The sequence below is a fragment of the Somniosus microcephalus genome, chromosome 21 (assembly GCF_052327205.1).
Source record: "Somniosus microcephalus isolate GS21.2 chromosome 21, FLI_Smic_1.0, whole genome shotgun sequence".
NCBI classification, from domain to species: Eukaryota; Metazoa; Chordata; class Chondrichthyes; order Squaliformes; family Somniosidae; genus Somniosus; species Somniosus microcephalus.
In genome coordinates this window covers 11442943-11677854 of record NC_141007.1, presented here as the reverse complement: position 1 = coordinate 11677854, position 234912 = coordinate 11442943, and the positions used below count along the sequence as shown (strand labels likewise).

At 50.7% G+C, this 234912-nt stretch overlaps 2 protein-coding genes across 3 annotated transcripts; both read left to right on the top strand.

Annotated features, from left to right (window-relative positions):
• Nucleotides 1-33158: 33158 nt before the first annotated feature.
• LOC147102599 (WW domain-binding protein 2-like) lies at nucleotides 33159-92694 on the top strand. Of its 2 annotated transcripts, none has more exons than XM_085963245.1 (8): nucleotides 33159-33277; nucleotides 39051-39159; nucleotides 42296-42434; nucleotides 45443-45535; nucleotides 51151-51291; nucleotides 52899-53018; nucleotides 53949-54025; nucleotides 87892-92694. In XM_085963245.1, exons 1-8 carry the CDS (start codon nucleotides 33240-33242, stop codon nucleotides 87991-87993), a joined length of 819 nt encoding a protein of 272 aa, XP_085819371.1. In that variant the 5' UTR covers nucleotides 33159-33239; the 3' UTR covers nucleotides 87994-92694. The 2 variants fall into 2 exon arrangements, with proteins under 2 accessions (XP_085819371.1, XP_085819370.1); XM_085963244.1 differs by lacking the exon at nucleotides 87892-92694 and adding an exon at nucleotides 65506-66072 and having other exon boundaries at nucleotides 33164-33277.
• Nucleotides 92695-109203: 16509 nt separating this feature from the next.
• On the top strand, nucleotides 109204-221579 carry LOC147102598 (protein unc-13 homolog D-like). The gene is made up of 14 exons (XM_085964087.1): nucleotides 109204-109464; nucleotides 122954-123010; nucleotides 147246-147353; nucleotides 155719-155778; nucleotides 163530-163596; nucleotides 167104-167302; nucleotides 171337-171381; nucleotides 181729-181797; nucleotides 185225-185303; nucleotides 200625-200732; nucleotides 201009-201101; nucleotides 216041-216144; nucleotides 217086-217209; nucleotides 221382-221579. Exons 2-14 carry the CDS (start codon nucleotides 122954-122956, stop codon nucleotides 221577-221579), a joined length of 1311 nt encoding a protein of 436 aa, XP_085820213.1. The 5' UTR covers nucleotides 109204-109464.
• Nucleotides 221580-234912: the final 13333 nt, after the last annotated feature.

The window sequence follows — 234912 nt, the reverse complement described above, 5'->3', positions numbered from 1 at the left end:
CCCTGTCGTCGGGAGCGGGTGTGGGGGGCCCTGTTGTCGGGAGGGCTGCGGGGCCCTGTTGTCGGGAGGGGGTGAGGGGCCCTGTTGTCGGGAGGGTGTGCGGGGCCTTGTTGTCGGGAGGGAGTGCGGGGCCCTGTTGTCGGGAGGGTGTGCGGGGCCCTGTTGTCGGGAGGGTGTGCGGGGCCCTGTTGTCGGGAGGGATGTGGGGCCCTGTTGTGGGGAGGGTGTGTAGGGCACTGTTGTCGGGACGGTGTGCGGGGCCCTGTTGTCGGGAGGGTGTGCGGGGCCCTGTTGTCGGGGGGTGTGGGGCCCTGTTGTGGGGAAGGGGTGTGGGACCCAGTTGTGGGGAGGGTGTGTGTGGCCCTGTTGTCGGGAGGGTGTGTGGGGCCCTGTTGTCGGGAGGGGGTGTGGGGCCCTGTTGTGGGGAGGAGGTGTGGGGCACTGTTGTCGGGAGGGTGCGCGGGGCCATGTTGTCGGGAGGGGGTGCGGGGCCCTGTTGTGGGGAGGGTGTGCGGGGCCCTGTTGTGGGGAGGGTGTGCGGGGCCCTGTTGTGGGGAGGGTGTGCGGGGCCCTGTTGTCGGGAGGGGGTGCGGGGCCCTGTTGTGGGGAGGGTGTGCGGGGCCCTGTTGTGGGGAGGGGGTGCGGGGCCCTGTTGTGGGGAGGGTGTGCGGGGCCCTGTTGTGGGGAGGGTGTGCGGGGCCCTGTTGTGGGGAGGGTGTGCGGGGCCCTGTTGTGGGGAGTTTGTGCGGGGCCCTGTTGTCGGGAGGGTGTGCGGGGCCCTGTTGTCGGGAGGCTGTGTGGGGCCCTGTAGTCGGGAGGGTGTGCGGGGCCCTGTTGTCGGGAGGGAGAGCGGGGCCCTGTTGGCGGGAGGGTATGCGGGGCCCTGTTGTCGGGAGGGTGTGCGGGGCCCTGTTGTCGGTGGGTGTCGGGGCCCTGTTGTCGGGAGGTTGTGCGGGGCCCTGTTGTGGGGAAGGGGTGTGGGGCCCTGTTGTTGGGAGGGTGTGTGGGGCCCTGTCCTGTTGTCGGGAGGGTGTGCGGGGCCCTGTTGTCGGGAGGGTGCGGGGCCCTGTTGTCGGGAGGGTGTGCGGGGCCCTGTTGTCGGGAGGGTGTGTGGGGCCCTGTGCTCGGGAGGGTGTGAGGGGCCCTGTTGTCGGGAGGGTGTGTGGGGCCCTGTTGTCGGGAGGGTGTGTGGGGCCCTGTTGCGGGAAGGGGGTGCGGGGCCCTGTTGTCGGGAGTGGGTGTGAGGCCCTGTTGTGGGGAGGGTGTGCGGGGCCCTGTTGTCGGGAGGGTGTGCGGGGCCCTGTTGTCGGGAGGGTGTGCGGGGCCCTGTTGTCGGGAGGGTGTGTGGGGCCCTGTTGTCGGGAGGGTGTGTGGGGCCCTGTTGTGGGGAGGGGGTGTGGGGCCCTCTTGTCGGGAGGGTGTGCGGGGCCCTGTTGTCGGGAGGGGGTGCGGGGCCCTGTTGTCGGGAGGGTGTGCGGGGCCCTGTTGTCGGGAGGGTGTGCGGGGCCCTGTTGTCGGGAGGGTGCGCGGGGCCTTGTTGTCGGCAGGGGGTGCGGGGCCCTGTTGTCGGGAAGGTGTGCGGGGCCCTGTTGTCGGGAGGGTGTGCGGGGCCCTGTTGTCGGGAGGGAGTGTGAGGCCCTGTGGTCGGGAGGGGGTGTGGGGCCCTGTTGTGGGGAGGGGGTGTGGGGCCCTGTTGTGGGGAGGGGGTGTGAGGCCTTGTTGTCGGGAGGGGGTGCGGGGCCGTGTTGTCGGAGGGTGTGCGGGGCCCTGTTGTCGGGAGGGTGTGCGGGGCCCTGTTGGGAGGGGGTGCGGTGCCCTGTTGTCGGGAGGGTGTGCGGGGCCCTGTTGTCGGGAGGGTGTGCGGGGCCCTGTTGTCGGGAGGGTGTGTGAGGCCCCGTTGTCGGGAGGGTGTGTGAGGCCCCGTTGTCGGGAGGGGGTGGGAGGCCCTGTTGTCGGGAGGGGGTGCGGGGCCCTGTTGTCGGGAGGGGGTGCGGGGCCCTGTTGTCGGGAGGGTGTGCGGGGCCCTGTTGTCGGGAGGGTGTGCGGGGCCCTGTTGTCGGGAGGGGGTGCGGGGCCCTGTTGTCGGGAGGGTGTGCGGGCCCTGTTGTCGGGAGGGTTGCGGGCCCTGTTGTCGGGAGGGGGTGCGGGGCCCTGTTGTCGGGAGGGGGTGCGGGGCCCTGTTGTCGGGAGGGGCTGCGGGGCCCTGTTGTCGGGAGGGGGTGCGGGGCCCCGTTGTCGGGAGGGTGTGCGGGGCCCCGTTGTCGGGAGGGGGTGCGGGGCCCTGTTGTCGGGAGGGGGTGCGGGGCCCTGTTGTCGGGAATGGCTGCGGGGCCCTGTTGTCGGGAGGGGGTGTGAGGCCCTGTTGTCGCGAGGGTGTGCGGGGCCCTGAAGGGAGGGTGTGCAGGGCCCTGTTGTGGGGGGGGTGCGGGGCCCTGTTGTCGGGAGGGTTGCGGGGCCCTGTTGTGGGGGGGGTGCGGGGCCCTGTTGTCGGGAGGGTGTGCGGGGCCCTGTTGGGAGGGGGTGCGGATCCCTGTTGTCGGGAGGGTGTGCGGGGCCCTGTTGTCGGGGTGTGTGGGGCCCTGTTGTGGGGAGGGTGTGCGGGACCCTGTTGTCGGGAGGGGGTGCGGGGCCCTGTTGTCGGGGTGTGTGGGGCCCTGTTGTGGGGAGGGTGTGCGGGACCCTGTTGTCGGGGTGTGCGGGTCCCTGTTCTGGGGAGGGTTTGTGGGGCCCTGTTGTCGGGAGGGGGTGTGGGGCCCTGTGGAGAGGGTGTGTGGGGCCCTGTTGTCGCGGGGTGTGTGGGGCCCTATTATCGGGAGGGTGTGCGGGGCCCTGCTGTCGAGGGGGGGTGCGGGTCCCTGTTGTCGGGAGGGGGTGCGGGGCCCTGTTGTCGGGAATGGCTGCGGGGCCCTGTTGTCGGGAGGGGGTGTGAGGCCCTGTTGTCGCGAGGGTGTGCGGGGCCCTGTTGTCGGGGTGTGTGGGGCCCTGTTGTGGGGAGGGTGTGCGGGACCCTGTTGTCGGGAGGGGGTGCGGGGCCCTGTTGTCGGGGTGTGTGGGGCCCTGTTGTGGGGAGGGTGTGCGGGACCCTGTTGTCGGGGTGTGCGGGTCCCTGTTCTGGGGAGGGTTTGTGGGGCCCTGTTGTCGGGAGGGGGTGTGGGGCCCTGTGGAGAGGGTGTGTGGGGCCCTGTTGTCGCGGGGTGTGTGGGGCCCTATTATCGGGAGGGTGTGCGGGGCCCTGCTGTCGAGGGGGGGTGCGGGTCCCTGTTGTCGGGAGGGGGTGCGGGGCCCTGTTGTCGGGAGGGGGTGCGGGGCCCTGTTGTCGGGAATGGCTGCGGGGCCCTGTTGTCGGGAGGGTTGCGGGGCCCTGTTGTGGGGGGGTGCGGGGCCCTGTTGTCGGGAGGGTGTGCGGGGCCTTGTTGGGAGGGGGTGCGGATCCCTGTTGTCGGGAGGGGGTGCGGGGCCCTGTTGTCGGGAGGGTGTGCGGGGCCCTGTTGTCGGGAGGGTGTGCGGGGCCCTGTTGTCGGGAGGGTGTGCGGGGCCCTGTTGTCGGGAGGGTGTGTGGGGCCCTGTTGTCGGGAGGGTGTGTGAGGCCCTGTTGTCGGGAGGGTGTGTGAGGCCCCGTTGTCGGGAGGGTGTGTGAGGCCCCGTTGTTGGGAGGGGGTGTGAGGCCCTGGTGTCGGGCCCTGTGGGGAGTGTGTGCGGGGCCCTGTCGTCGGGAGCGGGTGTGGGGGCCCTGTTGTCGGGAGGGGCTGCGGGGCCCTGTTGTCGGGAGGGGGTGAGGGGCCCTGTTGTCGGGAGGGTGTGCGGGGCCTTGTTGTCGGGAGGGAGTGCGGGGCCCTGTTGTCGGGAGGGTGTGCGGGGCCCTGTTGTCGGGAGGGTGTGCGGGGCCCTGTTGTCGGGAGGGGATGTGGGGCCCTGTTGTGGGGAGGGTGTGTAGGGCACTGTTGTCGGGACGGTGTGCGGGGCCCTGTTGTCGGGAGGGTGTGCGGGGCCCTGTTGTCGGGGGGTGTGGGGCCCTGTTGTGGGGAAGGGGTGTGGGACCCAGTTGTGGGGAGGGTGTGTGTGGCCCTGTTGTCGGGAGGGTGTGTGGGGCCCTGTTGTCGGGAGGGGGTGTGGGGCCCTGTTGTGGGGAGGAGGTGTGGGGCACTGTTGTCGGGAGGGTGCGCGGGGCCATGTTGTCGGGAGGGGGTGCGGGGCCCTGTTGTGGGGAGGGTGTGCGGGGCCCTGTTGTGGGGAGGGTGTGCGGGGCCCTGTTGTGGGGAGGGTGTGCGGGGCCCTGTTGTCGGGAGGGGGTGCGGGGCCCTGTTGTGGGGAGGGTGTGCGGGGCCCTGTTGTGGGGAGGGGGTGCGGGGCCCTGTTGTGGGGAGGGTGTGCGGGGCCCTGTTGTGGGGAGGGTGTGCGGGGCCCTGTTGTGGGGAGGGTGTGCGGGGCCCTGTTGTGGGGAGTTTGTGCGGGGCCCTGTTGTCGGGAGGGTGTGCGGGGCCCTGTTGTCGGGAGGCTGTGTGGGGCCCTGTAGTCGGGAGGGTGTGCGGGGCCCTGTTGTCGGGAGGGAGAGCGGGGCCCTGTTGGCGGGAGGGTATGCGGGGCCCTGTTGTCGGGAGGGTGTGCGGGGCCCTGTTGTCGGTGGGTGTCGGGGCCCTGTTGTCGGGAGGTTGTGCGGGGCCCTGTTGTGGGGAAGGGGTGTGCGGCCCTGTTGTTGGGAGGGTGTGTGGGGCCCTGTCCTGTTGTCGGGAGGGTGTGCGGGGCCCTGTTGTCGGGAGGGTGCGGGGCCCTGTTGTCGGGAGGGTGTGCGGGGCCCTGTTGTCGGGAGGGTGTGTGGGGCCCTGTGCTCGGGAGGGTGTGAGGGGCCCTGTTGTCGGGAGGGTGTGTGGGGCCCTGTTGTCGGGAGGGTGTGCGGGGCCCTGTTGTCGGGAGGGTGTGCGGGGCCTTGTTGTCGGCAGGGGGTGCGGGGCCCTGTTGTCGGGAAGGTGTGCGGGGCCCTGTTGTCGGGAGGGTGTGCGGGGCCCTGTTGTCGGGAGGGAGTGTGAGGCCCTGTGGTCGGGAGGGGGTGTGGGGCCCTGTTGTGGGGAGGGGGTGTGGGGCCCTGTTGTGGGGAGGGGGTGTGAGGCCTTGTTGTCGGGAGGGGGTGCGGGGCCGTGTTGTCGGGAGGGTGTGCGGGGCCCTGTTGTCGGGAGGGTGTGCGGGGCCCTGTTGGGAGGGGGTGCGGTGCCCTGTTGTCGGGAGGGTGTGCGGGGCCCTGTTGTCGGGAGGGTGTGCGGGGCCCTGTTGTCGGGAGGGTGTGTGAGGCCCCGTTGTCGGGAGGGTGTGTGAGGCCCCGTTGTCGGGAGGGGGTGGGAGGCCCTGTTGTCGGGAGGGGGTGCGGGGCCCTGTTGTCGGGAGGGGGTGCGGGGCCCTGTTGTCGGGAGGGTGTGCGGGGCCCTGTTGTCGGGAGGGTGTGCGGGGCCCTGTTGTCGGGAGGGGGTGCGGGGCCCTGTTGTCGGGAGGGTGTGCGGGGCCCTGTTGTCGGGAGGGTTGCGGGGCCCTGTTGTCGGGAGGGGGTGCGGGGCCCTGTTGTCGGGAGGGGTGCGGGGCCCTGTTGTCGGAGGGGCTGCGGGGCCCTGTTGTCGGGAGGGGGTGCGGGGCCCCGTTGTCGGGAGGGTGTGCGGGGCCCCGTTGTCGGGAGGGGGTGCGGGGCCCTGTTGTCGGGAGGGGGTGCGGGGCCCTGTTGTCGGGAATGGCTGCGGGGCCCTGTTGTCGGGAGGGGGTGTGAGGCCCTGTTGTCGCGAGGGTGTGCGGGGCCCTGAAGGGAGGGTGTGCAGGGCCCTGTTGTGGGGGGGGTGCGGGGCCCTGTTGTCGGGAGGGTTGCGGGGCCCTGTTGTGGGGGGGTGCGGGGCCCTGTTGTCGGGAGGGTGTGCGGGGCCCTGTTGGGAGGGGGTGCGGATCCCTGTTGTCGGGAGGGTGTGCGGGGCCCTGTTGTCGGGGTGTGTGGGGCCCTGTTGTGGGGAGGGTGTGCGGGACCCTGTTGTCGGGAGGGGGTGCGGGGCCCTGTTGTCGGGGTGTGTGGGGCCCTGTTGTGGGGAGGGTGTGCGGGACCCTGTTGTCGGGGTGTGCGGGTCCCTGTTCTGGGGAGGGTTTGTGGGGCCCTGTTGTCGGGAGGGGGTGTGGGGCCCTGTGGAGAGGGTGTGTGGGGCCCTGTTGTCGCGGGGTGTGTGGGGCCCTATTATCGGGAGGGTGTGCGGGGCCCTGCTGTCGAGGGGGGGTGCGGGTCCCTGTTGTCGGGAGGGGGTGCGGGGCCCTGTTGTCGGGAATGGCTGCGGGGCCCTGTTGTCGGGAGGGGGTGTGAGGCCCTGTTGTCGCGAGGGTGTGCGGGGCCCTGTTGTCGGGGTGTGTGGGGCCCTGTTGTGGGGAGGGTGTGCGGGACCCTGTTGTCGGGAGGGGGTGCGGGGCCCTGTTGTCGGGGTGTGTGGGGCCCTGTTGTGGGGAGGGTGTGCGGGACCCTGTTGTCGGGGTGTGCGGGTCCCTGTTCTGGGGAGGGTTTGTGGGGCCCTGTTGTCGGGAGGGGGTGTGGGGCCCTGTGGAGAGGGTGTGTGGGGCCCTGTTGTCGCGGGGTGTGTGGGGCCCTATTATCGGGAGGGTGTGCGGGGCCCTGCTGTCGAGGGGGGGTGCGGGTCCCTGTTGTCGGGAGGGGGTGCGGGGCCCTGTTGTCGGGAGGGGGTGCGGGGCCCTGTTGTCGGGAATGGCTGCGGGGCCCTGTTGTCGGGAGGGTTGCGGGGCCCTGTTGTGGGGGGGGTGCGGGGCCCTGTTGTCGGGAGGGTGTGCGGGGCCTTGTTGGGAGGGGGTGCGGATCCCTGTTGTCGGGAGGGGGTGCGGGGCCCTGTTGTCGGGAGGGTGTGCGGGGCCCTGTTGTCGGGAGGGTGTGCGGGGCCCTGTTGTCGGGAGGGTGTGCGGGGCCCTGTTGTCGGGAGGGTGTGTGGGGCCCTGTTGTCGGGAGGGTGTGTGAGGCCCTGTTGTCGGGAGGGTGTGTGAGGCCCCGTTGTCGGGAGGGTGTGTGAGGCCCCGTTGTTGGGAGGGGGTGTGAGGCCCTGGTGTCGGGCCCTGTGGGGAGTGTGTGCGGGGCCCTGTCGTCGGGAGCGGGTGTGGGGGGCCCTGTTGTCGGGAGGGGCTGCGGGGCCCTGTTGTCGGGAGGGGGTGAGGGGCCCTGTTGTCGGGAGGGTGTGCGGGGCCTTGTTGTCGGGAGGGAGTGCGGGGCCCTGTTGTCGGGAGGGTGTGCGGGGCCCTGTTGTCGGGAGGGTGTGCGGGGCCCTGTTGTCGGGAGGGGATGTGGGGCCCTGTTGTGGGGAGGGTGTGTAGGGCACTGTTGTCGGGACGGTGTGCGGGGCCCTGTTGTCGGGAGGGTGTGCGGGGCCCTGTTGTCGGGGGGTGTGGGGCCCTGTTGTGGGGAAGGGGTGTGGGACCCAGTTGTGGGGAGGGTGTGTGTGGCCCTGTTGTCGGGAGGGTGTGTGGGGCCCTGTTGTCGGGAGGGGGTGTGGGGCCCTGTTGTGGGGAGGAGGTGTGGGGCACTGTTGTCGGGAGGGTGCGCGGGGCCATGTTGTCGGAGGGGGTGCGGGGCCCTGTTGTGGGGAGGGTGTGCGGGGCCCTGTTGTGGGGAGGGTGTGCGGGGCCCTGTTGTGGGGAGGGTGTGCGGGGCCCTGTTGTCGGGAGGGGGTGCGGGGCCCTGTTGTGGGGAGGGTGTGCGGGGCCCTGTTGTGGGGAGGGGGTGCGGGGCCCTGTTGTGGGGAGGGTGTGCGGGGCCCTGTTGTGGGGAGGGTGTGCGGGGCCCTGTTGTGGGGAGGGTGTGCGGGGCCCTGTTGTGGGGAGTTTGTGCGGGGCCCTGTTGTCGGGAGGGTGTGCGGGGCCCTGTTGTCGGGAGGCTGTGTGGGGCCCTGTAGTCGGGAGGGTGTGCGGGGCCCTGTTGTCGGGAGGGAGAGCGGGGCCCTGTTGGCGGGAGGGTATGCGGGGCCCTGTTGTCGGGAGGGTGTGCGGGGCCCTGTTGTCGGTGGGTGTCGGGGCCCTGTTGTCGGGAGGTTGTGCGGGGCCCTGTTGTGGGGAAGGGGTGTGGGGCCCTGTTGTTGGGAGGGTGTGTGGGGCCCTGTCCTGTTGTCGGGAGGGTGTGCGGGGCCCTGTTGTCGGGAGGGTGCGGGGCCCTGTTGTCGGGAGGGTGTGCGGGGCCCTGTTGTCGGGAGGGTGTGTGGGGCCCTGTGCTCGGGAGGGTGTGAGGGGCCCTGTTGTCGGGAGGGTGTGTGGGGCCCTGTTGTCGGGAGGGTGTGTGGGGCCCTGTTGCGGGAAGGGGGTGCGGGGCCCTGTTGTCGGGAGTGGGTGTGAGGCCCTGTTGTGGGGAGGGTGTGCGGGACCCTGTTGTGGGGAGGGTTGTGTGGGGCACTGTTGTCGGGAGTGGGTGTGAGGCCCTGTTGTGGGGAGGGTGTGTGGGGACCTGTTGTCGGGAGGAGGTGTGGGGCCCTGTGGGGAGGGTGTGCGGGGCCTTGTTGTCGGGAGCGGGTGTGGGGCCCTGTTGTCGGTGGGTGTGTGGGGCCCTGTTGTGGGGAGGGTGTGTGGGGCACTGTTGTCGGGAGAGTGTGTGAGGCCCTGTTGTCGGGAGGGTGTGCGGGGCCCTGTTGTCGGGAGGGTGTGTGGGGCCCTGTGCTCGGGAGGGTGTGAGGGGCCCTGTTGTCGGGAGGGTGTGTGGGGCCCTGTTGTCGGGAGGGTGTGTGGGGCCCTGTGGTCGGGAGGGTGTTTGGGGCCCTGTTGTGGGAAGGGGTGCGGGGCCCTGTTGTCGGGAGTGGGTGTGAGGCCCTGTTGTGGGGAGGGTGTGCGGGACCCTGTTGAGGGGAGGGTGTGTGGGGACCTGTTGTCGGGAGGTGGTGTGGGGCCCTGTGGGGAGGGTGTGCGGGGCCTTGTTGTCGGGAGCGGGTGTGGGGCCCTGTTGTCGGTGGGTGTGTGGGGCCCTATTGTGGGGAGGGTGTGTGGGGCACTGTTGTCGGGAGAGTGTGCGGGGCCCTGTTCTCGGGAGGTTGTGCGGGGCCCTGTTGTCGGGAGGGTGTGCGGGGCCCTGTTGTCGGGAGGGGGTGCGGGGCCCTGTTGTCGGGAGGGAGTGTGGGCCCTGTTGTCGGGAGGGTGTGGGGCCCTGTTGTCGGGAGGGTGTGTGGGGCCCTGTTGTCGGGTGGGTGTGGGGCCCTGTTTTCGGGAGGGTGTGGGGCCCTGTTGTCGGGGTGTGCGGGGCACTGTTGTCGGGAGGGTGTGTGGGGCCCTGTTGTCGGGAGGGTGCAGGGCCCTGTTGTTGGGACGGGGTGTGGGGCCCTGTTGTTGGGAGGGTTTGTGGGGCCCTGTTGTCGGGAGGGGGTGTGGGGCCCTGTGGAGAGGGTGTGTGGGGCCCTGTTGTCGCGGGTGTGTGGGGCCCTATTATCGGGAGGGTGTGCGGGGCCCTGCTGTCGAGGGGGGGTGCGGGTCCCTGTTGTCGGGAGGGGGTGCGGGGCCCTGTTGTCGGGAGGGAGTGCGGTGCCCTGTTGTTGGGAGGGTGTGCGGGGCCCTGTTGTCGGGAGGGGGTGCGGGTCCCTGTTGTCGGGAGGGTGTGCGGGGCCCTTTTGTCGGGAGGGTGTGCGGGTCCCTGTTGTCGGGGGGTGTGGGGCCCTGTTGTGGGGAATGGGTGTGGGACCCTGTTGTGGGGAGGGTGTGCGGGGCCCTGTTGTCGGGAGGGTGTGTGGGGCACTGTTGTGGGGAGGGGGTGTGGGGCCCTCTTGTCGGGAGGGGGTGCGGGGCCCTGTTGTCGGGAGGGGGTGCGGGGCCCTGTTGTCGGGAGGGCGCGGGGCCCTGTTGTGGGGAGGGTGTGCGGGGCCCTGTTGTGGGGAGTTTGTGCGGGGCCCTGTTGTTGGGAGGGTGTGCGGGGCCCTGTTGTCGGGAGGGTGTGCGGGGCCCTGTGGTCGGGAGGGTGTGCGGGGCCTTGTTGTCGGGAGGGTGTGTGGGGCCCTGTTGTCGGGAGTTTGTGCGGGGCCCTGTTGTTGGGAGGGTGTGTGGGGCCCTGTTGTCGGGAGGGTGTGCGGGGCCCTGTTGTCGGGAGGGTGTGCGGGGCCCTGTTGTCGGGAGGGTGTGCGGGGCCCTGTTGTTGGGAGGGGGTGTGGGGCCCTGTTGTGGGGAGGGGGTGCGGGCCGTGTTGTGGGGAGGGGGTGTGAGGCCTTGTTGTCGGGAGGGGGTGCGGGGCCCTGTTGTCGGGAGGGGGTGCGGTGCCCTGTTGTCGGGAGGGTGTGCGGGGCCCTGTTGTCGGGAGGGTGTGCGGGGCCCTGTTGTCGGGAGGGTGTGTGAGGCCCCGTTGTCGGGAGGGTGTGTGAGGCCCCGTTGTCGGGAGGGGGTGGGAGGCCCTGTTGTCGGGAGGGGGTGCGGGGCCCTGTTGTCGGGAGGGGGTGTGGGGCCCTGTTGTCGGGAGGGTGTGCGGGGCCCTGTTGTCGGGAGGGGGTGTGGGGCCCTGTTGTCGGGAGGGTGTGCGGGGCCCTGTTGTCGGGAGGGTGTGTGGGGCCCTGTTGTCGGGAGGGGTGCGGGGACCTGTTGTCGGGAGGGGGTGTGGGGCCCTGTTGTCGGGAGGGTGTGCGGGGCCCTGTTGTGCGGGGGCCCTGTTGTCGGGAGGGGGTGCGGGGCCCTGTTGTCGGGAGGGGCTGCGGGGCCCTGTTGTCGGGAGGGGGTGCGGGGCCCCGTTGTCGGGAGGGTGTGCGGGGCCCCGTTGTCGGGAGGGGGTGCGGGGCCCTGTTGTCGGGAGGGGGGTGCGGGGCCCTGTTGTCGGGAGTGGCTGCGGGGCCCTGTTGTCGGGAGGGGGTGTGAGGCCCTGTTGTCGCGAGGGTGTGCGGGGCCCTGTAGGGAGGGTGTGCAGGGCCCTGTTGTGGGGGGGGTGCGGGGCCCTGTTGTCGGGAGGGTTGCGGGGCCCTGTTGTGGGGGGGGGTGCGGGGCCCTGTTGTCGGGAGGGTGTGCGGGGCCCTGTTGGGAGGTGGTGCGGATCCCTGTTGTCGGGAGGGTGAGCGGGGCCCTGTTGTCGGGAGGGGTGTGCGGGGCCCTGTTGTCGGGAGGGTGTGCGGGGCCCTGTTGTCGGGAGGGTGTGCGGGGCCCTGTTGTCGGGAGGGTGTGCGGGGGCCCTGTTGTCGGGAGGGTGTGCGGGGCCCTGTTGTCGGGAGGGTGTGCGGGGTCCTGTTGTCGGGAGGGTGTGTGAGGCCCTGTTGTCGGGAGGGTGTGTGAGGCCCCGTTGTCGGGAGGGTGTGTGAGGCCCCGTTGTCGGGAGGGTGTGTGAGGCCCCGTTGTTGGGAGGGGGTGTGAGGCCCTGGTGTCGGGCCCTGTGGGGAGTGTGTGCGGGGCCCTGTCGTCGGGAGCGGGTGTGGGGGGCCCTGTTGTCGGGAGGGGCTGCGGGGCCCTGTTGTCGGGAGGGGGTGAGGGGCCCTGTTGTCGGGAGGGGGTGTGGAGCCCTGTTGTCGGGAGGGGGTGTGGGGCCCTGTTGTCGGGAGGGGGTGCGGGGCCCTGTTGTCGGGAGCGGGTGTGGGGGGGCCCTGTTGTCGGGAGCGGGTGTGGGGGGCCCTGTTGTCGGGAGGGTGTGCGGGGCCCTGTTGTCGGGAGGGGGTGCTGGGCCCTGTTGTCGGGAGGGGGTGCGGGGCCCTGTTGTCGGGAGGGTGTGGGGCCCTGTTGTCGGGAGGGTGTGTGGGGCCCTGTTGTCGGGTGGGTGTGGGGCCCTGTTGTCGGGAGGGTGTGTGGGGCCCTGTTGTCGGGTGGGTGTGGGGCCCTGTTGTCGGGGTGTGCGGGGCCCTGTTGTCGGGAGGGTGTGGGGCCCTGTTGTCGGGAGGGTGTGTGGGGCCCTGTTGTCGGGTGGGTGTGGGGCCCTGTTGTCGGGAGGGTGTGGGGCCCTGTTGTCGGGGTGTGCGGGGCCCTGTTGTCGGGAGGGTGTGGGGCCCTGTTGTCGGGAGGGTGTGTGGGGCCCTGTTGTCGGGTGGGTGTGGGGCCCTGTTGTCGGTGGGTGTGTGGGGCCCTGTTGTCGGGAGGGTGTGTGAGGCCCCGTTGTCGGGAGGGGGTGGGAGGCCCTGTTGTCGGGAGGGGGTGCGGGGCCCTGTTGTCGGGAGGGGGTGCGGGGCCCTGTTGTCGGGAGGGTGTGCGGGGCCCTGTTGTCGGGAGGGTGTGCGGGGCCCTGTTGTCGGGAGGGTGTGCGGGGCCCTGTTGTCGGGAGGGTGTGCGGGGCCCTGTTGTCGGGAGGGGATGCGGGGCCCTGTTGTCGGGAGGGGGGTGCGGGGCCCTGTTGTCGGGAGTGGCTGCGGGGCCCTGTTGTCGGGAGGGGGTGCGGGGCCCTGTTGTCTGGAGGGTGTGCGGGGCCCTGTTGTCGGGAGGGTGTGCGGGGCCCCGTTGTCGGGAGGGGATGCGGGGCCCTGTTGTCGGGAGGGGGTGCGGGGCCCTGTTGTCGGGAGTGGCTGCGGGGCCCTGTTGTCGGGAGGGGGGTGCGGGGCCCTGTTGTCGGGAGTGGCTGCGGGGCCCTGTTGTCGGGAGGGGGTGTGAGGCCCTGTTGTCGCGAGGGTGTGCGGGGGCCCTGTAGGGAGGGTGTGCAGGGCCCTGTTGTGGGGGGGGTGCGGGGCCCTGTTGTCGGGAGGGTTGCGGGGGCCCTGTTGTGGGGGGGGTGCGGGGCCCTGTTGTCGGGAGGGTGTGCGGGGCCCTGTTGGGAGGGGGTGCGGATCCCTGTTGTCGGGAGGGTGTGCGGGGCCCTGTTGTCGGGAGCGGGTGTGGGGGGCCCTGTTGTCGGGAGGGGCTGCGGGGCCCTGTTGTCGGGAGGGTGTGTGGGGGCCCTGTTGTCGGGTGGGTGTGGGGCCCTGTTGTCGGGAGGGTGTGGGGCCCTGTTGTCGGGGTGTGCGGGGCCATGTTGTCGGGAGGGTGTGGGGCCCTGTTGTCGGGAGGGTGTGTGGGGCCCTGTTGTCGGGTGGGTGTGGGGCCCTGTTGTCGGTGGGTGTGTGGGGCCCTGTTGTGGGGAGGGTGTGTGGGGCACTGTTGTCGGGAGGGTGTGCGGGGGCCCTGTAGTGGGGAGGGGGTGCGGGGCCCTGTTGTCGGGAGGGGGTGTGAGGCCCTGTTGTCGGGAGAGGGTGTGAGGCCCTGTTGTCGGGAGGGGGTGTGGGGCCCTGTTGTCGGGAGTGGGTGAGGCCCTGTTGTCAGGAGGGGGGTGGGGCCCTGTTGTCGGGAGGGTGTGGGGCCCCTGTTGTCGGGAGGGTGTCCGGGGCCCTGTTGTCGGGAGGGTGTGCGGGGCGCTGTTGTCGGGAGGGTGTGCGGGGCCCTGGTGTCGGGAGGGTGTGCGGGGCCCTGTTGTCGGGAGGGTTGGCGGGGCCCTGTAGTCGGGAGGGTGTGCGGGGCCCTGTTGTCGGGAGGGTGTGCGGGGCCCTGTTGTCGGGAGGGTGTGCGGGGCCCTGTTGTCGGGAGGGTGTGCGGGGCCCTGTTGTCGGGAGGGTGTGCGGGGCCCTGTTGTCGGGAGGGTGTGCGGGGCCCTGTTGTCGGGAGGGTGTGCGGGGCCCTGTTGTCGGGAGGGGGTGCGGGGCCCTGTTGTCGGGAGGGGGTGCGGGGCCCTGTTGTCGGGAGTGGGTGCGGGGCCCTGTTGTCGGGAGGGTGTGCGGGGCCTTGTTGTCGGGAGGGAGTGCGGGGCCCTGTTGTCGGGAGGGTGTGCGGGGCCCTGTTGTCGGGAGGATGTGCGGGGCCCTGTTGTCGGGAGGGGGTGTGGGGCCCTGTTATGGGGAGGGTGTGCGGGGCCCTGTTGTCGGGAGGGTGTGCGGGGCCCTGTTGTCGGGAGGGTGTGTGGGGCCCTATTGTCGGGAGGGGGTGTGGGGCCCTGTTGTTGGGAGGGTGTGCGGGGCCCTGTTGTCGGGAGGGGGTGTGTGGGGCCCTATTGTCGGGAGCGGGTGTGGGGCCCTGTTGTTGGGAAGGTGTGCGGGGCCCTGTTGTCGGGGTCTGCGGGGCCCTGTTGTCGGGGGGTGCGGGGCCCTGTTGTCGGGAGGGTGCGGGGCCCTGTTGTCGGGAGGGGTGTGGGGGCCCTGTTGTTGGGAGGGTGTGTGGGGGCCCTGTTGTTGGGAGGGTGTTTGGGGCCCTGTTGTTGGGAGGGTGTGTGGGGCCCTGTCCTTTTGTCGGGAGTGTGTGTGGAGCCCTGTTGCCGGGAGGGTGTGCGGGACCCTGTTGTCGGGGGGTGTGGGGCCCTGTTGTGGGGAAGGGGTCTGGGACCCTGTTGTGGAGAGGGTGTGTGGGGCCCTGTTGTCGGGGAGGGTGTGTGGGGCCCTGTTGTCGGGACGGTGTGTGGGGCCCTGTTGTCGGGAGGCTGTGTGGGGGCCCTGTTGTCGGGAGGGTGTGTGGGGCCCTGTTGTCGGGAGGGTGTGTGGGGCCCTGTTGTCGGGAGGGTGTGTCGGGCCCTGTTGTCGGGAGGGTGTGTGGGGCCCTGTTGTGGGGGAGGGGGTGTGGGGCGCTGTTGTCGGGAGGGTGTGCGGGGCCCTGTTGTCGGAGGGGGTGCGGGGACCTGTTGTCGGGAGGGGGTGCGGGGCCCTGTTGTCGGGAGGGGGTGCGGGGCCCTTTTGTGGGGAGGGTGTGCGGGACCCTGTTGTCGGGAGGGTGCGGGGCCCTGTTGTCGGGAGGGTGTGCGGGGGCCCTGTTGTCGGGAGGGTGTGTGGGGCCCTGTGCTCGGGAGGATGTGAGGGGCCCTGTTGTCCGGAGGGTGTGTGGGGCCCTGTTGTCGGGGGGGGGGTGTGGGGCCCTGTGGTCGGGAGGGTGTGAGGGGCCCTGTTGTGGGAAGGGGGTGCGGGGCCCTGTTGTCGGGAGTGGGTGTGAGGCCCTGTTGTGGGGAGGGTGTGCGGGGACCCTGTTGAGGGGAGGGTGTGTGGGGCCCTGTTGTCGGGTGGGTGTGGGGCCCTGTGGGGAGGGTGTGCGGGGCCCTGTTGTCGGGAGGGTGTGCGGGGCCCTGTTGTCGGGAGGGTGTGCGGGGCCCTGTTGTCGGGAGGGGGTGCGGGGCCCTGTTGTCGGGAGGGGGGTGCGGGGCCCTGTTGTCGGGAGTGGGTGCGGGGCCCTGTTGTCGGGAGGGTGTGCGGGGGCCTTGTTGTCGGGAGGGGGTGTGAGGCCCTGTTGTCGGGAGGGGGTGTGGGGCCCTGTTGTCGGGAGTGGGTGAGGCCCTGTTGTCAGGAGGGGGTGGGGCCCTGTTGTCGGGAGGGTGTGGGGGCCCCTGTTGTCGGGAGGGTGTCCGGGGCCCTGTTGTCGGGAGGGTGTGCGGGGCGCTGTTGTCGGGAGGGTGTGCGGGGGCCCTGGTGTCGGGAGGGTGTGCGGGGCCCTGTTGTCGGGAGGGTTGGCGGGGCCCTGTAGTCGGGAGGGTGTGCGGGGCCCTGTTGTCGGGAGGGGTGTGCGGGGGCCCTGTTGTCGGGAGGGTGTGCGGGGCCCTGTTGTCGGGAGGGTGTGCGGGGCCCTGTTGTCGGGAGGGTGTGCGGGGCCCTGTTGTCGGGAGGGTGTGCGGGGCCCTGTTGTCGGGAGGGTGTGCGGGGCCCTGTTGTCGGGAGGGGGTGCGGGGCCCTGTTGTCGGGAGGGGGGTGCGGGGCCCTGTTGTCGGGAGTGGGTGCGGGGCCCTGTTGTCGGGAGGGTGTGCGGGGCCTTGTTGTCGGGAGGGAGTGCGGGGCCCTGTTGTCGGGAGGGTGTGCGGGGCCCTGTTGTCGGGAGGATGTGCGGGGCCCTGTTGTCGGGAGGGGGTGTGGGGCCCTGTTATGGGGAGGGTGTGCGGGGCCCTGTTGTCGGGAGGGTGTGCGGGGCCCTGTTGTCGGGAGGGGGTGTGGGGCCCTATTGTCGGGAGGGTGTGGGGCCCTGTTGTCGGGGTCTGCGGGGCCCTGTTGTCGGGGGGTGCGGGGCCCTGTTGTCGGGAGGGTGCGGGGCCCTGTTGTCGGGAGGGGTGTGGGGCCCTGTTGTTGGGAGGGTGTGTGGGGCCCTGTTGTTGGGAGGGTGTTTGGGGCCCTGTTGTTGGGAGGGTGTGTGGGGCCCTGTCCTTTTGTCGGGAGTGTGTGTGGAGCCCTGTTGCCGGGAGGGTGTGCGGGACCCTGTTGTCGGGGGGTGTGGGGCCCTGTTGTGGGGAAGGGGTCTGGGACCCTGTTGTGGAGAGGGTGTGTGGGGCCCTGTTGTCGGGAGGGTGTGTGGGGCCCTGTTGTCGGGACGGTGTGTGGGGCCCTGTTGTCGGGAGGCTGTGTGGGGCCCTGTTGTCGGGAGGGTGTGTGGGGCCCTGTTGTCGGGAGGGTGTGTGGGGCCCTGTTGTCGGGAGGGTGTGTCGGGCCCTGTTGTCGGGAGGGTGTGTGGGGCCCTGTTGTGGGGAGGGGGTGTGGGGCGCTGTTGTCGGGAGGGTGTGCGGGGCCCTGTTGTCGGAGGGGGTGCGGGGACCTGTTGTCGGGAGGGGGTGCGGGGCCCTGTTGTCGGGAGGGGGTGCGGGGCCCTTTTGTGGGGAGGGTGTGCGGGACCCTGTTGTCGGGAGGGTGCGGGGCCCTGTTGTCGGGAGGGTGTGCGGGGCCCTGTTGTCGGGAGGGTGTGTGGGGCCCTGTGCTCGGGAGGATGTGAGGGGCCCTGTTGTCCGGAGGGTGTGTGGGGCCCTGTTGTCGGGGGGGGGGTGTGGGGCCCTGTGGTCGGGAGGGTGTGAGGGGCCCTGTTGTGGGAAGGGGGTGCGGGGCCCTGTTGTCGGGAGTGGGTGTGAGGCCCTGTTGTGGGGAGGGTGTGCGGGACCCTGTTGAGGGGAGGGTGTGTGGGGCCCTGTTGTCGGGTGGGTGTGGGGCCCTGTGGGGAGGGTGTGCGGGGCCCTGTTGTCGGGAGGGTGTGCGGGGCCCTGTTGTCGGGAGGGTGTGCGGGGCCCTGTTGTCGGGAGGGGGTGCGGGGCCCTGTTGTCGGGAGGGGGTGCGGGGCCCTGTTGTCGGGAGTGGGTGCGGGGCCCTGTTGTCGGGAGGGTGTGCGGGGCCTTGTTGTCGGGAGGGAGTGCGGGGCCCTGTTGTCGGGAGGGTGTGCGGGGCCCTGTTGTCGGGAGGGTGTGCGGGGCCCTGTTGTCGGGAGGGGGTGTGGGGCCCTGTTATGGGGAGGGTGTGCGGGGCCCTGTTGTCGGGAGGGTGTGCGGGGCACTGTTGTCGGGAGGGGGTGTGGGGCCCTATTGTCGGGAGGGTGTGGGGCCCTGTTGTCGGGGTCTGCGGGGCCCTGTTGTCGGGGGGTGCGGGGCCCTGTTGTCGGGAGGGTGCGGGGCCCTGTTGTCGGGAGGCGTGTGGGGCCCTGTTGTTGGGAGGGTGTGTGGGGCCCTGTTGTTGGGAGGGTGCGTGGGGCCCTGTTGTCGGGAGGGTGTGTGGGGCCCTGTTGTCGGGACGGTGTGTGGGGCACTGTTGTCGGGAGGCTGTGAGGGGCCCTGTTGTCGGGAGGGGGTGTGGGGCCCTGTTGTCGGGAGGGGGTGTGGGGCCCTGTTGTCGGGAGGGGGTGCGGGGCCCTGTTGTCGGGAGCGGGTGTGGGGGGCCCTGTTGTCGGGAGCGGGTGTGGGGGGCCCTGTTGTCGGGAGGGGGTGCGGGGCCCTGTTGTCGGGAGGGTGTGCGGGGCCCTGTTGTCGGGAGGGGGTGCGGGGCCCTGTTGTCGGGAGGGGGTGCGGGGCCCTGTTGTCGGGAGGGTGTGGGGCCCTGTTGTCGGGAGGGTGTGTGGGGCCCTGTTGTCGGGTGGGTGTGGGGCCCTGTTGTCGGGAGGGTGTGTGGGGCCCTGTTGTCGGGTGGGTGTGGGGCCCTGTTGTCGGGAGGGTGTGTGGGGCACTGTTGTCGGGAGGGTGTGCGGGGCCCTGTAGTGGGGAGGGGGTGCGGGGCCCTGTTGTCGGGAGGGGGTGTGAGGCCCTGTTGTCGGGAGAGGGTGTGAGGCCCTGTTGTCGGGAGGGGGTGTGGGGCCCTGTTGTCGGGAGTGGGTGAGGCCCTGTTGTCAGGAGGGGGTGGGGCCCTGTTGTCGGGAGGGTGTGGGGCCCCTGTTGTCGGGAGGGTGTCCGGGGCCCTGTTGTCGGGAGGGTGTGCGGGGCGCTGTTGTCGGGAGGGTGTGCGGGGCCCTGGTGTCGGGAGGGTGTGCGGGGCCCTGTTGTCAGGAGGGTTGGCGGGGCCCTGTAGTCGGGAGGGTGTGCGGGGCCCTGTTGTCGGGAGGGTGTGCGGGGCCCTGTTGTCGGGAGGGTGTGCGGGGCCCTGTTGTCGGGAGGGTGTGCGGGGCCCTGTTGTCGGGAGGGTGTGCGGGGCCCTGTTGTCGGGAGCGGGTGTGGGGGGCCCTGTTGTCGGGAGCGGGTGTGGGGGGCCCTGTTGTCGGGAGGGTGTGCGGGGCCCTGTTGTCGGGAGGGGGTGCGGGGCCCTGTTGTCGGGAGGGGGTGCGGGGCCCTGTTGTCGGGAGGGTGTGGGGCCCTGTTGTCGGGAGGGTGTGTGGGGCCCTGTTGTCGGGTGGGTGTGGGGCCCTGTTGTCGGGAGGGTGTGTGGGGCCCTGTTGTCGGGTGGGTGTGGGGCCCTGTTGTCGGGAGGGTGTGGGGCCCTGTTGTCGGGGTGTGCGGGGCCCTGTTGTCGGGAGGTGTGGGGCCCTGTTGTCGGGAGGCTGTGTGGGGCCCTGTTGTCGGGTGGGTGTGGGGCCCTGTTGTCGGGAGGGTGTGGGGCCCTGTTGTCGGGGTGTGCGGGGCCCTGTTGTCGGGAGGGTGTGGGGCCCTGTTGTCGGGAGGGTGTGTGGGGCCCTGTTGTCGGGTGGGTGTGGGGCCCTGTTGTCGGTGGGTGTGTGGGGCCCTGTTGTCGGGAGGGTGTGTGAGGCCCCGTTGTCGGGAGGGGGTGGGAGGCCCTGTTGTCGGGAGGGGGTGCGGGGCCCTGTTGTCGGGAGGGGGTGCGGGGCCCTGTTGTCGGGAGGGTGTGCGGGGCCCTGTTGTCGGGAGGGTGTGTGGGGCCCTGTTGTCGGGAGGGGGTGTGGGGCCCTGTTGTCGGGAGGGTGTGCGGGGCCCTGTTGTCGGGAGGGTTGCGGGGCCCTGTTGTCGGGAGGGGGTGCGGGGCCCTGTTGTCGGGAGGGGGTGCGGGGCCCTGTTGTCGGGAGTGGCTGCGGGGCCCTGTTGTCGGGAGGGGGTGTGAGGCCCTGTTGTCGCGAGGGTGTGCGGGGCCCTGTAGGGAGGGTGTGCAGGGCCCTGTTGTGGGGGGGGTGCGGGGCCCTGTTGTCGGGAGGGTTGCGGGGCCCTGTTGTGGGGGGGGTGCGGGGCCCTGTTGTCGGGAGGGTGTGCGGGGCCCTGTTGGGAGGGGGTGCGGATCCCTGTTGTCGGGAGGGTGTGCGGGGCCCTGTTGTCGGGAGCGGGTGTGGGGGGCCCTGTTGTCGGGAGGGGCTGCGGGGCCCTGTTGTCGGGAGGGGGTGCGGGGCCCTGTTGTCGGGAGGGGGTGCGGGGCCCTGTTGTCGGGAGGGGGTGTGGGGCCCTGTTGTCGGGAGGGGGTGCGGGGCCCTGTTGTCGGGAGCGGGTGTGGGGGGCCCTGTTGTCGGGAGCGGGTGTGGGGGGCCCTGTTGTCGGGAGGGGGTGCGGGGCCCTGTTGTCGGGAGGGGGTGCGGGGCCCTGTTGTCGGGAGGGGGTGCGGGGCCCTGTTGTCGGGAGGGTGTGGGGCCCTGTTGTCGGGAGGGTGTGTGGGGCCCTGTTGTCGGGTGGGTGTGGGGCCCTGTTGTCGGGAGGGTGTGTGGGGCCCTGTTGTCGGGTGGGTGTGGGGCCCTGTTGTCGGGAGGGTGTGGGGCCCTGTTGTCGGGGTGTGCGGGGCCATGTTGTCGGGAGGGTGTGGGGCCCTGTTGTCGGGAGGGTGTGTGGGGCCCTGTTGTCGGGTGGGTGTGGGGCCCTGTTGTCGGTGGGTGTGTGGGGCCCTGTTGTGGGGAGGGTGTGTGGGGCACTGTTGTCGGGAGGGTGTGCGGGGCCCTGTAGTGGGGAGGGGGTGCGGGGCCCTGTTGTCGGGAGGGGGTGTGAGGCCCTGTTGTCGGGAGAGGGTGTGAGGCCCTGTTGTCGGGAGGGGGTGTGGGGCCCTGTTGTCGGGAGTGGGTGAGGCCCTGTTGTCAGGAGGGGGTGGGGCCCTGTTGTCGGGAGGGTGTGGGGCCCCTGTTGTCGGGAGGGTGTCCGGGGCCCTGTTGTCGGGAGGGTGTGCGGGGCGCTGTTGTCGGGAGGGTGTGCGGGGCCCTGGTGTCGGGAGGGTGTGCGGGGCCCTGTTGTCGGGAGGGTTGGCGGGGCCCTGTAGTCGGGAGGGTGTGCGGGGCCCTGTTGTCGGGAGGGTGTGCGGGGCCCTGTTGTCGGGAGGGTGTGCGGGGCCCTGTTGTCGGGAGGGTGTGCGGGGCCCTGTTGTCGGGAGGGTGTGCGGGGCCCTGTTGTCGGGAGGGTGTGCGGGGCCCTGTTGTCGGGAGGGTGTGCGGGGCCCTGTTGTCGGGAGGGGGTGCGGGGCCCTGTTGTCGGGAGGGGGTGCGGGGCCCTGTTGTCGGGAGTGGGTGCGGGGCCCTGTTGTCGGGAGGGTGTGCGGGGCCTTGTTGTCGGGAGGGAGTGCGGGGCCCTGTTGTCGGGAGGGTGTGCGGGGCCCTGTTGTCGGGAGGATGTGCGGGGCCCTGTTGTCGGGAGGGGGTGTGGGGCCCTGTTATGGGGAGGGTGTGCGGGGCCCTGTTGTCGGGAGGGTGTGCGGGGCCCTGTTGTCGGGAGGGGGTGTGGGGCCCTACTGTCGGGAGGGTGTGGGGCCCTGTTGTCGGGGTCTGCGGGGCCCTGTTGTCGGGGGGTGCGGGGCCCTGTTGTCGGGAGGGTGCGGGGCCCTGTTGTCGGGAGGGGTGTGGGGCCCTGTTGTTGGGAGGGTGTGTGGGGCCCTGTTGTTGGGAGGGTGTTTGGGGCCCTGTTGTTGGGAGGGTGTGTGGGGCCCTGTCCTTTTGTCGGGAGTGTGTGTGGAGCCCTGTTGCCGGGAGGGTGTGCGGGACCCTGTTGTCGGGGGGTGTGGGGCCCTGTTGTGGGGAAGGGGTCTGGGACCCTGTTGTGGAGAGGGTGTGTGGGGCCCTGTTGTCGGGAGGGTGTGTGGGGCCCTGTTGTCGGGACGGTGTGTGGGGCCCTGTTGTCGGGAGGCTGTGTGGGGCCCTGTTGTCGGGAGGGTGTGTGGGGCCCTGTTGTCGGGAGGGTGTGTGGGGCCCTGTTGTCGGGAGGGTGTGTCGGGCCCTGTTGTCGGGAGGGTGTGTGGGGCCCTGTTGTGGGGAGGGGGTGTGGGGCGCTGTTGTCGGGAGGGTGTGCGGGGCCCTGTTGTCGGAGGGGGTGCGGGGACCTGTTGTCGGGAGGGGGTGCGGGGCCCTGTTGTCGGGAGGGGGTGCGGGGCCCTTTTGTGGGGAGGGTGTGCGGGACCCTGTTGTCGGGAGGGTGCGGGGCCCTGTTGTCGGGAGGGTGTGCGGGGCCCTGTTGTCGGGAGGGTGTGTGGGGCCCTGTGCTCGGGAGGATGTGAGGGGCCCTGTTGTCCGGAGGGTGTGTGGGGCCCTGTTGTCGGGGGGGGGTGTGGGGCCCTGTGGTCGGGAGGGTGTGAGGGGCCCTGTTGTGGGAAGGGGGTGCGGGGCCCTGTTGTCGGGAGTGGGTGTGAGGCCCTGTTGTGGGGAGGGTGTGCGGGACCCTGTTGAGGGGAGTGTATGTGGGGCCCTGTTGTCGGGTGGGTGTGGGGCCCTGTGGGGAGGGTGTGCGGGGCCCTGTTGTCGGGAGGATGTGCGGGGCCCTGTTGTCGGGAGGGTGTGCGGGGCCCTGTTGTCGGGAGGGGGTGCGGGGCCCTGTTGTCGGGAGGGGGTGCGGGGCCCTGTTGTCGGGAGTGGGTGCGGGGCCCTGTTGTCGGGAGGGTGTGCGGGGCCTTGTTGTCGGGAGGGAGTGCGGGGCCCTGTTGTCGGGAGGGTGTGCGGGGCCCTGTGCTCGGGAGGATGTGAGGGGCCCTGTTGTCCGGAGGGTGTGAGGGGCCCTGTTGTGGGAAGGGGGTGCGGGGCCCTGTTGTCGGGAGTGGGTGTGAGGCCCTGTTGTGGGGAGGGTGTGCGGGACCCTGTTGAGGGGAGTGTATGTGGGGCCCTGTTGTCGGGTGGGTGTGGGGCCCTGTGGGGAGGGTGTGCGGGGCCCTGTTGTCGGGAGGATGTGCGGGGCCCTGTTGTCGGGAGGGTGTGCGGGGCCCTGTTGTCGGGAGGGGGTGCGGGGCCCTGTTGTCGGGAGGGGGTGCGGGGCCCTGTTGTCGGGAGTGGGTGCGGGGCCCTGTTGTCGGGAGGGTGTGCGGGGCCTTGTTGTCGGGAGGGAGTGCGGGGCCCTGTTGTCGGGAGGGTGTGCGGGGCCCTGTTGTCGGGAGGGTGTGCGGGGCCCTGTTGTCGGGAGGGGGTGTGGGGCCCTGTTATGGGGAGGGTGTGCGGGGCCCTGTTGTCGGGAGGGTGTGCGGGGCACTGTTGTCGGGAGGGGGTGTGGGGCCCTATTGTCGGGAGGGTGTGGGGCCCTGTTGTCGGGGTCTGCGGGGCCCTGTTGTCGGGGGGTGCGGGGCCCTGTTGTCGGGAGGGTGCGGGGCCCTGTTGTCGGGAGGCGTGTGGGGCCCTGTTGTTGGGAGGGTGTGTGGGGCCCTGTTGTTGGGAGGGTGTGTGGGGCCCTGTTGTTGGGAGGGTGCGTGGGGCCCTGTTGTCGGGAGGGTGTGTGGGGCCCTGTTGTCGGGACGGTGTGTGGGGCACTGTTGTCGGGAGGCTGTGAGGGGCCCTGTTGTCGGGAGGGGGTGTGGGGCCCTGTTGTCGGGAGGGGGTGTGGGGCCCTGTTGTCGGGAGGGGGTGCGGGGCCCTGTTGTCGGGAGCGGGTGTGGGGGGCCCTGTTGTCGGGAGGGTGTGGGGCCCTGTTGTCGGGAGGGTGTGTGGGGCCCTGTTGTCGGGTGGGTGTGGGGCCCTGTTGTCGGGAGGGTGTGTGGGGCCCTGTTGTCGGGTGGGTGTGGGGCCCTGTTGTCGGGAGGGTGTGTGGGGCACTGTTGTCGGGAGGGTGTGCGGGGCCCTGTAGTGGGGAGGGGGTGCGGGGCCCTGTTTCGGGAGGGGGTGTGAGGCCCTGTTGTCGGGAGAGGGTGTGAGGCCCTGTTGTCGGGAGGGGGTGTGGGGCCCTGTTGTCGGGAGTGGGTGAGGCCCTGTTGTCAGGAGGGGGTGGGGCCCTGTTGTCGGGAGGGTGTGGGGCCCCTGTTGTCGGGAGGGTGTCCGGGGCCCTGTTGTCGGGAGGGTGTGCGGGGCGCTGTTGTCGGGAGGGTGTGCGGGGCCCTGGTGTCGGGAGGGTGTGCGGGGCCCTGTTGTCAGGAGGGTTGGCGGGGCCCTGTAGTCGGGAGGGTGTGCGGGGCCCTGTTGTCGGGAGGATGTGCGGGGCCCTGTTGTCGGGAGGGTGTGCGGGGCCCTGTTGTCGGGAGGGTGTGCGGGGCCCTGTTGTCGGGAGGGTGTGCGGGGCCCTGTTGTCGGGAGGGTGTGCGGGGCCCTGTTGTCGGGAGGGGGTGCGGGGCCCTGTTGTCGGGAGGGGGTGCGGGGCCCTGTTGTCGGGAGGGAGTGCGGGGCCCTGTTGTCGGGAGGGGGTGTGGGGCCCTGTTATGGGGAGGGGGTGTGGGGCCCTGTTGTCGGGAGGGTGTGCGGGGCCCTGTTGTCGGGAGGGGGTGTGGGACCCTGTTATGGGGAGGGGGTGTGGGGCCCTATTGTCGGGAGGGTGTGGGGCCCTGTTGTCGGGGTCTGCGGGGCCCTGTTGTCGGGGGGTGCGGGGCCCTGTTGTCGGGAGGGTGCGGGGCCCTGTTGTCGGGAGGGGTGTGGGGCCCTGTTGTTGGGAGGGTGTGTGGGGCCCTGTTGTTGGGAGGGTGTTTGGGGCCCTGTTGTTGGGAGGGTGTGTGGGGCCCTGTCCTTTTGTCGGGATTGTGTGTGGAGCCCTGTTGCCGGGAGGGTGTGCGGGACCCTGTTGTCGGGGGGTGTGGGGCCCTGTTGTGGGGAAGGGGTCTGGGACCCTGTTGTGGAGAGGGTGTGTGGGGCCCTGTTGTCGGGAGGGTGTGTGGGGCCCTGTTGTCGGGACGGTGTGTGGGGCCCTGTTGTCGGGAGGCTGTGTGGGGCCCTGTTGTCGGGAGGGTGTGTGGGGCCCTGTTGTCGGGAGGGTGTGTGGGGCCCTGTTGTCGGGAGGGTGTGTCGGGCCCTGTTGTCGGGAGGGTGTGTGGGGCCCTGTTGTGGGGAGGGGGTGTGGGGCCCTGTTGTCGGGAGGGTGTGCGGGGCCCTGTTGTCGGAGGGGGTGCGGGGACCTGTTGTCGGGAGAGGGTGCGGGGCCCTGTTGTCGGGAGGGGGTGCGGGGCCCTTTTGTGGGGAGGGTGTGCGGGACCCTGTTGTCGGGAGGGTGCGGGGCCCTGTTGTCGGGAGGGTGTGCGGGGCCCTGTTGTCGGGAGGGTGTGTGGGGCCCTGTGCTCGGGAGGATGTGAGGGGCCCTGTTGTCCGGAGGGTGTGTGGGGCCCTGTTGTCGGGGGGGGGTGTGGGGCCCTGTGGTCGGGAGGGTGTGAGGGGCCCTGTTGTGGGAAGGGGGTGCGGGGCCCTGTTGTCGGGAGTGGGTGTGAGGCCCTGTTGTGGGGAGGGTGTGCGGGACCCTGTTGAGGGGAGGGTGTGTGGGGCCCTGTTGTCGGGTGGGTGTGGGGCCCTGTGGGGAGGGTGTGCGGGGCCCTGTTGTCGGGAGGGTGTGCGGGGCCCTGTTGTCGGGAGGGTGTGCGGGGCCCTGTTGTCGGGAGGGGGTGCGGGGCCCTGTTGTCGGGAGGGGGTGCGGGGCCCTGTTGTCGGGAGTGGGTGCGGGGCCCTGTTGTCGGGAGGGTGTGCGGGGCCTTGTTGTCGGGAGGGAGTGCGGGGCCCTGTTGTCGGGAGGGTGTGCGGGGCCCTGTTGTCGGGAGGGTGTGCGGGGCCCTGTTGTCGGGAGGGGGTGTGGGGCCCTGTTATGGGGAGGGTGTGCGGGGCCCTGTTGTCGGGAGGGTGTGCGGGGCCCTGTTGTCGGGAGGGGGTGTGGGGCCCTATTGTCGGGAGGGTGTGGGGCCCTGTTGTCGGGGTCTGCGGGGCCCTGTTGTCGGGGGGTGCGGGGCCCTGTTGTCGGGAGGGTGCGGGGCCCTGTTGTCGGGAGGGGTGTGGGGCCCTGTTGTTGGGAGGGTGTGTGGGGCCCTGTTGTTGGGAGGGTGTGTGGGGCCCTGTTGTTGGGAGGGTGCGTGGGGCCCTGTTGTCGGGAGGGTGTGTGGGGCCCTGTTGTCGGGACGGTGTGTGGGGCACTGTTGTCGGGAGGCTGTGTGGGGCCCTGTTGTCGGGAGGGTGTGTGGGGCCCTGTTGTCGGGAGGGTGTGTGGGGCCCTGTTGTCGGGAGGGTGTGTCGGGCCCTGTTGTCGCGAGGGTGTGTGGGGCCCTGTTGTGGGGAGGGGGTGTGGGGCCCTGTTGTCGGGAGGGTGTGCGGGGCCCTGTTGTCGGAGGGGGTGCGGGGACCTGTTGTCGGGAGGGGGTGCGGGGCCCTGTTGTCGGGAGGGGGTGCGGGGCCCTTTTGTGGGGAGGGTGTGCGGGACCCTGTTGTCGGGAGGGTGCGGGGCCCTGTTGTCGGGAGGGTGTGCGGGGCCCTGTTGTCGGGAGGGTGTGTGGGGCCCTGTGCTCGGGAGGATGTGAGGGGCCCTGTTGTCCGGAGGGTGTGTGGGGCCCTGTTGTCGGGGGGGGGTGTGGGGCCCTGTGGTCGGGAGGGTGTGAGGGTACCTGTTGTGGGAAGGGGGTGCGGGGCCCTGTTGTCGGGAGTGGGTGTGAGGCCCTGTTGTGGGGAGGGTGTGCGGGACCCTGTTGAGGGGAGGGAGTGTGGGGCCCTGTTGTCGGGTGGGTGTGGGGCCCTGTGGGGAGGGTGTGCGGGGCCTTGTTGTCGGGAGCGGGTGTGGGGCCCTGTTGTCGGGAGGGTGTGCGGGGCCCTGTTGTCGGGAGGGTGTGCGGGGCCCTGTTGTCGGGAGGGTGTGCGGGGCCCTGTTGTCGGGAGGGTGTGCGGGGCCCTGTTGTCGGGAGGGTGTGCGGGGCCCTGTTGTCGGGAGGGTGTGCGGGGCCCTGTTGTCGGGAGGGTGTGCGGGGCCCTGTTGTCGGGAGGGTGTGTGGGGCCCTGTTGGGAGGGTGCGGGGCCCTGTTGTCGGGATGGTGTGTGGGGCCCTGTTGTCGGGAGGGGGTGTGAGGCCCTGTTGTCGGGAGGGGGTGTGAGGCCCTGTTGTCGGGAGGGGGTGTGGGGCCCTGTTGTCGGGAGGGGGTGTGGGGCCCTGTTGTCGGGAGGGGGTGTGGGGCCCTGTTGTCGGGAGGGGTTGTGGGGCCCTGTGGTGAGGGTGTGCGGGGCCCTGTTGTCGGGAGCGGGTGTGGGGCCCTGTTGTCGGGGGGTGTGTGGGGCCCTGTTGTGGGGAGGGTGTGTGGGGCCCTGTTGTCAGGAGGGGGTGCGGGGCCCTGTTGTGGGGAGGGTGTGCGGGGCCCTGTTGTCGCGAGGGTGTGTGGGGCCCTGTTGTGGGAGGGTGTGTGGGGCACTGTTGTCGGGAGGGTGTGGGGCGCTGTTGTCGGGAGGGTGTGCGGGGCCCTGTTGTCGGGAGGGTGTGTGGGGGCCTGTGGTCGGGAGGGGGTGTGGGGCCCTGTTGTGGGGAGGGGGTGTGGGGCCCTGTTGTGGGGAGGGGGTGTGAGGCCTTGTTGTCGGGAGGGGGTGCGGGGCCGTGTTGTCGGGAGGGTGTGCGGGGCCCTGTTGTCGGGAGGGTGTGCGGGGCCCTGTTGGGAGGGGGTGCGGTGCCCTGTTGTCGGGAGGGTGTGCGGGGCCCTGTTGTCGGGAGGGTGTGCGGGGCCCTGTTGTCGGGAGCGGGTGCGGGGCCCTGTTGTCGGGTGGGTGTGTGGGGCCCTGTTGTCGGGAGCGGGTGTGGGGCCCTGTTGTCGGGAGCGGGTGAGGGGCCCTGTTGTCGGGAGGGTGTGCGGGGCCCTGTTGTCGGGAGGGGGTGTGGGGCCCTGTTGTCGGGAGGGTGTGCGGGGCCCTGTTGTCGGGAGGGTGTGCGGGGCCCTGTTGTCGGGAGGGGGTGCGGGGCCCTGTTGTCGGGAGGGTGTGCGGGGCCCTGTTGTCGGGAGGGTGTGCGGGGCCCTGTTGTCGGGAGGGTGTGCGGGGCCCTGTTGTCGGGAGGGGGTGCGGGGCCCTGTTGTCGGGAGGGGGTGCGGGGCCCTGTTGTCGGGAGGGGGTGCGGGGCCCTGTTGTCGGGAGGGTGTGCGGGGCCTTGTTGTCGGGAGGGAGTGCGGGGCCTTGTTGTCGGGAGGGTGTGCGGGGCCCTGTTGTCGGGAGGGTGTGCGGGGCCCTGTTGTCGGGAGGGGGTGTGGGGCCCTGTTATGGGGAGGGTGTGCGGGGCCCTGTTGGCGGGAGGGTGTGGGGCCCTATTGTCGGGAGGGTGTGGGGCCCTGTTGTCGGGGTCTGCGGGGCCCTGTTGTCGGGGTCTGCGGGGCCCTGTTGTCGGGAGGGTGTGGGGCCCTGTTGTCGGGGGGTGCGGGGCCCTGTTGTCGGGAGGGTGCGGGGCCCTGTTGTCGGGAGGGGTGTGGGGCCCTGTTGTTGGGAGGGTGTGTGGGGCCCTGTTGTTGGGAGGGTGTGTGGGGCCCTGTCCTGTTGTCGGGAGTGTGTGTGGGGCCCTGTTGCCGGGAGGGTGTGCGGGACCCTGTTGTCGGGGGGTGTGGGGCCCTGTTGTGGGGAAGGGGTCTGGGACCCTGTTGTGGAGAGGGTGTGTGGGGCCCTGTTGTCGGGAGGGTGTGTGGGGCCCTGTTGTCGGGACGGTGTGTGGGGCCCTGTTGTCGGGAGGCTGTGTGGGGCCCTGTTGTCGGGACGGTGTGTGGGGCCCTGTTGTCGGGAGGGTGTGTGGGGCCCTGTTGTCGGGAGGGTGTGTCGGGCCCTGTTGTCGGAGGGTGTGTGGGACCCTGTTGTCGGGAGGGTGTGTCGGGCCCTGTTGTCGGCAGGGTGTGTGGGGCCCTGTTGTGGGGAGGGGGTGTGGGGCCCTGTGGGGAGGGGGTGTGGGGCCCTGTTGTCGGGAGGGTGTGCGGGGCCCTGTTGTCGGAGGGGGTGCGGGGACCTGTTTTCGGGAGGGGGTGCGGGGCCCTGTTGTCGGGAGGGGGTGCGGGGCCCTTTTGTGGGGAGGGTGTGCGGGACCCTGTTGTCGGGAGGGTGCGGGGCCCTGTTGTCGGGAGGGTGTGCGGGGCCCTGTTGTCGGGAGGGTGTGTGGGGCCCTGTGCTCGGGAGGATGTGAGGGGCCCTGTTGTCCGGAGGGTGTGTGGGGCCCTGTTGTCGGGGGGGGGTGTGTGGCCCTGTGGTCGGGAGGGTGTGAGGGGCCCTGGTGTGGGAAGGGGGTGCGGGGCCCTGTTGTCGGGAGTGGGTGTGAGGCCCTGTTGTGGGGAGGGTGTGCGGGACCCTGTTGAGGGGAGGGTGTGTGGGGCCCTGTTGTCGGGTGGGTGTGGGGCCCTGTGGGGAGGGTGTGCGGGGCCTTGTTGTCGGGAGCGGGTGTGGGGCCCTGTTGTCGGTGGGTGTGTGGGGCCCTGTTGTGGGGAGGGTGTGTGGGGCACTGTTGTCGGGAGGGTGTGCGGGGCCCTGTTGTCGGGAGGGTGTGCGGGGCCCTGTTGTCGGGGGGTGTGGGGCCCTGTTGTGGGGAAGGGGTGTGGGACCCTGTTGTGGGGAGGGTGTGTGTGGCCCTGTTGTCGGGAGGGTGTGTGGGGCCCTGTTGTCGGGAGGGTGTGTGGGGCCCTGTTGTGGGGAGGGGGTGTGGGGCCCTGTTGTCGGGAGAGTGTGCGGGGCCATGTTGTCGGGAGGGGGTGCGGGGCCCTGTTGTCGGGAGGGGGTGCAGGGCCCTGTTGTGGGGTGGGTGTGCAGCGCCCTGTTGTCGGGAGGGCGCGGGGCCCTGTTGTGGGGAGGGTGTGCGGGGCCCTGTTGTGGGGAGTTTGTGCGGGGCCCTGTTGTCGGGAGGGTGTGCGGGGCCCTGTTGTCGAGAGGGTGCGCGGGGCCCTGTTGTCGGGAGGGTGTGAGGGGCCCTGTTGTGGGAAGGGGGTGCGGGGCCCTGTTGTCGGGAGTGGGTGTGAGGCCCTGTTGTGGGGAGGGTGTGCGGGACCCTGTTGAGGGGAGGGAGTGTGGGGCCCTGTTGTCGGGTGGGTGTGGGGCCCTGTGGGGAGGGTGTGCGGGGCCTTGTTGTCGGGAGCGGGTGTGGGGCCCTGTTGTCGGGAGGGTGTGCGGGGCCCTGTTGTCGGGAGGGTGTGCGGGGCCCTGTTGTCGGGAGGGTGTGCGGGGCCCTGTTGTCGGGAGGGTGTGCGGGGCCCTGTTGTCGGGAGGGTGTGCGGGGCCCTGTTGTCGGGAGGGTGTGCGGGGCCCTGTTGTCGGGAGGGTGTGCGGGGCCCTGTTGTCGGGAGGGTGTGTGGGGCCCTGTTGGGAGGGTGCGGGGCCCTGTTGTCGGGATGGTGTGTGGGGCCCTGTTGTCGGGAGGGGGTGTGAGGCCCTGTTGTCGGGAGGGGGTGTGGGGCCCTGTTGTCGGGAGGGGGTGTGGGGCCCTGTTGTCGGGAGGGGGTGTGGGGCCCTGTTGTCGGGAGGGGTTGTGGGGCCCTGTGGTGAGGGTGTGCGGGGCCCTGTTGTCGGGAGCGGGTGTGGGGCCCTGTTGTCGGGGGGTGTGTGGGGCCCTGTTGTGGGGAGGGTGTGTGGGGCCCTGTTGTCAGGAGGGGGTGCGGGGCCCTGTTGTGGGGAGGGTGTGCGGGGCCCTGTTGTCGCGAGGGTGTGTGGGGCCCTGTTGTGGGAGGGTGTGTGGGGCACTGTTGTCGGGAGGGTGTGGGGCGCTGTTGTCGGGAGGGTGTGCGGGGCCCTGTTGTCGGGAGGGTGTGTGGGGGCCTGTGGTCGGGAGGGGGTGTGGGGCCCTGTTGTGGGGAGGGGGTGTGGGGCCCTGTTGTGGGGAGGGGGTGTGAGGCCTTGTTGTCGGGAGGGGGTGCGGGGCCGTGTTGTCGGGAGGGTGTGCGGGGCCCTGTTGTCGGGAGGGTGTGCGGGGCCCTGTTGGGAGGGGGTGCGGTGCCCTGTTGTCGGGAGGGTGTGCGGGGCCCTGTTGTCGGGAGGGTGTGCGGGGCCCTGTTGTCGGGAGCGGGTGCGGGGCCCTGTTGTCGGGTGGGTGTGTGGGGCCCTGTTGTCGGGAGCGGGTGTGGGGCCCTGTTGTCGGGAGCGGGTGAGGGGCCCTGTTGTCGGGAGGGTGTGCGGGGCCCTGTTGTCGGGAGGGGGTGTGGGGCCCTGTTGTCGGGAGGGTGTGCGGGGCCCTGTTGTCGGGAGGGTGTGCGGGGCCCTGTTGTCGGGAGGGGGTGCGGGGCCCTGTTGTCGGGAGGGTGTGCGGGGCCCTGTTGTCGGGAGGGTGTGCGGGGCCCTGTTGTCGGGAGGGTGTGCGGGGCCCTGTTGTCGGGAGGGGGTGCGGGGCCCTGTTGTCGGGAGGGGGTGCGGGGCCCTGTTGTCGGGAGGGGGTGCGGGGCCCTGTTGTCGGGAGGGTGTGCGGGGCCTTGTTGTCGGGAGGGAGTGCGGGGCCTTGTTGTCGGGAGGGTGTGCGGGGCCCTGTTGTCGGGAGGGTGTGCGGGGCCCTGTTGTCGGGAGGGGGTGTGGGGCCCTGTTATGGGGAGGGTGTGCGGGGCCCTGTTGGCGGGAGGGTGTGGGGCCCTATTGTCGGGAGGGTGTGGGGCCCTGTTGTCGGGGTCTGCGGGGCCCTGTTGTCGGGGTCTGCGGGGCCCTGTTGTCGGGAGGGTGTGGGGCCCTGTTGTCGGGGGGTGCGGGGCCCTGTTGTCGGGAGGGTGCGGGGCCCTGTTGTCGGGAGGGGTGTGGGGCCCTGTTGTTGGGAGGGTGTGTGGGGCCCTGTTGTTGGGAGGGTGTGTGGGGCCCTGTCCTGTTGTCGGGAGTGTGTGTGGGGCCCTGTTGCCGGGAGGGTGTGCGGGACCCTGTTGTCGGGGGGTGTGGGGCCCTGTTGTGGGGAAGGGGTCTGGGACCCTGTTGTGGAGAGTGTGTGTGGGGCCCTGTTGTCGGGAGGGTGTGTGGGGCCCTGTTGTCGGGACGGTGTGTGGGGCCCTGTTGTCGGGAGGCTGTGTGGGGCCCTGTTGTCGGGACGGTGTGTGGGGCCCTGTTGTCGGGAGGGTGTGTGGGGCCCTGTTGTCGGGAGGGTGTGTCGGGCCCTGTTGTCGGGAGGGTGTGTGGGACCCTGTTGTCGGGAGGGTGTGTCGGGCCCTGTTGTCGGCAGGGTGTGTGGGGCCCTGTTGTGGGGAGGGGGTGTGGGGCCCTGTGGGGAGGGGGTGTGGGGCCCTGTTGTCGGGAGGGTGTGCGGGGCCCTGTTGTCGGAGGGGGTGCGGGGACCTGTTTTCGGGAGGGGGTGCGGGGCCCTGTTGTCGGGAGGGGGTGCGGGGCCCTTTTGTGGGGAGGGTGTGCGGGACCCTGTTGTCGGGAGGGTGCGGGGCCCTGTTGTCGGGAGGGTGTGCGGGGCCCTGTTGTCGGGAGGGTGTGTGGGGCCCTGTGCTCGGGAGGATGTGAGGGGCCCTGTTGTCCGGAGGGTGTGTGGGGCCCTGTTGTCGGGGGGGGGTGTGTGGCCCTGTGGTCGGGAGGGTGTGAGGGGCCCTGGTGTGGGAAGGGGGTGCGGGGCCCTGTTGTCGGGAGTGGGTGTGAGGCCCTGTTGTGGGGAGGGTGTGCGGGACCCTGTTGAGGGGAGGGTGTGTGGGGCCCTGTTGTCGGGTGGGTGTGGGGCCCTGTGGGGAGGGTGTGCGGGGCCTTGTTGTCGGGAGCGGGTGTGGGGCCCTGTTGTCGGTGGGTGTGTGGGGCCCTGTTGTGGGGAGGGTGTGTGGGGCACTGTTGTCGGGAGGGTGTGCGGGGCCCTGTTGTCGGGAGGGTGTGCGGGGCCCTGTTGTCGGGGGGTGTGGGGCCCTGTTGTGGGGAAGGGGTGTGGGACCCTGTTGTGGGGAGGGTGTGTGTGGCCCTGTTGTCGGGAGGGTGTGTGGGGCCCTGTTGTCGGGAGGGTGTGTGGGGCCCTGTTGTGGGGAGGGGGTGTGGGGCCCTGTTGTCGGGAGAGTGTGCGGGGCCATGTTGTCGGGAGGGGGTGCGGGGCCCTGTTGTCGGGAGGGTGTGCGGGGCCCTGTTGTCGAGAGGGTGCGCGGGGCCCTGTTGTCGGGAGGGTGTGCGGGGCCCTGTTGTCGGGAGGGGGTGCGGGGCCCTGTTGTGGGGTGGGGGTGCGGGGCCCTGTTGTCGGGAGGGGGTCCGGGGCCCTGTTGTGGGGAGGGGGTGCGGGGCCCTGTTGTGGGGAGGGTGTGCGGGGCCCTGTTGTGGGGAGGGGGTGCGGGGCCTGTCCTGTTGTGGGGAGGGGGTGTGGGGCCCTGTTGTGTGGAGGGGGTGGGGTGCCCTGTTGTGTGGAGGGGGTGGGGTGCCCTGTTGTGGGGAGGGGGTGCGGGGCCCTCTTGTGGGGAGGGGGTGCGGGGCCCTCTTGTGGGGAGGGTGTGCGGGGCCTGTCCTGTTGTGGGGAGGGGGTGCAGGGCCCTGTTGTGGGGAGGGGGTGCGGGGCCTGTCCTGTTGTGGGGAGGGGGTGTGGGGCCCTGTTGTGTGGAGGGGGTGGGGTGCCCTGTTGTGGGGAGGGGGTGCGGGGCCCTCTTGTGGGGAGGGGGTGCGGGGCCCTCTTGTGGGGAGGGGGTGCGGGGCCCTGTTGTCGGGAGGGGGTGCGGGGCCCTGTTGTCGGGAGGGGGTGCGGGGCCTGTCCTGTTGTGGGGAGGGGGTGCGGGGCCCTGTTGTGGGGAGGGGGTGCGGGGCCTGTCCTGTTGTCGGGAGGGGGTGCGGGGCCCTGTTGTGGGGAGGGGGTGCGGGGCCTGTCCTGTTGTCGGGAGGGGGTGCGGGGCCCTGTTGTGGGGAGGGGGTGCGGGGCCCTGTTGTCGGGAGGGGGTGCGGGGCCCTGTTGTGGGGAGGGGGTGCGGGGCCCTGTTGTGGGGAGGGGGTGCGGGGCCCTGTTGTCGGGAGGGGGTGCGGGGCCCTGTTGTGGGGAGGGGGTGCGGGGCCCTGTTGTCGGGAGGGGGTGCGGGGCCCTGTTGTGGGGAGGGGGTGCGGGGCCCTGTTGTGGGGAGGGGGTGCGGGGCCTGTCCTGTTTGAGGAGCGGGACCAGGCGCCGCGGCAGCTTTAAGGCGCGCGTCGAGGCGTCTTTCCCTTTTAAAGGGGCGGGGCGGCCCGGCCCGGCACTGGGTTTACAGCCGCTCCCAGACGCTTCTCGACAGCAGTCGGCCGGAGAGATGACGCTGAACAGGCCGGGGGAGCCCGGCAGCCACAGGTACTGGGGGCCGAGGAGAGGCGAGGGGAGTAGGCCCGGCCCTGCCCTGCGAGCCAGGCTCAGGCAGTCAGCTGGGCCCGGCTCTTATTCCTATTTATATTAATTATGTTTGTTATTTAGATTAATAATTGTATGTATTCATGTTATTTCTATTATTTGTTTATTAATTATATTTATCATTGCTATTAATTATATTTATCATTGCTGTTAATTATATTATTATTGCTATTGCTGTAATATTTATTGCTGTTAATTATATTTATTATTGCTTTTTTTATTATGGCTATTTTTATTATTGCTATAATATTTATTATTGCTGTTCATTATATTTACCATTATAATATATAATATAGCACAAAAGGAGGCCCATCGTGCCTGTGGCTCTTTGAACGAGCTCTCCAATTAGTCCCACTCCCTCTGCTCTTTCCCCGTAGCCCTGCAGATTTCCCCCCTCCAGTATTTATCCAATCCCCCTTTTTGAAAGTTATTGTTGAATCTGCTCCCATCGCCCTTTCAGGCAGAGCGTTCCAGATCGTAACAACTCACTGCGTTTATGAAAAAAAAATGTTTCCTCATCTTGCCCCTCCCCTCTGGTTCTTTTGCCAATTACCTTCAATCTGTGTCCTCTGGTTACCGACCCTCCTGCCACTGGAAACAGTTTCTCCTTATTTACTCTGTCGGAACCCTTCATGATTTTGAACACCTCTATCAAATCTCTTGACCTTCTCTGCTGCCAAGGAGAACAACCCCAGCCTCTCCACATAACCGAAGTCCCTCATCCCCTGGTACCATTCTAGTAAATCTGTTCAAGCCCTTGACATCCTTACTAAAGTGCGGTGCCCAGAATTGAGCACAATACTCCAGCTGAGGCCTAGCCAGTGGTTTATAAAGGTTTACGATAACTTCCTTGCTTTTGCAGTCTATGCCTCTTAATAAAGCCTAGAATCCTGTATGCTTTTTAACAGCCTTCTTAATTTGTCCTGCCACCTTCATGTCTCTCTGTTCCTGCACACCTTTTAAAATTGTACCATTTAGTTTATATTGCTTCGCCATTCTTTGTACCAAAATGTATCACTTCACAATTCTCTGCATTTAAGTTCATCTGTCATGTGTCTATGTCCGCCTGTAGTCTGTTACTATCCTCCTAATTGTGTACTACATTTGTGTCATCTGCAAACTTTGAAATTATGCCCTGTATACCCAAGTCCAGCTCATTTTTGATATATATTAAAGAACAGTGGTCCTAATACCGACCCATGGGGAACACCACTGCACACTTCCCTCCAGTCTGAAAAACAACCGTTCACCACTACTCTGTTTTCTGTCCTTTAGCCAATTTTGTATCCATTCTGCCACTGTCCCTTTAATCCCATGGGCTTTAATTCTGCTAACAAGTCTATTATGTGGTAGAACTTTAACAATACTATGCTGACTTTCATTTATTAGCCCATATACTTTTCCAAATGCCAATTAATTTTGACCCGTATTATTGTCTCAAAGTTCGGCTGACTGGCCTGTAGCTACTGGGATTATTCCTCTCCCGTTTTTTGGAATAGGATTGTAACATTTGCAATTCTCCAGTCCTCCAGCACCACTCCCATATTTGAGAATTGGAAGATTGTGACCAGAGCCTCTGCAATTTCTACACTTACTTCCCTCAGAAACCTAGGATGCATCCCATCCAGACTTTGAGTACTGCCAGCCTTTTAAGTACCTCGGCCTGGATTTTGCATTAATAATGGTGAGGCTAATATAGCTCACCGTTATTATGGAGTAAATTGGACAGCAACTTCTGGCATTCTTACATGCACATTTAAATGCGGAAATCCAGAAGTTGCTGTCAGAGATACCCCGCTCCTCCGCAGAGTGCTCTGTAACAGTCATCGCTGATAGACTCGGCATTGAAAGACATGCAACGGCGTGAACTTTGGGTACTTGCCCACTAGTTCCCCTCTAAAGACGCCAGAAAAAGTTAGGGCTCGTGCATTCAGGAGTAAGTGAATTTATAACAGCATGGTAATTACTGCCAAACAACCTCTCTGGCCCTGAAAATGTAATTTTACAGGTATGGAGTCTCATTCCCTCAGAAGTTAATTAGTGTTGGAGATTTTAAAAAAGAATAAAAAATTTGTTTACCTTTTTTTTCCTGTCTGTCTCTTTTATCTCTCTCCCTCTTAATCCCGTCTGTCTTTCCCAATCTTTGTTCCGGTTTCTGTACATGATTTAAATCTAATTTATACTTCCTGCTTTATACTTCCTGGTTTGGACTCTGCGTGTCTCAGTGAGGATTCTTCAATCTGATTGGCTGAAGAGCCTCACTGTTGCTTGTCCTGCTCACAGATGCCCTATAAACGCTGCCGCGCTGGAGCAGATGTCGGATTAGAGTAAGTCTCCGCTTAAAAGCCCGCAAAAACTTTGTGGGCAGCGGTTAGCAAGGTGAATGGCGAGCGCCGCTGATTGCAAAATCTGGGCCCTCTTTATTTTTAACCTAGCCAATATCGCTACTGCCTCCTCCTTTACTGCTACATTGGCAACATCCTCTTCTCTAGTGAAGACAGATGCAAAGTGCTCATTTAGTACCTCAGCCACGCCCTCTGCCTCCACAAGAAGGTCTCCTTTTTGGTCCCCAATCAGCCCCACCCTTTTACTATTTATATGTTTATAAAAGACTTTTGGGTTCCCTTTTTATGTTAACCGCTAATCTATTCTCATACACTCTCTTTGCCCCTCTTATTCCCCTTTTTAGATCTCCTCTGAACTTTCCATATTCAGTTTGGTTCTCTACTGTATTATGAACATAAGAACATAAGAATTAGGAGCAGGAGTCGGCCCCTCGAGCCTGCTCCGCCATTCAATAAGATCATGGCTGATTATCGACCTCAACTCCACTTTCCCGCACTATCCCCATATCCCTCGATTCCCCTGGAGTCCCAAAGCCTTACTTTTGTCATGAGCCTCATTTTTCTGTTTCATTATATTATATTCATTTAATTATACATATTAATGTTATTTATACTGATTATTCAGATTTATTAATTCTATCATTCATTATATTTATTAGAATTATTACATGGAATATACAGCACAGAAACAGGCCATTCGGCCCCATCAGTCCGTGCTAATGATCACGCTGCTCTCCAGCTTACTTCATCTCGCCCTATAACCTTCATTTAACCTTTTATCCCTCGTGTTTATCGAACTTCTCTTTAAATCCATCTGTGCTATTCACCTCAACTACTCCTTGTGGTAGTGCGTTGCAGATTCTCACCACTCTCTCAGTAAAGACGTTTTCCTGAATTCACTGTTAGATGTATTGCTGCCTATCCTGTATTTATCGCTCCCAGTTTTGGACTTGCCATCAATTTCCCTGTTTTAATTTAAAAACAATTTTATCGTCTGGGTGCAGACCCTCTGGATGAGTCTCCCTTGTGACCCAGGGGGTTCAAACATCGGGATGGGGTGGCCGTGACTTTAAGCTGGCCCGAGAGCCAATCTAGGCCCCTCCCCCCGACCTTGAGGAGTGATGCTGCTGTCTGCGGAGTTTATATCCGCAGCCTGTAGCTTGGTTTCTAGTACTCGGACAGGTTTGAACCCACTGCCCATCTTGGTATCTTTGCTTGGAGCCGCTAAGTTTAGTTAAACAAATGCCAGAGGAAATTCTTGTGAGTTTTATTCTGCTCTACATCTCCCCAAGATCGATAGAGCAGTGCCTTGCAATGTGATTAATGCTGGGCCAATTGACATTTTCAGGATCAGTAGATTTTTGTTAGGTAAGGGTATCAAGATGTGGAACAAAGGCAGGTAGCTGGAGTTGCGATCAGCCAAGGTCTAATTGAATGGTGGAACAAGCTCGAGTGGCTGAATGGCCCACTGCTGAAAACAAGTGCACACACCAGGGAGTTTTTAATACAGGAAACTTTCGATTTACCGGCACTTAAATAACCGGAAATCTCGGTTAACCGGCAAAATTCAGGAGTAGGTTCAGGTAAGTTTTACTTCATATTGTACTTGCCTTCCTCCATCTGTTGCTGTGCAAGGGTGTGGCTGCAGCTGTTGCTAAGCTACAGAGAGACTTGGAACTTGTGGCCATTGTTCTTTATACGGAGCTCTCAGCTCCGTATCTTTTACTACAGCTTTCGGTTATCCGGAATTTTTGATGAACCGGCACCACATCGGTGCCGGATTAAAAAAAAGTTTCCTGTATTTATATATTTTTTTCTAAATACAGACTTTGCGTGTCTTCAACCTGTCCACTGCAGCGACAGTGTTTACCCGAAACAATTGCACAGCATGGACTCGGCTAGGAGACTGGTTAATGCTGATAACTTGCACCATTTTACAAATAGCTTGCTCCCCACCCCCAAGCCCCACACAGCTGAAGACAGGACTGTTTTTTTTAAACGGGCTGAAGTTTCTAAATCATAAGCCAAGCACCCCGATTTTTAAACGAAATGCCTGTTTTCCCCGCCCCCACGTCTGTGCCTTGTGATGTGCGGCCATTGATGATTATTTAAGGGGTAGACTTCAATTTTCATTACCAGCAAATGCAGCAGAAGCCGAACCACAAAGTCCCTTCAAGGGCCCCGCAGAGGGCAGCACTGAGCCCTGCACACCAGCAGGTGCCAGGCTCGATTCCCAGCCTGTGCTGGTCTCGGCAAGGGTGCTGTAATAGTCCTCGGTGCTGCTGGGCTGGGGTGGGGCAGTGGCTGATTCACCTAGTTTTCTTGCTCCCGTTCCTGTACAGAATTGAAGAAAAGACGAAGAACTTGCATTTCTATAGCGTCTTTCACGACCTCGGAGCATCCCAAAGCGCTTCACACTTCAAAACTACTTCATTGGCTGAAGTCACTGTTGTAATGTAGGAAACGCAGCAGCTAATATGCGCACAGCAAGCTCCCACAAACAGCACTGAGATATGATCAGATAATCTGTTTTAGTGTTGTTGGTTGATAAATATTGGCCAGGACACCGGGGAGAACTGCCCTGCTCTTCTTCGAAATAGTGGCCGTGGGATCTTTTGCATCCACCTGAGAGAGCAGACGGGGCATCGGTTTAACGTCTCGTCCGAAAGACGGCACCTCCGACAGTGCAGCACTGCACTGAAGTGCCAGCCTGGATTATTTGCTCGAGGGCCTGGAATGGGGCTTGAACCCATGACCTTCTGACTCCGAGGTGAGCGTGCCACCCACTGAGCCACGGCTGACACCCTAATATAGAATTTGCTACATTAAAACAATCCATTCGGCCCAACCAGTCTGTGCTGTCCTCTATTCTCCACATGAGCAATAGTCCTCTTCCCACGATCCCACCCTGTTCCTCTATCTCTTTACCCCCCCTTTCCTTCTACCACCTCCTCTAACCTATTCTGAAATGTTGACACGGTCTCCGCTTCAGTCACTGACTCCAGTAGTACATTCCACAGCCTCACAACCCTCTGTGTAAAAAGGTTTCTCCTACTCTGCCCTATATCTCTTGCATTTAATCTAACATCTGCCCCCTCGCTCTAGACCCCCTCAATCACTCCTGATTGTGACCTCTGCCAGGAAGTACATGTGCGGACAGCAGGCTCCGCTATGTTGCCCTCTGTGTGGAATAGCCTGCTGGCGCTCACCTGTCTAGGCTGTCGGCCTGGATGAGGGTGGGTGCTTGTGAAGTCGCCCCCTAAACCACATTAGCGACAATCCCACCCAGCGAGGTAAGGTCACAGGGCAGTCTGAAAGGTACGTGCCCCTGTTTGAGTGTGACGTTACACCTCTGTTTACTGTGCTCGCAGTGTGCTGATGTTTTACGACCATGTAGAGCTGGCATTCAGTGACGTGGACAACACGTTGGAGGCTTTCAAAGGCTCAAGGAAGGGAACCGTTTACTTGATGCCGTACCAAGTAAGTGACATTGCACCTTCCACATCGGAGAAATGCGGAGCTCGGCTCGTTTCCAATCCTACATTAAATAAACACACAAACTTGTTATTTTCGAATACATCACCAGCACGTCACCTGTCAGTGTACAAGTTACAACAGAACAGTGCCTTTCACCTCGTGTACCAGGGTTCAGACCCAGCCTAGATTGATGGCATGAAAGTCCCCTCTGTTTGTTGGTTGTAAGGTGCCGGTATCATTTAAGCATATCAGATTGGGCAGTCTTGACCTAGTCCCTAGTGGGGGAAGTGTCCGAGAACACAAACCTGCCCCTAATTTGTGACTAACTTGGGAGTGTTTCATGATACAGTGTAGAGGGAGCTTTACTCTGCATCTAACCCGTGCTGTACCTGCCCTGGGAGTGTTTGATGGGACAGTGTAGAGGGAGCTTTACTCTGTATCTATCCCGTGCTGTACCTGCCCTGGGAGTGTTTGATGGGACAGTGTAGAGGGAGCTTTACTCTGTATCTAACCCGTGCTGTACCTGCCCTGGGAGTGTTTGATGGGACAGTGTAGAGGGAGCTTTACTCTGTATCTATCCCGTGCTGTACCTGCCCCGGGAGTACTTGATACTGACATAGGGCAATCTATTGGATAACATTCTTCACCCTGAGGATTGGGCTGGGGGAAGGGGGGAAACCATTCTGTACCCCAGTGTTATACAGTAACAGACCTGTACCCACCAGTACTGTACCCCAGTGTTATACAGTGACAGACCTGTGCCCAGCAGTACTGTACCCCAGTGTTATAGTGACAGACCTGCACCCACCAGCACTGCAGACCAGTGTTATACAGTGACAGACCTGCATCCACCAGTACTGTACCCCAGTGTTGTACAGTGACAGATCTGTACCCACCAGTACTGCACCCCAGTGTTATACAGTAACAGACCTGTACCCACCAGTACTGCACCCCAGTGTTATACAGGGACAGACCTGTACCCACCAGTACTGTACCCCAGTGTAATACAGTGACAGACCTGCGCCCACCAGTACTGTACCCCAGCGTTATACAGTGACAGACCTGTGCCCACCAGCACTGTACCCCCGTGTTATTCAGTGACAGACCTGTACCCACCAGTACTGTACCCCAGTGTTATGCAGTGACAGATCTGTACCCACCAGTACTGTACCCCAGTGTTATACAGTGACAGACCTGTACCCACCAGTACTGTACCCCAGTGTTATGCAGTGACAGACCTGTACCCACCAGTACTGTACCCCAGTGTTATACAGTGACAGACCTGTGCCCACCAGTACTGTACCCCAGTGTTATTCAGTGACAGACCTGTACCCACCAGTACTGTATGCCAGTGTTATACAGTGATAGACCTGTACCCACCAGTACTGTACCCCAGTGTTATACAGTGACAGACCTGTACCCACCAGTACTGCTCCCCAGTGTTATGCAGTGACAGACCTGTACCCACCAGTACTGTACCCCAGTGTTATACAGTGACAGACCTGTACCCACCAGTACTGCTCCCCAGTGTTACACAGTGACAGACCTGCACCCACCAGCACTGCAGGCCAGTGTTATACAGTGACAGACCTGTACCCACCAGTACTGTACCCCAGTGTTATACAGTGACAGACCTGTGCCCACCAGTACTGTACCCCAGTGTTATACAGTGACAGACCTGTACCCACCAGTACTGTACCCCAGTGTTATACAGTGACAGACCTGCACCCACCAGCACTGTCGACCAGTGTTATACAGTGACAGACCTGTGCCCACCAGTACTGTACCCCAGTGTTATAGTGACAGACCTGCACCCACCAGCACTGCAGACCAGTGTTATATTGTGACAGACCTGCATCCACCAGTACTGTACCCCAGTGTTATACAGTGACAGACCTGTGCCCACCAGTACCTTACCCCAGTGTTATACAGTGACAGACCTGTACCCGTGTTATACAGTGAGACCTGTGCCCACCAGTACTGTACCCGTGTTGTACAGTGACAGACCTGTACCCACCAGTACTGTACCCCAGTGTTATACAGTGACAGACCCGTGCCCACCAGTACTGTACCCCTGTTATACAGCGACAGACCTGTACCCACCAGTACTGTACCCGTGTTGTACAGTGACAGACCTGCACCCACCAGCACTGTAGACCAGTGTTATACAGTGACAGATCTGTACCCAGCAGTACTGCACCCCAGTGTAAGTGACAGACCTGTACCCACCAGTACTGTACCCCAGTGTTATACAGTGACAGACCTGCACCCACCAATACTGTACCCCAGTGTTATACAGTGACAGACCTGCACCCACCAGCACTGTAGACCAGTGTTATACAGTGACAGACCTGTACCCACCAGTACTGTACCCGTGTTATACAGTGACAGACCTGTGCCCACCAGTACTGTACCCCAGTGTTATACAGTGACAGACCTGTGCCCACCAGCACTGTACCCCGGTGTTATACAGTGACAGACCTGTGCCCAGCAGTACTGTACCCCAGTGTTATACAGTGACAGACCTGTGCCCACCAGTACTGTACCCCAGTGTTATACAGTGACAGACCTGTGCCCACCAGCACTGTAGACCAGTGTTATACAGTGACAGACCTGTACCCACCAGTACTGTACCCGTGTTATACAGTGACAGACCTGTACCCACCAGTACTGTACCCGTGTTATACAGTGACAGACTTGTGCCCACCAGCACTGTACCCCGGTGTTATACAGTGACAGACCTGTGCCCAGCAGTACTGTACCCCAGTGTTATAGTGGCAGACCTGTGCCCACCAGCACTGTACCCCAGTGTTATACAGTGACAGACCTGTGCCCAGCAGTACTGTACCCCAGTGTTATAGTGACAGACCTGTGCCCACCAGTACTGTACCCCAGTGTTATACAGCGACAGACGTGTACCCACCAGTACTGTACCCCAGTGTTATACAGTGACAGACCTGTACCCACCAGTACTGTACCTGTGTTATACAGTGACTCCTCCAGCAGTGACAGTTATATTGTGATACAGTAACCCTTCCCCCAGCAGTAACCTGACTGTACTGATATAACTGGACGGATTTGTTGGTGTGTGTTCCTTGTATCCTGTGCCACAGTGTTCTCCTGTATCTGTTTTTTGCAGGTGGTCTTTGTGGCGAAAGATAGCAGAGAGGCCCTGAAATCATTCACGATGCCATTTTACCTGATGAAGGGCTGTGAGATCAAGCAGCCAGTGCTCGGGGCAAACTATATCAAAGGAACCGTCAGTGCTGAGCCAAATGGTACGTGGGAGTAAAGAGAATATTCCGGTAGTTCTCCTGCTGCATCATGGGATAAATTTCTGAAATCCTTCAACTTGTTTATTTACAACAGGTAGAGGCAGAAACGAGTGATGATCAACAGCTGGCCGCAGAGTTGCTTTATTGGGGGAGGAAATGGATCCAGTGCTGGGCTAGGGCACTGCACTGCCACTGGATCCAGCGCTGGGCGAGCGCACTGCACTGCCACTGGATCCAGCGCTGGGCGAGTGCACGGCACGGCCACTGGATCCAGTGCTGGACTAACGCACTGCACTCCCAGTGGATCCAGCGCTGGGTGAGCGCGCTGCGCTCCCGCTGGATCCAGCGCTGAGTTAATACGCTGTCGGACCAACAGACTGACAACACAGAGGCAGTGGAGGGGACAAGAGAGTTGGTGAGGTCGTGCTGGGTGTCATTCATGTACATGTGGAACCTTGACCGCCTGTCTTTAGATGATGTTACCAAGGGGCAGCATGTCGATCAGGAAGAGGAGGGATAGATTCTTGGGGACTCCTGAGGTAATGGTGCGGGAGTGAGATGAGTTTCCATTGCAGGAGATTTTCTGGCTACAACTGGATAAATAGGAATGGAACCAGGTGAGGGCAATTCCACTCGGCTGGACAATGGAGGATTGGCGTTGGAGGAGGATGGTGCGGTCAACCATGTCAAAGGCTGCAGACTGGTCGAGAAGGATAAGGAGGGTTAGCTTACCACAGTCACATAGGATCTCATTTGTGATATTGGGTAGGGCTGTTCTGATGCTGTGGTCGGGAAATAAACCTGATTGGAGAGATTCAAACAGAGTTGTGGGAAAGGTGGGCAGGGATTTGGGAGGCGACAACACATTCAAGGACATTTTTTGAGGAGTGGGTGATGGCGGTTTTGAAAGGGAGATGGAACCTGAGGAATGGGTACCATTTCTAATGTCAGCTAGTTTAGTGGGAATGGATTCAAGGGAGCAGGATGTGTGTCTGATGAACAAGATGAGCTCAGAGAACCAGAGAGGAGATGGGAGAAAAAGTCGGCAGTTCAGGACTAGGGCAAAGGAAAGCCTTGCGAGGGAGGGTTGGCTTGGCAGGAAGCAGCTGAATGGATGGTCTCATCCTTGGTGACAGAAGTCCACGAGTTCTTTGCAATTGTTGGCGGTGAGGGGGTTGGAAAGCGGTTTAAAGTGATGGTTGGTAGTGGCGTAAAGAAGCAGCTGATTCTCTTTTTATCTCCAGGATGATCCTGGAGTAGTGAGTGGAGTTGACAGAGGAGAGTGAGGCCCCATAGCTCTTGATGTGGTCCAACCAGATGGCTAAACCAGTTGTGCCACCTGGCTAGACCACATCAAGTGCTATTGGGCCTCGCTCTTCTCTGTGCGCCTCTTGGACTCGAGGGAGTGTAGATGGGGGCCGTACCAGGGGAGTGACCAGGGTGGGAGTGTAGATTTTGCCGGGGACCAGGGCATCAAAGGTGGAGATGATGGAATGGTTGAGCAATTGCTGCAGAAGTGTCATGGTGAATGGAGGGCCACAAGCTAAGCAGTTTGTTATTGATATCATTGTTGGTTACCTCACTCTTTATAGGAGTGAGCCTTTGGCTCAGTGGTAGCATTTCCTACCTCTGAGTCAGAAGGTGCAGGGTTCGAGTCCTGCTGCAGACAGCCCCAGCAAGTGAAGCCTGGAGCTCCGGCTCTGAATTCTGGGTTGATGTCCTGCGGGATACTCGTGTCCGTTGGGTGTGGGTGTCCCCGGCCTCAACGTATGGGCTGTGGGAGCCCGTAAAACCCTCCCGCCGTATGGGACTATCAGCTGGTGTATAGATGGCTACGGCCGTGGAGTGTTCACGTTGCGGCCTGTCACTTTGTTAATCGGCCTGCAAATCCCTTGGAGAATAGTGTGAAGTAGTGGAGGGAAGTGTGTGGAAAATACACAACAACAACCACTTGCTATTATCCGGTGAAAGTTCCAGTCAGGATTCAGTCTCCTCCTCCTGTTTTCAGAGGTTGGAATTTGAAGGGAATTGCCAACATTGTGGTGCGGGTTCAAATCCCAACAAAGCCAAGGGAAACCTTTTTATCTTCAGGGATCGTGGAGAGACATTAAACAGGCAGTGTCAATGGAGTCCAGGAAGTTGGACAGGAGAGAAGTTGAGGGATATGGTGAGGGGGTGGGAGTGAGGGATATGGTGAGGGGGTGAGAGTGAGGGATATGGTGAGGGGGTGGGAGTGAGGGATATGGTGAGAGGGTGGGAGTGAGGGATATAGTGAGAGTGAGGGATGTGGGAGTGAGGGGGTGGGAGTGAGGGATATAGTGAGGGAGAGTGAGGGGGTGGGGAGTGAGGGGTAGTTGAAGTGATGGGTAAGGTGAGGGGATGAAATTATCTCTGAAATAATGGTCGGTTTGTTGGGCCCAGTGGCCTTTCCTGTCCCTAAATTATTTTCTTTTCTGGGTTGGGAGGAAGTAAACATATTTATAAAGGCACAGAGTTTGCTCAGGACTTGTAGTAGGCTTATATTCACTAGCGTTTAGAAGAATGAGAGAGGATCTCATTGAAACTTATAAAATTCTAACCGGACTAGACAGACTAAATGCTGGAAGGATGTTCCCGATGGTCGGGGAGTCCAGAACCAGGGGTCACAGTCTAAGGATAAGGGGTAAGCCATTTAGGACAGAAATGAGGAGGAATTTCTTCACCCAGAGAGTGGTGAACCTGTGGAATTCTCTACCACAGAAGTCAGTTGAGGCCAATTCATTAAATATATTCAAGAAGGAGTTAGATATATTTCTTAAGGCTAAAGGGATCAAGGGATATGGGGAGAAAGCAGGGCCAGGGTACTGAATTTGGATGATCAGCCATGATCTCATTAAATGGCGGAGCAGACTTGAGGGGCCGAATGGCCGACTCCTGCTCCTATCTTCTATGTTTCTATGTTTGAGGGAATCAGAGTGGCTGTAATGAATTCCTGTTTTTCACTCCATTCTAACCCTCTTTCTCTCCCACAGGGGGATGGGAAGGTTCTGCAACATTTAAACTTACCTTCACCAACGGAGGAGCCATTGAATTTGGACAGCTGATGTTACGGACAGCATCACAGGGTACGGCTTCACTCACTCACTCACTCTGCAGGCTTCAATTCTGTCCCGCATGGCCCTATAGTCCAGGCCCCACTTGCTATATCTGCTTCTCGTTTCTTCATATTTGGTCCCCTTATTCCTAAAGCTGCTGACTCTTGCTGGGGGATGGTTCCTGTTGGGAGGGGCATCAGTCCAGGGGGATGGTTCCTGTTGGGAGGGGCATCAGTCCAGGGGGATGGTTCCTGTTGGGAGGGGCATCAGTCCAGGGGGATAGTTCCTGTTGGGAGGGGCATCAGTCCAGGGGGATAGTTCCTGTTGGGCGGGGCATCAGTCCAGGGGGATGGTTCCTGTTGGGCGGGGCATCAGTCCAGGGGGATAGTTCCTGTTGGGAGGGGCATCAGTCCAGGGGGATAGTTCCTGTTGGGAGGGGCATCAGTCCAGGGGGATAGTTCCTGTTGGGCGGGGCATCAGTCCAGGGGGATGGTTCCTGTTGGGCGGGGCATCAGTCCAGGGGGATGGTTCCTGTTGGGAGGGGCATCAGTCCAGGGGGATAGTTCCTGTTGGGAGGGGCATCAGTCCAGGGGGATGGTTCCTGTTGGGAGGGGCATCAGTCCAGGGGGATGGTTCCTGTTGGGAGGGGCATCAGTCCAGGGGGATGGTTCCTGTTGGGAGGGGCATCAGTCCAGGGGGATGGTTCCTGTTGGGAGGGGCATCAGTCCAGGGGGATGGTTCCTGTTGGGAGGGGCATCAGACCAGATACCCAGTGATGCAACCAACATCACTAAAAACAGATTACCTGGTCATTATCACATTGCTGATTGTGCGATCTTGCTGTACGCCAATTGGCTGCCGTGTTTTCTAAATTACAACAGTGGCTACAATTCATTGGCTGTAAAGCGCCTTGGAACGTCCGGGGATTGTGACAGGCACTATAGAAATGCAAGTTTGTTCTTGAGGGAGTTCTCCCCTGGGATCACTTGGTAAGCTGCACTACGAGGCAGTTTGGGCCCACAGTCAGTGATCTGCTTCATTTCATAGAGGGGAGTACTGGAGAAAGAGGGATTATAGATTTTAATTCATGGTTGCTGATGAGCCAGGAGGTTCTGCCCTGTGTCACCCAGAACGATTCACGTGCTGGGAGCCGAGGACATAAACCGGCTGCTTCTTTTGAGCTAACAACAGAAAACGTTGGAAAAACTCAGCAGGCCAGGCAACATCTGTGGAGAGAGAAATGGTCAACGTTTCGGGTCAAAACCCTTCTACAGACCTGAAACGGTAACTGTTTCTCTCTCCACGGTTGTCGCCGGGCCTGCTGAGTTTTCCAGCGTTTTCTGTTGTTGTTTCGAATTTCCAGCATTCCCAGTATTTTGCTATTATTCTTCTTTTGAGCAATGTGGTCAGATTTGCTGGACTGAGAGACATTGGTCTGTGGCCAAATGGTCCATTTCTGGCTGGACGTCAGTGATGTGGCCCATTTCACAGTGATGGACCCTTTCGATCCCCTCTTACCCCAACACTTGGCCAGTGTGGACAATACTGTCTCCTACTCTTGAGTTGCTCCTTCTTTCATTTGGATGTAACCTAAGCTCTCGCCATTGGGGTACAGTGCTGGTGGGTACAGGTCTGTCACTATAATACTGGGGTACAGCACTGGTGGGTACAGGTGTCACTGTATAACACTGGGGTACAGTACTGGTGGGTACAGGTCTGTCACTGTATAACACTGGGGTACAGTACTGGTGGGTACCGGTCAGTCACTGTATAACATAGAAACGTAGAAGATAGGAGCAGGAGAAGGCCATTCGGCCCTTTGAGCCTGCTCCGCCATTCAATGAGATCATGGCTGATCATCCAAATTCAGTACCCTGTCCCTGCCTTCTCCCCATATCCCTTGATCCCTTTAGCCTTAAGAAATATATCCAACTCCTTCTTGAATATATTTAATAAGTTGGCCTCCACCGCCCTCTGTGGCAGAGAATTCCACAGGTTCATCACTCTCTGGGTGAAGAAATTCCTCCTCATTTCAGTCCTAAATGGCTTACCCCTTATCCTTAGACTATGACCCCTGGTTCTGGACTCCCCGGCCATCAGAAACATCCTTCCTGCATCTAGTCTGTCCAGGCCTGACAGAATTTTATAGGTTTCGATGAGATCCCCTTGCAATCTTCTAAACTCCAGTGAGTATAAGCCCAGTCGACACAATCTCTCCTCATACGTCATTCCTGCCATCCCAGGTATCAGCCTGGTGAATCTTCGCTGCACTCCTTCCATGGCAAGAACGTCCTTCCTCAGGTAAGGCGACCAAAACTGCACACAATACTCAAGGTGCGGTCTCACCAAGGCCCTGTACAACTGTAGCAAGACATCCTTGTTCCTGTACTCGAACCCTCTTGCTACGAAGGCCAACATACCATTTGCCTTCTTAACCGCCTGCTGCACCTGCATGCTTACCTTCAGTGACTGGTGCACAATAACACCCAGGTCTCTTTGCACTTCCCCTTCTCCCAATCTATTGCCATTCAAATAATAATCTGCCTTCCTGTTTTTGCCACCAAAGTGGATAACCTCACATTTATCCACATTATAGTGCATTTGCCATGTTTCTGCCCAATCGCCCAACCTGTCCAAATCGTACTGGAGTTTCAACAGCTGGGGTCCTAGGACCGATCCTTGCGGTACCCCACTAGTCACTGCCTGCCACTCGGAAAACGACCTGTTTATTCCAACTCTTTGCTTTCTGTCTGCCAACCAGTTCTCTATCCAAGTCAATACCTTGCCCCCAATCCCATGTGCCTTAATTTTGCACGCTAATCTCTTATGCGGGACCTTATCGAAAGCCTTCTGAAAGTCCAAATACACCACATCCACTGGTTCTCTTATCTATTTTACCAGTTACATCCTCAAAAAATTCCAATAGATTAGTCAAGCATGATTTACCTTTTGTAAATCCATGTTGACTTTGTCCGATCCTGTCACTGCTTTCCAAGTGCTCTGCTATTACATCTTTTATAATGGACTCTAGCATTTTCCCCACTGCCGATGTCAGGCTTACCGGTCTATAATTCCCTGCTTTTTCTCTACCACCTTTTTTGAATAGTGGGATAACATTAGCTACCCTCCAATCCATGGGTACTGTTCCAGAGTCTATCGAGTTCTGGAAGATGACCAGCAATGCATCTACTATTTCTAGGGCCACTTCCTTAAGTACCCTGGGATGTAGATTATCAGACCCTGGGGATTTATCGGCCTTCAGTCCCATCAATTTTCCTAACACCATTTCCCTACAAATACTGATTTCTTTCAGTTCCACCCTTTCATCAGACCCTATGTTCCCCGGCATCTCTGGGAGGTTATTTGTGACCTCCTTTGTGAAGACAGAACCAAAATATGTATTTAGTTGGTCTGCCATTTCTTTGTTCCCCATTATAAATTCCCCTGATTCTGACTGCAAGGGACCTACGCTTGACTTCAGCAATCTTTTTCTCTTCACATATCTATAGAAGCTTTTACAGTCAGTTTTTATGTTCCCTGCAAGCTTACTCTCATATTCTATTTTCCCTTTCTTAATTAATCCCTTTGTCCTCCTTTGTTGACTCCTAAACTGCTCCCAATCCTCAGGACTATTGCTTTTTCTGGCCAATTTATATGTCGTCTCCTTGGATCTTATGCTATCCCTAATTTCCCTTGTTAGCCACGGTTGAGTCACCTTTTTTTGTTTTTTTTTGGTGCCAAACTGGGATGAACAAATTCTGTAGCTCATCCATTCGGTCTTTGAATGTTTGCCATTGCCTATCCACCGTCAACCCTTTGAGTGCCATTCCCCAATCAATCCTACCCAACTCGCTCCTCAGACCATCGTAGTTTCCTTTATTTAAATTGAGGACCCTAGTCTCTGAGTCAACTACTTCATTCTCCATCTTAATGAAGAATTCGATCATATTATGATCGCTCCGACCCAAGGGGCCTTGTACAACAAGATTGCTAATTAATCCTTTCTCGTTACATAATACCCAGTCTAAGATGGCCTGATCTCTGGTTGGTTCCTTGACATATTGGTCCAGGAAACCATCCCGTAAACACTCCAGGAATTCCTCCTCCACAGTATTGTTACTAATTTGGTTGGCCCAATCTATATGTAGATTAAAGTCACATTGATGACTGCTGTGCCCTTATTGCACGCTTCTTTAATTTCCCTTTTAATGCCATCCCCAACCTCCGCCTTACTGTTTGGAGGTCTATATACCATTCCCACTAATGTTTTTTTCTCCTTTAGTATTTCTCAATTCTACCCATACAGATTCCACATCATCAGAGCTAATATCCTTCATTACAATTGTGTTAATCCCTTCTTTAACCAGTAATGCTACCCCACCTCCCTTTCCTTTTTGCCTATCTTTCCTGAATATCGAATACCCCTGGATGTTGAGTTCCCAGTCTTGGCCATCCTTGAGCCATGTTTCTGTAATCCCAACCAAATCATATTCGTTTACCTCTATTTGCGCAGCCAATTCATCCACCTTATTACAAATGCTCCTCGTATTAAGATACAAAGCCTTCAGGCTTGTTTTTTTAACACTCTTAGACCTATTAGAATTATTATTTACTGTGGCCACGTTTGATTTAAACCGTTGATTTCTCTGACTGCCACTTTTGTTGTGTTGGGTACAGTACTGGTGGGTACAGGTCTGTCACTGTATAACACTGGTGTACAGTACTGGTGGGTACAAGTCTGTCACTGTATAACACGGGTACAGTACTGGTGGGTACAGGTCTGTCACTGTATAACACTGGGGTACAGTACTGGTGGGTACAGGCCTGTCACTATAACACTGGGGTACAGTACTGGTGGGTACAGGCCTGTCACTATAACACTGGGGTACAGTACTGGTGGGTACAGGTCTGTCACTATAACACTGGGGTACAGTACTGGTGGGTACAGGTCTGTGACTATAACACTGGGGTACAGTACTGGTGGGTACAGGTCTGTCACTATAACACTGGGGTACAGTACTGGTGGGTACAGGTCTGTGACTATAACACTGGGGTACAGTACTGGCGGGTCCAGGTCTGTCACTGTATAACACTGGGGTACAGTACTGGTGAGTACAGGTCTGTCACTGTATAAGACTGGTGGACAATGTTCCCTTTAAGCACTCTGCAGGTCCTGCGCAGCCGGCGAGCTGGCTTTTAAATAGAAAAACTGTGCACGCGCGGAATTTAGAATGCCCCACACAGCCCGTTAAAGTGGCCACGCGGGCCCAGAAAAAATTAGAGGGAATATTGCTGGTGGGTACAGGTCTGTCACTGTATGAGACTTGGTAACTGTATAGAGCTGTCACTGACACTGAAGTACATTACTGGTCTGTCACTGGGTGACACTGTCTCGCGATCAGGTAAATTGGAGCCGGACTGTTTCACAATGTCACAATTTCCTGACCTTCGAAAGAGTTGAAGATGGCTGTAGAGGAGGTGGTTATTGTGGGGTCTGGATGACAGTCCCTTGAAAAGGACAGGATTCCTGTGTCTTTTTGCCATGTTTGTGCAGTCACTTACCGCATTATATTCAGAGTCGTCCTTCACTCTAATTATGAGGGGTACAGGTGTTTACTAAACCCTCTCTCATTATTCTCTTGCAGCCTCTAGGGGTGAAGTCCCAGCTGGAATATACGGCTACACCTGTGTGCCAAACAGTGCGTGTGGAATGGCACCGCCCATGGGTGCCTCAGTGTACCCCCCACCACAGTCTGCAATCTTTGCTTACCCACCTCCGCCTCCAGGTGAGTTCACAGCCCTCCTTCAGGAAGATTGTGTTTTGCTGATAATCTACCCATTACCAGCCAGGGGAGACTCTGCTCGCTTCACGTCAGGCTCTCCCACTTCCTATGGTGCAGCTGATGGATCAACTGTTAGTCGACCTCCTTCCTCCTCTGGTTCACAACAACACACTTCGAGTAAGCACAAGACACTCGATGGTGGAGTATACCGAACAGACTTTATTATTCATATACAGCACGCTGATCTACCTAACTCTACACCGAGTGGTTTTCGGATTCTCTATCTACTGAGCACTGCAAATAACGATTGAAAACCATGCTCCTTTATACACCTTTAGTTTGCCTGCATTAAAGGTACATCTCACAGATAAGAGCCCATGACGTACCTGTTCCTGAATCCTTTGAAAACCGTCTATTTACATAAACAATCTTGTTTTTTAAAAATCCGTTGATGCTTCCCTCAAACAAGACCTGCTGACCTATCTGTTCCTTTTGAGGATTAATTTTATGAACAGCTTATCTTCCTAAACATCCCCTCTATACTATAGTGAATGGATCCCTCTGCGTATATTTATTACACTAGCCACTAAAGTTATACTTTAATCACCCATGGTTTAAGTCATTGCCGTCACTTTATTTCCTTGCAGAAGCATCTCTTGTAGACAGGTACGCAGACATTTGGAGCAGAAGGCAGGCCATGCTCTCCTCTCCGGCACCCCACTGCGATCCTGCTCAGATTGGACAGCCTGTTGCTCCAACATGTCCAGCAGCAGCCAACCCCCGTCGCATGAATACCAGCTGCCCGGCCGGGCCCGAGACAGGGAACACTCCACTCCGTTAACCCTCTGCCCGGAAACGGGGAACACCCCACTTCCCCCTCCGCCCCCCCCCCCCCCCCCCCCCAAACCCCCACAACCCCCCTGAGACAGAGTTTATGGGGAGTTCTCTTGCCTCTGAAAGTTGTTGCCTTTCTTTATTGGAGGCTCAGTTTCTCTACCCCTCGCCCACCCCCATTCTCCGTTAATATGTTTAACACGCACAGCTGGCCTCGGCTCCCTGGACTGGGGAGGGTGGCAGTCGGCCCAGATATCCACTGGTAATTATTAGCTAACTCCTCTTATTCTGTAAATTTGTGGACATTGACTGAGGACAAAACTGGGCTCGGCCCACCATAGTTGAATAGCCTACCAACCCTCACTGCAGAGAATGGTCACTTGGCCAAAGGACCCGTGACAGTGAAAATGTTTTGGTCTCCACCCGTTTTTCTCCTTTTCCCCCTTCTCTTTTCCTTGTTGGGTTACAGTTTCATGGGTGCTGGTTTTCCTCATGAACCGGCCATTCTTCTGTGAGCTTGATCGTCGAGCATCAGGGCATTGGACCGTGGGGTGCATCACAGCCACTCCTGACCAGGTGCTCATTTGATGCTCGTCTACGCGTACAGAGCCCAGCAGGGGCCACTGGCTAGCAGTCAGACGTAGTACCCAATAGCCCCAAGGCACCGAAGCCCTCTATTGTCACTCCAGCTGAAATCGGGGATCAATCCTGAGGTCTGTGTGTGTCTTTTTGTATCGTTTTGCCAAATTACTTACCTATTGCTCTCGTCCCCACAGTCGGATTTTACCCAGGACCACCTCCCATGGAGGGTACAATGAACTATATGCCCCCGCCACCTTACCCAGGGCCCATGACCCTTCCAGGAGGTGATGCACTACTCCCACAGACTCCAGCAGGTAAGTAAGCCCTTGTGATGATCTAATGTTGAGGTGTGGCTGAGACCTGAATGAATACACTCCAGTGTCCGGCACGCCTGGGTCCCAACACACCCGGGGCCCATCACAGGCCCTCGGCTGGATGGAGGATGCCAGATAATTAAGTACTTTTGAAGAGTGGTCACTGTTGTAATGTAGGAAACGTGGCAGCCAATTCTCGCACAGCAAGATCCCACCAACAGCAATGAGATAAATGACCAGATAATCTGTTTTTAATGATGTTGGTTGAGGGATAAATATTGGCCCGGACACCAGGGATAACTCCCCTGCTCCTCTTCAGATAGTGTCATGGGATCTTGTACATCCACATGAGAGGTTTAACATCTCACCTGAGAGACGGCACCTCTGACAGTGCAGCGCTCCCTCAGTACTGCACTGGAGTGTCTGCCTAGATTATGGGCTCAAGTCTCTGGGACTTGAACCCTCAACCCTCTGTCTGCTGCCCATTGAAGCATGGCTGACACCTGCTGTACAAAGCAGAAAATCCCAGGTTCGATCACCCATTCTGTGCTGAGTTAGCTAATCTCAGCCGGGACAGCAGCAGGGACACTGCAGTCAGCCTCGGGTTAGAGACGGGGGATACCAGCCAGGTACGCTCACTGTCTGGGCCTTGCCATAGGAAGAGTGGCCTCTTGGGTGAGGTCCTGGTGTCTGCGTGAGGGGAGGTGGGCTCCTTGTGCCTGTGGAACCACATTCCGACAGGAGTCCATGCCCTCGGGAGAGGTAGGGAGAATATTGAGCGGTGGGAGAGACTATTTGGACTCGGTCTCGGGGAAATGTTGTAGGTGTGTGGGTGGGGCCGCAGCGTGTGATGCAAGCAGCAGTTGCTGCACTCCAGTGGAAGTTGCACCATCGGCACATGCATGGTAACTCTTTGCTATTTCGTTTCAGCTGAGGCAAAGGCTGCAGAAGGGGCTGGAAGTACTTGCAGGAGTCAGTCAATCCCTCACAGTATGTCTGCACCTATGGTAAGAAGGGGCAAGGGGGGAGCAATGTGTCTCTCTCTGATGCCAAGCATTTTTAATTGACGATGTTGCTTATTTTTTGCTCATCACTATCCAGTGACCCTGCTGGAATGTTAGTGCCGGGGGAATGGAACACATTTTTTTCCACTTCAGGCACCCAGTGTCAGCATTGAGTGTTCCCGGGGCAGGTATAACATGGGTTAGACACAGAGCAAAGCTCCCTCTACACTGTCCCATCAAACACTCCCGGGGCAGGTACAGCGCAGGTTAGATACAGAGTAAAGCTCCCTCTACACTGTCCCATCAAACACTCCCAGGGCAGGTACAGCACGGGTTAGATACAGAGTAAAGCTCTCTCTACACTGTCCCATCAAACACTCCCAGGGCAGGTGCAGCATGGGTTAGATACAACAATATCAACTTTCATTTGTATAGCGCCTTTAGTGTAGTAAAACATCCCAAGGCACTTCATAGGAGCATTGTCGAACAACGTTTGACACCGAGCCACAGAGGTATTAGGACAAAAGCTTGGTCAAGAGGTAGGTTGAAGGAGCGTATTAAAGGAGGAGAGAGAGGTAGAGAAAAGTATAAAATTCTTAGAGGGCTTCAGAGGGTAGATGCTGGGAGGTTGTTTCCCCCTGGCTGGAGAGTCTAGAACTAGGAGTCATCGTCTCGGGATAAGGGGTCGGCCATTTAGGACTGAGATGAGGAGAAATTTCTTCACTCAGAGGGTGGTGAATCTTTGGAATTCTCCACCCCAGAGGGCTGTGGAGGCTCAGTCGATGAGTATATTCAGGCCTGAGATCGATAGATTTTTGGGCACTAAGAGAATCGAGGGATATGGGGATCGGGCGGGAAAGTGGAGTTGAGGTTGAAGATCAGCCATGATCTTGAAAGGCGGAGTAGGTTCAATGGGCCGAATGGCCTACTCCTGCTCCTATTTCTTATGTTCTTATGAGAGGCGGAGAGGTTTAGGGAGGGAATTCCAGAGCTTAGGGCCCAGGCAGCTGAAGGCACGGCTGCCAATGGTGGAGCGATTAAAATCAGGGCTGCGCAAGAGCCCAGAATTGCAGGAGCTCGGAGATCTGAGGGCTGTAGGACTGGAGGATGTTAGAGATAGGGAGGGGCGAAGCCATAGAGGGATTTGAAAACAAGGATGAGAATTTTAAAATCGAGATGTTGCCGGACCGGGAGCCTATGTAGGTCAGCGAGCACATGGGTGAACAGGACTTGGTGTGAGTTAGGATACGGGCAGCCAAGCTTTGGATGAGCTGAGGTTTATGGAGGGTAGAAGATGAGAGGCCAGGAGAGCTTTGGAATAGTCAAGTCCAGAGGTAACAACGGCATGGTTGGGGATTCAGCAACAGATGAACTGAGACAGGCGATGTTATGGAGGTGGAAATCTTGGTGATGGGACAGATATGTGGTCGGAAGCTCAGCTCGGGGTCAAATAATAAAGCTCTCTCTACACTGTCCCATCAAACACTCGCATAGGAACAGGAGAAGACCATTTTCCCTAACAATCTCTTGTGTGGAACCTTGTCGAATGACTTCTGGAAGTCCATTAAGTAACATCCATAGACACTATTGCACGTACTGCACTTTTGTCACTTGACTGTTCGACGGGCTGCCCCCTAGCTGCTTAGAACCCACTTTAGATCACGTAACCAATTGAAGGCCAATTTGGTTACATAGACCCCTTTTCTAAAGGTGTCACATGGAAGTGTCCTGGAGTGTCGCAACTGTTCGTTGTGTGGCAGTCGTAGCCAGATAGCATCGCCCATCAGTAACTTAGTCAAGATGCCTCCTTGCACCGCACGATGCCTTCAGTCACTGACCGTCTGCTTCCTAGTTTCTATCCAAAGTTCAGGACTGAGAGCCAGAGGAGGAGCTGCTCCTGTCTGCCGGAGGAGGCCCATCAGCCCCTCGAGCCTGTTCTGCCGTTCAATTAGATCATGGCTGATCTGTACCTCAACCTCACTTACCCGCCCTTGCTCGATACCCTTTGATACCCGGACCCAACAAAATCTATCTATCTCAGTCGTGACATTTTCAATTGAACCCTAGCATCCATCGTCTTTTGGGCGAGAGTTGCAGATTGCCAATACCCTTTGTGTGGAAAACCTGCTTCCTGATTTCACCCGTGAACGGCCGAGCTCTCATTTTAAGATTCTGCCCCCTTGTTCTGAAATAGTTCCTCTGCATCAACCCTATCAAATTCCTTTCTCATTTTAAAAGCCTCGATCAGATCACCCCTCAACCTTCTATATAAGCCAAGTTTGTGCAACCTGGCTTCTTTAATTTAACCCTTTTAGCCCCAGTATCATTGGTGAATCTGCGCTGCACCCTCTCCAAGGCCAGTATAGCCTTCCTGAGGGGTGGTGCCCAGAACTGAACGCGGTGCTCCGGATGGAGTCTGATCTTGTCTGAATGCTAAAATCACCAAAGGGAAATAAAACTAACCCCTTTGGTGAAACTATTTGCAATGAACTCCTTTTGGTGGTGCTGGAACGATCATACAACTCTCTTTTTTGCAGTGGCATAGATCTGACATTTCTGCATCTTTATTCAGAGTGCAGTTAGGTATCTGCCCTTGGGATTGATTCAGGCAATCGGTGATATCATAATACATGCACACAATGTTCAGAACACCTCAATGAGGAGGAAGTGGTGGATTACAGCAAAGTTAACTATCAATCCATGCAAATATTAATTCATAGTGTGTGTACAAAGGATGGTTTCCATGATAAATTTCTATCTCCAATGTAAGCTGCCTATGTAAACTTGTCACGCTGTAATTACACCCACCGCCAGTTGCGATACTGCAGTGCCAGCACTGGCAGGCGAGTATAATTACGGTATTGCATGTCTCCACAGGTAATTTCTATTATAAATGTGGAAATAGGAATTTATAAGCGAAATGTAAAAATAAAGACAATGAGTTTCAAAATGGGGACAGAATTGAGTCTGCACACCCTGGTCCAATTATCCCCCCGCCTTTGAACCCTGCTGCACCTGCAAACTACACTGTGTCTTGACTCCCCGTGTGTGTGCGCATGTATAACTTGCCTGTGGCATTAACCAGAATCAGTTGATAAATAATAAGACTTTTTTAAAAATACAAAATGGCGATGGCACCGGGATCGAGACATCAGAAACTTACTCCGCGGAGCCACCTGGTGGCCATAGCCCGCAATTACATCGCCACCGTGAGCAGAGCAAAGTTGAAGGGGAAATATTGACACGTTTACAGCAAAGCGTGATCAAAAAAATGTGACAACGAGGCAGTGTGGTTTGTAGACAGGAAGTGCATGTCTTGCATGAGATTCGTAATCTGAAGATAATGCAGTAGAGTTTCTGCTTTGGCACAATTGGCAATCCGGACACACACTGCACTCAAAATTGTGCTCGTTTTCTGTACTGAATTTTTTGCTAAAACTCATTTGCATACTGCTGAAAGACTCCCATGAACCAGTGCCATCGGGAAGTGTTTTTTTTCTTGTGTTGAAAATTATTCTTTGACATATTGAAGAGTGGTAACCTAGTGCAGTTTTATTAATACAGCTGAAAATGGGTTTATCTAAAAAAAAAATAAAAGAAAAATAATAATAACCATTTTTAATAAGTGCCTAGTTCTCCACCTGTGAGTAACCTTATTTTAAATAACTGAAAATGACCAGTGCAACTTAGTGGAAACTCTACCCTCGAGGGAGTAATCCTCCCCTCCTCTTCATTAGATTGGGGATATTTTGAACCTGTTCCCGGCCACCCCTTGCGAGAATAAACTTTACAAAAGATTGTGCACCTCGCTACTCTTGCTCTGTCTCTGTGGGATTCTCTTCGAGCGCACTCTCACTCCCAATTTAGCTTTGGTGCAACGCGATTTGATATACTCTGTGACTAAGTGTAAATCAGGAATTCAAGTAATGGAGTAAACCTGGAAGGGGATACTCTCTCTCGCTGCATGGGGTGTAGATCCAGTGAAATCTGGTCTACAAAGTGCTTTGGGCAGCTAATAAAATAAGACAGACTAGCATTTATATAGCACCTTTCATAACCACAGGACTTCTGAAATCGCTTTACAGCCAATGAAGTACTTTTGAAGTGTGGTCATTGTCATAATGTAGGAAACGTGGCAGCCAATTTGCGCACAGCAAGATCCCACCAACAGCAATGAGATAATGACCAGTTAATCTGTTTTAGTGATGTTGATTGAGGGATAAATATTGGCCAGGACACTGGGATGACCTCCCCAGCTCTTTGAATTGTGCCGTGGGATTCTTTTACGCCACCTGAGAGCAGACGGGGCCTCGGTTTAACATCTCGACCGAAAGACAGCACCTCCGACAGTGCAGCACTCACTTAGCACTGCACTGGGAGTGTCAGCCTAGATTATGGGCTGAAGTCTCTGGCGTGGGGCTTGAGTGACTCGGAGGCGAGGGTGCTGCCCACTGAACCAAGACTGACACTTGTTTAAATGTTTAGGGAGCGAGGATTTTTCTCTGCTCGCTCGCTACACATTTAACTTTTTAACGTGGCTCTATGGACAAGTCTAACTAGGCCGTGTGAAGGCAGTTCTGGTATCTGTGGTGTGACTGCTCCCTTAGATATTCAGTCCACTACTTAATGTCTTTAAAATGTAAAAGATCCCATTTGAGTACAGGAGTAAAGAAGTCTTACTCCAATTATATAGGGCCCTGGTGAGACCACACCTGGAGTACTGTGTACAATTTTGGCCGCCTTGCCTAAGGAAGGATATACTTGCCATAGAGGAAGTGCAACGAAGGTTCACGAGATTGATTCCTGGGATGGCGGGACTGTCGTATGATAAGAGATTGAGTAAACTAGGCCTGTATTCTCTTGAATTCAGAAGAATGAGAGGGGATCTCATTGAAGCATACAAAATTATTACAGGGCTTGATAGTGTAAAGTCCGGCCTCAATAATACACGGACTTCGGGAGAACAGTTTAACAGGTACTTTACTGAACAGGAGGCAGCGTCAAACTGAAAACTACAGAAGCCTGCTAGGGCCTTTTATGCAGGGGTGGTCACTGCCGGTACTGCAGTCTAAGACCAGTTATTCCCTTAAAGGTACATACACAACAATTCCTCCCCTTTTAGATAAACAGTACATAACATTCATTTCACAACTAAATAATAACTAATCACAATTACAATTTTCTCAGTAATATATACATCAACTGAAATAGTCATTTATAAGTTCAGTCTTTGAGGAGGCTTCCTGATCCGGACTGGATAGCGCCTTTCTCAAGTATCCTGTTCTGGCGGTGGAGTCAATTCTGGCTCATTGTCATTGGTTGGTTCGTCAGCTTCCAACACCCCTGCTTTCTGAGGTAGACGCAATCTGTACTTCGGGCTCATTACCAGGTGCACATGCTTGTGGGCTTGTTCCTGTGACTCTAGAATCTGGTCAGCATGGCGTCTCACGATGCTCTCTCCAACGTCCACTGTGTACATTAGTGGTCCCTGCTGTGTGCATATCGTGCCTGGCAGCCATTTTTCTGTTCGGTAGTCGCGGGCCAAGACTGGTTGTCCTATCTTGAAGCTCCTGGTTGGCTTCTCATTTATGTGCTGGAACTGCTTATCCTCAACATCTTGTCTTATGTTTGGTTTGAGCAAATCCAAGCAACATCTTAGTCTCTGGTTGAAAAACAGTACGGCTGGAGTTTGGTTGGTTACTGCATGTGTCGCATTCCGGTAAGCAAACAGGAAGTTATCCACCTTGTGTTGCAGTGGTATGTCATCATTATACATTGCCTTTATGGCCTTTTTAAAGGTCTGAACAAACCTCTCAGCCAATCCATTTGTGGCTGGATGATATGGGGCAGATGTGTAATGTTTCACCCCATTATTCTTCGGGAACCTCCGGAAATCCTCAGACACAAACTGTGGGCCATTGTCGGAACAGATCTGTTCTGGCAACCCATCCCTAGCAAAGATGGTCCTTAGGACTGCAATAGTTTTCTCCGTGGTGGTGGAGGACATTTTAATGACCTCTGGCCATTTCGAATGGGCGTCCACAGCGATTAGAAACATTGAGTCCATAAATGGACCAGCGAAATCGATGTGTACCCGTTGCCATGGAGATGAGGGCCACTCCCATGGATGTAGCGGGGCCTGTGGGGGAGCGTTTTGGACCTTCTGGCATCCTGTGCATCTCTTGGTCATATCCTCGATTTCTTTATCGATTCCCGGCCACCACACAAACGCCCTGGCTAGGCTCTTCATTTTTACCCCTCCCAGATGACCCTCGTGAAGCTCATTGAGCACTCCATCTCTCAACTTGGGTGGAATTACCACTCGGGATCCACACATCAAGGTTCCCCGGCACACTGACAGCTGTTCCCTCCTTGGCGAGAATGCTGGCAACAGTGAGTCGCCATATGCTGGCCATCCCTTCACCGTCAAATCATAGACCTGAGAGTGTGTCGGGTCATTTCGGGTTTCCTTCTCAATACTTGCGTTTGTAACAGGCAAACATTCGTCTGTGGTCGCATGGAATATCTCCACCTGGTCCACTGCAGGTGCTTCTTCCGCCATAGGCAACGGTAGGCGCGACAGCCCATCAGCGTTTCCATGTTGTTTCGTACCTTTGTACTCTGTCATACTGATGTGCCCCTAGAAAAAGTGACCATCTTTGCAGCCTTTGCGCAGTCATCACCGGAACGCCCTTCTTTGGGTTAAATTGAGACCAGGGGTTGATGATCAGTCAGTAGGGTGAATTTCTGCCCGTGCAGATAGTGATTGAACTTCTTCACCCCCCCACACCAGGCTGAGGGCCTCCCTGTCAATCTGGGCGTAGTTACGCTCGGCTGAGGTTAGCGAGCGCGATGCAAAGGCTATTGGCCTCTCTGAACTGTCACGGAATTTGTGTGACAGCACCGCTCCAATGCCGTAAGGTGACGCATCACATGCCAACCGAATCGGTAGTGTTGGGTTGTAGTGGGCCAGTACTTCTCTTGAAGTGATTTGGCATTTACATTCCTGAAAGGCACGCTTACACTCATCACTCCATTTCCATGTTACACCAGTTTGAAGGAGGGCGTTCAGTGGGTGCAGGATTGTAGATAAATTCGGCAAGAACTTATGGTAGTAGTTCACCAACCCGAGGAACGACCTCAGTTGCGACACATTTTCTGGTGCTGGAGCCTTGACTACAGCCTCAATCTTGTCCGGCGACTTATGCAACCCTTCCTCATCAATCATGTGGCCACAATACGAGATTTGTCTCCTGAAGAACTCGCATTTGGGACGGTTGGCTCGTAGCCCATATTCCTGCAATCTCGTGAGCACCTGTTCCAGGTTGGCAAGGTGTTCATTGTCATTTTCGCCCGTAACCAGGATGTCGTCCAAATAACACTGGGTCCCCGGGATCCCTTGCAGGACTTGTTCCATTGCCCTCTGCCACATAGCCGGGGCCGATGCTACCCCAAATACCAGTCGATTGTACTGGTAAAGGCCTTTGTGAGTGTTTATCGTGATGTATTTCCTAGATGATGCTTCCACCTCCATTTGTAGATACACTTGAGCCAGGTCAATCTTTGTAAAACGTTTCCCTCCAGATAGTGAGGCGAAAATATCTTCTATCCACGGAAGCGGATACTGTACTGTGTGCAGGACTGGGTTCACAGTCACCTTGAAGTCCCCACAGATGCGAACCTTCCTTGGCTCCCCAGGTGTGCTGCTCAATGCTTTCTTCATTACAGGAACGATGGGTGTGGCCCACTTGCTCCAGTCCACCTTAGACAGCACCCCCGAACGCTCCAGACTCTCCAGTTCAGCTTCCACAGCTGGGCGTATCGCGTATGGCACCGGTCTGGTCTTGAAAAATTTTGGGGTTGCGTTATCCTCAATCTTTATGGTTGCCTTTACTCCTTTTAGAGTCCCAAGTCCTTGTTGGAACACCTCTTCCGCATCAGATAGAATTTGTGACAGACGTCCAGGTGCGACGTCGTCATCTTTTTTGTCAGTCACAGTTAGTGCCAGAATGGAATGCCAATCCAATTGTAGTTTTTGGATCCATTCACGTCCCAATAATGGTGGTCCTCCATCTCGTAGTATATACATGTATAGTTTCTGTTTCCTTTCCGTTATATTCAACTGGCACCCTTATTTTTCCTCTGGGGTAGACCTTTTGCCCCGTGTATGTCTTCAATACAATGGACGTGTCCTTTAAGGGTATGTGTGAGAATAGCCGCTCATAGTCTCGTCGATTCATGACAGTTAGGGCTGATCCTGTGTCCAATTCCATCTTTACTGGGGACCCTGCTATCACGAGGGTGACCCAAATGGTTCGGTGATCTTCTTTTGCGATCACGTTGTGTAACTTTAAACAACTTAGTCGCCTGCTCCCGGAGTCCTTATCACTCTCCTGATCTTCTGAACTACTATCTCAGTTTCTTTACTTTCCTGTACTGTTCCTTAGTAGTTCTTGTCGTGTTGGTCTTCTTTCCCGACCTGCAGACTCTTGCTATATGTCCCATTTTCCCGCATTGCCTGCATATTTTGTCTTTAAACCAGCAGTCCTTCTGCTCATGGGTTGTTCTGCCGCAGCGATAGCACTTTTCGGCTCCATACGCCATTTCGTTAGCGCTGTATTCTTGTGGTTTCTGTTGTATTTCCGCAGCTCCCCGTGCTGCTGCTTCATAGGATACTGCCACGCTGAAAGCCTGTTCTAGCGTCAGGTCCTTTTTTGAAAGTAGTCGTTTCTGGGTTCCTTCACTCTGGAGCCCGCAGACAAACTTATCCCGTAAGGTGTCTGCCAGTCCTGCTCCGAACTGGCAGTGCTTCGATAACTTGCGTAGTTCCGTAAGATAGTCAGCATTGCTCTCATCTTTGTGCTGGTTTCTTTTATGGAACTTGAATCTTTCTGCTATCAGCAGTGGTGTAGGGCTTAGGTGTTCCTGTAAGATATGAACAATCTCCTCAAAACTTTTCTCCATTGGTTTAGCTGGGGTAATTAAATTCCGCAATAGGCCGTACGTACTCGCACCCATCAGATTTAATAATACCGACGCCCTCTTTCCATCAGCCAATGGAATAAAATGGCGCCTCCCGCGCTTTTGCTTCTTCCCCAACGGGATAAAATGACGCCTCCCGCGCTTTTGCTTCGTCCCCTTACTGCCACGCTGCTCCTAGTGTTCTACGGGGTAATGGCGGCGACCCGCAGCTTCGGCGCGTCTCGCTTTCCTTTCCCCCCCCCCCCCCCCCCCCCCCCCCCCCGTTTATTTTCTCTCCGCTGTCCTGTTCTCGAGCACCGACTGCGCCCTGTGCGCTCCACCCTCTCTTTTTCTTTTCCCGGCGACGCTATGCGGCCCGAGTTGTAGAGCCGCTCGATCGAGCTTGAGCCCGCCGCAGTCCGGAAGGGTCAGCGCGCTACCTGCTACCAGCACGACTCACTGGAACCACAGTCTCTCCCGCAATTCTCCGAACACCGATGGATTCTTTGGGCGGTTGCCCTCGGTCGACGCCCGTTGCTCAGACTACGACCTTCCAGGACCTTCCTTTCAGGCGAGATCCCCGTGAGATGATGCCACACTGCAGGTGAGTTCGAACTTACTCGTCGCCACTGTGAAGCCCGCGCCTCAATAATACACGGACTTCGGGAGAACAGTTTAACAGGTACTTTACTGAACAGGAGGCAGCGTCAAACTGAAAACTACAGAAGCCTGCTAGGGCCTTTTATGCAGGGGTGGTCACTGCCGGTACTGCAGTCTAAGACCAGTTATTCCCTTAAAGGTACATACACAACAGATAGGATGGATGCTGGGAGAATGTTTCCCTTGGCTGGGGAGTCTAGAACCAGGGGCCACAGCCTCAGGATAAAGGGTAGGCCATTCAGGACTGAGATGAGAAGAAATGTCTTCACAGAGGGTGGTGAATCGTTGGAATTCTCTACCCCAGAGGGCTGTGGAGGCTCAGTCATTGGGTATATTCAAAACAGAAGTCGATAGATTTCTGACTAGTAAGGGCCTCAAGGGATATGGCGATAGGGCCGGTGAATGGAGTTGAGGCAGAAGATCAGCCATTGAATGGCGGAGCAGGCTCGAAGGGCTGAATGGCCTATTCCTGCTCCTATTTCTTATATTCTTATGACACTATTCAAAGACATTGGGACTCAGCTATTTATTAAAAAGCATTATTTATTAAAACAGGTGCCCTGAATTTTATTTTCCACACACTGCTTGACTAATGATCAGTATTTTTAACTGTATATACATTAGTTTCGCTGCAGTGATGGGAGTCCAGCACCCCCCAGTGTATTTAAACATTAAAACCAATGCACTCCATTCCTGTAACTATAATAAGGGCTCCTTTCTCCCTTTAACTCTTGTCAGCGATTCTTGTCATCAAGGTAACCATTTGCCCTGGAATTGATGAAATCCTTGTTAGTCACAGATTCTGAACATTCACATTAACCTGTGATTCTTTTTGACTTCTGACTATATCTAAAAGAACATTTTCTAGCTCGATCTAGCTTCCATGCCATTCAAAGTAATGAGGCTGGTCTCCTTAAAGTGCCATGTGTTATTGGTTAATCCTCTGTCATCAAGGAATCCCCAATCCAGCTTTTATTTCTGGAAATGTTTTCCCTGGACAGGACTGTCGGTGGGATCCAAGGTTCTCCTAACTGCTCTGCCATTATTCCCGATTTTCTCCCAGATGTTGATGCTGCAGTTGAATACTCAAATCAGTGCCCCTCATTCCAGCTGTATGGATTATTAAATCCTTCTTGTGTTAGAAACATAATTGGACCTGCATGATCACTTGAGTCTGAATTTCCAATTGGTCCAGTGATATTGGGATCTCTTCTGTAAATGTAACGTGCACCAACCACTTCATCCTCCTTTCTTGTGGCTGAAATCCCTCTCTTCCCCTGTTGTTGGTCATCTTTTAGCTCGCCTCTGTCTGAGCTGGGTGCTTGGACCAAGTCAGGCTATAGCATTTGGGTTAAGGAAGGGTGCTTGGGGAGAATGCTGTTGTCTCCCTTGATGGCCTGCTCTGCTCATGCTGGTGAGCCCCTCAGTCCTCTGGATTTGTTGCATGCCTTCTAGCTCTTTGGTTATTTTCACTCTTTCTCCTTTGTATATTGGTTATCTTTAGCTGATCAAGCCTGCTGGTGGCAGAAGCTGTCTCCTCCTTTATCGGGGACTTATACTATGAAACCGCTGTCCCACATGATTGGGTCTTCGTAGCTATAATTCCAGCTGCTCTTCGGCCTTCGATCTGTGGAACCACCATTCTGATCTTTGACTCCATCACTGTCCCTCGAACTCTTATCCTGGCAGTCCAGACTAGAAAGAAAGAACTTGTATTTATACAGCGCCTTTCACAACCTTGGGACGTCCCAACGCGCTTTACAGCCAATTAATTACATTTGGAAGCGTAGTCACTGTTCTAATGTAGGCACGCTTCTACAAACAGCAATGTGATAATGACCAGGTTGTCTGTCTGTTTTTAGGTGTTGGTTGAGGGATAAACGTTGGCCAGGACAACAGGGAGAACTGCCCTGCTGCTCTTCGAATGGTGCTGTGGGATCGTTTGTTCCCGAGCGAGCAGACAGGGCTTCGGTTTAATGTCTTATCTGAAACACAGCACCTCCCGACGGTGCAACACTCACTCAGCACTGCACTGGAGTGTCAGCCTAGATTATGTGCTCAAGTCTCTGGTGTGGGACTTGAACCCACCATCTTCTCTTTGCTCCACCTGTAACAGTGTAAACCTCCACAGGTGGACTTTGGTTTTTCTTGTCTGAAATAATTTGCATAGTGGCTCCACATCTGAGGTTTTTGCTGACTGGTCTGACATTCCGGATTTTGCATAGTGGTTAGCACTGTTGCTTCACAGCGCCAGGGACCCGGCTTCAAATCCGGCCTCGAGCGACTGTCTGTGTGGAGTTTGTACATTCTCCCCGTGTTTGCGTGGGTTTTCTCCGGGTGCTCCGGTTTCCTCCCACAGTCCAAAGATGTGCGGGTTAGGTTGATTGGCTATGATAAATTGACCCTTAGTGTTAGGGGGATTAAATACATGGGGTTACGGGGATAGGGTGGGATATGTGTTGGTGTAGGGGTTACGGGGATCGGGTGAGATATGTGTCGGTGCAGGCTCGATGGGCTGAAATGGCCTCTCTGCACTGTGGGGTTTCTGTGATTCTGTGATGTGATGACGCCTTTTCCATGATGATATAACCAATGGAATCTTCACCTTTTTTTATTCATTCATGGGATGTGGGCGTCCCTGGCAAGGCCAGCATTTATTGCCCGTCCCTAGTTGCCCTTGAGAAGGTGGATGGTGAGCCGCCGCCTTGAACCGCTGCTGTCCGTGTGGTGAAGGTGCTCCCACGGCGCTGTTAGGGAGGAAGTTCCAGGATTTTGACTTGGCGACGATGAAGGATCGGCGATATACTTCCAAGTCAGGATGATGTGTGACTTGGAGGGGAACTTGGAGGTGGTGGTGTCCCCATGCACTTGCTGCCCCTGTCCTTCTAAGTGATAGAGGTCGCGGGTTTGGGAGGTGCTGCCGAAGAAGCCTTGGCGAGTTGTAGGTGGTACACACTGCAGCCACGGTGCGCCGTTGGTGGAGGGAGTGAATGTTTAAGGTGATCTAGATGCTCCGAACCAGAGATTCACAGATCTTGTGTGGGTCAAACTTGCTCACCCGAGAGAGGTGTGAAAGCAGAATTTCCGTTTATCTTCTTTGAAAGAAATAGGCGCTTGGTGCCTCAAGTCTGCTGGGTACCCCAGATCGAGTCTCTGCAAACTCGCTGTGGGCCAAAACCGCTGCCAACCATGTCTGGCTATTGAAGGGAGCCAGTCCTGGGTGAACCCACCAGTGAATTGCTGGGCTTCTCCCTGGTGCACCTCAGCTGTTGTTTAGAAAGATTAAGTCCAATCTTCTGATTGTTGGGCTGACTGTCACTTAAATTGTGCCCTTGCTTGTGGATTCTGGTGTGAGTGTGTTGCCATTTGTCAATCATTAAAATTTCTGGTGCTTTTTATAAAGTACACATTCTGCCTCCTTCTGATTAAATCTTTGTGTCGCTTCGTCTCTCGCTCTCACTCGTTCTCATGCCCTCTCTCTTGCTCTCTCTCTTTTTTCTGGGCTAATTATTCCTCACATTTCGTCAGTTCCTTTTCCCATTAGCTCTGTGCCCAATTTCTAACTGAAAATACTTCAACAGAATGAGAGAGGATGTGCTGGCTGTTTTGATTACTTCATCTTTTTATTGCCAGAATTTCAAAAGTGTTATTTTGCATAACAAATTTTTGACTTTTGCCCATACTATCGCTAGTCATAGTTATACAGCACAGAAAGAGGCCCTTCGGCCCATAGTGTCCGCGCCGGCCATCAAGCCCTGTCTATTCTAATCCCATTTTCCAGCACTTGGTCCGTAGCCTTGTATGCTATGGCGTTTCAAGTGCTCATCTAAATACTTCTTGAATGTTGTGAGGGTTCCTGCCTCTGCCACCCTTTCAGGCAGTGAGTTCCAGATTCCAACCACCCTCTGGGTGAAAAAGTTTTTCCTCAAATCCCCTCTAAAACTCCTGCCCCTTACCTTGAATCTATGCCCCCTGGTTATTGACCCCTGTACTAAGGGGGAAAAGTTCCTTTTCTATCTACCCTATCTATGCCCCTCATAATTTTGTACACCTCAGTCAGGTCCCCCCTCAGCCTTCTCTGCTCTAAGGAAAACAACCCCAGCCTGTCCAGTCTCTCTTCATAGCTGAAATGCTCCAGCCCAGGTAACATCCTGGTGAATCTCCTCTGCACCCTCTCCAAAGCAATCACATCCCTCCTATCTTATTCCATTATTCTGTTGGTATAGAACGGGTTAGATACAGAGTAAACTTCCTCTACATTGTCCCATCAAACACTCCCAGGGCAGGTACAGCACGGGTTAGATACAGAGTAAACTTCCTCTACATTGTCCCATCAAACACTCCCAGGGCAGGTACAGCACGGGTTAGATACAGAGTGAACTTCCTCTACATTGTCCCATCAAACACTCCCAGGGCAGGTACAGCACGGGTTAGATACAGAGTAAAGCTCCCTCTACACTGTCCCATCAAACACTCCCAGGGCAGGTACAGCACGGGTTAGATACAGAGTAAACTCCCTCTACACTGTCCCATCAAATACACCCAGGGCAGGTACAGCACGGGTTAGATACAGAGTACAGCTCCCTCTACACTGTCCCATCAAACACTCCCAGGGCAGGTACAGCACAGGTTAGATACAGAGTAAAGCTCCCTCTACACTGTCCCATCAAACACTCCCAGGGCAGGTACAGCACGGGTTAGATACAGAGTAAACTCCCTCTACACTGTCCCATCAAATACACCCAGGGCATGTACAACACAGGTTAGACACAGAGTAAACTCCCTCTACCCTCGGGAAAATGCTGGAATCCATTGTTAGGGAAGTGGTATCAGGGCACTTAGAAAATCATAACCTGATTAGGCAGAGTCAACGTGGCTTTATGAAAGGGAAATCGTGTTTGACAAATTTATTAGAGTTTTTTGAGGATGTAACTAGCAGGGTAGATAAAGGGAAACCAGTGGATGTAGTATATTTGGATTTCCAAAAGGCATTCAATAAGGTGCCACATAAAAGGTTATTACACCAGATTAGGGCTCATGGGGTTGGGGGTAATAAAGTAGCATGGATAGAGGATTGGTTAACGGACAGAAAACAGAGAGTAGGTGTTATAAATCTCACCATTCATCAAAAAACGACTTATGAAATAACGCTGGACGGCCAGCTGGTGGCGCCGTCCAAGGAGTATAAATACTCGGGCGTGGGCCCAGCTTTCTAAGGACATTTTGTAAGACAAGGAACTAGTGAAGTACAACTAGACTTCTATGTTCTGAAACAAGTTGATTAAAGCCTTGCTTTATGCTCAAACCAAGTGTGTAGTGAGTTTTATTACATCCGAAGGGATAAATGGATCTTTTTCAGGTTGGCAGGCTGTAACTAGTGGGGTGCCTCACGGTCAGTGTTGGGGCCTCAGCTATTCACAATCTATATTAATGACCTGGATGAAGGGACTGAGTGTAATGTATCCAAGTTTGCTGATGATACAAAGCTAGGTGGGACAGTAAGCTGTGAGGAGAACACAGAGTCTGCAAAGGGATATAGATCGACTAAGTGAGTGGGCAGTAAGGTGGCAGATGGAGTATAATGTAGGAAAATGTGAGGTTATTCACTTTGGCAGGAAGAATAGAAAAACAGAATTTTTTTTAAATGGTCGAGAAACTTTCAATTGTTGGTGTTCAGAGAGATTTGGGTGTCCTCGTGCAAGAAATACAGAAAGCTAGCATGCAGGTACTGTTGAGTCTGTGTTTACAAGTGCAGTTATACTGAATAACAGGACACAGACAACAGAAGTAAGTAAACAGGTCTTTAGTGATTGAGGGTCAGGGCGGGAACTGAGGTACACTTTGCTCCGCAGGGTTTATATACCGGTGTGGTCACCACCGGTACTACAATGTACAGGAGCCGTTAAAAAGTAGTCCATCACCTTAAGGTATCCTCTTAAGGTAGTACAGGTTACATACACTACAGGTACAGCAAGCAATAAGGAAGGCAAATGGCATGTTGGCCTTTATTGCAAGGGGGTTGGAGTATAAGAGTAAGGAAGTCTTGCTACAATTGTACAGGGCCTTGGTGAGACCACACCTGGAGTACTGGGCACAGTTTTAGTCTCCTTATCTAAGGAAGGATATACTTGCCTTGGAGGCGGTGCAACAAAGGTTCACTAGATTGATTCCTGGGATGAGAGGGCTGTCCTATGATGAGAGATTGTGTAGAATGGGTCGATACTCTCTGGAGTTTAGAAGAATGAGAGGTGATCTCATTGAAACATAAGATTCTGAGGGGGATTGACAGGGTAGATGCTGAGAGGTTGTTTCCCCTGGCTGGAGTGTCTAAAACTAGGGGGCATAGTCTCCGGATAAGGGGTAGGCCATTTAAGACCAAGATGAGGAGGAATTTCTTCGCTCAGGGTTGTGAATCTTTGGAATTCTCTACCCCAAACGGCTGTGAATGCTAAGTCTTTGAGTATATTCAAGGTTGAGATAGATTTTTGGACTCTAGGGGAATCGAGGGATACGGAGATCGGGCGGGAAAGTGGAGTTGAGGTCGATGATCAGCCATGATCTTATTGAATGGCGGAGCAGGCTCGAGGGGCCATATGGCCTACTCCTGCTCTTATTTCTTATGTTCTTACACTGTCCCATCAAACACTCCCAGGGCAGGTACAACACAGGTTAGACGCAGAGTAAACTCCCTCTACACTGTCCCATTAATGTGCCTCGTTCCCAACCTCCAGCTCCCCCTATTCAAACAATGTGACATTTTCTCATATCCCACACCAGCCAACTGTGGCCTGTTTGAGTGTGATTGCATATTGGTGCTAAATTAGGGGCAGTTCTCTGGTGTGGGGCCCACACGCACTTAAGGAGCTGGATCCACACTTGCCAATTAGGACCCTTGCAGCCACCAGCCAGTACAGACTGTAAGGGGATTTATCAGATACTGGTCCTGTTACGTCCATGTAATAATAAGAAAAGGACTGCAGAGAACGGTACAACAGGTGTTTACTCAACGTGGTTCAAACTGTAACTGACTGTACAGATCACTACTCAGGGTTTATATACAGGTGTGGCCACTGCCGGTACTACAGGATACAGGAGCTGTAAAAAGTAGTTCTCCCCCTTAAAGGTACATACATTACAGGTCCCCCATTACACACAGTTCTCGGACGTCAGGATTTATAAGAACAAAATACACTCGGCCCAGGGTTTTGGCTCAATCTTTGATTCATTCGTTTATTGAACACACACACACAATTACTTCCCCAGTATAAATCCCTATGATTTATATCAGGCTAACAACCCCAAAAATACAAACCCCTACGCAAGGGTCATTTGCATTGACACAATATGACACAGTTAAACCCATCCGCGATTTGATTGTTACATATAAAGTTACCCAGACTCAATCACACAACCCTTATTGTGATCTGACTGAAACTCTCAAACTTACTCAGACTCGATCACAAAAGCCCCCTCTATGATTTGACTGAAACATACAATCCCCACTCCCGATTGGCTGTCTCTTGGAGTTGATTGTCGGCCCGAATCTTTCTGTTCGCTGTTCTGCTGTCTACTTCCCACACCACTGTCTTCGAAGTGATCTTACTTTAAAGCAAAACCAACTTGCAGTATTTCCTGGCCCCCTCCTGAGCATACGATTCGTTTCAAAATGTGTGAATTGTCCTTGGTATTGTCCATTGATTAGAGATACCTTTCTGACAATGCAACCTTCCCAAAGTGACTGCATGTGCGAAGTTGTTGGTTTCTGTTAGCATTCGTATTCAAAAGGTTCAAGGCCCGGCCCATTGTCTAGGCCTGCACTGAAACTAGTTATTCGGGGGCCATGGTCTAAGGTGGACAATGTAACCCCTTAAGGTAGATGAATATGCGGATGTTCTTGTTCAGATTTTAGATTCGTAGTTTCGGCTGCAATGTTTGAATTAACCCTTTATTGCCGAGCCCTTTTTGCAGGCTCTGCAGTTCTGGGTTTTTCTATTTCATAGTCTAATATGTTTACCGTTGGGGGGGAGGAATCGATCCTACACCTCCCCCCTTTTAATATCTCTTCCATTAGAGATATTACTTCCGTCCATTATTCTGCTGTGGAGGGTGCATTGTCGGTCCTGGCCAAATCTCACATTTTTTTACACAGTCTATACATTTGATTCTATAATCCCAAATCCCCTTTTATACAGTCTTTCCTGTTTTTCCCTTTTTACCCTTCGTTTCGTTTTACACGATAACCTGAACAGATACAACACTAATGTAGTACCATTATTCAAGAAGGGTAGTAGGGAAAAACCGGGGAACTACAGGCCAGTGAGCCTAACATCAGTGGTAGGAAAATTATTGGAAAAAATCCTGAGGGACAAAATTAGTCTCCACTTGGAGAGGCAAGGATTAATCAGGGATAGTCAACATGGCTTTGTCAAGGGAAGATCATGTCTGACTAATTTGATTGAATTTTTTGAGGGGGTGACTAGGTGTGTGGATGAGGGTAACGCAGTGGATGTGGTATACATGGATTTCAGTAAGGCCTTCGATAAAGTCCCGCACAGGAGACTGGTCAAGAAGGTAAGAGCCCATGGAATCCAGGGTGCCTTGGCACATTGGATACAAAACTGGCTTAGTGGCAGAAGGCAGAGGGTGATGGTCGAAGGTTGTTTTTGTGACTGGAAGCCTGTGGCCAGTGGGGTACCACAGGGATCGGTGCTGGGTCCCTTGCTGTTTGTGGTCTACATTAATGACTTGGATATGAATGTAAAGGGTATGATCAGTAAGTTCGTGGATGATACAAAAATTGGTAGGGTGGTAAATAGCGAGGAGGGTAGCCTCAGTCTGCAGGACGATATAGATGGGTTGGTCAGATGGGCGGAACAGTGGCAAATGGAATTTAACCCGGAAAAGTGCGAGGTGATGTACTTTGGGGGGACTAACAAGGCAAAGGAATACACAATGAATGGAAAGACCCTAGGCAAGACGGAGGGTCAGAGGGATCTGGGTGTGCAAGTACACAGATCCCTGAAGGCGGCGGAACAGGTGGATAAGGTGGTAAAAAAGGCATATGGGATACTTGCCTTCATTAGCCGAGGCATTGAATATAAGAGCAAGGAGGTTATGATGGAGCTGTATAAAACACTGGTTAGGCCACAGCTGGAATACTGTGTGCAGTTCTGGTTGCCACACTACAGGAAGGATGTGATCGCGTTAGAGAGGGTGCAGAGGAGGTTCACCAGGATGTTACCAGGGCTGGAGCGCTTCAGCTATGAAGAGAGACTGGGCAGATTGGGTTTGTTTTCCTTGGAGCAGAGGAGGCTGAGGGGGGACATGATTGAGGTGTACAAAATTATGAGGGGCATAGATAGGATGGATGCTGAGGAGCTTTTTCCCTTAGTAGAGGGGTCAATAACTAGGGGGCATAGATTCAAGGTAAAGGGCGGGAGGTTGAGAGGGGATTTGAGAGAGAACTTTTTCACCCAGAGGGTGGTTGGAGTCTGGAACTCACTGCCTGAAAGGGTTGTGGAGGCAGAAACCCTCACAACATTTAAGAAGCATTTGGATGTGCACTTGAAATGCCATAGCATACAAGGCTACGGGCCAAATGCTGGAATATGGGATTAGATTAGACAGGGCTTGATGGCCGGCGCGGACACGATGGGCCGAAGGGCCTCTATCCGTGCTGTATTACTCTATGACTCTATGACCATCATTGCACAATTATCAATACATGTGAGGCAATTCTGATCCAGGGAGGAATTTCAATATTAAACCCAATGTCCCACCAAGGTGGGGTGGTCATTTCCCTGATCTCCTCTCTCGTTTCTCTGTTTTCCTGCTGGGGAGTGTGGGAATGTTTTTGGGAAAGCTCCACATCCTTTGCCAGTTTTGTCAAATGCTCAGGTCATGGCGGGATATCATACCCAAAATGTGATGTATAATCTTCTCGTAATTCCTGTCCCTCAATCTCATTCCCCTCCCCCAGTATCATCTTTAGCTGATCCCGGAAGGTATTGACCTGTGTTTGCAGCTGGGCATCATCGATACTATTGACCAGTGACGTCCCCGTATTAAACACCGTGGCCGCGTCATTGTTCAATCCCCTCTTTCGTCTCCCCAAACCGGTGTGACTGTTGTCAGCTCGTTTATACAAATCCTTCTGATTTTCTTCCCCATAGTTCGACTTGTAGAATTGCCGGAACATTTCTTTTAATAGTTTCTCGTACAATTTTTCCGTTTCAGGTGGGCACCACTGGAGTAGCGGTACCTTTGTCAAATTAAGGATAACAGATGCTACCTCGTAATGCACGTCATGGTACAACACCGTCCCTGTTGGAATCAGTACTAACCCATTCCTAGGTCCAGGTGTCATTATGGGGCACTTAACCTCTTTATCCCGTGTCTTTGGGGCTGATGGTAGGGGCTTCTTATCGTGCGCTACTAGTTCAGTAGCATTGACTGCGTTTGGAGGATCTGGGACCCCACACGAATCGAAACCGAGTCCAGCCTATTCCAGCCCTGGAATCTTGCCATTGCCGTTTAAAAGCGATGGACACCCCCTTCTGGCATTTACGTTCCGATCCTCCCACACACACACAAACCCCTTGTTCCTCCTTCCACCACTTGTCCCCAACATAATTTCCCCCCCCCCCCCCCCTTTGTCCCCACAATCGATCTGTACGAGTCGTTCCCCAATCTTTCCCAATCCGTGGATTCATTACCCTTTGCCTTGTCTGTTTTCCGTAGCCACCACCACCATCCCACGGAGATACTTCCCCAGCATTCTCGGCACACTTGCCTTCCCCCGTTCACCAGGACCTTTTTGGTGGTGATATTTAATTTGGGGCAGGGCACTGATGCTTCACCCAATTTGTAACCAGTGTGATTGGAATATTTAGTGGGATTTGACCCCAACCAACCCGGCCATTCTCCCTCATGGAGGTATGTAGCTATCCCGTCATAGCCCCGTGCTCTGCCTCCCTGTGTTATGGTGGGCCCGGCTCCTCCCATATACCCGTAAGTAAACGACATCTCGATGTCGCCTCGCTCCATCTGTCCTGATCTGATCAGGATTACCAACAGGCCCAGCCACAGAGTGCATTCCATCCTGCGTCATCCATTCGACTCGACTCTGCAAATAAAAGAAAAGAAAAATAGCAACGCTCTGTGAGAGGTCTTCGCTCCACAGGTCAAACTTCGGTTATATACAGTACATATTACACATGCTGTGATTGCTGCAATCACCGCGTCCCTTTTTCCTTACTGTCCGGTTGGGACCTCTTGCGGCTCGGGGTCGGTGTGTGAGGAGGCGTCCAAGGCACCCTAGGTCGGGGTGTTCGACCACTCCGTCTCACCGCTCCGCTCTCTGGGTTTTCATCATCATCCCACAACATGGGAGAAAAACTTCCATTGGTCAAACTCATGATCGTTCCCTGGGCTCTGGTTCGCTTTATTCCCCTTTTCCTGGGGCCATAGAGTTTACATTGATTAATGTGGAACCACTTTGTCCGTTTTGGCAGCTGCACTGCATAAACCATAGGGCTTGCCTTGTCCGCTATACTGTACGGCCCCATGTACAGTGGCTCGACAGCCCCTACCCGGGCATAATTTCTCACCATGACCTGGTCCCCTACTTTCCACTCCTGTACTCTCTGTGGCTCTAACAGCATTCTATTCTTCTGCTGCTGGCTTCCCATTGTACTTTCCTCAAGGTCTCATGCAGGTCTTTTACGAACCTGTCCCGGTTGACCTCCCTCGTTTGGGCTTCGGTCAGGACCGGTACCAACACACGAGTCGGGGCCCTCATCGCCCTACCGGTCATCAGCTCATACGGAGAGTGTCCTGTGCTTTTGGAGAGGCTGGCCCGGATATTCATGAGATCTAGAGGCAGGAGCTCATCCCATTTCTTTGGGTACCCCCCTATCTCCTTCCTAAGCCTTTCCTTTAAGGTCCGGTTCATCCTTTCCACTATTCCCGATGATTGGGGGTTGTGGGCCACATGCCATTTTCCCTGTATCCCTAAAAGTTTCAGGGTGGTCTGCACGACTTGTCCTGTGAAATGGCTCCCCTGATCTGATTCCACTACCTGGGGCAATCCCCATCGGGAGAACACATCCCTTACTAGGATCTTAGCCGTGTTTAACGCTGTGGCTGTTCGACAAGGGAAGGCCTCAACCCACTTCGAGAAAACGTTCACCAACACCAGACAATACTTGTTGCCTGCTTTTGTGGTGGGCAGGGGCCCAATGAAGTCTCTTTGTATAGAACGCCATGGTCCCTCTACCCTCCTAACGTGTCCCAACGGTGCCTTTTTACGGCGGGGGTCTGGATTATTCGCAGCGCACACTAGGCACTCCCTGCAATATTCCTTCACCTCTTCCCTGAGATGAGGCCACCAACCCACCTCCTCCACTTTCTTCCAGGGAGTCTCCGGCCCTGGATGTCCAGCTCCCGGAGCCCCGTGAGCTAGCTGCATAAATTCCTCCCGGTATTGTGTGGGCACGATCCACCTTTCCCCTTTAAACAGCATCCCCTCTTTGACCACTATATCTGCTGCTCCAAAAGGGCCCTCAATTGGTTCCCAGTCTACCCTTTTCTTAATCATGGTTTTTAAAACCGCATCTTGTGCTTGAACCTGGGTCAGGTCTGGGGGCAACTTCACCTCCTGTGGGCCCTCCATATCCCTTATGGCCGCAATCTGTCCAGATCAGTTTGGGTCCCAAAGTACTCCCTCCCTGGCCCCCTTTTTTGCCAACTCGTCGGCCTTCTGGTTACCTTTCCATTTAGGCTCGATTTTAGAGTGCGCCTTTACTTTTTGTGCATCCGGTGCCTCGCCAGCCAGCTGTCTGCTCTGATCGACCTGCAAGAACAGGCTGCCCTGGCTATGTCCCAGCGCCATTAAAATTTCTTCCTTTACCCTGTCCAGGGTACCCCCTCCTAACTTAGTGGCTGCCGACAAACCCTGGTACAGCTTCCCATCTAGAGAGAACAGTATCGGCTTATTCCCCACGTCGTCACAATTATTGATCCCCCCCCCCCCCACCCCCTTCCCATCTGCTCTACATTGGCAAAATGAACAGAGGCATCCCCTCGGTGCTTCAGTCTCGGCACACTGGCCAGCATTTCCTGCAACTGAAGGGACGTGTAGGGAAGCCCAGAATCACTCTGCAATGGCCCCTGACCACCGCCTTGTGGGGGTGGACCGAACTTGTGCTGTCGCCGGGGACCCATCGGTCCCGGTGGTCCCTGTGCTTCGGGAGCCGGTCGAACCTCTCTATACTGGATCCCATCATCGGGCTCCTTTTCCTCCTCATCCCAGTCTACCCCAACTTCCCCTGGACCATGAGACAAACCATCCCCCTGGCCCTGGATAATGCTACAGATTTTTTCATTACAGGGCCCGTGATCTTCATGTACCCGGTGTTTGACTACCCTGTCTGTCACCCGTGTATCTTTGAACTGCTCCTCGGCCTTGTCAGCTCTGAGTTCCTATTACCTTCCTCACGCTGAGCCTGACCCTGCCTTCTGCTTTCGGTGACCTGACATTGCAGGTACTCGAACGTGTTTCTAGCTGTTTCTTCCTGCGCTTTTCTCTTCTGCCTTTCAGAGCTCAAATCTTGTCAGCCGGTTCACTACGGCCTCTCTCTCTCTCCTGCCCTACTTTCTGATTCCTGTTTCTCTATTCCTAAATGCTCAACTTTTTCCGTGAGCATCTGAATTTGTTTCTGCATACATATTGGCCAAATCGCCTTTTCCTTCAATTTCTTATATAAACTACCACACGTCCACGCTACCGCTTTCTCAAACGGACTGTCAGAGTGTAACTTTTCCCGCACCCAGTGCTCGGAAATGTTTACTTTCCCAAACACATTCGAGGATATCCTATCCTCCATCGCGGGTTTCTTGCACTTAACCCTGTCCATAATTTTGTTCTAAACCTTGACGTCCTGCTGCGGTCGCCAGCTTCTGTAAAGGGTTTTCTCCGATACTGGTCCCCCATTACACACAGTTCTCGGACGTCAGGATTTATAAGAACAAAATGCACATGGCACAGGGTTTTGGCTCAACCTTTGATTCGTTTGTTTATTGAGCTCTCTCGCTCTCTCGCTCCCACCCACCCACCAATACAAACCCCTACTACGCAAGGGTCAGTTGCATCGACACAATATGACACAGTTAAACCCGTCCGCGATTTGACTGAGTCTGGGTAACTTTATATGTAACAATCACAAAACCCTTATTGTGATCTGACTGAAACTCTCGAAGTTACTCAGACTCGATCATAAAAGCCCCCTCTATGATTTGACTGAAACAATCACCACTCCCGATCGGCTGTCTCTTGGAGTTGATTGTAGGCCCGAATCTGTTCGCTGTTCTGCCATCAGCTTCCCACACACTATCTTCGAAGTGATCTTACTGTAAGCCAAAACCAACTTGCAGTATTTCCTGGCCCCCTCCTTAGCATACGATTTGTTTCAAAATGTGTGAATTGTCCCAGGTGTTGTCCATTGATTTGAGATATCTTTCTGACAGTGCAACCTTCCCAAAGTGACTGCATGTGCGAAGTTGTTGGTCTCTGTTAGCATTCATATTCAAAAGGTTCGAGGCCCGGCCCAGTGTCTCGGCCCGCACTGAAACTAGTTATTCGGGGGCCATGGTCTAAGGTGGACAATGTAATCCCTTAAGGTAGATGAATATGCAGATGTTCTTGTTCAGATTTTAGATTCGTAGTTTCGGCTGCGATGTTTCAATTAACCCTTTATCGCCGAGCCCTTTTTGCAGCCTCTGCTGTTTTGGGTTTTTATATTTCATAGTCCAATATTTATACCGTTGGGGGGAGGAATCGATCCTACAAGACCTTGATCCCATTGGTCTTGGTTGGGTCTGACCCTGACCCAGAGGTGAAAGGCCAGTGTCTAAGGTCACTGCGCAATCCATCATCAGCACAGTGGCATAGTGGTTAGCACTGTTGCCTCACAGCGCCAGAGACCCGGGTTCGAATCCGGCCTCGGGCGACTGTCTGTGTGGAGTTTGCACATTCTCCCCGTGTTTGCGTGGGTTTCCTCCGGGTGCTCCGGTTTCCTCCCACAGTCCAAAGATGTGCGGGTTAGGTTGATTGGCTATGATAAATTGACCCTTAGTGTTAGGGGGATTAAATACGTGGGGTTACGGGGATAGGGTGGGATATGTGTTGGTGTAGGGGTTACGGGGATCGGGTGGGATATGTGTCGGTGCAGGCTCGATGGGCCGAAATGGCCTCTATCTGCACTGTGGGGTTTCTGTGATTCTGTGAAACCATTTCATAGTCCCTGCACGGGATTCATCTGTATTTGTGGAAATGACAGGCTGTACCTCCTGAGTACATAAGGCAGGCTTGTCTGAGCCAGCTGTGTGTGGGGCAGGGGAGGGGAAATGTTTGACCTGCTCAGTGTCTTTAACAACATAAACAATGTGTTTGGGAAGATTTTTACAATGTTATTTCTTGTGAAATCCTAAATATGTGCACATTTCACTCTGATCACTTAAGTATTCCCCAGCTCAGAGTGATCAGACACTTTGGGTAGAATTAAGGAACAGCAAAGGTTGCAAGACCCAGGTGTGAGTTGTCTACAGACCTCCTGACAGTAGTGATGTAGTGGGGGATGTGTAAATACAGAGATCAGGGAAGTATGTAGCAGAAACTATGTACAGGAAACTTTGGTTTATCCGGAGGTTAAAAGTCCGGAAAGCTCTATCTACCGGCAAAATTCAGGAGCCGTTTCCTATAAGTATTTTTACTTCTCTTGCTTTTTTTTTCCCAGTCAGGTTCTGCAAGGTCTGTAGCTAAGCAACAGCTTCAGCTAGAGACGCTTTTAAGCTGCAGCCGACTGTTTTGAAGCTGTTGCTAAGCAACAGGGTTTGTTGATTCACACGGAGCTGAAAATCTCCGTATGTTTCAACATGTCCGGCAGTTTTGATCTAACGGCAACAGCTCGGTCCCGTCGGTGCCGGATAGCACAAAGTTTCCTGTAGTTATAATGGGAGATTCTAATTTTCACATGAACTGGGAGAAGCAGAACAGCGCATGTAGTAAAGGCAATGAATCTCTAGAAAGTATATGGGGCAGTTTTCCAGAATAATATGCTCTCGAACTGACGAGGGAACAGGCCACACTGGATTTAGCGATGAGTAACAATCTGACGGTAAGGGAACATCTTGCAAATAGTGATCATAATTTGATTGAATGTGATAGTAGGTTTGAGGGGGAAAAGGGAGAGTCACAATCATGGTTTTAAATTGAAGTAATGCAAACTTTGAAGAGATGAGAAATAAATTAACCACAGTAAACTGGGATAAGCTGTTAATGGGTAAACCTACAGAGGGACGTATTTAAAGAAGTTTTTGGTATGATAGAGAGCTAGTACATATCTCAAAGACAAAAGCTCCACTTGTGTAGTTAAGCAACCATGGTCACCAAACAAAACCAAGTATCCCATACACTTGCTTCACCGCCTCTCAACTTGCCCTGCCATCTTCAAAGATTTGTGAATATGCACTCCCAGATCCCTCTACTCTTGCACCCTCCCTCAAAATAGTACCAGTTAGATTATACTGTCTCTCCATGTTGTTCCTCCCAAAGTGCATCACTTCACACTTATCCACATTAAATTGCATCTGCCATGTGTCTGCCCATTTCACCAGTCTGTCCTCCTGAAGTCTGCTACTATCCTCCTCACTATTTACTATATTGCCAAGTTTTGTATCATCGCCAAACTTTAAAATTGTACTCCCTATACCCAAGTCCAGGTCATTTATATGTAACAAGAAAAGCAATGGTCCTAATACCGACCCCTGGGGGACCCCATTGCATACTTGTCTCCTGTCGGAAAAACATCCATTCACCACTACTCTCTGCCTCCAATCCCATAGCCAATTACAAACCCATGTTACCATCGTCCCTTTAATCCCCTGTGCTTCTATTTTCCGAATAAGTCTGTTATTTGGTAATTTATCAAATGCCTTTTGAAAGTCCATATACACAACATCTACTGCACTACCTTCTTCAACCCTCCCTGTTACTTCATCAAAGAACTCAATTAGGTTAGTCAGACATGATTTGCCTTTAACAAATCTGAGCTGGCCCTCCCTTATTAATCCTTCTATTGTTTTCTCCATGTGTTTATGTAGCTTCACCTTAAATGCATCGATGGTAATCGCCTCAACTACTCCTTGTGGTAGCAAGTTTCACATTCTCGCCACTGTTTGGGTGAAGAAGTTTCTCCTCAATTCCCTATTGGATTCATTTGATAACTATCTTATGAGCCCTAGTTTTGGGTTCCCCCACAAGTGGAACTATCTTCTCTGATTGTTGGGATGTGACAAGTCGTGTTCCCCAGGGATCTGTACTGGGGCCTTGGCTTTTTACCATATATATCAATGACTATGCTGAAGAAACAGAGATGTATAGTTTGCAGATGACACTAAGTTCAGAGGCACAGTAAGTTCTGTTGATTGGAGCAGAAAGTTACACTGGGTAGACAGACTAAATGAGTGATCTAAACTGGGGCTGATGGAGTATGGTAGTATAGTGGTTATGTTATTGAACTAATAATCCAGAGAATACGATTTTGAATTACACCCTGGCAATTTGATCATTTGAATTCAGTTGTAAAAATAAACCAGAACTCTACGCAGTACTCTAAGTGTGACCTAACCAAAGTTCGATACAGGTTTAGCATAACTTCCCTACTTTTCAATTCTATCCCTCTAGAAATAAACCCTAGTGCTTGGTTTGCTTTTTTTATGGCCTCGCAACTTTTACTGATTTGTGTATTTGTACTCCGAGATCCCTTTGTTCCTCTACCTCACCTAGACTCACACCCGCCAAGTGATAAGTAACCTCCCTATTCTTCCTACCAAAATGTAATATGGGAGACTTTGGTTTATCCGGAGGTTGTTTGTCCGGAAACCTCGATCTACCGGCAGAAATCAGGAGCCGTTTTGTTAGGTTTTTTTTCTTCTCGTGGCTTTTTTTTCCAACAGTCAGGCTCTGGAAAGTCGCTCTGGAAAGTCTCTCTGAAGCTGTTGCTAAGCTACAGAGACGCTTCCAAGGTACGGGCCGACTGTTAGAAGCCAACAGTGTTTGTTGTCAGATACGGAGATGAAAACCTCCGTATGCTTCAACATTAACGCTGGTATGTCCGGCAGTTTTGATGGGACGTCAACAGCTCGGTCTCGTCGGTGCCGGATAGCACAAAGTTTCCTGTATCCTGTACCTCACATTTATCTCTGTTGAACTTCATTTTCCAATTATATGCCCATTCTGCAAGTTTATTAATGTCCTCCTGTAATTTGTTGTATGTCCTCCTCAGTATTGACTTCCCCCCCCCCAAAAAAAAAATTTGGTGTCATCTGCAAATTTAGAAATTGTGTTTTTGATTCCCAAGTCTAAATCGTTAATGTAAATTCTGAACAGCAGTGGTCCCAGCACTGATCCTTGTGGAACACCACCTTCTGCCACTGTGAATAGCTACCCTTTACTCCTACTCTCTGCTTTCTGTCCTGAAGCCAGCCAGCAATCCATTCTGCTACTTGTCCCCTGACTCTGCATTCTCTGACCTTGTTCATCAGTCTATTATGTGGCACCTTATCGAAGGCCTTTTGAAAATCCAGATAAATTACATCTACTGCATTACCCTTGTCTACTCTCTCTGTTACCTCTTCAGAAAATTCAATAAGGTTGGTTAAGCAAGACTTTCCCTTTTGAAATCCATGCTAACTATTCATTATTATATTTTTGGTTTCTAGATATTCTTCTATTTTCTCCTTTAGTAGGGATTCCATTATTTTTCCTACCACCGATGTTAAGCTGACTGGTCTATAATTCCCTGGACATGTTCTGTCCCTCTTAAATATCGGTATTACGTTAGCTATCCGCCAGTCCTCTGACACTATACTTTTCTCTAATGAATTATTAAATATGCGTAGTAATGCCTCTGCTATCTCTTCCCTAGATTCTTTTAAAATGCGTGGATGCAATCCATCTGGACATGGGTTTTATCCTCTTTGAGTTTGATTAGTTTATTTAATCTATCCCTTTTAATTTTAAATGCACTTATCGCATTACTAATCTCATCATCCAGTGTCATTTCCACCTGTTCTATCTCCCTGGTAAATACTGAAGCAAAATAATTATTTGATATTTCTGCCATCTCTCTATCGTTACCTGTGGTACAGGTAGACTACCCTTTATCCGGACTTCCGAAAACCGAAACCCTCTAAAAACTGAAGGTTTTTTCGTTCAGCGTAAGTCGTGCGTACGAACGAAAAAACCTTCGTTTTTAGAGGGTTCCGGTTTCGGAAGTTCGGATAAAGGGTAAGTCGTGCGCACGACCCCCCCACGGACCCCGCCGGCCCTGACAACCGCCGACCCCCCGCCGACCCCGACAACCGCCGACCCCCCGCCGACCCCGACAACCACCGACCCCCCCGCGCACCCCGCCGGCCCCGACAACCGCCGACCCCGACCCCCGCCGACCCCGACTGACTTACGCTGAGCGTCAGCGTAAGTCGTGCGCACGACCCCCTGCCGACCCCCCCCCCCCCCCCCCCCGCCGACCCACCTTCCGAAATCCGAAATTCTCCTTTATCCGAAACTCGGCTGGTCCCGAGGTTTTCGGATAAAGGATAGTCTACCTGTATTATCCTGTCTATCCCTTAATGGCTCTATTCCCATCCCAACCTTTTTTATTGATGTGCCGATAAAATATTTTACTATTTTGTTTTATGTGCCTTGATAATTTAATTTCATAGTTCCTCTTTGCCTCCCTAATTGTTTTTTTGACTTCTCTCCTAATCTCTTCGTATTCTCTCGTATCATGCACTCCCCTGCTGTCTATGTTCGTAATGTATGCCTCTTTCCTTACTCTCAATTGTTCCCTTATGGCTTTATTCATCCATGGAGTCTCATTATTGTTTAGTTTGTTCATTGCTTTTAGCAAATATATTTTTCCTGCACTCTGTTGAACACTGTTTTAAATGTTTCCCATTGCTGTTCTACATCGTTGTTTGCCAATATTGTTGCTCATTTTTTTCCCCCCAAGTGTTATTCTTAACCCCTCAAAATCAGCTTTTCTCCAATCTATTATTCTGGTTTTTGTCATACTTATGTCCTTCTCCATTATCATCTTAAAGCGTATTATATTATGGTGAATATTGCCTATATGTGCCCCTACTTTTACTTCTCTTATCTGCTCTGGTTCATTCCCCATTACTAGATCCAATAGCGAATCCTCCCTTGTTGGGCTTTTTACATATTGGTTTAGAAAGGAGTCCTGTACACATTGTAGGAATTCCATTCCCTTTACCTACCTCTTCTGTCCAATTAATATCGTGGTAGTTGAAATCCCGCATGATTATTATTCTATGTTTTTTAATCATTTCCCTAATTTGTCTGCATATTTCTTCCTCCACCTCCCTTCCACTATTAGGTGGTCTGTAGACTACGCCTATTAGTGTGATCGATCCTTTATTATCTCTCATCTTTATCCATATGGATTCTATTTTTGTCTTGCTGATATCTGTGGTCACTTTTTTTCTACTGCCATTATGTTATCCCTAATAAGTACAGCTACTCCACCTCCCCTTGTTTCCTCCCTATCTTTTCTAACTGTTATGCCCTGCAATGTTTAATTCCCAGTCCTGATTTTTCTGTTGCCATGTCTCAGTAATCCCTACTATGTCTGGTTCCTCGCAACGCATGATTGCCTCCAGCTCCCCTGTTTTATTACGGACACTATGTGCATTGCTATACAGACAGTTTAACTCATTTTTAATAGGATTTCCTCTCACTTTATGTTTAACCATCTTTTTAGACTCCTGTTCTTTCCCTCGCTATGAATGTCCTCCCTTACATTATTCTTTCCTATGCTCTCTTTTCCTGTTTTGTTTATATTTAGGCTGGTTACCACTGTAGTTTAAAGCCTTTGCCACCTCCCTATTTACTCTTTCCGCTAGGACACGGGTCCCATCCCGGTGCAGGTGGAGCCCGTCCCATCGGTACAGCTCCTTCCTGTCCCGGAAATGGTGCCAGTGTCCCATGAAGAGGAACCCCTCTTTCCCACACCAGCCCTTTAGCCACGTGTTAATTCTCCTGATCTGTCTGCTTCTATGTCAATTTGCACAGGGCTCGGGCCATAATCCAGAGATTATTACCCTCGAGGTCCTGCTTTTTAATTTAGATCCTAACTCCTGATACTCTTTCAGCAGGACCTCCTCCTTGTTCCTACTTATGTCGTTTGTTCCAACATGGACCACGACAATTGGATTTACCCCCTCCCTTTCCGGGTTCCTCTCCAGCCGCCATGAGATATCCCTTATCCTGGAACACACCCTTTGGGATTCTCATTCTTGGCTAATTATAGAGTCCCCTATCACTACACATTTCTATTTTGCTCTTCAGCCTTCTGAACCACGGTGCCATGGTCTGCATTGTGGCTGTCCTCCCCGCAGTCTTTCTCCTTGTCCTCACAGGTAGCGAGTACATTGTATCTGTTGGACAGGACCAGTGTCTGCGGGACCTCCTCCTCAATCTCTCCTAAATCCCCACTACACGTCTCCCTAACAGTCACACCCTCCCTTTCCTGAACCTGTGCTTTCCTCTGGGGTGTGACTGCATTCTGGATAAAACTCTCCAGAAATTCCTCCCCCTCCCTTGTGTTGGAGTGTCTCCAACTTGCCCTCCAGCTCAATGACTCTAAGCCGGAGAGATTCGAGATGGAGCCATCTTCTGCAGACGTGTTCGCTCGGGACAGTCTCGCCGTCCACAAACTCCCACATACTGCAGTCCAGACACACAACCTGCCCTGCCCTATCTTAGTCTAGCCTTATTTTATTCATTTAATTAGTTAAAGTCTTTAATCAATGATTATTTAGTTATATTAACTTGTTTAACTAGTTAAGCTATAAATTTAATACAGTCCTAGTTTAAACCACTGTCTTAGTTTAGAGAGAAATAAAAAACCTTAATACTCACCAACCAATCACCTACCTGCTGTCCTGTGACGTCACTCCTTGTTTTTTTTTGGAAATCGTGGGAAGTTCCGCCGTCGCTGATACCGCCTCCCATTAGGTCTGTGCTGTTCCTCCGCTCTCTCCTTTATGTCCTGCCGACACCGCTGCCTCTGATTAGATGAAATAAACATAGTGAGAGAGAGGAAGTATTAAGGGGTTTAGGAGCTTTAAAAGTGGATAAATCCCCAGGCCCGGATGAAATATATCCCAGGCTGTTAAGCGAAGCAAAAGAGGAAATAGCAGAGGCCCTGACCATCATTTTCTAATCCTCTCTGGCTTCAGGTGTGGTGCCGGGGGACTGCTAATGTGGTACCCTTGTTTAAAAAGGGAGAAAAGGATAGACCGAGTAATTACAGGCCAGTCAGCTTAACCTCGGTGGTGGGAAAATTATTGGAAAGAATTCTGAAGGACAGGATACATCTTCATTCAGAAAAACACGGATTAATCAAGGATAGTCAGCACGGATTTGTTAAGGGAAGGTCGTGTCTGACAAACTTGATTGAATTTTTTGAGGAGGTAACAAGGAGGGTAGATGAGGGTAGTGTGTTTTGATGTAGTGTATATCGACTTTAGCAAGGCTTTTGATAAGGTTCCACGTGGCAGACTGGTCACAAAGTTAAAAGCCCATGGGATCCAGGGCAAAGTATCAAGTTGGATTCAAAACTGGTTCGGAGACAGGAAGCAGAGGGTAATGGTTGATGGTGTTTTTGTGACTGGAAGGCTGTTTCCAGTGGGGTTCCACAGGGCTCAGTACTAGGGCCCTTGCTTTTTGTGGTATATATCATTGATCTAGACTTGTATATGGGGGGTATGATTAAGAAGTTTGCAGATGATACTAAAATCGGCTGTGTGGTTGATACTGAAGAAGGAAGCTGTAGACTGCAGGAAGATATCAATAAATTGGTCAGGAGAGCAGAACAATGGCAAAACTGAATTCAATCCGGAGAAGTGTGAGGTAATGCATTTGGGGAGGGCTAACAAGGAAAGGGAATACACATTAAATGGTAGGACACTGAGTAATGTAGAGGAACAAAGAGACCTTGGAGCACATGTCCACAGATCCCTGAATGTAGCAGGCCAGGTAGATAAGGTGGTTAAGAAGGCATACGGAATGCTTGCCTTTATTAGCCGTGGCATAGAATACAAGAGCAGGGAGGTTATGCTTCAACTGTATAAAACACTGGTTAGGCCTCAGCTAGAGTACTGCGTGCAGTTCTGGTCACCACATTACAGGAAAGATGTGACTGCACTAGAGAGGGTACAGAGGAGATTTACAAGGATGTTGCTGGGAGTAGAGAATCTTAGCTATGAGGAAAGACTGGATAGGCTGGGTCTGTTTTCCTTGGAACAGAGGAGGCTGAGGGGAGACCTTATTGAGGTGTATAAAATGATGAGGGGCATTGATAAAGTGGATAGAAAGGACCTATTTCCCTTAGCAGAGGGGTCAAAAACCAGGGGGCTCAGATTTTAAAGTAATTGGGGGAAGGTTTAGAGGGGATTTGAGGGGAAATTTCTTCACCCAGAGGGTTGTGGGGGTCTGGAACTCACTGCCTGAAAGGGTGGTAGAGGCAGGAACCCTAACCACATTTAAAAAGTACTTGGATGTGCACTTGGGATGCTGTAACCTGCAGGGCTACGGACCAAGAGCTGGGAAGTGGGATTAGGCTGGATAGCTCTTTGTTGGCCGGCGCGGACACGATGGGCCGAAATGGCCTCCTTCCGTGCTGTAACTTTCTATGATTTAGGTCCGCGCTGTTCCTCCGCGCTCTCCTTTATGTCCTGCTGCCGCCTCCGATTAGAGGGCTATGGGTGCTCAGTCATGAAGCATATTCAAGGCTGAGATTGATAGATTTTTGGACTCTAAGGGAACAAAGGGATATGGGGATCGGGCGGGAAAGTGGAGTTGAGGTCAAAGATCAGCCATGATCTTATTGAATGGCGGAGCAGGCTCGAGGGGCCACATGGCCGATTCCTGCTCTTGTTTCTTATGTTCTTATCTGATCAAGGTGTTTAAAATGATTAAAGGATTTAACTGCCCCAGTTTCCACCAGGCCGGAGGTGGTGGGGGGTGGTAAAATTGGGGCCCGTGTCTCCTGTACCTCGCCCTACTCTTTTCCCCCACCACCCCCCCTTGCTCTCGCACTGTTTCCGCATGTGTTCATGTGTTTGTGATGTTGCTGATTCTTCTCTCTCCTCCCGAACAGGACCAGCCGCCTCCGTACACACCACGTGCTGAGAACCAAGGGCAGCGGGGTGAGGAGCCTCGCAGCACGGCCCCCCCGCCCCCCAGCGACTGGAGCCTGTAACCACGCCGCACGGATCCCCACCAGGCCTCGCCCTTCCACGCTGCTCCTGACCCATCTCATCAGCCGGTGAACTGGAGACGCGCATTCCCCAGACGGGGAAACCGGCACACGGCATCTGGACTTCGTCATCTCACTGCAACTCCTCGGCAGGACTTCGCAGAGTAGCATGCTCCCTCCCCCACCCCCCGGCAGACATTAACCCGAGCATCCATCCCTTGGCCAATGGAAACAGAGCGAAGCGAATGGGCGATAGGAAACAAAGCTACTTCAAGAGACCCAGACGAACGATTGTTTTACCTTCAGCGTGGAAACAGGCAAGGGGTAAATATTGGTTTTACCACTTCACGCCTCAGGAGCAAGCTTTGGAACCCCCCCCCCCCCCCCCCCCACTCCCGATAACCCACCAGGGGCTACTTAAAAATAAATATTTATCCTCGAGCCTCCACACACTACTGCCGCTGACTCCCCACCTCCATTCTGTCAGGATTTCGAGTTCTCCTCACCTAGAAACACTGAGATCCTCAGCTTTGTAATCATATCTAAACCAAACAACAGCTTTCAATGTCAGCCTTCAACTGTCAACATTCCAGTCCCCTATTTTACCAGGGATGCCATCCATTTATTTAAAATGGCTTGGCTGCTCTGTTGAGATGAGAGCAAATGAACGCATCCCCCGATCGTACACTAATTTTCAAAGAGCCCAATTTGAGGGTACAAGTTTGCACGAGCTGCTTCGAATCTTCAGTAAGGCCTTGTCCTGTTTGTTACTGTTATCTCCAGGTCACTCGCTGCCTGTCCACTGATGACCATCCTAGCCCTTGGATGTGTTGTAGTGAAAGCCCATTCACCCCAGTAAAGGAAGAACTTGCATTTATATGGCGCCTTTCACCACCTCGGGACGTCCCAAAGCGCTTCACAGGCACTGAAATACTCGGCAGGTCAGGCAGCAGCTGCGAAGAGAGACACCGAGTTAACGTTTCGGGTCGATGACCTTTTTCCAGTTCTGACTGGCTGAGTATTTCCATTTTCTGTTTTTATTTCAGATTTCCAGCATCCGCAGTATTTTGCTTTTGAAGTACTTTTGAAGTGTAGTCATTGTTGTAATGTAGGAAATGCGGCAGCCAATTTGTGCACCGCAAGGTCCCACAAACAGTAATGAAATAATGACCAGATAATCTGTTTTAGCGATGATGGCTGAGGGATAAATATTGGCCGGGACACCTGGAACTCCCCTGCTCTTCCAGTAGTGCCGTGGGATCCACCTGAGTGTGCCGAACGTCTCATCAGTGCGGTAGACTTGCTCCAAGCCAGACTGTAACTCGGGGGAGTGTGTTGTGCTGGCGGCCCCCTTGTAGGATCACGTACAGAGCAGCTGATCTCTGCTCATCCCAGATCTACAAGGGCTACTGTAGCTGCAGCTCTGCCTTCCGTATAAATGCAACAGCCCACACGCAGTCTAAATGGTGAAGCTTTACGCACTATCTTCCATCTGTTGGTGCATGGATACACTGACCTTTTAAAGGTGGGGGTGCAGACCGAAAAGGCCATGGGATTCTTGGTCTGATAGAGCGGGGCATTGAATATAAAAGCAAGGACATGAGGTTAAATGTGTACTTGACATTGGTTGGGTCCCAGTTGGAGTATTGTGTGCTGTCCTGGGCACCCCATTACAGGAGGGATATTCAAGCCTCGGAAAGTGGGCAGGGACGATTCACTGATAACAGGGTTATAGTTATGAAGAAATGCTCTCAAAACTGGGGCTATTTTCACTGGAACAGAGATGATTAAGTGGTCCTAATAGCGGGTTTCAAAATTCTGAAAGGATGTGGGAGGGTAAACAGTGAAAGCTTGTTCCCACTGGTTAATGAATCAGTAACACAGGCAGAGACTGAGCATGATCAGTAAAGGAGCAGTGGGGGAAATTAGAGATGTTTTCACCGAGTGTTTTTAGAGCATGCAACGTTCTACCACAAGGAGCTATTGAGGGAGAGACTGGAACATCATTTCAAAGGAAAGTGTTTGAAAAGGAAGAATAGGAAAGGCGGAGAAATGGGATTAGAGTTATGTAGGGAGTGATCCTGTACTCCCAGAGGAGAGTAGCAGTCTCTTCGATCATCCCTGGGGAAATCTGGGTGGGGCAGGCTGTGATTCTCCTGTTCTCCCTGTGAGCACCACTCCCCATTGGGAGTCCAGGATCAGCCCGATGATTGCGGGTTTGGGAAAACCCCTGAACTCATTTGGGGAAAAAGTCAGCTCTGAACAGCTTGAAAATAAATCCGATAATCTCCAGGTTAAGCGGGAGATGGCAGCAAGGCCTTTGTGTAAGGAGCTCACTAACCGCAGGCAGTGACCTGAATCAGTCAGGAAAGGGGAGGGGCCTGAGCAGAGTGATCCCGGGAGGGATGGACTCGTTTACCATTTGATTTTAATTGCAGACAGTGCTTGTGTTTTAGGATTTAGTCAGGTTTAACCCAAATGTTGGGATTGGTTTTTATTCTGGGGGAGGGGCGGCTGGTAATTACAGGGTTAAACCCAATGGGCAGTTTATAAATAAACTTCCCTTTCTTCCCCCCCCCCCCCCCCCCCCCCAAAAGCTGTGAGTGGGTTTTCTCCCTGTTGTCAGCTGTAGGTTTCGGCCCCTTTCAGTTTAATGTGTCTGGTTGCTGTTAAGTGCTGTCCCTATTTTGACACGAGAAAGTAAGGCCGTGGGACAGCTCCCAGGGCCCGTGGTGGATGACCGTGCCCGCTGACCACTGTCGCGGGGGGCTGGACACGGGGCCCCCTGGAGGTAGATCCGCAGAGTGCTGGACCGCTGGAGACCGCGCACGGCAACAGACGACATAGCGTCCAGCCCTTTCCAGGTCTCCCTCCAGGGGACGCCGCGTCCAGCGGGCCGCGTGTCTCCCTCCAGGGGGTGCCGTGTCCAACGGGCTGCGTGTCTCCCTCCAGGGGGCGCCGCGTCCAGCGGGCCGCGTGTCTCCCTCCAGGGGGTGCTGTGTCCAGCGGGCCGCGTGTCTCCCTCTAGGGGGTGCTACATCCTGCGTGCCGCGGGGCTCCCTCTAGGGCGCGCTGGGTGCAGAGGCAGAGCCGTTGCCCATACCCGGGCTCAGCAGAAAGCTGGAGACTGGCTGCAGATCGGTGAGTGGGATGTGGGACTTCAGTTATGTGGAGAGACGAGAGAAACTGGGATTGTTCTCCTTAGAGCAGAGAAGGTTAAAGGAGCTTTAATAGAGGTCCAGGGTTTTTAGGAAGGGTTTTGATAGAGTAGATAGGGAGAAATTGTTTCCAGTGGCAGAATGGTCGGTACCAAGGACACAAATTTCAGGTGATTAGCAAAAGAACCAGGAGGGAGATTAGACTTTTTTTACACAGCGAGTTGCTGTGATCTGGAATGCGCTGCCTGAAAGGGCGGTGGAAGCAGATTCAAGAGTAACTTTCAAAAGGGAACTGGATAAATACTGGACGGGAAAACAATTGCAGGGTTATGGGGAGAGAGCAGGGGAGTGAGAGAGTTCTTTCACAGTGCAAGCACAGGCTCGATGGGCCAAATGGCCTCCTTCTGTGCTGTATCATTCTATGTCGGAGATTCAACCTTGAGCCTCGCACATGCAAAGCAGACCCTGAGTCGCTGAGCTACACCCATTGCTGTGATACTGGTCGGCAGAGGCTCCACAATCACCCAGTGCATGAATTTTGAATTTGTTATTTATACAAATAGTTTCTGTGAATGATGCTAAATGGCTTTGCACAGTGACAGCGTTGCTATGGAGATGAGCAGAAGCTTTCTCGGTGCACCAGACCTGCGGAGGGGCCCTGGCGGATTTAACACTGTCCCAGTTATAAACTGGTTGGACCTCCTTTGCGCCAATTTTACAGGCGAAAACCAGCCTTAACAAGTCCCAATTTCGGGGTCCAACGTCCTGTGCCCAAAGAAGCCCGAAAACCGTTGGACCTAGAATTGGGCCGGTCCAGGCAATAGGCCCCTCGTTTACATATTTAAGTGACCTAACGCCTGATCCCGGTCCCCTCGCAGAAATCGGACAGTGGTGAGCGGGGCGGGCGTCGATTCTGCAGCGACCGCCAGTCTAAAGTACAGTCATTTAATAAAACGCCTTCCTGTGGAGCAGGCGTGTTCCCCCGACTCCACAATCATCGCAGTCGCCCCCCCCCCCCCCCTTCTCCGGACTTAGCTTCATGTCGCTGCCGGCAAGACAAGCAGGCAGATAATCGTCATCTTCAAATACCACAGGCGCTGGCCGTTCACACGTAAAATGTTAATTAGGTCCGAGGCCTATTGTGGGTTAATTTTTACCCTGTTATGTCCCACACTTTGAGCATGTGTTCACTGCCTCTGTCCCCTCCCCCCGCCCCTCAAAACCCTTACTGAGCCACAAACACTATTAACAATCTATATCCCAGCAAAGGGACAGGCTAATTTAGATATTACATTGAGAATGACCTGCTCATCACAGCACAGTGACAGACAAAATGAGGCAGTTATAGGCTGGTCCAGCGATTGTCAAAGTGAACGGCTTGTCTTTCTCTCCCTTACATTCATGCCCCTCGCACATCATATCCCTGCCTCAGAGGGAGTGTCTCTCGCTGGTCTGGCAAGTGACAACACAATATGATTGTGTGAATTGTACAGTATTTATGAGAATGTGATATTCTAGGTTGCAATAAAATGTGAGTGGAATGACATTGAGTCCACTGAAATGCCTGTTGCCTGTAATCGGGAGGGGGGTGAATTTCCCCCGGGCGTCTCGTGCTCCATCCTTGTAATTGCAGCGGATTTACGGGCAGGTTCAGGGGGGGATTCCAGCATCAGGTGAAGAAATTCACCCCCATGATGTTCCTTCAATCCCAAACCCAAACCCAGCCATTTTGGGCAATGTGCCAGTGCAGCGTATTCTACCCCTGCCCCCCCCCCCCCGGTTGGTAACTTGGAGTTCTTGTCCTTGTTCAATGGAGCGCTGTATAGGCCAGGGGTTAGTGAGCAATGTTATTGTATGGTCACAATGCACTCGATTCAAACCCCGCCTCTCACGTTTTAAATGAGATGATAATCCATTCTACGGGTTACAATCCCCTCTGTTAAAATAGCGGAGAGGGAAGTTTAATATGAGCATATTAAATTAACATCACCCACAGACATTTCCAGACTTATATTCCAAAGACGACTCCTTACACCACAGAAGGAGGCCCTTCAGCCCATCAAGCCTGTCCTTAACTGGAACTATCTGTTTTGCTGCCATTTTCTTGCCCTTTTGATACATTCATAATCAATGATCTGCTCCATCATCCAACCCTGACTGATAATTCCATTCTACATTCATCAGCTTCCTTCTGATCCTAGCCTCTCAGTCTCCCAACCTCCAGTCCTCTCGTAGGGCTAAGGCTGAATCTCTGCATCTTCGTCTCCTTGCCCTTCAATGAGATAAAGGCAATGTTGTTTCTTTCCGCTCATTGGATAGAGTTTCTTCATGTCTCTTGTGTGATTAGCCAACCGTTCCCAGCTCTTCCCTCTGACGTCTCAACTTTTAGTCCTTCCTCTATTGACACTCTTGACCTTACCGCCTCCCATGACCTCTGTTGAGCTTTCCTTCGGTGTGTGTGCCTGAATTGTAGCAGCGTATAAATGGGTTGGGCTAGTGGGGCCTCACAATGAAGAGAGATTACTTAACTTTCCACTGACCTGCCCAAGAACAGTTGTTGGTGCTGTGCTTTAATCAAGTCCCATCTGCTAAATTTCTGTCACTAAACCTGCTTCCAAGAAGCTCAATTTTCTTCTTTTGTGCCAAACACTTTTCCCTCAACAGCTCTTCACTCTCTATAAAGTGAGGGTATGGTAGTACAGTGGCTGTTACTGGAGCAGTAATCCAGAGGCCTGGGCTAACGATCCGGAGACATGCATTCAAACCCCACCACGGCAGCTGGGGAATTTAAAATCAGTTAATTAAATAAATCTGGAATAAAAAGCTAGCATCAGTAATGGTGACCCTATAACTACCGGATTCACCAATGTCATGTAGCAAGACCTGAACAACATTCAGGCTTGGGCTGATAAGTGGCAGGTAACATTTGTGCCACAGATGTGCCAGTCAATGACCATCTCCACCAAGCGAGAGTCTAACCACCGCCCCTTGACATTCAACGGTATTACCATCTCTGAATCCTCCACCATCAACATCCTGGGGGTCACCATTAACCAGAAACTTAACTGGACCAGCCGCATAAATACTGTGGTTACAAGAGCAGGTCAGAGGCTGGGTATTCTGCGGCGAGTGTCTCACTTCCTGACTCCCCAAAAACTTTCCACCATCTACAAAGCGCAAGTAAGGAGCGTGATGGAACACTCTCCACTTGCCTGGATGAGTGCAGCTCCAACAACACTCAAGAAGCTCGACACCATCCAGGACAAAGCAGCCCGCCCCCATCCACCACCTTAAACATTCACTCCCTCCACCACCGGCGCACCGTGGCTGCAGTGTGTACCATCTACAAGATGCACTGCAGCAACTCGCCAAGGCTTCTTCGGCAGCACCTCCCAAATCCGCGACCTCTACCTAGAAGGACAAGGGCAGCAGGCGCATGGGAACACCATCCTGACTTGGAAGTATATCACCGATCCTTCTCGTCGCTGGGTCAAAATCCTGGAACTCCCTCCCTAACAACACTGTGGGAGTACCTTCACCACACGGACTGCAGCGGTCCAAGAAGGCGGCTCACCACCATCTTCTCAAGGGCAATTAGGGATGGGCAATAAATGCTGGCTTTGCCAGCGACGCCCACATCCCTTGAATGAGTATTAGAAAAATGGTAGGTGGTACCTTCCCTCACCCTCTTCCCTCACTCCCTACCGTCAACCCCTCTCTCACCACCCCCATCTCTCAACACCTTCCCTCTTTCTGGATTTTTAAAATCAATATTACTCTGAATTTGTCTCTCTTTCCATGTGCTTTTCCTTTACATTACTGGATTGGTATCAGGGCATGCAACTCCTCCTGACAGTGTTGTCTAATAGAAATCACTGACCAGCCAGTGACATTGTTTTAGCCACATTCACTAACTTTAGTAGAAAATGCCTTACACACACACACACTACAGGTAAATGAACTTCACACGTGTATATTTATTTAAACATCTGCCACCATTCAGTGACCAAGGGTGTAAAGCAGCCACAATGATCAAGAACCACTCGCACACTCTGCTTCTCTCCATTTTATCAACAAACGGACAAAAAGGTTAAAGTTCACACGCATACCCTGTGTGAATGAGAGTTGCGATCACAGGCACAATGATGGTGTCTATTACTCATGTTTTATTTACTAATCAGAAATGCAATTAGCCACAAGTGGCTTATGTAGTGGACAAGACTGATCTAACTCAGTTGTTCTCAGTACCTCAAAACTGTGGAACTCCCACACCCGTCAGTCTTCGATTCCTCCTGCAACCTTTGGACCTTTAAACCTCAAGCTTGGTGTCACTTCATCGTACTAACTCATCTCTTTTACTCTTTTCTACCATGGTGGTGTCCTGCCAGGAGTCTTGGAGTTCTCAGAAGAAAATCTGTCATTTTATGATCTTTTCCCTCAATTTGTCCTTTAAAGATAAAAAAGACTTGTACTTATATAGCACCTTGTCAATCTCAAAAATCATCTCAAGCAATTTGCAGACAATGAAATATTTTGAATTGCAGTGGCTGTTGTAATAAAGGCGAACGTGGCAGCCAATTTACACACAGAAAGGTCCCACAAGCAGCAAATGCGACGAATGACCAGATAATGTGTGTTGGGTGGTGTTGGTCGAGGGAGAACTCTCTGCCCTCCCTGGCATCAAGAAGCAAAGTGACAAGTACAAACTCCGACCCACCAATAAGATTGTCCTGAAGAGGTGGTGATGGGCCTTCTTGAACCGCAGGCGTCTGTGTGGTGAAGGAGCTCCCACAGTGCTTGGTCCGTCTGATTTTTTATTCTTGTTATACTTTGTAGTAGTTTGATACAATTGAGGAGCTTGCTTGGCCACTTCAGAAGGCAGTTAAGAGTCAACCACATAGGTGTGGGACTGGAGTTACCTACAGGCCAGTCCATTTAAGGAAGGCAGGTTCCCTTCCCTGAAGGACATTAGTGAAACCAGTTGGGTTTTTACAACAATCCGACAGCCTTTACTGAGAACAGCTTTTTATTTCTAGATTCTTTCAACTGAATTTAACTTCTCAAACTGCCATGGTGGGATTTAAACATTCTCTGGATTACTTGTCCAGGCCTCTAGACTAGTAGTCAATGGGGGTTTTCCAAGCCCTAGGGAGAGAGCAGAGGACAGGGTCTGGGTGTGCATGTGCGTTGCCTCCCTGGTGCCAGGGTAAAGGATGACACAGAACGGGTGCAGAACATTCTACGGAGGGGAAGGGAAACGGCGAGAAGTCATGGTCCATGTTGGAACCAATGACATAGGTAGGAAAAGGATTGAGCTCCTACAGTCAGAGTTTCAGGAGCTAGGGAGAAAGTTAAAGAGCAGGACCTCAAAAATAGTAATCTCTGGATTACTCCCAGTGCCACGCACTAGTGAGCATAGGAACAGTAGGATAAGATGGGTTAACGCGTGGCTGGAGAAGTAGTGCAGGTGGGAGGGCTTCAGATTCCTGGTGCACTGGGACCTGTTGAAGGTGGACGGATTGCACCTCAACAGGACTGGGACCAATGTCCTCACGGGGAAGTTAACACATGCTGTGGGGGAGGGTTTAAACTAATTTGGCTGGGGGAGGGGCACCATGATGAAGCAATAGAGGGGATACAAGATGCACAGAGGCCTAGGTGAGACAAACAGCATTAGAATAAACAGTAGTTCAAAAATATGAGGGATCAGATGGCGGGGAAATGCAAGGCCGTCTAAAATGGGTTTGGACTGCATGGGCTAGAAATTCATTATAGCCCATTATAGAAAAGTTTGAGAATTAGCGCCAGGCACTAATTCAGACTGTACACAAAAATGATTCTCACATCACAAAGAAATGATTGGCGCACTAAATCAAGTCTTAAAGGCCTAGCTCAGTGGCGTTACACTCAACGGGTACAGTCTAATCTCAACTCATCATTGCCACAGGCTATTCCCAGTACTTAAAGGGGAGGTTCATTGATGCTGCAGTGCCTCATTCTCAGCATTGCTGGCTGTGCAGCTGCCTCAGCAAGGAGAAGCACAAGGGGAAGGGGCCGAAGGACTGAAGCAGGTGGGCTCATGGCAGATCCACCTCAGTCGGGTGGTTAGGGTGATTGAATGTTTCAACAAATGCTACATACCCACCATCTGTACCACAAGATTCACACACTGGCCAAAGCACCACACCCCCAGCACTCACCCACCAACAATCTCTACCTACCAACACTCACACCCACATCTCACGCCTTGCACACAATGACAGCTATTCAACTATGGCAGGCACAAGGGTCATTAGTTATTAGAATATGTGTGATATGTTTATGCATAAATTTATTAATGGAGTTTGCAATATTTTGTGGTCTCTCTCATTTCACCTTTGCACCCAGGAGGACGCTGTGATATGGCATGACACAGGGATGGTATGATGGGCATGTGGTGAGCAAAAGGGAGCTGGGGTTTACGTCATCCTGGTGTGAGGCTGGAGGTCTGTTTGGAGGAGGTGGCAGAGTTCTGTGACCACCACCTTGGTGATGCGGAGCCGTCTAATACACTGCTCCTCGCTTCATTGAAGGTAGGAGAGGTGCTGTCAGAATACCCTCGGAGGGCAAGGCCGCCTGGTGAGAGCCCTGATGTCCCTCCTCATCCCTCTGCGCACCTGTTCCCGTATTTCTGGCTGCCTACGCTCCCTCCACCATAGATCCTGGAGGGCGAGGTGGCGCCAGTACAGCCCCCATTAATATTGCCAAGTGTAGCAGTTTGAATCTTTGAACAATAAATGTAGGCACTTTGCACTTGCCAGAAGACTGCTGATAAAAATGAACCTTGAAATTACTCCTACAAAGTGATCCATTAGCTGAAACTGACAAAAAAACCACTGAAACTAACCTGCCCTGACAGCTGACAGAGTGATTAACATGGATGCCTTTCAATAGCGTCCCTGGAGCCGGCGTCCTGTAGCTGTGCACCGCCACCTTCCTGTCTGATCGAGGCGCAAAGGTAAGTGGCCAGAATGAATTTTGCAGATCAGGCACGCATTGGATGCTCACTGACGTCACGACCTGCCTGGTGTTGAAGTCCCCGGCGGTACCTCGTACCGGCAACGCAACGGGGGCTCCGGATTTGCCGTGCGCCGCTGGATTCGCCACGCTCCGGCACTACTGCATCAACGCCCTGTTACTGCCCTCTGCAGGGACTAACGGGAGGTGATAATCAACCGAATATTTCCCCGCATGTGTTTAAATGCACAGAGCGTGTTAAATAAGGTTGGTGAGCTGCAGGCTTGAGTAGCCACATGGGATTATGATATAGTGGCAATAACAGAGACATGGCTCTAACAAGGAGAGGAATGCGCATTCAATATTCCTAGCTACAATGTATTCAGGAAAGCTAGACAAGAAAAAATAGGAGGGATGGTAGTATTGATCAACGAGATCGTTACAGCACTGGAAAGGGATGATGTGCTTGAGGGGTCAAAGACAGAATCTATTTGGTTAGAATTAAGGAACAATAGAGGAGCTCATAGAATCATAGAAATTTTCAGTACAGAAGGATACCATTCGGCCCATTGTGTCTGTGCTGGCCAAAAAAGAGCTCTCCAACCTAATCCCACTTTCCAGCTCTTGGTCCGTAGCCCTGTAGGTTACGGCACTTCAAGTGCATATCCAAGTACTTTGTAAATGCAATGAGGGTTTCTGCCTCTACCGTCCTTTCAGGCAGTGAGTTCCAGACCCCCACCACCCTCTGGGTGAAAACAGTTCTCCTCAACTCCCCTCTAACCCTTCTACCGATTACTTTAAATCTATGCCCCCTGGTTATTGACCTCTCTGCTAAGGGAAATAGGTCCTTCCTATCCTCTCTATCTCAGCTCCTCAATTTTATACACCTCAATCAAGTCTCCCCTTGAAGGGATATTTACTAGTCCTAGCCCCTTTAGGGCTACCCCGGATCCGGCGTATTTCTCAGATGTTCACTTTCAACTAAAGTTAGAGGTAGCCGAATCCTAAAGATGCTTAATTGGGTCTAAAGGTCCGGACTATCTCTCCCTAAAGGAAAGGAACAACCTGAAAATGTTACCATCCTCCAGATAGCACTTTTAATAAGTTTAGCTAGACTGTAACATTCTGGATATTATGAGGGTCCAGAAAACTCCCCCAGAATTCTGCAACTCCTCACCAAAGAGTGTACAGAGATTGAGTTCATGAGTTTGATACAGAAGTATTATGTGAGACAATTCTAAAAATATAGATTTATTAAAGAACCGACATATAATTTACAGTTGGTGAGACAATCGCAACATTAACAGTTCCAAAAAGAGAAAGCTTTACAATTCTATTAGCAGAGAACCTACTCTCAAATCTTAACTTCGCTACAGTTTTACCGTTCTTAAAGTTTATTCAGGATATCCACCTAAATCAAATACAGTACCTTGATCCCCAAGGTACAAAGAATTGTAGACTTACAGAGCTAGCTCTGAAGCCAAGAATCGCTTTGCCCCTTTAAGCGAGTCTATTATCCCATTTGAGAGTTCAATATTTTTACCCCTTTTCCAGTAGTATTTGCTTTAAGGTTTTCTGCTGATGTAAGCTAATTATCTCTAGTCATTTTTCTGCTGACCCCTGCAGTTCTTAGTCACCTCAGCTGGTAGCACTACAGAACCATGTCTCCTCTCTAGGTGTTCTAAATTTACCATAAAAAATGGCGTAACAGCAGGTGCGCTCTACCCGGTATCATCTTTACGAAGGCAGATGTTTGTTACTTTTATGTGCTCCTTTACGAGGTAAATTAGAACACATTGTACCTGTTAAAGTAACTGTTGTGTTGTTCCTAAATATTCAGACTTCAGGAGCCTTTAACCTTCTGTTTCAATAAGGTTATTGATTCAGTGTCAACAACTTATCTTATCTCAATAGCCAGAATGCTATCACAGCTTTTTCATCGTTAGGTTTCTAGATTTCCAGACCCAGTTTGTCATGTTTTAATAAAGCCAGAATTCTTTCATAGAATGGTGTATTTTTCTGAATCGGTTATTGTTAAATCCGTGTATCTTGATGTTGTGTGTCCTTCAATAACTAGACAAGAGACTGCAGGGAACAATCAACAGGTGTTTACTGGATGAGGGTTACTCTAAAACTAACTGTACAGATCCCTACTCAGGGTTTATATACAGGTGTGGTCACTGCCGGTACTACAGTATACAGGAGCTGTAAAAAGTAGTTCTCCCCTTAAAGGTACATACACTACAATTCCTCCCCTTTTAGATTAACAGTACCATAACATTCATTTAACAAGTAAATATCAACTAACTACAATTAACACTTTTAACATGCAACAATAACTGAAAATAGTCTATTTATAAATTCAGTCTTTGGGGAGGCTTCCTGATCCTTTCTGGATAGCGCCTTTCCTGAATGTCTTGCTCTTGGTGCGGAGGCGATTCTGGCCCCCTGTCGTCGGTTGGTTCATCAGCTTCCGATGCTACTGTTTCTGGGGTAGATGCTACCTGTATGTCGGGTTCATCACCAGGTACGCGAGACATGGGGTTGACTCGTTCCTGTGACTCTAGGATCTGGTCGACATGGCGTCTCACAATGTTCTCCCCAACATCCACTGTGTACATTAGTGGCCCCTGCCGTGTGCATATCGTTCCGGGTTGCCATTTCTCTGATCGGTAGTCGCGGGCCAAGACTGGTTGCCATACATTGAAGCTCCTTGTCGGCTTCTCATGGATGTGCTGGAATTGCTTATTCTCAACATCTCTTCGTACATTTGGTCTGAGCAAATCCAGACGAGATCTCAACCTTCGGTTAAAGAACATCATGGCCGGGGTCTGGTTGGTGACTGCATGTGTCGCATTTCTGTAGGCTAACAGGAAATTGTCCACATTATGCTGCAGTGGAATGTCGTCGTCGCACATGGCCCTTACTGCTATTTTAAAGGTTTGTACGAACCTCTCAGCCAATCCATTTGTGGCGGGATGATACGGGGCTGATGTGTAATGCCTTACCCCATTCCTTTTCATAAATCTTCGAAACTCTTCGGACACAAACTGTGGTCCGTTATCAGAGCAAATCTGCTCTGGCAAGCCGTTCCTGGCAAATATGGTCCATAGGACTGCAATAGTTTTCTCCGTGGTGGTGGAGGACATTTTGATCACCTCAGGCCATTTCGAGTGCGCATCCACGGCTATTAAAAACATTGAGTCCATGAATGGACCAGCAAAATCAATATGCACCCGTTGCCATGGAGATGAGGGCCACTCCCATGGGTGTAGAGGGGCATGTGGTGGTGCATTTTGGACCTTCTGGCATCCTGAGCAGCTCTTTGTCAGGTCCTCGATTTGCTGATCGATTCCCGGCCACCACACATAAGCCCTAGCAAGGCTTTTCATTTTCACCCCTCCCAGATGACCTTCGTGAAGCTCATTGAGCACTCTCTCCCTTAACTTGGGTGGAATTACCACTCAGGATCCATACATCAAGGTCCCCTGGCATACTGACAGCTGTTCTCTTCTGGATGAGAATGCTGGCAACAGTGAGTCGCCATGTGTTGGCCATCCCTTCACCGTCAAGTCATATACCCGAGACAGTGTCGGGTCATTTCGGGTCTCCTTCTCTATATCAGCGTTAGTTACTGGCAAGCGTTCAATTATAGTCGAATAAAATATTTCGACAGGGTCCACTGCTGGTGCCTCCTCTGCAGTAGGCAGTGGCAGGCATGATAGCCCATCAGCGTTTCCATGCTGTTTCGTGCCCTTATATTCGATTTCATATTGGTTCGCCCCTAGAAAAAGGGACCATCTTTGTAGCCGTTGCGCAGTCATCACCGGAACGCCCTTCTTTGGATTAAAGATGGAGACAAGTGGTTGGTGGTCAGTCAGCAAGGTAAACTTCTGCCCATGCAGATAGTGGTTGAACTTTTTCACTCCCCACACTAGGCTGAGGGCCTCCCTGTCAATCTGGGTGTAGTTACGCTCGGCTGAAGTTAGTGACCGAGACGCAAAGGCTACTGGCCTCTCCGAGCCGTCCGGGAATTTGTGCGACAGCACCGCTCCAATGCCATAGGGTGATGCATCACACGCCAACCGAATTGGTAGTGCTGCGTTGAAATGAGCCAACACCTCTTTTGATGTGATCAATTCTTTGCACTTCTGGAAAGCTCGTTTACATTCGTCATTCCACTTCCATGGTACCCCCGTTTGCAGTAGGGTGTTCAGTGGGTGTAGTACTGTAGACAAATTCGGCAAGAACTTATGGTAGTAGTTCACCAGCCCGAGGAACGACCTCAGTTGTGACACATTTTCCGGTGCTGGAGCCTTGACTACTGCCTCAATCTTTTCAGGGGACTTATGTAACCCCTCTTCATCAATAACGTGGCCACAATACGAGATCTGCTTCTGGAAAAACTCGCATTTGTGGCGATTAGCTCGGAGCCCATATTCCTTCAATCTAGTGAGCACCTGCTCCAGGTTGGCGAGGTGATCACTGTCATTTTCGCCCGTGACCAGGATGTCATCCAAATAACACTGGGTCCCTGGAATCCCTTGCAGGACTTGATCCATTGCCCTTTGCCAAATAGCCGGAGCTGATGCTACCCCGAACACCAGCCGGTTGTATTGGTAGAGACCTTTATGAGAGTTGATCGTGAGGTACTGTTTCAAGGCTTCTTCTACCTCCATTTGCAGGTACGCCTGGGCCAGATCAATCTTAGTGAAGCGTTTCCCTCCAGATAGCGAGGCGAAAATATCTTCAATCCGCGGAAGCGGATATTGTACAGTGTGAAGGACTGGGTTCACTGTCACCTTAAAGTCCCCACAGATGTGAACCTTCTTTGGTTCCCCAGGCGTATTACTCAACGACCTCTTCATTACAGGAACGATGGGTGTAGCCCACTCGCTCCAGTCCACTTTGGACAGTACTCCTGAACGTTCCAAACCTTCCAGCTCTGCTTCGACGGCTGGGCAGATCGCATAAGGGACCGGTCTGGCCTTAAAAAACTTTGGGCTTGCATTTTCCTCTATTTTGATTGTCGCTGTTATGCCTTTTAGTGTTCCGAGTCCCTCCTGGAACACTTCTTGTGCGTCAGTTAGCATTTTTGACAGTCGTCCAGGTGTGACGTCATCATCCTTTTTGGTATCTACAGTCAGTGCTTGTATGGAATGCCAATCTAGCTGTATCTTCCGGATCCATTCACGCCCTAGTAGTGGTGGTCCTCCATCTGGCAATACATATAGGTCCATTTTTGGTGTTTCCTTGCCGTTATATATAACGTTCACCCTTATTTTTCCTTTGGGGTAGACTTTTTGCCCCGTGTACATCTTCAAGACAACCTCCGTATCTCTCAAGGGTATATGTGAGAATAGCCGCTTGTAGTCCCTTCGGTTTATGACTGTTAGGGCTGATCCTTTGTCCAATTCCATTTTCACTTGGACTCCGGCTATCTTGAGCGTGACCCAGATAGTTTGGTGATCCTCCGTTTTGATCACATTATGTAGTTTCAGACAACCCAGCTCCTTGCTTCCGGAGTCTGTATCACTCTTCAATTCGTCTGAACTACTCTCCGTCACCTTATGTACTTTCTTGTACTTCTCCTGTGGGGATTTCTTGCTGCTGGTTTTCTTGCTATGTGTCCTACTTTTCCACACTGCCTGCACACTTGGTCCTTGAACCAGCAATCCTTATGGTCATGTGTTGTTCTGCTGCAGCAATAGCACTTCACTGTTCCGTATGGTGTGGAGATGCCGGTGTTGACATTTCATTTGTGCCATATTCTTGCGGTCTCCGTTGTATCTCTGCCGCGCCCCGTACTGCTGATTCGTGTGATACTGCCATGCTGAAAGCCTTGTCCAGCGTAAGATCCTTTTCTGATAGAAGCCGTTTCTGGGTTCCTTCACTTTGAAGCCCACACACAAACTTGTCCCTTAAAGTATCTGCTAGTCCCGTTCCAAACTGGCAGTGTTTCGATAGCTTGCGCAGTTCCGTTAAAAACTCAGCATTACTTTCATCTTTATGCTGGTTCCTTTTGTGAAACTTAAATCTTTCCGCTATCAGCAGCGGTGTGGGGTCTAAGTGGTCCTGTAGTATTGACACTATGTTTTCAAAATCCTTTTCCGCTGGCTTCTCTGGGGTTACTAGGTTTCGCAGTAAGCCATACGTTTTTGCACCCATTGAATTCAACAATACCAGCGCTTTCCTGTCATCTGGCACTTCATTCGCCTTGCAGTACACTTCTATGCGTTCAACATATGTCGTCCAATCTTCGACTTCATTGTCGAACGCTGTGACACTGCCACTCTTCGGCATCCCTGGGTGTGGTTAGACTGGCTCAAAATGGCGTCTCCCGCGCTCTCCCTTCTTCTCCGCTGCGGCTCAAACAAAATGGCGTCTCCCGCGCTCTTCCTTCTTCTCCGCTGCGGCTCAAACAAAATGGCATCTCCTGCGCTCTCCCTTCTTCTCCGCTGCGGCTCAAAATGGCGTCTCCCGCGCTTTCCTTTCTTCCCCGCCGACGCTGCTCGCCCCCTGAACACCGCCTCTCTCTCTCATTGACGCCGCTCGGTCCTGAACAGCGGCTGCGCCCTGTGCGCTCTACCCTCTCTCTCCTCGCGTCGACGCCGCTTGGTCCTGAGCAGCGGCTGCGCCCTGTGCGCTCTACCCTCTCTCGTTTCCCATCGACGCCGCTCGGTCCTGAACACCGGCTGCGCCCCGTGCGCTCTACCCTCTCTCTTCCCCGCTGACGCTGCTCGGCCTTTTCCTGTGCCGTCGGTCGGCTCTAGCCGCCGCTGTGCGGGAAGGGTCTGCGCCGTACCTGTTGCCAGCCCGTTTCGCTGGAGTCTCCGTTGGATGGTCGACGCCCGTGCTTCTGGAATCGGCCTTCTTCTGCAGAGTTGCAGGTAGGTTCGAATCTGCTCGTCGCCAATGTTAAATCCGTGTATCTTGATGTTGTATGTCCTTCAATAACTAGACAAGAGACTGCAGAGAACAATCAACAGGTGTTTACTGGATGAGGGTTACTCTAAAACTAACTGTACAGATCCCGACTCAGGGTTATATACAGGTGTGGTCACTGCCGGTACTACAGTATACAGGAGCTGTAAAAAGTAGTCCTCCCCTTAAAGGTACATACACTACAGTTATATTGCTTATTCCTTCACACCCTCAGCCTCCTCTGTTCTAAAGAAAACAACCCCAGCCTATCCAATTTTTCTTCATAGCTAAAATTCTCCAGTCCTGGCAACATCCTTGTAAATCTCCTCTGTACCCTCTCCAGTGCGATCACATCCTTCCTGTAATGTGGTGACCAGAACTGCACGCAGTATTCTAGCTGTGGCCTAACTAGTGTTTTATACAGTTCAAGCATAACCTCCCTGCTCTTATATTCTACGCCTCGGCTAATAAAGTAAAGTATCCCGTATGCCTTCTTAACCACCTTATCTACCTGTCCTGCTACCTTCAGGGATCTGTGGACATGCACTCCCAGGTCCCTCTGTTCCTTTACACTTCTCAGTATCCTACTATTTATTGTGTATTCCCATGCCTTGTTAGCCCTCCCCAAATGCATTACCTCCAACTTCTCCGGATTGAATTCAACTTGCCACTTTTCTGCCCCCCTGACCAGTCCATTGATATTTCTTGCAGTCTGCAGCTTCCTTCCTCATTATCAACCACACAGCCAGTTTTCCTCTGCAAACGTCTTAATCATGTTTTTTTTATTCGTTTATGGGGATGTGGGTGTCGCTGGCAAGGCCTGCATTTATTGCCCATCCCTAGTTGCCCTTGAGAAGGTGGTGGTGAGCCACCTTCTTGAACCACTGCAGTCCATGTGGTGAAGGTGCTCCCACAGTGCTGTTAGGGAGGGAGTTCCAGGATTTTGACCCAGCGACGATGAAGGATCGGCCATATACTTCTAAGCCAGGATGGTGTGTGACTTGGAGGGGAACTTGGAGGTGGTGGTGTTCCCATGCGCCTGCTGCCCTTGTCCTTCTAGGTGGAAGAGGTCGCGGGTTTGGGAGGTGCTGCTGAAGAAGCCTTGGTGAGTTGCTGCAGTGCATCTTGTAGATGGTACACACTGCAGCCACGGTACGCCGGTGGTGGAGGGAGTGAATGTTTAAGGTGGTGGATGGGGTGCCAATCAAGCGGGCTGCTTTGTCCTGGATGGTGTCGAGCTTCTTGAGTGTTGTTGGAGCTGCACTCATCCAGGCAAGTGGAGAGTATTACATCACACTCCTTACTTGAGCCTTGTCAGTGGTGGAAAGACTTTGGGGAGTCAGGAGGTGAGACACTCGCCGCAGAATATCCAGCCTCTGACCTGCTCTTGTTGCCATGGTATTTATATGGCTATTCCAGTTGAGTTTCTGGTCAATGGTGACCCCCAGGATGTTGATGGTGGGGGATTCGGCGATGGTAATGCCGTTGAATGTCAAGGGGCGGTGGTTAGACTCTCGCTTGTTGGAGATAGTCATTGCCTGGCACTTCTGTGGTGCGAATGTTACCTGCCACTTATCAGCCCAAACCTAAACATCGTCCAGGTCTTGTTGCATACGGGCATGGACTGCTTCATTATCTGAGGAGTTGTGAATGGCACTGAACACTGTGCAGTCATCAGCAAACATCCCCATTTCTGACCTTATGTTGGAGGGAAGGTCATTGATGAAGCAGCTGAAGATGGTTGGGCCTAGGACACTGCCCTGAGGAACTCCTGCAGCGATTTCCTGGGGCTGTGATGATTGACCTTCAACCACCACAACCATCTTCCTTTGTGCTAGGTATGACTCCAGCCAGTGGAGCGTTTGCCCCTTGATTCCCATTGACTTCAGTTTTACTAGGGCTCCTTGATGCCAGACTCGATCAAATGCTGCTTTGATGTCAAGGGCAGTCACTCTGACCTTAACCTCTGGAATTCAGCTCTTTTGTCCATGCTTGGACCAAGGCTGTAATGAGGTCTGGAGCCGAATGGTCCCGGTGGAACCCGAACTGAGCATCGGTGAGTAAGTACCACTTAATAGCACTGTTGATGACACCTTCCATCACTTTGCTGATGATTGAGAGTAGGGTAATTGGCCGGATTGGATTTGTCCTACTTTTTGTGGACAGGACATACCTGGGCAATTTTCCACATTGTCGGGTAGATGCCAATGTTGTAGTTGTACTGGAACAGCTTGGCTAGAGGCGCGGCTAGTTCTGGGGCACAGGTCTTCAGCACGACAGCTGAAGATAGTTGTGAGCGCTTCAGTCTTGTCTGTTGCATTCATGTGCTAGGCAGTGCCATCATTGAGGATGGGGATGTTCATGGAGCCTCCTCCTCCCGTTAGTTGTTTAATTGTCCACCATTCATGACTTGATGTGGCAGGACTGCAGAGGTTTGATCTAATCCGTTGGTTGTGGGTCCGCCTGGTGCTGCTCCTGGCATGCTCTTCTACACTCCTCATTGAAGCAGGGTTGGTCCCCTGGCTTGATGGTAATGGTAGAATGAAGGATATGCCGGGCCATGAGGTTACAGATTGTGGCGGAATACAATTTTGCTGCTGCTGATGGCCCACAGCGCCTCATGGATGCCCAGTTTTGAGCTGCTAGATCTGTTCTGAATCTAACCCATTTAGTATGGTGTTAGTACCACACATGATGGAGAGTGTCCTCAGTGTGAAGATGGGACAATTTATAGAAATATTTCTGTTTTCATCTTATTTGTCTTTATACATGACCAGTCAGCCACCATAACTTTTTCTTACCACACTCCTTTCTTTTGAATTTGGGAACATATTTGTCTGACAGATTTTTTGTCTTGTTCTTAAAAAATGTCCATTTGTATTCTACACAGGTCTCATCACCACCCAGTAGGGTTAGCCAATTTACCCGTTCCAAATCATCTGCCATTTTAGTGAAGTTTGCTCTTCTGAAATCTGTTACGAGTTGTAGTTTCCCAGTACCTTTAGTTCTACCAGCCAATTGAAACTGTATGATGTTGTGGTCATTGTTGCCCAGATGTTCCTCCACATGGAGGCCCGATACAAGGTCAGGCTCACTACTAAACACTAGATCCAATGTATGATTATCCCTAGTTACTTCATTAACATGTTGAGTCAGGAAACAGTCTTGTATATTTTCAACAAATCTTTCAACTGCACTTCCCACCACAACAGTGAGTAAACCATCAAGCCACTGAATGCCCGGAAAATTGAAATCACCCATCAAACAACCATCAGGTATTGGGAATGGTAGATCAGGTATTGGGGATTGGAACATCAGCTTTGAGATTGGTACATCAGGTTTTGGGATTGGTACATCAGTTTTTGGGGTGGGTACACTAGGTTTTGGGATTCGTACATCAGGTATTGTGATTGGCACATCCCAATTTGGGATTTGTATGTCAGGTATTGGGATTGGTACCTCAGGTTTTGGGATTGGCACATCACGTTATGGGATTCGTACATCAGGTTATGGGGTTGGTATATCAGGTATTGGTACACTATGTATTGGTCCCAAGACAAATACAATGAAGAAAATTATGTGGAGAATGGATAAATATGGTGGGAAAGACCTTGAGAGCAGGACAAAGTTCCCAGCAGTCACTGAGCTTGATTCAGGGCTGAGCTGAGGTAGCTGAAGTCCCAAGTCCAATTCCTGGTGTGTGCTACGTTAGCTGCTCTGACCTGGGCAGCAGCTGGAGTACTATAACTGGCCTCAATGCCACTAGGCAAAGGAAGAGAAAAGAATGAGCCCAGGTCCCTGCTCCTGATCACTATCAAGTGGCTCCTGCGGGACATTGGGTGAACAGGTGGTGATGCCCACCAATGTTTGAATAGCCTGCTGACAGCAATGCACACCATGGAGGAATGACCTGTTGACGGTCCTGGTCTAGGCTTGCACACGATGGATTTCCAAGTGGGCACAGAAGCAGGTGGCAGTTGGCACCCAGAAAACTGTACCACAGCAAGAGTTAGGAGAGTGGGGGGGGGGGGGGGGGATGGTGGCGGGGGTCAGCGTGTTAACAAATAAAGATATGAGAGTAAAAGTTTTTTCCAGTAAGTCTGATACGCAGCAGGTAGTAACGTTAGTCCTCCAGCGTCACTGGGGCTGAGCGTGTGGCGTGTTTGCTGCGTTGCTGGGTGAGGGGGAGCAGGACAGCTGACATTTCCTGTGCTGTTGAACGGTTAGGCAAAGATAAGCTTGTGGTTTCCTCTGATGTTGGAAAGTATGTCACAAGCTAGAGAGCTCGACTAGCTGCCTGCAGCCCTGAACTTCAAGGGGCCGTTTGCCACTTACTAAAATGAATCATGCTTTTTTCATCGGTGGATGATCCCGCATCGCAGGAGCAGAAATCAACGTAGGTATCGGTTTGACTGTCTTGCTTGGCTGTAGTGGATTCTGAGAATAACCCATTCCTTTTTTTATATCAGTCGGACAGACGCAAGCTCATCAGAGCAAGTTACAACATAGCGACGATCTTACAATGCACCGGCTCTAATAAACGAGCTGATTGACTTTCTCTTGGGTGTTGGATTTTCAGCTCTGAGCTGCTGTACGTTTTAAAGTCACTCCCAGCCCATGAAGTGAAGCAGGCTCTCTCTCTCTCTCTCTGTGTTGTTGTTGTGGTACCTCATGACCTGGGAGAAGCAGGTAGGTCTGTACCACTGTCAGTACTCATGTCTGAAGTTTAACATCACTCGGTATAACGGTTGACCACTAACCAGGTACATCGTGTATAAAGAGCTACTAGGAGTGCTTCTAATGCTGAGATCGATAGATTTTTGTTAGATAAGGGTACCAAGGGATACGGAGCTAAGGTAGGCAAATGGATCTGAGGTACAGATCAGCTGTAATCTAATTGAATGGTGGAACAGGCTTGAGGGGCTGAATGGCCTCCTCCTGTTACTAATGTTTCCTGAGCAAAATGAGAGATGGCTATCAAAACAAACACAGCGCATTGACTGTAATGCTGGCTTTAAGAGAGAGGGTAAGAGCTTCTTTATAGGGATCTCAAATGGTGAAATAGTCATAATGTGCGTTATATTGGAATGTTTTATGGAGAAGTTTGCTGTTGTTAGACTACAGAGCGAACAACACGAGCAATCTGGGAAGAATGAGATTCATCATCGAAGAGAGTGAGATAGGTTGTTAATCTTTTGAAACCTATAAGGTGGGGGTGGGGAGGATCTACTGATGGACGGGCGGTAACTACAGGGATGTGCTGGGATGTTCTCTTATTTCCTGTCCAAGGAATTCCTGAAAAGCAGCAGTGATGGTGTCCAATGGTAGGTTCAGGCACCCAATCAGAAATTGGTTAGAATTATTCCAATTTCTCACCTCAGCAAGGGGCGTTCTGCCTCCTAATGTATGCTGATTATTGCTGATGAGCGGGTGTTGCTAGTGGTAGAGGAGGTAAAGGTAAAGGAGGTATTGTGCCCTTTGGTCAGGGCACAATAGATGGTCTGGAGGCCAACATCTGCCTATGAGTTGGGGAGAAAAGCGTAATTTAAATGTCTAACATTGGTCAAGGGTCTTAGTAACTGAGATAATAACAACATAATGGAAGGAGGTTGACTGACAGGTCTAGGTGACATCCAGTAACCTCAATCTCATGGGGGAGCAGGAGGGAAACATACCGCAGGCCAGTGAAAACAAGTCAAGCTCATCCCTGGGGGAGAAACCTTACCCCAGAGGTCCAGCAGTGTAAATACATTCTATATTCCCCCAATACAGGAAAGGTAACTGAAAGGCACTGTGCCTCAATTGGACCTTGAGCACCAGTTTGTAAAGTCTCTAACTCATGGAACAAGACCCTTGTATAACATCTGGTCTCCATATACTAGCCTATCTGTGGCAGTCAACGTCTATTTGCAGCCATCTTGTGAACTGCAATACATCCTTCTCTCCCACAAGGATTGGTGTGGGAAAGAGGGGTTCCATTTCATGGGACACTGGCACCAGTACAGGGAGCCGTACTGCTGGGATGGGCTGCACCTGAACCAGGCTGAGACCAAGATCCTAGCGGAAAGGATAACTAGGGCTGTAGAAAGGACTTTAAACCAATAAAGGGGGGGGAAGGGCAAGGTAGAAATAAAAATAAAAGTGAAAGTAGCCTAAAGATAAGAAAGAGGGATGAGAGTGAAGTCCAGATCATCAATAGTGATAAAGGTAATATAAGTACTTCAGGTTCAGAAAAAAATATAGGAAATAATAATAAAATAACTGATCAAAATATAACAGAAGCGATAAAACAAGAATTGTGATAAGTTAAAATGTGTCAGCAAAACAACATCAGGGCATAAGGGCAGGATAGGGTCTGTTGCCCAAATTAAAAGCTCTATATACTACTGCACGCATCATAAGGAATAAAACGAGTGATTTAAGCGCAAATTCAGCTTAAAGGGTATGATGAGCATGACTGGAAGATATGTTCCAGATTATAAGATCTTTCGAAAGGACAGGGAGATTGGAAAAAGGAGGAGGAGGAGCAATAGAGATAAGGGACACGATTACATTAGAAAGATGGGATATCAGTAAGGGTGAGCAGGCAGTAGGAACTCTGGGTAGAATTGAGGAATAGAAAAGGATGCAAGACTGGTGGGAGTTGTTTATAGATCTCCAGATATAAGTGATAAAGTAGCAGGATACATAAATGCGGAGATCAGAGAAGCTTGTTGCAAAAACAGAGCGCTAACAATGGGAGACTTTAATTTTCACATAGACTGGGAGAAGCAAAACAGCAAATTTCTTGAGTGTATTCGGGACAGTTTTCTGGAACAATATGTTCTTGAACTAACAAGAGAACCGACCACTTTCTCAAGGGCAACTAGGAATGGGCAATAAATGCCGGCCTTGCCAGCGACGCCCACATCTCATAAACGAATAATTAAAAAAAATATAGTGATGCGTAATCAGCCTGAATTAGTCAATAATCTAATGGTAAGGGAACACCTAACAAACGGTGACCATAACATGACTGAATTCGATATTAAGTTTGAGAGGGGGAAGGGTGAGTCACGAACTAAGGTCTTAAATCTAGGGAAGGCTCACTTCGGAGGGATGTGGTAGGAACTGACCACAATAGACTGGGCAGAACTATTAACGGATAAAACTACGGATGAACAGTGGAAAGTCTTCAAAGAAGTATTGGGAAAAATACAAGTCCTGGACATACCCCTAAAGGACAAGAGCGCCACTTGTGAAATTAAACAACCTTGGTCAACAAGAGAAGTGAGAGTTAGTATAAAACTAAAAGAAAGGGCTTATAAAAACTGTAGAGATCCTGTGGACTGGGAGAGATATAAAAAACAGCAAAAGGGATACAAAGTAAGTGGTAAGAGTTGCAAAAAGGGAATGAGAAAAAACTTGTGAGGGATATCAAGGGCAACACTAAAGGTTTTTACAAATATATTAAAAGAGGGTGGCTAAGAGTAATGTGGGCCCCTAAAAGACAGACGCAGGTGATATTGTAATTGAAAATCAGGAAAAGGCAGACTTGCTAAATATTTACTTTGTATCGGTCTTCATAGTAGAGGATGAGGATAAAGCATCATAGATACAGGGAAAAGTAAAAATAGATCAAGGGGAGGCATTAACTAGATTCAGTGTAAGTTTAAAAAAATGGTAATGGAGAAAATAATGAGACTAAAGATAGACAAATCTCCAGGACCTGATGGTTTCCACCCCAGGGTATTAAAAGAAGTAGGTGAGGAAATTGTAGATGTTCTAGTCATGATCTTCCAAAACGCTCTTGATTCAGGAATTGTCCCCTTGGTTTGGAAAATTGCCAATGTCACTCCATTATTTAAGAAGAGTGGGAGAATTAAACTAGGAATTTCTAGGCCTATTAGTCTAACGTCTGTTGTGGGGGAGTTCCTAGAATCTGTTATTGGGAACAGAGTGACTGAGCACTTGGACAAATATGAGCTGATTGGAGAGTCAGCATGGACTTGTAAAGGGTAAGTCATGCCTAACGAATCTAGTTGAATTTTTTGAGGAGGTCACTACTGTGGTAGATAAGGGAGAGTCTATGGATGTTATTTATATGAACTTCCAGAAGGCATTCGATAAGGTTCCACATTAGAGATTGTTAACACCAAGGAGAGCACATGGAATTGGGGGCGACCCATTGACATGGTAGGGAATTGGTTAGGAGGTAGGAGACAGAGAGTAGGGATAATGGGTAAGTACTCAAATTGGCAGGATGTGACTAGTGGTGTCCCCCAGGGGTCTGCACTGGGACCTCAGCTTTTCATTGGCCCAGAAATTCAGGTCGGGGGCTTCCCACGGGTGCAAGCCCCCGACCTGCACTTACCTAGCGCGCCGGCCGTTGAGCTGTGGGTCCACGTGGGATTCCGATCCTGGGCCTCCTCCAACTGCCGGCGCGCAGTGCTTGCGTATCCCAGGGGCGCAGTTAGTTCGATGTGTCCCCTGGGATCACGTGGGCCATGGGGAGCCAATCGGAGCAGGGAATGCTTCATTCATAAGTTTGACAGGAAGTGCTGTCAAACTTAGAAATACTACGAGCCCCAAAACATCACTAAATCTTCAAATAATTTTTTTTTTAAATCACATTTTTTAAATAAACTATAAATTACATGAAATAACTATTTTAAACAATAATTTAAATTTTTGAAAAAAATAATTTTATTTTCTAACGGGGCTAAAAATAAACTTACCTTTCTTTAAAGTATTTAAAAATAATAAACTTGTGGAAAAAATGTTTTAATTTTAATTAATTCACCACTTACCTTGTAAAAAGCAGGCCTTACGCCTGCTTTTTAAATGTGTAAATTCTGGAGACTTACCCTCCCAGGAAAACCTGTAAAAAAAAACGAAGTTCGATGCGCACCCACAGCCTCTCCTGCGCACACGTTCAAATTCTGAACCCCTTCTTTCAGGGGAACAGGAGTGCCGGTTTCCCGCGCATGCGCAGTGCATTCAGGAAACCGGCACTTCCATTGAGCCTACGGGTGAGTACCCCGTGCGTACTCACCCGTGGAGACCCGAATTTCTGGGCCATTATATTTATCAATGACTTAGATGAAGGAATAGAGAGCTGTATATCCAAGTTTGCTGATGACATCAAGCTAGCTGGCACATTAAATAGCATAGATGGGTGCAGAAAGTTGCAAAAGGACATTGACAGATTGAATGAGTGGGCAAAACTGGCAGATGGAGTTTAATGTGGGAAGGTGTGAGGTCATCCACTTTGGACCCAAGAACGATAGATCAGAGTATCTTCGAAATGGTGAGAAGCTGGGAACTGTGGAGGAGCAGAGAGAGTTAGGGGTCCAAGCACAGAGATCACTAAAAGCTAGTGGACAGGTACAAAAAATAATTAAAAAGGTGAATGGCATATTGGCAAGTAGGGCATTGGCGAAACTGAGTGTAGAGGTGACAAGGGTTTCAGTGATGGTGAAGGTGGGTGATCTTGTGAAGGTGTTAGTTATGGAGAGGATGTAGGGTATCAAGTTCAGCTCTGGATTGAACAGGTTGTCAGGTTGCACACCAGTCTGGTTCAGCCAGAGCAAGGAGTCTGGGAGGGGGAAGAGAGTCTGTGTCAAGGTAACAGAGTTTTTGGCAGGAGCCGAAAATGACGGCTTTGGAGTTCGCAATATCCAGTTGGAGGAAATTCTGGTTGTTGTATGACAAATGGTTTTAGGGTCGAGGGAAGTGGTGGCGAAGTAGAGCTGGGTGTTGTTAGTGTACATATGGAAGCTGACCACGTATCTATGGATGATGTCACTGAGGGGCAGCATATAGATGAAGAATTAAGAGGACAGCAGGGGATCACTGAGTAGTGATTAGGAGTAGGAACCGTCAATGATTGAGAGTGGGAACCCTCAACAATTGAGAGTAGGAACCCTCAACGATTGAGAGTGGGAACCCTCAACGATTGAGAGTGGGAACCCTCAACGATTGAGAGTGGGAACCCTCAACGATTGAGAGTGGGAACCCTCAACGATTGAGAGTGGGAACCCTCAACGATTGAGAGTGGGAACCCTCAACGATTGAGAGTGGGAACCCTCAACGATTGAGAGTGGGAACCCTCAACGATTGAGAGTGGGAACCCTCAACGATTGAGAGTGGGAACCCTCAACGATTGAGAGTGGGAACCCTCAACGATTGAGAGTGGGAACCCTCAACGATTGAGAGTGGGAACCCTCAACGATTGAGAGTGGGAACCCTCAACGATTGAGAGTGGGAACCCTCAACGATTGAGAGTGGGAACCCTCAACGATTGAGAGTGGGAACCCTCAACGATTGAGAGTGGGAACCCTCAACGATTGAGAGTGGGAACCCTCAACGATTGAGAGTGGGAACCCTCAACGATTGAGAGTGGGAACCCTCAACGATTGAGAGTGGGAACCCTCAACGATTGAGAGTGGGAACCCTCAACGATTGAGAGTGGGAACCCTCAACGATTGAGAGTGGGAACCCTCAACGATTGAGAGTGGGAACCCTCAACGATTGAGAGTGGGAACCCTCAACGATTAGGAGTGGAACCCACAATGAGGCCAGTTGTAGCCCCCCCGCACCCCCCCCCCACCCCCCACCAACCAAACGCCGAGGTCTGCTAACTCAATGCAGGTTGGACCTTGTTCATTCCTGTCTGCGTGGTTCAGTCACCGGCTTCCTTCACCCACTGAGCCGTTGGGAACTTTCCCAAAATAAAGCTTGTCCAATTTGAGAACTGTAGATAAAAGATTCTTGCAGGTGATGCAGTAGTTTAATATTAGCGAAGCTTAAGTTCTACAGTCTAGAGAGAAGAGGGTTAATGGTGGGCCTCATCCAGTATATCAAATATTCTACAGTACAGATAAAAGTGATCCCAAAATATTACTTTGATCAGGGTAGTGAAGGGAGAAATATTAAGGCAAATATATGAAATTAGTAAAAAACATAGAATCATAATCATGGGGGATTTCAACTAACTCCAAATAAACTGGCAGGGAGAGTGAAAGGGGAGAAGGGGATGGAGTTTTTAAAGTGTGTACAAGACTCCACTCTGACCCAAAGTGTAAAATATCCAAAAAGTGAGGAAGCTCTGCTAGGCCTAGTAATGGGAAATGAACCAGAGCAGTTAAGAGAGGTAAGTGTGGAAGAACATCTAGGGGATAGTGATCATGATATAATAAGGTTTAAGAAAATGATTGAGAGAGATATAGATTGTACAAAGACCAAAGTAACAGATTGGGAAAAAGCCAACTATGATGGAATAAGGATGGAGCTAAGGAAGGTAAAGTAGAGGGAAAATATTGACAGAGTTAGAACTAAATTAAGCAATATTTAAAAGAGAGATCGATAGGAGAAATATATTCCACTAAAAAATAAAAAAGAAAGACTTGCCTTTATATAGCGCCTTTCACGATCTCAGGACATCCCAAAGTGCTTTACAGCCAAAGAAGTACTTTTGAAGTGTAGTCACTGTTGTAATGTAGGAAACACGGGAGCCAATTTGTGCACAGCAAGATCCCGCAAACAACAATGTGATAATGACCAGATAATCTGTTTTAGTGATGTTGGTTGAGGGATACATATTGGCCCCAGGACACCGGGGAGAACTCCCCTGCTCTTCTTTGAAATAGTGCCATGGGATCTTTTACATCCACCTGGGAGAGCAGACTGGTCCTCGGTTTAATGTCTCATCCGAAAAACGGCACCTCTGACAGTGCAGCACTCCCTCAGCACTGGGAGTGTCAGCCTAGATTTTTGTCTTCAAGTCTCTGGATTGGGACTTGAACCCACAACTTACTGACTCAGAAGGCGAGAGTGCTACCCACTGAGCCATGGCTGACACTAGCCCAGAATTAGACAACATGGATAAATAAAGAGGTGAGCATAAAATTGAATCTGAAGAAAAAGGCATACACAGAATACATCAAAGCGGCCTGAGTGGATGAAGCTGTGCATTCCTCTCCTCTGGATCGGTGCCAGGCCCTGCTGTCCTCTTGGCACAGGCCATGCTTGAATATTCATAATTTTGTCCAAGTGTAATAAAAATAGTCGTAAGACATGCAGTGAAGTAATGTGAGACAGAGAAATGAAAGAGCAGTGTTGCTGCTTTAGCTTCATGATCCCCAGTGTTCTGTTGAAGAGGGCAGGCTGAACAGTGCATTTAAAAGGCAGCACAGCAATTTCCTGCTGGTTCGACTGCTTGCACCGGTTTTACACCAGTGCTTAATTCAGTAGAAATGCAAATGAGTATATAAACTTCCATCAATAGATATGGAAACACGTATACCCAGGAAACGTCCAATTAAAAAGGATATTAGGAAAGCAAAGAGAGCATGACAAATTCTTGGCAAGTAAAATCAAGGAAAACCCAAAGATGTTTTATAAATATATTAAGAGTAAGAGGATAACTAAAGAAAGGGTAGGGCCTATTAGAGATCATGAGGGTAATCTGTGTGTGGAGGCGGGAGACGTCGGTAGGGCTCTTAATGAATACTTTGCGTCTGTTTTCACAAAGGAAGGGGCGAAGCAGACATTGCTATCGGGGGGAGGAGTGTGAAATATTAGATGAAATAAACATAGTGAGAGAGGAAGTATTAAGGGGTTTAGCAACTTTAAAAGTGGATAAATTCCCAGGCCCAGATGAAATGTATCCCAGGTTGTTAAGCGAAGCAAAAGAGGAAATAGCAGAGGCCCTGACCATCATTTTCCAATCCTCTCTGGCTTCAGGTGTGGTGCCGGAGGACTGGAGGACTGCTAATGTGGTACCCTTGTTTAAAAAGGGAGAAAAGAATAGACCGAGTAATTACAGGCCAGTCAGCCTAACCTCGGTGGTGGGAAAATTATTGGAAAGAATTCTGAAGGACAGGATAAATCTTCATTTAGAAAGACAAGGATTAATCAAGGATAGTCAGCACGGATTTGTTAAGGGAAAGTCGTGTCTGACAAACTTAATTGAGTTTTTTGAGGAGGTAACAAGGAGGGTAGATGAGGGTAGTGCATTTGATGTAGTGTATATGGACTTTAGCAAGGCTTTTGATAAGGTTCCACATGGCAGACTGGTCACAAAGTTAAAAGCCCATGGGATCCAGGGCAAAGTGTCAAGTTGGATGTAAAACTGGCTCGGAGACAGGAAGCAGAGGGTAATGGTTGATGGGTGTTTTTGTGACTGGAAGGCTGTTTCCAGTGGGGTTCCGCAGGGCTCAGTACTAGGTCCCTTGCTTTTTGTGGTATATATCAACGATCTAGACTTGAATATAGGGGGTATGATTAAAAAGTTTGCAGATGATACTAAAATCGACTGTGTGGTTGATACTGAAGAAGGAAGCTGTAGACTGCAGGAATCAATAAATTGGTCAGGTGGGCAGAACAGTGGCAAATGGAATTCAATCTGGAGAAGTGTGAGGTAATGCATTTGGGTAGGGCTAACAAGGAAAGGGAATACACATTAAATGGTAGGACACTGAGTAGTGTAGAGGAACAAAGAGACCTTGGAGTGCATGTCCACAGATCCCTGAAGGTAGCAGGCCAGGTAGATAAGGTGGTTAAGAAGGCATACAGAATGCTTGCCTTTATTAGCCATGGCATAGAATACAAGAGCAGGGGGTTATGCTTCAACTGTATAAAACACTAGTTAGGCCTCAGCTAGAGTACTGCGTGCAGTTCTGGTCACCACATTACAGGAAAGATGTGATTGCACTAGAGAGGGTACAGAGGAGATTTACAAGGATGTTGCCAGGTGTAGAGAATCTGAGCTATGAGGAAAGACTGGATAGGCTGGGTCTGTTTTCCTTGGAACAGAGGAGGCTGAGGGGAGACCTTATTGAGGTGTATAAAATTATGAGGGGCATAGATAAAGTGGATAGAAAGGACCTATTTCCCTTAGCAGAGGGGTCAAAAACCAGGGGGCCCAGATTTAAAGTAATTGGTGGAAGGTTTAGAGGGGATTTGAGGGGAAGTTTCTTCGCCCAGAGGGTTGTGGGGGTCTGGAACTCACTGCCTGAAAGGGTGGTAGAGGCAGAAACCCTAACCACATTTAAAAAGTACTTGGATGTGCACTTGGGATGCTGTAACCTGCAGAACTACGGACCAAGAGCTGGGAAGTGGGATTAGGCTGGATAGCTCTTTGTTGGCCGGCGCGGACACGATGGGCCGGAATGGCCTCCTTCCCGTAACGTGTGCGTGCGTGTGTGGACTGGAGACAGAAACTTGAAGGTAAATCAGTGTCAGAGCAGTGGGAGGCATTCAAGGAGGAGATAGTGAGGGTTCAGAGCAAGTATGTAACGTTAAAGAAAAAGGGTGGGACTAACATCCCTAGAGCTCCCTGTATGTCAAGGGCCATACAGGGTCGGATAAAGAAAAAAAGGAAAGTTTATGACAGATACCAAGGACTCAATACTGTAGAAAGCCGAGAGGAGTATAGAAAGTGCAGGGATGAAATCAAAAAGGAAATTAGGAAAGCAAAGAGAGGGCATGAAAAAATATTGGCAAGTAAAATCAAGGAAAACCCAAAGATGTTTTATAAATACATTAAGAGCAAGAGGATAACAAAAGTAAGAGTTGGGCCTATTAGGGACCATAAAGGTAACCTGTGTGTGGAGGCGGAAGACATGGGTACGGTTCTTAATGAATACTTTGCGTCTGTTTTCACAAAAGAGAGGGACGATGCAGACATTGCAATCAGGGAGGAGGAGTGTGAAATATTAGATGAAATGAACATAGTGAAAGAGGAAGTATTAAGGGAATTAGCATCTTTGAAAGTGGATAAATCCCCAGGCCCAGATGAAATGTATCCCAGACTGTTAAGAGAAGTAAGAGTGGAAATAGCAGAGGCTCTGACCATCATTTTCCAATCCTCTCTGGCTACAGGTGTGGTGCCAGAGGACTGGAGGACTGCTAATGTGGTACCTTTGTTTAAAAAGGGAGAAAGGGATAAACCGAGTAATTACAGGCCAGTCAGCCTAACCTCGTTGGTGAGAAAATTATTGGAAAAAATTCTGAGGGACAGGATAAATCTTCATTTAGAAAAACACGGATTAATCGAGGACAGTCAGCAGGGATTTGTTAAGACAAGGTCATGTCTGACTACAATAGCAAAATACTGCGGCTGCTGGAAATCTGAAATAACAACAGAAAACGCTGGAAAAACTCAGCTGGCCAGGCAGCATCCGTGGAGAGAGAAACAGAGTTAACGTTTCAGGTCTGGGACCCTTCATCAGAACTGGAAAAAGACAGAGATGTAACAGAGATTAAGCAGGTGCAGAGACCGGGGGGGGGGGGGTGGGGGGGGGGGGGCGGATGAAGGAACATACTGTGCTTTTGTAAGAGGCAGGAAAGATAAAATGTTGCAAATGGGAATGGCAAAATCATACAGCATGAAAAATGGGGGCAGAGGTTATAGTTTGAAATTGTTGAACTCAATGTTGAGGCCAGAAGGCTTTAAAGTGCCTAATTGAAAGATGAGGTGCTGTTCCTCGAGCTTACGTTGAGCTACATTGGAACAATGTAATAGCCCGAGGACAGAGAGATCAGAGTGGGAGTGAAGCGGTGAATTAAAGTGACAGGCGACTGGAAGCTCAGGGTCACCCTTACGGACTGAATGGAGGTGTTCCGCAAAGCTGAAACGTTAACTCTGTTTCTCTCTCCATGGATGCCACCAGGGCCTGCTGAGTTTTTCCAGCGTTTTCTGTTGTTATGTCATGTCGGACTAACTTGATTTAATTTTTTGAGGAGGTAACAAGGAGGGTCGATGAGGGTAGTGCGTTTGATGTAGTGTATATGGATTTTAGCAAGGCTTTTGATAAGGTCCCACATGGCAGACTGGTCACGAGAGTAAAAGTCCATTGAACCCAAGGCAAAGTGGCAAGTTGGATCCGAAATTGGCTCAGAGGCAGGAAACAAAGGGTAATGGTCGAAGGGTGTTTTTGTGACTGGAAGGCTGTTTCCAGTGGGGTTCCGCAGGGCTCAATACTGGGTCCTTTGCTTTTTGTGGTGTATATCAATGATTTGGACTTGAATATAGGAAGTTTGATTAAGAAGTTTGCAGATGATCCCTGAAGGTAGCAGGATAGGTAGATAAGGTGGTTAAGAAGGCATACGGGATACTTGCCTTTATTAGCCGAGGCATAGAATGTAAGAGCAGGGGGGTTATGCTTGAACTGTATAAAACACTAGCTAGGCCGCAGCTAGAATACTGCGTGCAGTTCTGGTCACCACATTACAGGAAGGATGTGATTGCACTAGAGAGGGTACAGAGGAGATTTACGAGGATGTTGCCTGGGCTGGGGAATTTTAGCTATGAAGAAAGATTGGATAGGCTGGGGTTGTTTTCTTTGGAACAGAGGAGGCTGAGGGGAGACCTAATTGAGGTGTATAAAATTATGAGGGGCCCAGGTAGAGTGGATAGGAAGGACCTATTTCTCTTAGCAGAAGGGTCAATAACCAGGGGGCCTAGATTTAAAGTAATTGGTTGGAGGTTTAGAGGGGATTTAAGCAGAAATGTTTTCACCTAGAGGGTGGTGGGGGTCTGGAACTCATTGCCTGAAAGGGTGGTAGAGGCAGAAACCCTCATCACATTTAAAAAAATACTTGGATATGCACTTGAAGTGCCATAATCTGCAAGGCTATGGACCAAGTGCTGGAAAGTGGGATTAGGGTAGATAGCTCTTTGTTGGCCGGCTCGGACAAGATGGGCCAAATGGCCTCCTTCTGTGCTGTAAATTTCTATGATTCTAGGAACTGCTTGGACCCAGGCCCAGGTAAGTGCTTGGACCCAGGCCCAGGTAAGTGCTTGGACCCAGGCCCAGGTAAGTGCTTGGACCCAGGCCCAGGTAAGTGCTTGGACCCAGGCCCAGGTAAGTGCTTGGACCCAGGCCCGGGTAAGTGCTTGGACCCAGGCCCAGGTAAGTGCTTGGACCCAGGCCCGGGTAAGTGCTTGGACCCAGGCCCGGGTAAGTGCTTGGACCCAGGCCCGGGTAAGTGCTTGGACCCAGGCCCGGGTAAGTGCTTGGACCCAGGCCCGGGTAAGTGCTTGGACCCAGGCCCGGGTAAGTGCTTGGACCCAGGCCCGGGTAAGTGCTTGGACCCAGGCCCGGGTAAGTGCTTGGACCCAGGCCCAGGTAAGTGCTTGGACCCAGGCCCAGGTAAGTGCTTGGACCCAGGCCCGGGTAAGTGCTTGGACCCAGGCCCGGGTAAGTGCTTGGACCCAGGCCCGGGTAAGTGCTTGGACCCAGGCCCGGGTAAGTGCTTGGACCCAGGCCCGGGTAAGTGCTTGGACCCAGGCCCAGGTAAGTGCTTGGACCCAGGCCCAGGTAAGTGCTTGGACCCAGGCCCAGGTAAGTGCTTGGACCCAGGCCCGGGTAAGTGCTTGGACCCAGGCCCGGGTAAGTGCTTGGACCCAGGCCCGGGTAAGTGCTTGGACCCAGGCCCGGGTAAGTGCTTGGACCCAGGCCCGGGTAAGTGCTTGGACCCAGGCCCGGGTAAGTGCTTGGACCCAGGCCCGGGTAAGTGCTTGGACCCAGGCCCGGGTAAGTGCTTGGACCCAGGCCCGGGTAAGTGCTTGGACCCAGGCCCGGGTAAGTGCTTGGACCCAGGCCCGGGTAAGTGCTTGGACCCAGGCCCAGGTAAGTGCTTGGACCCAGGCCCAGGTAAGTGCTTGGACCCAGGCCCAGGTAAGTGCTTGGACCCAAGCCCGGTGCTTGGACCCAGGCCCAGGTAAGTGCTTGGACCCAAGCCCGGTGCTTGGACCTAGGTAAGCAACCTTGCCTAAGCTTCTTTTGGGCCAATGTGCTGCTCTGGAAAGCGCTTCCATAACGGCCCATGTGCTCTTGGGATCAATCAGGTATTGATTTGATATTGATCTGACTGATTTGTATAACATTATTCCACAGATGGAGCCGCAAGCCCTGAGAGGAGAGACCAGACCTGCTCAGTTAACGAGGGCAGAGGTAAAAGCATGTGCAAGAGTGTATGTGTGTCTGTATGTTTACACGCGAGTATGCACAAGTACGTGTGCGTGCGTGTGTATGGTACATGTAAGCCTGACAGGAAAGCCATGTACTGGTTGTATTACCGACTCTCAGTTACTCACTGAGCCAGTGTCGGGCTCGTGGTCTGCTCTGGGTTGCACCGTTTGGTTTGCTAAAGTAGGGATAGGCAGGATAGAACATTCCTTAATAAGGTTTGTGAGGATAAATACACTACTTAACAAAAATAATGCTAAATAATAGACTTCTTATTCTTGCCTCCTAAACTGCAGTAGTGGTTGGAGTTTTCCTTTTAAAGGTTTTTATTGCTCTTCACTTGAATCTGGTTGAATTCATGGAAGCCACTGCATGATTTCTTGGAGTTGACTTTAACACATCGCTCAGCCTTGAGAAGGTCTGTTCGCCATCCATCCATAGATTCTACACCATCTTTCTCCTGGACTGTTGATCCCAGGCACACAGCTAGCACATGCTCCACTATTCTCTGAGAGCTGGACACTTGCAGATGGAGTAGAAATTGGCCTAGTTGTGACCCACTTGTTCTGTGTCCCGCAGCTTTGGCATTACTTCACAGAGTGCACAGAATTCATCGTACAATGCTTCTCCGCCCAGGTCTGCCACATTTGTAGCCTTGACACCGTCCATCAGGTCCTCAAATGTGAATTTGAGTGTGCAGACCAAGCATTGTGAAGCATTTCAGGGGACTTGTCTCAAAGGGGAACATTCAAGTAGTCACTGTTTCTCTCATACACCTTCAAAATCTGGTTCACTTTGAAATCAAAGAAGTTGCTGTTTTTCAAACTGGCTCTCAGATGTTCCATCACGTTTGTGGCCTGAGTTGTGTCACTTTCACGCACTTTGATTGCTGTGTGAAGTACATTCATGGAGCTGTGCAAAGTACATGTGGCATTAAAGTGACAGCCGTGTCTCAGTGGTAGCCCTCTGGCCTCTGAGTCATTGATTCAAGTCCCACTCCAGAGACTTGAGCACACAATCCAGGCTGACACTCCCAGTGCAGTACTAAGGGAGTGCCGCACAGTCGGAGGTGCCGTCTTTTGGATGCAACATTAAAACTCTCTCAGTTGGACATAAAAGATCCCATGGCACTATTTTGAAGAAGAGCAGGGGAGTTTTCCTGGTGTCCTGGCCAATATTGATCCCTCAATCAACATCACTAAAACAGATGATCTGGTCATTTATCACATTGCTGTGCAAAAATTATCTGCCACGTTTCCTCACATTACCACAGTGACTACACTACAAAAGTACTTCATTGGCAGTGAAGCGCTTTGGGACGTCTCAAGGTCGTGAAAGGCGCTATAGGAATGTAAGTCTTTCTTCTTTAGTATTCAGGAAGAGCTAGATCTTCATCACTTGTCAGCTCATGTTCTTGGTCAGTGATGAAGTCCCTTATCAGTACGTGGGTATTATCTTACCCCTGTGAAATTAAGAACACTTTCACGGCTTTCCAACATTTCAAAATCTCTGGACGGGGTGACAGACACCTCACTGGAATATTTTTTTATTATTCTTTCATGGGGTGTGGGCGTCACTGGCAAGGCCAGCATTTATTGCCCATCCCTAATTGCCCTTGAGAAGGCAGTGGTGAGCTGCCTTCTTGAACCGTTGCAGTCCGTGTGGTGAAGGTGCTCCCACAGTGCTGTTAGGGAGGAAGTTCCAGGATTTTGATCCAGCAATGATGAAGGAACGGCGATATACTTCCAAGTCAGGATGGTGTGTGACTTGGAGGGGAACTTGGAGGTGGCGGTGTTCCCATGCACCTGCTGCCCTTGTCCTTCTAGGTGGAAGAGGTCGCGGGTTTGGGAGGTGCTGCCGAAGAAGCCTTGGCGAGTTGCTGCAGTGCATCTTGTAGATGGTGTACACTGCAGCCATGGTACGTGGAGGGAGTGAATGTTTAAGGTGGTGGATAGAAACATAGACATAGAAACATAGGAGATAGGAGCAGGAGTAGGCCATTCGGCCCCTCGAGCCCGCTCCGCCATTTAATAAGATCATGGATGATCATCCAAATTCAGTACCCTGTCCCTGCTTTCTCCCCATAGCCCTTGATCCCTTTAGCCTTAAGAAATATATCTAACTCATTGAATATATTTAATGAATTGGCCTCAATGGCCTTCTGTGGTAGAGAATTCCACAGGTTCACCACTCTCTGGGTGAAGAAATTCCTCCTCATCTCAGTCCTAAATGGCTTACCCCTTATCTTTTGACTGTGACCCCTGGTTCTGGACTCCCCCGCCATCGGGAACATCCTTCCTGCATCTAATCTGGCTAGTCCTGTTAGAATTATATAAGTTTCAATGAGATCCCCTCTCATTCTTCTAAACTCTAGCGAATACAAGCCCAATCGACCCAATCTCTCTTCATATGTCATTCCTGCCATCCCAGGTATCAGCCTAGTGAATCTTCACTGCACTCCCTCCATGGCAAGAACATCCTTCCTCGGATAAGGCGACCAAAACTGCACACAATACTCAAGGTGTGGTCTCACCAAGGCCCTGAAAAACTGCAGCAAGACATCCTTGCTCCTGTACTCGAACCCTCTCGCTATGAAGGCCAACATACCATTTGCCTTCTTAACCACCTGCTGCACCTGCATGCTTACCTTCAGCAACTGGTGCACAAGGATGTGGTGCCAATCAAGCGGGCTGCTTTGTCTTGGATGGTGTCGAGCTTCTTGAGTGTTATTGGAGCTGCACTCATCCAGACAAGTGGAAAGTATTCCATCACACTCCTTACTTGTGCCTTGTAGATGGTGGAAATGCTTTGGGGAGTCAGGAGGTGAGACACTCGCCGCAGAATACCCAGCCTCTGACCTGCTCTTGTTGCCACAGGAGTTATGTGGCTGCTCCAGTTAAGTTTCTGGTCAATGGTGGGGAGTGCAGGAATATGCCTCAGATGATCGCTGCATTCTTCCTTCACCGACTCAAAGCATTCCTGGAATACCTTCACCACCTTTGCAAGGCTTGAAAACTCGTTCTAAATCTCGATCGTCAAACTCTCCCCATCATACCGCCATGCTGGGCTGCCTTATGCTGCACGTGGGCGTTGCAGTTTGCTCACTGCAAGTTAGGTTGCGATGCTTACAAGTTGGAAAATATGGAAAGATTTTCCCATAATTAACTGACTCATTGTCAGTCACAAAGGACACCAGGTTTTCCATGTTTAAGCCATTGTCACCCAAAATTTCTGCTTATTACATCTGCTGTTTCTTTAGTCTTCGCATGCAGATAGGGTGAGATGACATGGGTGGGAAGAGGCTCGTGTGGAGCATAAACACCGGCATAAACCAGTTGGGCCGAATGGCCTGTTTTTCTGCTGTGCATTCTATGTAATCTATGTAATTCTATGTAAAATGATGCAAACCTCTCTAGCACCACTGGATGTGGGAAATATCACATCACCAGCCGTTACTCCTTAACGCTGAGCTTTGTTGAGGTGTTAGTGGCTACGGAAAATGACTGATTGTCTTTCAGATCACCCAACAGCAGCTCAACTGAATACGGCACCAAAACATTTTCCACAATGCTTTCACATTTCATCCTCCCACAATGAATAATTTGACTCAACTTTGAATCTGCAAGTAGTTTAGCATCAGCTTCATCTCACAGTCAAGTGACAACTAGCTGCGATGATGCACAATGCCTGGTGCACATAGGTTACTGAGCAGCAATGACACCAGTCCCCTCAAGAGAGTCTTTGGCCGTGAAATATTTTGTTAAGCTGCTGCTTGCATCTTTGCTCTTGCTGACACTTGCTGTTTCTGTGTGTTCATTTGTTTTGTAACTGCACCAACACCTTTATTTTTAACGGAAAGTGACATTGGGCACATGGTGTACCGACCCATCACCAGATCCTGTTTACAACCCACTCTCTAAACTCGAGCTCCAATAGTCTTTCATCCCCACAGGAACAGGCCCTTTCTCTTTCTTCTTTGGGGTGCTGCAGCCGTCCTCTTTCCCTTCATCTTAAAGCATACATTTAGGTACTTACTCCTCACTCATGGTCCTGTAACATTAACTAACACAACACTTAGAAGGAAGGCGCCGTGTTGGATGTTACTGTCCGGTTACTTTTTCGATGTATTAATATTACTATTAGTACTAGTAATAGCATTATTATTAGTACTGGTATTAGTAATAGTATTGCTATTAGCACTAGTACTAGTATTAGTATTGGTACTTGTATTAGTATTAATATTTCCTACATTACAACAGTGCCTATACTTCATTGGCTGTAAAGCTCTTTGGGACATCCTGAAGTTGTGAAAGGCTCTATAGAAATTCAAGTTCTTTTTCTTCTTCTTAGGCAGTCCCTCGGAACCGAGGATGACTTGCTTCCACATTAAAAATGAGTTCTCAGGGTGACTGATGAGTCCGATGCGGGATCTACAGTCTCTGTCACAGGTGGGGCAGACGGTGGTTGAAGGGGCGGGTGGGTGGGGCGCTTGGGTTGACGTGCGCTCCTTCCGCTGTTTGCGCTTGGCTTCCGCTTGCTCCCGGCGAAGAGACACGAGGTGTTCGGCGCCTTCCCGGATGCTTCTCCTCCACTTTGTGCAGTCTTGGGCCAGGGATTCCCAGGTGTCGGTGCGGATGTTACACTTTTTCAAGGAGGCTTTGAGGGTGTCCTTGAAGCGTTTGCTCTGCCCACCTGGGGCTCTCTCGCTGTGTCGGAGCTCTGAGTAGAGCGCTTGTTTTGGGAGTCTCGTATCGGGCATGCGGACGATGTGACCCGTCCATCGGAGCTGATCGAGCGTGGTCAAAGCTTCGATGCTGGGGATGTTGGCCTGAGCGAGAACACTGACGTTAGTGTGCCTAACCTGCCAATGGATTTGCAGGATCTTGCGGAGGCAGCGTTGGTGGTACCTCTCCAGTGATTTGAGGTGCCTGCTGTACATGTATTATGATTTACGTAAGTCCCAGAGACAGTCCCTACAATTAACATAACACAAAACTTTATTAAAAATATTTGACATGCAGTCAAAACCACCATTCCACATGACATCAATGTTTTAAATGTATTCTCCACAAGTATTATTTTATCATTATAATGATATATATGGTGAGTTCTGCACACACACAAAAGCTTTGTTAATATTAAACGTGATGATAATTTGCAGCTCACATTTAATGATCAGAGCTAATGTGATAAGCAGGCCACACCCTTTCAGCCTGCCTAATATAATTCAATGGGGGAAAAATTCGGTTGCTTTGCGCCTCCCATTAGCGCCCTAAGAGGGCGCTAATGGCGCGCAAAGCAACTAGCGCCCGGGCGCGGTGATGTTTGCGCCACACGCGAAATTGACCAGACATTTTGCAGCGGCGCTAAGCACTACCACCACGATCTCCTGTGCCCGCAGATCGTGACGTCAGTCAAGTGTGCAACGCCCCGGACCGGATATTAAGTGGCGCCCCCTTCCTTTCCGCCTGCCGCTAGCAACAACAGGCAGAGGGGAACGTTTTGCAGTCAGGAAGGGACTGGGGAGCGCTATTTAAAGGCGGCCGCTTCCTGCCTTTTTTTGTCGGCGACATTTTTGCACCACGCATTCTGAGAGAAAGAGAGAGACTCTGGAGAGATTCAACGCTGTGTGAAGGAGTTTTGGGCACCGAGCAGCACTTTGCAGGTTCATTTTGATTTGCCCTTCCTTGCATCGATTTAGAAGAGACTGTGGGGGCTGCACTCTGAGCTCTTTCCCTGGGCCTCTCCATTGTTCTTTCCAACAGATTTGATGTACAGGTCTCTCCGGGCTGAGATTCAAGGCTGCAATGAGCAGGGTGTGGCTGGAGAGCAAGATCGACCCTCCCCTTTAAGAACTGGCCGGCGCCATTGTGTCTGTGTTCCATTGCTGACTGACATCACATCAGCTTCGCCAGCGCTCTGAGGTAGCGCCTCGCTCCTCGGCGTTAGCGCCTTAGGAGAGGTATGTAGCGCCTGATTTAGCGCTCCAATCACCTCCAGGGGCGATAGAAGCCAAGTTTGCAGTCGGAGGTGATAATTAGCGCCAGGCGCTAAACTTTGAGCCCGGCCGATAATTGCGCCCCAAATGGGGCGATACCGAATTTCTCCCCCTATGTGTTTTTTTGTTATGTCCAACTGAACAGTAAACAAACACCTCTCGATGGGGGTAATTTTGACTTTGTGCGACCGTGTGTAACGGGGGATAGCGAATCGGCAGCCCGTGTTGTATCTCTCCCCATTCTTATTTCCACTGAAGTCAACGGGTATAAGAATTGGGAGAAATGGTAACGGGCTGCTGATTCGCTATCACTCGCTTTACACTGTCACACAAAGTCAAAATTGCCTCTTCTGCCTCATATGTAATGTGTGTGCAGGAGAATTCTTCCACATACGATGCCTCTTTTCTCAAATCAAGGGTAGATGAGGTACTGTAAACTGTTTACTTACAAGAATTAAATCCAGTAATATGGTCATTCCACACTTCCGCAATGTTCTATTTATACCAGGAATTGGCCACGGAATATCCCAGTACTGGTGAAGGAGCGGGTGACACTGATAAAATAATTGACATTATTTCACAACAACGCCTGTAGTGGCAGGAATCTGTTTCAATGGATTTTGTCTCCACTAGTCCTATCACCATCTCGTCTGGTTTTGAATACCTCTTAATGTCTCTTCACTTCTCTTTTGTTCTCTCATCCCCATTTCCCAGCCCCCAAACTGGCCTTTTAATCTGTTTCATTTCCTGTGTTTTTTCAGTCCTGACGAAGGGTTGCGACCTGAAACGTTAACTCTGTTTCTCTCTCCACGGATGTTGCCTGGCCTGCTGAGTTTTTCCAGCATTTTCTGTTGTTATTTCGGATTTCCAGCATCCGCAGTATTTTGCTATCGCAATAGTGTTTGCGCGTCATCTTAAATCTTGGAAGTCAAGCACCTTCTGATGGTCACTGCCCAGGCTTATACCTGAAGATGGGTCACTTGGGTGAGGTACCAGATAGTTGCTGATGTCGGCGGAACTTTACCCCAGCAAGGGGGTGAAAGGTGGGAAGGAGGGAAAACAATAAATTATTTTCTTGTATCACCTAGTTCCATTTCTACATCTCTGAGGGACTAGGCCTCAGCCTTTTCTGGATTCCCTGACAGACAGGCAGATTAATTCTGAAATCACATTCCCTGGCATGATTCTGTGAGTTTGACTCGTCTATGGGACAATTTTGGCACAAGTCCGCAGGTGTTAGTGAGGAGGACTTTGCATGGTCGACTGGGCTGGGTGTGTCGTTTTCATGTCGGAAGCCGGTGCCCAGGTCGATTTATTCTTATTATTATTGCTTTTCATAGCGGTTTGTTACAAACGAGTGGCTTGCTAGGCCACTTCAGAAGGTAGTTAAGAGCCAACAACATTGCTGTGGGATCGGCCAGACCGGGTAAGGACAGCAGATTTCCTTCCCTAAAGGACATTAGTGAACCGGATGGGTTTTTATTGTAATGACCATTCGCTTAGGATAATTGTAGAATTGTCCAGGCAGCAGCCTTGCTATGTTATGAGCTGACACCGAGGACCATTTCAGCTGTGCTAGACTTGTCTCTAGGAGGAGAGGTTATGACATTTCCTGTCACCATTCCTGTAACTCATTTCATCACACGGCACAATTCAAACTCAAAATTAAGAAATCGGAAGGAACAAGAGATCGTAGAGCTGAAAGTGCTTCAGTGTTTGCTCAGTTACAACAGGCACCGGGCGGCCCAGTGGGTTGGACAGCGTCCTTTAACATTTACGTTTGATGGGATGAAAACCTACCCTCTCTGCTCACTGTAAGATTTGTGTTTGGGGAAATCACAGTGGGTACTGTCCTGTTCAGGAGGTAACAGACACAGAAGCTGGGGAAACACAGTGGATGTAGTGTAAACATAGAAGATAGGAGCAGGAGTAGGCCATTCGGCCCCTCGAGCCTGCTCCATCATTCAATGAGATCATGGCTGATCATCCAAACTCAGTACCCTGTCCCTGCCTTCTCCCCATATCCCTTGATCCCTTTAGCCTTAAAAAATATATCTAACTCCTTCTTGAATATACTTAATGAATTGGCCGCAACTGCCTTCTGTGGTAGAGAATTCCACAGGTTCACCTCTCTCTGGGTGAAGAAATTCCTCCTCATCTCTGTCCTAAATGGCTTACCCCTTATCTTTAGACTGTGACCCCTGGTTCTGGACTTCCCCGCCATCGGGAACATCCTTCCTGCATCTAGTCTGTCTAGTCCTGTTAGAATTTTATAAGTTTCAATGAGATCCCCTCTCATTCTTCTAAACTCTAGCGAGTATAAGCCCAATTGACCCAATCTCTCCTTATACGTCATTCCTGCCATCCCAGGTATCAGTCTGGTGAATCTTCGCTGCACTCCCTCCATGGCAAGAACATCCTTCCTCAGATAAGGCGACCAAAACTGCACAAAATACTCAAGGTGTGGTCTCACCAAGGCCCTGTACAACTTCAGCAAGACATCCTTGTTCCTGTACTCGAATCCTCTCGCTACGAAGGCCAACATACCATTTGTCTTCTTAACCGCCTGCTGCACCTGCATGCTTACCTTCACCTACTGGTGCACAAGGACACCCAGGTCTCGTTGCACTTCCCCTTCTCCCAATCTATTGCCATTCAGATAATAATCTGCCTTCCTGTTTTTGCCACCAAAGTGGATAACCTCGCATTTATCCACATTATACTGCATCTGCCATGCATCTGCCCAATCACCCAACCTGTCCAAATCATACTGGAGTTTCTCAGCATTCTCCTCACAGCACACACGCCCACCCAGCTTTGTGTCGTCTGCAAACTTGGAGATCTTACATCTAGTTCCCTTGTCTAGATCATTAATATATATTGTGAATAGCTGGGGCCCTAGCACCAATCCCTGCGGTACCCCACTAGTCACTGCCCGTCACTCGGAAAAAGACCCGTTTATTCCAACTCTTTGCTTCCTGTCTGCCAACCTATATTCAAGAAGGAGTTGCATATATTTCTCAAGGCTAAAGGGATCAAGGGATATGGGGAGAAAGCAGGGACCGGGTACTGAATTTGGATGATCGGCCATGATCGCATTGAATGACGGAGCAGACTCGAGGGGCCGAATGGCCTACTCCTGCTCCTATCTTCTATGTTTCAGTTAATGAAATAGATCTGGAATAAAAAGCTCAAATCAGTAATGGTAACCATCGGATTGTCATAAAAACCCATCTGGTTCACTAATGCCCTTTAGGGAAGGAAATCTGCCGTCCTTACCTGGTCTGGCCTATCCCACAGCAATGTTGTTGACTCATTTGTAACAAACAGCTATGGAAAGCAATAATAAGAATAAATTGACCTAGGCACCGGCCATGTAAAGTCCTCCTCACTAACACCTGGAGACTTGTGCCAAAATCGTCCCACAGACTAGTCAAACTCACAGAATCATGCCACAGTTCCAGACTCCTCCATCACCATTCCTAGGTACGTCCTGTCCCACTGGCAGGACAGACCCACCAGTCGGGAAGGAGTGGCCCTGGGAGTCCTCAACATTTACTCCAAACCCATGAAGTGTCATGGCTTCAGGTCATGCATGGGCAAGGAACCCCCCTGCTGATTACCACCTACTGCCCTCCCTCAGCTGATGAATCAGTACTGCTCCATGTTGAACACCACTTGGAAGAAACACTGAGGGTAGCAATGGCACAGAATGTACTCTGGGTGGAGGGAGTTCACTATCCATCACCAAGAGTGGCTCGGTAGCACCACTGCTGGCCGAGTCCTGAAGGACATAGCTGCCACACTGGGCCTGCGGCAGGTGGTGAGAGAACCAACCCGAGGGAAAAACATACATGACCTTGTTCTCACCAATCTATCTGTCGCAGATGCATCTGTCCATGACAATAATGGTAGCAGTGACCACCGCACAGTCCTTGTGGAGACGAAGTCCCGTCTTCACACTGACGACACCCTCCATCGTGTTGTGTGGCACTACCACCGTGCTAAATGGAATAGATTCAGAACAGATCTAGCAGCTCAAAACTGGGCATCCATGAGGCGCTGTGGGCCATCATCAGCAGCAGAATTGTATTCCACCAAAATCTGTAACCTCATGGCCCAGCATATCCCTCACTCTACCATTACCATCAAGCCAGGAGACCAACCTTGGTTCAATGAGGAGTGGAGAAAAACATGCCAGGAGCAGCACCAGGTATACCTAAAAATGCGGTGCCAACCTGGGGAAGACTACACGCATGCTAAACAGCGGAAGCAGCATGCTATAGACAGAGCTAAGTGATTGCACAATTAACGGATCAGATCAAAGCATTGCCACATCTGGCATGAATGGCGGTGGACAATTAAACAACTAATAGGAGGAGGAGGCTCCACAAATATCCCCATCCGCAATGATGGTGGAGCCCAGCATGCAAGTGCAAAAGACAAGGCTGAAGCGTTTGCAACCATCTTCAGCCAGGAGTGGATGATCCATATCAGCCTACTCCTGAGGTCCCCATCATCACAGAAGCCAGTCTTCAGCCAATTCGATTCACTCCACGTAATATCAAGAAACGGCTGAGCGCACTGGATACAGCAAAGGCTATGGGCCCCGACAACATCCCAGCTATCGTGCTGAAGACTTGTGCTCCAGAACTAGCCGCGCCTCTAGCCAAGCTGTTCCAGTACAGCTACAACACTGGCATCTACCCGACAATGTGGAAAACTGCCCACGTATGTCCTGTCCACAAAAAGCAGGACAAATCCAATCCGGCCAATTATCACCCCATCAGTCTACTCTCAATCATCAGCAAAGTGATGTAAGATGTCGTTGACAGTGCTATGAAGCGGCACTTACTCACCAATAACCTTCTCACCGATACTCAGTTTGGGTTCTGCCAGGATCACTCGGCTGCCGACCTCATTACAGCCTGGTCCAAATATGGACAAAAGAGTTGAATTCCAGAGGTGAGGTGAGAGTGACAGCCCTTGACAACAAGGCAGCATTTAACCAAGTGTTGCATCAAGGAGCCCTAATAAAATTGAAGTCAATGGGAATCAGGGGAAAAACTCTCCACTGGCTTGAGTCATACCAAGCACAAAGGAAGATTGTTGTGCTGGTTGGAGGTCAATCATCTCAGTTCCAGGACATCGCTGCAGGAGTTCCTCAGGGCAGTGTCCAAGGCCCAACCATCTTCAGCTGTTTCATCAATGACCTTCCCTCCATCATCATGTCAGAAGTGGGGATGTTCGCTGATGACTGCACAGTGTTCAGTTCCATTTGCAACTCCTCAGATAATGAAGCAGTCCGTGCCCGCATGCAGCAAGACCTGGACGACGTTCAGGCTTGGGCTGATAAGTGGCAGGTAACATTCATGCCACACAAGTGCCAGGCAATGACAATCTCCAACAAGTGAGAGTCTAACCACCGCCCTTGACATTCAGTGGCATTATCATCGCTGAATCCCCCACCATCAACATCCTGGGGGTCACCATTGACTAGAAACTTAACTGGACCAGCCACATTAATACTGTAGCAACAAGAGCAGGTCAGAGGTTGGGTGTACTGCGGCAAGTGTCTCACCTCCTGACTCCCCAAAGCCTTTCCACCATCTACAAGGCACTACAGGAGTGTGATGGAATACTCTCCACTTGCCTGGATGAGTGTAGCTCCAACTCAAGAAGTTCAACACCGCTTGATTGGCACCCCATCCACCACCTTAAACATTCACTCCCTCCACCACCGGTGTACCGTGGCTGCAGTGTGTACCATCTACAAGATGCACTACAGCAACTCACCAAGGCTTCTTCGGCAGCACCTCCCAAACCCACGACCTCTACCACCTAGAAGGACAAAGGCAACAGGCACATGGGAACACCACCACCTTCAAGTTCCCCTTCAAGTTACACACCAATGACTTGGAAATATATCGGCCGTTCCTTCATTGTTGCTGGTAAAAATCCTGGAACTCCCTAACAGCACTGTGGGAGTACCTTCACCACACGGACTGCAGCGGTTCAAGAAGGCGGCTCACCACCACCTTCTCGAGGGCAATTAGGGATGGGCAATAAATGCTGGTCTTGCCAGCGACACCCACATCCCATGAACAATTTTTTAAAAAGCTGCAAAGGGATATTGATAAGGTGGGGGAATGGGCTAAAAAGTGGAAGATGTTAGTAAGTGTGAGTTGATACAATTTTGGTATGACAATAACAGCAGTCATTATATTCTGAATGGAAGTAGGCTCGGTACTGGTGAAGAGCAGAGGGATTTGTGGGTACAAGTGCACAGGTCATTTAGGGCTGTAAAAAAAAGCCAATAGAATTCTAGGTTTTATCACAAGATGTAGAATATAAAAGCCAAGAGGTAATGATGAGCCTAAATAAAATCTTAATATGACCACGGTCAGAATACTGTATGCAGTATTGGGCTCCACACTGTAGGAAGGATATTGTAGCTTTAGAGAGGTTACAACACAGATTGACTACGATACTGCCTGGTAGGAGGAAATACAAATACAAAGAAAAAATTCAAAACTGGGGGCTTTTTTTGATAGAAGAACAAGATTATAGGACAATGTGTCAGAAGAGTTTAAAATTATGAAAGGCTGGGACAGGGTAGATAGAAGCAGACTCTTTCTGCAGTAACCTGGGAGGTTATGAGTAACCTGATCCACCAGGTGGTGCTGTGGCAATTGCTCTCCTGAGTTAAGTCTGATCTGTACTGTTGTACTCTTTGTTTTTGCTGCCTCATGACAGAAGCTTTTATGTGCAAGTGTTGATTAAACCATGTTAAGGAGCTAACCTGTGTCTGTCTCCATCTATGGCCACCTCAAGATACCACATATGGCGACGAGAATAAAGGACGGAAGAGTTTTGGAGTATTCGGAAGAGGTGCTCGGGTTGGTTAGCAAACTAGTCGGAAAAGCACGAGGCTAGGCCACGGGAGTCGAAACGGAGTTTGATTTTTTGGCTGAAGTGACCGGACTCCAAGGATGGCAGGAACGGTAGGCTCCGTGGCACCTTTTGACAGCAAGTCGTAGTCTTGGGAGGAGTATATTGAAATACTGGGCCATTTCTTTATGGCAAACGAGGTGGACAGTGCTGAAAAGAAAAGGGCCATTTTACTGAGTTGTGTGGGAGCGCAAACCTATACACGGATGAGGAATCTGCTGAGCCCGGTGCGGCCAGGAGAAAAATCTTTTGACGAGTTGGTGAGTCTACTAAAGAATCATTTCAATCTGAAACCTAGTGAAATAGTACAGAGATGGAAATTCAATTCGAGGATTAGGAGGCCGGAAGAAAGCGTTACTGAGTATGTGGAGGAGCTTCGGAAGCTTGCACAGGACTGCAATTTTGGAAAAGCGCTCGGAGTCATGTTAAGGGACAGACTAGTATGCGGAGTTAACGACGACAGTATACAGCAAAGGTTGCTGTCAGAAGAAGGATTAACGTTTGAGACGGCACTTAAAAAAGCACAAGCCATGGAGATGGCTAACAAGGACATTAAGGACTTAAACAGTATGAGCAAGGAGAAATGGAGTAAACCAGTGGGAGGAGCTGTTTTCAAGATGGAAGCTGGCGCGAAAAGTCCACCAGTCGGGGTTGGGGATTGCTACCGATGTGGCGGGACGAGCCATTATGCAAAGGACTGCAGGTTTGCAAAGACAAAGTGCCACAATTGTGGAAAAATAGGGCACTTAAAGAAAGTCTGTAAAAGGGCAGTGAGTGAGAGAAGCAGTGCTAAAGGGGCAAAGCATGCTAAAGGGGGGAGGGAGAAGTACACAAAGCGGGCAAATTACATACAAGAGGAGGAAGAGTCTAGTGAGTCTAGTGAGGAGGTTTTCACTATATACAGTATAGACACTTCAAGGCCCAACGTACCCCCTCTTACTCAGTATTTGATAGTGAACGGAGGTCAAGTAAAGTTTGAGATTGACACCGGATGTAGTGTAACCATAATGTCGCAGACTGAGTACGCTAAGCTATGGGGGGAAGCAAAAGTACCAGAGTTAGGTACATGCCCTATTAGTCTCAAAACCTACACAGGACAGAAGGTGGACATTTTGGGGGCGGCCGAAGTACAAGTGGAACACAAAGGAGTCACCAAAGAGCTTACGGTGGTAGTGGTAGCAGGGTCAGGGCCAAACCTGTTAGGGCGAGGGTGGATCAGTGAGTTGAATGTGGACTGGCAGGCAATGAATAAAATGGAGGACAGTACAGAGGCACTGCAAGAAGTGCTGATGAAGCATGAGTTAGTGTTCAAGGACGAACTGGGCACCTTAAGGGGAGCCACAGCCAAGATTCATGTAGCCAGTGATGCCACGCCTCGTTTCTTTAAACCAAGGTCGGTACCTTTTGCAATGAAAACCAAGGTTGAGGCGGAACTAGATCGCCTGCTAAAGGACAAAGTAATAGAACCAGTGAAATTTTCAGACTGGGCAGCACCAATAGTCCCGGTATTGAAGCCCGACGGTAACGTAAGGGTGTGTGGTGACTATAAGTTAACAGTGAACAGAGTATCATCACTGGAACAGTACCCCATTCCGAGAATGGAGGACATGTTAACATCGCTCGCTGGGGGAGAAAGATTCAGCAAACTGGACATGAGTTATGCGTATCAGCAGATATTGCTAGATGAAGATTCAAAAAAGGTTGTCACGGTGAACACGCACAAGGGGCTGTTCACGTATGCCAGGTTACCATTTGGTGTCAGTTCTAGCCCAGCAATATTCCAACGGACTATGGAGGGAATTCTGCAGGGCATTCCAAAGGTGGCCGTGTACTTAGATGATATTCTGCTAACAGGAAGTGACGATCAGGATCACTTAAAAACACTGGACAAAGTGCTACAGCGGCTGGAAGAGGCGGGGCTACGCCTGAAACGGAGTAAGCGTAGTTTCATGGAGAAGGAAGTTACATTCCTGGGACATCAGGTGGATGCCACAGGCCTCCATCCATTACCAGGGAAAGTGCGGGCAGTGCAGGATGCACCGGCACCCACCTTAGTGACTGAACTGAAAGCCTATCTAGGGCTCCTGAATTATTATAACCAGTTTCTTCCAAACTTATCGATGCTGCTGGCACCCCTGCACAAACTGCTGAGAAAGGAGGAGCCATGGCGTTGGGGGCCAGAGCAAGCGAAAGCGTTTCAGCAGTCAAAGGAGCTACTTCAGTCCAGCAGGGTGTTAGTGCATTACGACGAGAAGAAGGAGCTGATAATGTCCTGCGACGCATCACCCTATGGAGTGGGGGCAGTGTTGGCCCACCGCATGCCAGATGGAGCGGAAAGGCCCATCGGGTTTGTTTCACGCACGCTCACAGCTGCGGAAAAGAACTATTCACAGCTTGATAAAGAGGGGTTGGCCATTATATTTGGAGTAAAGAAATTCCATAAGTACATATATGGGAGGAAGTTTGTAATCAGTACTGACCACAAGCCTCTTATTAGCTTACTGAATGAGATGAAAGCGGTGCCTCAAATGGCATCACAGAGAATAATGAGATGGGCAGTGACACTAAGAGCCTATGAATATGTGATCATGTACAGAGCCGGCAAGGAAAACGGGAACGCGGATGCTCTCAGCCGCCTGCCCCTCTCAAAATCTCCTCGCAGTACTTCCCCTGAGGAGCACGTCCTGATGCTGGATCAGGAGGTCAGTCCCCTGATGACTTCAGCGCAAATCCAGGGCTGGACAGCCAAGGACCCCGTACTGTCAAGGGTCCGTGAGTATGTGTTGAAAGGCTGGCCAGATCACCGTGAGGGACCGGAGTTCGCGCCGTACAGACAGAGGCAGCACGAGCTCAGTGTCCAAGATGGATGTGTGCTATGGGGAGCACGCATCATAGTCCCAGAGCGGGGACGTTCTACTTTGATGGAACAGTTGCATCAATCGCACCCAGGAATGACTAGAATGAAAGGACTGGCTAGGAGCTACCTGTGGTGGCCTAACTTGGATGCTGAAATTGAGTCAAAGGTAAAGTCATGCACTATATGTCAGGAACAGAGGAAAGCACCTGCCGGGGCACCACTCCATCCCTGGGAGTGGCCCAGCAAACCCTGGAGGAGAATTCACATAGACTATGCGGGACCTTTTATGGGCAAAATGTTTTTGGTGCTGGTTGACGCTCACTCAAAGTGGGTCAACGTTTATCCAGTGAGCTCTGCAACGACTGATGCCACACTGAATTGTCTCAGGAACAGCTTCAGCATGCATGGTATTCCAGAAATGATTGTATCCGACAATGCACAGTGTTTTGTTAGTGAAGGGAGCAAAGAATTCATGGTAAGGAATGGAATCACACATGTCACCTCGGCTCCATATCACCCAGCCTCAAATGGGTTAGCCGAGCGAGCCATGCAGACTTTTAAGGAGCTCATGAGGAAGAGCTCAGGTGACACCCTGGAGACCAAGCTCAATAGAGCCTTGTTTAGTTATCGTATAACACCCCAAGCTACCACGGGGCTTTCTCCGGCTGAGTTGATGATGGGGAGAAAGTTGCGGTGCACGTTAGACCTGATACACCCAGATCTCAAAAGCAAGGTTGAGACAAAACAAACAAACCAAAAAGCGTACCATGACAAACATACTACAGCTCGCCATTTCGCCATAGGGGACTCTGTGTATACCCGAAACTTCGGTTATGGACCTAAATGGATACCAGGACTAATCCAGGACATTACAGGACCTGTGTCGTACTCCGTGTTACTAGGGGATGGTCGAGGGGTTTGTCGGCATGTGGATCAGCTTTTCAGCCGGCAGCAGCGGGAACTGCCTCAGATGGAACAAAGGGCAGTAGAGGAGGCTGTTCCAGGACCCAGCACGGCTTATAAGGTGCCAGTGGACACTGGTACTGCCAGGCCACAGCGGGACAGAGTAAAACCAACATCAGAGACTACTCCAATCTCAAGTGCGAATGAATCTGAGAATCCACCACAAGTGGAATTAAGACGTTCACAAAGGATTCGCAAGCAACCAGAAAGACTTATACAAACCTGTTAAATTAGTCAGGGGTTAACCATGGTTAGAGCATACTGGTTAATTAAAACGTAGTGCCTAGTAAGGGTTATTGTTTAAGAATTGCATACGGCAATCTTAAGGGGGGAGGAGTGCAGTAACCTGGGAGGTTATGAGTAACCTGATCCACCAGGTGGTGCTGTGGCAATTGCTCTCCTGAGTTAAGTCTGATCTGTACTGTTGTACTCTTTGTTTTTGCTGCCTCATGACAGAAGCTTTTATGTGCAAGTGTTGATTAAACCATGTTAAGGAGTTAACCTGTGTCTGTCTCCATCTATGGCCACCTCAAGATACCACACTTTCCAGAGGTCAAGGGGCCTAGAATGAGGGACCACAGACACAAGATTAAGGCCACGAAATTTCATGTAGTAGCACCGGCTGTTAAGGCCGGTTTTCTTGAAAAAATGGCGGCTGCCTCGCTTCCGGCGCGGGACACAGTGGCCGCCATTTTGAAGAGTCAGCAGCGCTGCCATTGCCTGCGCTCGCCTCTCCAATGTAAATATGCAGATCGTGAGGTCAATAGGCGTGCAACACCTGATTTGACACACGACAGCGATTTTCGATGCTGCCACTCATAAAGGCCTCTACTAACCATGCACGGAAGAACAGGTGTGCAGCAGTTGTAGACGGTCTCAGCAAACACACACATTTTTCAAGTTTTGATATCAGTTTTTGGAGTGTTTTTAAAAATATTTTATTGGAGTAGTGGCTTGGTGCAATACATTTAAAAAGTTGTTAAAGTGTGCAGGCAGTGCTGCTGGACGCTTGCAAGGCTTTGTATCTTAAAGGAAGGCCTCTGAGAAGACCACTTGCTCCCAGTCCCGAGGGCTCTAGTTGCAATCCCCCTTGGGCTGCAACATCACATGGAGATGAAGCAGAGGCAGCAAAGGGGACAAGCTGCTCACAGAGGGAAGAGGAAGAAGCAGAAGAGGAGGAAGCGGAAGAGGAGGAAGCGAAAGAGGAGGAATCAGAAGAGGCGGAAGAGGAGGAAGCGGAAGAGGAAGAATCAGAAGAGGAGGAAGCGGAAGAGGAAGAAGCAGAGGAGGAGGAAGTGGAAGAGGAGGAAGCAGAAGGAAGGAGGCAACTCAGACAGCCCCTTTCTGGCCGGGATATCCAGGATCAAATCATCTGCCTGCGGTACCAGTGATCACAACCCCAATTCCCCTTTCAACACTTGTCCCACACCTTACCTTCCCTCTGTTACTGACCATCACAGCATCCTCTTGGCCACAATGCTGAAATAAAAGCCACCACAAAGCAAACTTTCCAATCCAACTTTATCCATATAAGCATCCAATATTACATCAAAAAATCAACTAATCACCCTTTTGTGTATTCCCTTAGTGAGGGCCTTGCGTCTACCAAGAATGGTCAGCACCATCTCCTCCAAGGGAGTGAGGTGAAGCTAGGAATGTGAGGTGTTTGGTAGAGATTGTTGGTAGGTAAGCGATGGGGTGGGGGGTGGGTGCGGTTGTGCATTGAGCAGTGTGTGAGGCTAGTGGTGATCTGGTCCCACATCCTTCTTTCTGGAGGGCTTCCTGTGGGTAGAGCACCTCTCTTCCACTCTTGACCCCCTGCACAAAGCTGGGTGCCCCTTCCCCGGCCTGTTGAGCCATTTGTGTTAGTGCTGAAGCACCTTTACCATTTTTACCAAGTTCAGCTTTAAGAGCTGAAGACTGCTGAGTTTGGAATGATTTTAATGTTTTATTTCAGAAGGCAGTTGAGCTTTAAGGGCTAGAGACTGCCTATTTTTGAATGATTTTTAATTTTTTTCAGAAGGCAGTTCACCTTTAAGGGCTCGAGACTGCTTTCTAAAATGAAAGCCTTGCTTTAAGGGAATGCAGCCTCGCTCAAGGGACGCTACAACGACGCGGCATTGGGCCTCCTGTTGAGCGCACAGCCTGAAGCAACGCTTTCATCACTGGGCTGTGCACTAAAATCATTCAAATCAGCAGGCACCAAAATAACGTGCTGCTTGCAATTTTTAAATGGGCGTGAGCAAATCTCGCCCCGCAGTGCCACCACCCGTCTTCGGGCCTTATCAAATTTCTAGGTCCAAATATCAGAGATTTAGAACAGAAGGCAGGAGAAACTTCTTCACACAGAGAGTTGTAAAATTCACTTCAGGGGTTAGTGAGAGAGAAACTATATAAACATTCAAGATTAGATTAGATAGGTGGACTTTTAAAATTTTATTTATTCATTCATGGGATGTGGGTATTTCTGGCAAGGCTGGCATTTATTGACCATCCTTAATTGCCCTTGAGAAGCAGCTTTCTTGAACCGCTGCATTCCGTGTGGTACTCCCACAGGGCTGTTAGGTAGGGAGTTCCAGGATTTTGATCCAGCGATGATGAAGGAACGGCGATATATTTCAAAGTCAGAATGGTGTGAGACTTGCAGGGGAACTTGGAGGTGGTGGTGTTCCCATGCGCCTGCTGCCCTTGTTCTTCTAGGTGGTAGAAGTCACAGGTTTGGGAGATGCTGCCGAAGAAGCCTTGGCGAGTTGCTGGAGTGCATCTTGTAGATGGTACACACTGCAGCCACGGTACGCCGGTGAATGTTTAAAGTGGTGGTTGGGGTGCTGATCAAGTGGGCTGCTTTGTCCTGGATGGTTTCGAGTTTTTTGAGTGTTGTTGGAGCTGTACTCATCCAGGCAAGTGGAGAGTATTCCATCACACTCCTTACTTGTGCCTTGTAGGTGGTGGAAAGCCTTTGGTGAGTCTCGCTGCAGAATACCTAGCCTCTGACCCGCTCTTGTAGCCACAGTGTTCATGTGGCTGGTCCAGTTAAATTGCTGGTCAATGGTGAACCCCAGGATGTTGATGGTGGGGGATTCGGCGATGGTAATGCCATTGAATGCCAAGGGGAGGTTGTTAGACTTTCTCTTGTTGGAGATAGTCATTGACTGGCACTTGTATGGTGTGAAAGTCACTTGCTACTTATCAGCCCAAGCATAAGAACATAAGAACATAAGAAATAGGAGCAGGAATAGGCCAATCGGCCCCTCGAGCCTGCTCCGCCATTCAATAAGATCATGGCTGATCTGATCCTAACCGCCAATCTACTATCACAGAACCATCTCCTGAATCTAACAGAATTAGACACACGAAATAGGAGCAGGATCAGGCTACACGGCCCCAGGGCCCGCTCCGCTACCCACAGGACCATGTCCGATCCGAACCTAGACTCATGTCCAAATTCCTGCCCGCTCCCTGTAACCCTTAATTCCCTTTACTTCTAGGAAACTGTCTATTTCTGTTTTAAATTTATGTAATGATGTAGCTTCTACAGCTTTTTGGGGCAGCATATTCCATGGACCTACCACCCTCTGAGTGAAGTAGTTCCTCCTCATCTCAGTTTTGAAAGAGCAGCCCCTTATTCTAAGACTATGCCCCCTAGTTCTAGTTTCACCCATCATCGGGAATATCCTCCCCGCATCCACCTGATCCAACCCCATCACAATCTTATATGTTTCAATAAGACCACCTCTCATTCTTCTGAACTCCAATGAGTAGAGTCCCAATCTACTCAACCTCTCCTCATATGTCCATCCCCTCATCCCCGGGATTAACCGAGTGAACCTTCTTTGTACTGACTCGAGAGCAAGTATGTCTTTTCTTAAGTATGGACACCAAAACTGTATGCAGTATTCCAGGTGCGGTCTCACCAATACCTTGTAGAACTGAAGCAATACCTCCCTATTTTTATATTCTATCCCCCTAGCAATGAAAGCCAACATTCCATTGGCCTTCTTAATCACTTGCTGCACCTGCATACTAACCTTTTGAGTTTCGTGCACCAGGACCCCCAGATCCCTTTGTACTTCAGTACTTTCCAGTTTCTTGCCATTAAGATAATAACTTGCTCTACGATTTTTCCTGCCAAAGTGCATAACCTCACACTTTCCAGTATTGTATTCCATCTGCCAAATCTCTGCCCACTTAGCCTGTCTATGTCCCCTTGCAGGTTTTTTATGTCCTCCTCACTCACTACTTTCCCTCCCATCTTAGTATCATCTGCAAACTTTGATATGTTACACTCGGTCCCCTCCTCCAAATCGTTAATATAGATTGTAAAGAGTTGGGGACCCAGCACTGACCCCTGCAGAACACCACTAGTTACTGATCGCCAGTCTGAGAATGAACCATTTATCCCAACTCTCTGCCTTCTGTTAGATAGCCAATCCTCTATCCATGCCAGAATATTACCCCCAATCCCGTGATTTTTTATCTTAAGCAATAATCTTTTGTGTGGCACCTTGTCAAATGCCTTTTGGAAGTCTAAGTACACTACGTCCGCTGGTACCCCTTTATCCACCCTATATGTTACTTCCTCAAAGAACTCCAGCAAATTTGTCAAACATGACTTCCCCTTCATAAAACCATGCTGACTTTGTCCTATTAAATTATGATTATCCAAATGTCCTGTCTCCTTAATAATGGACTCCAAAATTTTACCTACCACAGATGTTAGACTAACCGGTCTATAGTTTCCAGCCTTCTGTCTACTGCCCTTTTTAAATAAGGGTGTTACATTAGCAGTTTTCCAGTCTGCCGGGACCTTTGCTGAGTCCAGGGAGTTTTGGAAAATTATTACTAATGCATCCACAATCCCTACCGCCACTTCCCTCAAGACCCTAGGATGTAAGCCATCAGGTCCAGGTGATTTATTCGCCTTGAGTCCCATTATTTTACCGAGTACCACTTCCTTAGTGATTTTGATCGTGTTTAGCTCCTCCCCCCTTTAGCCCCCTGTTTGTCCAGTGTTGGGATATTCTTTGTGTCCTCTACTGTAAGGACTGATACAAAATATTCATTCAGTGTTTTTGCCATCTCCATATTTCCCACCATTAATTTCCCGGTCTCATCCTCTAAGGGACCAACATTTACTTTAGCCACCCTTTTTCTTTTTATATAACTATAAAAACTCTTACTATCTGTTTTTATATTTTTTGCTAATTTACTTTCATAATCTATCTTCCCTTTTTTAATCAATCTTTTTGTTATTTTTTGCTGTCTTTTAAAGTTTTCCCAATCCTCTATCCTCCCACTAGATTTGGCTACCTTATATGCCCTTGTTTTTAGTCGAATACTATCCTTAATTTCTTTACTTAGCCACGGATGGCTGTCTTTTCTTTTACACCCTTTTCTTCTCAGTGGAATATATATTTTTTGGAAGTTGTAAAATAACTCCTTAAATGTATACCACCGATCATGTATCATCTTACCCTTTAATCTATTTTCCCAATCCACTCTACTCAATTCCGCTCTCATACCTTCATAGTCTCCTTTATTCAAGCTTAGCACGCTTGTTTGAGATCCAACCTTCTCACCCTCTAATTGAATATGGAATTCAACCATGTTATGGTCACTCATTCCAAGGGGATCCTTTACTAGGACATTTTTAATTAATCCTGTCTCGTTACACAGGACCAAATCTAAGGTTGCTTGCCCCCTGGTCTCTAGGAACCTCCCCCCCACTAGTTAGTTTAAAGCCCTCTCTACAGCCCTAGTTATATGATCCGCCAGGACTCTAGTCCCAGCACTGGCTAAGTGAAGCCCGTCCCAACGGAACAGCTCTCTCCTGCCCCAGTACTGGTGCCAGTGTCCCAGGAAGCAAAACCCATTTCTCCCACACCAGTCTTTGAGCCACGCATTTAACGCTCTAATTTTATTTGTCCTAGCCAAATTCGCTCGTGGCTCAGGTAATAATCCAGAGATTATTACCCTTGAGGTTCTGTTTTTTAATTTGACCCCTAGCTGCTCATACTCCTTTGTTGGATGTTGTCAAGGTCTTGCTGTATGCTGGCACGGACTAACTCATTATTTGAGGAATTGCGAATGGAACTGAACACTGTGCAATCATCAGCGAACATCCCCACTTCTGACCTGATGATGGAGGGAAGGTCATTGATGAAGCAGCTAAAGATGGTTGGGTCTAGGACACTGCCCTGAGGAACTCCTGCAGCGATGTCCTGGGGCTGAGATGGTTGGCCTCCAACAACCACAACCATCTTCCTCTGTGCTGGGTATGACTCCAGCCAGTGGAGAGTTTTCCTTCCGATTCTCATTGACTTCAACTTTACCAGGGCTCCTTGGTGCCGCGCTCAGTCAAATGCTGCATTGATGTCAAGGGCAGTCACTGTCACCTCACCTCTGGAATTCAGCTCTGTTGGAGGAAGGAAAGGGAATGCCCTCTGCTAGCCCCATCCCCTGAGCATCCTGCCCCCTGTCCGTCCCATCCCATGGGAGCCCTGACCTCCCGTCCCTGCATGCCCGCTTTCGGGCACAACCGAATTTCTAGGCCGCTGAATCTTATTGGGGTACGTTCACACAAACACCTTCCAACAGAAGCCATTAAATGGCGACAAGGAGCAGGAACCATTTCTCTCACCCCCACCTCTCCCTCCTCCATAGCCCAGGGCACTGACACCAATTGTACATCCCGGGCTTGAGTTCAGCTAACACAGCACAGCCAAGGATCGAACTTGGGACCTCTCCAGTCTCTATGGCTCAGTACCGCACCGCATGGGTGCATTTACCCGTTAAGGTATTGGAGAGAGGGAAGGGGGGGTCCCAAAATAAACTGGATGAGAGAGTAGAGAATTGAGGAGAAGCCATGTGCCTCGTTTCGTTGGGAGTGTTTCTGTTTAGCTTGCACACTGAGAATAGGGTTATCCACCCTCCAGGATTGGCCTGGAGTCTCCAGGAATTAAAGATTAATCTCCAGGACACCGCTGTGAACAACTCAGGGGAAAAATCATACGGGCGTTAAAAAATTGTGTTTAAAAAAAAAAAAAATTCTTTGAACACTTTTGTTTATTAGTTATAAAAATATCGACATGGGGAACAAAAGACTGAATGACGGTCAAACATCCAATCGGGTAATAATGAAGAGATTATTCACTTTACAATTGGTGAGGGAAGGCGGTGCGCATCGAGGGGGGGAGTGTTGCTCGACCAATGACAGTAGTGTAGGGGCGGGGCAATCAGAGGCAGGAGGTCATGTGTTGGCACCTCCAGGAATATGTCCAACTAGAGTTGGAACCCCTGTCTGAAGAAGCTGCATGTAGATCAGAGTCCCAGGGATTGTCCGGGTGCTGAATTTGGCTTGCTCTGACAGGCAAGTCCTGTGAACACTTTGCTGCGTTACATCCTGAATCGTGGTGCAGAGGTTGACTGTGGTGTTATTTTGTTCTGTGCAGCTGAACCTGTTGTATGAAGAAGCCCTGTACACGTTTGTTCATCGCAGTGGTAAACCTGCAGCATCCCACGGTGCAGACCAGAATGAGCTGCTTCACTACCTGCAGAACGTGAGTAAACTAACTCGACACATCTCTCTTCCTCAACAGATAGCTACTCAAATACATTCACGGTGTAATTCTCCATTGGTCCAGTGGGTAAAAAGAAAGACTTGTATTGCTATAGCGCCTTTCACGACCTCAGGACATCCCAAAGCGCTTTACAGCCAATGGAGTACTTTTAAAGTGTAGTCACTGTTGTAGGAAACCTGGCAGCCAAATTGCACACAGCAAGTCCCACAAACAGCAATTAGTTAAATGGCCAGATAATCTGTTTTAGTGATGTTGGTTGGGGATAAATATTGTCCAGGACATCAGGGAGAACTCCCCTGCTCGTTTTCGAATAGTGCCAGGGGATCTTTTACACCCACTTGAGAGGGCAGTTTAACATCTCATCCTAAAGACGGCACCCCCGACAGTGCAGCACTCCCTCAGTACTCTGACTCAGAGGCGAGAGTGCTACCCACTGAGTCACAGCTGTCACCTGGTGTTCATTGAACCAACACAGCAGAAGCACAGCGGCAACAGTTAGGTTTTCAACTCACGTGTCTGCTTGTCACTTTCACAAGAAAGATCAGCTTTTGTTTCACAGGGATTGGAGGTTGTCAATATGAACCAATCAGATGAGATGGAAGGTACAACTGAGGGCTGTCAGAGCCAATCAGATGAGTTGGAAGGCACAACTGGGGGCTGTCAGAGCCAATCAGATGAGTTGGAAGGCACAACTGAGGGCTGTCAGAGCCAATCAGATGCGATGGAAGGTACAACTGGGGGCTGTCAGAGCCAATCAGATGAGATGGAAGGTACAACTGGGGGCTGTCAGAGCCAATCAGATGAGATGGAAGGTACAACTGGGGGCTGTCAGTGCCAATCAGATGAGATGGAAGGTACAACTGGGGGCTGTCAGAGCCAATCAGCCTGTATAATGTGGGGAAATGTGAAGTTATTCACTTTGGTAGGAAGGTTAGAAAAACAGAATATTTTTTAAATGGTGAGAAACTATTAAATGTTGATGTTCAGAGAGATTTCGGTGTCCTCGTACAGGAAACACAGAAAGCTAGCATGCAGGTACAGCAAGCAATGAGGAAGGCAAATGGCATGTTGGTCTTTATTGCAAGGGGGTTGGAGTATAAGAGTAAGGAAGTCTTGCTACAATTGTACAGGGCCTTGGTGAGACCACACCTGGAGTACTGGGCACAGTTTTGGTCTCCTTATCTGAGGAAGGATATACTTGCCTTAGGGGGTGCAACGAAGGTTCACTAGATTGATTCCTGGGATGAGAGGGCTGTCCTACGAGGAGAGATTGTGTAGAATGGGCCGATACTCTCTGGAGTTTAGAAGAATGAGAGGTGATCTCATTGAAACATAAGATTCTGAGGGGGATTGACAGGGTAGATGCTGAGAGGTTGTTTCCCCTGGCTGGAGAGTCTAGAACTAGGGGGCATCGTCTCAGGATAAGGGGTCGGCCATTTAGGACTGAGATGAGGAGGAATTTCGTCATTCAGAGGGTTGTGAATTCTCTACCCCAGAGGGCTGTGGATGCTGAATCGTTGAGTATATTCAAGGCTGAGATCGATAGAGTTTTGGACTCTCGGGGAATCAAGAGGATATGGAGATCGGGCAGGAAAGTGGAGTTGAGGTCGAAGATCAGTCATGATCTTATTGAATGGCGGAGCAGGCTCGAGGGGCCGAATGGCCCACTCCTAATTCTTATGTTCTTATGTTCAATCAGACCTCAGTGCTGCATGCAGTGTTGGGCTCCACACTATAGGAAGGTTATTGAGGCTTTAGAGAGCGTTCAGCACAAACTCACTAGGATGCTGCTGGAATGAAGAAATATAAATATGATGAAGAAAGGCTTGAAAAAATGTTTCCAGTAGTTGAGGGGTCAAGAACAAGGAGGCATAGAAACAAGATTAAATGTCAGAGATTTAGAACAGATGGCAGGAGAGACATAAGAACATAAGACAGAGAGTCGTGAGGCGGTGGAATTCACTGCCAGGGTTAGTGGTTGAAGTAGAAACTATGTCAACATTCAAGGTTAGATTGGAGAGGTGGATGAAGGAAAAGGGAATGCCCTCTGTCCCCCGCCCACTCCGTCCCCTGTGCGCAGGGTGGGTAAATGTGATTAGAAATATTTGCTCGTGCGGAGGGTAAACGCCGGCATGGACTTGTTGGACCAAATGGCCTGTTTCCAGTTTTAACGTTGATGTATTTCAATGCAGATCAGTTGGAAGGAGAACTGAAGGCTGAAGAGTGTTTGTCCCCAAATAAATTATGTACAACATATACAACAAATAAACTGTGAAAATGCACCTTTTAAAAACATTTAATTTTCCTCAAAGGAACTTTCTGGGGCGTGCCTAGCTCTTGTCTTAGATGAAGGTTTATTTTCTTCAAGACTGGTTGCAACTTCTTTTTTGAGATAAGGAGAATGCTTCCTAACAATGAGCATTGCTGTCACTGCAGTGTCTGCTGTGGCTCAGTGGGTAGCATCCTCGCCTCTGGGTCAGAAGGTTGTGGGTTCAAGTCCCACTCCTGAAACTTGAGCACAAAAATCTAGGCTGACACTCCAGTGCTGTACTGAGGGAGTGCCGCACTGTCGGTGGTGCCGTCTTTCAAATGAGACGTTAAACCGAGGCCCCGTCTGCTCTCTCAGCTGGATGTAAAAGATGGCACTATTTCGAAGAAGAGCAGGAGAGTTATCCCCGGTGTTGTGTATGTAACCGTTTACCTTTAAGGGAACTATAGAATGTAACCGTTTGCCTTTAAGAGCACTACTTTAGGGTGGCACTATTTGTTGGCTCATGTATACTGTAATACCGATAGTGACCACACCAGTATATAAGGGTTGTGATACGTTAACTAGGGCAGAAATCGCCCAGACCCCTGAATAGTAAAGACCTGTTTTTCTTTGTTAATGTTGGAGTCTGTGTGTTATTTACAATACAACCACAGACTTAACACTGGCGACGAGTCGGATTCGAACCCTGCGGCAGTTATTCCACGGAGGCTTCGTCCAAAGACAGGACGTTGAAGAGAGGTTTCAAACCTCACCACCCCACTGGAAGCGACAGGCATTAGGACCCTGCAGCCCCCATCAGCGTCTAAAATAAAAACTGGAGTGTAGAAGAAACAGGGCTGGGAAGACAGAGGTACAGGCGCTCGCGATCGGCAGATAAGGGCCGGGCCGCTTTGAAGTGAGGGGCGCAGCCGGGCCATCGATCGCAACCACCGATAAGGGCCGCACTCGGGCTGCAAGGGCAGCGGCTGCAGAAATTGAAGGCGCGAGAGCCGCGGTGCACAGCGCGGGCCATCGATCGCGATCGAGAGATAAGGGCTTTGGAGTGCGAGGCGCAGCCGGGCCATCGATCGCAAGCACTGATAAGGGCCGGGCCGCTTTCAAGTGCGAGGCGCAGCCGGGCCATCGATCGCATCCGCTGATAAGGGCCGCACTCGGGCTGAAAGACAGCGTCGGGGGACGGGTGAAGACCGTCAAGCGCGGGAAAACCGCCATTGAAGTGGGCGGGGAGAGCGAGAAGCGCGGGAAAGCCGCCATTTTTCGCGGGAAAACCGCTGGGGAAGAAGACAGAAGCGGGAAACTGCCATCTTAGAAAATTAATTAGAATTTTCAGAAAGGCTGGTGTGTTCTCAAGAAGAGAGGAAAAATAAGAATAAGTAAAGCAATACTTGTGGTGTTCTCAAGAAGAGAAGAAAATTAATAATAAGTAAAGAAATACTTGTACTGTTCTCGAAAAGAGAAGAAGATGCCTAAGCGAGGAAATATTAATGATTTTAGTGCTGAAATAGAAGATTGGGCCACGTATGTGGAACGCATAGAAATATATTGCGTAGCCAACGAAATTGAGGATGACGACAAGGCAATAACTTTGTTAAATTCGATGGGAGCAAAAACATACGGGCTTTTGAAACATCTAATAGCACCAGTTAAACCAGTGGACCAGACCTTCGAAGAGATCGTAACAGTGTTGAAGGATCACTTGAACCCCACACCGTTGATGCTGGCTGAACGATTTAAATTTTACGCCAGAACCCAGAGGCAAGATGAAAGCAATGCGGAATACTTAGTCGAACTGCGTAAGCTAGCGAAATACTGCCAGTTTGGAGGGAATTTGACAGAGGCGCTGCGGGACAAGTTCGTATGCGGCTTGGCCAAAGAAGGAACGCAGAAGCGACTTCTGGAAGAAAACGACCTCACACTGGACAGGGCTGTCCTCATAGCTTCATCGCACGAAGCCGCAGCGAAAGGAACGGCGGAAATGCAGCAAAAGGCGGCAGCACTCGGGGTGGACCAAATTACTGCAAGCACTTCCAAATGCTACCGTTGTGGAAAGACAACGCACGACCAGAATCAGTGCTGGTTTAAGAACCAGGAGTGCAGGAAATGTGGCAAACTGGGTCACATCGCGAAGGTATGCAGGTCCGGAAAGAAGACCAACAAGCAAAGGAAGCCACCACCACAAGAAAAGTACAACAAGGTACATCAGGTGGCTGAAAAGAGTTCAGACGAACAAAATTCAGACTCAGACCCAAACAGCCAGGAGCTGGATAGTCTGAGAATCCACAATGTGGGTAAAGTAACTGATCTACAGATGATCTGGGTCACACTAAAAATAGCGGGAGTCCAGGTACGAATGGAGCTGGACACGGGATCAGCTGTATCAGTCATCAACCAAAAGGACTATCCCCGGCTGTTCTCTCACATACCCTTAAGAAATACCAAATTCGTATTACAGACATACACGGGGCATAATGTATACCCCATGGGAAAAATACGAGTCAAAGTGAGAGATAGGGGCAAAGAACACCCACGAATGTATCTGTACGTATTACCTGAGGGAGGACCACCACTCCTAGGGCGGGAGTGGATGCAGAAAATAGACATGGAATGGCACTACCTACAAGCAATGACGAGTGAGGACTCGGTGCAGACAAGCAGCTCAGACTCCGAGCCGGAAGATGATAAGTCCAGCTTACGTATGAAAAACAAGGTTAACATGAACTCACGGACTAAGGTTGGAAAATCGATGGCGTGCATAAAGACAGAGAATTCTGAGTCTGTTCAAGTTACAGACATATGCATTACAGAGGAACACCGGGCTCGAACTCAACGTTATTTCAAAGTACAACAACAATTAGAACAATTAAGTTACCGCCTCGTACAAGAGATGAAAACAATGAAAAAGTTCTATGACACCGAATGGGAGAGTCTGGAAAGACAACAGAACCTACTGGCTCAAGCAGAGAGCGACCATAGAGCCATCGTGACCAATTACCGATCACATCTCCCTTATGATGTTCAGGAGTTAGAATATTTGCATGATCTAGAGATACAGCAGAAGGGCAAACCACACTACACTGAGGATTTTGTTCTGCAATTAGAGACGGAGCTAGTGCAGGCAAGGTTAAGAGAAGTTGAATCGCAGGGTGCTCTTAAGGAGATGCAGAAACAAATCTTGGACATGGAAAAGAGAAACGCTTCTTTACCTGATGTGAATAATGTGGACATGTTGCGAGAGGGGATTATTGAGGCGAAACTGAAAGAAGCTAAGCAAAGGATGTTGGAACTTGAAACACAGAACCAAATCAGCAGAAATCAGCTATGTCGAGCAGAGAAGGAGTGCTATGGTCTACATGAGAAGGTGCAATATCTCTCAGCCCAGAATAAGGGGCTACTCACTCAGTTAAATGAGAGTAAATGGGAAATGGCTGAGATAGACTGCAAGAATAAAGAAGAATTGATGGCAGTGAGACTTCGAGAGGCAGATAGCATAGCAGCCTTGGCTGAACTCCAACAGGAAATTGCAAAAAAACCAATTGCAGAGGAATCTTCAGGAAGCCAGGATTTTATTCCAGTCCTTCTTTACGACTCCTTACAAGCAGAGTGTGAGAAGTTGAAAGAACAGTATGGACAGGCCCAGGCTACAATTCTGGAGGGGATTAACTCGGCAACCCCCGAAAAGCTAGTTTCAGTAGAAGCATATGAACAACTAAAGGTTGAACATGAGCAAGAAGTCCAAAGGCTGCAGGAAATGTTTGATGAGCTCCAGGCCAAGGCTGCCTCATCGGTAAAGATTTCATCCATAGATGAAACATTAGTGGTGGAAGAGGAGAGGGGTTTGGAGCTCTCAAAAGTTATGGAAATAGCTGAGGTTGCAACACAGACTGAGAAGATGGCAGCAGAGCAACCCTTGGATACCAAAAGTACGCTGACTCACGTCAATGTAGAACAACAGACCGCTGAAACAGCTGCTCCGGTAGAGGGATTGAATAGTCCGATCAATCAATCTCCAAAGGAAGTTGAAGTATTAAAATCACAAATGAGGTCATTAGTAAACGACTTGCTGAAAGCCCAGAAAAAGCTGGATGAAGAGGTACACATGAAGAAGTCTCTTCAGGAAAGATGTCTGGATTTGGAACAAGAGCTGGCTAACGTCCAGCTGGGTATGGAGGAAATAGACGACCCTCTCGCTGGCCTAGCTCAGGACGACACCGAATATTACCATGACCTGGTGGACTACACCGAATATTGCGATGTCCTGTCCTGCCCAGCTTGTAACTTCGACTCCCAAAGTGCAGAAATCATGGAGGAGCACCAAAAGTCTACGGAACATCGGGTGAAGCTGGCTCTACGACGGAAACAGGAGGCAGAGAAGGAGGAACTGCGCAGGCAGCTGGCAGCTGACAGTGGAGCCCAGAGAGTCTCCAAGAAGCAGAAAAGGAAAAGTCGAAACAGAAGATGACCCATCTGAATCATTATCACCTCTACCAGATCACACACGTGGTCCCTCCGAACGGAGCCAAATCAGTTCGGAAGTTCAAACTGTTAAATCCATGGAAGGACTATTGAATGAGTCACTTCAGCAATGTGAACTGTTTTCCGCAGAGACTGAATCTGTGATCTGTAAGGACTATTGCATGAGTCACTTCAGCAATGTGAACTGTTTTCCGCAGAGACTGAATCTGTGATCTGTTTTGACATGAAGTTATATATGTTATTATGTTATGTTAAACATGAAGTTATATGACGTTGACTCCATCGAGAGTATATCTGTAAATTGTTATATGATGTTGACTCCATCGAGAGTATATCTGTAAACTGTTTATATGAAGTTGAAGATTGTATGTTTAAAGGGGATTCTGTAAGTAATAAGCTAAAAAGGGAGGAGTGTTGTGTATGTAACCGTTTACCTTTAAGGGAACTATAGAATGTAACCGTTCGCCTTTAAGAGCACTACTTTAGGGTGGCACTATTTGTTGGCTCATGTATACTGTAATACCGATAGTGACCACACCAGTATATAAGGGTTGTGATACGTTAACTAGGGCAGAAATCGCCCAGACCCCTGAATAGTAAAGACCTGTTTTTCTTTGTTAATGTTGGAGTCTGTGTGTTATTTACAATACAACCACAGACTTAACACCCGGTGTCCTGGCCAATCCCTTACAAAAGTTGGCAGAGTACGGCGAGACTGCATATGCTGACTCAACCAAGACAAGACACTGATGGATTTGCTGGTGTTTGAAAATAAAAAGGCCACTTTTCCTGGTAGCCAGGAAACCAAGGGGGAGAAATTGAGTATAGCCCTGTTTGGGGCGCCAGCCTCGCCAGGGCACTAAAAGTAGCGCCCCGGAAACATTCGCGCCCCCGCACCGGAAATTGAGTGGTAGCGCCCCAAAGGGAAGCGCGGTGCTACTGGAGGCATCCTGCATCCCTCTTGGGGCGCTGCGAGTGAATATCGTGGCACTGCGGTATTGCAGGCCTTCCTCCCCTTCTCAAAGGGGCCTTGTGCAACCGAATTTCTCCCCCTAAGTGTTCCAGGAACAAGAGGTGTAGACCCAGATCGTGCCTTTAATGCTGCCCCAAGATTTCCTAACCTGAGGGGGAGGGGTAAGAGAACGGAGCCCTGACCTGCAACCAATGACACAGGCCGATCACAGCCAATTAAATGAGATGCAAGGGGGTGGCTATTGCCACGAGGAAACCCTCAGCCTGGGACTCCCCACACCTGGCCACGTCACCTATTACATCACTGACCTTATGTGAGGCAGATGGAGGCTCCGCCCCTTAACAAGGATCTGGGGAAGGCAAAGATTTAGCATATCTGGGTCCCAGCCTAATTCATAGCCCTCTGTTGCACTCTCCATGGTCTCCAGAACCCCATAGAAAGTCAATCACTGAAGTATTCCATTCCCCAGAATGAAAAGCCTGCCCCTTACTGAGCAAACAATCTGCAAGAAAACACAAAAATAATTTCTGCTGTCTCATTCTGGCTCTTGAACTGTGAACATTGACAGATCGAGCTTTGGTCCCACAATTAATCTCTTTGACATTTTCTCATCTCTTTTTGTCTAGGCTTTCCAAATGGACAATGCAGAACATAACGTTATTCTGGAGCAGGTCAGACAGCTGAAGGTGAGCGGAACAGAGTCAAATGTTATTTTTTTATGGGCATGATTAAAATTTAGGGTTTTAATGGAAGTTTGTTTGTAATGTTCATCACCACTTCCCAAAAGGGGACCTTGTGATGTGTGTGAAATACAAGGTAGGGAAGATTAGAGAAAGTTATAGTGAGACCTGCATGGTATTTCAGACTGGTAGGGCTGGATTTTTCCAAACTTGGCGGGCGACGCCCGTGGCATGTGGGGACCTCGCATCTGTCTCGATTCCGGCCTCCAACAAGATTTTACATTAATAGAGCTTCTTAAGCCCGCCCTGCAAGGTTCCAGACCAATTAATAGGAATCGGGTCTGATACGCCATTTGATGTCATGTCATCAGCCGGTTTCCTTAAAGGGGCCATGTCCAAATTCTGCTGTCATTGTTCTGCAGCATTGAGGTGCTGTAAACACTGACAAGCACTGCACAGAGGTGCATGGCTGTACCCAGGCTTCAATCTTTCATTGTTTTACAGCACGCAGGGAGGTTCTCTTCCCTTCCAATGAGCAGAAGACACCTCCTCAGGACACCAACGCAGGCTGGTTGCACATTGCACAGGAGGACTCAAGCAGGGATGTCGTCAGGAGGACCAGGCTGCAGTGGCACAAACCTTTCAATGATCTCAGTAGATCACGAAATGTTACTGCAAAGCCACACTCAACCTCATCCTGCTGTGCCACTCATCACATCCCCATCACTCGGCCTTCCCTACCATACTCCTGCACATCCTTACTCACACCAACTTACCTTGCACCTCCACCCATCCCTCTCTATCTACATTATCACTCCCCATCTCACGAGCCACCCCTCACACTCACCCTCATCCTACTGCAAGTATACCAACTAACAACACACAAGGGTAGGCACTTGGGTGTTTTAGCCAATGTGAAGGGTTAATTACAGTCCTAGACCTTTTGGGCCATCCCAGATCAGGCGTATTCCCCAGACGTTCACCTTCAACTTAAGTTAGAGATAGCCAAATTCCATAAGACGCTTAAATGGGTCTAAAGGTTCAGGCTATCTCTCCCTAAAGGAAAGGAACGACTAAAGATGTTACCGTCCCCCGGATAGTACTTTTAATAAGTTGAACTAAACTGTAACCTTCCGGATATTATGAGGGTCCGGAATATCCCCCAGATTTCTGCAACTCCTTACAAAAGAGTGTACAGAATTTGTGGGTTTGCGAGTCTATACAGATTCACTCTTTGAGACAATTCTAAAAATATATAGTTTTATTTAAGAGCCGGCATTCAGTTAACATCTGTTGAATCAGTCGCAACATTAACAATTCAAAGTACAATTAGCTTACATTTCTTATTTCTCAGAGATCCTTATTCTCAAATCTTTACTTCGTTATATTTCTTATTTCTAAATCCTTACATTTCTTATTTCTTAATCCAGAACCTCCACCAAAAATCAATCACTTTGATATACCCGAGACTCATAGTTAAAAACTTACAGAGACGCCTCTGGAAAGTTGAGAAACGCCCTGCCCGTTCTGACTTTCTGTTAAAAAGGTCTTATTTTTATACCCTTTTGGCTTTGGTTTCTTCTTTGATGTTCTCTACTGATGCCAGCTAATTGTCTTTATTGATACCTCTGTTTGAATGCTGCCTTTGAATGCTTTCTATGTTACTATCAATTCAACTATTGCATGCATAATTATTTCTCTACTTTTAGGTGTTCCAAAAACTATCATAAAAACAATGACAGCTATGGTTTTGTTTGATGTCATTCTTACCGAAGATTCTTCATTCATTTCTTAATATTGGCTTAACTGCTTTTTAGCAGGACATTTTGACTCTGTTCTGCTTCAAGTTTAAAACAAACACAATGCAATTGCTTTGTGTCATCTATTGAAGTTATATCTTCAAAGTCTTGTTGGTATATGTAAATCAAAACCACTTTAACTGTGTGTTTACTTGTTTTCTATCTCAATTGGTTGCATATTTAATCGTGTTTCCTGTCATCCAAGTTTAACATAAAACTATTTGACCAGCAGGTTTCTTTACTTGATGTCATGTTTTCAAAGGCACATGCCTCTTTTAATGTTTGTATTTCTGTTTTATCGTGTTAGTTTTTCACACTTTAAATGGTGTCTTCTCATTGTGTTTGTTGCAAACCATAGACCTTTCGGAACCACCAATGGTTTGCTTCAATCTTTCATTGTTTTAGAATATTTAACTAATTCCCATTTCAAAGCTTGTTTACAACTTTGTTATCAACTGATCTTTTCTCAGAAGCCTGTATTCTGTTTATAGCCTTGTCTCCTGAGACTTGTGTCTTTTAAACCCAGTATGTCTTTTATTAATATTAGAAATCTGTTCATAGTATCGTGTATTTCTCTGAATCATGGCTATTCCTTCACACCCCTGCCTTGACCAAAAGATGAGCTAATAACTTCAGGGCAGAGTTTGGTCAATATTGCTCATGAGGTTACAATAGCATATTAAGTTCACGAGATGTACAATCATGTGCTACATGAAAATTCCTTTGAAGTCATCCTAGGACAATGTTTTGTCTTATTTTAAATTGTACACAATTTAAAAGGATGGTAAGTACATAGTCATGCTATGAGCGAAACAACAATGTCCTTAAAATGTCCAATCGGTAGATGTATGTTCCATAGAGATGAGTTATTCATACGAGTCAAGGAGACGTCAGTTGAAGCTAGTTGAAGCTTGACACGCTGTTCCTTCGATCCGGCGTGTGTACCGATGCGTGTTGTGGTAAAGGCCTCGCCAGGCACTTAGTTGATTCCTTCCTTATCCGCGGTGTCTTCCTCCTTCGCTGAAGTAACTCGTTGATCTTTCCTTGTTTCGGTTGTTGCTTTTCGCAAATGCAATTCCTGTTGCGTTGCCAAGCAATGTCTAGAAGTGTCGGCGACACCTTCTGACTTCCCGTCGCCAATATTTTGATCGCATCCATTTCCTGTGTCGTACTCAAGCTAGGTCTTTAAAGACAAGTGTACGACTACACCTTGTATTGTTCCTCCTTTTCGGTATCCTTCAGGACATCTTTTGATATTGTCTATGGAGACATTTTTAAAAACAGACTTGCCATTCGGCTGGTTAATATGTATTTGAACTGTTCTTTTGTTAATAACAGACTGTATTTGAACAGGATTTTTCCACTTTAGTCTTAAACCAGGTTTCTGCTCGAACTTCTTTTCCTGTACCCATTCTCTTACTATGGGTTGCCATACTTTATTTGTCAATTTATTCTGCCTATTTGCTTCCCTTATCCTCTGATCAATTCGATGAATCTCCTCTGTTACTTTTTTTTTCTAACTGTCGCTGTCGGGTCAATGACTCAGTGTGTAGAGGCAATAAAAGAACTATGGGTAAGCGGTGTATGCATCTCAACCCCATACATCAGATAATACGGAGTTTCTTAGGGGACACTGTCCCTGATGCAGATGCGGGCACATTATTGAGTGATAGCTGTACTTCCGGAATGCTGGTGGTCCACTTATTTCCCTGATTCTCAACAGTTTGACCAATAACTTTATTACTTCCCGATTTTTTTTACATTCCACCAGCCCCGCTGATTGCGGATGACGTGGCGTGCTGTGCTCTAACCCAAACCCCCTTTGTTCGCAATAGTCTTTCAAGACCTTAGAGACAAAGGCTCCGCCTTTAACGGAGTGCAAGATTTTGGTTGCTCCAGCTACAGTAATTGTGTCAGAAATAGCCCTGGCGAGTGCGTTTTCCGTAACAGTTTGTGGGGACCAGTCAGCAAAAGGAAGTGCATCCATCCACACAAAAGAGAACATGTCTATATCCCAAAAATGGGGGAAGTGGTCAAATAAAGTCAATAAAGAATTTTCTCATTTGCTCATCAACTTTCACAGGAGCCAATGGTGGTGGCTTAATTTAGTGATGACTTATTAGTCGAATAGCATGGCTCACAATTTGCCACCTGTTTTACAGGCTTTAAGCATGCCTGGCCACCAATATAAGAGTCAATTTGTAGAATGTTATTCTGGTACTATAATATGATTGACTTATGCCCTTGTGAGCTTCTTTTACAAGCTGTTCTTGTTTGTGGCTCGGGGGTACTTCTCGGTTTCCTTTGGGCAACTTAACTAGTACAATACCCGTAGGGGTTTCTGAGTAAAAGTACCTCGGTGGACATTCTGGTGGATTCTCTGTTATTGGGTCTAATAGCTGAATCAGCTCCTCATCCTGATTAGCTGGCCGTTCTGCCCTAGTGATTACACTAACATTGGCAGGCCCCTCTCGAGGGGGTGTCATGCAGTCTGAACGTTTCGCTTGTTCATCTGCAAGGCTGTTTCCTTTTGAGCGTGCTGTTCCAGTGGTATGCCCCTTCACATCAATCACCTGACACTTCTTTATCTCCATTCTCAAATGGAGAATTTCTTCCCACAGTGTGGGTTTAATAAAGTCTGTTTTCTTTAAAACATACCGTAGTGCTGCGGCTTCAGCATATCGCGCTGTCTTATGGTCAAGGGCTTTAAACGGTCATTCTTTTGGATATAAAGAATAGGAATTTTGAAAATTGTTGTCATTTATTTCATCATGAGTTTGCCACCTTAACCGGAATCCATGGCCCCTAGGAGCATAGGCTGCTCCGGGTCCTGCTATTCGGCCATGGTTGCCACCACCTTCACAGAAACCTCACAGTACAGATAGAGGCCATTTCGGCCCATCGAGCCTGCACCAACACATATCCCACCCGATCCCCGTAACCCCTACACCAACCTTGTTGGGCACCGTTCATTAGGCCTCCCAATTGTGCAGGTGTGCACCTTATCATTAAGGAATTTAGCGGATTTGGAGTATTCGTTTGATTATCCCACAGGATATTCTGTATCCCCTGGTTCTGGTGATCAACATTAATCGTGCCATGAGTTCTAACAGCTCCTTCGGCATCAAAGCCTTCTATTTCAAGCATTATCACTTGGCTTTGTGGAGGTACAGGGATAGGATCATTTCCCCTAATAAAACAATCGTTTAAATTTTCTAATAAAAAGACTCGGCCAATTCCAACATGATTTGCCATTTCTTCAAGACCTAACCTCGGTTAGGGTTTAATATTTCGTCAGGACCTAACCTCGGTTAGGATTTTAAATGAACTTTATAAGAAGCTTCTAAACCTCAAATAGTATTTTGAGGAAGTTCGGATTTAAGCTCTACAAGGCCTGATCAGGGTCTTTGTCGTCTCTAGAGACTTAAATCTGGGTCTTAGAACCACTGTCAGTAAACACTCCTTCTATACTTAACAATCTACAGCATGGCTATAGATATTAATATAAGTATAGGTTCTGTATCAACTCGTTAACACACTCGTTGAGCACCAACTGAAGGGTTAATTACAGTCCTAGCCCTTTCGGGCTACCCCAGATCAGGCGTATTCCCCAGACGTTCACCTTCAACTTAAGTTAGAGATAGCCGAATTCCATAAGACGCTTAAATGGGTCTAAAGGTTCAGGCTATCTCTCCCTAAAGGAAAGGAACGACTAAAGATGTTACCGTCCCCCGGATAGTACTTTTAATAAGTTGAACTAGACTGTAACCTTCCGGATATTATGAGGGTCCGGAATATCCCCCAGATTTCTGCAACTCCTTACAAAAGAGTGTACAGAATTTGTGGGTTCGCGAGTCTATACAGATTCACTCTTTGAGACAATTCTAAAAATATATAGTTTTATTTAAGAGCCGGCATTCAGTTAACATCTGTTGAATCAGTCGCAACATTAACAATTCAAAATACAATTAGCTTACATTTCTTATTTCTCAGAGATCCTTATTCTCAAATCTTTACTTCGTTATATTTCTTATTTACTTATTTCTAAATCCAGAACATTTCTTATTTCTTATTTCTAAATCCAGAACCTCCACCAAAAATCAATCACTTTGATATACCCGAGACTCATAGTTAAAAACTTAGAGATGCCTCTGGAAAGTTGAGAAACGCCCTGCCCGTTCAGCGTGTTCTGACTTTCTGTTAAAAAGGTCTTATTTTTATACCCTTTTGACTTTGGTTTCTTCTTTGATGTTCTCTGCTGATGTCAGCTAATTATCTTTATTGATACCTCTGTTTGAATGCTTCCTTTGAATGCTTTCTATGTTACTATCAATTCAACTATTGCATGCATAATTATTTCTCTACTTTTAGGTGTTAAAAAAACTATCATAAAAACAATGACAGCTATGGTTTTTGTTTGATGTATTTCTTTAACTAATTCCCATTTCAAAGCTTGTTTACAACTTTGTTATCAACCGATCTTTTCTCAGAAGCCGGTATTTCTGTTTACAGCCTTTCTGCTGAGACTTGTGTCTTTTAAACCCAGTATGTCTTTTATTAATATTAGAAATCTGTTCATAGTATCGTGTATTTCTCTGAATCATGGCTATTCCTTCACAAATGTTCGTGTAAACTTTTTGTTAATGTGTTGTCAAGCATTGAAATCCTTATTGTCACCACTTTGCCTTCTTGGACAGATTTGTGTGCACCTTTGAAAGTGTGTTAGTGAGTTCCAGTGAATGGTGAGACATAACGTTCCCCCCCCACCCTCACCAATGGTGATGAGTGTGAAAGGAATGGCTTGGGCATTGTAGGGATGCTTTATGGTGCTGGTGTGGGGTGGTGCCAACCTGGTGCATCATGTGGCAGCCAGGGTGTTCAGTGTTAAGTGAAGCAAATCTGGACATGGTGAGGCCATCGCTGGTGTCCTGGGCAGCAATGTGCTCAGGTGATGATGCCCTGTGTCCAGTGCAGCATCAATTGATTGCGGAGAAGGTTGGTGTGGATGTTGGTGCTGCTGGTGTGCCTGGTGATGCTGGTGTTGGGGTTGATCGTGTTGGGATTCTGAGGACCAAAGTGAGATTTTTTCAAAGGCACCAATGCTGATAGAATAGATGGCAGGTGAGGTTGAGATGACAGAAGTAATCTGTCAATATTGAGATAGGTTGTTCCAAGGAGGTGACAGTGGATAGAGAGATTACTTCAAACACTTCAAAAATGCATAAAGCACAAAAGTGGGTTCCAAAGCATTAATGCTCCAGCTTCTAAGATTGGGAAGTGAACAGCTGTGAAATAGTGGGTTTTAGACCACTTCTGCAGCTTTCACCTATTCACAGCAATCCACGGTCATTGAGAACCCAACATACTTACCTGACGTGATAGCCGCTCTTCGGGAACCTCGTTGAGAACCTGGTAAAATGGTAAGTACATGGGAAAATGGTTCTTAACCACCTTTTAATAAGCTGCTAACTATCTAAATTGGCCGACCCACTGCTTGGTGTCGGGTCTGTTCAGGGATGACAGACCTGACACTTGGGAAACTGACAAGGAGGAGGTGGGTTTACGGCGGGATACCGACCCGCTGTCAATCTTTGTGATTTTGACAGCGGATCCACTTCCAAACCCGCGCTCTGAGTGCCGGCAAAATTCAGCCCGTAGAGTCAGAGGTGCAGAGTATATCAGAGAGTTTACACTGCGGGGGGGGGGGGGGGATGTGGTGGTGAAATTATTACAGTGGGGATGAGAGTGTTACAGTGAGAGGGTGTTGGAGTGATATTGATGGGTGTGGGGTATTTCAGAGAGTGATATAGTGATGGATATGAGGTATTGAAGACAGTGTCACAGTGATGGGTTTAGGGTATTTTAGATAGTGTTGTAATGTTGGACATGGCCTATTGTAGTTTGAGGGTTATTCTGCTGTGACAACTATGCTGAGGTTCCTCTTGCTCTCTCCCACAGCCACCCACTGTCTTCCTGAAGGTAACAGTGAAGGAAGCCAAAGGAATTCTGGCCAAAGATGCAACTGGTGAGTATTTCTGTTCACTTTGTGTGGGCTGCAATAGGCAGCAAGACCTCTGCTATAATCATCAGGCTAAAGCGAATCAATTAGATAATGCATCATTCTCCAGGGTAACTGTTCTCCTCCAAAGAAGGGCTGTCCTGTTGGTGTTTGAAATGCATCATGTTACACAGGTCAGTAAGACGTAAGGGGGCAGTAACATGAGGCAAATCCCATTAAGGCAAAGGATGGCTGGACATGCAACTGGAATAAGGGACTCAAGATTACCCTTAATGGGGTGGGGTTTCTGCTTTGGGTGCAATCGGCGATTCCGGCGCAAGTTATGCCAAAAATTGCACCCGTTTTAAAAAAAATTCCCGAGTTTCTGTTCAAATTTATTTGAATATCACCGAATGCAAAATCTGCCACAAACCAGCGTGATCAAGCAACGTTTTAAAAAGTAATATAAAAAAAATTGCTTTAAAAAAATCCGTGCTCTATTTAAGAGGGGTAACTTGGTGCAGTTTGATGAATACAGCCGAAAATGGGTTTATCACAAAATATAAGCATTTTAAATCACAGTGTCAATCCACCACCTGTGAGTCACTGCATTTTAAATGACGGAAAATGACTTTTAAAAAATATACTAAACTATTTTTTTAGTTAGGTTGGGGTAGAGTAGTCAGTTCCTTGGTAAATGTAAAAAAATTAATTCAAAACCTTTTAAAACGTACCCATTAGTGTCCTTGCATCCAAAAGATCCAGCTTAATTTTTGGAGCCTCCTCGAAGGCTGCAAACGAGCTCATTTAGCGGAAGTTCCCAATGGTGATTAATTCACCCTGGGGGCGTGGCCAGTTTTGCGGGTGGGGCCGGCATCCAGCATCATGTTTTTAAAACTAGCGCAAAAGATTGCGGAAACTTGAGTTGCGTTGAACGTAATTTGTGCTTAAAATTCTGCGATGTTGTTGGCTGGTTACGCTGATATCAGGCGAATTGCACAGAGAAAACCAGCGTAATCGAGCGGAAACTGCAGGCCAATGTGTTTTTGCTCCTGTATTTGTCCTTTGCGTGTTGCCCATGTGTCCCCACTCCAAGGTGCTCCCCTCGTTGAAGAGGTCAGTCTACCGAGTGGCAGTACAAGTAACTGACAAACTGCAAATGGTCTCTACCCTTACAGAAGGCTTTCGATAAGGTCCTGCATAAGAGATTAGCGTGCAAAGTTAAAGCACATGGGATTGGTGGTAAGGTACTGTCTTGGATAAAGAACTGGTTGGCAGACAGAAAGCAAAGAGTTGGAATAAACAGGTCCTTTTCCGAGTGGCAGGCAGTGACTAGTGGGGTACCGCAGGGATCGGTGCTAGGACCCCAGCTATTCACAATATATATTAATGATCTAGACGAGGGAACTAGATGTAATATCTCTAAGTTTGCAGACGACACAAAGCTGGGTGGGCATGTGTGCTGTGAGGAGGATGCCGAGAAACTCCAGTATGATTTGGACAGGTTGGGTGACTGGGCAACTTCGGTGGCAAAACAGGAAGACAGATTATTATCTGAACGGCAATAGATTGGGAAAAGGGGAAGTGCAACGAGACCTGAGTGTCCTTGTGCACCAGTCGCTGAAGGTAAGCATGCAGATGCAGCAGGCGGTTAAGAAGGCAAATGGTATGTTGGCCTTCATAACGAGAGGATTCAAGTACAGGAGCAAGGATGTCTTGCTGCAGTTGTACAAGGCCTTGGTGAGACCACACCTTGAGTATTGTGTGCAGTTTTGGTCGTCTTATCTGAGGAAGGATGTTTTTGTCATGGAGAGAGTGCAGCGAAGATTCACCAGACTGATACCTGGGATGGCAGGAATGACGTATGAGGAGAGATTGGGTCGATTAGGCTTATATTCGCTAGAGTTTAGAAGAATGAGAGGGAATCTCATTGAAACTTATAAAATTCTAACAGTGCTAGACAGACTAAATGCAGGAAGGATGTTCCCGATGGCGGGGGAGTCCAGAACCAGGGGTCACAGTCTAAAGATAAGGGGTAAACCATTTAGGACAGAGATGAGGGGGAATTTCTTCACCCAGAGAGTGGTGAACCTGTGGAATTCTCTACCACAGAAGGCAGTTGAGGCCAATTCATTAAATATATTCAAGAAGGAGTTAGAAATATTTCTTAAGGCTAAAGGGATCAAGGGATATGGGGAGAAGGCAGGGACAGGGTACTGAATTTGGATGATCAGCCATGATCTCATTAAATGGCGGAACAGGCTCGAGGGGCCGAATGGCCTACTCCTGCTGCTATCTTCTATGTTTCTATACATGTGACAAACCCTGAGTTACCTGCACCAATGTCAGGGACTCCTTTGCTGCAGTGACTGTAGCCTCATTGCTTTCAGAAGTGGTGTGTTCTATCACATGCAGGGGCTGTGTGATGCCGCAGAACTGTCACTGGCATGAGTGCCAACCAGTTTTTCCTATGCCACTCCAGTCATGTCACTGCTCGAGGGCATTTTGCCATGATGCTCTTTCTAAGGATAGAACAGTGGGCAGTCTTTGAGGACTCAGAATCCCTCCCTCATGGTGGCCTGTGACCATTCTCCAAGCAAGTTAAAGCCACTCACGACTACAAATCCTCTATAGCAGCAGTGGGAGCATTCATGAAAGGTGTGCTTTTGGCCCGTGTAACTGAGATGTCCACCGCAGCTGCCACTTGTGTTGCCATGTTCTCACACAGACGAGCAATGGTCCAACCTCACCATACATTCTTCCATGTTGTGTATGGACATTAATATCTGTTCAATAAGAGTCTCAGGTTCTAACAGCCTCCACTGTAAAGCAGGCTGTTTTGATCTATTATCAGACAGCCTAGGAGGTACACCCTTGACCTTTGTGCTCTGCTTCAAGTCACATAACTTCTCCCAGGCCTCCTGTCAAGTCTCCAAATGGAAAGGAGAATTGGCCGATGTGTATAACAGGCGGCTGATCCGATATCGCCCTAATCAAAATTTACACTATCGCCCAAAATCAAAATTAGCCCCTTGATTTCAACACGGGATGTGTATAAGAGGATCAACATGCAGGATGTTTTATTTGGACAAACGAGAGAAACATTTAGAGGAGCGCCGATCATAGGAGCATTGATAAAGTAGAGAGAGATGGGAAAGGTAGTGACAGAGAGAAGGTCATTGGCTACAGAGAAGGGGGAGAATTCTCACCTTCACTAGCTGGGCGGTACCCTGGCGGAGTGGAGTGGATTTCAATGGGGTTAAAATTGTATGGGTTTTACAATGGGCGGGCGCTCCGCTCTGACAGGGTACTGCACAGGTGGTAAAGGTGAGCATTACCCCCAAGACCACCTGCCAAATGACAAGCCTTTTCCAGTATCCTGGCCAGTGTGTGAGAGGGGCATGTATGAGATTGTAGGAGGTACTGGAATGAGATCAGAGCCTGCCCACTGGGATTGCTGTGGTAGATTTATGTTGAATCAAGTTGCACCCGACCTCTTCTAATCCGGGTGTTCTCATCGAATCTCTTCTCTAGGCTTCAGTGACCCCTACTGTTTGCTGGGGGTGATGGTTTCTGAAGAACACCAGGAAGAAGAGGCCCACAGAGCAGACAGTCCCCTGCCCAGGAGACGGCAGAAAGCTGTGGTGAAAGATTCAATCCCTCGGGATCAAATTCAGAAAACAGAAGTCAAGAAGCAGACCTTGAACCCCATTTGGAATGAAACTTTTCTCCTGTAAGTGTCAATATTGTCACTTTATGCCACTGCAACCTGCTCTAGTCTATCTCCCGTGGTGTTGCACATGGGAGTTTGGAGATTACGGTCACTCTCTTGCCTGTCTGTTGTGGCTGTTTTTCTCTCTCCTCTTGAGCTTCTCTCTCTTTAATTCCGCTTCTCTCTTCAACTGCTTTTTATTTCTTTTTCTGTCCTCCCTGCTTTTTCTTCATTCTTTTCAGGTGGGAGCTGGTGGGTGGCATGGTATCTTTGTTCAGTATTTCTAGTGCTATCCCATTCGTTTGTCAGCAGGCTATTTGACTGTGGTGGGCATCGCGGCTGCACTTGATCCTGCCCTTACTCCCATCCTCACATGCTCATTTTCTAGGGGGGGTGTTGTGGAGTATTTTTTAAACCAACACTCGACACAAGGTTTTTAGATCGATAGTCAAATGGTCTTTAATACACCAGTGGAAAATGTTTGGGCTATTATGGAATCATTGCGGGACCCTAGTCCATGTATACTGTTTATTCCCCACAGTAAAGGCAAATTTACTCTGTGACTCCTCTGCCAACGGTATAGACCAAAATCCATTTGCTATATCTAAAACGGTGAATATCTCGTGGTCCGGTTTTAAACCATTAAATATGGTGGAAGGGTTTGCCACTATCGGGTGTTCTCGCGGAGTTACCTTATTCAAGGCGGTGTAATCTATGGTTAATCTATACGATCCACCTGGTTTCCCTACCGGCCAAATTGGTGAGTTTGTGGTCGCAGTGGTTTCTTTTAACACTCCTTGTTTAACTAACTCGGTTACTATTGTGTATACTGTTTCTTTTGCTGCTGGTTTTATTGGGTTCTGTCTGTGGGCTCTATGCTCCAGGTATCACAATCGGGTCGGTTGTGACCAATTCACAGTCTTGTTTGGAGGTTGCCCATACCCCTTCTATTGCCTGGCAGAGGACTCCCTATATTCCCTCTTGTGACCAGTCCCATTCTATTCGCTTAACGCTCCCAATCTTGACCATGTAACTGGCCATAGTCCTATCTTCACATTTTCCATCTGGTATTCGTTTTTGTAATACTGTTTTGTTCTGTACATCTATTACCAGACCTAGTTCGCTCAATATATCTACTCCTAAAATTGTCCCTCCTGGGTTCTCACATACCCACATTGGGACTGGGAGGAATATTCCTCCTATTTCCAACAGTTGTGTCTCGCTCTTATTAGCGCGAGTATTCTTCCCTCCCACTCCTTGTATCAATATGGAGCTTTTTGTTCATGGTGATCCAAATTCGTTATAGATACTGATGCCCCTGTGTCAACTAACATATCACACTGCTGGCCCCCTAACAGCGCTGTCAGATATAGACGGGGATCGGTGACTTTTCTGGGGGCCGATGCTACCTAGCTTTTCTGTGACAAGTTTTTGATGATCTCGATCAATTGTTCGTTGTTCGCGTTTGCTGTGTCTGTGACCTCAGTTATGTGTTCGCTATGGGATGCCCCTTGCTGTCTTGGGCCCTTGCCTGCTTTTCCTCACCCTGTCGCCCAACAGTCTCGCTGTTCATGTCCGGGCTTGTTACAGTTAAAACAGACGATTGTCTCCTTTATTGTTGCTACTTGTTCTTCTACAGCGGCAACCTTCGCCTTTTGCTGGTTGTCTACTTCAGTTGCCCAATTGACCAATCCGTCGAATGTCTGCATTGTGACCAGTCCTGTTTTCAGGATGGCCTGGTGGGCACTACTTAGTCCCTCTTTGTACATTAAGAAAGCCCGATTGTGGAAGTTGTGACATATTCTCATTTCTCTTAGTTTCTACCAAAATTCTGCGTTACTCTGTCAGGGTTTTAAATCCGGCAGTAATTGCAGCAGTTTCAATTTATATTTGAATGCCTTTCTGCCTAAATCATCCCAGTCTATGTCGGCGTCTACTCCTTTTACCTCTGTAGGCTTTACAGGAGCTGTTGCCATTACTGGCGCCCGGGTACATTGCGGACATCCGTTTTTGGTCCATATTCGAGTACGTCTACTCAACTCATGATAGGCGCGAATCACTAAAATAAGGACTTTTTCCTGTTTCAATTTTGTTTCCTTGGCCCACCATTCCCTTTTTTTTTGGTGGGTTGTTTGGTTGCCAATCACTTTTAACCATTTTGTCAATTAATCTTCTATTTTTGTCTGCTAAAAAGCGTGTCAGAGACCCTTCCGGTCCCCAATCAAGGTTTTCACTTCCCATGATTAATTGTTGTCAGCGGTACGTCTCTTACTTACTCCCGCAGAGTGAGACCGTACTTGCAACTTATTTATTCGGGTTCTTTGTTGTCAGAGGTATGCTCAAACTTTCTGCACTACTTGCAACTTATTTATTCGGGTTCTTTGTTGTCAGAGGTATGCTCAAACTTTCTGCACTACTTGCAACTTATACCACGCCTATACTTCCGCGCGTTTCGCCCGAACCCCGAGACCATTTGACCTACCGATCAAAACTTCAGATTTCTTTGATTCCTAGGGGGCGGTGGACACGGAGTGGTGTTGCTTTGCCCTAACTGAACGTGGTAATTTAAAAGTACTCACGTTTTTGGCTTGGTTTCACTCGCTCGTGTCTCCCGTCCGTATGGAATCCTGTTTGTGACGCCAATTGTTGTGGAGTATTTTAAACCAACACTCGACACAAGGGCCTAGAAATTGGGTATAGCCCCGCCAGCTCGTTTGCGCTGTAAATTTTGCGCCCGCCGCGGAGCCAGTTGTGCCCGCCCCATATTCACTTTCAGCGCCCCAAAGCGGAACCGGGCGCTGTTCCAGGGTTTGGCCGCCCCGCTTGGGGCGCTGAAAGTGAATTTCAGCGCTGCCGGTCCCGCTGCGCCACCCGATGCGGTGCGGCAGGCTGCTGTACTGCAGGCCTCCCCCTTCTCTTAAGGGGGAGGTGCCTGCAACGGCCGGAGCCCCGATTGCAAGTGCCGGCAAAAGAGCCCGGCACAACGGAGAAGTGCCGGGCTCCACGGAAACCAGCCGGCAATGCCGCGGGGGGGGTGGAGGAGGCCGGGGAAGGAGGTGCGGGCAGGCGGCCGCCGAAAAAGCGGCCGCCCCGCACCTCCACCTTAACTTGCGCCGCTAAGGCTGCAGTAAGGACCTGTTCTCCCGATGTTGTTAGCGGCCGCCACGGATGAGGCGGCCGCTACTGAAGATGGGGATCGGCGTGGTTTCGGGCGGTACCGGGGCACTGCGCACACCGATGACGTCATCGGTGCCGGTGCAGCGCTACCGGCTAACGCCGATGTTAGGGCCCACCTAATTTCGGGCGCGACGCAACTTCCGGCGCAACCCACCCTTTCGCCCCTAATTGGGCGCAAACACAAGTGAATTTCTAGGCCAAGGTTTTTAGATCGACAGTCAAATGGTCTTTAATACACTGGTGGGGAGAAGTCCTTACTGGTGCGCCAGTTAAAGATTGTCTCCCCACCGGTGTATTAAAGACCATTTGACTATCGATCTAAAAACCTTGTGTCGAGTGTTGGTTTAAAATACTCCACAACAGGGGGGATCACTGGACAGCGATGGGAAGCTGTAACCCTGGTTGATTTTACTCCTCTATAACATTAGGGAAGCTGAGGCCAACTATAGCATCTCTATCGCCATTCCCCCGAGATCAGTTAGCTCAGCGCAGACTTGGACTCAAACCTGGATGGACCCTAGCGAGTATAGCAAAGGTGGCCAGATGGTGCTTCTACTCATCGCTTCGTCACGGGGCAGTCACAATCACCATCATCAATCAGACAGATAGAGCGGCTGTGGGAAGGATAGAAAGAATGGCAAGAAAATAATTCCAGGCTCTGGGTTATTGAGTCATGGACAGAGGATAAGTTAAATCTATTGCAAAGAGACAAAAGATCCATGTCCGTGGCAGTAAAATGTTTGCTGTAACCCAGCAACGTGAGCCATCACACTGACCAAGTTGGCCATGTGGCTCCCCATGGATTGACTGGAAGATCCTCTGTCACTGGCCTCGTTGCCAAGAACTGCCGTTAATAACTGCTGTCTCTTTTGTTGCAGGAAAGTCAAGGATTCCCATCATACTCAACTGCACATGGACATGTGGTGAGTATTCCGATCCTGGAGCCACTGTGCTAGTTGAGAGCACGTTAATAGAAGAAGGTCCTTAGGGATAATGGCCTAGAAATTCAGTTAAGGCCCGCCAGCAGGCTAACGCCCAAAAGTTAGCGCTGCGCGCGGAGCCAGGTGCGCCCGTCAGATATTCGGCTTTTGCGCCCCAAGTCGGAACCGGGCGCTATTCCAGGGTGTGCCCGCCCCCGCTTGGGGCGCTGAAACTGAATTTCTGCGCTGTAGGCCCCGCTGCGCCACCCGATGCAGTGTGGCAGGCTGCGGTACTGCAGGCCTCCTCCTTCTCTTAAGGGGGAGGTGCCTGCAACAGCGAGATCACCGCTGGATTGTGCCGGCAAATGAGCCCGGCACCATGGAGAAGTGCCGGGCTCGCGGAAAGCAGCCGGCAATGCCGCGGGGGGGGGCGGGTGGAGGAGGCCGGGGAAGGAGGTGCGGGCAGGCAGCCGCCGAAAAAGCGGCCGGCCGCACCTCCACCTTAAAGCGCCCCAGTAGCGCAGCAGTACGGCCCCGTTTTTCAATCGCTGTTTGCGGCCGCTGCAGAAGAGGCGGCCGCAACTAAATATGGGGTTTGGGCCGGAACCGGGGCACTGCGCACACCGATGATGTCATCGGTGTCGGCGCAGCGCTACCGGCTACCGCCGCCATTACCGCAGCGCTGAATATCAGCGCACCCTCTTACACTGGTGCAGAAACCCTATTTGGGCAGTAACTGGGCGCAAAGCCCACTGAATTTCTAGCCCAATATGGTTGAAATGACATTGACCCAGCAGAGGAGAAGGCCATTCGGCCCATTGTGTCTGAGCCAGGTCTTTGCAATTCAAACTAATCCCACTGCCCCAGTCTCTTCCCAGCGCCCTGTATCAATCCAAACTAATCCCACTACCCCAGTCTCTTCCCAGCGCCCTGTATCAATCCTAAACTAATCCCAGTGCCCCACAGCCCTGTATCAATCCTAAACTAATCCCAGTGCCCCATAGCCCTGTATCAATCCTAAACTAATCCCAGTGCCCCATAGCCTTGTATCAGTCCTAAACTAATCCCAGTGCCCCATAGCCCTGTATCAATCCTAAACTAATCCCAGTGCCCCATAGCCCTGTATCAATCCTAAACTAATCCCAGTGCCCCATAGCCTTGTATCAATCCTAAACTAATCCCAGTGCCCCATAGCCCTGTATCAATCCTAAACTAATCCCAGTGCCCCATAGCCTTGTATCAATCCTAAACTAATCCCAGTGCCCCATAGCCCTGTATCAATCCTAAACTAATCCCAGTGCCCCATAGCCCTGTATCAATTCTAAACTAATCCCAGTGCCCCATAGCCCTGTATCAATCCTAAACTAATCCCACTGCCTCATAGCCCTGTATCAATCCTAAACTAATCCCAGTGCCCCATAGCCCTGTATCAATCCTAAACTAATCCCAGTGCCCCATAGCCTTGTATCAAGCCTAAACTAATCCCAGTGCCCCATAGCCCTGTATCAATCCTAAACTAATCCCAGTGCCCCATAGCCCTGTATCAATCCTAAACTAATCCCAGTGCCCCATAGCCCTGTATCAATCCTAAACTAATCCCAGTGCCCCATAGCCCTGTATCAATCCTAAACTAATCCCAGTGCCTCATAGCCCTGTATCAATCCTAAACTAATCCCACTGCCCCATAGCCCTGTATCAATCCTAAACTAATCCCAGTGCCCCATAGCCTTGTATCAATCCTAAACTAATCCCAGTGCCCCATATCAATCCTAAACTAATCCCACTGCCCCATAGCCTTGTATCAAGCCTAAACTAATCCCAGTGCCCCATAGCCCTGTATCAATCCTAAACTAATCCCAGTGCCCCATAGCCCTGTATCAATCTTAAACTAATCCCACTGCCCCATAGCCCTGTATCAATCCTAAACTAATCCCACTGCCCCGCTCTCTCCCCATAGCCCTGTATCAATCCAAACTAATCCCACTGCCCCGCTCTCCCCATAGCCCTGTATCAATCCAAACTAATCCCACTGCCCCGCTCTCTCCCCATAGCCCTGTATCAATCCCAAACTAATCCCACTGCCCCGCTCTCTCCCCATAGCCCTGTATCAATCCAAACTAATCCCACTGCCCCGCTCTCTCCCCATAGCCCTGTATCAATCCAAACGAATCCCACTGCCCCAATCTCTCCCCATAGCCCTGTATCAATCCAAATCTAATCCCACTGCCCCGCTCTCCACATAGCCCTGTATCAATTCCAAACTAATCCCACTGCCCCGCTCTCCCCATAGCCCTGCATCAATCCAAATCTAATCCCACTGCCTCGCTCTTTCCCCATAGCCTTGTATCAATCCAAATCTAATCCCACTGCCCCGCTCTCCCCATAGCCCTGTATCAATCTCAAACTAATCCCACTGCCCTGCTCTCTCCCCATAGCCCTGTATCAATCCAAAACTAATCCCACTGCCCCGCTCTCCCCATAGCCTTGTATCAATCCAAATCTAATCCCACTGCCCCGCTCTCCCCATAGCTCTGTATCAATCCCAAACTAATTCCACTGCCCCGCTCTCTCCCCATAGCCCTGTATCAATCCCAAACTAATCCCACTGCCCCGCTCTCTCCCCATAGCCCTGTATTAATCCCAAACTAATCCCGCTGCCCCGCTCTCTCCCCATAGCCCTGTATCAATCCAATACTAATCCTGCTGCCTCGCTCTCTCCCCATAGCCCTGTATCAATCTATAACAAATCCCACTGCCCCGCTCTCTCTCCATAGCCCTGTATCAATCCCAAACTAATCCCACTGCCCCACTCTCTCCCCATAGCCCTGTATCAATCCAAATATCCCACTGCCCCGCTCTCTCCCCACAGCCCTGTATCAATCCAAAACTAATCCCACTGCCCTGCTCTCTCCCCATAGCCCTGTATCAATCTATAACTAATCCCACTGCCCCGCTCTCTCCCCACAGCCCTGTATCAATCCAAAACTAATCCCACCACCCCACTCTCTCCCCATAGCCCTGTATCAATCCAAAATGAATCCCACTGCATCGCTCTCTCCCCATAGCCCTGTATCAATCTATAACAAATGCCACTGCCCCGTTCTCTCCCCATAGCCCTGTATCAATCTATAACAAATACCACTGCCCCGCTCTCCCCATAGCCCTGTATCACTCCAAAACTAATCCCACCGCCTTGCTCTCTCCCCATAGCCCTGTATCAATCTATAACAAATACCACTGCCCCGCTCTCTCCCCATAGCCCTGTGTCAGGGTTGGGATCACGGGGCCATGTAGACACGGGGCCGTACTGTCCGGGCGAGGCTGGTTCTGGACCCAAGTGCAGACAGACGAGGCAAGAAGCAGGTATGCAGTCTTAAATAAAGGTACTTTACTAGAATCACACAGGTAAACAGTTACAAAACTTAGGAGCTCAAGACAAGCTACCACACAGGCAAATGGCTAGTCAAGATAGGAACTCAAGACAAGCTACCATGAGGCAACCGGCTTGTCAAGACTGAGCTCAAGACAAGTTACCCCAGGGCAACCGGCTTGTCAAGATAGGAACTCAAGACAAGCTACCATGAGGCAACCGGCTTGTCCAAACTGAGCTCAAGACAAGCTACCACAGGGCAACCGGCTTGTCCAAAACTGAGCACCTTATCAAGACTGAGCAACTTGTCAAGACCGAGAACAAAGGGAAAAACCACAGAACTTAAATACAAGCAAAACATAACACAGATAAACAATTATAGACATAGGAGCTCAAGTCAAGCAACCACTAAGGCAACCGGCTTGTCAAGGCAAGTTACCACAGGGCAACAGGCTTGTCGAGACAGAGCACCTTGTCAAGACTAACTCCCTTGTCAGGACTGAGCCCAGAGGGAAGAAACCACAGAACTTAAATACAAGCAAAACCAGGTGAAACCAATGAACCTGATAAAAGGCAGTTAAGTAAACAAGTAACAATTTAGCAAAAGGAAACAAACAAGTGAAGGTGCCATCTAGGGGTTACTGAGGGAACTAACCGGCACCCTCACAGCCCTGTATCAATCCCAAACTAATCCCACTGCCCCGCTCTCTCCCCATAGCCCTGTATCAATCCCAAACTAATCCCACTGCCCCGCTCTCTCCCCATAGCCCTGTATCAATCCAAATATCCCACTGCCTCGCTCTCTCCCCATAGCCCTGTATCAATCCAAATATCCCACTGCCCCGCTATCTCCCCATAGCCCTGTATCAATCCCAAACTAATCCCACTGCCCCGCTCTCTCCCCATAGCCCTGTATCAATCGCAAACTAATCCCACTGCCCCGCTCTCTCCCCATAGCCCTGTATCAATCCAAATATCCCACTGCCCTGCTCTCTCCCCACAGCCCTGTATCAATCCAAAACTAATCCCACTGCCCTGCTCTCTCCCCATAGCCCTGAATCAATCTATAACAAATACCACTGCCCCGCTCTCCCCATAGCCCTGTATCAATCCAAAACTAATCCCACTGCCCCGCTCTCTCCCCACAGCCCTGTATCAATCCAATTTAATCCCACCGCCTCGCTCTCTCCCGATAGCCCTGTATCAATCTATAACAAATACCACTGCCCCGCTCTCTCCCCATAGCCCTGTATCAATCCCAAACTAATCCCACTGCCCCGCTCTCTCCCCATAGCCCTGTATCAATCCAAATATCCCACTGCCCCGCTCTCTCCCCATAGCCCTGTATCAATTCAAATATCCCACTGCCCCGCTCTCTCCCCATAGCCCTGTATCTTCAAATACTTATCCAATCTTCCCTTAAAAGATGCAATGGTCTCTGCCTCAACCACTTCCTATGACAAACCATTCTGTGCTCCAACTCTCTGCACAAAGAAATTTCTCCTACTGGTGAATCTACACTGTACACTCTCTATGGCTAGCCCTGTATCAATCCTAAATGAATCCCACTGCCCCAAAGTCCTGTATCAATTCCAAACTAATCCCACTGCCACACTCTCTCCCCATAGTCCTGTATCATTTCCAAATTAATCCCACTGCCCCATTTGATGGGGTGCCCAAAACTGCACATCAGTTAGAAATAACATTAATGCATGGCTTTGACCAAGTCGTTATCCTTTGAATAATCATAGAATTGATACAGGACTATGGGGAGAGAGTGTGGCAGTGGGATTAGTTTGGAATTGATACAGGACTTTGGGGCAGTGGGATTCATTTAACGAATAATTTAAAAAAAACACCAAAATCAATTCCAAATTAATCCCACTGCCCCATTTGATGGGGTGCCCAAAACTGCACATCAGTTAGAAATAACATTAATGCATGGTTTTGACCAAGTCGTTATCCTTTGAATAATCATATGCATGGGGTTGATTTTGGTGTTTTTTTTAAATTATTCGTTCATGGGAATGTGGGCATCACTGGCAAGCCCAGCATTTATTGCCCATTCCTAGTTGCCCTTGAGAAGGTGGTGGTGAGCCGCCTTCTTGAACCGCTGCAATCCGTGTGGTGAAGGTACTCCCACAGTGCTGTTAAGGAGGGAGCTCCAGGATTTTGACCCAGCGACGATGAAGGTTCGGCGATATATTTCTAAGTCAGGATGGTGTGTGACTGGGAGGGGAACTTGGAGGTGATGGTGTTCCCATGCGCCCCGCTCGCGCCCTGGCCGCAAATCTCAGTTGCACCCCCTGACCAGCCTAAATATAAACAAAACAGGAAAGGAGAGCATAGGAAAGAGTAAAGTAAGAGAGGATATTGATGGCCAGGGAATAAATAGAACAGGAGTGTAAAAAGATGGTTAAAAATAAAGTGAAAGGAACTGCTATTAAAAATGAGTTAAACTGTCTGTACCGCAATGCACACAGTGTCCGTAATAAAACAGGGGAGCTGGAGGCAATCATGCGTTGCGAGGAACCAGACATAGTAGGGATTACTGAGACATGCTACAGAAAAATCAGGACTGGGAATTAAACATTGCAGGGTATAACATACTTAGAAAAGATAGAGAGGGAAAAAGGGGAGGTGGAGTGGCTGTACTTATTAGGGATAACATAATGGCAGTAGAAAAAAGTGACGCAGCTATCAGCAAGACAGAAATAGAATCCATGAGCGTAGAGATAAAAGATAATAAAGGATCAATCCCACTAATAGGGATAGTCTGCAGGTAACCTAATAGTGGAAGGGAGGTGGAGGAAGAAATATGTAAACAAATTAGGGAAATGAGTAAAAAACATAGAATAATAATCATGGGGGATTTCAACTACCCTAATATTAATTGGAGAGAAGAGGTAAGTAAAGAGGATAAGGGAATGGAGTTCCTACAATGTGTACAGGACTCCTTTCTCACCCAATATGTAAAAAGCCCAATAAGGGAGGATTCATTATTGGATCTAGTAATGGGGAATGAACCAGAGCAGATAAGAGAAGTAAAAGTAGGGGAACATTTAGGCAATAGACCATAATATAATACGCTTTAAAATAATAATTGAGAAGGACATAAGTATGACGAAGACCAGATTGGAGTAAAGTTGTATTGAGGGGCTGAGAATAGAACTTGGACATAAAATAAAATGGACAACAATATTGGCAAACAATGACGTAGAACAATAATGGGAAACATTTAAAACCGTGTTCAACAAGGTCCAGGTAAAATATATTCCATTAAAAAACAAGAACAAGCTAAACACTAATGAGACACCATGGATGAATAAAGACATAAGGGAAACATTGAAGGTAAGGAAAGAGGCATACACTAAGTACATGGAAAGCAGAACATAAGAACATAAGAAATAGGAGCAGGAGTAGGCCAATCGGCCCCTCGAGCCTGCTCCGCCATTCAATAAGATCATGGCTGATCTGATCCTAACCTCAAATCTACTTCCACTCTCCATCCCACCTGAACCCATGTGATCTCCCGGGAGAGGCGAAAAACCAGATAAAAAACCCAATGGCCAATTTGGGAGAAAAAATCTGGGAAATTCCTCTCCGACCCATCTAAGCGATCGAAACTCATCCAGGAGATCACTCTGTCCCTGTATTTCCTGCAGTACTTACCTTCTGTAAAAGGTGATCTCCACCCCAGCCAGGAACAGGCCCAATTTACTCTTGAAGGACTCCTAGCTGGCAGACTGTTCCTGAGGTCTCCACTAATCCCTGTGAATAGAACCATCTCCTGAAATCTAACACAGAATTAGAACACAAGAAGTAGGAGCAGGACCAGGCCACACGGCCCCTGGGCCCGCTCCGCCACCCACAGGGCCATGACCGATCCGAACCTAGACTCATGTCCAATTTCCTGCCCGCTCCCTGTAACCCCTAATTCCCTTTACTTCTAGGAAACTGTCTATTTGTTTTAAATTTATTTAATGATGTAGCTTCCACAGCTTTCTGGGGCAGCAAATTCCACAGACCTACTACCCTCTGAGTGAAGAAGTTTCTCCTCATCTCAGTTTTGAAAGAGCAGCCCCTTATTCTAAGATTATGCCCCCTAGTTCTAGTTTCACCCATCATTGGGAACATCCTCACCGCATCCACCCGATCAAGCCCCTTCACAATCTTATATGTTTCAATAAGATCGCCTCTCATTCTTCTGAACTCCAATGAGTAGAGTCTCAATCTACTCAACCTCTCCTCATATGTCCACCCCCTCATCCCCGGGATTAACCGAGTGAACCTTCTTTGTACTGCTTCGAGAGCAAGTATGTCTTTTCTTAAGTATGGACACCAAAACTGTATGCAGTATTCCAGGTGCGGTCTCACCAATACCTTGTATAGCTGCAGCAATACCTCCCTGTTTTTATATTCTATCCCCCTAGCAATAAAAGCCAACATTCCATTGGCTTTCTTGATCACCTGCTGCACCTGCATACTAACTTTTTGAGTTTCGTGCACCAGGACCCCCAGATCCCTTTGTACTGCAGTACTTTCCAGTTTCTTGCCATTAAGATAATAACTTGCTCTGTGATTTTTCCTGCCAAAGTGCATAACCTCACACTTTCCAGTATTGTATTCCATCTGCCAAATCTCTGCCCACTTACTTAGCCTGTCTATGTCCCTTTGCAGGTTTTTTATGTCCTCCTCACTCACTACTTTCCCTCCCATCTTTGTATCATCTGCAAACTTTGATATGTTACACTCGGTCCCCTCCTCCAAATCGTTAATATAGATTGTAAAGAGTTGGGGACCCAGCACTGACCCCTGCGGAACACCACGAGTTACTGATTGCCAGTCTGAGAATTAACCATTTATCCCAACTCTCTGCTTTCTGTTAGAGAGCCAATCCTCCACCCACGCCAGAATATTACCCCCAATCCCGTGATTTTTTATCTTAAGCAATAATCTTTTGTGTGGCACCGTGTCAAATGCCTTTTGGAAGTCTAAATACACTACGTCCACTGGTTCCCCTTTATCCACCCTGTATGTTACGTCCTCAAAGAACTCAAGCAAATTTGTCAAACATGACTTCCCCTTCATAAAACCATGCTGACTTTGTCCTATTAAATTATGTTTATCCAAATGTCCCATTACTGTCTCCTTAATAATGGTCTTGAAGACAGAGGAGAGTATGATAAGGGAAAATACAAAGAGATTAGGAAAGGAATCAAAAAAGCAATTAGGAAGGCAAAGAGGAACTATGAAATTAAATTATCAAGGAACATAAAACAAAATAGTAAAATATTTTACAGGTACAGCAATAAAAAAGGAAGGTCAGGATGGGAATAGGACCACTAAGGGATGGACAAGATAATACCACAGGCAGAGAGATGGCAGAAATATTAAATAATTACTTTGCTTCAGTATTTACCAGGGAGCTAGAACAGGTGGACATGACATTGGATCATGAGATTAGTAATGAAATAACTGCATTTAAAATACAAAGAGGAGATATATTAAATAAATTAATCAAACTCAGAGGAAAAAAACCCTGGTCCGGATGGATTACATCTGCGCATTTTAAAAGAATCTAGGGAAGAGATAGCAGAGGCATTACTACACATATTTAATAATTCATTAGAAAAAGGTGTAGTGCCAGAGGACTGGTGGATAGCTAATGTAATAGCTATATTTAAAAAGGTAGACAGAACATATCCAGGGAACTATAGACCAGTCAGCTTAACATCGGTGGTAGGAAAAATAATGGAATCCCTACTAAAGGAGAAAATAGAAGAACATCTAGAAACCAAAAATATAACAATAGCATGGATTTCAAAAGGGAAAGTCTTGCTTGACCAACCTCATTGAATTTTTTGAAGAGGTAACAGAGAGAGTAGACAAGGGTAATGCAGTAGATGTAATTTATCTAGATTTTCAAAAGGCCTTCGATAATGAATAAGGTCAGAGAATAAGACTAATGAATAAGGTCAGAGAATGTGGAGTCAGAGGACAAGTAGCAGAATGGATAGCTAGCTGGCTTCAAGGCAGGAAGCAGAGAGTGGGGTAAAGGGTAGCTATTCACAATGGCAGAAGGTGGGTAGTGGTGTTCCACAAAGATCAGTGCTGGGACCAATGTTGTTCACAATTTATATTAACGATTTAGACTTTGGAATCAAAAACACAATTTCTAAATTTGCGGATGACACCAAATTGGGGGTGATAGTCAATACTGAGGAGGACTGCAACAAATTACAGGAGGACATTGATAAACTTGCAGAATGGACATATAATTGGCAAATGAAATTTAACACAGATAAATGTGAGGTATTACATTTTGGTAGGAAGAATAGGGAGGTCACTTATTACTTGGAGGGTGCGAGTCTGGGTGGGGTAGAGGAGCAAAGGAGTACAAATACACAAATCACTAAAAGTAGTGACACAGTTTAACAAGGCCATAAAAAAAGCAAACCAAGCACTAGGGTTTATTTCTGGAGGGATAGTATTGAAAAATAGGGAAGTTATGCTAAACCTGTATCGAACTTTGGTTAGACCACAGTTAGAGTACTGCGTACAATTCTGGTCGCCATATTATTAAAAGGATATAGAGGCACTGGAGAGGGTGCAGAGAAGATTTACAAGGGTGATACCAGAAATGCAAAGGCATAACTATCAAGAAAGGATGAACAGACTGGGTCTCTATTCACTTGAAAAAAGAATTCCCTCCCTAAACCTGTCCGCCTCGCCACCTCCCTCTCCTCCTTTAAAATGCTCCTTAAATCCCACCTCTTTGAACAAGCTTTTGCTCACCCTTCCTAATATTTCCATCTTTGGCTCGGCCTCTATTTTTTGTCTGATTATGCTTCTGTGAGGGGGCATAGGATGATTTTGTACATGAAGGGAACTATATAAATACAAGTTGTTGTTGTAAATTTTACTTCAACGGCCTCCCAGAAATATTCTTTTATGCCTAAGAGTTTGATTGTTTTCAGGGACCTGGATGATGTTGAGTCTGTGACACACCGACTGGGTGAGATCCATGGGATCGATGGACTGAAGAGGTGAGGGGAGTTACTGATTGGTTTGTGCGTGAATTGTGGTGACTTGAGGGCCTCGTGTGATAGTGACAGATACTGATGGAAGCGGCACACGAACATCCAGCGCCTGAAATTCCGTTATTTTAGCTGTACAGTTAGAGCGAACACATAAAAATAAGAGGACTTCATTGGCCATAGAATCATAGAAAGTTACAGCACGGAAGGAGGCCATTTCGGCCCATCGTGATCATCAACTCCAGAGGGTAGATGCACCTTAGGTGGAGGCACTTTACAGACTTCCTGCCTCAACATTGAGTTCAACAACTTTAGATTATGACCACCGCACCCATTTTCTCGGACAGCAGTTGCTGGTAATGGTTCTGCTGTAACCATTTGCACCTCCTCTGGATCCTTGTTTTGTTTCTTTATTGTCCATTACCATCCCCTTTTGCCTTGCACCATCGTCCCTTTTTATCATTTAACCACTCCTGCCCTCCACCCAATCACAGACCTTCCTTTTTGTCCTCTCGCCCCTCACCCCGGCACCACCCCCCTCCCCCTACTTTCCTTGCCTCTAAACTTGCTTATAAATTGATAAATCTCTAACATCTTCCAGTTTGCTGAAAGGTCATTGACCTGAAACTTTGACTCTGTTTCTCTCTCCACGGATGCTGCCTGACCTGCTAATTGTTTCCTGCATTTTCTGTTTTTACTTATGGTAGATTCTGTGAGTTTTCTCTCTGAACACAGACCTTCGCCTCTTGAAGTGCACAGGAATGGAGGGGGAGTGGGATAGGGGGGGGTCGGTTTGCAAGAATCTTCTGTCCATTAAAAGGTAACCTGCTTACCTCCTTGTGTGAAATCCGGATCCGCTCTACCAGCAGGCGAAGCTCTATACCTGGAGAGCAACTTCATAAAACCTACTCCATAAGAACATTAGAAATAGGAGCAGGAGTCGGCCATATGACCCCTCGAGCCTGCTCTGCCATTCAATAAGATCATGGCTGATCTTCTACATCAACTGCACTTTCCCACCCTATTCCCATAATCCTTGATTAGTGTCCAAAAATCTAGCGATCTCAGTCTAGAATATACTCATCGACTGAGCATCCACAGCCCTCTGGGGTAGAGAATTCCAAAGATTCACAACCCTCGTGAGTGAAGAAATTTCTCATCTCAGTCCTAAATGGTCAACCCCTTATCCTGAGACGATGCCCCCTAGTTCTAGACTCTCCAGCCAGGGGAAACAGCCTCTCAGCATCTACCCCGTCAAGTCCTGTAAGAATTTTATGTTTCAATGAGATCACCTCTCATTCTTCTAAACTCCAGAGAGTATAGGCCCATTCTACTCAATCTCTCCTCATGGAACAACCTTCTCATCCCAGAAATCAATCTAGTGAACCTTCGCTGCCCCGCCTCTAAGGCAAGTATATCCTTCCTTCGGTAAGACTAAAACTGTACACAGTATGCCAGGTGTAGTCTCACCAAAGCCCTATATAATTGTAGCAAGACTTCCTTGGATATATTTCTTAAGGCTAAAGGGATCAAGGGATATGGGGAGAAGGCAGGGACAAGGTACTGAATTTGGATGATCAGCCATGATCTCATTGAATGTCGGAGCAGGCTCGAGGGGCCGAATGGCCTACTCCTGCTCCTATCTTCTATGTTTCCTTACTCTTATACTCCTATCCCCTTGCAATAAAGGCCAACATCCCATTTGCCTTTCTAATTGCTTGCTGTACCTGCAAGTTATTTTTCTGTGTTTCATGTAGAAGGACCCCAAATCTCTTTGAATACCAACATTTACTAGTCTCTCACCTTTATTCTGCTTGTCCATTCTTCCTACCAAAGTGGATAATTTCACTCTTCCCCACATTATATTCCATCTGCAACCTTCTTGGCCAATCACTTAACCGATCTATATCCCTTTGCAGCCTCTTTATGTACTCCTCACAGCTTACTTTTCCACCTAGCTTTGTATTGTCAGCAAACTTGGATATATTACACTCAGTTCCCTTATCTAAGTCATTGATATAGATTATAAATAGCTGAACCCCAATCACTGATCCTTGCGGCACCCCACCAGTTACACCCTGCCACCCGTTTATTCCTACTCTCTGTTATCTGTCCGTTAACCAATTCTCAATCCATGCTAGTATATTACCCCCAATCCCATGAGCTCTAATCTTGTGCAACAATCTCTTGGGTGGCACCTTATCGAATGCCTTCTGAAAATCCAAATATACTACATCCACTGGTTCCCCCTTATCTACCATGCTAGTTACACCCTCAAAAAATTCTTGATGAATTTGTCAAACATGATTTCCCTTTCATAAAACCATGTTGACTCTGCCTAATCATATTGTGATTTCCCAAGTGCCCTGTTACCATGTCCTTACTAATAGATTCTAGCATTTTCCCTACTATTGATGACTCCAACATGTAATAACTCATGCTCGGTCGCCTAGCGGCTTTGTGTACTTTGTCCTGACCAATAGCATCTACTGTAGTCATTCTGCATTTTAAACGCTTAAACAAAACTGTACCGATTGTTAGTGAGAATCACACAACAAAATGTATCACAGATTAGTGAAAGTGTCTGCAAAGTATTAATGAATGTTGACAATACTAAGCCACTATTCTCCACTGAGAGAGTTCAATAAGAGGGAAATCTCAGCTGTAATTTCATGGAGTAGAAACTGATCGTGTTTAATTGTCACACAGAATTAATCTCAACATATTATCAAAATAGATTGTTTTAAATTGTAAGAACCAATATGTGTTAGTGAGACACCTGTCTCTAGTACAACACTCCCTACATTTCTCATCCCCAATCCAAAATTCCCTACAATTCCCAAATTCCTCATCTGCAATCCAACACTCCCTACATTCCCCCATTTCCAATCTCAAACCCCCTAATAAAAATCCCATTACCCATCCTCAATCTAATATACTTACTCCAAACTCTCCAGCCCATCATTCCCTATCTTCATCCATTTCTAATCCAACACTCCTTACATTTCCCGATTTCTAATCCACCGCTCCCTAATTCCTCCATCCCCAATCCAACTCTCCCCATATTCCCCCAACTGCAATCCAACACACCCCTCTCATCCATCACCAGCTCATCATTCCCTGTATTCCCCAAGCTCCTATCCAACACTCCCCTCTCATCCATCGCCAGCTCATCATTCCCTGTATTCCCCTAGCTCCAATCCAACACTCCCTTTGCTTCAGTTGTCTCCAATCCGACACGCCCTCCATTTACTCCTATCAAGGAGGACTTCCTATTATCCATCACTGGCTCGACCATATCTGCCTTCACTATTCAGACTGATAGTTGATGTTGTGTCTAATATCCGTGATCTGGGGTGTTTGGTGTGCCTGTAACTAACTGCTCAGTGTTTGATGGATTCTCGCTGCCAGATACCAGCTGTGATTCATGTTGCAGGATTTTCAAAGATGTGAAGAAGGCTGCTCGAAAACATGAACAGGATGATTTTCTGGGAAACGTGGTCATTAAACTGCAGGTGAGACAATTACATTTTTTTATTTATTTATTTATTCACAGGATGTGGGTGTCGCTGGGAAGGCCAGCATTTATTGCCCATCCCTAATTGTCCTCGAGAAGGTGGTGGTGAGCCGCCTTCTTGAACTACTGCAGTCCGTGTGGTGAAGGTACTCCCACAGTGCTGTTAGGGAGGGAGTTCCAGGATTTTGACCCAGCGACGATGAAGGATCGGCGATATACTTCCAAGTCAGGATGGTGTGTGACTTGGAGGGGAACTTGGAGGTGGTGGTGTTCCCATGCGCCTGCTGCCCTTGTCCTTCTAGGTGGTAGAGGTCATGGGTTTGGGAGGTGCTGTCGAAGAAGCCTTGGCGAGTTGCTGCAGTGCATCTTGTAGATGGTACACACTGCAGCGACGCTTCGCCGGTGGTGGAGGGAGTGAATGTTTAAGGTGGTGGATGGGGTGCCAATTAAGTGGGTTGCTTTGTCCTGGATGGTGTCGAGCTTCTTGAGTGCTGTGGAGAGTATTCTATCACACTCGTGACTTGTGCGATGTAGGTGGTGGAAAGGCTTTGGGGAGTCAGGAGGTGAGACACTCGCCGCAGAATACCCAGCCTCTGACCTGCTCTTGTAGGCACAGTATCTATGTGGCTGGTCCAATTAAGTTTCTGGTTAATGGTGACCCCAGGATGGTGGGGGATTCAACAATGGTAATGCCGTTGAATGTCACGAGGAGGTGGTTTGACTCTCTCTTGTTGGAGATGGTCATTGCCTGGCACTTGTGTGGCGCGAATGTTACTTGCCACTTATCAGCCCAAGCCTGAATGTTGTCCAGGTCTTGCTGCATGTGGGCATGGACTGCTTCATTATCTGAGGCGTTGCGAATGGACTGAACACTGTGCAGTCATCAGCGAACATCCCCATTTCTGACCTTATGATGGAGGGAAGGTCATTGATGAAGCAGCTGAAGATGGTTGGGCCTAGGACACTGCCCAGAGGAACTCCTGCAGCGATGTCCTGGGGCTGAGATGATTATGGAGGGATTTTAACTGCAAGCGGGTTTCGAGCGGGTGGGGAGTTTTCAAGCACTGGACCCGTCCACTCCCGAGGGCATCAATTTCAGGGACGGACCATTCTACCTCAGGAGCCTCATTTACACTTGCCGGCCAGTTGCCCACCCGAAACGGGTGGAAAGATGCAGGTGCCCGCCCGCTGACTGGAAGTTAAGTGGCGGGAGGGTGGGGGGGAGGTGGTGTCGGCAGGGTGTTGCGGGGGGAGGCTGACTGGATGTTAAGTGGCGGGGTTGGGGGCGCGGCGTGGGGGGTGTCGGCACGGTGTCACGGGGGGAGGCTGACTGGATGTTAAGTGGCAGGGTTGGGGGGGTGTCATAGAGTCATAGAATTATACAGCACAAAGAGGCCCTTCGGCCCATTGTGTCTGCGCCGTCCATCAAGCCCTGTCCAATCTAATCCCATTTTCCAGCATTTGGTCCATAGCCTTGTATGCAATGGCAATTCAAGTGCTCATCCAAATGCTTCTTGAATGTTGTGAGGGTTCCTGCCTCTACCACCCTTTCAGGCAGTGAGTTCCAGACTCCAACCACCCTCTGGGTGAAAAAGTTCCTCCTCAAATCCCCTCTAAACCTCCTGCCCCTTACCTTGAATCTATGCCCCCTTGTTATTGACCCCCCTACTAAGGGGAAAAGTTCCTCTTTATCTACCCTATCTATGCCCCTCATCATTTTGTACACCTCAATCAGGTCCCCCCTCAGCCTTCTTTGCTCCAAGGAAAACAACCCCAGCCTGTTCAGTCTTTCTTCATAGCTGAGGCGCTCCAGCCCAGGTAACATCCTGGTAAATCTCCTCGGCAGGATGTCGCGGGTGGGAAGATGTGAGGGACGAGCTCGGGGCATCAGACGCCGTGACTTTCCTTATGGGTCCCGGAGGTTTAACATTTACCCCTTTATGACTCCTTCATTCTTCAGAGCCGCTCTCACTGGGGTTAATTGGCCATCGGGGTCCTAGTGACGTAACAGGACCTAGATTTACATACATGTATGAGGTCTCTGCTTGATTTAGGCGGACGCTTCATCCCAAATCTGTGCCCATCTTTCCCGGAACTCCATGTTTGAATCCCTCCAATCCGGTTTCCACCCCTGCCACAGTACCGAAACAGCTCTTTCAAAGTCACAAATGACATCCTATGTGACTGTGACAAAGGTAAACTATCCCCCCTCGTCCTTCTGTGACTACAAGTGAGGCAGGTATTGGGATCCAGGAGGTAGTGATGGAGGAGCCTCAGCCCTTGGCCTTGTCCAACAGGTATGAGATTCTTGCTCCCTATGTGGACGAGGGCAGGGACTGCAGGGAGGATGAACAATCTGACCACAGCACCATGGTACAGGGAGCCATTCAAGTCGGGGGAGTAAAAAGAAATGTAGTGATAGGGGACAGTATAGTTAGGGGGATAGATACTGTTCTCTGCAGCCGAGAGCGTGAGTCCCGAAGGCTGTGTTGCCTGCCCGGTGCCAGGGTTAAGGACATTTCCTCTGGGCTGGAGAGAAACTTGGAGTGGAAGGGGGAGGATCCAGTTGTCATGGTCCATGTAGGTACCAATGACATAGGTAGGACATAGAAAGAGGTTCTGCTGAGAGAGTATGAGCAGCTAGGGGCTAAATTAAAAAGCAGAACCACAAAGGTTCTCTGGATTACCTGAGCCACGAGCGAATTTGCATAGGGTAAATAAGATCAGAGAAATGAACGAGTGGCTCAAAGACTGGTGTGGGAGAAATGGGTTTTGATTTGTGGGGCACTGGCACCAGTACTGGGATAAGAGGGAGCTGTTCCGTTTGGACGGGCTTCACTTGAACCATGCTGGGGCTAGAGTCCTGGCGAATCGAATAACTAGGGCTGTAGAGAGGGCTTTAAACTAAATAGTCGGGGGGAGGATCCAGGGGAGCGGGAATTTAAACAGTCAATGAGAAATGAGAAAGCAATGGAGCAGGATAGAGATGGGGGAAATAATAACCAGAGTGTGACAGGAAGGGACAGAATGGTTAAAAATAAGAGTGTAACAGAAAATGGGGCCAAAACAAGGAGAAATGGTAAAAAGACAAAAGTTCTATATCTGAATGCATGCAGCATTCGTAACAAGATGGATGAGTTGATGGCACAAATAGATACAAATGAGTATGATCTGATCGCCATTACAGAGATGTGGTTGCAAGGTGACCAGGGCTGGGAACTGAATATTCCAGGGTATTTGACAATTCAGAAGGACAGACAGAAAGGAAAGGGAGGTGGGGTGGCTTTGTTGGTAAAGGATGGGATCAGTGCAGTGGTGAGAAGTGATATTGGCTCAGAAGATCAAGATGTAGAATCGATTTGGGTGGAGATAAAAAATAATAAGGGGAAAAAGTCTCTGGTGGGCGTAGTCTACAGGCCCCCGAACAGTAGCAATACTGTTGGACAGAGTATAAATCAACAAATAATGGAGGCCTGTAAAAAAGGTACGGTAATAATCATGGGTGATTTTAATCTCCATATTGATTGGACAAATCAAATTGGCCATGGTAGCCTTGAGGAGGAGTTCATAGAGTGCGTCCGGGATGGTTTCCTAGAACAGTATGTAATGGAACCAACCAGGGAGCAGGCTATCTTGGATCTGGTACTATGTAATGAGACAGAACTAATAAATGATCTCATAGTAAAGGATCCTCTAGGAAAGAGTGATCGTAGCATGGTTGAATTTCAAATTCAGTTGGAGGGTGAGAAAGTTGTATCTTAAACCAGTGTCCCGATCTTAAACAAAGGCAATTGCAGTGGCATGAGGGCAGAACTGGCTAAAGTGGACTGGAAAAATAAATTAAAGGGTAAGACAGTTGAAATGCAGTGGTGGACATTTAAGGAGATGTTTCATAACTCAACAAAAATATATTCCAGTGAGAAAGAAAGATTTTAAGAGAAGTGAGCACCATCCGTGGCTCACTAAGGAAGTAAAGGTTGGTATCAAATTGAAAACGAAGGCATACAATGTTGCCAAGATTGCTGGGAGACCAGAGGATTGGGACATTTTTTGAAAACCAGCAAAGGATGACTAAAAAAATAATAGAGAGAAGATGAATTATGAGAGTAAACTGGCAAGAAACATTAAAACAAATAGTAAGAGCTTCTACAGGTATATACAAAGGAAGAGGGTAGCTAAAGTAAACGTTGGTCCCTTAGAGGATGAGACTGGGGAATTAATAATGGGGAACAGGGAAATGGCAGAGACTCTAAACAAATATTTTGTATCTGTCTTCACGGTAGAAGACACTAACAACATCCTAATAATGGATAATCAAGGGGCCACAGGGAGGGGGGAACTAAAGACAATCACTATCACTAAGGAAATAGTACTTGGTAAAATAATGGGACTAAAAGATGACAAGTCCCCTGGACCAGATGGCCTGCATCCCAGGGTCTTAAAAGAAGTGGCTGCAGAGATAGTGGATGCATTGGTTGCAATATACCAAAATTCCCTGGACTCTGGAGAGGTCCCAGTGGATTGGAAAACCGCTAATGTAACACCCCTATTTAAGAAAGGAGGGAGACAGAAAGCAGGAAACTATAGACCAGTTAGCCTAACATCTGTCGTTGGGAAAATGCTGGAGTCCTTCATTAAGGAAGCAGTAGCAGGGCATTTGGAAAATCATAATGCAGTCAAACAGAGTCAGCATGGTTTTATGAAAGGGAAATCATGTTTAACAAACTTGCTGGAGCTCTTTGAGGAGGTAACGAGCAGGGTGGACAAAGGTGAACCAGTGGATGTGGTGTATTTGGATTTCCAGAAGGCATTCGATAAGGTGCCACATAAAAGGTTACTGCATAAGATAAGAGCTCACGGAATTGGGAGTAATATATTAGAACGGATAGAGAATCAGCTAACTAACAGAAAGCAGAGAGTCGGGATAAATGGGTCATTTTCTGGTTAGCAGACGGTAACTAGTGGGGTGCCACAGGGATCAGTGCTGGGGCCTCAACTATTTACAATCTACATTAATGACTTGGATGAAGGGACCAAGTGTAATGTAGCCAAGTTTGCGGATGATACAAAGATGGGTGGGAAAGCAAGTTGTGCAGAGGACTCAAAGATCTTGCAAAGGGATATAGACAGGCTAAGTGAGTGGGCAAACATTTGGCAGATGGAGTATAATGTGGGAAAGTGCGAGGTTATACACTTTGGCAGGAAAAATAAAAAAGCAAATTATTATTTAAATGGAGAGAGATTACAAAATGCTACAGTTCAGAGGGACCTGCGGGTCCTTGTGCATGAAACACAAAAAGTTAGTATGCAGGTACAGCAAGTAATCAAAAAGGCAAATGGAATGTTGGCCTTTATTTCAAGGGGGTTGGAGTATAAAAGCAGGGAAGTCCTGCTACAACTGTACAGGATATTGGTGAGACCACACCTGGAGTACTGCGTACAGTTTTGGTCTCCTTATTTAAGGAAGGATATACTTGCATTGGAGGCAGTTCAGAGATGATTCACTCGGTTAATTCCAGAGATGAGGGGGTTGACTTATGAGGAAAGGTTGAGCAGGCTGGGCCTATACTCATTGGAATTTAGAAGAATGAGAGGTGATCTTATTGAAACATAAGATACTGAGGGGACTCGACAAGGTAGATGCAGAGAGGATGTTTCCCCTCGTGGGGAAATCTAGAACTCGGGGGCACAGTTTTAGAATAAAGGGTCGCCCCTTTAGAACTGAGATGAGGAGGAATTTCTTCTCTCAGAGGGTCGTAAATCTGTGGAATTCTCTGCCCCAGAGAGCCGTGGAGGCTGGGTCATTAAATACATTTAAGGTGGAGATAGACAAATTTTTGCAAGATAATGGAGTGAAGGTTTATGGGGAGCGGGTGGGGAAGTGGCTTTGAGCCCAAGATCAGCCATGATCTTATTGAATGGCGGAGCAGGCTCGAGGGGCCAAGTGGCCTACTCCTGCTCCTATTTCTTATGTTCTTATCATACGTTCTTCTCGACCTGACACAGTTGACCACTCCATCCTCCTCCAACGCCTCTCCACCGTCGTCCAGCTGGGTGGGACTGCATTCGCCTGGTTCCATTCTTATCTATCTAATCGTAGCCAGAGAATCACCTGCAATGGCTTCTCTTCCCGCTCCTGCATCGTTACCTTGGGGTCCCCCAAGGATCTATCCTTGGCCCCTCCTATTTCTCATCTACATGTTGGCCCTCGGCGACTTCATCCGAAAACACAGTGTCAGTTTCCACATGTACGCTGATGACACTCAGCTCTACCTCACCACCACTTCTCTCGACCCCTCCACGGTCTTTAAATTGTCAGACTGCTTGTTCGACCTCCAGTACTGGATGCGCAGAAATTTCCTCCAAATAAATATTGGGAAGACCGAAGCCATTGTCTTCGGGCCCCGTCACAAACTCCGTTCCCTAGCCACCGACTCCATCCCTCTCCCTAGCATCTATCTGAGGCTGAACCAGACTGTTCGCAACCTTGGTGTCATATTTGACCCCGAGATGAGCTTCCGTCCACATATCCGTGCCATAACAAAGACCGCCTATTTCCACCTCCGTAACATCGCCCGTCTCCGCTCCTGCCTCAGCTCATCTGCTGCTGAAACCCTCACCCATGCCTTTGTTCCTCTAGACTTGACTATTCCAACACACTCCTGGCTGGTCTCCCACGTTCTACCCTACAGCTCAGCTGTACAGGAGGGGAGGAGGAAGATAGGGAAAGCAATAGTGGTAGGGGATTCGATAGTTAGGGGAGCAGACAGGCATTTCTGCAGCCGCAGACGTGACTCCAGGATGGTATGTTGCCTCCCTGGTGCCAGGGTTAGGGAAGTTACTGAGCGGCTGCAGAACATTCTGAGGGGGGGAGGGTGAACAGCAGAGGTCGTGGTCCATATTGGTACCAACGACATAGGTGGAAAGAGGGATGAGATCCTGCAGGCAGATATTAGGGAGCTAGGAAAGAGATTAAAAAGCAGGACCTCAAAGGTAGTAATCTCAGGATTACTCCCGGTGCCTCGCGCAAGTGAATATAAAAATAGGAGTGTAGAGCAGATGAATGCATGGCTGGAGAGATGGTGCAGGAGGGAGGGCTTCAGATTCCTGGGGCATTGGGGCCTGTTCTGGGGGAGGTGGGACCTGTACAGGCCGGATGGGTTGCACCTCAACAGAGCTGGTACCAATATCCTCGCGGGGAGGTTTGCGAGTGCTGTTGGGGAGGGTTTAAACTAAATTGTCAGGGGGATGGGCACCAGGACGTCGCATTAGAAAGGAGAAACAATGGGCACAAAGGATTGGGAGAGACGGATAGCACTAAAGTAAGAAATAGTGAGGTATTAGGTGGGGTCAGACTAAGAGAGAACACAGGATGGTCTAAGATAGGTTTACAGTGCATGTATGTGAACGCACGAAGTATAGTAAACAAGGTTGGTGAGCTGCAGGCACAAATAGCCATATGGGAATATGAGGTCATGGCAATGACGGAGACCTGGCTCAAAAAAGGGTAGGATTGGGTATTAAATATTCCTGGATATAGGGTGTTCAGGAAAGATAGGAGGCGGTGTGACAGTATTGGTTAAGGAGAATGTTACAGTGCTGGAGAGAGAGGATGTCCTGGAGGGGTCAAGGACAGAATCTATATGGCTAGAGTTAAACAATAGAGGTGCCATTACACTACTGGGTGTATTCTATAGGCCAGCAACTAGTGAGAAGGATATAGAGGAACAAATTTGCAGAGAAATTACTGAGAGATGCAAGAACTATAGAGTAGTGATAATGGGGGACTTCAGCTATCCTAATATAGACTGGGATAGTAATAGTGTAAAGGGCAGGGAGGGGAAGGAATTTCTGAAGTGTGTTCAGGAGAACTTTCCTGATCAGTACGTTTCCGGCCCAACGAGGAAGGAGGCATTGTTGGATCTGGTTCTGGGGAATGAGGTGGGTCAAGTGGAGCAAGTGTCAGTAGGTGAACATTAGGGAACAGTGATCACAGTATCATCAGGTTTAGATTAGCTATGGAAAAGGACAGGGAGCAATCTAGAGTAAAAATACTTAATTGGAGGAGAGCCAATTTCAGTGGGATGAGAATGGATCTGGCCCGGGTAAATTGGAATCAAAGATTGGCAGGCAAAACTGTAATAGAACAATGGGCTGCCTTTAAAGAGGAGATGGTTCAGGTACAGTCGAGGGGGAAAGGTAGGGCAACTAAAGTCAGTGCTCCCTGGATAACGAAAGAGATAGAGAGTAAGATAAAGCAGAAAAAGAGCGTGTATGACAGATGTCAAGTTGAGAAGACATCTAAGAATCAGGCTAAATATAGAAAGATCAGAGGAGAAGTGAAAATGAAAATAAGAGGGGCAAAGAGAGGGTATGAGAATAGAATGGCTGCTAACATAAAAGGTAATCCAAAAGTCTTCTATAGGCATACAAATAGTAAACGGGTAGTAAGAGGAGGGGTGGGGCTGATTAGGGACCAAAAAGGAGACCTACGTATGGAGGTAGAGGGTATGGCTGAGGTACTAAATGAGTACTTTGTATCTGTCTTCATCAAGTAAGAAGATGCTGCCATAGACATAGTGAAGGAGGAGGTAGAGGAGATACTGGATGGGATAAAAATTGATAAAGACGAGGTATTAGAAAGACTGGCTGTACTTAAAGTAGATAAGTCACCAGGACCGGATGGGATTCATCCTAGGACACTGAGGGAAGTGAAGGAAGAACTCGCGGAGGTACTGGCCATAATCTTCCAATCCTCCTTAGAAACGGGGGTGGTACCAGAGGACTGGAGAATTGCAAATGTTACACCCTTGTTCAAAAAAGGGTATAAAGATAAACCCAGCAACTACAGGCCAGTCAGTTTAACCTCGGTAGTGGGGAAGCTTTTAGAAACAATAATCAGGGGCAAAATTAACAGTCACTTGGACAGGTGTGGATTAATTCAGATTCAGATTCAGATTAGATTTATTTGCCATATGTAACAAGTACAATGGAATGCTTGTTCCCCGTAGGGACGCATCAGCTATACATACAGCGCCGCGTTCAGAGTCAATACAATGGCTTCCCGTGGCAGTGGGAGCACGATGTCCCTCAGCCGCTCCGTCCTCCTCTTCACCGCGGCCTCCTCCTCACTGTTGCCGGCTCCACGTGTGGTGGCCTGCTTCTCCTGCTCTGGCCACCATGCCCGGCTCCCCTCCTCCCATCCGGACTGCGAGTTACCCGAAATGGAGCTGCCGGCTGACGTGCTGCAGCTTGTCGTTGAGTCTGCTTATTAGGAATTAAGGAAAGCCAGCATGGATTTGTTAAAGGCAAATCGTGTTTAACCAACTTGATTGAGTTTTTTGATGAGGTAACAGAGAGGGTTGATGAGGGCAATGTGTTTGATGTGGTGTACATGGATTTCCAAAAGGCATTCGACAAAGTGCCACATAATAGGCTTGCCAGCAAAGTTGAAGCCCATGGAATAAAAGGGACAGTGGCTGCATGGATACGAAATCGGCTAAGTGACAGGAAACAGAGTAGTGGTGAACGGTTGTTTTTCGGACTGGAGGAAAGTATACAGTGGTGTTCCCCAGGGGTCGGTTCTAGGACCACTGCTTTTCTTGATATATATTAATGACTTGGATGTGGGTGTACAGGGCACAATTTCAAAATTTGTAGATGACACAAAACTTGGAAGTATAGTGAACAGTGAGGAAGATAGTGATAGACTTCAAGAGGACACAGACAGGCTGGTGGAATGGGCAGACACGTGGCAGATGAAATTTAATGCAAAAAAATGCGAAGTGATACATTTTGGTAGAAAGAATGAGGAGAGGAAATATAAACCAAAGGGTACAATCCTAAAGGGGGTGTAGGAACAGGGAGACCTGGGGGTATGTGTGCACAAATCATTGAAGGTGGCAGGGCAGGTTGAGAAAGCAGTTAAAAAAGCTTATGGGATCCTGGGCTTCATGAATATAGAGTGCAAAAGCGTGGAAATTATGATGAACCTGTATAAAACACTGGTTCGGCCTCAACTGGAGTATTGTGTCCAATTCTGGGCACCGCACTTTAGGAAGGATGTGAAGGCCTTGGAGAGGGTGCAGCAAAAATTTACGAGAATGGTTCCAGGGATGAGTGACTTCAGTTACGTGGATGGACTGGAGAAGCTGGGGTTATTCTCCTTGGAGCAGAGAAGATTGAGAGGAGATTTGATAGAGGTGTTCAAAATCATGAGGGGTATAGACAGAGTAGATAGAGAGAAACTGTTCCCACTGGCCAAGGGGTCGAGAACCAGAGGACACAGGTGATTTAAGGTGATTGGCAAAAGAACCAAAGGCGACGTAAGAAAAAACTTTTTTACGCAGCGAGTGGTTAGGATTTGGAATTCACTGCCTGAAAGGGTGGAGGAGGCAGACTCAATCACTGCTTTCAAAAGGGAGTTGGATAAGTACCTGAAAGAAAAAAATTTGCAGGGCTATGGGGGAAAGGCGGGGGAGTGGGACTAGCTGAGATGCTCTTGCAGAGAGCTGGCACGGGCTCGATGGGTCAAATGGCCTTCTTCCGTGCTGTAACCATTCTATGATTCTATTCTATGATTCTATACGTAAACTTGAGGTCAGCCAAAACTCGGTTGCCCTTGTCCTAACTTGCACTAAGTCGCCTGTGCTCGCTGACCCGGTTAAGCAACGCCATGATTTTAAAATTTGCATGTTTGTTTTCAAATCCCTCCATGGCCTCGCCCCTCCCTATCTCTCTAATATCCTCCAGCCCCACAAGCCCCTTAGATATCCGCGCTCCTCTAATTCTGGCCTCTTGAGCATCCCTGAATTTAATCGCTTAGCCATTGGCGGCCGTGCCTTCAGCTGCCTAGGCCCTAAGCTCTGGAATTCCCTCCCCAAACCTCACCGCCTCTCTCTCCTCCTTTAAGACGCTCCTTAAAACCTACCTCTTTGACCAAGCTTTTGGTCATCTGCCCTAATTTCTCCTTTTGTGGCTTGGTGTCAAATTTTGTTTTATACCACTCCTGTGAAGCGACTCGGGACATTTTACAACGTTAAAGGCGCTATATAAATGCAAGTTGCTGTTGTTGTATGCACAGAGTGCTGTCTTTAGCCCAGTAGTGTACTGCAGGAGCCAGTGTGTGTAGAATGTTTTATACTTAAAGAAAAATGACTTTCAATGGGAAAGGACTTTCAGAGTAACAGTTTCAGGCAGGAAACCTTTGGTGCATCTAGCCTCTATCCACACTATCCCCTTGATGCATTTCTAATAACCCTGAATCTCATTTATTTATAAGAAACTGTCTAAACATAGAAACATAGAAGATAGGAGCAGGAGTAGGCCATTCGGCCCCTCGAGCCTGCTCCGCCATTTAATGAGATCATGGCTGATCATCCAAGTTCAGTACCCGGTCCCTGCTTTCTCCCCATATCCCTTGATCCCTTTAGCCTTAAGAAATATATCCAACTCCTTCTTTAATGAATTGGCCTCCACTGCCTTCTTTGGTAGAGAATTCCACAGGTTCACCACTCTCTGGGTGAAGAAATTCCTCCTCATTTCTGTCCTAAATGGTTTACCCCTTATCCTTAGACTGTGACCCCTGGTTCTGGACTCCCCAACCATCGGGAACATCCTTCCTGCATTTAGTCTGTCCAGTCCTGTCAGAAATTTATAAGTTTCAATGAGATCCCCTCTCATTCTTCTAAACTCCAGCGAGTACAAGCCCAATCGTCCCAATCTCTCCTCATACGTCATTCCTACCATCCCAGGTATCAGCCTGGTGAATCTTCGCTGAACTCCTTCCATGGCAAGAACATCCTTCCTCAGATAAGGCGACCAAAACTGCACACAATACTCAAGATGTGGTCTCACCAAGGCCCTGTACAACTGCAGCAAGACATCCTTGTTCCTGTACTCAAACCCTCTCGCTACAAAGGCCAACATACCATTTGCCTTCTTAACCGCCTGCTGCACCTGCATGCTTACCTTCAGCGACTGGTGCACAAGGACACCCAGGTCTCGTTGCACTTCCCCTTCTCCCAATCTATTGCCATTCAGATAATAATCTGCCTTCCTGTTTTTGCCACCAAAGTGGATAACCTCACATTTATCCACGTTATATTGCATCTGCCATGCTTTTGCCCAATCACCCAACCTGTCCAAATCATCCTGGAGTTTCTCGGCATCCTCCTCACAGCACACACGCCCACCCAGCTTTGTGTCATCTGCAAATTTGGAGATATTACATCTAGTTCCCTTTTCTAGATCATTAATATATATTGTGAATAGCTGGGGTCCAAGGACCGATCCCTGCAGTACCCCACTAATCACTGCCTGCCACTCGGAAAAAGACCCGTTTATTCCAACTCTTTGCTTTCTGTCCGCCAACCAGTTCTCTATCCAAGTCAATACCTTGCCCCCAATCCCATGTGCCTTAACTTTACACGCTAATCTCTTATGCGGGACCTTATCAAAAGCCTTCTGAAAGTCCAAATACACCACATCCACTGGTTCTCCCTTATCTATTTTACCAGTTACATCCTCAAAAAATTCCAGTAGATTAGTCAAGCACGATTAACTTTTGTAAATCCATGTTGACTTTGTCCGATCCTGTCACTGTTTTCCAAGTGCTCTGCTATTACATCTTTTATAATGGACTCTAGCATTTTCCCCACTACCGATGTCAGGCTTACCGGTCTGTAATTCCCTGTTTTCTCTCTACCACCTTTTTTGAATAGTGGGGTAACATTAGCTACCCTCCAATCCATGGGTAATGTTCCAGATTCCATCGAATGTTGGAAGATGATCAGCAATGCATCTACTATTTCTAGGGCCACTTCCTTAAGTACCCTAGGATGTAGATTATCAGGCCCTGGGGATTTATCGGCCTTCAATCCCATCAATTTCCCTAACACCATTTCCCTACAAATACTGATTTCTTTCAGCTCCTTCCTTTCATCAGACCCTATGTTCCCCGACATCTCTGGGAGGTTATTTGTGTCCTCCTTTGTGAAGACAGAAACAAAATATGTATTTAATTGGTCTGCCATTTCTTTGTTCCCCATTATAAATTCCCCTGATTCTGACTGCAAGGGACCTACGCTTGACTTCACCAATCTTTTTCTCTTCACATATCTATAGAAGCTTTTACAGTCAGTTTTTATGTTCCCTGAAAGCTTACTCTCATATTCTATCTTCCCCTTCTTAATTAATCCCTTTGTCCTCCTTTGTTGAATCCTAAACTGCTCCCAATCCTCAGGTTTACTGCTTTTTCTGGCCAATTTATATGTCCTCTCCTTGGATCTTATGCTATCCCTAATTTCCCTTGTTAGCCACGGTTGAGTCACCCTTTTTTGTTTTATTTTTATGCCAAACTGGGATGAACAAATTCTGTAGTTCATCCATGCGGTCTTTGAATGTTTGCCATTGCCTATCCACCGTCAACCCTTTGAGTGACATTCCCCAATCAATCCTACCCAACTCGCGCCTCAAACCATCGTAGTTTCCTTTATTTAAATTCAGGACCCTAGTCTCTGAGTCAACTACTTCATTCTCCATCTTAGTGAAGAATTCGATCATATTATGATCGCTCCGACCCAAGGGGCCTTGTACAACAAGATTGCTAATTAATCCTTTCTTGTTACATAATACCCAGTCTAAGATGGCCTGATCTCTGGTTGGTTCCTCGACATATTGGTCCAGGAAACCATCCCGTAAACACTCCAGTAATTCCTCCTCCACTGTATTGTTACTAATTTGGTTAGCCCAATCTATATGTACATTAAAGTCACCCATGATGACTGCTGTGCCCTTACTGCACGCTTCTCTAATTTCCCTTTTAATGCCATCCCCAACCTCTGCATTACTGTTTGGAGGTCTATACACCACTCCCACTAACGTTTTCTGCCCCTTGGTATTTCTCAGTTCTACCCATACAGATTCAACATCATCAGAGCTAATATCCCTCCTTACAATTGTGTTAATCCCTTCTTTAACCAGCAATGCTACCCCACCTCCCTTTCCTTTTTGCCTATCCCTCCTGAATATTGAATACCCCTGGATGTTGAGTTCCCAGCCTTGGCCACCCTGGAGCCATGTTTCCGTAATCCCAATCAAATCATATTCGTTTACCTCTATTTGCACAGCTAATTCATCCACCTTATTACGAATGCTCCTCGCATTAAGACACAAAGCCTTCAGGCTTGTTTTTTTAACGCTCTTAGACCTATTAGAATTATTATTTACTGTGGCCATGTTTGATTTAAACCGTTGATTTCTCTGACTGCCACTTTTGTTTTTCTCCTTCCTATCTTTTGCTTTTATCCTTGTTTCCCTTTCCTCTGTCCCCCTGCTCAGATTCCCAACTCCCTGCCACTTTAGTTTAAACCCTCCCCCAGAGCACTAGCAAACACTCCCCCTAGGACATCGGTCCCGGCCCTGCCCAGGTGCAAACCGTCCGGTTTGAACTGGTCCCACCTCCCCCAGAACCGGTTCCAATGTCCCAAGAATTTGAATCCCTCCCCCGGCACCATTCCTCTAGCCACGTATTCATCTGAAATATCCTTCTATTTCTACTCTGACTAGCACGTGGCACTGGTAGCAATCCTGAGATTACTACCTTTGAGGTCCTATTTTTTAATTTACCTCCAGCTCCCTATATTCAGCTTTTAGGCCCTCATCCCGTTTTTTACCTATATCGTTGGTACCTATATGCACCACGACAATTGGCTGTTCACCCTCCCCTTCCAAATTGTTCTGCAGCTGCTCTGAGACATCCTTGCCCCTTGCACCAGGGAGGCAACACACCATCCTGGAGTCTTGTTTGCGGCCGCAGAAACGCCTATCTATTCCCCTTACAATAGAATCCCCTATCACTATAGCTCTACCCCTCTTTGTCCTCCCGTCCTGTGCAGCAGAGCCACCCCTCTAGTTCCTTCTTGAAATATATTAAGGTTTCTTGTTTCACCACCTGTGTCTGTAATAACCAGTGAATCTGTTTTTGATGCTGTTGGTTGAGGGTTGAATGTCGGCCAGGACACCAGAACTCCCTCGCTCTTCCAATCGTACTTTAACACCCACCTGAGAGGGCAGTTGGGGCCTTGGTTTTAACGTCTCATTTGAAAGTCAGCATCTCCAACAGCGCAGCACTCCCTCAGAACTGCACTGCAGTGCCAGCCTGGATTATGGGCTCAAGTCTCTGGAGTGGGGTAGCGTGTACGTGGGTTATGGGTAGAGCTCACAAAAGGGTAGGGTGTACAGGAAGTTGTGGATTTGATGTGTGGAACGGTCTTTGCTTTGTTCCATGCTCTCTTACGTTGCATTGTATATTTTGCAGGACCTGCCCTATACTCCTCAAGATGAGTGGTATTCTCTGGAGCCTTGTACTGAGACCTACCCTGATCGAGGAAAGTGTCACCTACAGCTGAAACTTATCCATGAAGAGGTACAGATGGAATAGACCATGTCATATACAAACTGTGTGCTATTGAGTAGAAGGAGGCACTGGGGTAAATTCTACAGAAGCATGCTCCCAGCATGGGGCTTCACCTGCACTTAATTGGAGCACACTTCTCCATTTCACTCTCCATTTTAATGGGCCGAAGGTAGTGCTTTCTTATGGGGGGGGGTGGTGAGGCTCGATCTGGGCATGCAATTTACTCTGGTGTTTAACATTTGATATGATACGAGCAGGATTTACGCTTTATGTTTCTGTTCACAGCGGGACACCACTCTAAGCAAACGAGAGCCAGTGTTTCGAAACCACCGCGGTCTGCTGCAGCAGTTTGTGCAGTTCGATAGGCTGCAGAAGCAGGTATGAACATTTGGGATTGTGGGTCAGATGTGGGTGACTGGTAATGGAGGGAGTAGGAGTAAGTGGGAATTATTGAACAGTGTGTGGGATGGGGAGGTGGGTACTATCGGAGAGTGCTGGATGGGTAGGTGGTGCAGTGCTGGAGGAGCCTCAGCCTTTGCCCTTGTCCAACAGGTATGAGGTTCTTGCTGCCTGTGTGGATGAGGGAAAAGCCTGCAGGATGGATGAACAAGCTGACCATGGCACCATGGTGCAGGAGGCCATTCAAGTGGGGGGAGTGAAAGGGAATGTACTTGTGGTAGGGGACAGTATAGTCAGGTGGATAGATACTGTTCTCTGCAGCCGCGACCGAGAGTTCCGAAGATTGTGTTGCCTGGGTTAAAGACATCTCCTCGCGGCTGGAGGAGAACTTGGAGTGGGAGGGCAGGATCCAGTTGTCGTGCTCCATGTAAGAACCAACTACATAGGTAGAACTAGGATTGAGGTTCTGCTGAGGGAGTTTGAGGAGCTAGGTTCCAATTTAAAAAGCAGAACCTCAAAGTAATAATCTCTGGATTGTTACCTGAGCCACGCGCAAATTGGCATAGGGACAGAGATTAGAAGTTTAAATGCGTAACTCAAAGAGTGCTGTGGGGGAAGGGGTTTCAGTTTATGGGGCACTGGCACCAGTACTGGGGAAAGAGGGAGCTGTTCCGTTGGGACGGGCTCCACTTAAACTGGACTGGACTTTAAATTAATGAAGGTGGGGTGGGAGGATTCAGGAAAGAGTAAATTTAAAAGCAGTGAGAGAAATGTCAAGGCTCTAGAGCAGAGTAGAGTTTTGGGTAAGAATAAGCAGTGGATCAGGAAGGGATAGAGAGAGTAACAAAGGTAATAAGGCATCAGTGACTAAGGTGACATCAGGAAAAAATAGAAATAAGTCAAAGTTAAAGGCACTACATCAGAATGCGCGAAGCACAAAATAGATGAATTAATAGCGCAGATAGAAATGAATAGGTTTGGTCTAATAGTCATTACGGAGACATGGTTGCAATATGGCCAAGGTTGGGAATTAAATATTCCAGGATACTTAACTTTTAGAAGAGATAGGCAAAATGGAAAAGGAGGAGGGGTAGCCCCGATAATAAAGGATGGGATAAAGACAGTAGAGAGAAAGGGGAAAAAATTCAGTTGCTTTGCGCCTCCCGTTAACGCCCTAAGAGGGCGTCATCGGCATGCGCAGCGCCCTGCTCGCGCCCAGGCCGCAATCTTCGATAGCGCCCCCTGACTTACCGCCAGATGCTGTGTCTGACGGGGTCAAGGGGGCCTGCCTGCGGCCGGGGCAGCGCTATTTAAAGTTGAGGTGCCGGGCGGCCATTTTTGTTGCTGGCCACCTGCCTCCGCTGCTGTCCCGGGCCTCCTGACCCGCCCCGCCCCCCCCCCCCCCGCGGAGTGCCGGCTGCGCTCCATGAGCCCGGCACTTCTCTTGAGTGCCGGGCTCTTTTGCTGACACTCCGATCCCCAGTGGCCCAGCTAGGCCCCGGACCGCATGCACAAGGCCCCTCCCCTTTAAGAAGGGGAGGAAGGCCTGCAATACTGGGGCGCGACATGCCACAGCGCCGCGATATTCCCTCGCAGCACCCAAAGAGGGAGACGGGGCACTTCCAGTAGCGCCCCACTTCCCTCTTGGGGTGCTACCACTCAATTTCGGCCGCGGGGTGCGCTAATGTTTCCGGGGCACTAAAAGTAGTGCCCTGGCGGAGTTAGCGCCCCAAAAGGGACACGACTCAATTTCTCCCCCAAAGGATCTTAGCTCCGAAAATCAAGAAGTAGAATCAGTTTGGGTGAAGCTAAGAAACAGCAAGAGTCAGAAAACATTGGTGGGAGTTGTTTATAGGCCCCCAAACAGTAGTTGTAATGTAGGGCAGAGTATAAATCAGGAAATTAGAGGAGCATGTAACAAGGGTAATACAGTAATCATGGGGGACTTTAATCTACATATAGACTTGGCCAACCAAATTTGCAGTAATAGTGTGAAGAACGAATTCATGGAGTGTATGCAAGATAGTTTTCTAGATCAGTATGTTGAGAAACCAACTAGGGAACAGGCTATTTTGGATCTAGTATTGTGCAATGAGAAAGGGTTAATTAATAACCTTTTGGTAAAGGGGCCTTTAGGGAAGAGTGACCATAATATGTTAGAATTTTATATTGAGTTTGAAAGTGATTTAGTTAAATACAAAACTAGGGTCTTATATCTAAACAAAGCAAACTACGTAGGTGTGAGGGGCGAGTTGGTTAAGGTAGATTGGGAAACTACATTAAAAGGTATGATGGTAGAGAAGCAATGGCTAGCATTTAAAGAATTAATACATAATTTACAACAAATATACATTCCTTTAAGGCACAAAAATCCCACAGGAAAAGTGGTCCAACTGTGGCTAACAAGAGAAATTAAAGATAGTATTAGATCAAAGGAAGAGGCTTATAATGTTGCCAAAAAGAGTAGTAAGCCTAAGGATTGAGAGGAATTTAGAATTCAGCAAAGGAGGACAAGAAATTGATAAAGAAAGGGAAAATAGAATGAGAATAAACTAGTGAGAGACATAAAAACAGACTGTAAAAAGGAAATGTGTAGCAAAAGTAAATGTGGGTCCCTTAGAGGCTGAGACAGGAGAAATTATAATGGGGAATAAGGAAATGGCAGAGAAATTAAACAAATACTTTGGGCTGAATTTTGCCGGTGCTTAGAGGGCGGGTTGGGAGGCTGTCAACCCACCTCCACGTGAGTCTCCCAGGTGTCGGGTCTGTCAGCGCTGAACAGACCTGACACCAAGCGGCGGGGGAGGCAATTCACATCATTAAATAGGTTGTTAACATCCAATTAACTGTTATTTTAAGTCTACATTTCAATTTTAGGTACTCCCCCACGGGTTACCTGCTGCTTGGGGAACACGTCAGCTCAGCATGTCATGAGTGGATTCAGCATTGAATTATCTCATGACCTGACAGCTGCCAAAGTTGTATGAAAGATCCCATGTTACAGCTATTCACTTTCAAAGCTCAGAAACTGTTGGTTACTGCATTTGGAAGACATATTGAGCTTTCTGCAGCTTGCAAGTGTTTGGAGTATTCTCTCTATCCACTGTCACCTCATTAGAACAACCTCTCTCACCACCGACAGATCGCTTCTGTCATCTCAACCTCACCTGCCATCTATTCCATCAGCATCGTTGCCCTTGAAAATATCTCACCTTGGTCATCAGAATTCCACCAAGATCAGCCCCAACAACAGCAGCAACAGGTACACCAGCAGCACCAACAACAACACCAATCTTCTCCGAAATCAGCTGATGCTGCACAGGACACAGGGCATCAGCTCCCGACCACATTGCTGTCCGGGACGCCAGGGATGGCCTTACCATGGCCAGATTTACTTCACTTGACGCTGAACACCCTGGATGCCAAATGATGCACCAGGTTGACACCAACACTATAAAGCATCTCTACAATGCCCAAGACATTCCTTTCACACATCACCATTGCGGAGGGGGGGGGGGGTACCCTTATGTCTCACCATTCACTACAACTCACTAAGCCACTTTTAAAAGTGCACAAAAATCTGTCCAAGAATGCAAATAAATGTTTCAATGTTTGACAGCACATTACCAGAAACTTCACATGAACATTGGCTAAACCACCCAAGTGCCTACCCTTGTGTGTTGTTAGTTGGTATGCTTGCAGTAGGATGAGGCTGAGTGTGAGGGGTGGCTAGTGAAATGGGGAAGTGATAATGTAGATAGCGAGGGATGGGTGGAGGTGCAAGGAAAGTTGGTGTGAGTAAGGATGTGCAGGAGTAGGGTAGGGAAGGCAGAGTGATGGGGATGTGATGAGTGGCACAGCAGGATGAGGTTGAGTGTGGCTTGGCAGTAACATTTCGCGATCTACTGGAATCATTGAAAGGCTTGCACCACTGCAGCCTGGTCCTCCTGATGACATCCCTGCTTGAGTCCTCCTGTGCAATGTGCAACCAGGCTGCATTGGTGTACTGGGGAGGTCTCTTCCACCCATGGGAAGGAAAGAGAACCTCCCTGCGTGCTGTGACTTCCTCCATAAACATATGGAGAGAGTCATGGGAGAGCCTGGGTGCAGCCGTGCACCTCTGTGCAGTGCTTGTCAGTGTTTGCAGCACCTCAATGCTGTAGAACACTGAGAACACAACTGTCAAAATCAATTTGGACATGGCCCCTTTAAGGAAACCGGCTGATGACGCGTCATCCAATGACATCATCAGACCCCCTTCCTTTTAATTGTCTGGGAACCTCGCAGGGCGGGCTTAACAAGCACAATCAATGTAAAATCACTTGAAGTAGGCAGCGGGCTGGGACTGCAACACCAACCTCGGCCGCCCTGCACTTGCCTTGGTCGGCGAAATTGCGGCCTTCATGTCTGTCTTCACAGAAGAAGACGCAAAAAACTTCCCGGAAATAGTGGAGAACCAAAGGTCTAGCGAGAACGAGGAACTGAAAGAAATTAGTATTAGTAAAAAAAATAGTACTGGAGAAATTAATGGGACTGAAAGCCGATAAATCCCCTGGACCTGATGGCCTACATCCTAGGGTTTTGAAGGAAGTGGCTATCGAGATAGTGGATGCATTGGTTGTCATTTTCCAAAATTTCATAAGATTCTGGAACGGTTCCCGCGGATTGGAAGGTAGCAAATGTAACCCCACTATTTAAGAAAGGAGGGAGAGAGAAAATGGGGAACTACAGACCAGTTACCCTGTCATCAGTAGTAGGGAAAATGCTAGAATCTATTATTAAGGACTCAAACTCAAAGAGGATAAAACCCCTGGTCCGGATGGATTGCATTGACGCAATTTAAAAGAATTTAGTGAAGAGATAGCAGAGGCATTACTACACATCTATCTATCTATATATATATATATATATATATATATAATATAAAGCGGTTGGTTTGTCTGTCCGTCCGTCTGTCCGCTATACACTCAAAAGTTATAGAGCGTACCTACACATTTGTTATATCAAAAGAAAGCTGATGATCAGGGGAGTGTCATAGGCGTATTTACTTTTTGGTCAGACAAAAATTGTTCGGAAAGCATACAAAAAAGGTTCAAAAATCCGCTCATTAGCGGTTCACCAATCCTACCGCTCATTAGCATTGAGTGATGTGATGGTTGACCAATTGTACAGGGGATAGCGTTGACTGACGTGATGTTTGACCAATCCTACAGTTCAGTGACCTGATGGTTGACCAATCGGTGCGTCACGGGGGGGGCGTTTCATTCTGTGTGTGGGCAGGCCTAATCCTGCAGCCTCCCGAAACTTCGCCGCCATTTTTTTCATCCCCACAGCGACAGCACCAGCCAAACAAACCCCCACATTGCGGCTCCGGGAGCGGGAGGTGAGTTGGAGTCACTCGGGCCGGGCCTCACAACCGCTCGGCCTGAGACACAGTGCGGGCGGGGGAGCATCAGCGGCCGGCCGTAAACCGTGCGATCCGCGGCGCGGCGGCCGGCTGCACCGGGAGCTCAGCTGGGATCCGTCTCGGCCCGAGACCCCGGCCGGGCCTGAAGCGCTAGGCCCCGCACAGCCACTGTGGCCGGGCTCAATTTTCAAAGCCCTTCCCCGGGTGCCAAAAGAGGGGGAGGGAGGGAGGGAGAGGAGAGGGGGAGAGGGAGAGAGAGGGGGAGGGAGAGGAGAGGCGGAGAGGGAGAGAGAGGGGGAGAGGGAGAGTGAGGGAGAGAGAGAGAGAGAGAGGGGACAGACAGGGGCAGGGAGAGAGAGGGGGGGAGAGAGAGAGGGGGCGGGGGGAGAGAGAGAGGGGGCAGGGAGAGAGAGGGGCAGGGAGAGAGAGGGGGAGGGACAGAGAGAGGGTCAAAGAGGGAAAGAGTGACACAGAGCGCGGGAGCGGCAGCGCCCAGCTGTAAACCGCGCGGCCCAAAAAAGCCCTGGCAACGCCGGGCCCCCCCCAGCTAGTATTTAATAATTCATTAGGAAAAGGTGTAGTGCCAGAGGACTGGCAGATAGCTAACATAATACCGATATTTAAGAAGGGGGATAGAACATGTCCAGGGAATTATAGACCAGTTAGCTTAACATCGGTGGTACGAAAAATAATGGAATCCCTACTGAAGGAGAAAATAGAAGAACATCTAGAAACCAAAAACATAGTAATGAATAGTCAGTATGGATTTCAAAAGGGAAAGTCTTGCTTGACCAACTTCATTGAATTTTTTGAAGAGGTAACAGAGAGAGTAGACAATGGCAATGCAGAAGATGTAATTTATCTAGATTTCCAAAAGGCCTTCGATAAGGTATCACATAATAGACTGATGAACAAGGTCAGAGAATGCGGAGTCAGGGGACAAGTAACAGAATAGATTGCTGGCTGACTTCAGGGCAGAAAGCAGAGAGTGGGGTAAAAGGTAGCTATTCACAGTGGCAGAAGGTGGGTAGTAGTGTTCCACAAGGATCAGTGCTGAGACCATTGTTGTTCACAATTTATATTAACGATTTAGACTTAGGAATCAAAAATACAATTTCTAAATTGGGGGCGATAGTCAATACTGAGGAGGACTGCAACAAATTACAGGAAGACATTAATAAACTTGCAGAATGGGCATATAATTGGCAAATGAAGTTCAATAGAGATAAATGTGAAGTATTACATTTTGGTAGGAAGAATAGGGAGGTCACTTATTACTTGGAGGGTGCGAGTCTGGGTGGGGTAGAGGAACAAAGGGATCTCGGAGTACAAATACACAAATCACTAAAGGTTGCGACATAGGTTAGCAAGCACATAAAAAAAGCAAACCAAGCACTAGGGCTTATTTCTAGAGGTATAGAATTGAAAAGTAGGGAAGTTATGCTAAACCTGTATCGAACTTTGGTTAGACCACACTTGGAGTGCTGCGTACAGTTCTGGTCACCATATTATAAAAAGGATGAACAGGATGAGTCTCTTCTCTCTTGAAAAAAGGTTGAGGGGTGACCTAATAGAAGTCTTTAAAATTATGAAAGGTTTTGTTAGAGTGGATACAAAGAGAATGTTTCCACTTGTGGGGAAGAGCATAACTAGAGGCCATCAATATAAAATAGTCACCAAGAAATCCAATAGGGAATTCAGAAGAAACTACTTTACCCAAAGAGTGGTGAGAATGTGGAACTCGCTACCACAGGGAGTGGTTGAGGTGAATAGTATAGATGTATTTAAGGGGAGGCTAGACAAGCATATGAGGGAGAAGGGAACAGAGGGTTATGCTGATATATTTAGATGAGGAAAGACGGGAGGAGGCTCGAGTGGAGCATAAACGCCGGCATGGACTGGTTGGGCCGAATGGCCTGTTTCTGTGCCGTATATCCTGTGTAATCCTATGTAAGGACGTGGTAACAGGACACTTCGAAAATAATAATAGGATTGGGCAGAGTCAACACGGATTTACGAAAGTGAAATCGTGTTTCACAAATCTATTAGAGATTTTTCAGGTTGTAACTAGCAAAATAGATAAGAAGGCCATTACAGAAACATGGCTGCAGGGTGACAATGCCGGGGAATTAAACATACCAGGTTATTTAACCATCAGGAAGGACAGGCAGGAAGGAAGGGGAGGTGGGGTGGCTATGTTAATAAAGGAAGGAATCGCTGTAATACAGAGAAATGATATTGGGTCAAAAGATCAGGATAATGAAACAGTTTGGGTGGAGGTAAGGAATAATAAGGGGAAAAAAACACTAGTGGGCGTAGTCTATAGACCTCCGAACAGTGGCAACTCTGTTGGACGGAGTATCAATCAGGAAATAGTTGAGGCTTGTAATAAGGGAACATCTATAATTATGGGGGATTTTAACTATCATATTAATTGGACAAATCAAATTGGGCAGGGCTGCCTTGAGGATGAGTTCATTGAGTGTATTAGGGATGGGTTTCTTGAGCAGTATGTAACTGAACCGACCAGGGGGCAAGCAACCTTAGATCTGGTCCTGTGTAACGAGACAGGATTAATTAAAAATGTCCTAGTAAAGGATCCCCTTGGAATGAGTGACCATAACATGGTTGAATTCCATATTCAATTAGAGGGTGAGAAGGTTGGATCTCAAACAAGCGTGCTAAGCTTGAATAAAGGAGACTATGAAGGTATGAGAGCGGAATTGAGTAGAGTGGATTGGGAAAATAGATTAAAGGGTAAGACGATACATGATCAGTGGTGTACATTTAAGGAGTTATTTTACAACTTCCAAAAAATATATATTCCACTGAGAAGAAAAGGGTGTAAAAGAAAAGACAGCCATCCGTGGCTAAGTAAAGAAATTAAGGATAGTATTCGACTAAAAACAAGGGCATATAAGGTAGCCAAATCTAGTGGGAGGATAGAGGATTGGGAAAACTTTAAAAGACAGCAAAAAATAACAAAAAGATTGATTAAGAAAGGGAAGATAGATTATGAAAGTAAATTAGCAAAAAATATAAAAACAGATAGTAAGAGTTTTTATAGTTATATAAAAAGAAAAAGGGTGGCTATAGTAAATGTTGGTCCCTTAGAGGATGAGACCGGGAAATTAATGGTGGGAAATATGGAGATGGCAAAAACACTGAATGAATATTTTGTATCAGTCTTTACAGTAGAGGACACTAAGAATATCCCAACACTGGACAAACAGGGGGCTATTGGGGGGGGAGGAGCTAAACACGATCAAAATCACTAAGGAAGTGGTACTCGGTAAAATAATGGGACTCAAGGCAGATAAATCACCTGGACCTGATGGCTTACATCCTAGGGTCTTGAGGGAAGTGGCGGTAGGGATTGTGGATGCATTGGTAATAATTTTCCAAAACTCCCTGGACTCAGCAAAGGTCCCGGCAGACTGGAAAACTGCTAATGTAACACCCTTATTTAAAAAGGGCAGTAGACAGAAGGCTGGAAACTATAGACCGGTTAGCCTAACATCTGTGGTAGGTAAAATTTTGGAGTCCATTATTAAGGAGACAGTAACAGGACATTTGGATAATCATAATTTAATAGGACAAAGTCAGCATGGTTTTATGAAGGGGAAGTCATGTTTGACAAATTTGCTGGAGTTCTTTGAGGAAGTAACATATAGGGTGGATAAAGGGGAACCAGTGGACGTAGTGTATTTAGACTTCCAAAAGGCATTTGACAAGGTGCCACACAAAAAATTATTGCTTAAGATAAAAAATCACGGGATTGGGGGTAATATTCTGGCATGGATAGAGGATTGGCTATCTAACAGAAGGCAGAGAGTTGGGATAAATGGTTCATTCTCAGACTGGCAATCAGTAACTAGTGGTGTTCCGCAGGGGTCAGTGCTGGGTCCCCAACTCTTTACAATCTATATTAACGATTTGGAGGAGGGGACCGAGTGTAACATATCAAAGTTTGCAGATGATACTAAGATGGGAGGGAAAGTAGTGAGTGAGGAGGACATAAAAAACCTGCAAGGGGACATAGACAGGCTAAGTAAGTGGGCAGAGATTTGGCAGATGGAATACAATACTGGAAAGTGTGAGGTTATGCACTTTGGCAGGAAAAATCGTAGAGCAAGTTATTATCTTAATGGCAAGAAACTGGAAAGTACTGAAGTACAAAGGGATCTGGGGGTCCTGGTGCACGAAACTCAAAAGGTTAGTATGCAGGTGCAGCAAGTGATTAAGAAGGCCAATGGAATGTTGGCTTTCATTGCTAGGGGGATAGAATGTAAAAATAGGGAGGTATTGCTTCAGTTGTACAAGGTATTGGTGAGACCGCACCTGGAATACTGCATACAGTTTTGGTGTCCATACTTAAGAAAAGACATACTTGCTCTCGAGTCAGTACAAAGAAGGTTCACTCGGTTAATCCCGGGAATGAGGGGATGGACATATGAGGAGAGGTTGAGTAGATTGGGACTCTACTCATTGGAGTTCAGAAGAATGGGAGACGATCTTATTGAAACATATAAGATTGTGAAGGGGTTGGATCGGGTGGATGCGGGGAGGATGTTCCCGATGATGGGTGAAACTAGAACTAGGGGGCATAGTCTTAGAATAAGGGGCTGCTCTTTCAAAACTGAGATGAGGAGGAACTACTTCACTCAGAGGGTGGTAGGTCCATGGAATATGCTGCCCCAAATAGCTGTAGAAGCTACATCATTACATAAATTTAAAACAGAAATAGACAGTTTCCTAGAAGTAAAGGGAATTAAGGGTTACGGGGAGCGGGCAGGAATTTGGACATGAGTCTAGGTTCGGATTGGACATGGCCCTGTGGGTAGCGGAGCGGGCCCAGGGGCCGTGTAGCCTGATCCTGCTCCTTTCGTGTGTCTAATTCTGTTAGATTCAGGAGATGGTTCTGTGATAGTAGATTGGTGGTTAGGATCAGATCAGCCATGATCTTATTGAATGGCGGAGCAGGCTCGAGGGGCCGATTGGCCTACTCCTGCTCCTATTTCTTATGTTCTTATGAAACCAGTGGATGTGGTGTACAGGAAACTCTTGTTTAAACGGCACCTAAATATCCGGAATTCTCTATTAACCGGCAAAATTCAAACTCCGAAAACAACACCTCAATAACCGGAAATGTTGGCGAGTCCGAGTCTCCTGCGGTGGCCGAGTTAGTCAGTGGGGGTAGTTCTCCAAACTGCCACTACTCAGCTTCTTGGCGCTGTCAACTGGCAGTACTGTGCTTAATCAAGCATCTTCTACCATCCATTTAACACAACATTCTGTAGGTGAGTACCCAATTACTGTATACTGCACATTTCTTGATTTTTTAAATTTTTGTTTGTTAAAAATAGCCTCGGTAGATAACCCTCTCCGTCGTCCAGAATTTTTAATCTACCGGCACCATCCCGGTCCCGCCAGTGCCGGATACCAAAGAGTTTCCTGTATTTGGATTTTCAGAAGGCACTCGATAAGGTGCCACACAAGAGGTTATTAAACAAAATTAGGGCTCGTGGGATTGGGGGTAATATACTAGCATGGATTGAGGATTGGTTAACGGATAGAAAACAGAGAGTAGGAATAAACGGGTCATTTTCGGGTTGGCAGGCTGTAACTAGTCGGGTACCACAAGGATCAGTGCTCGGGCCTCAGCTACTCACAATCTACATCGATGATTTGGATGAGGGGACCAAATATAATATATCCAAGTTTGCTGATGATACAAAGCTGGGTGGGAATGTAAGTTGTGAGGAGGATGCAAAGAGGCTTCAAGGGGATATAGACAGGCTAAGTGAGTGGGCAAAAACTTGGTAAATGGAATATAATGTGGAGAAATGTGAAGTTATCCACTTTGGTAGGAAAAATAGAAAAGCAGAGTATTTTTTAAATGGTGAGAGATTGGGAAATGTTGGTGTTCAGAGGGACCTGGGTGTCCTTGTACACGAATCACTGAAAGTTAACATGCAGGTACAGCAAGCAATTAGGAAAGCAAATGGTATGTTGGCCTTTATTACAAGAGGATTTGAGTATAAGAGTAAAGACATCTTACTGCAATTATATCGAGCCCTGGTGAGACCACACCTGGAGTATTGTGGACAGTTTTGGTCTCCTTACCGAAGGAAGGATATACTTGCCATAGAGGGAAAGCAACGAAGGTTCACCAGACTGGTTCCTGGGATGGGGGAATTGTCCTATGAGGAGAGATTGAGTAGACTAGGCCTATATTCCCTAGAATTTAGAAGAATGAGAGGTGATCTCATTGAAACATACAAAATTCTTACAGGGCTTGACAGGGTAGATGCAGAGAGGATGTTTCCCCTGGCTGGGGAGTCTAGAACCAGGGGTCACAGTCTCAGAATAAGGGGTCGGCCATTTAGGAGTGAGATGAGGAGAAATTTCTTCACTCAGAGGGTGGTGAATCTTTGGAATTCTTTACCCCAGAGGGCTGTGGAGGCTCAGTCATTGAGACAGATTCATATTCAAGACAGAGAGCGATAGAATTTTGGATATTAAGGGAATCAAGGGCTATGGGGATAGTGCAGGAAAGTGGAGTTGAGGTCGAAGATCAACCATGATCTTAATGAATGGCAGAGCAGGCTCGAGGGGACAAATGGCCTACTTCTGCTCCTAATTCTTATGTTCTTATGTCAATAAGGGTGTGGGATGGGTAAGTGGGCAATATCGGAGAGTGTGGGATGGGTAGGTGGGCAATATCGGACAAGGTGTGGGATGGGTAGGTGGGCAATATCGGAGAGTGTGGGATGGGTAGGTGGGCAATATCGGAGAGTGTGCGATGGGTAGTGTAGTGTATGTACCTTGAAGAAGGAACTATATTCTGCAGCCCCTGTATACTGCAGTACCAGTAGTGACCACACCTGTATATAAGCCTGTGTAGTAACTTTGTATAGTAGTTCCAGTTTTGTCTCCATTCAGTAAACACCTGTTATAACCAACTTCTGCAGTCCGTGTCTCAATTACACACGGACATTACCAGTAGGTGGGCAATATCGGAGAGTGTGGGATGGGTAGGTGGGCAATATCGGAAAGTGTGCGATGGGTAGGTGGGCAATATCGGAGAGTGTGCGATGGGTAGGTGGGCAATATCGGAGAGTGTGCGATGGGTAGGTGGGCAATATCGGACAAGGTGTGGGATGGGTAGGTGGGCAATATCGGAGAGTGTGGGATGGGTAGGTGGGCAATATCAGAGAGTGTGCGAGGGGTAGGTGGGCAATATCGGAGAGTGTGGGATGGGTAGGTGGGTAATATCGGAGAGTGTGGGATGGGTAGGTGGGCAATATCGGAGAGTGTGGGATGGGTAGGTGGGCAATATCAGAGAGTGTGCGAGGGGTAGGTGGGCAATATTGGAGAGTGTGCGAGGGGTAGGTGGGCAATATCGGAGAGTGTGGGATGGGTAGGTGGGTAATATCGGAGAGTGTGGGATTGGTAGGTGGGCAATATCGGAGAGTGTGGGATGGGTAGGTGGGCAATATCGGAGAGTGTGCGAGGGGTAGGTGGGCAATATTGGAGAGTGTGCGATGGGTAGGCGGGCAATATCGGAAAGTGTGGGATGGGTTGGTGGGCAATATCGGAGAGTGTGGGATGGGTAGGTGGGCAATATCGGAGAGTGTGGGATGGGTAGGTGGGCAATATCGGAGAGTGTGGGATGGGTAGGTGGGCAATATCGGAGAGTGTGTGATGGGTAGGTGGGCAATATTGGAGAGTGTGGGATGGGTAGGTGGGCAATATCGGAGAGTGTGCGATGGGTAGGTGGGCAATATTGGAGAGTGTGCGATGGGTAGGTGGGCAATATTGGAGAGTGTGGGATGGGTAGGTGGGCAATATCAGGAAGAGAGTTTGATGGCTAGATGGGTGTGGAGTTCGGTTAGCAGGTGGTATGTATTTGGGTGATTTATGCAGACAGATGGAATCTTGCACAGTAGATGATGGATAGGTAAGTGTTTTGAGAGATAGTGTGTGGGTGGTGAGGTGTTATCAGAGGGTCTACGGTTGGCTAGCGAGGTGTTATCAGAGGGTCAGTGATCAGGTAGGGAAATGTTTACCAGAGTGGGTGTGACTGGGTACAGAGATGGAATGCGGAAAGTCAGTCGGTGGTATCAGAGAGTTAAATATTGGACCCAACATTCGGTTGAGCGGTGGAGTTAGGGCACAGATCTCTTTGTCAGAATGAGCAATATCTGGGGACTGAGTTTCAGTCAGATCTTTAACCCTGAGAGATTTCTATTAATTAATGTTTATCTTATGTGTGAATATATTGAGATTAATTTCCTCATTGGTTACACTTCACTTACGCCCCCTCCCCAAATAAGCACCCACTCCTAATGTAAGAGGGTAAGAGAACAATGCAGAAATCCAATCACAGAGAATGATCGCTGGTGAGGCTGGGGGAAGATCAAAAAAACTGAGTGGAGCAGAGCTGGCGCAACTCCCACTCATTCCTGATGAATTTCGGATCAGGTTCGTGAAACAGGCGTTGGGCCCCTCATTAGCATATGTAAGGTCCTAACACCTTTTTCAGGCCATTCCCAGGAGTGCCTATATATTGCCTGAACCAATATGGCGGCAGATGGGGGGGGGGGGGGGGGAACGTAGCCCTGTGAAATTGGAGCTTTTTGCCCCCATTCTGCGCCCAAACTATGGGGCCCAAATTCACCCACAGAAAGTTTAAATATTTACTAAAACTGGTACCAGTATTGGAAAAATGTTCCTCCCACAGAGGTCCACGCACATATTTTATAGGTACAGAATTCCAGCCTCAATTCTCCCAATTTCCTGATTTTTAAATTGTTGCTGAGTTTTTGAACCTTTTGCCAGTGTGAACAATTCATGCAGTGAATCAATCCCTCTGATCATTTCAAAATACGTCAATTCCTCAACCTTTCTCCCAGTCCTGATATCTTTGGAAATCCAATCAGGTTGATGGGATGAAAGTCTGTCATTCTGTGTGTAGACACATCCATACAGTCCATATCTTCACAGAGATCCCTAAATACCCTCTCCATACATAACCCCAGCTCTCCTTACACATTTCACATGCACACACTGACCCTACAAGTTCTTCCTATACCCAACACAGAATGACACGCTTTGAAATGGATATAGGTCTAGAGCAGCAAACTATCTTGAAGATGGCACCCAGCTCACTCAGACAGGCCCCAACCAGGTCTGGGGTGGGAATTGCAAATCTTCATACTGGCTCAGAGAGGGGGTGGGAGGGTAGGGTCTCTCCTGAGGGTGAGATGAAAGGCCTGATGTTGGAGCAGAGTAGAACAAGTGCCACTGCCATCTCACCTGTCGGAGACCTTACCTGGGGCTGCTGAATGTCAACACTGGATGCCAAATTGGAAAAAGTGTCCCGTTTCCAAACCCTGCGCTTTGGGAGTATAAAACAGTTTGGTTTAATTAAAATTCATCGTATTTCTAAGAATGTAACTCACCGCAGCAAGTAGCTCTGTGTGACTGTTCTCTGGTTACTCTGCAGGCTGAGGCCATCCAGGGGGAAGTGGAGCTTAGCACATCGGCCACCACTATACTGTCCCTTCACGCCACGCAGAATGACCTCTCACCCTTCCACCAGGATCTGGCGTGAGTATTGTGATTCCTACAAAACAGAAGGAGATTGGAGCAGGGTAGGTTCTGGTGCAAACACACTCACGACTGGGAGGGCAATCTGTTTGTCACCTAGTTTTCTTCCTTTCCCTTGCTGAGGTACAGATCTCTGGGTGCTGGTTGGCCCTCAATTCTTCAAGTGTGAGACTAGAAAGGGGATCTCACAGACCCCATGACTCTGTCCTCAGCTGACATCCAGTTGGGGAGGGGAGGGGTTGTCATGTCTCTGGACAGCAATCAGAAGCAGGAACCATGGCTGAGATAAGCTACCGCAGAACAGAGCGAGGATCAAACCAGGGACTTTCATTATGGTTCAGCATTATGGCTCAGTACTACACTGGGTGGAGACTCTACACTCTAGGCCATCTAGGAAGATGTTTCTGGTCATTTTGTAGTGGCACCAATGCCATTACCATTATTACTTAAAATGTCAGTTGTGGCTGAGTGGTAGCACGCACGCCTGAGTCAGACTGAGGCCCCGTCTGGCCTCTCAGGTGGATGTAAAAGATCCCCTGGCACTAGAAGAGCAGGGGAGTTCTCGCTGGTGTCCTGGTCAATATTTATTCCTCAACCAACACCACTAAAACAGATTATCTGGTCATTATCTCATTGCTGTTTGTGGGAGCTTGCTGTGCGCAAATTGGCTGCCACGTTTCCTACATTACAACAGTGACTGGACTTCAACAAGTATTTCATTGGCTGTAAAGCTCTTTAGGATGTCCTGAGGGTATGAAAGAGACAACATAAATACAAGTCTTTCTTCTTTATTATACAGAGGACACATTATCCTGAGTGTTTACCCAACCTGGCTGGGTATTTCCTCCCAGGCACTCTGCTCTTACTTGTATCAGGCTTTTGTTGTTACCTCTGATTGCCCTTTGTACTTTGACCCTGGTGTCCCGGATTGTTTATTGCAGGAAGTGGTTGGCCTACAGCAAACTCTACCGACATGTAGAAGTCAGCTTCATCTCTCTGCTCCAGCATCTCACCAGCATCGAATACCAGTGGCTACTGGCACAGGTCACACTGCAGCAACAGGCCGTATGTATGGACTGTAAACCGCGGGGGGTAGGAACGATACATACAGAGACTGTAAACTGGGGGGGGGGATAGAGACAGTGAATATAAACTGGGGGGGGGTAAAGACAGAGAATATAAACTGGGGGGTACAGCCGGAGACTTGGGGGGTGGGGACTGCAGATAGAGGGCAGGATTTAGCACTGGAGTTACTGGCTCCCTGGCATAACCCCAGTGGGTGTTCAAAGAAAATTTAAACAAAAAAACACAACACCGTTTAATGCCTCTTTGATTTTTGTCTCCCGGGTTGCTCGCAGCTGTGTCCTGGAGATTAATCTTTAATTCCTGGAGACTCCAGGACCGTTCTGGAGGGTTGGCGAGCGTAAGTGCAGCTCCCAAGGAACGCCTGTAGACGCCTGGCGCTTGAGTTGCTGTGGCAGCGGTGGTGGGTATTTAAAATTCAAAGGGCCCCATTATCTTGTGCAAAAGGTGGTTGGGCAAAGCATTGCAGAGGGCAAGGACAGACTGGGCCATGAATATAGAAGTTCTTCAGATGGTCCCTGAGCTGTGTCGGGGACCTGAGGCTGCTGCGTCACTTTGAAACCTTCGGTGCAGCTTCTGAAACTGATCAGAGCCGGGAAACTTGTCAGAATTAGAACTGGAGGTGTTTACAGCACAGAAGTAGGCCATTCGGCCCATCGTGACTGTGCCGGCTCTTTGCTACAGCAACCTATTTGTTGAATTACTCTGACCCAGAAAGTCTGCCACGGTTAGGGGTGGTCGGAACTCTCACTGTACCAGGCTTTTGTGGAAGCAGAAAATCAAGGCCAGAGATTCTAAGTTGGGGGTGAGGTGGGGTGGGGAGAAGGGATTGCGGACAGATGGCCCAGGACTTGCGGTTGAGGAGCATCTCCACTGGGTTGGGACGTGCCTGTCCCCAGATACCACCTGATTCCAGCTGTATTCTCGACCCCTGAGGTCATTTGCATGTGGGAGGTGAGCTCCCCAATCGCCAATGGGGTGTCGCGCCAAACTGATACAGGATTACAGACCCCACTCCAGAGAAAAGTTCTAATCCCCCCCTGCTGACATTTAAATGCTGGAGGTTGGGGCCTACTCAGTGGCTCCTGTGTCCAGCGTTCAATGTGAGCACATGGCAGGAAACACCAAAGACAGCCATTCCCTCATATAGTTTAATATGCATGCGAATGCCCATCAATAGACAGCTGCATTTTAGGTTAGGGTTCTGGGCCCACCCGCTGGTAAAGGAGAGGGGATCCAGGGGAGGGAGCCCCGAGGAGGGGAACAGGGGAGGTGGCGCGGCCGTAGCAAATTTCCAGCACCGTCCGCACCAGAAGGGACTGGAAAACCCAGACTTGAGATTTAACCTGAGGGCACAGATGAAAAGTTTGAAACTGAGGAAAATATAACACTTTATTGGGACAGTGTACAGGGAGCTTTACTCTGTATCTAACCCATGCTGTACCTGCCCTGGGAGTGTTTGATGGGACAGTGTAGAGGGAACTTTACTCTGTATCTAACCCGTGCTGTACCTGCCCTGGGAGTGTTTGATGGGACAGTGTAGAGGGAGCTTTACTCTGTATCTAACCCGTGCTGTACCTGCCCTGGGAGTGTTTGATGGGACAGTGTAGAGGGAGCTTTACTCTGTATCTAACCCGTGCTGTACCTGCCCTGGGAGTGTTTGATGGGACAGTGTAGAGGGAGCTTTACTCTGTATCTAACCCATGCTGTACCTGCCCTGGGAGTGTTTGATGGGACAGTGTAGAGGGAACTTTACTCTGTATCTAACCCGTGCTGTACCTGCCCCGGGAGTGTTTGATGGGACAGTGTAGAGGGAGCTTTACTCTGTATCTAACCCGTGCTGTACCTGCCCCGGGAGTGTTTGATGGGACAGTGTAGAGGGAGCTTTACTCTGTATCTAACCCGTGCTGTACCTGCCCTGGGAGTGTTTGATGGGACAGTGTAGAGGGAGCTTTACTCTGTATCTAACCCGTGCTGTACCTGCCCTGGGAGTGTTTGATGGGACAGTGTAGAGGGAGCTTTACTCTGTATCTAACCTGTGCTTTACCTGCCCTGGGAGTGTTTGATGGGACAGTATAGAGGGAGCTTTACTCTGTATCTAACCCGTGCTGTACCTGTCCCGGGAGCGTTTGATGGGACAGTGTAGAGGGAGCTTTACTCTGTATCTAACCCATGCTGTACCTGCCCTGGGAGTGTTTGATGGGACAGTGTAGAGGGAGCTTTACTCTGTATCTAACCCGTGCTATACCTGCCCTGGGGGTGTTTGATGGGACAGTGTAGAGGGAGCTTTACTCTGTATCTAACCCGTGCTGTACCTGCCCTGGGAGTGTTTGATGGGACAGTGTAGAGGGAGCTTTACTCTGTATCTAATCCGTGCTGTACCTGCCCTGGGAGTGTTTGGTGGGACAGTGTAGAGGGAGCTTTACTCTGTATCTAACCCGTGCTGTACCTGCCCTGGGAGTGTTTGATGGGTCAGTGTAGAGGGAACTTTACTCTGTATCTAACCCGTGCTGTACCTGCCCTGGGAGTGTTTGATGGGACAGTGTAGAGGGAGCTTTACTCTGTATCTAACCCGTGCTGTACCTGCCCTGGGAGTGTTTGATGGGAAAGTGCAGAGGGAGCTTTACTCTGTATCTAACCATGCTGTACCTGCCCTGGGAGTGTTTGATGGGACAGTGTAGAGGGAGCTTTACTCTGTATCTAACCCGTGCTGTACCTGCCCTGGGAGTGTTCGATGGGAAAGTGCAGAGGGAGCTTTACTCTGTATCTAACCCGTGCTGTACCTGCCCTGGGAGTGTTTGATGGGAAAGTGCAGAGGGAGCTTTACTCTGTATCTAACCCGTGCTGTACCTGCCCTGTTGTTACTGACACTGGGTGCTTGAAATAGTGGATGTCCCATTACCCCGTGCTAGCATTGCTGAACTTGATAGGCAAAAAAATAAAATAAAGTTGCTGTACTGCTGAAGCTACAGTTTTCTACTGGACACTGGTGAGGCTGCTAGATTACTGACAAACAAAAATATCATCTGTATAATGTCTTAACGGTTCTGAACTTTGAGTATGTTGACTGGGTACCGCAGGGATCGGTGCTAGGACCCCAGCTATTCACAATATATATTAATGATCTAGACAAGGGAACTAGATGTAATATCTCCAAGTTTGCAGACGACACAAAGCTGGGTGGGCGTGTATGCTGTGAGGAAGATGACGAGAAACTCCAGTATGATTTGGACAGGTTGGGTGATTGGGCAGAAGCATGGCAGATGCTATATAATGTGGATAAATGCGAGGTTATCCACTTTGGTGTCAAAAACAGGAAGGCAGATTATTATCTGAATGGCAATAGATTGGGAGAAGGGGAAGTGCAACGAGACCTGGGTGTCCTTGTGCACCAGTCGCTGAAGGTAAGCATGCAAGTGCAGCAGGCGGTTAAGAAGGCAAATGGTATGTTGGTCTTCATAGCGAGAGGGTTCGAGTACAGGAACAAGGATGTCTTGCTGCAGTTGTACAAGGCCTTGGTGAGACCACACCTTGAGTATTGTGTGCAGTTTTGGTCGCCTTATCTAAGGAAGGATGTTCTTGCCATGGAGGGAGTGCAGCGAAGATTCACCAGACTGATACCTGGGATGGCAGGAATGACGTATTTGGAGAGATTGGGTTGATTGGGCTTATACTCACTGGAGTTTAGAAGAATGAGAGGGGATCTCATTGAAACTTATAAAATTCTAACAGGACTAGACAGACTAGATGCAGGAAGGATGTTCCCGATGGCCGGGGAGTCCAGAACCAGGGGTCACAGACTAAGGATAAGGGGTAAGCCATTTAGGACAGAAATGAGGAGGAATTTTTTCACCCAGAGAGTGGTGAACCTGTGGAATTCTCTACCACAGAAGGCAGTAGAGGCCAACTCATTAAATATATTCAAGAAGGAGTTAGATATATTTCTTAAGGCTAAAGGGATCAAGGGATATGGAGAGAAGGCAGGGACAGGGTACTGAATTTGGATGATCAGCCATGATCTCATTGAATGGCGGAGCAGGCTCGAGGGGCCGAATGGCCTACTCCTGCTCCTATCTTCTATGTTTCTATGTCATTGTCTTACAAATATTGGTGTGACCTTTAAATTAATTTTATGGACTATATTTTTCTCACAGCAAGATGAATTGGCAGAGTCTTTCAAGTCATTCCTGGATTATGGAATCTCCCTCATCCAGAAGTACAGAGATGTCTTTCCAATCTCTGACCCCAAGTCCGCAGAACACCAGCAATCTCTGCTCAGGTTAGCTATTTCTATAATTAGTGCTGTCCTGCTGTCTCTTGGAACAGTGACTGTTATGTTCATAAATAAATAGACGTTTTCATTATGAACAGCTAGTTTGAGCTAGTCATTTATTCAGCCATGTGGACTAGTGTACAGGCATCCATCTTGACTACTGCCTTGTGGGTAGCCCCTTACTAAACATACAGCTCCACCTAGTGTACCATTCTAGAATGACATGTTACTGATCATTACATCCCCCCTTCCTTAGAGGTTAAACAAAATCAATATCAATCATAACAACATAAACATCTTCACAACAGTCAACACATTTTCAAAGCTTTACTTTATGAACTCCAAGCTTTTCATTCTTTTATTATAGTTTTCTTTGTACTCAAAGATTAAGTCTATCAGGCTTTTTTACTTCACGTGTGGATCTTCTCAGCACAGGTAAGTCTGATGTGTTTTCATGAGAGCCTGTATGTGTGTTTGTGTTAGATTGTTCTGGTGGTGAGTGACAAGATTCAGTTGCGGCATTGTCATCGATTTGCTCTTGGATAGTTTCTTGTGTTTTCAGGAGGGAACGGCGGTTCCTCCTGAGAATCTGTCCTTCCTCAGTTCTAACAGTGTATGACCTTGGTCCTACTTCCTCAAGAACTGTAGCTTTCCTGTTCCATGCATCTGGATCCTCAATCCTGACAACATCATCCCTTGTCAATGGTTTCAGAGTTTTGGATGACTTGTCATAGTGTGATTTCTGTTTCAGCTTTAACAGTTGAAGTCTCTGTCTCAGTTCCTTACTCTGCTTTTCTTTTGCACAGCAGGGTAGTGTAGTGCGCAACTTGTGACCCATTAGGAGTTCAGCAGGTGAAGAACCACAGCCTAAAGGGGAGGCTCGGTAGCTCAGCAGGGCGAGATAAGGATCAGACTTGCTTTCTGTTGCTTTCTTCAGTAGCTGTTTGAGAACTTGAACACCTTTCTCTGCCTTACCATTCGACTGAGCATACAGAGGACTGGATGTGATGTGTTGAAAGTCATAATGTGCTGCAAACTGTTGCCACTCCTTACAGTTGAAGCACGGACTATTGTCGCTAATGGCAATCCTGGGAATTCCATGTCTGGCGAAGATGGATTTAACATGCATTATGACACTGTTTGCTGATGTGCTTGTGAGCAGCGCCATCTCAGGATAGTTAGAATAGTAGTCAATCACTATTAGATAGTCTTTACCATTCAAATGAAAGAGGTCCATACCAACCTTTTGCCATGGTGCTGTTGGTAAGTCAGCTACTATCATTGGTTCCTTTGCTTGTTTGTTTTGGTGTTTCTGACATGTCTCACATTTGCCTATCATGTTCTCAATGTCCTTATTTATGCCAGGCCAATAAACAGTGTCTCTTGCTCTCCTTTTGCATTTTTCAATTCCGAGGTGTCCCTCATGAATCCTTTTGAGCATGTCTTGACGTAGAGCCTGTGGAATGACTATTCTGTTCTGTTTTAGTAATAGTCCACTTGCGACACTTAACTCTGACCTGATGTGATAGTACAGGTAGACTACCCTTTATCCGAACTTCCGAAAACTGAAACCCTCTAAAAACCGAAGGTTTTTTCGGTCAGCGTAAGTCATGTGCACGACATGACCAGAGTGGCGCACGACTTACAGGCCTAGCCAGATAAGGGATAGTGTAGCATTTTTCCGCACTTCTGAAAACCGAAATCGCTCAGCGTAAGTGTACCAGCCTTTATCCACACATCCGAAACCAGAAAACCTCTGAAAGCCGAAAGTGGCGCAAAGCATGACTTCTGAAAACCGAAATCGCTCAGCGTAAGTCGTGCGCACGACCCCAACCCCCGCCGATCCCCACCCCCGACCCCCCCCGCCGACCCCCCCGCCGAACCCGACCCCCGCCGACCCCGACCCCCCGCCGACCCCCACCCTTTCGGATAAGGGATAGTGTATCCTTTATCCGCACTCCCGCAAACCGAATTACTCTGAAAACCGAAGTGTTTTCGCTCACCTTCCGAAATCCGAAATTCTCCGAAAACCGAAACACGGCTGGTCCCGAGGTTTTCGGATAAAGGATAGTCTACCTGTACTTTGGACAGGAACCTTTTGGCCAACCATGATGAATGTTCTCTATTACTGTTTGTAACACTGTATCTTTTACTGTTTCTTCTGCTATTTGCTTTGATTTTGTGTCTGACATGGGCAGCGCAGCAGTGACCATACTCACATGAACAGCCACATCTTCCTCAGTAGAGCTTACATGACTCATTGTGGGTGCTCGGGATAGTGCATCTGCTAACACTATGTGTTTGCCTGGTGTGTAGATCAGTTCAAAGTCATATCTTTGCAGCTTCATCATGAGTCGTTGAATCCTTGGAGACATCTCATTCAGATTTTTTTTTATGATGGCAACCAGTGGGCAGTGGTTTGTCTCAACTGTAAAGGTGGGAAGTCCATATATGTAGCCATGGAACTTTTCTAGTCCAACTACCAAGCCTAGACATTCCTTTTCAATCTGGGCGTATCGACACTCAGAGTCAGTCATAGACCTGGAGGCATAGGCAACAGGCTTCCAATCTTCACCCTCTGCTTGTAGCAAGACCGCGTCTAGGCCATCTTTTGATGCATCCGTTGACACTTTGATTCTCTTTGTTGGGTCAAAGAAGGTGAGTACAGGTGTGGTTGTCAGCACTGTTTTAAGGTTCATCCACTCTTGTTCATGTCTTTCTGTCCATGCGAACTCATTTATTTTATGTAGCAGGTCTCGCAGACAGGCTGTCTTGGTTGACAAGTTAGGAATGAACTTTCCAGTGAAGTTTATCATCCTCATGATGCGTAGCACTCCTTTTTTGTCAGTGGGTCGGGGCATGTTGAGTATGGCGTTTACTTTTTCCATATCTGGCTCTATTCCTTTACCAGATAGATTATCTCCTAGGAAAGTGACTTCCTGGACGCCAAACTGACACTTGGCTTTGTTGAGCTTCAGTCCATTCCAGCGTATGCTCTGTAGCACTTTAGTCAGTCTCTCATTGTGTTCTTTCAGTGTGGAGCCCCAGATGATGATGTCATCAACATAGACCCGAACTCCTTCCAGACCTTCAATTATGTGTTCCATCGCTCTATGAAAGATTTCAGATGCAGATATTATCCCGAAAGGCATTCTGAGGAAACAATACCTGCCAAATGGTGTGTTGAAGGTACAGTATTTGGTGCTCTCTTCATCCAGTTTTAGTTGCCAAAATCCTTGTGAGGCATCGAGCTTTGTGAAGTATCTGGCACCTGACATTTCACTGGTGATTTCTTCTCGCTTGGGAATCTGGTAGTGTTCACGTTTTATGTTTGCATTTAAGTCCTTTGGATCCATGCATACTCTTAGATCATTGTTCTTTTTCTTTACACATACCATGGAGTTAACCCAGTCTGTTGGCTCTTCGACTTTCCTGATGACTCCTAGTGTGGTCATTCTGTCCAGTTCTTTCTTGAGCCGGTCACGCAGGGGTGCTGGAACTCTCCGTGGAGCATGTACCACTGGCTGAGCATCCTCCTGTAGCTGGATCTTGTAAGTGAATGGTAGAACTCCAAATCCTTTGAACACATCCTGGAAATTACTCACTACAGAATCCACCGAGTCATCTGGTCTGCTTATGGCACAGTTTATACGGTAGACTCTCTTGACCAGTTCTAAGTCCTCACAAGCTTTGTCACCGAGTAGTGAATCAAGTCCTTCAGCCACAACAGAAAACATGAGATGATGCACTTTGTCTTTGACTGTCACTTTGCGTGTGCATACACCTAAGCTATCTATTTTCTGTCCATTATATTTCTTCAGTAGTACTGACTTTTTCTGTATTTTGGGCTTTTCTTTCATGTTTTTAATGTCACTCATACTGATTAAGTTTGCTTTTGCCCCAGTGTCTAGTTTCAATGTAACTAATGCTCCATTTACCTGCAGTGGCATCATCCATTTGTCCTCTTTTACTGCATTAACTTTATGTTCAGCATTGTCCATTCCTGAGGGCTGCACATTTTCTGTATCCTTTTCTATATTGTCACATGACACCATTCCTACAAAAAATGTCTCACTTAAATCAGTGTCCTCAATCACATTGACTTGTTGCCCTTTCTTTGTTTTTACTTTTGAAAAGCATTGTTTGGCAAAGTGATTCTTTCCATTATATTTTGTGCACATTTTTCCAAATGCTGGGCATTGTCTTGAATGGTGCTGGTAACCACAGCTTTTACAATTAAAAATTCCATCCTCCGATTGCTTTGCATTTCTGTTCTGCCCATGTTTCTTCCCTTTGTAGGACACAGCACTGACAGCAGCACAGTCACTCATTACAGTCGCACCATTATTAATTTCACTGAAAGTCTTTGCGTGCTGTTGAGCTAGCTCACTGGCATGGCATATTTTCACAGCATTCTCCAATGTTAGTTCGGTTTCTCTCAACAGACGTTCCCTGACCTTTTTATCATGAATACCAAACACAATCTGGTCACGAATCATGGATGATTTCAGTTCAGAGAAATTACATGTCTGTGCTTTCAGTTTCAGATCGGTCACAAAGCTATCAAAAGTCTCATTTTGCTGCTGTGTCCGTGAACGGAACATGTACCTCTCATAGGTCTCGTTCTTTTTTGTAGAACAATGTGTATCAAACTTCTTTAGCACATCGTCCATTTTTTCTCTGTCCTCCTCTTGATCAAATACAAACGTATTAAATACCTCTATCGCCTGCGGGCCTGCAACCATGAGCAGTAACGCTATTTTCCTTGCGTCTGGCATCGTACCGAACCCGATGGCAGCAATGTAGAGTTCGAATTGTTGTTTGAAAGACCGGCAATTGCAGTCGACATTCCCAGTGAGTTTCAAACCCTCCAGTGGCTTCAAATTCTCCATGTCGCGTTTCACAATATTCAGCAGATATTACCAATCATGGTACCATGTTATGTTCATAAATAAAGAGACGTTTTCATTATGAACAGCTAGCTTGAGCTACTCATTTATCAACCATGTGGACTAGTGTACAGGCATCCATCTTGACTACTGCCTTGTGGGTAGCCCCTTACTAAACATACAGCGCCACCTAGTGTACCATTCTAGAATGACGTTACTGATCATTACAGTGACCAGCCCTGCCGCGTACCCCCCCACACCGACTACACACAGTGTAACAGAGCCCCCACCCCCACTACACAGTGTAACAGTGCCCCACCCCACTACACACAGTGTAATAGAGCCCCCACCCCCACTACACACTGTGTAGCAGAGCCCCCAACCCCACTACATAGTGTAACAGTGCCACCACCCCCACTACACACTGTGTAACAGAGCCCCCCACCTCACTACACACTGTGTAACAGAGCCCCCACCCCACTACACACTGTGTAACAGAGCCCCCACCCCCACTACACACTGTGTAACAGAGCCCCCACCCCCACTACACGCTGTGTAACAGAGCCCCCACCCCCACTACACGCTGTGTAACAGAGCCCCCACCCCACTACACGCTGTGTAACAGAGCCCCCGCCCCCACTACACACTGTGTAACAGAGCCCCCGCCCCCACTACACACTGTGTAACAGAGCCCCCGCCCCCACTACACACTGTGTAACAGAGCCCCCACCCCCACTACACACTGTGTAACAGAGCCCCACCCCCACTACACACTGTGTAACAGAGCCCCCACCCCCACTACACACTGTGTAACAGAGCCCCCACCCCCACTACACACTGTGTAACAGAGCCCCCACCCCCACTACACACTGTGTAACACAGCCCCCACCCCCACTACACACTGTGTAACAGAGCCCCCACCCCCACTACACACTGTGCAACAGAGCCCCCACCCCCACTACACACTGTGTAACAGAGCCCCCACCCCCACTACACACTGTGTAACAGAGCCCCCACCCCCACTACACACTGTGTAACAGAGCCCCCACCCCCACTACACACTGTGTAACAGAGCCCCCACCCCCACTACACACTGTGTAACAGAGCCCCCACCCCCACTACACACTGTGTAACAGAGCCCCCACCCCCACTACACACTGTGTAACACAGCCCCCACCCCCACTACACACTGTGTAACAGAGCCCCCACCCCCACTACACACTGTGCAACAGAGCCCCCACCCCCACTACACACTGTGTAACAGAGCCACCACCCCCACTACACACTGTGTAACAGAGCCCCCACCCCCACTACACACTGTGTAACAGAGCCCCCACCCCCACTACACACTGTGTAACAGAGCCCCCACCCCCAATACACACTGTGTAACAGAGCCCCCACCCTCACTACACACTGTGTAACAGAGCCCCCACCCCCACTACACAGTGTAACAGAGCCGCCACCCCCACTACACACTGTGTAACAGAGCCCCCGCCCCCACTACACACTGTGTAACAGAGCCCCCACCCCCACTACACACTGTGTAACAGAGCCCCCACCCCCACTACACACTGTGTAACAGAGCCCCCACCCCCACTGCACACTGTGTAACAGAGCCCCCACCCCCACTACACTGTGTAACAGAGCCCCCACCCCCACTACACACTGTGTAACAGAGCCCCCACCCCCACTACACACTGTGTAACAGAGCCCCCGCCCCACTACACACTGTGTAACAGAGCCCCCGCCCCCACTACACACTGTGTAACAGAGCCCCCACCCCCACTACACACTGTGTAACAGAGCCCCCACCCCCACTACACAGTGTGTAACAGAGCCCCCACCCCCACTACACACTGTGTAACAGAGCCCCCGCCCCCACTACACACTGTGTAACAGAGCCCCCGCCCCCACTACACACTGTGTAACAGAGCCCCCACCCCCACTACACACTGTGTAACAGAGCCCCCACCCCCACTACACACTGTGTAACAGAGCCCCCACCCCCACTACACACTGTGTAACAGAGCCCCCACCCCCACTACACACTGTGTAACAGAGCCCCCACCCCCACTACACACTGTGTAACAGAGCCCCCACCCCCACTACACAGTGTAACAGAGCCCCCACCCCCACTACACAGTGTAACAGAGCCCCCGCCCCCACTACACACTGTGTAACAGAGCCCCCACCTCCACTACACACTGTGTAACAGAGCCCCCACCCCCACTACACACTGTGTAACAGAGCCCCCACCCCCACTACACACTGTAACAGAGCCCCCACCCCCACTACACACTGTGTAACAGAGCCCCCGCCCACTACACACTGTGTAACAGAGCCCCCGCCCCCACTACACACTGTGTAACAGAGCCCCCGCCCCCACTACACACCGTATAACAGAGCCCCCACCCCCACTACACAGTGTGTAACAGAGCCCCCACCCCCACTACACACTGTGTAACAGAGCCCCCGCCCCCACTACACACTGTGTAACAGAGCCCCCACCCCCACTACACAGTGTAACAGAGCCCCCACCCCCACTACACAGTGTAACAGAGCCCCCACCCCCACTACACACTGTGTAACAGAGCCCCCACCCCCACTACACACTGTGTAACAGAGCCCCCACCCCCACTACACACTGTGTAACAGAGCCCCCACCCCCACTACACACTGTAACAGAGCCCCCGCCCCCACTACACACTGTGTAACAGAGCCCCCGCCCCCACTACACACCGTATAACAGAGCCCCCACCCCCACTACACAGTGTGTAACAGAGCCCCCACCCCCACTACACACTGTGTAACAGAGCCCCCGCCCCCACTACACACTGTGTAACAGAGCCCCCACCCCCACTACACAATACAATACAATACAAATCGCTTTATTGGCATGATAAGGTACATCTTATGTTGCCAAAGCATCAAAATACATTTATGGTTGAACACATAAACGCGGTTCCATTCATACAGTGTATAAACAGGTATATCCCTGAGTGTATAAATATATTTTCGCCTTGTTTATATATACTCTTGTCTTAGTTTACTGGTTGTCCCTCTGTTCATGGCAAGCTGTAACATAGTGTGCCGCCAGTGTTACACAGCTTCTCTCCTCCCCCAGTAGGAATGGGAGTTTTTGGTTGTCAGTCAGATTTCTGAATTCAGGGCATATTTGTGAGAATTTTTGATAGAAATTCTCTCTGATGCCCTGATATTTTCCACAGGCTGTGAGGAAGTGCATCTCTGTCTCAACTACTCCCTGACTGCAGTGAGAGCATATCCTGTCTTCTCTTGGCAGCCTGGTCTGCCTGTGTCTGCCTTTTTCGATCGCTAGGCTATGTTCGCTAAGTCTGTACCTTGTCAAGGTTCTTCTCAGTTTGTTATCCTTTACCATGGTCAGGTAATCAGCTATGTTGTATTGTCTGTTTAGGGCCAAGTAGCAATTGAGTTTGCTTTGGGTTTTTGTTGTTTCTGCCCAATATGACAGATATTTTTCCTTTTGCTTAGCGACGATTGTGTTGGGTCGAATTCTTTGTGTTACCCTGTCACTGTCCTGGGGCTGGTTATTGTTAGTATTGTTATTAGTTACTTTATTGAGTCCCAGGACTAGTTGACTGAGGGTATTCTTCTTTATGGTCAGCTCTTGGCATTTCAGGGCGTCGTAGTGATAGCATTGGGGATTGCTCATTTGTAGGTGATTCCAAAATTTGGTGGCTCTTTTTTGGATAGTGATTATTAATGGGTATTGGCCTAGTTCCGCCACCACCCCCCTACACACTGTGTAACAGAGCCCCCACCCCCACTACACACTGTGTAACAGAGCCCCCACCCCCACTACACACTGTGTAACAGAGCCCCCGCCCCCACTACACACTGTGTAACAGAGCCCCCGCCCCCACTACACACTGTGTAACAGAGCCCCCGCCCCCACTACACACTGTGTAACAGAGCCCCCACCCCCACTACACACTGTGTAACAGAGCCCCCACCCCCACTACACACTGTGTAACAGAGCCCCCGCCCCCACTACACACTGTGTAACAGAGCCCCCACCCCCACTACACACTGTGTAACAGAGCCCCCGCCCCCACTACACACTGTGTAACAGAGCCCCCACCCCCACTACACACTGTGTAACAGAGCCCCCACCCCCACTACACACTGTGTAACAGAGCCCCCACCCCCACTACACACTGTGTAACAGAGCCCCCACCCCCACTACACACTGTGTAACAGAGCCCCCACCCCCACTACACACTGTGTAACAGAGCCCCCACCCCCACTACACACTGTGTAACAGAGCCCCCGCCCCCACTACACACTGTGTAACAGAGCCCCCGCCCCCACTACACACTGTGTAACAGAGCCCCCACCCCCACTACACACCGTGTAACAGAGCCCCCACCCCCACTACACACTGTGTAACAGAGCCCCCACCCCCACTACACACTGTGTAACAGAGCCCCCACCCCCACTACACACTGTGTAACAGAGCCCCCACCCCCACTACACACTGTGTAACAGAGCCCCCACCCCCACTACACACCGTGTAACAGAGCCCCCGCCCCCACTACACGCTGTGTAACAGAGCCCCCACCCCCACTACACACTGTGTAACAGAGCCCCCACCCCCACTACACACTGTAACAGAGCCCCCACCCCCACTACACACTGTGTAACAGAGCCCCCACCCCCACTACACACTGTAACAGAGCCCCCGCCCCCACTACACACTGTAACAGAGCCCCCACCCCCACTACACACTGTGTAACAGAGCCCCCACCCCCACTACACACTGTGTAACAGAGCCCCCACCCCCACTACACACTGTGTAACAGAGCCCCCACCCCCACTACACTGTGTAACAGAGCCCCCACCCCCACTACACACTGTGTAACAGAGCCCCCGCCCCCACTACACACTGTGTAACAGAGCCCCCGCCCCCACTACACACTGTGTAACAGAGCCCCCACCCCCACTACACACTGTGTAACAGAGCCCCCACCCCCACTACACACTGTAACAGAGCCCCCACCCCCACTACACACTGTGTAACAGAGCCCCCACCCCCACTACACACTGTGTAACAGAGCCCCCACCCCCACTACACACTGTGTAACAGAGCCCCCACCCCCACTACACACTGTGTAACAGAGCCCCCACCCCCACTACACACTGTGTAACAGAGCCCCCACCCCCACTACACACTGTGTAACAGAGCCCCCGCCCCCACTACACACTGTGTAACAGAGCCCCCGCCCCCACTACACACTGTGTAACAGAGCCCCCGCCCCCACTACACACTGTGTAACAGAGCCCCCACCCCCACTACACACTGTGTAACAGAGCCCCCACCCCCACTACACACTGTGTAACAGAGCCCCCGCCCCCACTACACACCGTGTAACAGAGCCCCCACCCCCACTACACACTGTGTAACAGAGCCCCCACCCCCACTACACACTGTGTAACAGAGCCCCCACCCCCACTACACACTGTGTAACAGAGCCCCCACCCCCACTACACGCTGTGTAACAGAGCCCCCGCCACCACTACACACTGTGTAACAGAGCCCCCACCCCCACTACACACCGTGTAACAGAGCCCCCACCCCCACTACACACTGTGTAACAGAGCCCCCACCCCCACTACACACTGTGTAACAGAGCCCCCGCCCCCACTACACACTGTGTAACAGAGCCCCCACCCCCACTACACACTGTGTAACAGAGCCCCCACCCCCACTACACACTGTGTAACAGAGCCCCCACCCCTACTACACACTGTGTAACAGAGCCCCCACCCCCACTACACACTGTGTAACAGAGCCCCCACCCCCACTACACACTGTGTAACAGAGCCCCCACCCCCACTACACACTGTGTAACAGAGCCCCCGCCCCCACTACACACTGTGTAACAGAGCCCCCACCCCCACTACACGCTGTGTAACAGAGCCCCCGCCACCACTACACACTGTGTAACAGAGCCCCCACCCCCACTACACACTGTGTAACAGAGCCCCCACCCCTACTACACACTGTGTAACAGAGCCCCCACCCCCACTACACACTGTGTAACAGAGCCCCCACCCCCACTACACACTGTGTAACAGAGCCCCCACCCCCACTACACACTGTGTAACAGAGCCCCCGCCCCCACTACACACTGTGTAACAGAGCCCCCACCCCCACTACACACTGTGTAACAGAGCCCCCACCCCCACTACACACTGTGTAACAGAGCCCCCACCCCCACTACACACTGTGTAACAGAGCCCCACCCCCACTACACACTGTGTAACAGAGCCCCCGCCCCCACTACACACTGTGGAACAGAGCCCCCACCCCCACTACACACTGTGTAACAGAGCCCCCACCCCCACTACACACTGTGTAACAGAGCCCCCGCCCCCACTACACACTGTGTAACAGAGCCCCCAGCCCCCACTACACACTGTGTAACAGAGCCCCCGCCCCCACTACACACTGTGTAACAGAGCCCCCGCCCCCACTACACACTGTGTAACAGAGCCCCCGCCCCCACTACACACTGTGGAACAGAGCCCCCACCCCCACTACACACCGTGTAACAGAGCCCCCACCCCCACTACACACTGTGTAACAGAGCCCCCACCCCCACTACACACTGTGTAACAGAGCCCCCACCCCCACTACACACCGTGTAACAGAGCCCCCACCCCCACTACACACTGTGTAACAGAGCCCCCACCCCCACTACACACTGTGTAACAGAGCCCCCACCCCCACTACACACTGTGTAACAGAGCCCCCACCCCCACTACACACTGTGTAACAGAGCCCCCGCCCCCACTACACACTGTGTAACAGAGCCCCCGCCCCCACTACACACTGTGTAACAGAGCCCCCGCCCCCACTACACACTGTGTAACAGAGCCCCCACCCTCACTACACACTGTGTAACAGAGCCCCCACCCCCACTACACACTGTGTAACAGAGCCCCCGCCCCCACTACACTGTGTAACAGAGCCCCCACCCCCACTACACACTGTGTAACAGAGCCCCCACCCCACTACACACCGTGTAACAGAGCCCCCGCCCCCACTACACACTGTGTAACAGAGCCCCCGCCCCCACTACACACTGTGTAACAGAGCCCCCCACCCCCACTACACACTGTGTAACAGAGCCCCCACCCCCACTACACACCGTGTAACAGAGCCCCCACCCCCACTACACACTGTGTAACAGAGCCCCCGCCCCCACTACACTGTGTAACAGAGCCCCCACCCCCACTACACACCGTGTAACAGAGCCCCCACCCCCACTACACACTGTGTAACAGAGCCCCCACCCCCACTACACACTGTGTAACAGAGCCCCCACCCCCACTACACACCGTGTAACAGAGCCCCCACCCCCACTACACACTGTGTAACAGAGCCCCCACCCCCACTACACACTGTGTAACAGAGCCCCCACCCCCACTACACACTGTGTAACAGAGCCCCCGCCCCCACTACACACTGTGTAACAGAGCCCCCACCCCCACTACACACTGTGTAACAGAGCCCCCACCCCCACTACACACTGTGTAACAGAGCCCCCGCCCCCACTACACACTGTGTAACAGAGCCCCCGCCCCCACTACACACTGTGTAACAGAGCCCCCACCCCCACTACACACCGTGTAACAGAGCCCCCACCCCCACTACACACTGTGTAACAGAGCCCCCACCCCCACTACACACTGTGTAACAGAGCCCCCACCCCCACTACACACTGTGTAACAGAGCCCCCACCCCCACTACACACTGTGTAACAGAGCCCCACCCCCACTACACACTGTGTAACAGAGCCCCCACCCCCACTACACACTGTGTAACAGAGCCCCCACCCCCACTACACACTGTGTAACAGAGCCCCCACCCCCACTACACACTGTGTAACAGAGCCCCCAGCCCCCACTACACACTGTGTAACAGAGCCCCCACCCCCACTACACACTGTGTAACAGAGCCCCCGCCCCCACTACACACTGTGTAACAGAGCCCCCACCCCCACTACACACTGTGTAACAGAGCCCCCTCCCCCACTACACACTGTGTAACAGAGCCCCCGACCCCCACTACACACTGTGTAACAGAGCCCCCACCCCCACTACACACTGTGTAACAGAGCCCCCACCCCCACTACACACTGTGTAACAGGGCCCCCACCCCCACTACACACTGTGTAACAGAGCCCCCACCCCCACTACACACTGTGTAACAGAGCCCCCACCCCCACTACACACTGTGTAACAGAGCCCCCACCCCCACTACACACTGTGTAACAGAGCCCCCACCCCAACTACACACTGTGTAACAGAGCCCCCACCCCCACTACACACTGTGTAACAGAGCCCCCACCCCCACTACACACTGTGTAACAGAGCCCCCACCCCCACTACACACTGTGTAACAGAGCCCCCACCCCCACTACACACTGTGTAACAGAGCCCCCACCCCCACTACACACTGTGTAACAGAGCCCCCAC

What these genes read in the sequence shown, in the direction of transcription:
- LOC147102598 (XM_085964087.1), top strand. Translation starts at nt 122,954, where the DNA reads ATGGAGCCGCAAGCCCTGAGAGGAGAGACCAGACCTGCTCAGTTAACG. An exon ending in AGCAGGTCAGACAGCTGAAG is followed by an intron (nt 155,779 to 163,529) that starts GTGAGCGGAACA and finishes TCTCTCCCACAG; the next exon opens with CCACCCACTGTCTTCCTGAA. An exon ending in TCGATAGGCTGCAGAAGCAG is followed by an intron (nt 201,102 to 216,040) that starts GTATGAACATTT and finishes GTTACTCTGCAG; the next exon opens with GCTGAGGCCATCCAGGGGGA.
- LOC147102599 (XM_085963245.1), top strand. Translation starts at nt 33,240, where the DNA reads ATGACGCTGAACAGGCCGGGGGAGCCCGGCAGCCACAG. An exon ending in TTTACTTGATGCCGTACCAA is followed by an intron (nt 39,160 to 42,295) that starts GTAAGTGACATT and finishes TGTTTTTTGCAG; the next exon opens with GTGGTCTTTGTGGCGAAAGA. An exon ending in ACAGTATGTCTGCACCTATG is followed by an intron (nt 54,026 to 87,891) that starts GTAAGAAGGGGC and finishes CCTCCCGAACAG; the next exon opens with GACCAGCCGCCTCCGTACAC.